Here is a 288,358-nt window from a genome sequence, read left to right as displayed (position 1 = left end):
TTCACCTCCAGGATTGCATGTTTCTTGGACACAGACTGCGCGGGCAGGGTGATATCACAGCTGGCATGTCGGCCGATGAGATTCTGGCCCAGGTAGATGGGGAAGTCTGAGTAATCAATGATAAATAGGAGAATTTCGGAACATTGATAAAGGGAGATGCACAAAGATAATTATACATCCAAGTAACTGAGCAATTTATTTATTTATTTATTTACAGGTTCTTATATAGCGCAGCAGATTCCGTTGCGCTTTACAATAGTAGACAGTGATAAAACAAACTGGGTAACAACATACAGACTTGGAGGTAGGAGGGCCCTGCTGCAAGCTTACAATCTATAGGGATATTGGTGGAAACACAAGGACAGGCACCAGTAATACCATAGCAGTCCCACCAAGTTACAAGTCCAGAAGGGTAGCTATATAATACATAAGTGCCTCAGAGGGTTATGCATGTAGAACTTAAACATTATAGCAATGACAAAAAGAAAACAGATGGATGGAAAGGCATCTAACTTACCCTGTGCTGGACCATGGAGCCCAGCAAACATATGCAGATTTCCTACTGGCCTGAGTCTATTCACTGGAGTCTCCTCCCCGTCGTCATCTGACTGCAGTCGCTGTGTATCATCCATCCTATATAATACATGTATCATGCTGGTCAAAATTACCATAAGCAAAACCACATTTTATTTATTATTTTGTCCCATGCAAATACTACAGATGCGTAATTTAGATGAGGGGCTAAAAATGGGCTTATTGCCTACACACACCTGCAGAACATTGCAGTACATATAGTGCAATGTTCTGCAGGTGTCAATATTTACAGGCACATAAAATCTTCAATTACACCAAGCGACTAGTGATGTCATTAGTCACATGACTGATTTCAAACTGTTCTGTAAGGGCAGAACACAGATACGAGGCCCAAACTGTGATTGCGTATGGTGAAAAGTGAGATATCAGGCCAAAGTCTATTATCCCTTTGGTGAAGTATTCCTATCATGTGGGGACATTAGGATTACGTTATTAACATGCGTCACTGTCATCCGCATTCATGGTTTCATTATGTTTGGTAGAACTGACCCTTAGCTGCTCCCACGTGTCTACGCCTCGTTAAATGGCCTTTGCGGTTTTGTGTGGGTTATGTAAATTAGTGGCATGGTTGCTGTTTGTGTGTGTGAGCAGGCCGAAGCGTCTGCATGACTGCAAAATGATTTGCTACAGTATTTCCAGCAGAGAATGAAGCTTACTGTAGCTTAAACCCTGTGAAGAACATTTTTAGCTGAACGTGATCAATATCACCTAGGGTTACCACCTAGTCCCTTTAATTCCGGACACATATTAATTACACAGGTTCTGTGGCTGGCTGACTTCAAGACTCCACTTCACCTGATTTTAAACTGCCACAGAACCTGTGTAATTAACATGTGTCCGGAATTAAAGGGACTAGGTGGTAACCCTAATATCACCCCTTGGCGCCTCTCACAGTTTGTGACGATGTTACGACACTGGATGTATTACACCACCACTGGCTGGCATGTTGGCGGTGTGCTTTATGAGCAAACAATAAACCTTTGGCACTTACAGGATTTCCAACACTTGGGGGGGGGGGGGGGGGAGCAGTTGTACAATACTGCAAAAATACCGGACATATGTGGTGCCCTGTATGCGACCACTGATATAGAGCCTCATGCACCCCCCACCTCACCTCATTCACATCATCATAAGACTTAAGCTGGGTACACAATGTATAACAAGTGCAATATTGGCAGCGATGGGAACTGGCTGGATGGGCAAGTGTGCACAAACATGCTGCCGCTGCAGGAAGCCTTGGGAGCATGCATCGTTAACGATATTGACAATATGCAAATATCGCCCACGATGGTCGCTACCGTGCAGATCATGGAATATATCGTCTAGTGCACCTTTAGCAGCAGATGTACTAAGACTTGAAGTGAGTTAAAATACCAGCCAACAACCCCTAACTGGCATTTTTTTTAAACATGCGTGTAACATGGCAGTTAGGAGCTGATTGGATGGTACTCGCTCCACTTTATCTCCCAACATATCCAGTAATAAAGTTGTACTGTGCACGAAACCATCAGAATCTGCTCTAGGCCCCATCACAGACACTTGTAGATATATATACTGTTTACTATGCATTAATTACACAGCCCCTCCCCCCACATGCACCAGCACCCTCCTGCTACTTTGTCTAGTGCTCCTCTGCCTGTGCAGACACGAGCAGGCGGCCAGAGCTGCACTGCCCACACTCACACACACGTCATGCAGCCTACAGCACATTACATGCACATATATGTACACAGAGACAGTATATACATGGGCAAACATGTCCACACCTCACTTCCTGCCTCTGTCCCGCTGCTCCAAGGCACGCAGCAATTGGGCCCCGCCCGGCATTTGAGCAGCGCGTCTCTGATTGGGTGAGGCTTCTGTCACTCACGCCGCCAGCGGTCGCGGAATCGCTCGGTAAACAGGGACGTCACGAGAGTGGGCGGTAGCTTGCACTGGATAGGAGGCTGCTGATTGGCTGATGCTTCGCTACTTCGCAATAACGAGTTACAAAAGTTTTAAGCACTAGAGGAATAGATTAATGCGCTTTCGGAGACCTCGTTATCAGGATCCATTTTGTTGAAATGCAAGATTGCAATTAGTTTGTCTTCGCGCAAATGGCCGCCGTTCTTACTTTTTTTCTTTGTTTCTATCGGTTGTGCAGGGCGCAGCGCAGGTCTTCATGCGTGTAGTAGGCTAAGCTGCAACACAGTTTACTGATGCTGGCACCTGTGTGGAGAGGTTGTGGCTGCTTATGGTGTTCTGGTACTCGGCCAGATTAATTATGGGGTGGATGGCATGGAACTGCAGAACCAGGAGGACCCCACCTAAACCTAGACCCACCGCCATGACAGCAGGATGATGACCATAAATGAAACATAAAATTGTGTTCCTCAATGCATTCTTTTTTTTTTTTTTTTTTACTTAGTTATTGACATATTATCGATTGGGCTTGTCATTGGCATCACAAAAACAATACCTTACATGTGATGGCTTGCATGCAGGCACTGATAGAAACCTGATGGCTGGGGTCTGTCATCGATGGCTAAACCATCGGTGGGTTTGTACTGATAATTTAAAACTTTGGACTATGGATGGTGTAGTCTATGATGGACATCACTAATTAGGGGTGTATGTGGCACTGACTACACCCACACACATACCTCCCAACATATCAGATCTGCCAACTTGGCACCATGCCCAGCGAAGCTGTGCCAGTGTCAAAACGGGCATGGCCGAGTCAATACGGCAAACTGGTTTTGCAATGTAAATGATTGTCGCATCTCCCCGACGTCAGCGTTTAAATGCCACAATTTGCTGCTTTTTGGGGACAAGGCTGAAACGACGCGCTCTGCATGATTTTAGCCCGGCCCCCTCCTCAGAGACACACAAATCTCGGTATTTGACGTACTGGGGTGGGGCTTGATGATGTTAAGATCAATTCCCCCGAAGTGCTGCTGATAGGCTCCTCTCTGGACTTCTCCTGGAGAGGTGACTCTAAAAGTAGGTAAGCTTGGCCTTGGGCCTTGATGGCTAACCTTGACACTTCAGCTGTTGTTGAACTACACATCCCAGCATGCTCTGCTTCAGTTTTGCTAATTGGCCATGCTAAAAATGATGCAGAGCATGCTGTGATGTGTAGTTCAACAACAGCTGGAGTGTCAAGGTTATCCATGAAGGGCCTAGGCCAGGCCATATACAGAGTAAAGGGGTGTACACATGGTGAGATTTTGGCAGGAGATTTTGACTAGATAGTCAAAATAGCCTAGAAGATTAGCCAAAATCTCACAGTGTTTCTCCTGCTTAGATGCCGATGCGCGGCCCCACTTCAGTCAGTATCTTCTAGCATAGATAGACTGTGCAGGCAAGGCAATTTTGACTAGATCATAGACTATCATTAGTTAGACAAAATCGCTTAGTCAAAATCTCTAGTGCATTTAGCCAAAATTGATTAGTTAAATTGACCATAAGCCAATATCTCACCGTCTGTACAGGGCTAAAGCTGGCCATACATCTACAGATCGATTGTCAGATTGGGCTGGTTGGAACAAAATCCTGGTAATGGATGAGGGGTGCCAGACGGGATCCCGACAGTCGGGAACCCGACGTCAGGATCCCGACTGTCAAAACGCAGACAGCCGGGTGCCCGACGGCCACCCGCTATTTTCCCTCGTGGGGGTCCACGACCACCATAGAGGGAGAATAGAAAAGGTGGCTCACGTAGCGAGCCACCGTGCCCGCAGCGTGGCAAGCGCAGTGAGCCCGCAAGGGGCTTTTTTGCGCTCGCCATGCTGTCTGACTCCGGGCAGTCGGGATCCCGACGTCGGGATAATGACTGTCGGGATCCCGACTGTCGGAGTCCCATACCACACCCATGGATGAGAGCAAATGACAGTTGACCATTTGCTTTGAAATGCTGGAAAACTGCCAAAAGCTGTCATTCAGATATTACCAGGTTTTTGTTCCAACCAGCCCAATCTGATCTGTAGATGTATGGCCACCTTAAAGCTGGGTACACATATATACAATCCAACCGGGCCGTCCACAAACAACAGCCGATCACGCGCGTACACACCTGTACAATTTTACTTGCGACGTCCGATGTACTCCCGTCCAAACAGTCGCAAGAAAAAGATTGTACCACCGTACACACTCTCTCGATTTGGGCTTTTGACACGATATATATGAACAAAATTATCATAATGGGCTGGGTTAAGGGCATACCAAAACAAAGAGGCGTGAGTACAGAACCTAAACAAAAGTGACGGGGTACGCGTCTACTAAACTTCAGTATAGAAATGCCGGTCTGGTCCCGCAGTTAAATTTGAGAGGCACAAGCAGACAGACAATAGCCCTTAAAATGGCCAAGGATAATACAAGGCACAGTTGCTAATATTTCAATATGCATTACATAATGTGACACACACGGAGCACCAAACTTCTATAAAGCCGGGTATGCGACTAGTCAGTTTGCGGTAGTCACCCTGCCAAACTTCTATAAAGCCGGGTATGGGAGTATAGTCAGTTTGTGGTAGTCACCCTGTAGTCGCATACCCGGCTTTATAGCAGTTTGGCAGGGTGACTACCGCAAACTGACTAGTCGCAGACCTGGGTCAGCCCTGCCTTTCCTTGTTGATATATATATCTATATATCTATATATATATATATATATATATCTATATATATATATAGATATATATATATATAGATATCTATAGATATATATAGATATCTATATATATAGATATACATATCTATATAGATATATATATATAGATATATATATATATATATATATATATATATATATATATCTATACATATATATAGATATATATATCTATACATATATATATATATATTTCTTTACCACGGCATCACCCTGAGTGACTATTTCAGGGACAAACGCATACCCAGGGGATTTAGGGTTAAAAACATCCCGACTATTGGGCGCCATAATGCTGCATTTTGCCGCAGATGGATCGCCGTTCTAAACAAATGTAGCATGGATCTCATGCTGTTGGTGGTGGAGGAAGCTGGCAGAGAGTTGGCTGTGATACGCAGCAAAATCAGCGAATTTGAGACTCAGCATAAAACCTCATTTGAGAGTGATGTGAATAATGGCTGGTTGGATAAATTATCCAAAAATATTTCGCTATACAAAAGGGATTTGATCACCTTCAAAAAGCAGAAGCTTCAGAAGGTTATTAATGATTATGAGCAAAACCGTGTTTATGTTTGGGTACAAGGGGGACGTACGGAGACCACCTACAACCGTGGTAAAGGCCCCAATCGAAGGAGATGGAGGCCGAAGCAAGATGCAGGCTCCTCATATGAAGCTATCACCTCTAGTGATTCCGATGCGGCTCCTGGACCCTCTAATTCCCAAGGTCAATTCCCTTTAGGGTTAACAACCAATCCACCACCAGAGCACGCAGGAGGAGGCACACCCGCCGTGGTGGCCAGAGGAAAAGGGAGAGGTCGCGGCAAAGTGGGGAGACCACCCCTGAACCGCAACAGACGACCACAATAATCAATCTATCCTCCCATGCCCTCAGTGATGCGGAGGTCAAGGTGCTGAATCGTGGTTTATCGTATGTGCCATCTGGTGGCTTACAGAGTCTCAAATGGGAGACCGAAAAATTTAAGCTACAGAGACAACTCAAGCTTAAGGAGTATTTCTACAACAACCCACAATCCCAGGCAGCAGACACTATTCCCCCACAACTACGGAAAGTGATACCACGATCAACCTTTGACCCAGTCTCCTATAATCCAGCAATTAAATCCTTCTGCAACATGTTGAACACCAATATTTCTTCTGAACAACAGCGGCATCGTTTCAGCAATTTGGGTAATGACGAGTTTCTTGCTCTCCAAAACCTGTCCAAGTATAACGACATAGTCATCCGCCCCGCCGACAAAGGTGGGGCTATTGTCGTACAGGACATTGTACACTACAGAGAGGAGATTGCACGCCAGCTTGATGACACCACGGTGTATTGTAAGCTGTCAGGCGACCCTACGATTTCATTTAAGAAAAAACTGCAGGCTATTCTTTCATCTGCTGTCAGTTCTGGTACTATTGATGAAAAACTGGCAGAGGCTTTGGTCCCCAGTGAACCGGTTGTGGCTATAATGTACACCTTACCTAAGGTTCATAAGAACATGCAACGGCCGCCCGGGCGGCCAATTATTTCCGCCAGGGGCTCATTGTTCCAGGCGTTGGCAGTATATCTGGACGCTCTGATTCAGCCATGTATAGTATCCAGTCCGGGACATATACAGGACACTACTGCTTTTCTTAATGTGTTGGCTACAGTTGGCACACCCCCAGTGGGCAGCCTTCTGGTCAGCCTCGATATTACGAGTTTGTATACCGTAATACCTAATGCTGATGGGTTGTTTGCTGTTGACAGGTTGCTTAGGGGTAATTCTTCCTATGTGGGCCCCCCAGTGGAGCTGGTTCTGCAACTCCTGGACCTGATATTGACCCATAATTATTTTATCCATGACGGGGAGTTCTACCTGCAGCTATCAGGCTGTGCGATGGGGTCCAATGTGGCCCCATCGTACGCTAATGCCTATATGCTGCAGGCTGAACGAGAGATCTTCTTAGATGTTCCTGGCGTGCGTGAAAACATCATAGCGTACGCCAGGTTCATCGACGATTTGTTTATGATATGGTCTGGGTCAGTTGCTGAACTTGAAAATTATTTAGCAATTCATAATTTATCCAGTTGTCCCATAAAATTTACATACAGTATACACCCCGAAACGGTTCACTTTCTGGATGTTAAAGTAACTTTGCGTGCTGGTTGTATCTCAACTGATCTCTTCACAAAGGAGACAGATCGGAACACGATCCTGCACGCAAATAGTTTCCACCCCAAACCCCTAAAGTATGGGCTGCCTTATTCCCAATTTCTTAGGGTAAGGCGAGTGTGCAGCAATGATGAGGATACAGAGCGGCAAATGCAGTCTATGGTGAATAAATTCCTTTCCAGAGGGTATGACAAGAATTCTGTGCTGGCCGCCAAGGCTAAGGCTATGGGCAGACAACGCAGTGATCTGCTCAAACCCCAAGCCAAAAAACCTAAGTCTGACTTCCTTCCCTGGGTCAACCACTACAACGACCAGAGTGGGCAGATTAATACCCTTGCTAAAAAGTGGTGGCCGATCATTAAGTCTGATCCTAGCATTGGCCTTACCACCAGCCGCCTTATGCCATGCTATCAGCGTGGTAAAAACATATTTGATTGGGTGGTACGTACCGACATCACAGGAATGTCGAGTAGTCAGCTTACCAGAGACGGTTTTCTGTCACGACGCAATGGCTGTTTCAAATGCCTTGGCTGCATTACGTGCAGATCTTTGATAGCATCAAATTCTTTTTGCCATCCATTGTCCGGAAAAAAGTATTTCATCAAATTTAACTTGACTTGTACTACCAAGTTTGTTATATATCTTTTAACCTGCCCATGTGGCTTTAGCTATGTGGGCAAGACGGACCGCACTCTGAAGGAAAGGATGGCTAACCACCGCCATTCCATTAAAATTGCCTTAGAAACCAAAACCAGTGATCAGCCAGTGGCACGGCACTTTCTACAGGCCGGGCACAGTGTGGCATCTCTCAGATACATTCTGATTGATCATGTACCCCCCTCCATTAGAAGGGGTGATAGATCACTTAAGCTTCTCCAGTGTGAAACCAGGTGGATACATCGACTGGGCACACTGGCCCCCCGTGGCCTTAATGAACATCTTGGTCTGCGCTGCTATCTGTAATCCACATGTTGCGCCCGCTATCTGACTCTATTTTTTGGTCACTAGCTTATTCATCTGACACTGCCTGTTCCTGTAGTAATGTATTACATTAAGTTTAATTTATATTAGAGTGTTATGTATTTTCTCCTCTATCATATAGGTTTGCTTGTTTCTAGTGGTAAACCAACGCCTGCTTTTTATTATTTTTATTGTGCTTGTTTTTATCTTTGTTCACTGTGTGAGTTGTTCTGTGTATATTAAAGTTGTTTGATATTTCTGTCTACAGGGCTCCATGGCAACGGAGCCGCCCGGATGTCGTGACGCAATCGCGCTCTCTGCAGAGGGATTCGCGACGACACAGATGATTGACGGAAGCGGAAGCCACCGGGTGCAGCTCCCACGCCAGAGATCCCTTCAGCTGATGGTGTCGTGAGTATATAATGTGTTTGTATGCTTATGTACATTGTCTGATGAAGAGGTATTAAAACCTCGAAACGTTACCGCATTTCCTGTGCCTGGTTGTCGTTTTTTGGAGTGCCTCCGCCTACAGTATATATATAGATATATATCTATATATATATAGATCTATATAGATCTATCTATATAGCTTGGAGGGGGTAGAGGGGGGAAGCTGTCCCCGGGTGTTGTGGGGGTAGAGGGGGGAAGCTGTCCCCGGGTGCTGCGGGAGGAGGGGGGTCCCTGCGGCTACTGAGTGGAGATGGGGTACCTGTCAGCGGCCAGCCTGACACGGCGCTGCCACTGCTGTATCTCCCCCGCTGCTGTATCTCTTGCGGCGGATGGCGGTGTCGGCGGTCCCTCGGCGTTCAGTGTCGGCGGTCCCTCTGGCGCAGGGGAAAAGACCCTATGATTGCCGGCGCTGCTGTATCTCCCCCCGGCGGCCGGTCCTTGCGGCGGATGGACAGTCAGTGTCGGCGGTCCCTCTGGCGCAGGGAAAATAGTACTATTTCTTTCCCCTGCGCCAGAGGGACCGCCGACACTGACTGTCCATCCGCCGCAAGGACCGGCCACCGGGGGGAGATACAGCAGCGCCGGCAATCATAGGGTCTTTTCCCCTGCGCCAGAGGAACCGCCGACACTGACCGCCGAGGGACCGCCGACACCGCCATCCGCCGCAAGAGATACACCAGCGGGGGAGATACAGCAGTGGCAGCGCCGTGTCAGGCTGGCCGCTGACAGGTACCCCATCTCCACTCAAAATAGGGTCTTTTCCCCTGCGCCAGAGGGACCGCCGACACTGACCGCCGAGGGACCGCCGACACCGCCATCCGCCGCAAGAGATACAGCAGCGGGGGAGATACAGCAGTGGCAGCGCCGTGTCAGGCTGGCCGCTGACAGGTACCCCATCTCCACTCAAAATAGGGTCTTTTCCCCTGCGCCAGAGGGACCGCCGACACTGACCGCCGAGGGACCGCCGACACCGCAAGAGATACAGCAGCGGGGGAGATACAGCAGTGGCAGCGCCGTGTCAGGCTGGCCGCTGACAGGTACCCCATCTCCACTCAAAATAGGGTCTTTTCCCCTGCGCCAGAGGGACCACCGACACTGACCGCCGACACCGCCATCCGCCGCAAGAGATACAGCAGCGGGGGAGATACAGCAGTGGCAGCGCCGTGTCAGGCTGGCCGCTGACAGGTACCCCATCTCCACTCAAAATAGGGTCTTTTCCCCTGCGCCAGAGGGACCGCCGACACTGACCGCCGACACCGCCATCCGCCGCAAGAGATACAGCAGCGGGGGAGATACAGCAGTGGCAGCGCCGTGTCAGGCTGGCCGCTGACAGGTACCCCATCTCCACTCAGTAGCCGCAGGGACCCCCCTCCTCCCGCAGCACCTGGGGACAGCTTCCCCAGCGCTGCACGCTGTGGACCCGCTGCGGGTGCCTGGACCCGCAGCGGGACCATTTACACCGCCATTTACACGGGTCCCATCCGTGTTCTACCCAGGTCAGGACCTGGGTAGAGGACCCGTGTAAATGGACACGGATACCCCCCATTTACACCGCCGAGGATCCGGGTCTGACCCGCCGCTGACCCGGATTTTTCGGCGGTGTAAAAGGGATATCAGATAAAAGGGTATGTGCACATATAATGTGCACAAGCAGACAGACAATAGCCCTTAAAATGGCTAAGGATAATACAAGGCACAGTTGCTAATATTTAAATATGCATTACATAATGTGACACACACGGAGCACCAAACTTCTATAAAGCCGGGTATGCGAGTATAGTCAGTTTGCGGTAGTCACCCTGTAGTCGCATACCCGGCTTTATAGCAGTTTGATGCTCCGTGTGTGTCACATTATGTAATGCATATTGTTTTGTAATAGCCACATTAACATTCACCATTTTCAGACATTATATGTGCACATACCCTTTTATCTAACATTGTTACATGTGTTGCTTCCAATTGTTACCATCTAGACTTGTTTTGACAACATTGTAACATTGCACTATTACTGATAAAATAAACTGTGTTCAGTATATTCACCTCATAAATCTCCCCTTTTTATTTCTGATATCATTTGCTGCTACACATTTACATCTAATATGCATGTTCGTCCAGCCATTACAACTTCATGAATGGAATCTATGTACTTATTATAGTGTAACTATTGTAGTTCATTATTTCTATAAAGCCGGGTATGCGACTAGTCAGTTTGCGGTAGTCACCCTGCCAAACTGCTATAAAGCCGGGTATGCGACTACAGGGTGACTACCGCAAACTGACTATACTCGCATACCCGGCTTTATAGAAGTTTGGCAGGGTGACTACCGCAAACTGACTAGTCGCATACCCGGCTTTATAGAAGTTTGGTGCTCCGTGTGTGTCACATTATGTAATGCATATTGAAATATTAGCAACTGTGCCTTGTATTATCCTTCATTTTAAGGGCTATTGTCGGTCTGCTTGTGCCTCTCAAATTCTTTTATGTTGTGACAGCCTGATATATCATGAGCAGCGGAGCCGCGGCTCCGTGAACTACATTAACCCTGTCACCTCCACACATGATTTATTCATGTGTGCGTTCTGAATGCAATGTACTTATTATAGTGTAACTATATCTGTAGGAGAGATCATGTAGCTATGGAACGCCCATATGGGCGTTCCAGCTTTGGCAGTATAGTCGCAAGGACGGCAGCATATCGATCGAACGTGCGTACACACTGCACTTTTGTTCCGATATGAGGCCGTCCTGTCGGATGAAAATTAAACTGCAAAGAACCATCGACCGACCGAGTATGGACGGACAAGACAGTTTTTTGCCGTTTATCGCTCGTACGGGACAGTGTACACACATATACAATTGAACGGCTGTCCGACCCAGAACGGAAGAACGGCCCGACAATTGTATATATGTGTACCCAGCTTAAGTCTCCAAATTGGTTAAGAACCTGGAATAAGTAGTCCTCAACCACCCCACTGGAAAAGATTTTGTACTAAATGCAAAATTTATGACTGCCACATGTGGAACAGGGGCACTTAAAAATGGGTGTGGTATGGGGCTACGACAGTCGTGATCCCGACAGTCATTAGCCCTTCCTCAGGATCCCGACTGCCCGTACTCAAGACAGCATGGCGAGCGCAAAAAAGCCCCTTGCGGGCTCGCTGCGCTCGACATGCTGCGGGCACTGTGGCTCGCTACGCGAGCCACCTATTCTATTCTCCCTCTATGGGGGTCGTGAACCCCCACGAGGGAAAATAGCGGGTGGCCGTCGTCACCCGGCTGTCGGCATTTTGACAGTCGTGATCCCAACGTCGGATAAATGACTGTCGGGATCCCAACTGTCGGGAACCCGTCCAGCACCCCTTAAAAATAAGCAGGAGAATATTAGGTAAGATTAAATAAAGTTTTATACATACTGATAGATATGTGACATAATTGTAAAACTATCACAGACATGGGACAGCAATATGAATTCCACATGCACAGTTTACTTGCCTACTCTCCCGCAGGCCCTGGGAGACTCACGATTTTATGGGCAGTCTCCTGCACCCATGAAAGAGTGAGCAGATCTCCCCGATTCCAACTGCTTCCTATTGAAGTGGGCAACATGAGGCCCGCCCCCTCCCTGCAGGCCCCGCCTCCTGGAGAGCAGACTTTATAAGTAGGGAAGCATGATGCACAGTTGCAGCTAAAAGCTAATACTAGGATTTGCATGTTTTCTATGATATTTTCTATGAACTATTGACAACGACTAGCAGACTGAATACTGCACAACATTAGGCAATAGCAGTTCTCTATATGTTACAACACGCCATCTGCATACACTATTCACATGTCCAGCGGCTTAAACAAATATTTTGTTACAGCTTCATCAAGCCGAAGTTCCACTTGTGGAAGGTTGGTGGGTAAAAGGTTGACAGCATCACTGTGTATGGGATGTAATAAGCAAATAGCAGATGATTCCTATTAGAAACTATGGGCCTTATTCTGGTTCACTCTCAGAGGCAAATTCCTTCTCAAATGGACAAAACCATGTGCACTGCAGGGGGACAGATGTAACATGTACAGAGAGAATTAGATTTGGGTGGGGTTTTGCCTCTGAGAGTGAACCAGAATAAGGCCCTATGCACCACCCTGTATAACAGTAATACCCCCTTTCACATCAAAAATGCTGGGTCACACATGGGATTTGGACACATGTCCATCCCGGGAGCGACCCGGCATTTGTGAGGCGAAGCTCCCCTCAACGACCCGGCAATGAACCAGGTCGCTGATGTCACACAGGGGCGGAGCTTTTACACTGCATAGAGACCCGGGTCGACCCATCAACATCTCAGGTCGGACACGAGTTATCTACCCTAAATGATTGACATGAAATAGGTAGTCAAGGTTTAAAGGTCGACATGACAAATGTAGACACGTGAAAATGTAGACATACATTTTTCATAATTTTTTTTATTTTAACTGCCTTGAAATTACTTCATAGAGATAGAATACAATAGTGTGCTGAGCATAGCGAGTGCCCGAGCCCAAAGCGTGCGAGAGTACACACGTTACTCATGTAAACTCATGTTGGCCCCATAGCAGCTGCACCCCCTGCACCTATGGTAGCTACACCCTGTATATAACACATGTAACTGTGACAGGGAAGGTGGCCCATCTCAGCTCTGGGCCCCATAGCAGCTGCACCCCCTGCACCTATGGTAGCTACACCCCTGTATATAACACATGTAACTGTGACAGGGAAGGTGGCCCCTCTCAGCTCTGGGCCCCATAGCAGCTGCACCCCCTGCACCTATGGTAGCTACACCCCTGTATATAACACATGTAACTGTGACAGGAAGGTGGCCCCTCTCAGCACTGGGCCTCATAGCAGCTGCACTCCCTGCACCTATGGTAGCTACACCCTGTATATAACACATGTAACTGTGACAGGGAATGTGGCCCCTCTCAGCTCTGGTCCCCAGAGCAGCTGTACTCCCTGCACCTATGGTAACTACATCCCTGTATATAACACATGTAACTGTGACAGGTAAAGGTGGCCCCCCTCAGCTCTGGGCCCCATAGCAGCTGCACCCCCTGCACCTATGGTAGTTACAACCCTGTATATAACACATGTAACTGTGACAGAGAAGGTGGCCCCTCTCAGCTCTGGGCCCCATAGCAGCTGCACCCCCTGCACCTATGGTAGTTACAACCCTGTATATAACACATGTAACTGTGACAGAGAAGGTAGCTCCTCTCAGCTCTGGGCCTCATAGCAGCTGCACTCCCTGCACCTATGGTAGCTACACCCCTGTATATAACACATGTAACTGTGACAGGGAAGGTGGCCCCTCTCAGCTCTGGCCCCATAGCAGCTGCACTCCCTGCACCTATGGTAGCTACACCCTGTATATAACACATGTAACTGTGACAGGGAAGGTGGCCCCTCTCAGCTCTGGGCCTCATAGCAGCTGCACTCCCTGCACCTATGGTAGCTACACCCTGTATATAACACATGTAACTGTGACAGGGAAGGTGGCCCCTCTCAGCTCTGGGCCTCATAGCAGCTGCACTCCCTGCACCTATGGTAGCTACACCCTGTATATAACACATGTAACTGTGACAGGGAAGGTGGCCCCTCTCAGCTCTGGCCCCATAGCAGCTGCACTCCCTGCACCTATGGTAGTTACACCCTGTATATAACACATGTACCTGTGACAGGGAAGGTGGCCCCTCTCAGCTCTGGGCCTCATAGCAGCTGCACTCCCTGCACCTATGGTAACTACACCCTGTATATAACACATGTAACTGTGACAGGGAAGGTGGCCCCTCTCAGCTCTGGCCTCATAGCAGCTGCACTCCCTGCACCTATGGTAGTTACACCTCTGTATATAACACATGTACCTGTGACAGGGAAGGTGGCCCCTCTCAGCTCTGGGCCTCATAGCAGCTGCACCCCCTGCACCTATGGTAGCTACACCTCTGTATATAACACATGTAACTGTGACAGGGAAGGTGGCCCCTCTCAGCTCTGGGCCCATAGTAGCTGCACTCCCTGCACTTATGGTAGCTACACCCCTGTATATAACACATGTAACTGTGACAGGAAGGTGGCCCCTCTCAGCTCTGGGCCCAATAGCAGCTGCACCCCCTGCACCTATGGTAGCTACACCCCTGTATATAACACATGTAACTGTGACAGGGAAGGTGGCCTCTCTCAGCTCTGGGCCCCATAGCAGCTGCACTCCCTGCACCTATGGTAGCTACACCCTGTATATAACACATGTAACTGTGACAGGGAAGGTGGCCCCTCTCAGCTCTGGCCTCATAGCAGCTGCACTCCCTGCACCTATGGTAGTTACACCTCTGTATATAACACATGTACCTGTGACAGGGAAGGTGGCCCCTCTCAGCTCTGGGCCTCATAGCAGCTGCACCCTCTGCACCTATGGTAGTTACACCCTGTATATAACACATGTAACTGTGACAGGGAAGGTGGCCCCTCTCAGCTCCTGGCCCCATAGCAGCTGCACTACCTGCATCTATGGTAGCTACACCTCTGTATATAACACATGTAACTGTGACAGGGAAGGTGGCCCCTCTCAGCTCTGGGCCCCATAGCAGCTGCACTACCTGCACCTATTTTCTATAGACTTCCACCCTTAAAATGTTGATGTGTAAAAAAGGTCAACATTAAAACAGGTCGACATGAGTTTTTCATGATTTTTTTTATCGACTTGTTCATACTTTACCATCCCAGTAGGCATAAAGGGAGAATATAATAGCTTGCCCGAAGCATTGCAAGTGCAGAGAGGCATGCGAGGGGCCGCGGACCACTTATACTGTGACCATGTCGGCCTATGTTGACATAGACACAAAAAAAGTATAAAACTCAAGTCGACCTTTCCCATGTCAAACTCTTCCATGTCAACCTTTTGCTTGTGTCGTCCTGTTGACCATATTGAACTAATGCATGTCGCCTTTTCCCATGTGGCAACCTTTTAACTGTCAACCAATAGTGGTCGACCTTTTGACTGTCAACCTAAACACTGTCGACCTGATGGCCCATACCCAAATGAGTGACCCAGACCATTATGAATTATCAGAGCTTTTCTGCACACAAGACTGGATGCACAAACTCTGTGACATGTATCTCTCGGATGGTATGTTGTAAAATCTAGTCCTAACAGCATATGCAGCCCGAAGCTGATGAAACTGCCCTAGGCAAAGAAACGCGTCAGTAACGCCATCATTTACCTGTCTGCATTGCAAAGATCTCTATCTGCTGACACTGAGAAGAAGAGCTCTTATACACTCCATAATATCAACAATGGAGAAGGTATACAGCAACACCCGCTTTATTGATTTTTTATAGCAGCAGCTCCTACCTTCCCTCCTGCCACCCGCGTCCTGGCACCTGCACAATAGAGCTGACAGGTGCCGGGACTGCCGAATAAGCTTGACTGTCCACACGCAAACTCCTAGCTTTTATGGACTGCATTGGCTGCAGCCCATGAAAGCCAGATAGGACTGACAATTGGGCAGAAAGTGGCTACAGGAAGCACTCCCTCTGCTAATTGCAGCCTGGTCTGGCAGTCCCAGAGGGAGGGAAGGAACACCTCCCAGTGTTAGAGCTTGCCCTGTGGGTGACTGGCAGGTAGGACGTCCAATAGCAAGTCACTGCCAGTCACAGTGAAGTGGCTGATTTAACTGTCTGGTTCCAGTCCTGCAGGGTATCTCCCTCCTTCCATCCCTGCACCTCACGCCCTCCTTCCAGCTGCAGCATGGCCCCTGTGATCATCGACAGCTGAGTTTGAAGAAACTCAGGGAGCCCGAGGTGTGCTCCCACCACCACCAGTGCTGTGCCTAAACACGTGCAAAGGGGGCAGCCGTACGAACGTGTGGGCCCTCTCCCAAAGGAGAAAGGCCCCATGGTTCCCCTAACCCCCCTCAACCATAAGGCCGAGGAAGGGAAAAAAGGGATCGGTGGGTCCTCTTCGCCGAAGCTCAGAGAGACCCGCTTTTCCTCCACCCCCGGAAGGGTTTTGGACGGTGGGTCCTCCGCACCCGAAGGTTTGGAGAGACCCGCTTAGGCTTCCCTCCGCCTTGCGGCTCGGGGTTGCCCTCGAGGGGACCGGGACTCTCCCCAAAAGGTGAAGAGTCCCAGCCACGTTTGGGGAACGGAAGGCCTGTTAGGGACAGCCGCACTACCCAAATCAAAAAAACGTGACAAACTAACGAAAAACGTGAAGTGCTCAAAAGTGCAAATCAAAGAAATAAATAAAAAGAGGCCCTAGCCAGAAGGCCGGGGTGGGGGTGTGAAAAATTGTCCTACCCCATCCAAAAGGACGAGGTAAGGACGTGTAGCCTAACCTAGAGGGAAGTGCGCGGTGCAGGTGCCATTCAGTGCATGGTGCTGGACATCACCAGTGCAAATCAGGCACCCCCGGGTTACCCCGGGGGCACAGTGCAGCCTCGGGCTCCAGGCAGCCGACCAATCAGCGTCCGACCAAGTTTTTCTCCGTCTCACCAGCAGGCATTTTCCAGCCCCCGGCATGGGAATGGGTACTCCACTGGGCATTTCGAAAGACTTCCTTAGGGGCTGCACCCCCCTCGGAAGAGCAATCTACTCAGTCCCAGTGTTTCTCCGCTCCCAGGGTTAAGATACTAGGCTGAGCTTTTCGCTGTGCCCAGGCTGGGGGCCAGCCCCAACCTGGACCAATCTACTCGGTCTCAGCTTTTCTCCGCTCCCTGGGAATGGATACTAGACTGAGCCTTTCGCTGCTCATCCTTCGGGGGCTACAAACCCCGTCAGGAGAGTCAAACTACTAGGCCCAGTGTTTCTCCCCCCCTCTTACCAGTGGATTTACGGAAACAACACCTCCTACCAAAGGCAGAGGTGAAGATACTCAGTGAGACTTTTCACTGCTCCCGGGAAAAAACAGAGGGGTCCCACACCCTCCGCCCATCAGAGCAGCTACTCAGTCCAACCTTTCTCTATTCTCTGCCAGAGGCCAGTCCATACCCACTGATAAGAACAGATACTACACTTGATCTTAGCCAAAAGGCATCGACAGCTACTGTACTTGATGATGCCGGCACCCTGCTGTCGCTGATATCTGTGATGGGGAGGATCGCCTAATGTATATGAAGCTTTACTGCATCACAGTCAGGGAATACCTCCCAACTATCCCAATCACAGCGGGAGAGTCCCAATAATTAGAGACGGTCCCAGACAAGATAAAAGAGAATGAGCTGCAAATAGCAACGAATGAGTATAAACGCTCAGCCTGTGCTCCACAAAAAAGAGACATAATTGCTGCAGGGGGGAAGGCAGGTAGGGTAGGTGCCAGCTTAAAGCAAGAGGGAACATAAGATGAAGAACAAAAGGTAAATGGCCCCTCCCCAGGGCATAGGCCATACTTAAGGAAGGGGGAGGATGGGGGTCATTACACTCAGAAGCAGGACCGCAGTGCTATCTTTGCCACCCAAATTAAGTAACAGTAAATCTGAAATCAAGTTAATAAATTGTGACCATTTAATTCGCCAAAAATACTATACTCCGACTGGTTATTTCAGGTACAAGGGGAAGGTTACAAAAGGGGAAAGAAGGGGAGGAGATGGTGCTTTGGGTTCAAGGTTTGTTGACTGGTGAGGGGCATCAGGCGCTCAGCGGTTTATAACGGCTCATCACTTCCTCGCCCTGTCCCATTAGCCAGCGCATGGCCAGGTAATCAGTGTGATGGCAGAGAAGGAGCGATGAACAGCTCCTGGCGATGTTGTGGAAGTCCTGGAGGCAGCAGCCATGCAAAAGAGCATTCGCAGTCTAATGCCCGGCTGTTCCTGAATCCCAACCCCAACGTGCGGCCTGCGTGACAGTAAGAGGTCATGCTGTGCAGGCCACACCGCCCACTCTGCTGCCGCCCCTTCTCCTTTGCCTGCCCGCCAGCCTCTTCTCTGGCTGCTGCCTGCTAAGGAGGAGGTGCACGCGCCCGGAGGCTCCGTGCACCTCAGAACCCAATCTCAGCAACACGCTAATGTAAGTAAATGTGTGGGTCGGCTGGTGTGGGTATGGGACACGCCTGACAAAACTAAGGATGCCAATCCCGGGACTGAAAAATGCCCCAGGATTGGCATCCCTACATAGCAGGGACAGCGACTGACCAGCTGCAGGGGTGTTGTCCTATCTCCATAGCAGGGACAGTGACTGACCAGCTGCAGGGGTCGTTGTCCTATCTCCATAGCAGGGACAGTGATGTCCTGCACTCTAGCGGCTGCCAGCTACATGTTAGGTAAAACACAGTGCGTCAGTACAAAGCTGCTATTTGCTGGGGGATTGGTGGATGGGGGAGTTACCCGCTCCGACAGACAAGATGTTAATACATCCCATAGGTGTGGCTTCCTACTTCCCTCAGTAATAGCAGGAAGTGCTATAGCGACGCGTTATGTGTGATTATTATAATACCTGGACTGCATACTATTACACTAGTAGTCATTGTGTCTGTGATGTCCGTATGGGCTTATAGGCTATGAGGAAACAGATCTCTCAGGTGGAAGCCAGATGCCGTTCATGCAAAATGCTTCATTAATTGTGGTCTATTGTAACAGCTTCACTAGCTACAAATATCACAATGTGTGGAGCATAAACATGTAGTGATATTCCCTCTAGTTTATGTATTCAGTTACTACATCATTAATTACCCTATTGTTCATGAAGTATTGTGATTAGCCCGAGAGTCTCATTGTTGTTACAGGCACACTAGTGTTATTATTATCACAGTCGCCGCTTAGTGGGTCGACAGGCGGCTGGTGCGTTGGGACAGCCAGCGTTTCCTGGGTAATGGTGGGTGCACCCAGAAAACCTCTGGGCGTCCCCATGCGAACGCAGGCGTGTCGAAGCCTGACAGGGCAGGTGGCGGACCACGGACGTAACATGAAGCAAATAAAAGACAGTTCAGACCATCGAATGATTTTTCCCCCGTACGCCTGCATTCTGAATGGATGTGTGAGCACACATCCATTCGCAAGCCGGAGTGGTGGGGGGTGGGCGTTTGTAAGCGAAAGACTGCTGCTTTAGTGAATGATGTTGAATCAGGTTTGCAGGTTTGCGTATCTCTTGGGTCTCTTGGGTCTTGCATACAAATACTGTAGTAACAGCTGACATCCTACAGGTGTCAGTATGGAGCTATACTCCATACTGACACCAGTATGGCAAGGTCGCTTTAGCTCTGTTCTAATATCACAGGTGACCGAACTGTCCATATCTCCCTGAGCTGTGGTGGCACACAAACATACACTGGGCGAGATTTATTGTGTTGACCGTTTTTCCGAAAATGCGATTTTTGATCAAATCGCCCTGTATCGCCGTTTTTTTAAATCGCATTTTTCCCCAGAAATCGCATATTTAATGAGGTGTGTATTCCGGCATGAAAAGTGCGAGAAAGTGCGATGTAGGGCGATTTTCGGGATGAAAAGTGCGATTTTTTAGTCATGAAAAGGTGCGATTTTGTTAAAATGTGCGATTTTGTGATAAAAAAAAAAAAAATTGGCGTGAGGTCCCCCCTCCTGTACATAACCAGCCCCAGGCTCATTCAGCCGGACCTGGTTCCAAAAATACGGGGGACAAAAAGCGTAGGGGTCCCCCGTATTTCTGAAACCAGCCCCGGACTCTTGGACCGGTCCTGGTTCCAAAAATACGGGGGACAAAAAAAATCTGGGGGTCCCCCGTATTTTGAAACCAGCACCGGGCTCCAACAGCCCGCAGTGTCATGCCACAGCCGGGGGACACTTTTTACACAAGGTCCCCCGGCCGTACCATGAGCACCGTGGCTGGTCAGCCTTGGACGGGGTACCTGGAGGAGTGGGGACCCCCCCCAATAAAGGGGTCCCCCCCCCCAGGCTTCACCCGTCCAGGGCTAAAGCCCAGGGCTGTCACCAGCGTCCCTGGCCATTGGACGCCGGCCTGATAGGGTTAAATTCACATTCCTAACATTGCTTAATACAGGAGAAATACAAGTGCCAGCAGACTTCCCCCACATGCTGGGACTTGGAGAACCACAAGTCCCAGCATGTGGGGCATTAATGGGCCCGCTGGGACTTGTAGTCCACCTGTAAAAAGAATGTTAAAATAAAGCACACACACAGAAAAGTAAAACTTTATTACATACACACATCCACACACCTCACTTTTACACCAATATACATACTGATCCAGGATCCAGCGCTGGTCTCCCTTCTGCTGCAGAGCCGGTCAGCCCGCACTATCAGCGGTGACAACTGGCTGTCTCCGTTGCAGTTAACAGCTTCTGTCGCGATGTCCCAGCGCGACACAGGCTGAGAGCGTCTCCGGCTTATGTGCCTCCATGGAGACGCATCGCCCAATCACGCTCTCAGCCTGTGTCGAGCTGGGACAGCGCGACAGAAGCTGTTAGCTGCATCGGAGATAGCCGGTTGTCCCCGCTGATAGTGCGGGCTGACCGGCTCTGCTGCAGAAGGGACACCAGCGCTGGATCCTGCATGTCCATGCATGCGCACAGTATGCTGTGCGCATGTGCAAGCCATCCGCACTCTGACACCCTGTGGGCATTTGGGGGGTGATAACCCTGCGTTTTCTGTGAGCTCCCCAGAAAACACAGGTGTTTCCCGGCTGTTGGTAGGAGGGTCGCTGACGTCAGCCTCCTTCTCCCCACGTCCATCACAGCGCTGAGTAAGTCTTGGCTTACTCTGCGCTGCGAACAGAAAGGGGTAAACCATTCGATGTGAGAGATTTTTGATGGTTTTCCCGTCATGTGCACGGCTGTGATCACATAGTTACAGGAGTCCATCACATCATGGCCTTGCGCATGCGTACTGAAAACCCATACATATTTGCAGTGTTTCGATAATCGTACGCTGTGCAAATTTGCAGTCGTTTGACTTTAAAGTGACCAGAGGCAAAGTACCATCTAACCAGATCCTGTCATTTCCAAATACAGCCTGTAACATGGAAGGCTTAGTACATAGACCCCCTAGGTCCAGTAATAGTTACATATTGCCAGTGATTTGTGTGTGCTGTCGGCGATGAATCGCCGGGTGCGCGCTCCCGTGTGCAGCCCCTGATGGTCGCTGGTCGCAGGAGCTTGCTCCTGCGATCAGCTATTTCCCTGCCTCTTCCCCCGGCAGAGTCTCCTGATTATCAGCGACCATCTCTGGTCACTGATGAACAGGAGAGACACTCAGCAATATATTGCTCAGCAATATATTGCTGAGCAATATATCTCCCCCGTGTGTACGGGGCTTAACTGCTGTGTTTACTACTAGCTGCTGTGAAATAACACTAACTGATGTGTTAGAACACTAACTGCTGTGAAGTAATACTAACTCCTGCAGTGGCAAACGCAGGATTTTCAGAAGGGGGTTTCCAGAGGGGCGGAGCAAAGCAAGGAGATGGACACTTAGGTGACCCAGTATATGCCGGGTCAGTTAAAGTATTATAAATAGACCAAATGTATATAAATAATAATAATAAATATATATATATATATATTTGGGCTGAATGAAGGGGCCCTGATACATGACTTCCAGGGTGGTAGAGGATGTTTAATACGCAGAGGAGAGGTGTATAGTGGAGTGGGCTTATTATTTATAATTTTCTGGTGGGAGGACAGCTTGCTTGACTGCATATATCTCCAGTTCCCAGAAATAGACTTCTTAGATTTTAATGGAATTAAAAACTAGAGAATCCAACCTACCAAATGGTATTGGGCACTAGGGGATCAGAGTTCAGGAGGAAGAGCAATCTGCCAATGAGCATATAAAACTACATACCAGGTGTGTGGAGCTGGAGCAGTAACCAGCTGCTGGAAGGCTGATATCTCTGGTTCTGGGAACAGTATAGACAAGCTACTAGTGTCCATCAAAGGGGGAGAGTCCCAGCTTTTCGAATATACCCTCAGAAAAACTCTAAGTCAGACAGAACCTTGAAATATCTGACTGAGAAGAGCAATTACCAGGCTTAAATGGGGACCACTGCTTTGAAGTCAGATATCTCCAGTTCCCAAGGGCCGATTTTTAAAATTCTTGTACCCATGGAAAGAGGGGACCCTCAGCTTTCAGCCTAGGGCCCTTAGACTCCTGAGGGGGTTTCTGGGTACTCAGAAACCCCCCCCCCCCTGCGTGCGCTACTGCCCTGTGATATAACATTTAGTTGCTCTGGGTAATGAACGCTTCTGTGCATATCTGGGACTTTCTGGGCCTCATCTTAAACTTCAAATTCCATTTAGTGTTACCTTGTGTCACATCTTTGACACATTCAACTCTTTGATGAAGAGTTTATGGGACACTCTCAGTGGCCATCCTTCTTGTTAATATTGTTTCAGATGTGCTTTAATTCTATGTCAGAAAACCATCAATGATTGGCATAACTTCTACATGTGAATGTGGCGGGCCAATCAGAGAAGAGGAGGGGCTAACCATCATGTGCGATTCTGGGGTCCCGGAAAACAAAACAGACAATTTCTTGGGCACATATTCGCTCTAAGACAGATTCTACTAGAAGATTCAAATGAACCATAAAAAAATGTTTAATTGAATTAAACCTGTCAGTGCTCAGCATTAGGAGCGACCATTAACCCTTATTTATACAGCATTTGAGAAGGTGGAAAGCTCTGTACAGGGAATTCGATTTCTCTATATTTTCTGCATATGCTTTCATACAAGAGATAACATTGTGCGCTGCACACTCCCTACCCCCTCCCCACTGATAACGTGCTAGTTGTGGCCTTGGAAACTGCAGGAACGGTTACCATGGCAGTGGTCTGTAGGGGGAAGTGCGGAAATGTCTCTCTTCATGCATTTTGCTTTCCAGTACATTAACATAGGGCGTAGATGGCACTAATCCTGGTGATCATTGTGGTTATTTCCCCGGACAGCCTGCGTCCACTTGGGTTAGGGCCGCCCCTAGCTGCTGGCAGGCGTGGGTGGCACATGCCAAGCACCAGACTTTAAGGACACTGTTAGACCCAGTGGCAGTTGCAGAGGTGGGGTGCAGTGCAGTTCAACATTTAAATAGGGGAACCACACCAACTGCCACCCCAACCACAGGCAAACATCCCTGGCCATGTGTACAGCATCTATTCCCGCAGCCAGGGGGCTAGGGGCATGGCTAGAGGCTCACAGAGCCTCTGGGTCATGCCCTCATAGTGTCAAATGGGGGCGCGGCCTCGCAGGAGAGCCGCGTGTAAAGGCCACGCCCCTTTAATTAGGCCACGCCTCAAAAAATTTGGCGCACCTCCGCCGTGAATCCATGTGTCCCTCCTCCGTCTCCCTACAAGTTGGGAGGTATGCCAACCTTCTATAATCGTTCACCTGTAGCCTGTGTTTCTAGACCTTTAGACAACCTATTAGATTTTTATATATTGTTTTCATAATACTTATCCCTTATTTACAGCTCTAAGGGGGTATTAAGACCTAATTGCAAGGCCGCGATTAGGGATGCCAATCCCGGGACATTTTTTCAATCCCGGAATTCGGGATTGAAAAATGCCCAATCCCGTGATCCCGGGATTGGCATCCCTAATACAAAAACCGCCCCAGGCACCCCATATATTTGCTTACTGGGCGGGTGGGTGATGAGCCGGGCGGGTGGGCGATGAGCAGGGCGGGCAGGTGTGCGCTGAGCCGGGCGGGTGGGAGGGCATTCGACAATGGAGCCGGGCGGGCTGTTGAATCAGACAGCCAGGGCAGGAGGGCAGCACGCGTAGGACAAGCCAAGGCCACTGTGTGGGCTGCGCAGTGTGACCTGTGACGTTGTCACGCTGCGCAAAGTCACACTTACAGGGACTGGAGAAGCCGGGCAGAGTCTGAGCACCTGCTCAGACGCTGCCCGGCATTAGACTGCGCATGCGCAGTCTAATCCCGAAATCTCGGGATCCCGCAGATCCCGGGATTGGCCACCCTAGCCGCGATCAAGTAGACACTGCCCCGATATAGTGATATAATGCCTTGTGCACGCCGTGCGAACAGACGTTGCAGCCGAGCAAATATACTCAAACCCCATCATTACAGGCTCACCATCGAATTATTCTTTTCACTGGTCACCACTAATAGCAGGAGTAGCCGGAGACTTACGTATAGCAAACACCAGAATGATTAGGGCTCAATCCCATCAATCTGGTTCCAATTCCGACTGATTGTATGCAGATTGTATGCAGATTGGGCATGTTTTTGCATGTTTAGATCCGATTCCGATCCAATTCCAATCCGATTCCAATCGGATGCGCGTCTCAGCTGTCGTTTGGTCGTTTTACAGATCCTACCTGCTGCAGGTAGGATCTGTAAAAGATCCATTCAACTGGATACAGACTCAGATCTGTGCAGTACGGCCGGGCAGCCCCCCTTTGACTGGTAATAAATAAATATGTGTGTGGTAGGGAATATAGATTGTAAGCTCCTCTGGGGCAAGGACTGACGTTATATAGACAAAATATTCTCTGCGCATCTGGAGACACTTTGGGATCGATTCAGACCTGCTCATAGAGCAGCAAATTCGCCCGCTCTCTCAATAAAGGGGGTCTGTATACGTGCATGTGCGGACCCCTGCAGCGAGGACCTCTGGCAAATTTTTCATTCACTGGGGTGTTTCGTGGGTGTGCCCATAAAAACACTGGGCAGGCCCCAGGGAATGCAGGTGTTCCCCTGCCTGCCCGGGGCTGGCGCCGGACATCACATGATTTCAACGGCCAAATAGGGAGAGAACCGTGCAGCCGAAAAGTAAGTCCTGGGCTACCCTTTGTGGGTGAGTAACCATCGAAGGATTGCAGCCTAGCGAGCACGTCTCAATTGAGCCCACTGCAGGGCAACATCCTGACAAGGTGTAAAATGGGTGTGGATTGTAAGGTCTATAGTATCTAGATCAGGGATGGGGAACCTTTGGCCCTCCAGCTGTTGCTGAACTACACATCCCAGCATGCACTGCTACAGTTTTGCTATTTGCTCATGCTAAAACTGTAGCAAAGCATTCTGGGATGTGTAGTTCAACAACAGCTGGAGGGCCGAAGGTTCCCCATCCCTGGTCTAGATAGACAGTCAATAGATCGACATGATTTGTGTCAATGTCGACACATGTCAACTTGGACCCCCAAATAGAGTAGCGTGTACCCACTCTTCGCTTGCCATGCTTCAGGCTTTACCGTTCCCAACTGTATTCCACGTGGTATGAGTAAATTTTGAAAAAGTGCAAAAGATGAAAAAAAATTTGAAAAAATAATGATGCCCATAGCAACCAGAACCTACTTATTTATTTAGCACCTTCTAGAACACAGGTTCTCAAACTCGATCCCCACACAGTGCATGTTTTGCAGGTCTCCTCACAAGTGAGATAATTAGCTCCGTCTGTGGATCTTTTTTTAAAGCGTGTCAGTCAGTAATGAGTGCACCTGCCGGGTGACCTGAAAAACGTGAACTGTGTGGGGTCCTGAGAACCGAGTTTGAGAACCACTGTTCTAGAACAAGCCTGGCTGATCAATGGCTCTCTAGCTGCTGTGAAACTACAGATCCCAGCATGCTCTGACACAGTTTCAGCATTCCCGAAATAGCAAAACTGTGTCACGGCATGCTGGTTCTTGAAGTTTCATAACAGCTGGAGAACCACAGGTTGACCACGCCTGTTCCAGAAGATAATAGATAGAATTTGATTGGTTGCTATGGCAACATCCCATCTTCAGTAGAACTCCCATATTACTAAATTTACCCTTCTTGATCTTTCAACCGCTTCCCATGTAAAGCTGTAGCTGGATTTACTACTAACGGGGCCCTGTGGTGGCAGCTTTGGCCTATGACAGAACAGCCTCTCATATTCTGCTTATGGTGACACTGGACGGCTTAGCTACAGGTCTACATTGAGACATTTGCTTTCTGCATTTCACATTGCTAAAACGGTTGCGATCGTTTGGTCTACATCATGTTGGCCGACAAGCATCAGGACAACACCTATTGGTGACATGGTTCTAGGTCGACATGGGACAAGGTCGACAGGTGGACACAAGCATTAGGTCGATAGTGTCTAGGTCGACAGTCAAAAGGTCGACATGGGGTTTTTCATTGTTTTTTTACCCCAAATGTCAACACAATCGACATGGATACAGTTTCCAGTGCACCGCATCCCCTCGTATCGCTCACCATGCTTCGGGCACAGAGCCTCGCTACGCTCGGCACACTATTTTATTCTCCCACTACGCCCTAGTGGATGGTAGGGCATAAAATACAGCCTGTCGGCACATGTCGGCTCAAAAAAACAGGGAAAAACCCCATGTCGACCTTTTGACTGTCGACCTAATGACCGGTCGACCTTGACCCATGTCACCCTAGAACCATGTTGACCTATCCCCATGTCGACATAACAGGGTGTCGACCCAATGCTTGTCGGCCAACATGCTGTAGACCAGGCATGTCCAACGTTGGCCCTCCAGATGTTTTGAAACTACACATCCCAGCATGCTTTGCCACAGTTTTGCTATTAGAGAATGCTAAAACTATTGCAAAGCATGCTGGGATGTGTAGTTTCAAAACATCTGGAGGGCCAACGTTGGACATGCCTGCTGTAGACCCAATGACCGTATCCCGCTCAAACAATGCATAGGTAGCTGTGATTTACCAGCATGACAGAACTGAGGTCATGGGTTAAATTCCCACCACGGCCCTAACTGTACGGAGTTTGTATATTCTCCCACGTACTTGCGTGGGTTTCCTCTGGGTACTCCGGTTTCCTCCCACACTCCAAATATATACTGGTAGGCTAATTGTCTCCCAACAAAAATTAACCCTAGAATGTATCTGTTTGTGCGTGTACATGTGGTAGGGAATATAGATTGTAAGCTCCACTGGGGCAGGGACTGATGTGAATGTTCAACTATACTCTGTACAGCGCTGCAGAATATGTGTGCGCTATATAAGAAACTGTTAATAAATAAATGTATCTTCCATTGTGCAGGAGAGGGATTTTTTTTTCTCCCGTCCCACGTCGGTGCCCCCGATGGGCATCAATGCAGCAGAAAACTCAGTCATCTCGATGTGAGCACATTGTTATTGTAGCAATGCGGATGACACGTGTGTATTCGGTTATGGAATGCATCATAGACAGTCATATGGTCGACCACTAATGGTAGACAGTCACATGGTCGACAGGGTCAAAGGTCAACAGGTAAATGGTTGACATGGTGCTGAAGGCAGTGTCTGTACGCAGCTTTAGATATAAAAAAAAACAATGAAGAAGTTTCACTGATTAGTGTTCCTATCACATCTACACTTAACCCATGTAGTGTTTATATGTTTCATATACTCAATATTTTCTGGTACAATCATACCTTCCATTTATAAATGCAAAATCGGGACAAAATAAGATTCACTGAAACAACCAACTTTTTTAATATAATTAAACCCACTTCAGTGATCGCTCTGCTCCTTTCCCAGCTCATATAACAGGGCTGTCCAAACTTGAAAACCTGAGACTTAATAGTGGTTAAACCCAAAACAAGACGCATTTTGCTATAGAAACCTAGAATTTGACGGCAGATAAGAACCACTTGGCCCATCTAGTCTGCCCCTTTTTTTAAACACGTTACCGCAAACCATATTTGATCCTTATTTTTTTGTAAGGATATCACTATGCCTATCCCAAGCATGTTTACATTGTACTACTGTATTTTTCTCTACCACCTCTGATGGGAGGCTATTCCACTTATCCACTACCCTTTCTGTGAAGTAATTCTACCTCAGATTTCCCCTGAATCTTCCTCCCTCTGGTTTCAGTGCATGTCCTCGTGTTCTGCTGCTCCTCTTCCTGTGATGAATGTCTCCCACCTGTACCTTGTTAAAGCCCTTGATATATATGAAAGTTTCTATCATGTCCCCCCTTTCCCTTCTCTGCTCTAAACTATACATATTAAGATCTTTTAGACTTTCCTGGTAAGTTTTGTGATGTAGGCCATGCACCATATTAGTTGCCCTTCTTTGTACAATCTCCAATGTATTTATATCCTACTGGAGATATGGCCTCCAGAACTGAACCCAGTACTCTAGATGAGGTCGTACCAATGATCTATACTCAAACTCTTCACACAGACGAAACGTTAAAAAAAAGGTTTTATTTTTTTTCCGGTCGCAGGCTTGTCATCTTTTCAATATGAAAAAGCAACAGTAAAATAAAAAATAATAATTATGGCATGGGGACAAAGAGAAGAAAAGTAAGAGAACAAAGAAAATGTTACAAGAAAAAATACACATCCACTTTTCACTTTGAGAAAACTTCTTCCCCGCAATTCCTTCTGTTTGCTAACAGTGAATAGTTTTCCCTTTTTACGATGCAATCATTTCCTTTTTGTCTGCAAACCATTTCAGGGGCGGCCGAGGGAGACCGCAGATTTCAGGGCCCTATCGCTTGTACAACTGAAATCTGCAGCCGTAATCGATACTGTTCAACTTGAAGGGCAGTAAGTGCATTTGCTAGACGTTTAAGAAGTTTAGATCCCACTTCCTAGTTGATAAATAAAAAAAACATGGCAGCAAAAAGCCAGTGTTTGAGACCTATACAAAATTCAGCAAAGTGGAGACGTTATTATGATGCCCACCTGGTTGGGGGTTAGAGGAGTGGCAGTGACTGATGTGGTTTTAGTTGTATCCACAGTAATAACTTAAGGAAACGAGCAGGAGAGAGAAAACTCCCATTAAAAGGACAAAGAAGCCACCATAGATATGGAGACCTGGGACATGCCCAGAGGCTCTACTATAATCCCAGGGCATAACAAGAGACTTTTTAGTTTTTACTAAACCCATTTGTGGCTGCAGAGACCAGCACTTAGCCACAAAGAGGTTGAGGGCTATGTGGCATTCGTTGGCCAAGTTCGAAGCAACCTTAAGGTGGTGATTAAGCTTTACCTGTAATTGAAGGAACCTACTGAGGCCTTTCAACCCAAAAGCCAACTCCGAAGGTCAACCTGAAAACCTTAGTACAGAGGTGGAAACCACTTAAGACCTACCCTCTTTGACCATCGGCATGACTGAAGCAACAAAGATAGAGAAGGGATAGAGGAACACAAGAGTAATACATTGAAAAAATGGTAAAGGATGGAAGAAAACAAATGCTAAACTTCAGTAAGGACTCTTTTTTCTTTTATCAGCCTGGGAATGAAGGAGGAGGAAAGATGAGGAAGAAGAGGAGTAATGGTTGTGTTTGGAGAGCATTTAAGCCTCCTCTTCAGCTTCTTCATTGAAATCTTCTTCTTCCTCCGCTGTAGCATCTTGGTACTGCTGGTATTCGGAGACCAGGTCGTTCATGTTGCTTTCGGCCTCTGTGAACTCCATTTCGTCCATACCTTCTCCTGTGTACCAATGGAGGAAAGCCTTGCGGCGGAACATGGCAGTGAACTGCTCCGAGATACGCTTGAATAGCTCCTGAATGGCTGTGCTGTTGCCAATGAAGGTGACTGCCATCTTAAGGCCACGTGGTGGGATGTCACACACAGCCGTCTTGACGTTGTTGGGGATCCATTCAACGAAGTAGCTGCTGTTCTTGTTCTGGACATTCAGCATTTGCTCGTCAACCTCCTTCATGGACATGCGCCCACGGAATACTGCAGCCACGGTCAAGTATCGGCCGTGACGGGGGTCACAGGCAGCCATCATGTTCTTTGCATCGAACACTTGCTGAGTGAGCTCGGGCACCGTTAGTGCACGGTACTGCTGGCTGCCTCGGCTGGTCAGAGGGGCGAACCCTGGCATGAAGAAATGGAGACGTGGGAAGGGGACCATGTTGACTGCTAGTTTACGGAGGTCAGCATTGAGTTGACCTGGGAAACGTAAGCAGGTTGTGACTCCACTCATCGTTGCGCTGACCAAGTGATTTAGATCACCATAGGTTGGGGTTGTCAACTTCAGGGTGCGGAAGCAGATGTCATAGAGGGCCTCGTTGTCGATACAGTAGGTCTCATCTGTGTTCTCAACCAGTTGATGGACAGAGAGTGTGGCGTTGTATGGCTCCACCACGGTGTCGGACACCTTGGGTGAGGGCACAACACTAAAGGTGTTCATGATACGGTCAGGGTACTCTTCACGGATTTTGCTGATGAGGAGTGTGCCCATACCAGAGCCTGTACCACCGCCCAATGAGTGTGTGAGCTGGAAGCCCTGAAGGCAGTCGCAGCTCTCTGCTTCCTTCCTCACTACATCTAAGACAGAGTCTACCAGCTCAGCTCCCTCTGTGTAGTGGCCCTTAGCCCAGTTGTTGCCAGCACCACTTTGTCCTGTTAAAAATAATAGACATCTAGTAAGAAAAAAGTAAGGGTGATCTTTATAGACAATGTAAGGTAGCTGAAGAGCAGAATTCCGACCAAAGTTAACCATGAAGGGTGAGATCAATCAAAGTGTGGAGAGAAATAAAGTACCAGCCAATCAGCTCCCAACTGGCATTTTTCAAACACACCTTGTTACATGGCAGGTAGGATCTGATTGGTCGGTTCTTTATCTCTCCAGAACGTTTTTTTTTTTTTCAAATGCAGCCTGTTACATGACAGTTAGGTGCTAAATAGATGGTACTTTATACTTTGTCTCTTTCCAAGCTTTGATAAATCCTGCCCCCCCTAACAATAATGGTAAAATCACACCATATTTGTAAATCAGTTATAGTAGCTGACACACTGTATATGCTACACATTTGGGATGAACTCCGATCTATGATAATCTCAGGGTCGTCTATCCAGCACAAGCTGGGAAATATTTCAACATTACATCAGAGTCCAAAGTCTAGAACAAACGACTTACCAAAAACAAAGTTGTCTGGTCTAAATATCTGTCCGAAGGGGCCGGATCGGACAGAGTCCATTGTTCCTGGCTCCAGATCGACGAGGATGGCACGTGGGACATATTTGCCACCTAGTGGGAAAAACAACGTCAATATGAATTTACACCAAGAACAAAGCTGCTGTTGTCAGGAAGATATCTTCTGTCAGGTTGAATTTTTAATTGGTTACCATCCCAACCTCCCCAAAATGTCATTTTCATACTTCAACCATAGAAGGTTATTTAATTTTACAATGACATTCCATAGCAAGTAGGATTAACCATCAGGATGTTTACCATCGATGGTAAACTGATGGTAGATGACCATCTATGTTTACACAAACCGATGGCCATCCCTGTTTTACTGACTGGTCAGTGGGCCAATCAGAACCTGGGGGCGGGGCTTTGCAGGTGTCAGGGACAGAGCTATGCAAATAAACTTTCATAGAACTTAGTCAATGCTTAAAGCAATGGTTCACAAATGAGATCCCCAAGGCACCCCAGCAGTACAGGTTTTAGGTATATCCCTGCTTGTGCACAGGAGATATAATCGAACTGTGGCTAAAGGTTAACGTGGATATAAAACCTGGACTGCTGGCGTGACTTGAGGACTGTGTTTGGGAACCGCTGGATTAAGGAAACAAAACAAGCTGAAAGGATGTCGGTCACCCTGCAAGCAACTAGCATTGGCTAGCCATGGCCCAGATGGCTCACACATGCACACAGTGTGCCACGTCTGATAATCACTCGTGCCCCCCCCCCCCCCCCCCCCCCCGCCGTTCCTAAATGCAGAGATGTACGGAGAGAATGCTCCAATTACCTGTTGCCTCGTTGTAGTAGACGCTGATCCTGTCCAGTTGCAGGTCGCTGTCTCCGTGGTATGTCCCTGTTGGGTCAATTCCATGCTCGTCGCTGATCACCTCCCAAAACTACAAGTAAACATAAACCCTGTTGTAAGTATCAAGCGTATTGTGACTGCTAAGAACAGGAAGTAATAACCACATCCCCTCTCTGCCCGCAGCACCCTGCAGCCTCATAGCCTGCATCAGTGGTTGACACACTTTATACAATCACGGCACCCTAGAGTATCAGAATTGTTTTCATGGCACCCCATAAAAATAGTAAATTGAGTAATTGTGTTTATATGTCACCGTTAGTTATGTGGTGAGGGACAGGATTCACTTCTGATTCTCCACATATTTTATCATGAGAAGCTACAAGCACTGATTTTTGCCTATTATCGATTTATTATTATTATCCTATTATTATTATTATTGCCTATTATTATCGACCAATATCGATTTCAATCACTCCTGGACCATCAACACGAGGCACCCCAGGGTGCCACGGCACACAGTTTGGGAACCACTGGCCTAAATACATTATAGGTTCATACCTTTTCTTTATTTCATTTCTCTATTGCATCGTAGAAAATGATAGACACAAGCTAATTGGTTGCTATGGGAGACATCGCCTTTTTAATTAATTTCTAGAAGTTCTACTAAGTTTACCCCTAAGATAGGAACTTGACTGCGTTCCTGATTCAGGGCTGTACGCCAATGCATTTACAACTGCAGTTCCGTACGCAACGGATGGGCAACACTATGTTGTAGCCACGTGGAAATGTATTGATCCGCCCTTTAAACGGCATCACAAATCCAAGCGGCTGCATACAACACGCAGCGGCGCTTGCAGATCCTTTGATATTTGACCCCTTGTCTAACCCCACAGTAACTGAGCCCCAGGCACCATGTTTTCTGCAGGCGGGGACGCCGTTGTAGACGAGCCACGCCCCTTTTTTTCTGCGGGACTCACAATCCGTCCTAGGTATCCTCCTTAGAGCATCATTGCTGATGTACCACGGCGCATGTGCATCGTGGCCGTGACACGTGCGCAGTCGTACGATAATCGCTCAGCTCCATTCATACATTTATGAATCAGGCTCTGAACGTGCCAGTCTACAGTGACTGCCGTCTACTGGGAGTGGCCCATCCTCGGCTTCTGTACGTCTGAGGCTTATTCACATATATCATCAGCTTTTCTGGCACCTTTCACTCGTAACAAACACAAGAAAAGCGCTTTTAAATGCCGACACATCAGCGTTGCTTTCCCCACCAGTGCGCTCCCTGTCACGCAGCACTAAGGCACGCCGCCAGTACTAAAAAAAAACCTTGGTCTTCATTCATTTTCTTTTTATGCATTTTGCCAGCTCACTCCAAGGGTTTACAATACTTTCCGTTCTCTGCAGGAACCGCAGACCTCCCCCACCCGTCTCATTCTCCTTGGCCTCTTCATATACACTGCAAACTCTGCCTCATCTCCCCCTCCCCCCTGTCCACATCGACAGAGGAAGAGAGAGAACAATACAGCCTTACAAATGCAGACAGTCTGCGAGAGGGGGGCGTGACATAAGGGGTATTAAGCCCAAAATGATGTCACCATCGCAGAAAAAGGATGCTGACATCACTTGTCTGATCATTAAATAGTTACATCATCGCTTAAGGTGACAGAATTAAACTTAGAACCATTGAGATTAACCTCTCATCGCCCAGAGTCCTGGCTTATCCCAATAAAGAACAATAAAATTAAGAGAAGACGCCACATGATCCATCCAGCATCGTCTATATTGTAATAATATATATAAAAAAAATAAAAATAAGCCACTGTATCTTCTATTTTGTTATAACGGCTCAGTCGCGCCGTCCTGTATACGCGTTTATCGGAACGGTGATCAGTTTTTTTTTTGTAATATAATGTTCTGTACATTATATATTTGACTATTTAAAATATCAAGTCACAGAGTAATGCATATGTTCCAAATGGTATCAGCAACACAGCGTACACACAGAGCATACTAGGAGGGGAGGAGCCTGACACCCCAGGGTGTGGCACTGCAGCTGTACCAGGCTGTCATCAGCAGACACGCTCACAATGCGTTACTAACATCCGCTATCTCAGCCATCAGCCATGTTGCTAACCCGTTATGTATCATGCATAGACTGCAAGTGGAGAGTGCAGATTCCTCACCGATTATTCCTCGAAATATAAGCATTATGTATAGAACTGGTGAAAAAAAAAAAAATATTTAAACTTTTTTTTTTTTAAGGCACAAACGGGTCATTTAATTTTTTTTTTTTTTTACAAGAGATGGAGGCAAATTCTCCTTTTTGGCAGCTGCAATAAAACAATGCAAGGAATCATGTTTATAGTCCCCTAGCCACGATATATATCGCTCACACAGAGCCCTGCAGATGGATCGTAAGATACACACCCTCCTCCTAATCCCTACTGTAATAGCATTACTGGCCAGCTCCACTGCAGTGCAGATCTACGTCACAGACAGTATTTTCTAGGGAGATTGGGGTTAAATATACAATAGAGAGGGTGAAGCCGGATTTGGAAAGAGACCTCACACCTCCCTGTAGGGTTTTGGGGATTTAACAAAATCAGAAAAGACATTTTTTAAAGGTAACTCCCACCCCATTTCTGAGGCTGATGGAGAACAAAGACTGGAAGACTTACAGAGGGAGGGGGCGGGGGGGGCTGGTACTATAGAATACTGATCTGCTGGTAGAATGGACCATGATAGATCATCCATCCATTTATCTCAATTCCTGGGACAGATTCTAGAACCACTGGATCATTGAAATGGGATCATGCAGTGTTTTAAAGCAGTCAATATAAATTCTAGTATCTGGAAACAATGCAGTTTTATTATTTTCTATTTAAAGCGTAAATGTAGCTCATACCACACCAAGCAGCTGGTACTGCTTTCACATTGCAGAAATGGGTAATGACACTGTATTCTTAAATGGGACTTTAAAACGGGTCTGAGCCTTGAGACCTTTCACATTGTAGGTGAAAAACGTTTTAAAAATCATTTAATACCATTCAAACATTCAACCCGTTTAACCCCCAAGGGACACGTTTCAAGCCATTGAAATAGAGCTGTTCAAACTGCCCAAAAAACGGCTTTAAAACGTGTAGGACTCTGCTTTTTAACCGTGTTGAAATACCGGTTAACTTTAACCGGTAAATCAACTCTGGCACTTTCACATTGCAGCCTTAAACGTTTTAAAATGGAAAAAAACAGCAATATACCGTTTTAAAAGTGCAATGTGAAAGGGGTATAATTAACAACAATACAGTAAAATAATAATTATAAAGCACAATATTGAATGGTATACATGGTGAAATTATATTGCAAGGGGTGTGCTGATTTTAATTTAAAGGTTTCTTTAATAATTATTAGGGTTGCTTTAAGATCTTATTTTTTTCCCTAGAGCCCACTCCCTGTTAAACACTTTTTCAGCACTGGTCAATCTCATTATTTATGAAAACCTTTGTAGAGAAAATAAAATGGCAACAATTATTTTCTGAATGTCAGGTTTTAGATGAACTGGGAAATCCATATTGTTTAAATTGTGTATATTTTAAGTATGAACACCATGTTACATAATCTATCAATTTCAGAGAGGATTCAAGTTAAAGAACCATACTAACAAATATATATAAAAATAAAATAAAATCAAAAAAGACTATACCAATACACTGACACACAAACAAATGTATATAAAAGATGTTTCATTGTATTGAAAAAGGCTGACTGCAGTACTACAAATACAACCCCCCATTGGAAGAATGTCAGCCTACAGACCTTCTGATGCCATTAGAGCAAGGGAGGACCTTACACATTACCGCCATTTCCCTGGACTGTCTCTTTCCCCAGTCATCCTCTACAAGTAGACTGTCATATTTCTACTCAAAAAAAAAAAAAAATTTCAAATATTTTTTTTATAAGTGTATAATCCACTGTAAATATTTTTTTTAATCTAAAATAATATAATAATAATGTACAAAATTTAAAAAAAAAAAAATATTGAGAACATCTTAAACCAATATAATCTTTATCAACCTAGTTATTATTTTTCCACAGCACCAAGAGGATACATAAATATTTAGATAATATGTCTCCGCCCAATTATTAAGCATCTTTAAAAGAAAATTTGATCGGGGTACCCATTTTACAGTATATTTTTAATTTTGATTCATGATATACTTATTTTATTTCATAGACATTAGACATGATTACAATGTATAAAAATTACACAGTAACCGACATACATGAAAATATATATAATTATTATTTATTTATTAAGACCATGGATTGATGGGGAGACCATTTCCAGATTTTGGGATGAGGATGATTCAGTGGGTGCATGCATAGACCGTGAGGATGGGGTGCAAGCCTCACCTTAGCTCCGATCTGGTTACCGCACTGACCGGCTTGGATGTGGACGATCTCCCTCATGGTTCTTAGCTTAGTAGGTGGTCCGGGGATAAAACGGTGGAAGTGGCGACGTTCTAGCGTCCGAGACAATGGCGAGGAGAGCAAGGCAGGCGGCTGGGTAGTATAGGGAGGGGGCGGGGCCCCGGCAGCGACGGGGGCGGGGCTTTACAGGGGGGCTTTAGGGGGGATGCTTGCTGTGACACTACAGTAACCTCCATCCAGCTGAACGGTACAATTGTACAATAGAACATTCTGCTTCATATATACATATATATTGGAAGGAACAGGAGTAGGTGTGATTGCAGGGCTGTCATTGGCACTATACTGTCTGGTCTGGTTCCATAATGAAGGTGACAGTCTTGGAACCAGTCAGTGTAATTATTGTAAAATTCTGAGATCACAGATCAACATTTACACAAAGCAAATGAACAAACAGACATATGTGCGATGTCTTGTCCCAGGAACATCCTATCAGGGATGATGGAATGGTTTCACATATTGCTCTATATGGGCTATATTCAGACCCACTCGCTGGGCTGCCAATTCACAGTCTGAGCACTGTCCGCAGTGCGCATGCCCGGGGTCCCCCCACCAACGAAGCTCACCGTTTGCAAGTTGATCGACAGGCGCCGGGCGTTTGAGGGCGGAACACCAGCATTTTCTGGGCGTGCCCCAGGAAACACAGGCGTTGCCTGGCCGTTATGAGGGAGGGTCGCTGACGTCAGTGGCAGCCTCCTTCTCCCCACAGTGATCTTCCTTCCCGCGGTGTAGACTTACTCGACGGCTGCAAACAGGGGAAATCCATCCTCATGTGCAGGGCTGCAAACGCATTCACAGCTATGCACAGGATTTTGCATGTGCGGGCAGTGGCGTAACTACTGTAAGGCAGCCCCAGCTGCCGCTTGGGGGAGCAAGCGGCAGTGGGGTCTATGTGGCATGTGGGGGCACTCACCAGACCTGACCATTGCCCTGCAATTTCACAAGGTGGCTGATTATCGAATGACTGCGCCTGCATACGGAGCGTAGAGCGCATGTGCGAGGCCATTCAGCGGAAAAAAAACAATCCCCAGCTTCTTTTTTTGATCGCTATCTGTACGCAAGTTGACTGACAGGCATAGGCGTGTGCACTGGGGTGCCCAGGCACCCCCTAATGACCAGACCACCCACACCCCCTGCTGCCGCCATCTCTGGCCTCCAACCCACAGCTCTTTTGCGGCTCACAGTCTGCCCGCTGTTAGAAAGGAACCCCTGGGCAAGGAGCATGTAACCCCTCCCCACCCTGGCAATGAGTATGCAAGTCCCCTTGGCAATGAGCAGGCAACCCCCCCCCACATCCCCCTGATAATTAGAATATAACTCCCCCATGGCAAAGAACATATAACTCCCCCTCAGTAACGAGCCTGTAACTACCACACCCCACCCCCACCCTGGCAATGAGCATTTAACTCCCCTTAACAATGACATGTGGTACAGGGGTCCGACAGTCGGGATCCCAACAGTCATTAGCCAGACGTCAGGATCCCGACTGGCCGGACCCAGACAGCATGATGAGCGCAACTAAGCCCCTTGCGGGCTCGGTGGCTCGCTATGCTCACCACCTATTCTATTCTCCCTCTATGGGGGTCGTGGACCCCCATGAGGGAAAATAGCCGAAGGCCGTTGGGAACCCGGCTGTCGGTGTTTTGACAGTCGGGATCCCGACGTCGGGTAAACGCCTGTCGGGATCCTGACTGCCGGGACCCCGTCCGGCACCCCTAACAATGAGCATGTAACTTCCCCCTGGCAACGAGCATGTAAATCCCCCCTGAGCAATGAGCATTTAATCCCCAGTGTCAACAAAAATGAAAACCCTGGCAATGAGCATGTAACTCCTGAAACTGAGAAATTTACCTCTGACAACGAGCATGTAGGTAAGCAGCACTTACGTGGCATAATATGTAATAGGCATTACAGTGTGGTGTGTGGTATAATGTGTAATAGGCATTACGTTGTGTGGTATAATTTGTAATGAGCATATAACTCCCCCCTGGCAAAGAACATGTAATCCCCCCCTCCCCCGATAATGAGCATGTAACCCCCTACCCCCCTTGCAAAGAGCATGTAAGTCCCCCTAGCAACCAGCACGGAACTCCACCTAGCAATGAGCATGTAACTTCCCCCTTGGCAACGAGCATGTAAATCCCCTGTTGCAACAAGAATGAACCCCTGGCAATTAGCATGTAACTTCTGGCACTGACCAACATACATCTGTCAACGAGCATGTAGGTAAGCTGCACTTATGTAGCATAATGTGCACTAGGCATTACAGTGTGTGGTATAATATGTCATATGCATTACAGTGTGTGGTATAATTTGTAATGGGCATTACAATGTGTGGCATTATGTGTATTGGGAATTACAGTGTACATTTTTGCAGCACACTGTCTAGTGTGTGTGGGGGGTGGGGGGGGTGGGGGGGGTGAGGGGTGGGGGGTGGGGGTGATTCATTCTGAAGCTCATATACATAAATTAAGTAGTGTTCAGGTCTGAATAACCCCCATATACATCCCCTGCATAAATAATGACTTGAAATACCCTTTCCTGTCATTTTGTGGGGCAATGTGCTACAATGAGAAGGTAAGGGTGGTGACCGACATCAAATAAATGTCACTTACATTGGAAAACAAAGCAAAAATTGGCGCTATGCCACTGCCCTCGGTGGGTGGTCCGCAAATCGTGTCATCCTGGCCGTCCCTGCGCTGTGCATTGCCTGTAATACCAGCATTTCACAGCGGGGGGCATGGTCACGATGATGCATTTGCAATGGTTACATCCCCACACAAGGCTCAGTTGTTGAGCTCCAGCCCCGCCCCTGTCACATCGCCGGCCCAGCCCCCTGCTTCCTCTAGCTGGCTGCCCTCTCCCAGAGAGCCTAAAAGTGGGCACCCAATAACCTAGGGCAGAGTTTCCCAAACTCTGAAGTTACAGTGCAGGTTTTATGGGTATACATGCTTGAGCACAGGTGACTTAAATAGTACATCTGTCATTTTGATTTAACATTTGTATTCGAGCATGGATATCCTTAAATCCTGTACTGCAATGGCAGAGTTTGGGAACGACTACTCATATTGACTCGCTTCCTCAGGTAGCTGTGAATTTACCTCCTGAGGAAGCCGCTGATTACCTTGTAAGGCGGAGAAACGCGTAGAGGAGTGCGGGGGACAATTATTGGCAGCACTGTATCCTGGAACCGGTGGATAGTCTTGGATAAGACCGCAGACAATTTGGACTGCACCAGCGGTCGGAGCTTACCACCGGGGTCTGGAGGCCGGAACCCATACCCACAGACTCTCATAGGTATATTTATACCTTATAACATGTGCACATAGGTGGGACTAACTCTATTTAGAATACTCCACTAACATACTAATCAATTGCAAGTATATCGCTGAAGACTAATTGCATGCATGCACTAATATCCATTATGGCCATCTAAGGGGATCCAATAGATTGTTATATATTGAACCGGCTCATGACTGTTGATTTTTTACTTATATTTTATTTTGTGTGTAATTTTATAAAATAAATCAGTATCAGTATTCTGGACAAGCGCTGTTTCTATTTTTGTGTGTTTTTCTGTAGAGTGTGAACGGGTTTGGTAATCCCCCTTATTTGAAACAGCTGCAGTGCAGAATATTACAATCTGCGCTGGGACACTGCTTTGCAAAACGTTTGTTCTACCCCCTATTGATTGTAAATAAACGCATGGTTTCCATTGACATGTGGCGTCCAATGACTTTCTTCCATGTAGTGTACATATAATACCCCATGTAGTGCCACTTATACATATAATACCCCATGTAGTGCCACTAAAACATATAATACCCCATGTACTTCCACTTATACATATAATATCCCATGTATTGCCACTAAAACATATAATACCCCTGTTTAGTGCCACTTATACATATAGTACCCCATGTAGTGCCACTAATATATATATATATATATATATATATATATATATATATATAGTACCCCATGTATTGCCACTTATACATAGAATACCCCTATGTAGTGCCACTTATACATATAATACCCATATGTAGTGCCATTTATACATATAATACCCCATGTAGGGCCACTTATACATAGAATACCCCTATGTTGTGACACTTATACATATATTACCCCATGTATTGCCACTTATTCATAGAATACCCCTTTGTAGTGCCACTTATACATATAATACCCCATGTACTGTCACTTATACATATAATACCCCTATGTATTGCCACTTATATTCCCATGCTAGAGTACAGGACTTTGCCCGTGCTGCACCCCTTCAGTGGAACGCACTCCCTCGCTCCATTAGACTCTCCCCGACCTTGCAAAGCTTCAAACGGGCACTTAAAACTCACCTATTCATCAAAGCGTACCCTTCCACTGCATAAACCAGCTGGTTCTCCGACCCCTTGCCTGTTTCCTGTTTACATCCTGCTATCTACCACCACCCCCTCGCTTGCACCTATTGTAATCTGTCTGTCTCCCCTTCCTACTAGATTGTAAGCTCCTCCGAGTAGGGCCCTCTTCCCTCCTGTTGTCAGAGCCCTCTTCTCTTCACATCTCACTCACAGCTCTCCTTTACTCCAACACTCAGTGACCATCTTCGTCTGCATACTCCTCTCCATCATTGGCCTCAAGCCTCTAGTTGTATGTTGATTGAGTCCTCACTACTTGTACCCAAGCTGTAATGTGTATTGATCTGTGGCGCTCTTTATTTGTACTGTATTTTTGTTATTTATTCAATGTTATGCCAAGTTTTGTTTCCCTGTATTGTTCCTTTGTACGGCGCTGCGAAACACTTGTGGCGCCTTATAAATAAAATTATAATAATAAATTATAATAATTATACATATAATACCCCTATGTAGTGCCACTTATACATATAATACCCCATGTACTGGCACTTATACATTTAATACCCCATGTAGTACCACTTAAACATAATGCCCCCTTTAGTGCCACTTATACTGCTTTCACTTTGCAAACCCAGGTCTGACCTGGGATTGCGATCCTGTCCGGCACTTTTAGATTAAACCCGGGTTGCCCATTATTCAGAGGGCAACTCGGGTTTAGCCCTTCTTATAACTCGGGTCATATTGCTGGGTTGCTTGACCCGGGTTATAAGATGTGGTGCTTTTACAACGTGACGTCAGCAACCCACCAATAACCTTGGTCAAAAGTGTGGTGTGAAATGCCCTCCTGTAGTGCTCACTTACCTCCCTGTCTGGGCTGAATTCCACCACTGCTGGTGCTAGTTACTGATGTAGCGCAAGGCCATTTTAAATAGTGGGGGGCAGTTGGCAGATATGCGGGCATGACTGCGGGGATGGTATCACCCCATTGAAAGGTAACACCCCCCGCACCGGGCTAATGACGCCACTGTGAGGATTCTTTCAAAGCATCTTGCAGCTGATGGCCCATGCATGGAACGCAAAATGTTCCAGCTGTTCTAGAACTACAATTCCCAACATGTTCTGAAAACCTCTAGTTGTAGTCATGCCAGTACTCGTATTAACACACAGCCAATGGTGTGTAGGGATGGCCATCGACCATCGATGATTCAAAATAATCGATGGTTCATGGCCGATGTCGAATACTTTTGCCATCGATGGGGGAGAACCAGATGGTTTCCCTCCATCGATGGAACAGTAAAACGTTGTTTTGCTTTTTTTTTTCCAAAGTGCCGGAACACGGAGCAGAGCACCAGTGCACCACCCCCGACACCCGCGCGGTGTGATTTGCATATTATCTTCTGCCTGCTCAGGTGTAATCCGACATCTCATACACATTATGGTAGCTTCATTGACCCCCAAACAGTTTGGTCCTAGTTTGTCTGTGGTAGGAACATTATATTGTAATCTCCACTGGGGCGGCTACTGATTTGAACATATTGTGTAATTGTAGAGCGCTGCATAATATGATGTGGCTTTAAAAATTAGGATAATAGAAACTATGCTAACCTCCCCCAATTCGGCGGCTGCGTCAGAAACCTTCTGATCGGGGGTGGAGCTGACGTCACGCGCTTTCCCTCCAAACCCCTGGACACGCCTACATTTTACCTGACACTCCCAGTACACGTCCGGTTACCACCCCCCACACACCGGCTTGTTCATCACATTGCGAGTGGCCAGCCGGATTTTATCACAAGATGGATAACCCCCATAATTCCAGCCAGTAGCACCACTAAACTTGTCCATCGTAGCGCAACAAGTCTTTAACCCTTTGAGTGCCAAGTGAATTTGTCAAATTTATTGTGAAATTTGCCTATCGAACATTTTTATCCATCATAATGCTCTGTAATGTTACCTCGTATAGGGAATGTAATCCTATTTTACGCAACATTATTTAGTTGCATTTATATAACACATGTGAGCGACGCTGGCATTTTTAGCGGATATTCTCTCGCAGAGATATTGGCACTCAAAGGGTTAATGCACTGTCGGATATACATAAAATTTTTGAAACACAAAAACTCAATCTCCCTCACATGACATATCATTAATTGGCTTAATCATCATAAGGAAAAAAACAATATGGATCCTATGAAATAGTAAACTGAGCAGAGGATCATGTAGAGGTTTCAAGATTTTAGGACAACGAGCTATGTTAATGAAGGTCCCTGGGGACATGGTGTAGAACCTCCGGGCCAGAGAGCAGCTGGGCTGTGGGTAATTGCTCCCCTGCCCCCAGTTATTTGCAGTGGCAACATATTCTGCAAAGTGTAAACTATACAGTATCATATAGGACAGATATACACCCTTTTTAAGCTGGGCACACGCTGGGCAAATATTTCTGGGCATGCCACTTGAAAGTAGGGGTGTGCCAGTGGTGCCTCCAGCGGTGCACCATTGGTGCACCACCATCTGGCAGCACCATCATTGCCCCAGGTACCCCCCGTTCCTCACCCCGACGATCGTTCCTCGGAATCACGCTCGGGCATACATGTTTGGGCACCAGACACTCCAATGCTCGAGCACACAAGCCCCCCGAACTTCCCCGAGCTATATAAGCCTCCAAACCTGCACATGCGCGAGCTATCGCCAACTCCAAACCTGCACATGCGCGAGCTATCTTCAACTCCAAACCTGCACATGCGCGAGCTATCGCCAACTCCAAACCTGCACATGCGCAAGCTATCTTCAACTCCAAACCTGCACATGTGCAAGCTATCTTCAACTCCAAACCTGCACATGCGCGAGCTATCTTCAACTCCAAACCTGCACATGCGCGAGCTATCTTCAACTCCAAACCTGCACATGCGCAAGCTATCTTCAACTCCAAACCTGCACATGAGCGAGCTATCGCCAACTCCAAACCTGCACATGCGCGAGCTATCGCCAACTCCAAACCTGCACATGCTCAAGCTATCGTCAACTCCAAACCTGCACATGCGCGAGCTATCGCCAACTCCAAACCTGCACATGCGCAAGCTATCTTCAACTCCTAACCTGCACATGCGCGAGCTATCTTCAACTCCAAACCTGCACATGCGCGAGCTATCTTCAACTCCAAACCTGCACATGCGCGAGCTATCGCCAACTCCAAACCTGCACATGCGCGAGCTATCTTCAACTCCAAACCTGCACATGCGCGAGCTATCTTCAACTCCAAACCTGCACATGCGCGAGCTATCTTCAACTCCAAACCTGCACATGCGCAAGCTATCTTCAACTCCAAACCTGCACATGCGCGAGCTATCTTCAACTCCAAACCTGCACATGCGCGAGCTATCTTCAACTCCAAACCTGCACATGCGCAAGCTATCTTCAACTCCAAACCTGCACATGCGCAAGCTATCTTCAACTCCAAACCTGCACATGCGCGAGCTATCTTCAACTCCAAACCTGCACATGCGCGAGCTATCTTCTACTCCAAACCTGCACATGCGCGAGCTATCTTCAACTCCAAACCTGCACATGCGCAAGCTATCTTCAACTCCAAACCTGCGCATGCGCAAGCTATCTTCAACTCCAAACCTGCACATGCGCGAGCTATCGCCAACTCCAAACCTGCACATGCGCGAGCTATCTTCGACTCCAAACCTGCACATGCGCGAGCTATCTTCAACTCCAAACCTGCACATGCGCGAGCTATCTCTGACTCCAAACCTGAGCATGCGCAAGCTATCTTCAACTCCAAACCTGCACATGCGTGAGCTATCTTCTACTCCAAACCTGCACATGCGCGAGTTATCTTCAACTCCAAACCTGCACATGCGCGAGCTATCTTCAACTCCAAACCTGCGCATGCGCGAGCTATCTTCAACTCCAAACCTGCACATGCGCGAGCTATCTTCTACTCCAAACCTGTGCATGCGCGAGCTATCTTCTACTCCAAACCTGCACATGCGCGAGCTATCGCCAACTCCAAACCTGCACATGCGCAAGCTATCTTCTACTCCAAACCTGCACATGCGCAAGCTATCTTCTACTCCAAACCTGCACATGCGCGAGCTATCTTCAACTCCAAACCTGCACATGCGCGAGCTATCGCCAACTCCAAACCTGCACATGAGCGAGCTATCTCCAACTCCAAACCTGCACATGAGCGAGCTATCTCCAACTCTAAACCTGCACATGAGCGAGCTATCGCCAACTCCAAACCTGCACATGCTCAAGCTATCTCCAACTCCAAACCTGCACATGAGCGAGCTATCTCTGACTCCAAACCTGAGCATGCGCAAGCTATCTCCAACTCCAAACCTGCACATGCGCGAGCTATCACCAACTCCAAACCTGCACATGTGCGAGCTATCTTCAACTCCAAACCTGCACATGTGCGAGCTATCTCTAGCTGAAAACCTGAATATGTGCGAGCTATCTCTGACTCCAAACCTGCGCATGTGCTAGCTATCGCCAACTCCAAACCTGCACATGCTCAAGCTATCTCCAACTCCAAACCTGCACATGCGCGAGCTATCTCCAACTCTAAACCTGCACATGAGCGAGCTATCGCCAACTCCAAACCTGCACATGCTCAAGCTATCTCCAACTCCAAACCTGCACATGAGCGAGCTATCGCCAACTCCAAACCTGCACATGTGCGAGCTATCTTCAACTCCAAACCTGCACATGTGCGAGCTATCTCTAACTGAAAACCTGAATATGTGCGAGCTATCTCTGACTCCAAACCTGCGCATGTGCTAGCTATCGCCAACTCCAAACCTGCACATGCTCAAGCTATCTCCAACTCCAAACCTGCACATGCGCGAGCTATCGCCAACTCCAAACCTGCACATGTGCGAGCTATCTTCAACTCCAAACCTGCACATGTGCGAGCTATCTCTAACTGAAAACCTGAATATGTGCGAGCTATCTCTGACTCCAAACCTGCGTATGTGCGAGCTATCTCCGACTCCAAACCTGCGCATGTGCTAGCTATCGCCAACTCCAAACCTGCACATGCTCAAGCTATCTCCAACTCCAAACCTGCACATGAGCGAGCTATCTCTGACTCCAAACCTGAGCATGCGCAAGCTATCTCCAACTCCAAACCTGCACATGCGCGAGCTATCGCCAACTCCAAACCTGCACATGCGCAAGCTATCGCCAACTCCAAACCTGCACATGTGCGAGCTATCTTCAACTCCAAACCTGCACATGCGCGAGTTATCTTCAACTCCAAACCTGCATATGTGCGAGCTATCTCTAACTGAAAACCTGAATATGAGCGAGCTATCTCTGACTCCAAACCTGAGGATGAGCGAGCTATCTCTGACTCCAAACCTGCGCATGTGCTAGCTATCTCTGACTCCAAACCTGAGGATGAGCGAGCTATCTCTGACTCCAAACCTGCGCATGTGCGAGCTATCTCTGACTCCAAACCTGCGCATGTGCGAGCTATCTCCGACTTCAAACCTCAGGATGAGCGAGCTATCTCTGACTGAAAACCTGAATATGTGCGAGCTATCTCTGACTCCAAACCTGAGGATGAGCGAGCTATCTCTGACTCCAAACCTGCGCATGCATGGACATAACACCACTCTGGGGGAAGATCAGTTCTGTGATTATTCTTTTATTACATAGAAAGCAAAAATAGGGATCGACCATCCCCACTGTAAAGGTCAGAACAAGGTACCGGAATGAGATTGGAGATTAGATAGGTCAGATCAACAAAATCAGGAAAAATAAGACCTTAGGAAGGAGCTAAACCAGTTAAATACTAATAGCTATCGCTGAGTCTATAGACAGAATGGGATGAAAGACATAGGGGAATAGCTTCTAAAACACAAAGTGGTGACGTTGCCCTTAGCAACCAATGAGATTGTTGGTTTAATTTCTCTATTGCATTCTAACAAATGAAAGACAGGATCTGAATGGTTGCTATGAGCAATGTCACCACATGTCTCTTTCATAAGCCTTAATAATCTACTCCATACATACACCTGCTGACGGACTGAATAAAAAAAAAAGTAAAAATAGACAGGCAGACCTACACAATGGCACTATGGCGTTGGAGCGATATACAGATAGATGGGCATATATATATATATATTATTATTTTTTCTGTGTATATTTGTGTAATTGAGATTTAACAGTGAATCATTCCATTTGTTTCTATCCCTCAAACGGCCCCACTATGCATAGTAGCTCCCGCCTCTGCATTCAACGGCTGCGATTGGCTCGGGCGCTTTCACTTTATCATACACCGTCCCCCGCTAGAAATCTACATGCCAGGCGCTGATAGGTTTCCGTGTGACGGAGTGGGAGGGACTAGAGGTGAGCATGACGGAGGGTGGACCCAAATTGGATAGGGCTGTCGGGAAATGTAGTCCCGCTGAGCAGCCAACGCCCAGCCCCAGGCGGCAGCAGCAGCTGCAGCAGCAGTGGAGACACGTGGTGGAACGCAGCGCGGGTCGGGTAATTCAATGTACGCGTTGCGTTCCGGCACGGGGGCCGGCCGCCGCCTCTGCTCTGCTGCTTTGTGCCAGGCCGGGTGCTGGAAGCTCCTCCCCTCAGTGTTGCTCAGGCAGCATGCATGCTACTCTTCTGTAGCTCCTGTGACACTACAAGTCCCAGCATGCCCTGTCAGGCAGCCTCTGTAGGCTGGGGCTTGTAGTTCCATAGGAGCTGCAAGGTGTGTGAGCTGATTCTATATTAATTACAATGTGACATTGGGAGATATTAAGTTTTAGTTCTATATATAATGGTTACTTGTATAGCGCCAACATATTCCATTGCGCATTATAGGGCGGTAATAAAAGTAGACTAGGAAATGAGAGACGCTGATTAATAGGAGCGAGAGGCGACTAGCCGGGAGAGACCGTAAACTATTAGGCTGTGCTCCCAAAGCCAGGAGGTGTGCCCAGGGGCGTAGCTAAGGGTTCGTGGGCCCTGGTGCGAAAGGTCAGCTTGGGCCCCCCCCCCCTAGTTTATCAAAGTGCCCCCCCCCCCCCTAGTTTATCAAAGTGCACCACACCAATGGGTTTATTTATTGAGCAGGCAAAACTCATCATGTTGAGTATATCGTCATACCCAACACACCTTGTTTTACTTTCTTAAATCCCCCTGGCAAAATCAAATAAAATTGGCAAGTTTAAAAGAAGCTGCTCAGTAAGTCAAGTCCCAAATACAAACAGAGGAGACTTACCTGTAGGCGGCGGCGGTCACACCCCCCTAGGAAAGAACTCTGGTTGGAGCAGGGCCTGGCATATGTATCTCAGGGTTGCCTACCTGACCTCTCCTTCAGGGAGAAAATGCTCTGTTCCTGGACTTCCCTGGTAATGTATGACTGCCATCACCTGTGGTGAAACACCTTTCTTATCAATTACCTATCTCCCCACAGGTGATGGCAGTCATACATTAACAGGGAAGTCCAGGAACAGAGCATTTTCTCCCTGATGGAGAGGGTCAGGTAGGCAACCCTGACAGATAAGCTGGTATTGTACCATGCAGACACACACACATCACATATCACTACAAGCTGAAACAAAGGGTAATGAGCCTGCATTATAAATGAGGGCGCACCAGACACCCAGGGAACCACTAAGCATTAGATGACACAGGTGTGATACTGTGGTGAGTAGATGATCAGTGAGTGCAACACAAACATGCCCCCTGACCTGAAATGTCAGCTGCCTCCGTTCCTTCTCCTAGTCCTAGCTCTGGACACTAGAGACAGGACTCAGCAGCTGTGCGGACACAGGAGGCAGTAAAACGTGTCCCCACTTCCGTCTCAACTGAGGCTCCAGGTCCTGGTTGCTCAGTAAAACACGCAGCTGAGTATGACAGTGCTGGGCGGGACGGGACACGGTGGCCGTATATGAGCTGTGATTGGCAGCGGACAGCGTGACGCACGCGGGCCCGCAAAGCAGCACTGGGAACGGGAGCGTTCTGTTCCCTTCCCTCTTCCAGGACAGTGGCGGGGGTTGGGCCCCCTGGCTCAGGGGCCCGGTCGCATCTGCGACCGCTGCGACCCCTGTAGCTACGCCACTGGGTGTGCCCTATCATATTGCTGGGGTTAGGTAGGAGGCAAGTAGATAGTAAGGAAGAGATAGGAGGAGGAAAGAAGGGGGAAGGTAGGAGAGGGCTATAGGGTGCAGGCCCCTCCCCAGGGGGCGTATACCCATACTTAAGCACAGGACAGGTAAAGGGGGAGGGTCAGAAAGTGCAGCAGGTGAGGCAGAAAAAAAAAAAAAATATATATATATCAGAGGGGCCAATGGAGTCAGCAGGATGCCTAGCAATGATAAACAAATGCAGAATTCGGGCAATAATATGAAATGTGTGATTATAGATGAGCATTGGTAGAGCTGAGTTGTTTCTTATCATATGTACTAGGGGAATTACATACAGTTTTCGGTAACATAATACAATATTGCATAGCAGTGTTATTAGGATATGACAAAGCATATGTTTAGATAGGCAGAATGCAAATATGGGAACGCATGTTTTTTTTTTATTATTATTTATTTATTTTTATTTAAAGTTAATATAATGCAGGAAAATTCATTATATAGTGCAATTTTCAGCGTGTAAGGCATCATAGGGGCATTAATAGACAGTATTATAAGTATGTTGCTGAATGGGGTAATGATATATTGTATCAGGTTAGATTAAGCTGCAGTCAGTAATATAATATGGTGTCACATACAAATTAGTATGTACAATAATAATAGTATACAGGATATCAATAATTGAATTTATTACGTTTGTGCATGATAAGCATTTTACTGCATATTAGACTGTTATACTTTGGCTAGGCCAGAGCAACCTTACGTTACTTCCTGAAAAGCGCTGGGTTAATCTGCTGCTTTATACAAAATCCTGTGATGTTAGAATTCTGTTAAGTCAATTCATGCAATTGTATAAGAAGTAATGAATATAATTAGGGCACAGGGGCTAGAATGTGCTGGAAATTTGGAAATGGAATAAACAAAGCAGAATAATCACAGCAAAATCTAAGGCATTTTGTGTAACATGGGTGGAAAACAGTCATAGGCGCAATAGCATGAGCAGGGTGTAGATCAAATTATGTATAGGAATCAGAAGGGTGCAAGGAGACCTATGTGCAGTGCACCTGCCAGCAATGTGGTGGCAACATATTATAACCTTTATGCTAATACAAGGGATAACAGCCCCTTCTTTGGAAGCTTAGTACAAGTTCTCTGTCATGGTCATTTAGAACAAAGGTAATGCACTATTTACTGAACAAGCTTAGTGAAAATTCTAATGCCAACGGGGCTTAATGGAACACTACAAATTTCCATGGGGGTAGCTATTCAGGCACTTGTATATGGATAGAGGCAGGGTAGGAAATATAAAAAAAAAAAAAAAAAAGGGAGAATGCAGGGAGGTGGCATTATAGGATTATTGCTCATGTTTTGGGAGGCTGCATGGTGCAACGTATTTACACACAGTACAAACTAACATGCTTTATGTCACCTCGCAGTGCAACCCTTCCTCTTCCACCTGCAGATGCCTAAGGATCGGGGGGTATGGCCAGGCTCATGACCTGGACGGACGCTGAGCTACGGCAATGCCGAAAGCGTAGTATGCAAATGTACTCTTTCTTGACAAGAATGAGTTCTACGTTGTGTTAGTATGCGCATAAAGTAGCAAGAGCCTTACATTCGCCATAGTGAAGAAAGCATTAGTGACAGCGGCACGGAGAAGCTGCAGGTCAGCCGGAGATGTGTTAGTGCAGAGAGTGCAAAGCGCATGCCAAACGGCCAGGTCACGGGAAATTCAGGCTCAGGCTCAGCCATCACATGTCTTACCCAGCAGGAAAATCAGTGAATGACGCCTTAGAAAAGCAACAGTGCAGCGTCGCTTACCAGTCTTTTAAAGATGCGCTCAGAATAGTGCGCAGCTGCGGGGTAGGGGCCCAATTGGGGAAGATAGATATCGAATCAGCATTTAGGCTCCTCCCCCTTCACCTACATAGTCACGGATTCATGGGACTAAAGTTCAAGGGCAGTTACTATGTGGCTCTATGCTTACCCATGGGTTGCGCCATTTCATGTGCATTCTTAAAAAAAAAAAAAAAAAAAAAAAATATATATATTTCAGCACGTTCCTGCACTGGTGCGTTGAGGCAGGGACGGGCTGCAGGACAATTGCGCACTATGTGGATGGCTTTCTAATGGTCAGCCAGGTGAACACTGATACATGCGAGCGGCTGTTAAAATCCACGCAGGCGCTGTTCCACAATTTTGGTGTTCCCATAGCAACGGAAAAAACAGAGGGGCCTATGAACAAACTGCCGTATCTGGGAATTGAAATAGATACCACCAGCAGGCTGTGTAGATTACCAGAGGACAAGGTTGCTGGCATTATGAGGCAGATTGGGGAGCATGCCAGAGCAGACAAGATTACACTAAAACAGCTCCAATCGTTGTGGGGGACACTGAATTTCACATGCAGGGTTATCCCTATGGGCTGGAAAGGGCCACAGCAGGGGTAAGTAAGCCGCATCATCTGATTAAGCTGACAACAGAAATCAGAGAAGACATGTTGATGTGGGAGACAATTCTAAGGGAATTCAATGGTATTCGCATCTTGCCGGCACCGCCTGTGTCGAGCAAGAGGCTGCAGCTGTACACCGACGCAGCAAGGTTTTTGGGGATTCGGGGCATATCTCGAGGGAGAATGGTGCGCATCGCAGTGGCCGCAGAGCTGGGTCGGAGCAGGGCTGACAAGGAACATGCTGCTGCTAGAGCTGTTCCCGATCACAGTAGCGGTGGAGTTGTGGAGTAGCTGGTTAGCCAACAAGGAAATATCCTTCTGGTGTGACAACCTGGGGGTGGTCCAGGCGGTCAACAGGCAGAGTGCCTCCTCCCCACCAGCGATCAATCTGATCAGGTATTTGGTATTGGTTTGCCTGCGGCACAACATTAACTTTCGCGCCAAGCACGTCCCAGGGGTAGATAACATTATAGCGGATGCCCTCTCAAGGGGAAAATGGGAAGCGGCACCTCATGCGCAGCTGCAAGGTTTAACATGTCCACCTCATTTATGGCAGGTTGTCAAGATGGCGTGAACAAGCTGGTGAAAGACTTGATAGTGCCTGTGACATGTAGAAGCTACAGGGTAGCTTGGGAGGAATGGGGGAAACATAAGAAAATAGCAGCGAAGGAGGGTAAGTGGGAAAGCAAAGTGCAAAAAGAATTCCTGTGGGGAAGGTACAAAGACGAGAAGTCTAGGGCGCAAGCGAGCGTAGCGCTAGCAGCCATTGCTTTCTTTACAAAAGTAGCAGGGGAGGAGGACATTACAAAGAGCTTTACCATCAGCTGAATGATGAAAGGTTGGGGCAGGCGGAGCCCAACGGAACCTGATACTAGCCGGCCCATTACAGAGACAATGCTGGGGCAGCTCATGGCGGCAGCAAAAGACATGTGCAAAGGTGGTGTTTGAAACAGCATTGCTCATGGCAGCATTCGCAATGGCATTCCATGGGGCATTTAGGGTTAGCAAGCTGGTGGCTGCATCAAAAGCTTGCAAGGGGTCAGGCATGTTGGCGGACAATGTATCAGTGAGTGGAACGGTGGTGGCCTGCAAGATACACAGGTCTAAGACAGACCAACAAGGCAAAGGAAAATGGGTGGCATTGCGGGAAGGAAGCAACCCAGAGACCTGCCCCGTTAAGTTGGTAAAATAATACTTGGCGCTCAGAGCCAACGAGGGTAACGGAGGGTCTGAGGCCTTCTTGGCGCACGCGGATGAGTCCCCACTCACGGTATACCAATTTAAAATCCTGCTTAAGTGATGTGTGAAGGCTAACGGTTGGCAGGAAAAGGAGTATGGTACGCACTCGTTTAGAATTGGTGCAGCCACCACAGCGTTCAAAGCAGGGTGTTCGGATAAAGAGATAAATGCATCGGGAGGTGGTGCTCAGCTAGCTACAAGAAGCACATCAGGTTTGGGAGAAAGGAATTGATGCATAGCTAACACCCTGCCTGAGCGGAGGGTCTCCTGTGGTTGGTAATTTTATGTAATTTGTGTGCAGAGGGTCGTTATGAAGGTTTAAGTCATAGGGTGAGGGAAGGTCATGGTAAGGTGGCAGGCTACGGTTCTGAGAACCTAGCGTTGGCGAAAGTACCTGCGGGCCAGCCAAAGTGTGGCGCCAGGAAGCGGAGGCACCCAATAAAGGGGGTGCAGATCTCCAAAGGCCTGGCGTCGGGGTGGGGGCAAGTTGGGGACCCAGGTCGGTTACCGGTTTTAGTTGCGAGAAAGGGTCCATGGGCCCCCCCCCCACGGTCGGCTTGATTCAGTTACATTCGAGGGCTGGTGGACCGCAGTGCTTTCTTTGCCACCTAAGTGATTAAGATTATATTGGTAATCACTTGGCGCTCAGAGCCAACGAGGGTAAGGGAGGGTCTGAGGCCTTCTTGGCGCACGCGGATGAGTCCCCACTCACGGTATACCAACTTAAAACCCTGTTTAAGCGATGTGTAGGAATTGATGCATAGCTAACGCCCTACCCGAGCAGAGGGTCTCCTGTGGTTTCAAAATTTTATGTGAATTGTGTGCAGTGGGTTGTTATTGAATATTTGAGTCATAGGGTGAGGGAAGGTCACGGTAAGGTGGCGGGCGGCGGTTCTTGGAACCTAGCGTTGGCGGAAGTACCTGCGGGCCAGCCAAAGTGTGGCGCCAGGAAGCGGAGGCACCCAAAAAGGGGGTGCAGATCTCCAAAGGCCTGGCGTCGGGGGGGGGCAAGTTGGGGACCCAGGTCGGTTACCGGTTTCAGTTGCGAGAAAGGGTCCATGGGCAACCCCCCACGGTCGGCTTGATTCAGTTACGTTCGAGGGCTGGTGGACCGCAGTGCTTTCTTTGCCACATAAGCGATTACGATTATATTGTAATCTGATTAATAAATGTGACCTTTAATTCGCCATAAACAAATGACTCTGTTTTGGTTATTTCAGGAGAAAGGGGAGCAGAGGGAAAGGGAAGGGGTGGGAGGGAGGATGTTTAAAGGGGTGGGGTTTCTTAGTCTCTTTAGGGGTAAAAGTATGGCGGGAGCATCAGACGCTCAGAGGTTTAATAGGAGCGAGAGGCGACTAGCCGGGAGAGACCGTAAACTATTAGGCTGTGCTCCCAAAGCCAGGAGGTGTGCCCTATCATATTGCTGGGGTTAGGTAGGAGGCAAGTAGATAGTAAGGAAGAGATAGGAGGAGGAAAGAAGGGGGAAGGTAGGAGAGGGCTATAGGGTGCAGGCCCCTCCCCAGGGGGCGTATACCCATACTTAAGCACAGGACAGGTAAAGGGGGAGGGTCAGAAAGTGCAGCAGGTGAGGCAGAAAGGATTGTCCCACCCACCCACCCTTGGACGAAGAAGGAGGAACATCCAAGAAGGATCTGTTTACAGCAAACTTCGTTTTAACAGGGCGCGGAAGTACCTGCGGGCCAGCCAAAGTGTGGCGCCAGGAAGCGGAGGCACCCAAAAAGGGGGTGCAGATCTCCAAAGGCCTGGCGTCGGGGGGGGGGCAAGTTGGGGACCCAGGTCGGTTACCGGTTTCAGTTGCGAGAAAGGGTCCATGGGCAACCCCCCACGGTCGGCTTGATTCAGTTACGTTCGAGGGCTGGTGGACCGCAGTGCTTTCTTTGCCACATAAGCGATTACGATTATATTGTAATCTGATTAATAAATGTGACCTTTAATTCGCCATAAACAAATGACTCTGTTTTGGTTATTTCAGGAGAAAGGGGAGCAGAGGGAAAGGGAAGGGGTGGGAGGGAGGATGTTTAAAGGGGTGGGGTTTCTTAGTCTCTTTAAGGGTAAAAGTATGGCGGGAGCATCAGACGCTCAGAGGTTTATGTGTAATACACGGTACATTAAAGTAGTGGTTCCCAGACCTAGCACCCTAAAGCTGGGTACACTAGGGATGGACCTGGCATCACAAAGTTTCTCAACCACCAATGTTTTTGAAACGATGGTAGTGGTTTTACCATTCGATGTCGGTGTTCTGAGGTTTGCCACCATCGACTGGTACATATTCAATGGTGTTCCTATGCTTGTACTGGTTGACCTTGGAATATTTCTGGAATAATTTTTCCTATGAAAAAGTTTGATACGATGGCTAATTACCATCGCTTAAAAAAATACAATGGTGGAAACCAAGCCATCATTCCCTAGGGCACACACCTGGCCAGCCTAACGATTGTTAGGTGCATACACGCCAATCGTCCTCCTGATGTGCTGCATCTGATGTCACAACTGGGCGGGCATTTAAATGTGCCCGCCCAGTTTAAAGTCAGTCACCAGCAGAGCCTGCAGCAAGTGTTGTACATGCAGCCAGATGTGTCACTGTTATGTCTAGTTCTGTTTACCCTGTACTGTTCTAATGTGTTCTATATGTGCGGCGCTGCGTAACACTTGTGGCGCCTTATAAATAAAAATATAATAATGTGCTGATATATTGATAGCTATTTCGGGCATCGATGGATTGCACAGCCATCGCGATGTGTCTATGGACAACATTGTTCAGACACATTGGTGGTACACGCCCACTGATATATTATATCAGCTGAAAGATGCATACCTCTGTGCCATAGGGTTCCCATCAGATTTTCAGGATATTGAGCACAGATGGTTAAATCTAATGCAGCTGAGGTACTGATTAAGACACCTGCGTTTCTACCAAGATATCCTTAACATCTGGACTGTAAAGGTGCATACACATCGGCAGTTATATCAATGCACCATCGACCAGTGTGTGTCGGCTGTGCAACACAGCCGATGACCGATATATCCTAAGATCCGGCAACTACCCGTACAGCCGCATCGGGAGCCGCTGGTGATTAACAGCTCAGTGGGCGGGCACATGCAAATTCTCCCACCCATTTGTGATGTCGGCCCAGACGGATCGGGCAGTGTGCATGGAGAGCATGAAAGCATAACATAGAAGTCTCCTTTGCCATGTGGGTGTAGCCTGATCACCAGGGCCGGACTGGCACAAGAAATCGGCCCTGGCATTTTGAGCAGACAGGCCCACCTAAAGTAGGCGGGACCCTTGCGCGGCAAAGCCGCGTGCAAAAAAAGGGGCGTGGTCTCGTGAAAAGGAGGCGTGGTATCACAAAAAGGAGGCATTACACATTATCGAACACACCGTTATGCCCATTAAATATTGCCGCACACTGTATTGCCCATTACATATTATGACACACACCATAATGCTCATTACACAGTATGGCACAGACGGTGATGCCCATGACAGACTATGCCCATTACACATTTTGACACACACACACCGTAACACCCCTTTACAGAATATGACACAATCCTTACAGTAACAGTAAAAGTACTATGCCCCTCCCCCACACACACAAATAAAGAAATGCGGCTCTTTTTCATATAGCACTGAAATGACACTTTTTATGTTGACATTTGTCAAATATATTGAACCACCCCTACCACCCCACCCAGAATAGCAGGTGGAGCGCATCCTGATACAGATGGTTTTACCTGTGTGCGGGCCGGATCGCTGCGCTCTCCAGTGGCTGGCTGGCTGCTTTCTACAGATCAGAGCACCAGCGGCCGCAGTAGAAGGGCAGCAGGCTGGGTGGAAGGGGGAGAGCCAGGTAGGGAGAAAATTGGAGGAGCTCTTGTTCAGTGATGGGGCGGGTCATGGAGCGCGACTCCATCCTGCCACTGCAGCGGGCTCAGGATGGCCGCGTCATGATGGTGGGGGCGGTGCCACATCATGACAGGGGGGGGGGGGGGCGGCGCGGCAGCGGGCTAAGAGTCTGCACCGCTACTGCAGAAAGTTCTTACAACTTCTACGATGTAATAACTTTCTGCACAAAATCGGCCCACAAGGCCATCGGCCCTTCTGGCATTTGCCAGAAGTGCCAGATGGCCAGTCCGGCCCTGCTGATCACCACCCTCACTATATGGCTCCTAGGAAGAAGAGGTTGCTATTGCATTATAGTGATCATAGCAATTGCAGGCAGGGACCAGTGCACCCCCTCCCACCTCCTCCACATCACGTTCCTTATATTGGATTGTCTTCCCTGGAGCCTCACACACAGATCAGTGTCTGCTACAGGATCCCCAGTGACAGCTTGCTGCAGTGCAGGATAAAGGGGTCCATTGCAGGGATAAGTGTTGGACATTACACTCACAGTCTTCCCACATCTTGTGTTAAGTATTCATGAGGCTGAGCCCCAGTGATGTAACAGCTGGCGTCCCAAAGGGCTCATCCCATGGAGCAGAAGGATGAGGCTATATAGTCTGTGAGTGAGTACTCTGCACCACGGGAGGAGGGCTCAGCCTGTTATAGGGTGTACATCCGGTCCCATTATCTGTTAAAAGCTCATCTGCTTTGTGCTAATGATTATTTTATATGGTAATCTTCACAGTATATAGTTCTGAGTAACACGGTCACAGCAGACAGGGAAGCACTACAATCCTCATCATGTCACCTTAGAGTAACATCCCCGGTCCATAAATGTGAATTTACATTGCAGCGCCATCTGACACCATTGACCACCCCTTTCTCCTATATATCCTCCACGGTCTGCCTCTGTGATGCATCACTATCATGGTCCAGCTCAGCATCTGTTATATCTAGCAGCATTGGTAATTCCCATTAGGCTCATGCCTAGGGGAGCCACTTGCTGGGGGAAGCACTCTGACATGTGTATTATTATGTCAGTCTGACATGTACTAGTGATTACAGAACATTTCCACTGTACTGTACCATATGGCATCTTGCTTGTGGTGCGGATAAGAAGGGATGTGCAAACTACCTCTGCAAGCTGCGATCATTAGTATATATGCATAGATCAGGGGTTCCCAACTTTTTTGAATCACGGCACCCTAGAGCATCAAAATATTTTCAAGGAGCCCCTAGGCCAAATGCTTCTTATCGAGAAATTCCGAAAAAAAATATTAAATTAGGTGCATTGTGTTTATATGTTACAGTTATCTGGTGAGGGACAGGATTTGCTTCTGTTTGTCCGCATATATATTATGATTGGCAGCCACAAGCACTGGTTTTGCCTGGTACATTTACCATAAATAATATGAATTGATCTTGGTCCACCAACCCAAGGCACCCCTGCAAGTGTCCTGAGGCACCCCCGGGTGCATAGGCACACAGTCTGGGAACCACTGGCATAGATCATGCTGTATTAAACTACCAAACACCAATTGAATGATTATAACCAAGCAATGAAAATAATGAAATTGAGAGGCGGACGTTATTGTTGCGACGTGGGGGCATCACTGGTATTGGGACATGTGGTGCATCTTCACCCCCACCCTGCCGCCGGAAAAGAGGATGCAGTCTAATGGAAAGGGGGCATGGCCATAAGGAGACCCTCCCTCCCTGTTTTCATCATTGTGGGGGGTGGGGGTGTCCAGCATCCCTTGAGACCGGGCTGTCTTGAGTGTGGCATTTTGGTGTCACCCCTTTTGAGGGTGATGCCAGGGTGCGGGCCACCCAGGTAGCGACAACACTGTTGGAATCTGACCCATAAATCCATCCCCTCATGTACTGTGACACCTGCTCACCCACCATCCTTACAAGTGTCACTGCTTTTTAGAGCTCCACACCTCCAAAACATAAAATCCCCCTCCCTCGCTGTTGACAATACTACCTTCTTCTATGTTAAACCCTTTCACCCTTAATTCCAATCTACTCCTCATCCCCTTCAGTTTATAAATAGGGAAGATAGGGTTAGGCGCCAGTGGAAGGTGTATGGATAAGTGGAACAATGCTTAGCCAACTGCAGGAGCGTCACAGGTCCACGCCAGATCTAAAAGTCTCAGCACAACCCGTAAGACTACACTGGAGCCAACTTAGACATGTTGGATGTTGGAATGGTCACTGTCAAAATATTGGGCATGACGACAGGTGGACTATATTGATCTAATGATTATCGGCAAATTGACGGTCTACAAATCATTCCACACCCCAAGCAGGGTCCACTCTTCTTTTGTGGTCACTATGGAAATGCAGTGGTTTAAGCTGTGTAAATGCGCAATTAAACCTCAGTGCAGCTACCATACAGAACCACAGAGTAGATACACCTCTAACTACTCAAAAAGACAATTGTGACAAAGAGAAGAGTGGAACTGACAGGTGGTGGTAAAAAAGATTTAATACATTAGGTACACTTACAAAGTGTTGCAGATAAAATGGCGTGTAACAATGAATCCAAGGCAATTAATTAGATCCTGCTGTGCTGAGTGTGATTGCTGCAGCTAACCTGTTGTAGCTCCCATAAATATAGTGGAGAGACCAAGCATTTGGTAAGAATACAGAGGCGCGTGTCCCGTTTACGCTTGGACATTGGATCTCTGGGTAGCAGCATCTACGCCGTAGGAAGACCCTGGACTGAGCCCCCCTTGATTCCGGACCAAGGGACCCTGGACAGGACTCCTCCCCCGATTAACATCATTGTGCCTGCTGCATTGCCTTGGATTCATTGTTACATGCCATTTTACCTGCAACACTTTGTGAGTGTACCTATTGTATTAGATCTTGTTTACCATAATGATCTGCACCATGTCTCTCCCTATTGTTTTTCCCATTTATATTCAATAGGGGAGAATCTATTTGTGGAACAATTGAAATCATCCACGCCTCTCAACTCTGTGCGATATTGAGAAGTCATATTTGGTTTTGTATAAACCTTTTTTATTGTATATACAGTACGTCTTGCTTTACCTGAGGTCTATCACCCTCTATACATAGTTACCACCTGAGCGCCACCTGTCAGTTCCACTCTTCTCTTTGTGGTCACTATGTCATTATTTATATGAAGGATGTGCAATAAGTTTCCGATTGTGCAGTGCATAGATAGACACAATATTGCCATCTCGTTGGTAACTGTAATGTCTGACTAAAGTTCTGAAGAAATGTCAGGACACAGAACCGTATATAAGCAGCTCCGCCCACCGAAGAAGTCACCATATCCACTTCCTTCACTAACTTGTTACGGAGCTCATCAAAGGCCACTAGAAAGCAGTGATCTTCTAATCCTAAAAAGTGGAAAGCATCAGCAAGACAGTATAGACTGACTACAAGCTTCTTTTGAGGAGGCACCACCAGCTACCACTGCGCGAGTGGTTTGCAGAATCTTGTGGCAGGAGACGGTCTCTGAAAGATGAGGAGCGCTATGGCCAACAAGTGTCCGCCATAACCAAGGACAATGCTGGTGCCGTGGGGGCCACAGTGGAGGTGGACACCAGGGTGAAAGTCTCCTAGTTAGAGAAGATAGAGATCTCATTAGGATCCATTCAACTCTATGAAAACCTTGGCCAGGGCAAGTTTCCTTAACCCGAAGCGCCCCATCGGCTGACCTGAGAACAGGAGGCAGCTCAGGTGACTTGGTGCACAACATTCAGGTCAGGTTTGTAATGTAATTTCCATCATAGGTACACTTCAACTGTGAGACACAGAATATATTCTTGCAGAAAATAAATATTTGGGCAATCAAAAAAGTTAAACAATACTTTGTAATATAACCTCGGTTGGCATTTACAGAGGTCAAACGTTTCCTGTAGTTCTTGACCAGGTTTGCACACACTGTAGCAGGTATTTTGGCCGACTCTTCCATGCAGATCTTCTCTAGCTATGTCACGTTTTGGGGCTGTTGCCGGGCAACACGGACTTTCAACTCCCTCCACAGATTTTCGAGTTGAGGTCTGGAGACTGGCTGGGCCACTCCAGGACCTTGTAATGCTTCTAACGGAGCCACTCCTTAGTTGCCCAGGCGGTGTGTTTGGGTCATTGACCAGGTCCCCCATATAATTCTGGGCTGATTCCTCCATATGTGTGATTCAGCGGCCGAGCAGCGGGCGGAGGGGGGGAGCATTATACTTACCATCCACTATATCCCCTCCGGCACTCAGCTCCCCGCATCGCGGCCGCCATGACAGTTCTCCCTGGGTACGCTATTAGCGTAGTCACCGCTGGGGGAGCATCACATGGTTTCCCTGCTCCCCCAGTGGTGACTACGCTAATAGCGTACCCAGGGAGAACTGTCATGGCGGACGCCATGGGACATCGTGGATGGTAAGTATATGTGAAATCTATCACAGGGTTTCACGGGTACATCAATTGAACAATGGTATAATGTGAACACCAATGAATAACAATAATACAATAAATAAGGTTTTATTATTCTGGAACACAGGAGTCGATACTCGAAACGAGGATTTCCCTCTCAATCGGGAACTCCAGAAGTTAATTACATAAACAACCTTACCTTTTATGCTACCAAGCAAACAAGCTATTAGAAAATCACTTACAGTACTACATATAATGAACGATTACAATGCAAGCAATTCATATAATTTACAGTTTCTAGGAGGCCTCTACTAATTCAATTAATATGGTTTATTATTGCGCAATAATGGGTTAATTTTACCCTTAGTGTCTACGGCGTAACTGCAGTTACTCTTTAATAAAGCGCTTCCTTATAGAACTGTCCCTGTCCCTCTCAGGGGACTAAAGTCTACGCTGAAAGTTAATCCCTAGGGTATTTGTAATCCACTGGGTGAAGTTAAATCCAGGTAAATTCTGTGCAATTCTGTCGCTGACCCTATTATTTGCAGATGCTGAATAGTCAATTATAGACCTTTAATGCTGTTAGTTACTGGAAAGTGTCTGGACTTCCAACTCCCAGCCCGCTAAGCCTCTTTCCAACTCTGATACCCTCAATTGCAAGGTTGATGGATACCTTCCTGAGGTGATACTAAAGTACTTTCCCTGAGTTTGCTGTGTGTAATACTATCACAATACTAAATTAGCTTTCACTGCTGCCTGAATCTTGCTTCCAGTCACAGTCTCTGAGTGAACTTTCACCTTTTCCTGAATGAAAGAAACGTTCTCTCACTTCTAAAGATAAAATACTTTACATGGAAACATTTCCTATAAAGGGGAAATGTTGGGTAGCTCTAGTCTGGTTAATTATCTCCCTTGACAAAGGTAGTTGATACTGTTTCACTAGAGGATAAACTCAGTACGGTGAGGTTTTGTAATCCATAAGAGTTAACTTTGCTGGCTGAATGACTCACAACTATAAATGGTTCTTTACCCTATCTTCTAAGGGGTATAAGCCTTTCCTGTCACTGTAGCTGAGTCTTAATAGTCTCCTCATATACTTTATAGCAGAGTTTTATGCTGTAGAAGCTATTTGCTAATTTAACGCTGAACTAATTATGCCGGCTGCTCTCCACAGTGTAATACTTAAGAATGCCTTTCTTGCTGTTATTCGGTGTAACTAAGTTGGAGCCAATAGGATCAGTTGTCCTTAGCTGAAAGCTGGTCTTAGGCTGCACTGTGCTTCTCCGGATATAATAGGGTGCATGATCCCAATGCCTGACAAATATTTACACTGATGGCAATGGGCACACTATAGCTGTGTTATGTTTGCTGGGTACTGCAGCAGGACGTTTACTATCAGCTGTCAGTAAGTTTTGCGCTGGATTGCTCTGTGTGTTGTGCGGGAGGCTTGTCTAGAGATGTGGTTACTGCCTCCTGGGGCAGGATTACCACTCACCAACCCCTCTATTGCAGTCAATCTCCCACAGATCTCCTTTCTGACGTGAGCTGTTTATACTAGGCAACAGGGCTATAGACTGGGTAGTAGTTGTATAAATATTTAGCCCAGATATGGAAGTTCCTTCCTCACAGCGCCATCACTATGAATGTCCCTCCAGCTGTCAGTCAGTTGCTGCTATGCTGATGGTGGCGGAGCTTTTATACAGGGGAGACATGGATGAGGGCTGTCAATCTATATTAGCTTCTCCCTTCTGAGTATGAAGCGGAGGTTTGGCCTGATGTTGGATGTGGCTGCCTTTTTGGGGCCGGGTTCACCACTCACTGCCCCTCTACACAGAGATTCGCCATCTTCCCCTCACAGACTGCATTACACAACTTACTGTTGCTCCCTCTCAACTGTCATCCCTTGACCCTGGTCATGTGACCCACTCCTGACCTCTTCAACAGTTGCAGAGACTGCTGGGAATTGTTCATCACTCAGACAATATCCCCTGTGGGGATAGCATATGTTTATAGCACATTATATCTTATATTAAGAATAACTAGTATGGCATTATATGCCCATAATCCCCTAGGTACATATATACATTTTAAGACATGTCATCCACTATATATGGAATTATCACATTTTTCTCGGTAAAACATTGCATGTCCTCAGGCAATGGACTTTATAAATTTTAAACATCAATATACTACATATATATATCAAACTTTGCAAATCATTACATGCTTTTTAAGTCAAGAAAGTTAACATTTTTATCATAAACTATTCTTTACTTTAAACATATATGTTCAGTCTCTGAACCGGAGGGGTTTTACCCCTCTGGTACTTCTAATGAGTCTGCTGGACATCTCCTCTACACCATCTTTGTCAAGGAATGGGCCACGTTCCTCGGCCTCTCTTCTTTTCTCTGCGAGGAGTATTTCCTTAAGGCGCTGAAGATATACTGGGTCTTGCATAGGATGGTAGGGGACTTGTGGTATTGCATATTCTTCTGTACAGTCCTGGCATGGCTCAAGTTGGTTTCTGTGTACCATCTTAAGAACTTGGTGGTCATCTCCATCTCTTCTTATTCCATACACCCCAGTGTCTGTAGCCGAAAGGTGAACAATTACGTAGGGTTCAGATTCCCAGAAGGGATCTAAGTCGTTACTCCGTTGGTCATCCAGCTTCCAAACTAGGTCTCCCACTCGGAATGATGTGGCATTCGCGTTCTGGCCATAACTTGTCCCTTGTGGCTGGTGGGCTGTCTCCATCCTTTCTTCCACTACTTTCTCGGCCAGTTCATGCCGATGCTCCTGTTTGTTCACCCCATCGGTCTGTATCACTTCTGTCCCCTCGGGGAGGGTGTCAAGCTCCTGATCCGCTGCGCTGTTTCCCCTACCAAAAGGTTGCCTGTGGGAGAATGGCAGTGGACTTCTGCACTGGATGGGTCTCTGCGGAGGGAACACTTCTTCCACTCTCTCCCCTTCACTTGCTTGGTCTGTACTTATGCCTTCTCCACCAGATTCGGCAGCATCCTCTACTTTTGGCTGGTAAGACCATCTGCGGAACTGATGTCTGTTGGGAGCAAACCGGCTTCCTTTAACTGGTACACCACCAGGGCCCGTCACGTTGGCTGCCTCAGCACCCTTCTCTCCTTCTACCACATCAAATTCAACCGTCTCGCCCTCTCCAACACTGCGCAGAAATTTCTGGGCGTTGTTTCTCTTTATGGCTGTCTGATGGACAAAGACATCATCTCTTGTGTCATTCCTGTTGATGAAGCCATACATCTTCCGGACATTAAACCACTTGACAGTTCCTTGTACTTGTGTAGCCAGCACTCTCTTCTCTACCTGGCTTCTCCGGCCATAAATAGTGTGCTGCATAATTCGGTTCAGAGTCTGAGGTTGGCTGTACGATTTTTGTGTCAGTGTCGAGATTAGTTCTTCCGGGCAATTTCTTAGGACATTCATTCCAATAATTATGGGTGGTAACCATTGTTCTTTAACAGCCGTAATTAAACATCCTTGATTGAGGAGATGAGCTTGTCCTATCTCGATCTCAGCTTCAAAGTATCCGCAACACTCGATACGTTGTCCATTACTGGCTAACAAATTCAACCTGGCCGGTGGTGTGGCTATGATACTTTCTTTCCTCCAATGCTTAATAAACTCATCCCAACGAATCGTAGTCACTTGTGACCCGGTATCCAACAATGCTGGTATGCTGACTCCATTCACTTTGATGTCAAGAGTAGGGCAACACCCAATGAATTTTGGTATCCATTCTTGCGATGTGGGACCTTCTACTGAAGATTCTCCCGACGGTTGGTCCCGGACCTCGGGAGTCCTGTTTCTATGTTCCGTACTGCGGCAATTTTGCTCAATATGCCTGCTCCTTTGGCAATGCCTGCAGATGGGTCTTCCTTGCTCATCTAATTTATCTGTAGGAAGTCGGCGGGAGCTCCATGAAGCGTTTCTCCCATCATTTCCGTAGCAGGGTTCTCTCTCCATCTGCCAGGGTCTCTGTAATGTCTGCGTCTCTTTTAAGGTTCTCAATTCTCGACAAAGATCCGTCATTCCTTGTGTCAATTCAGCAATTTGCCCTTTCATTTCTTCAATGGGGTTTTTAAAGGCAGCAGATTGAACTTGCTGAAAAACGGTTTCAACAGGTGCGTTCACGGTTCCCTTTTTGGGTTTATCGCCTAAAACCTTTACCATCAACTCCTTGAAGGCCGCAAAGCTTATAGGTGATTCTTGACGATGTAACATCTTTAACTGTCCTTTGGTATTGGCATTGTAGATTCCGTCAAGAAATTGATTGGTTAAAGTTTCATCTTCTTCCATCGGTTCTCTTGGGGCACACAACTTTATATCCTGCAATGCCTCATGTAATTCTACGGCATATTCTCGTAGCGTTTCATGCGGTTGTTGCTTTCTAGAATAAAACGGTGTTTTGAGTTCTGATAAAGTCTTCGCATCGAACACTTCTGCTAACTTTTTCAGTATGTCTGTTGCCGATTTCTTTTGGCTTTCTGGCCACGACTTCACTTCCCTTTTCGCAAATCCTCTCAGTTGAGCCAACAGTATTTCTACTTGTTGATTTTCATCTAATCTATATACCTGGAACATGGTTTCAATTTGTTCCCTAAAGTCGCGGAATGCATTGGTTTCAGTCATTCCACTATCTCCGGTATAAGTGGGAAGCCATGGCGCCCCCAAGTAATAGGGCATAGTTATCACTGCCGATTTACGTCTCGTTGAACTCATTCTATCCATTGCATTTCCTTGGTCCTCGTAGCCAAGCATCTCTTCTTGACTATTGTCTTGAGACATTTTGAGTGACGTTGGGTTAGGTTTTCCCCGCTTTTGATGTACGTATCCTGTTCGTCAGATGCCAAATGTGAAATCTATCACAGGGTTTCACGGGTACATCAATTGAACAATGGTATAATGTGAACACCAATGAATAACAATAATACAATAAATAAGGTTTTATTATTCTGGAACACAGGAGTCGATACTCGAAACGAGGATTTCCCTCTCAATCAGGAACTCCAGAAGTTAATTACATAAACAACCTTACCTTTTATGCTACCAAGCAAACAAGCTATTAGAAAATCACTTACAGTACTACATATAATGAACGATTACAATGCAAGCAATTCATATAATTTACAGTTTCTAGGAGGCCTCTACTAATTCAATTAATATGGTTTATTATTGCGCAATAATGGGTTAATTTTACCCTTAGTGTCTACGGCGTAACTGCAGTTACTCTTTAATAAAGCGCTTCCTTATAGAACTGTCCCTGTCCCTCTCAGGGGACTAAAGTCTACGCTGAAAGTTAATCCCTAGGGTATTTGTAATCCACTGGGTGAAGTTAAATCCAGGTAAATTCTGTGCAATTCTGTCGCTGACCCTATTATTTGCAGATGCTGAATAGTCAATTATAGACCTTTAATGCTGTTAGTTACTGGAAAGTGTCTGGACTTCCAACTCCCAGCCCGCTAAGCCTCTTTCCAACTCTGATACCCTCAATTGCAAGGTTGATGGATACCTTCCTGAGGTGATACTAAAGTACTTTCCCTGAGTTTGCTGTGTGTAATACTATCACAATACTAAATTAGCTTTCACTGCTGCCTGAATCTTGCTTCCAGTCACAGTCTCTGAGTGAACTTTCACCTTTTCCTGAATGAAAGAAACGTTCTCTCACTTCTAAAGATAAAATACTTTACATGGAAACATTTCCTATAAAGGGGAAATGTTGGGTAGCTCTAGTCTGGTTAATTATCTCCCTTGACAAAGGTAGTTGATACTGTTTCACTAGAGGATAAACTCAGTACGGTGAGGTTTTGTAATCCATAAGAGTTAACTTTGCTGGCTGAATGACTCACAACTATAAATGGTTCTTTACCCTATCTTCTAAGGGGTATAAGCCTTTCCTGTCACTGTAGCTGAGTCTTAATAGTCTCCTCATATACTTTATAGCAGAGTTTTATGCTGTAGAAGCTATTTGCTAATTTAACGCTGAACTAATTATGCCGGCTGCTCTCCACAGTGTAATACTTAAGAATGCCTTTCTTGCTGTTATTCGGTGTAACTAAGTTGGAGCCAATAGGATCAGTTGTCCTTAGCTGAAAGCTGGTCTTAGGCTGCACTGTGCTTCTCCGGATATAATAGGGTGCATGATCCCAATGCCTGACAAATATTTACACTGATGGCAATGGGCACACTATAGCTGTGTTATGTTTGCTGGGTACTGCAGCAGGACGTTTACTATCAGCTGTCAGTAAGTTTTGCGCTGGATTGCTCTGTGTGTTGTGCGGGAGGCTTGTCTAGAGATGTGGTTACTGCCTCCTGGGGCGGGATTACCACTCACCAACCCCTCTATTGCAGTCAATCTCCCACAGATCTCCCTTCTGACGTGAGCTGTTTATCATTAGTCTCTTTATACTAGGCAACAGGGCTATAGACTGGGTAGTAGTTGTATAAATATTTAGCCCAGATATGGAAGTTCCTTCCTCACAGCGCCATCACTATGAATGTCCCTCCAGCTGTCAGTCAGTTGCTGCTATGCTGATGGTGGCGGAGCTTTTATACAGGGGAGACATGGATGAGGGCTGTCAATCTATATTAGCTTCTCCCTTCTGAGTATGAAGCGGAGGTTTGGCCTGATGTTGGATGTGGCTGCCTTTTTGGGGCCGGGTTCACACTCACCACTCACTGCCCCTCTACACAGAGATTCGCCATCTTCCCCTCACAGACTGCATTACACAACTTACTGTTGCTCCCTCTCAACTGTCATCCCTTGACCCTGGTCATGTGACCCACTCCTGACCTCTTCAACAGTTGCAGAGACTGCTGGGAATTGTTCATCACTCAGACAATGTCCCCTGTGGGGATAGCATATGTTTATAGCACATTATATCTTATATTAAGAATAACTAGTATGGCATTATATGCCCATAATCCCCTGGGTACATATATACATTTTAAGACATGTCATCCTTACTATATATGGAATTATCACATATAATGCACACTACACATACACACACACCACCCACTAACACAATCATATCCACACACACACAACACCCACTAACACAATCATATGGCCACTATCCACGTCATACCCCCAGTGTCCATGTGGGCGTGGAGTTAATTCTAGAAAGCGTGGAGAGCGCAGCGAGCACCGCGAGGGGGCGCTTATCTGCGTCCGCTCACCACACTTCGGGCTCGGTGGCTCGCCACACTTTCTAAAATTAACTCCACGCCCACGTGGACACTGGGGGGTATGACGTGGATAGTGGCCATATGATCCTTTATGTGTTAGCTGGGCTCCAGTTACGTCAGTTACGTCATTTGCGTAAGTTACGTCGTTTACATAGCCAGCATAGTGGTGTATTGGTATTCTCAATACACCACTACGCAAACTACGTAATGGGCGGCCAACTAACATATAAGTACCCTCGATTTTTGTTATTTATTTACTGTAATGTTAATATCTGTCTCCCTGTACGGCGCTGCGGAATACTTGTGGCGCCTTATAAATAAAAAAAAAAAATATAATAATAATAATACAGTGCAACACTTTCTATAAGGCCACGTGACTGCCAGATACATACTGTACAGTATGATGGGATGAACCCATTGGTTTCCTTATATTAAAGGTACAGATAAAGCACACTGCATAGAACCACGGAACATTTGTTGTGTAATAATTTTATTCATCCATCAAGACAATAAATTTGTGATAGAAGGAATTTATATTCTACAGGCACAACATTCACAGTTATAAGTTTATACGTGGGGTGACTGGAAAATAATAGTTTAAAAACACTATAGTATATAGATATATAAACATGGGAACATTCACAGGCCATCTTAGGACTGGCATACACTTGCTACCATGGTGCAAGCTGGATTAAGAATAGCCATATTGGGGTTGGCATATAGAGGGTATATAGAGTATACACAAAGGAACCAGTGGTTACATTATGGGGGAATTCCTGCTCCTGCATCCTTCACAGCTTTATCAGCCATCCGTGGGTCCCCAATGCTGTAAAAAGAGACCTGGGCATAGGGGATGAAAGGCAAACACTGACACAACATTGCCAGCACTCCGTTTACATGACCATATGAGACTTTGCATTTGCGTCACACTAGGGATTGTCAGAACGGCTACCACCGCAGGGCGACAATTATGCCAAGCCATTTTCCTTCTAGTTATCATATCATGCAGTAAGACAGGGGTAGTCAACCTGCGAGACTCAAGATGATGTGGAACTAAACCTCCCAGCAGTCCCTGCTACAGATTCAGCATGTACCAACAGTAAAACTGGTAGGGCATGCTGGGAAGTTCCACTGCAACTCATCGCTTTTATTAGTTTACATACATATCTAGTGCTGCTAAGAAGAGTCATAAAACAGGTTTCCTCTGCGCTGCCCTCTGCTGGGACACCTGGCTAAATACACGTGTACAATGGCACCAAAATAACTTATTTAAGGGTGGTCATACACTACTGGCAGCAGTGTATGGCCATCCGATCCCCCTTAAGAAGGTCCTGGGCGGCAGGATTTCATAGGATACATCGCATGTTCCCCACTGCTGGGAGGGGGACCCAGTTAGGAGGTTGGATGTGCAAGCAGGTCTGACCTCCGATTCCAATCTGATTTTGTCCGATTTCACGGCCCAATCCGTAGGAATCGGCCGAAATTGTCCGAAATCGCATGAGTATATTGGGTCAATTACATTTGGGAGTGAGGTACAATATTAAAGCTGTAAATAGTAGAAGAAGATACTTATATAACAAGGGATCATATACGGTCAAGAAAAAGGTGGTGTTGAAGATATTTCATCCATTCAACCCAATCAGGCATTACTGGTACTATCAATGCACATAAGGTACTTGACTATTTTTCAATCTGCTGATTAACTGTAACCGTAACGAGTTTGCATAGGAGAATGGTGAAATGCGTGGCAAACTTTTCTTTTTACCATATGGTAACATAACTTCTAAAAAAAATAAAAATAAAAATAAAATAAAACAGTGTGACATGGAACATGCTATCTCTAAAACTCAATTATAACATTCCTACCATAATTTTAGCTAAAACAATAAAACAAACACAAAACGTATCTGTGTAACTATGTAACAGGTTAAGAAAGAATAGCTGTCAAGACCAAATAAATTGGTGACACTAAGTGACGAACGCACCTGATAGTTACAACTATTATGTATTTTAATCTTTAAAGTATCTGGAACAAGGCTTCATGTTGCTCCATAAGGCAATGTCCAAATCATGTGATTCCGCTGCAGAGCACAGTCTCCGGGTATAGTCGTAACACAGAGACTGATATGGTGAACAGGGAAACTGCGCAGACGCTGCACGAAGAGGGGGATGCAACAGGCAGATAGAGGTGGAGAAACGCGTAAATTAGGACATCCGCCCAGGCTTCTTCTGTATGGTCTAGAAAAAGAAAAGCCCAAGTATTAGTAACATACGGTAGCATGGCGGTGTAGTGGCTAGCATTGGTGTGTTACAGCAAAGGAGATCATGAGCGATCAGTGTGGAGAACGGACTAGGCTAAAACACAGTAAAATAGATTACATACGGTATCATTGTACAAGTGTGTGTATAATTGTGGATTTTGCGTACCGTGCCTTTTCTTTATTTAGTGTTGATACAGCTTGGGACTTGATTTTAAGGCTACATTATATACACACACATAGTGGCAGGGTACGGAGGTTGGAGTTAGGCACCAGCGGGGGAGGGTTAGGGATAGGCTGAGGGACGGAAGAGTTGGAGGGGGTCTGAGGGTTAAGTGTACCTACCTGACCTGTCAGGATTCCCTCCATCGGGGTGCCAGCGTTGGTATTCTGACCACCGCCATCCCCACTGACTGTCATCCGTATGTATCATGCGCACACACTAATATATGCCATCTATTATCTGTATTTTACTCTGTTTTCAATCCCTTTAAAGATCCCATAATCTTACAATACCAATAACACTTTACATTGCACATATATCAGGGATGTAGGTTCGGAACATGCAAAACGCGTCAAGGCTACAAATGAGATCTATATTTCCCATAGGAGACTGCTTACAACATTATCAATGTGTTATTTTTACTTTAACAGTGAGCAACCCCCCACCTGTTGTTACCTTTCCTACCCCCTTCCTCTGTCTGTCAGAAAAAAAAAACACACAAAAAAATTGAGTTTACTTAAAAGCAGTATAACATAGTGAAATGACTGATTGTTCTATGCCGTACTATTACCGAGTGTGTTTATATGTGAAGAGATGCCTACAACCCATATACATGACATACACGTTTTCTGGTTAATATACTCTTAGTGACTGTACTTTCATTGAACATCTATGTATCATGTGTTATGGACACTCATCTGGGTGTTTGACATGTTATGTTATTCTTGGAACCACCAATAAATATGTTTGTAAACAACAACAACAATGTGCCAAACAACTGACCTGGTTGATGTTGATGCCGGTGAGTTTCTCCAGCGTGTCTGGAAGGCGGGCAAGGATATCCAGAACTTCTCCTGTGATCTTGGCGGCTCCAATCTCGTTCCCCCCGCTGGACACCATTTTTATCTTATTCACCTGAGTTAAAGGCTTGCTGATCTCCTCTGCAATCTGGAATAGAAGAACAGGGTCACCACAAGTACAGTAGTAGGCACACAGCCATTGGCTCATTAGTGGGCCTGAAGTACAACCATGCAGCTGTGCCCATGGGGACCGTGGTGGAGAAGTCTAGAATCGGGGCAGAGTTACAGGAATGCAGGGATAGCCTAGGATTAAAACTATGGACTTCCAGGGAGTAGGGACGGTCATTGTTGTGTTTGCCATTGATGGCGAAATTACAGATGGTCATCGATTTTCTCTGACTGACTGGCCTGTGGGCTAATCAGAGCCTGTAGGCGGGGCTTAACTATTTAGTTATGCTGCGACATCGATGGTGGCATACCATCTGATTCTCCCCTATTCATGGCAAAACTATTCAATGGGGCAGATGTATGATGCGTCGTTATGGGGGAGAAGGGGTATCAGCGCACGTTATGTGCACTGATACCGCTTCTCCCCCATGTATGATGGAGCTAGCGTGCGGTAATGGACAGGGGCGCTATGCTCCCCTGTCCATATCGGCGCTGCTATCAAAATGATAGCAGGCCGAATGTATGAACTGACCGTTCCGTACGAAGCCTGCTTTGGCTTCGCCAGCATCAGGCTGGCGAAGCCCTATCTAAACAGCAGGGACAGCGCTGTCCCTGCTGTCAGCTGTGGGCTGCGCTGGGGATCTCGCGTGAACACCGAGATCCCGCGCATGCCCAGTGCGGCCGGCCGGGGGACAGGAGATAGCGCATCAGTATTAACTGATGCGCTATCTCCAGAAAGGGGCATCGCCGAAGGGGGGAGTTAACGCTCCCCCGCTTCGGCAGACAAGATGTTAATACATCTTGTCGATGTCCCTTCCTGCTTCGCCTCGCTATTGAGGCGAAGCAGGAAGTATCATAGCGGCGCGATAAGCGCTGCTATGATACATCTGCCCCAATATCGGCTATAAACCATCAATGATTGCGGTCAATGGCCATCGCTACCAGTAAGCGGCATATCAAGAGGACTGCATTGTAGATTCCAGTATCCAGCCCCATCCTCCCTCGCTCTAATCACTCCGACCTTATGGTGTGTACACACGGTAGATGTGCCTTAGGATCGTGGATAGGATCTGAAGGCACATCCGACTTGCATCCTATTTTGACTATATATTGCCGATCTGCACTATATAGACAAGGCAGCCAAGACTTTCTGGCTTCCGATACGTGAACGCGCATCGGATCGGGATCGCAAGGGTTAAAACCCTTGCGATCTGCATCCGATTCCGATGTTGACTATATCGTCAACATCGGAAAGGAAATCGGACCGTGTGTACACAGCATAAGTTTGGTCTTAGTGTGACTTGGTAGCAGTGAGCTGCCTGGAGCATGCTCATACCTTTGTGATGGTCCTGTGTTGGGTCTGCTGTGTTGGGTGCCTACACATATGGCCGTACATCCCTTTGGGCCCACTATTATCACAGTATACCCATTCACCATTATCACAGTATACCCATTCACTATTATCACAGTATACCCATTCACTATTATCACAGTATACCCATTCACTATTATCACAGTATACCCATTCTGGGGGCCCAGTTAGAGAGTAGTAGTTCTGCTCTTCCGTGCTTCCTCCTGGTTAGCTGTGGAGTCACCTGGTGTTCCTGACACAATCATGACTTCCTGAACGCGGACCTGCCGTCCCCGCTATCCCTGACTGTATTCCTTATTAAAATCATTTTTCCTTCCTCCTAAAGGTGCCCTTTGTTTTCAACCTGCCAACCGCATTCTATGTTTCCGTCACACCCCCATCCTCTGCTCGGAGCCCTTTTCTGCACTCACAGAATCCGGTCTCGGAGGCCGTTCTTTCATGGACGCTTCTCAGGATTCCAGTGATGGCGTCAGAACATTATTGGCTACTGTAAGTTGTGGTTCCCAGTACCTGCCACACTAGACCTGCGCCCCGAGTGCCAACGTTGCTGTGAGAGATGTGCAAAATATCCACTAAAAATGCCAGCCTCGCTCACAGCGACTGTTCTTTTTATTGAGCGATGTTTAACAAAAACGTCAATTAATTGACTTCAGATCATTTGCCGGCAATAAACTAAAGGGATTCAGGTTCCTCGACTTGGACCCCGGCATCTTTAGCGGACATTCTGTTCATCTCTCACAGCGACGCTGGCACTCAAGGGGTTAATCAGCTGACCACTGCGTTTTCCTACTTCTGATGAAGCCGCTGACACTGTGCAAGGCGGGGAAACGCGTCATCAACAAGTGCCTGTAACAGGAATCACCGCAGCTTGGGAGACCCGGAAGACAGAGCAGAGAAGTCCAGATAAGGCTAGCGTCACTGGAGCCACAGCGCAGCCGGGAACACGCTCGAGGCATGGGAAACTAACCCTTGAAAGGTGGATTACAAATTACAACCCATCTCACAGCTACAGGAGACTAAGTATATCACTCCATATTTATCTGCATAAAGTGTATGCTAACAAGTCTGTGCATAACGGAGCTCCTCTATTTTCATCTGCATAAAGTATATGCTAATAAGTTTGTGCATGACTGAGCTACTAACCAAGCCTAAATCAATAACCAGTAATTGCAGAGCGGATATTCCTTTCCATGGTTAAAAACAAACAGTTTGCTTGTATAAACAATAACTGCCATTAACCCCTGCTGGACAGGAAGAAGTATTAACCCCATGCATGCAAAAATCAAGCTAACAGCTTTTTAGCTCTTTCCTGCTGTATATAAATATACAACAAGTCTGCTCAGGGAGCAATTGATATTATCCTGAGAATATTGGAATAGTGTGCCATTATTATTGGATTTGTTTGTCATTATGTATAATTAATGTTTTGATATTTGGTCTCACCGGACGGTGCCCTGTTTTTTAGATATTGATAAAATAAAAAATTATATTGTATTTTTAAACTAAGACTGAATTATTATAATTTTGTCCATTAGCGCCGTCTATCTTTGTATTTTTCTTCTTTTTCTGTTTGTAAGAAGGGTTGAGTATCCCTTCTAGACGGCAGCAGGGACAAACTGTTGGTTTCCTGCGCTTAGTTATATAAACTAGTTTTCCTACTTCTTACTGCTGCGGGAGTGCACTATCTGGTATAACAGATTCTTCCTCGCTCCTCCTGCACTGATCTACTAACTGTGATTTCTGCATTTCATTTCCTGATAACGTGCTGCCACCTACTGGCGATCGTCTGTTAGCACTGCGCTAGGTCTTTATAGTTTTGCCATTAGCATTTTATTTATCTATCAGTTATTTCGGTGTTGTTTTTTTGCTTTATTGCAGTTTGGCCACAAGCAACGTTTTACTGTTCTGCCAAGTCATTATTTAGTGTATTCTGCATTTAACCATTATAGCTAAATGTATTCCAACGTGGAGCTATAATGGATATGCACTATGGTGAGACATACAGTATGGGGAACTACAAGAGTGGGCGCATATGGAGTGATTCAGGTCTGATCGCAAAAGAAACGTTGGATGCAATGTGGTGATGTCCGTTGCATTGCGCATGCGGTGATACAAGTCCTGCGGCATCGGTCAGCCGTTTGGGGGTGATGTAGCCTCTAGTTGGAGTGCCCAGGCCCAGGGTATCTGTCTGAGATTTCCTGGCGATGTAGCTGTGGTGGCTGGTCTGCGGAACCTCGGGGTTGCTCAGATAGTGAATAGTGTGGCAGGCATCTTCATGATGGGTCCTTATACCCACCATTAGATGACACATGCATTGACTGTGGCACTACCTCGTGGGCACATCAATGACTGTGGCACTACCGCGTGGGGACATCAATGACTGTGGCACTACTGTGGGAGTATATTATTAATTAATGGGGATGGGAGTCTCTAAAAGTGGTCACGCTGAGTGCTACTAGACCAGCGGTTCTCAAACTCGGTCCTCAGGACCCCACAGGATGAGGTGCACAGGTGCACTCATTACTCATTGACACATTTTTAAAGACCCACAGGTGGAGCTAATTATTTCACTTGTGATATTGGGCCTTATTCTAGTTCATTCTTTCTGACAAAATCCTTCTTAGATGGACAAAAAACCATGTGCACTGCAGGTGGGGCAGATGTAAAATGTGCAGAGAGAATTAGATTTGGGTGAGTTTGTTTCTGTGCAGGGAAAATTCTGACTGCTTTATTTTTACACTGCAATAAAGCTTGAGAAAGCTCAGTGCGAAACGCGCGTCGGCGTTCCACGTGAGCAGGGGCGAATGTCACTTTGAAATTGAAACTGTATATATTGTTTAGATACCGTGGTGTGCAAATCTGCCGTCCCCAGGCGTACACATTGGCACACAGCCGGCGCCGGCTGTGACTCACGAGAGTGAGATCATAGACACTGCGGGACACTCTGCCTGTACAGTGAGGCGCACTAACTGCCTGACCGGGAGACGGCAACACGGAGGAGGATTATCTACCTCCTTCCATGTACACACTGTTGAGTGAGGAGACAGAGCGGCCGGGACTCCGTCCGCTTCCGATCTCCCAATATACCCGGCAGATACACAGTATGTATTTTTTTAACATGGGACCACAATGTTACAATCCCTGTTAATAACGCACCTGCATCATTAATTTAGATACATTAAAGATAAACGACATTCTTTTCCCTGCCATGTCAGGATATTCATATCCTTCTTAATTTGTCCATCAGTGTCTTATGTTGTGTGTGTGTTTTTAAGTATTTCGCAGTTCTTAAATATAATAAGTAAAAGTTACATTTTATTATTCCTTCTTTTTTTGTGCACCACATAGAGACATAGTATTCTTTAATCCTCATACCTCTACACTGCAATATAGATCTCACTTTGGAGTAAAACCCCACCCAAATCTAATTCTCTCTGCACAAGTAACATCTGCCCCACCTGCAGTGCACATGGTTTTGTCCATCTAAGAAGGATTTTGTCAGAAAGAGTGAACTAGAATAAAGCTGGCCATACATCAGAAAGATCAATCTAAAGCCCTGTACACATGCTTAGATTTGCTTTAGATTTGATGTTAGATTCGATTTTCTATTAGATCTGGCATTGGATGTTCCCATTAGATTTGGCATTAGATCTGTACTTTTGCATTCGATTCGATTTCGATTTCACAATGTAGGCACAATGTACTCATTCCATTTACTGGATCGAATTGAGATTTCCTTGGCTGCATAGAAGATTTTTGTGTTCGATTTGGTGAAAACGGGAGCGCGCATCGAATCGAAAGCAGATCGAAAGTGACACAAAAACCATTCGATTTCGATTAGGATTCGATTTGATTTTGCTTCTATAAGCAAAATCGAATCGAAAACAGGCAAAAATCTAAGCGTGTGTACAGGGCTTTAAGATCGCTTGCGCTCATGATTGTGTACAATTTCCCTTGAAATCCCCGGCAGTCCTTGGTGGTTTTTGGACACACAATCTACTCACAATCCATCATACAATCCATCTGCTGTACGGTTGTGTACACAAGATGTGCACACAATCTGCATACAATCCATCATACAATCAGTCATACAATCCATCTGCTGCATGATTGTGTACACAAGATGTGCATACAATCCATCTTACAATCAATTGCCCACACACTAGAACGATTTTTGGGCCTATTGGCCGATTTTCGATAAATCGGCCGACATATCGGCCGATATTTACCGATAATCGGTCAAAAATCGTCCGATGCTCGCTTCCGTGGATCTTTTGCTAAATCTTCTGATCTTACGTGCTGCACAAAAGATCAGAAGATTTAACAAAAGATCCATAGGAACGCACACGGGATCTTAAGAAAAATCTTTGGTAAAGATGTGCGCTTGCCTGAAATCTTTTGTCCAGATCGGACAAAAGATTTGAATGCTAATTTATGCGCACATCTTAAGATCGCAGATCTTTCTAGTGTGTGGGCACCTTAAGGCCCTCTGTGAGGAGACCTGCAAAACATGCACTGTGTGGTCCTGAGGACCGAGTTTGAGAACCTTGTGTACGAGACTATCGCTGGCACTATGAAAAGGGTCTGGAGACCCTGTGCACACTCATTCTGGTGCACTGCACATTGTCTTTCACCGTAAAAGCCAGTTGTGCTCATGTGACTATAACTAGAAGAGGTTAATACATCACACTGGAGGGAAAACACACAGACACCAAAAACCGGTTCTTCAAATCTGTCTAGGAGTTACCTCAGGCAGCTTCTTAAGCAACATGTCCACTACTGCGGCCTCCTGGTACTGCTCAAATGCCTCTGCCTTTTTGGCCATCTGCTCGGCATCAGCGCGAGCTCGGACTTCAACTGCGTAGGCCTCGGCTTCTCCCCTAACCTGAGGAGAGAGAGGATACAGGTGTAACTACACCCAGAATGCATCTGGCTGACCTCATTATTTGCTGCTTGCACTCTAATGTGGCCATTTTATTGCAGAAAAGCAAGAAACCTAGAGGTGGGCTTTACTTACCCTGATGGACTCTGCTTCTGCCTCAGCACCAGTGATAAGTTTCATTCTGCAGGACAGAAAGCAGATTAGTTGGTGGAAGATGAGAACAGATGAGAGGAGTGAGGCACAATGTAGATACATGGGAGATTAGAAAATGAGAGGAAGGAATAAATGAAGGACAACATAGCAAACCTCTCCGCCTCAGCAATTTTCTCCAGCCTGTAGCGTTCTGCATCTGCCGGCTTCTTGATTCTGGCCTCCAGTTCCTTCTCCCTACGGCTAATCTCTTGATCCTGCAACATGACCTGCTGGCCTCTCTCCACCACTTGAACTTGGACCTTCTGCTCCTCAATCTTTTGCTTTGTCTTGGCTACCTAGAAAATCAGGAAGCTGTAGGTCAACCGACTGCCTCCTTCTGTGGGATTAGCGATGGGTAGTGATGGCTGTACCTGTAACTGATAGGCCAGGTCGCTCTCTGCCTTCCGGGTGTTCACTTCCAGGTCATACGTGGCCTTCTTCAGTTCAAAGTCTCTCTGAGCTTTCGCCATCTCGATTTCATTGATGTACTGAGCAGACACTTTCATCTGTAGGGCCTCTGCCTCCTGCAACACAGCAATGTGACACACATCAGAGACTGCAACAGCCCTACGGAGGTGCAGAATCTCCATCTGGACATGGCCACTTGTCAGTGTAACTGCACCTTTAGAAGTAGTTGCTGACCAACGCCCTGTAGTCGGGCTAGCCAAATCTTCCCCCTATAGTTGTCACTCAGAAACACCCCAGCGAAATTGCATTGATCTGCGTCTCAGAGTGCTAAGCATTCAGAGGCAGGGGTAGATTGAAAACATCAGCCGCTTGCATCTGATGCCATAACCGCATCCACCTCTGAATCTGGCTCATAATGTGCTGTTACCTTCCTATCTGCTGAGGTCACATTACTATGGTCTTCAACCACCTCCGTTCTAATACTTTCTTCTCAAATATCCTCCCAGCCAGATCACATGCAGAATCAACAGTCAACCCTATTCGGTACAATGGTGATCAATGCTAGAAGTCCACACATCACCTTAATCCCGGCATCTCTTTTGGCCACGGCCTCACCAATCCTTGCATCCTTCTGCACCTGAGCGGTCCTGGCTTTACCCAGGGAGTGCAGGTAATCCTAGACGTCAAAAGATACCAACAACTGGATGAATATTATTCCTACCTCAATAGAAGCACCCAATCCTTTTGTAGATCCCCCTTACCTGATCATCATGGATGTCCTTCAAGGTGTAGCTCACAACACTGATTCCCATATTCACAAGGTCAGAAGAAGCCACTTTGAAGACCTGCTCTGAGAACTTCTGTCGGTCCTTGTAGATCTCCTGGGGAACAATTAGAACAAAGGGAGAAGGTGAGGACATTGAATCCAACCTTGTCAGAAGACAACATTAGACTTGTGGCCTTACCTCCACCGTCATGTGGGCCATGATGGCACGCTGGTGACCCTCCAAGGTCTCAAGGGCAATGTGTGCCACCTCATTTTCCGTTTTGCCCAGGAACATCTGGCAAGCAGCCGCCAGCATCTCCTTATTTTGGCCCTGAATTTTTACCTGCGGGAAGTGAGAGGTGCAAATAATGTAAGACTGGGGAGGTTAGGTAACCAGAAGGTCAAAGTGTGATACATGGATTGGGAGGGTGGATAGAAGAATGATTAAACTGCTCAAACAGATGCCAAAAAAAAAAAAAGAGCTCTTTAACTAGATCACCGATTCATTAAAAGTAGCGAATAGCAACATGTAATCTGGAGGCAGCAGTTTCAGGGACCGGTCAGAAGTAAATCGGATATTTCTGTATTCTTAAATGGCAGTGGAAAAATGAACACACTTGACAAATACACAACCTATAATAATGGGCAGAAGTTGGACACATGAAATAAGTTGACATCCATTAGGTTGACATGGTCATCAACTCAAGGAAAATGTTGACATGGGAAAGGTCAACATAGGAAAAGGTCGACATGAGTTTCAGGGTGTTTTTTTTTGTGTGTCTGTCGACATGGACTCCGTATTAGTGTACCACTGCGCTTGCCATGCTTCAAGCACGGTTATATTCTCCCTCCACGCCCACTGCAGTGATGGAAAAAATGCGCTATTGGAGACTCGGGGCTCAAGTTTTAAAAAAATGAGCGGGTCCCCGGGGATGCGCTCTGCTGAAACCAAGTTAGAGGGACAGTGTCCCCGGTGGTTGGGCAGAGGTCGTGCGCAGCAGCCGCCATCCGTGAGCCATGTGCGGTGATCTGCAGCATGGCTGAGGCGGACACCCCAGTGGAGCCCGCTACCACAGACGTTGAAGAGAAGCCTGGGGCTCTTTGCTGCCTGTGGCCTGGTGGGGAGCCGCTATTCCTGGCTGAAGGTCCAGACACTGAGTAAGCGCACCCGCTGCTGCTCTTCTGCTCCCCGGCCGCCGCGGCTCTTACAGGAGAGCACGGGCAGCCAGTGCTGGGAAGCAGAAGAGCACACTGCTGGGGAACCATACAGCCAGGTGCAGGAATGAGAACTGCCTACTCTCTCCTCACTGTCTCGCCCCACCCCCATCACCTCTATTTGCCCCCAATCACCTCATCCACTCCCCCTCCCCTCCCAGTCACCCCACACAGGTCACCTCATACCCTCTTGTCCCTCATTACCTCACCTGCCATCACTTCACCTCCGTCAGCTCATTGCCTTTCACCGCCTTGTCACTTCGCCCCCCCTCTCCTTCCTCTTTTTACTCTCCCCAACCCCTTTTCCGCTCTCCTCCTGTCTCTGTAACCCTCTCTCCCACTGCCATCTCTCCTCTTTTTCCTCGCCCCTTGTCATCCCTCTCACATTCCCATCTTTCTCTCACCTGTTATCACTCTCTCCTCCCTATCTACCCGGTGCGTTGTGTGTTTCTCTCTCCCTGACATCCTCTCTCTCAATCTCTTGCTTCCGCCTCTCTCCCTCATTCTTCTCCTATATATTGCGCTTTCATTTCCCAGACACCCTCAAAATCATATCAGGTGGAACCCAGAAACAGTGGAGTAGGTCCCCAACTTTATAAAGCGATGGGTCCCCGGGACCCAAATATTTTTTCCCTGAGCACGATCACTGCCCACTGGGAAGGTAAAGTATAAACAAGTTGTCTCCTTTGTAAAGCACAACGGAATATGCTGCGCTATATAAGAAACTGTTAATAAATAAATAAATAAAGTTTTAGTTTGTTTTTTTTAAATCCTAAGAAAAACATGCCAACCTTTTCCATTTGTCGACCGTCTGCCTGTCGCACAATAGTGGTCGACATTTTGACTGTCAACCTAATGACGGCATACTGTCCCAGATTTATAGGTAGACAATAGGCTCAAAATTCCTACTGGATAGAACCTAAAGCAAAATGAGCACTAGCGATAGTGACTGGCCGGTAGACACAGCAGCACAACAATGTACCTAGTGACTGAGGGCATGAAAAATGTCACAATAGTGGACCAAAGGCTTTGTCACGCTCATGGCTGTTGGGATTCAAAATGGTAGAAATTAATAAACGTAGTGGTCCTGAGTTGCCAAGAAGCCTTCATTGACCTACAGATGTAGGTCACATCAAACATGCTCTCTTGGCACGCCAGGTCGCGTGAGAATCTTCTAGAATCAGGCGTCTTTTTCTGCCTTACACAATGAGTCTAGAATGCAAAAGGACCTTGTGCAGATTCATTTGATATATGCCACTTGTATATTGTGTGTGCAACAGTCTCTGAATCTGTGTACGAAGGATTATATGGTAGCAACCGCAGGTTTTTATCAATTACAAGTCACACGCAATATACAAGTATATCGCACTGCATTGTGAATAAGACACGTATGACAATATAAAAAAAAAATATGAAAGATGCCAGACGTTAGCAGAGATGCATGGGGCACATCTGAGTTGGCCCTAACCAACTCTGGAACAGGTCAGCCGCCGAAAACATAAGCATGGCAGATAAAAGCCGTAATCCTCCAGGTCACCAATTGTATTGATGTGGCCAGCTGCCCTTATAAGCATTAAAAAGGACCAACAGGGGATCTGTGCGATGCAAGTGCTTAGTTCTGGAAATGTAGATTTGAGGAACAACGAACTGCATACAAAGTTTATAAGGATGATCCAAAGTGCTGGGTTCTAACGCAAGGAAACGGGCACCACAATTTCTTGATTAATGTGGTAACTAGAGGCCACTTTATGAAGAAGCTCCGAAGTGGTTTGAAGGACCGTCTAGATGTGGTAAAGGCCAGAAAGGGCGAACTATGTGACAAAGCCAAGAATTCAGAAACCCTCCAGGCCGAGGAGATAGTCAGAAAGAACAATCTTTCATGTTGAAATGTCTTGTCCACCACCAGGAAGATTGGAGATTTGTGGGGTGCACTCCGAGGTATACTGTAGGGGACGTCCAACTGAATATTGTCACAATTTCTAAAATGTAACTTTTATTGATCCAATTAAAAAGAGGTGTACGGTTTACAACCTCTCATATAAGACAGTAATAAGAATGTGCAGAAAAAGGAAAAAGAAAATGTGGTTAAAAACAGGATGTGGATGCTGATGTTTTTTATCGATTTCTTGGACTCTAATGTCTAGTTAAACCCCTGTTTAATTCTGTGGGATAGTGTATTAATTCCCAGACTTCTTTGTGTTAGTATTATGTTGCCAGCAGTGTGTCGTTCCTTTAATGTATAACACAAGGTATTGGTATTAACACAGTGTATCTATGTGCTGGTTACCATCCACTGTAGTGCCAAATATTTATATTTATTGCTAACCTCCTGGGTATTTTAGCAGTGCACTGTGGTGGTTATTATTCTATACGGTGTGTGGTAGATTTCTTTCAGGTAACTTCACAGTAAGTGGGACCCCAAGTTATTGTATAGTTAAAGTGCCGTTGCCCCTATTGGTTAAAGTGTGATCATTTATTTTGGATACACATCAGGACACTTATTGATTGTGTTCCTTCACTCGACACGCACCCAGACAATTGTGTTGACACTTTAGCTATTATATTCAGAATTAGGGTCACTGCGCTGGGGTAATATTTTAATATTTAGTACATCTACATTGTAGTTTTTAAAGAGCTGCGTATTCCCTGGCTTATACCACAGGAGCAGGCACGTTCTTTATATATGTATACAGTGCTCGGATTCCTCCAGTAAATTATTTGGGGGGCTCCTGTTATATTCACACATCTGCTATTGCATGTATCGATACCTTCCTACAGCTAATAGTGTCCATCCGCGCTGCTTTGATTTAATAGTAATGGTATCTCTCCTGCACTTGGCGTCTGCTGTCACTTCACCGAGCTTAATACCAACCGGGATCCTGCAATAACCTTAGGCCTTTAGGTCAGACACGATTTCCGGCCATAAGAAAGTTGTCCAGGTAAAGAAAGACCTCAGACCTCGACTCCCTGCTGAGGAAGCATCATGGACATCACTTTTGTGAATACGCGAGTTGTTGCTGAGAGATCGCACGGAAGCAATTGAAACTAAAAATGGTTGGCGAGCACTGCGAGCCGGAGAAGGGACTGATGGCCTGCCAAATCAAGTTATAAGTGTTCTTGATGTCCAAGGATGCCATGAAGTCACAAACAATAGGCCACCCAGCTTCCAGTCTAGAATCTGACTCCACACCTGCCAGTGACAAGTCCGGGTCACAAAAATATAAACGCGAAAAGGTACTGGGCCAAGCTGGTTCAGATGGGGATGTACAAGGAGGGCTCTCCCAATGTGACTGAGAAACATGCTTCACAGAGCCTTCCACGGTCTGGAGCCCTCGCTTACCTGGGGGGAAGCGTTTATAGAGGAGGAGCCTGTGCTCCTCCCCCTCTATACCCAAGGCTATCTTCCACACCTTCCATACCCCATTGTCTCCAGTGTCTCCATTGACTGAAGGAAAAATAGTGGCGATTAAGGGCCCGATTCAGACCTGATTGCACGAGAATTCGCAAGCCTTTCGATTATCGAACAACTGTGATTTGCATATGGATCGTAGTGCGCATGCACGAGTAACAGCAAAGACAAAATTACAGCAATTAATCTGTTCGCAGATCACCTTGGAACTTGTTTGAGGGGAAGACGCCATTTTCTGTACTTCCTGCACTACTATGGAAGCCTTTACATTCTGTGCCTAATGTTATTACAAGACACAAGGTAGTGTAGGGGCCACATCGAGTTCCCCTATCCTGCCTTACCTGAGCAATGCCAGTAACGGAGATGGGGACTCCATGCCGCGTGTAGACCTTCTCACTCTTCACATTCAGGGTCAGCGTGTTCAGGGAGATCCTAAAAGGCGACATAATACGGGATATATATATATAGACACACACTGTAGTGCCGGATGATCAGCCAGACAGGTAAATGTAACTCACCTCTGGATCTGCTGTACACAGGGCAGGACAAACACCCGGCCACCAGCAATCATTACAGGAGGGCTGCGGCAGAAACCTGGAAACAAATAAAGACAAAGCTTCTGAGCACAGTATCTACTGAATAGCCCAAGGGCGACAAATTGGGATGCCAATCCCGGGGAATATTTTTAATCCCATGGTTCGGAATCGAAAAATGCTTAATCCCGGGGATTGAGCCTCTAGAAAAAAATCTGTTTCGTTTTACCATTCAGCAACAATGGATTAAAAGTTTTTACTGTACCAATTATTATTATGATTACTCAGGGGTAAAAAACACCAACTTAAAGTCACCAAAAACCTGATGTGTTCAGTGTTGGGCTGATTAGTAGCACCTGTGCTTTCCTGATATAAGGGTTTCCAGGGAAGAGGGTCAGGGCTCCCAAGTGATAGGCCAGAGTATGCTGCAATGTTGTAACCATCCTTGCCTATGCTGTTTACCTGGTATGCTGTATTACCTACTACAACATAAAGACCAAGACTTCATCTTAACCAGTGTATGGGATTCCTTGCTGTCACACTTGGTTAACATGAAACTCCCCCCCAGAATATGTATACAAAATATTATTTACAGCATATCTATATAATAATTAAAGCCTGTCCGGAGTATGACCAGCACAACGCATGTCTGACTCAGGATAGACTGTTCCCTGCTAATGGCTCCCAATGCGGGGGTCAGAGAGTGAAGGTCACAGGGAAGATCTGCTAGAGAGCATGCGGCACTGTGGACATGAGGTCCTATCTGCTACATCATTAGTACAAGACCACAGGCAGAAAGATCAATTTTGAAGCGTCCTATCATCCTCAGAATCAAACCAGGATCTCAACAATCTGGATTATTTTTGCAATCAGACGGTTAGGGAGGCAGCATCCAGTACCATTCTTTAAAAACTGGGGCATGATGGCTCCAAGGTCTGCGTCGTTGGGTGTAAATTACTGGACACAGGTGTCCAGATATGATGGCCTGCCTGAGTAAGCATCAGCGTATGCAGGCTAACTGGTGCCTAAAACATCACGAATCGCAAAAATAATCCAAGACTGCGACACCAGTTCAGTCAAAACACTAATCTTGGAAATGCACACAGAAAGCGCCTATCTCCTACAGAAGCCTCCTGCTGCGTTCGAATCTTTATTATATGGAGTTGCCTTGCCACTGAGCAATTACATACAATAATGAATTAGGACGATTGGTCAGTAAGACAGGGCTCGACAAATCCCCGGGGACAGGTCACCCCATGGCGACCAAATTCTGCTTTCTGGCAACCAGATTTTGCAGGGAGGGCGGAAGCAGCTCCTGCTCGTGGCCGGGCACAGTGGTGCCCTTGCGGTAACAGCAACAGCCGGGCAGAGTGTTGGACAACAGAGCAGGTACATGGCTATTTCAAAACTCGGAGCTTGTGGTCAGACAGCCAATCACGAACCGCAAGCTCCAATTAGCTCGAGAGTCAGCTCGTGTTTTGAAATAGCCGCGTACCTGCCTGCTCTGATACAGCCGAATGGGTTGTCCACCGCTTTGCCCATCTGCTGCCATTACCGCATATGGTAACGGTGGGGAGGGAAGAGCAGGAGGGGTAATTCCCCTGTGGCAATGAGCATGTACCCCTGGCATAGAGCATTCAAAGAGAATGCAACCCCTGGCATAGAGCATGCAACCCGAGCATGTACGCAAGTGACACTTATGTATCTGGTTTCTACACTTTCATCCTGGCGCCTAGATTTTTAAAGGATTGTCAAGCCCTGCAGTAAGACATTGATCAGACAAGTCACAGGGTGACGAATACTGAACCACTGAGTTTATGGACATTAAATGGCTGTGATTTGCTTACGGGGGGAGATCCAATTTAAAAGAGGTCTTCCGCCTTGGCTGTCCCACTCCTAATAATAACGCGTTACCTAATAATCTACCTGTATTGACAGAAAACTCATGGGTGCAACTGAATCTACCCCAATTTCATTCTCATTCATAAATCTAATACAGACTCCTTAAAGCAATTACAATATTTCACTTTCAAAAGAATCAAGTTGTTCCTATAATCACTATCGTGTCCTTCAATAATATTTTGCTAAATCTCTCTGTAAGGTGCAAAATATTGCTGCCAAACAGACAGACTCTCTGCATGTCATGTGACGGTAGGGGGAGGAGTGAGAGCTCAGATGGGCGTTCCAAAGTCCCTCTGTTCAAATCACCATGTGTTATGCAATTAGTAGCAGCCTGAATAAAATAGCCAAGGAAAACTGGTAATTACTAAGCTTCATTGTGAAGGCTTCCACAGATTTATGTACAAATAAAATAAAAATAAGTAAAAAAAAATATGTCAGGATTGATTGCTAAAATGCTACACGTATTTAAGACAGATAATTAAGGAGCAACTATACCTGACACAACCATGGCTTCATTCGGTCCACAGGTATAAAACACCATCTAAAGAGCAATCAGTGGAAGTACGTTAGTGGCCTCTATACAAAGAAGAATATTTTTATATGTTATATAGTCAGTAAATTAACTCGCCTTAATTATAAAAATAAAAAAAAGCTAAACATATATGTTTATTGAACATACATAACAATTACAATCACTGTGATAAGCAAAGCTAATGTTTGTGGCTTCCAATTATATAATATGTGGACAAACAAAAGCAAATCCTGCCGCTCACCACATAGCTGAACCTAGGTATGAAGTGTACGGGAGGGGGGGGGGGGGGGGGGGGAATCCAATTGGCAGCAATGTATCCTCCCCGGATAACTCCCATAGGGTACCGAGCACTTTTGAGGGAATTTGGGCTGGCAAAGGGCTATTTCATGCTCTGGCTTCTGCCGGGCGGTGAAACCCCGCACGGCCAAGAAGCCGTGCCGCACACAGCAGTTTACAATGGTAGGGATGGCCACAGCCCGGCAGCCGTCCCTTCCAGTGGTGGGATCCGGCTGCATCCGGGCGGCGGCCGTCCCGTGTGAATCGTGTCCATAATTAACTACTGTGTGTGGCGCAAGAGTGATTTCAAACAGTCGAGATCAGGTGTACTCTTTGACATTGAATAGGATGCAGGAAATATCTCTACAGATTTTACCCAACCTATGGTTTGTCGACCATTTCAGATGTCGACCTGGGGACCACATACCATAAGCAAAGTATGGCGCCTAGGAAGCGACTGACTGACATTGCAAGAGGAAGTACAAGATACTGTAAAATGGCAGAAAGACATTCAGTGGTGCCGGCCAACACAGATGGCGGGAGATCCGGAGAGGACAGATAGAATTTGTTATTAACACTAGAGGATATTGTAAAAGATATCGTTCAGAACAGGCCTTCTGGGCAATATATTTTACAATGACCTCTAGAGTGTACACCATCGCATCGGTAACAACCCCCACCCACGTCCTGCATGTTTTGACGAGGGAGGTCTTCAGTAACGACAACACCTGCCATCTGCTGAACATGCAGGTCAATGTGGCTATATAGCCAATGACCAGCATGTTCAGCAGGTCCATGTGACATCAATATCGTTTACTGATATCGTTCAGTCTGTACGCTTAATATTGTAAGCCCGGGAGTTCAGAGAAAACACTGATGACATTGCACATGGGTCATTGGCAAACTATTTTGCTCGGGGACCCCATCAGACAATACAAATAATAACAGGACCCCAGCAAGGTACTGCAGAAGGCCATCAGATTACGGACCTTATTCTGGTCCACAAACAATGCTGTGAATTTCACAGTGTTGCGTGTGGATTAAACGCCGCCCACTGCTTGCACAGCCGCCAGCAGCCTTCCATCCATCTGCAGCCTTGGGTGCGGGGTACAAATCATTCGATGGTCGTCGACCATTGAATGGTTTGGATGGTACATGCAAAACTCTCTGGTGTCTTAGCTTTGCGTGTTCCCTGGGCGGGAAGCGGACATCCGGTGATGGTCAGCAACATGGAGTCGCGACCCCATGCTGAGAAGGTCGGGACCCACTTTGGGGTCAGGACACATAGTTTGAGAACCACTTGTCTATGTGTATGGACCTTTACATATAGTGGACCTGGGACTGAGATTTGTGGTCTCCAAGTGACAATGGGGCAGATGTATTAAGCCTGGCGAAGAGATAAACTGGAGATAAGGTGGAGAAAAAGTGGAAGGAGATAACGCACCAGCCAATCAGCAGTGTTTGAAATATGACAGTTGGAAGTTGATTGGCTGGTGCGTTCTCCTCCCACTTTATCTCCAGTTTATCTCTTCGCCAGGTTTAATACATCTGCATACCCTCCAACATGACCCTCTCCATTAGGTACAAAATGGATCTGTTCCTGGACTTCCCTCTTAATTTCTGATTGCCGTCACCTGCGTTAAACTTGTTCATTTATAAGAAAGGGGTGTAAACACAGGTGATGGCAATTATAAAAGTCAGAGGGAAGTCCTGGAACAGAGCATTTTGTACCTAATGGAATGGGTCATGTTGGAGGGTATGCATCTGCCCCAATGAATCCAGAGAGGAAGTGAATGCAGGGAAACCAACAAACTGTTATTTGGGAAGTAGGATGAGGACCACAGTTAAGGTCAGCTCCAAACTGCCACAATCATGTACTCAGTGAATAACTGGAATAGTTAGAGGTCACATTGCCATGCTTACTGTGCTCATTAGCTGATATGGGTTATACAATACTGGGGCGAATTTACAGGTGGACACTAATTGCTCCACCTATGTGTCTTTCCATACAGAGACGTCTTGAGATAAAAAAGCGCTACTGCAGCCTTCTGTGATCTGCTGATGCATCAATACACAGCATCAGATCAACTGGGTGACCCTCGGACATTTGAGCAACCCTCAGGTATCGTTCTGCGTAGATCATCATCTAGGGTTCATTCTAGCACCCTGCATCTTTCAAAACCGATGCAGTTCAGTTCCTCTTACCGGCCTGGGGTGTCATTCTCTGCAGTGCTGCTTCTACCACAGGTCTGGTCTGTATATCAGTGCTCTGAAATACAGACCAGACTATGCTATAAGCACCTGCAGGAAAGAGGAACTGCGTGGAGTTTTGAAAGGCACAAGGTGCTACAAGGAACGCCAAACATTTTCTTGTGTAGATTTCAAATCATCAGAGACGTGTGTGAACTTCAAGATATCGTACGCCTCCGAATCAGGGCTAGTGCTAAACAAACATGTCACCTACACACGGGGAAAGCAGCCATGATTTTAGTGTACCGTTAACAATTACCCCATTTCCATATTTATGACCTAATCCTATAACTGTAGCGTACAGTGTGCACGCTCTAACAGGTACAAGCGTATACGGACAATAAAAATCTGCCAGTAATCCCTTTATTGTGCAACAGGACGTTTCGTAATACTCAGCTAGAAAATGTAACGTGTGTCGCATGCATACAACGAACACATAGAGGGACACAAACATGACATATGCACAGTCTGTATAATGCAATTAATGCAAGCCGCAAGCCTCTCATCTCTGCAGTGCTGCAAAGCCAACACTGACCATTTGGGTCCTGCACTGCAGAGCTGGCAGGGAGATAACAGACACCTAGTCCATATTATACTGTCTAGGGGGGTAGCACAGTGGTTCAGAATGAAATAGTGAGGGGGGAGGGAGGGGTAGGGGGAGGTTTTATTTTTTTAATAGGACTAGTGTATATAATGCAAATACATCCATCACACGTGTAAGCAGACACTAAGCATGCCTATGTACAGAATGGGTGTGCAACAGACAGTGAGTGTGCATGTGTTAGAATAATGAATAATACCCCATACACTAGCATGCATATAATACAGATATAAACCAATACAGATCTAAGATGATCCTGTTCATGCACACAGTGTATATACTGCACCTTGATATTAGCTTCCCCTCTCAGCTAGGTGAAGAGACCTGTAGAGCTATATATTTTAGCAGCCACGATATTTTCCCGTTCTCTTCCCGAATCCTCCCGTGTTTTTTTTCTGCCTCCCCCTTAGTGCTCCACCCTGACTGACTCCCACCCTTCCCTTCCCATTATGGGTAAGCGTGACGTAAGAGACTGGAGAGAGACCATAGAGACGAGGACACAGCGCCATCTAGCGCCTGGAGCTGCTAAGTGCACTTACCTGATTTCATTCAGCTGCAGAAAGAAGCTGCATGTACATATCAATGTCAATGTCCAGTATTGATCCTCCTCATACTACGTAAAAATCGTTCCCAACATTACAAAAAGGCATTGGTCCTGATGCAGAGGAGCTCATAATCCATACGCCATGCCAATGTTCATATAGTACAATGATAATTTGCTTCTTCTTTGCAATCGAGACAGACGGCAACACAAATGGGGCAGCAAAGTCATGGATGTGCCTGTGCTGGTAGAGGCTAGAAGTGAGTGCAAAAAAAATCCGTCTGATGGGCGTGTTGCAGATGTGCAAGTGCAAGTGACTGTGGTTCAAAAAGCACAGCCGCAGCCATAGAGGTCTTGATCAGATGGAAAAACCGCCCATGCCATGGGGCCAGAGGTGTAACATGGGGTCACGTTGCTTGGAGAAAGTGTATGCTATGGAGCCCCCTATTCCCTTTCAGCAGTGCCTCTTATTTACATTAGACTACACAGCAATGCCCACAATTCACATTATACAGTAGTGCCCACAATTGACATTATGCCACACAGTAGTGCACCTTATACATGTTATACCACAGTAATGCCTCTTATAGTAAGGGTGGTGGCAAAATGTATACATATATTAAAGATACAGTAAAAGCATACACTATAGCAAACATAGAACATGTAAAGTTGTATAAAAGGTTTTTTATTTATCAAGATAATACATTTTGAGAGAAGGCATTCATCATCCACAGGCACAACAATTAATTACAGATATACATAAGTATATATGTGAGGTGACTAAAATTATAGTTTGAAAAACAACAGGATATAGCATTCCCTAATCGCAAAACTGTGACAAGGCATGATGGGACTTGTAGTTTCTCAACAGCTGGAGGGCCATAGTTTAGACATGCCTGCACTAGGGATTTTAGAAATGGCTACCACTTCAGGGTGACAATTATAGCCCTATGTATTGATGGTTGTGGACGACAAGTATGGCCCTATATCTGAATGGAGTGTTTAATCAGTTCCTGACAAAGCCATTTTCTATCTAGATCTTTTCTGTCAGACACGCTCAAACTGTGGTCGTCTTTTTTGTGGTGGGGTTTACGGGAAGTTTGCGCCGTGGACCAAAAGGGGGGGGGTTCCTTGCTGCAGAAGTGTAAGGTACACTACCTGTACCTCTTGTAGTGGAAAGGGGGGGGTTACACCTTGCGGTGTCACTCTGCGCTAGGGGACCTCTATGAATGTTGCCTGTCTTCGTGCAACGTATTAGCAGTAAGCAAACTGCTCAAACTGTGGCAGGGCATGCTGGGACTTCCCAGCATACCCAGCCACAGTATCAGCATGCCCTAACAATAAAACTGTGTTAGGGCATGCTGGCATGTGTAGTTGCACAGTGGTTGGAGTGCTACATGTTGAGAAGGAAGTTACCTTTTTTTAGGTTTTTTGACAGTATAAAATCATAAAATAAAATAATTTAAAATTATTTTAAATGAAAGAACTTAGTAAAATCGAGGAACAAAATGGCACAGGGCACGTCTCTCTGAATATCTTACTAAACTGTTGGACTTGCCCATATTTTAGAAAGCGGTTTCCAGTTTAGCTGCACCACATGTTCATTTTCCTTCAGGGACCTATCATGGGGGCACACATTTTGTTTTTTAACCTTTTTTCATCATAGTTTTGTCTTTTAAGTTAACCAACAAAGTGCCTGATTAGTTTTATTTTGCCATCATATGCAATATATTATACTCACATTCAGAGGCGGATTTTCCACAAGGCAACCTAGGCGCCTGCCTAGGGCCCAGCAGGTCCCAAGGAGCCCCATAAAGATATCCGGGCCGACCAAAACATTCCCAGAGGAGCATTGCACGACTACCGTGTGACATCACAAGGACCTGCTCACACTCCCAAAATCACTTTAATGTTCTTGGATAAAAATGTTTGGACAAAATGGTCTCATCTACTGTATGGGGGCAGTCAGGTTACTGTAAATGTGACACAGATATTAAGCCTACAGTACTTTAAAAAAATAAAGAGCCTGATTCCGTTTAGTACACAATGCCGATGTTCTCACTGAACATTTATCGGTAGACTGTGCACGCGCCAAGGTAATCTATCGATGCCATCTGCAATCAGCAGCAAACATATAGTGCAATACATTTTTGAGGTGGGCCCCAAACCAGTATCATGCCTAGGGCCCCATGAGGTCTATATTCCTTCACACTATGAAGGAGACAGCGCTTGGAGGCCTCATTCTCACCCTCACTCACCCCTACACTTGCCGCTGTTGGGTCTAGGGCACCTGCAGATCTAATTGCCTGCAGTCCTGACGCTCTTCCTGCTAATGAAAAATGCCTCCAACAAAATGGCTGCCCCTAACAGCAGACCGTTTTTAAGGAAGCTAGAGGAGGCCGCCTCCTCTAGCATCCTCAAAACCTGTCTGCTGTAAGGGGGAGGACATTTTGTTAGGGACATTTTTCATTAGCAGCATCAGGAGGAGCGCCGGGAGTCGGGACTGCAGGCAAGTAGATCTGCAGGTTCCGGCAGGCAGCAGCGGTGCAGCGATAGCCCCGCAGACCCCCGGCACCCACATTTACTACATGGGCTATTGTTGTGCCACTGTACTTGACCATTTTTAAATCCATTGATTAATTGTAACCATGGAAATTCTGCATAGGTTAACTGTGAGACGCGTGCAAACTATAATCATTTTTTGCCATCTCATGGTAACATAATATGGAACTACTAGATTGTTACCTTTAAAATGCAGAATAAGATGGTGCAATCTCTGAGCTGACTTTCCAACCACAATAATAAAAAATGTCATATACATGTACATATGTAACAGGTTAAGAAAGAATTACTCTCAAGTCCAAATTAAAACTGCAATGTAATGAAAGCACCTGGCAGAATGTTACAATTATTATGGGATTTAATCTTTAAATTGGAACAAGGCTTCCTGTTGCTCCATAAAGCAATCTCCAACACATGTAATTCAGCTGCGGATCACAGCCTCTGGGTATAGTCATAACGCATGGAGACTGACATGGCCGACAAGGAAACCAGGAAGAGGAGGACCATGTGACAGGAAGTTGGAGGTGGAGAAACCCGGGAACTTTAACTCCAGAAATTATGACATTCTCACGGACTTCTTCGTTACACTCTGAAAAAGAAACGTAAAGACCCCGATGTTAGTTGCATGGGGTGGCAAGGTGGTGTAGTGGTTAGCACTGAGTATTGAGTTGGGGGTCACTAAGAGTCAGTTTATCTATATTGTATATTCACTGCGATCTAGGCAGGATCTGACCACACAGGATCGCATTGCAATATTCGATCTAATCAGCAGGATGTATGATTCGGCATATGCAGAGTTTTGTTATGCTCCCTGTGATGTGCTGCCTGGGGGGTCTGTGCATGCGTGATCAACAATGACTAAACTGCACAGCAGCCACATCCGGGGATGATTCTGGAGGAATCCTCTGCACAGCCAACAATGTGATCTGTACAACGTGCTACCACTAACTTCTGATGGTGGTAACTGCAGAGATCAATATCGGGAGGAGTGCCACATATTCCGGACATTGGTACCAGATGGGGTGTTGCCTCTAGGGGGGCGTGGTCACATCCCTCTGAAAATAATTAACTGTGTTTTGTTTTACCTAAGCGTATTTATATATATGCATTGTGCTGTCTGTTGCTATTATATATAGCTGTAAGGTGACAGTCACTTGTGTGTAGCTGTTGTTCTATTTGGTAATATTGTACACTTGTTTCCATAGCAGCAGTGTCAACCCCCTTATCATAGTCATTCGCCATCACACATGCAGGACGGGACCACCCAGCGATCTAAACATAGTGGGGCAGATGTATTAAGCCTGGAGAAGAGATAAAGTGGAGATAAAGTGGAAGAAGATAATGCACCAGCCAATCAATACCCAACTGTCATTTTCAAACACAGATGATTGGCTGGTGCATTATCTCCTTTCACTTTATCTTTTCTCCAGGCTTAATACATCTGCCCCAATGTCCCTGAACCTTAATGTTAGGGACCCAGCTGGTGAGGTCACCTGATCATGGGCTGGTTGGTGGGCCTATTTTGGCCAAAATTTATGCTGTTATGCTTCTTCTCTGTGTTGCAATGCAGTTTTTATTATAATTATTCTTCTGATTATTCTTCTGATTAGCAGTGTTTATTACTATACAGTGTGCATCTGCCTTTTAAAACAAATCCGGGGAGTCCTGCCGCTAGTATATGGACCCCCAGTTAGGTTCTGAGAGGACACAAAGGTATCTGTGACTGTTTTATGGAGAATTAAAAAAAATACAGACCAACACCCACAGACACCATGCTAAAATGCAATAAATGAATAAAAGATACAATAACTGAAGCCTAAGGTAATTAGACAATACCTAGTTTACAACATTAATATAACCTCAATATATTTTGCAATAAAATCCAGTAAGATAGGAGCCTGAAGTGATAAGAAAACATGTCCTGCAAATACATAGAAACACATTTTTACAACATTGCTAGAAAACTTGTCCTGCAGATGCATAGTAAGATACTTTTAACCCTTTGAGTGCCAACATCTCTGTGAGCGATGTTCAAAAGATCTGCTAAATGCCAGCGCCGCTCACATTTGTTATATAAATTCAAATAAAAAATGTTTCAAAAAGATTATATTTCCTATATAATGTAACCATTATAGGTCATCATGATGAATAAAAATGTTTGGTTGCCAATTTTCACACCTATTTTGACAAATTCACTTGACACTCAAAGGGTTAATATACAAGGTATCAAATAGGTAAATGGAGAAAAAGCTGAAGGCAAAAGAAGAATCAGGTTAGTAATAAAATATAAAGATACGATATAAATTAGAAAAACATTGGGTCAGAAAAAAAGACCCCAACTAGCCATATTTGGCTCATTTAGATACCATCGACTGTATATATTTTATTACTAATACCCCTTTTACACCCAATACCCGGATCCGACCCGGCATTTGGAACACGGATCTAAGCCAAGTCAGATCCGGGATTTGAACCGTTTACACTGCGGTGCCTACCCGCAGTGTAAACAGGGGCGGCACTTGGTGATAACATCATCTCCAAGCGCCGGGACCCACGATCGTCGCGCAAGCCCAGCACCAAGGTAAGCTGCTGGGCTGCCCCCAGCCCCCATGTTCCCCCCCCCCGCAAGGTGAATGGATGCTGCACACAGGCATCCATTCACCTCCTCTCTGCCTCCGCCGCTGTCTGCAGACAGCAGCGGAGGCTGTGTGCGTCCACCTGTCCAGTCTGCGGACGCTGCGGTCTGGAGGTTATGCTTCCCACAATGCTGTAAACGGAAGCCGAGTCGGATGACCCGGCGTACCCATTTACACTGCCCTCTACGCAGGTCCTGCCCGTGTTCTACCCTGGTCAGGACCTGGGTAGAAGACCTGTGTAAAGGGACATGGTTTTTATTGTTTTTTTTAACATTACATTATTGAACAAATAAAAGGGTACAGAAATAATAATAATAAAAAAAAAAATTAGGGGGGGACAAATAAAGGAAAGGAAGGGCACACATTGATACCTTCACGTGCATATGTATATATACATTTATAGTTCAACATTACTGTAAGGGCCAATCAGAAGGCACTCCGACGACACTTAAACAGTGGCCATTGCCGTAACCTTTGTGTATGAGTTATGTTCTAGTGGTCCAGTACTCAGACCACCCAAACCACTTGATTAATGGGTTGGAGGTCGAGGGAGAGTAGCGCACCCCGGCGGTTTCATATTCGCAGTGGCTTTGGACAGCTTGTTCGATTTGGGGGATGGTTGGGATTCGGATGGAACGCCAATACTGTGCGATCAAAGTTTTAGATGCGATCAAAATGTGGCCTACTATATATCTTTCATTACTAGATAGGCTGTTAAATAGGTGAAAAATAGCCAATTTTGGAGTCGGGGAAATAGGGATTTTTAAAACGGTTGAAATTTGTAGAAACACTGCTGTCCAGGAACTGGATACATATGGGCATTCCCAGAATATGTGGAATAGAGAGCCCACATATCCACAACCCCGCCAACAAAGATTAGAGTTAGCTGGGCTGAATTTATGCAGCAATACTGGAGTCATATATAAACGGTGGAGTAATTTATAATATTGTTTGGTATGAGAAATACATTTAGATACTTTGAAACAAATTTGGAATATTTGGTGCCACTCTTCTTCACTAATTGTTTCGGCCAAGTCCTGCTCCCATTTTAATAAAGAGGGAACCTTTTACCTTTTTTAAAAGGGGTATAAGATGGTACTTCTTGGGCCTTCAGCTTTTACTTTATTTCTTTACCTATTTGTTACCTCGTATATTGAGATTATACAAACGTTGTAAGAGTATGCAAAAAAAAAAAATCAAAAGTTTTAAAATCTCATCATTTGAGGCACATGCCTAGGGGTAATCTTGTGCCTGACCCCTAAATTTGTCCCTGGTCAACAATAGGATACAATTGGGTATGTTTCCATAGGAAACAGCTTAAACATTTTTAATACACAGTGTTATTATTTTTAAAGAATATACTTTTCTATGAGAATGAAGATACAGACATAGCGAAGAAAGTAAACATTGTGTACAGAGCAAGAAAATAACGTACACATAAGAGGATGCTGTATAGGCTGAACAGAAAGATAAATAACGGATGTACATGCAGTAGTGGCTTCAGAGGAGGGGCTTCAGCACAGTTCAAAATTCAAATAAGGGAGACACACCCACTGCCAGTAAGTCAGTTTGGAATGGCAGTTGGTGGCAGTGGGTGTGGCTCCCTTATTTGAACTGTGCGGCAGCCACTCCTCTGGAGTTGCCACTGTGTATATGGGACCACTAAAGGGGTCAGATGACCAAGGGGGCACTCGCTGCAGGATTGGTGGGTCATCTAGGGGTCCAAGAAGAGGAGTAGAGGGCATATGATGGGATTGGCGAGTTATTTAGCAATATTCGGGTTTCATAGGCTTAAAGCGGAGGTGTATTTCTTTGTGCAGTTCAAGGGGCAGATAATCTACAAAGCTTTTACAAACAGTAACAAAATCCCCGATATCTCCCACTCCAGGGATAAGGGGGCATACTTATGTAAATGCATGGAGGCCTAGTGTTGTAATTGACAATTAATTTTGGACAAGAACTAGATCCCATCACTCTACAATAAGGAACTAAGGAGGAAATACGTAGATCCAGCCCTGGATGTAACACGGTGTGAGTCCAGCGGCTGTGCTTGACGCCAGCCGAAGGCAGAGTTTTTTTTAAAGTGGCATCATTTACTAGGCATTGTTTTTCCTTGTTAGTGATTGCCCCTTTAAAAAAGTTCAAGTTTGGTCGGCATAACGTGTGGCCAACACCGGCCCATGGAAATAGTTCAGGAACATCTCTCAGTAACAGTTGACAGTGAGTATAGAGCAGGAGCGTCTTTGATCAAGGGAAAGTCCAGTTTTGAGGGTCACATCGCTCAGCACAATGCTGAGGCCATTGTAGTGTATGGACAGAGCCTTACCAGAAGTAGGTGGAGAGGGGGTTGAACCAATCCGACTGAGAAAATGTACCAGTGGCAGTAAGGATTTAATGGGCCGCATGATGAGCGGAACAGGTGTGTGTAGGGGGAAGGTGAAAGATTTCCGAATGTCACTTGCCCATAGAGGTTGACGACTATCAACGCTGACTAATGCACTGTATGGAGGAAAGTAATGCCCTCTGTATCCCAGAAGCAAAATGGGTATGACAAACTGAAGTTTAAAACTGCTTTGCATGTGGTCCAGGATGACAAAAGGAGGGGATTCTCTGGATTGATTCTAAGTAAAGAAGCTAATTATTATGTTGTGTCGGAACAATGGGTAAGGTCTGCAATGGTTAAAGGAGTCTGGGGAAGCTAGCTAATGTAAGAAGGTTGGTTCCGCTTTGTATTTCTGACACTGATTTAATAAGGGGGTGCATGAAGAGGGACTAAAGCGATTCCAGACATTTTGGTAGAAGGGTGCCTGAATATGGGAGAGGTTTCATACATTGTGTTATTGTTACTCTAACAATATGCGCAACAACTGACCTGGCTGATGTTAATGCCCGTCAGCTTCTCCAGCGTGTCTGGAAGACGGGTGAGGATATCCAGAATTTCTCCGGTCATCTTGGCGGCTCCAACCTCGCTCCCACCACTGGACACCATTTTTATCTTTTTAGTTAGTGTTAAAGGCTTGCTGATCTTCCCTGCAACCTGGAACAGAGAATGGAGAGTCACCATAGGAACAGCAGCCGGTGTACAACCATCAGTTTATTCATTACAGTAGGGCTGTAGCACCACCGTGTAGCTGTGCATGGGGAGACTGTGGAGAAGACTACTTTTCCCGGCACACCAAACAAGATTTAAAAAATACCAGGGTACACCATCAAACCCCCCCAGGAAAAATCACATTGGACCCTACAGGACAAAAACAAACCCCTTGGTCCACATATGAAAAAAAGCAATCACACTGGCCCACACAGGTAAAAACATAAAAGCAGGAGACCAGTGAATCACGGTTGTCATGGTGCTGGTGGCTGATAATTAGCGTTGACATCTCTAGCTCTGGTGGCACACTTGCTTTGTAGCTTTGATACTTCTCCAAGACAATACGATATTCTCGTAATACTGATTTACTATGTTATTTTCCCTCCCCCTCTCAGGATGGCCCGCGCGTGCTAGCTTGCCTTTTTTTCATGTTTGTGCCAAATAAAACTTTATTCACTGCAGACTTTGTGAATTCGCTTCTTTAATTGTTGTATTTGCAGTTTTGATTATTAGTGCTTATTTCTACTGCAATGGCTTTTTCTGTCTTTTACTGCTCCTTGTAGCACAAGCTTTGTATGACACTCCGTCTTTTGTCTTTTGCATATCGGGACTAATTCAGCTTGGATCGCTAATCTGCAAAATTGCGCATGACTTGAAGTAGTTAGCCGCCGCCCAGATAGAAGAGAAAACACCCAGTGCAAATCTGCACATTAATAGCAAAACTATTACAGATCACTATCCACTCACAAATCCATATGCAGTGAGGCCTATCTTTTGAATTTTCAAATTCTGCCGCCGCTGTCCGCAGTGTCTCCTCACTCAGCGCTTCCTGGACACTGCGGACTGCCCGCTTTGCTGCTGCACCCACAGCCCCTGGGCGCTTCATGCTGCCCAGGTACCACCTCGCCTCCCCCTGTATCCGTCCTTCGGCTCCCGCAGGTTACAGCCGGGACCCTGCGCCCCTATGGAGCCTGCTCCCCCCTGCCACCGCATGGGCTGCGGAGCCCTAGTTACACCAATGCCTGCGATTAAGACAAGCTGATTGAGGCCAGTGCTGACGTCCCAGACCCTCCCTTAAAACACCAGGGCAGGCCTGCCGACACACCCAGAAAATAGTCGGTTACCACCCCCAAACACCATATACAATCCATACGCATTTTACTCTATTTCCCCTCATACATGCGTGATGTGTATGGAACAAGTGCAGTCATTTAAAAATCACTCGATTTGCGAATTCGCTGATTAACGATATATGCTGAATTGGCCCCATTGTTTGCAATTTCTTTGCATAATGGTAAAATTCAGTAAGGATCGCATATGATAAGCTGCTTGCAGAAGCTTAGCATATGCGATTGTTAAGCAATGCAAATAAAGGAGGAGGTAAATACTGGAGGAGGTAAATACTTCCCCCTATACCAAACCCTGCCTGCACACCACCCCCTGCCTGCACACTTACCCCTGCCTGCACACCACCACCTGTCTGCACACCACAATCTTCCTGCCTGCACACCACCACCTGCTTGAATATAACCCCCTGCCTGCATACCACCACCTGCCGGCATACTACCCGCTGCCGACATACCACCCGCTGCCGACATACCACCCGCTGCCTGCATACCACTCGCTGCCTGCATACCACCTCCTTCCTACATACCACCTCCTGCCTACATACCACTCCCTGCCTGCATACCACCTCCTTCCTACATACCACGTCCTGCCTTTCACACCACCCCCTGCATGTATACTATCCCCTGCATGTATACCATCCCCTGCTGGCATACCACCCCCTGCTGGCATACCACCCCCTGCCTGCATTTGCAATCACATCAAAATGCAATGAGATCCCAGTTTAAGATGAACATCGCAACCATCAGTCGTGGTGTCCAATCTGCAACAGCGGCCTAAGTAAGTCTAACCTAGGCTCGCGAGGCCAAGGAAACTGCGCGTCACTATGCAGTCCTTGGCATGGCCACTCCCAGAAAACAGGGACGACACAACCCTATTAACTGCCTGTCAATCAGTCAGAGGTCATCATAGTTTTGCTATGTGATCGCAAGACCCACCAGGTCCTGCAAGTGCGCAGTTCCCCCACCTGCAGATCACAGATGCGATCCATAGTGAATGAGGGCCATTGTTTACAAATCCTCTGCCCATCACAGCCCGCATTCATGCCCGGCCAGTTACCCAGCGGTCCTGAGCTTCAGTAAGCGGTCAGGAAGGATGATGTCTGACAAACCAGCAAAGAGGTGTTGCAGCAGCCAAACATTGGGCCTTATTCTAGTTCACTCTTTCTGACAAAATCCTTCTTAGATGGACAAAACCATGTGCACTGCAGGGGGGGGGCAGATGTAACATGTGCAGAGAGAATTAGATTTGGGTGAGTTATTTTGTTTCTGTGCAGGGTAAATACTGGCTGCTTTATTTCTACACTGCAATATAGATCTCACTTTGAAGTAAAACCCCACCCAAATCTAATTCTCTCTGCACATGTTACATCTGCCCCACCTGCAGTGCACATGGTTTTGTCCATCTGAGAAGGATTTTGTCAGAAAGAGTGAACTAGAATAAGGCTCATTGCCCAAGATGTTGCAATGGCTAGTCAAGCCGCAAAAATGCCCCTCTTAAAAGTGAAACACCACATTGGTGTGCAAGAGACACACACAGCATTGTGGAATGTGCCGATGTGGTTGTGTAGTAAGCCCATCCTACCACACATACTGTAATATATAAAAAGGGTCTGGAGACCCCGGGAACACTCATTCTGGTACATCCCACCTTTTACCTAGAATGCCAGTTGTGCTCATGTAACTAAAATTAGAAGAGGAAAGAAATAATGATGGAGGAAAAAACAAACACCAAACAAAGACCGGTTCTTCTAGTCTGTCTGGGAGTTACCTCAGGCAGCTTCTGCAGCAACATGTCCACTACTGCGGCTTCCTGGTAGTGCTCGAAGGCCTCGGCCTTTTTATACATCTGCTCGGCATCAGCACGAGCTCGGACTTCAATTGCGTAGGCCTCGGCTTCTCCCCTAACCTGAGGAGAGAGAGAAAGAGAATACAGGTGTAACTACACCCAGAATGCATCTGGATGACCTCATTATTTGCTGCTGGCACTCTAATGTGGCCATTTTATTGCAGAAGAGCAAGATACACAGATACTTACCCTGATGGACTCTGCTTCTGCCTCAGCTGCAGTGATGAGCTTCATTCTGCAGGACAGAAAGCAGATTAGGTGGCGGAAGGTGAGAACGGATAAGAGGAGTTAAGGTGCCCATACACTAGTAAGATTTATCTTCAGATCAGGCTGGTTGGAACAAAAACATGTCAGTTTTCCAGCATTTCCAAGCAAATGGTCAACTGCCATGTGCTCTCATCCATAACCATGTTTTTGTTCCAACCAGACAGATCTGCAGATAAATCTGCGTGTGTATGGCCACCTTAAGACATAAGTAGCACAAAGTAGATGTATGGGTGATTAGAAAATTAGAGTGCCTTTCTCCTCGCCAGCGCCATCTTGGGGACCTTTCTGCAATCTGGCTGCCTGTGAGACCCACCATCAATGGGGCTTTACGCCCTCTTTTTTGAACCAAACCCCCAGCAAACCTATATAGCCGGGGCGAAACCCTTCCCCTTCAGATGTGGCCTCTTTTCAGGACAAGACTACAAGTTACTTTAAAAACAATGGGCTACCCACGGCTCACCAAAGTGGCTGTACCTAGGGGTAAAATTACTGAAATGGGAGTTCTATTGAAGATGGGATGTTGCCCATAGCAACCAATCAGATTATTTTTATTTATTTAGCACCTTCTAGAACAGGGGTGGCCAAACCTGTCCTCAAGATCTACCAACGGTGCATGTTTCCCAGGCAACCTGTGGATCTATAGTAGGAATGAATGCAGCAGGTTTTAAAATGTGACAGTTAGTAATGACTACAGCTGTGCACCTGCTAGGTAACCCGGAAAACGTGGACCGTTGGTAGATCTTGAGGACCGGTTTGGCCACCCCTGTTCTAGAAGATGATAGATATAATCTTATTGGTTGCCTATAGCAACAGCCCATCTTTAATAGAACGCCCATCTTAGTAAATGTACCCCATAGAGGTGTCTTTCTACTATCACAGAGAGATGGCTGGCTCTTCTGCACCCTAGCGGGAAGAAGCCAGGTCATGCTGGGTTCCCAGTTCTTACATGACCTTTCATATCTCCTTTATGCCTCTTAAAAATGTGTTAATGACTACAGACACTTTTTCTCCTCAGTCACTTGAGGCTCACATTTCTGTAATTCCTGAGGAGGGCTAGGACCTGACCTACTGCTTGAGCTATAGACCAACAGACCAGGTCGCTTTTAACCCTGGTCTTGAAACTTATGGCAAAACTGCTCGCTAATCATTTAAGCACCCTTTTTCCATTCCTGTTCCATCAGGATCAGGTGGTATTTGTTTTCAGAAAAGGGACCAAAAACAACACAACCAAAATGATTTTCCACCATGTAAAGGCCGGGATCTCCTGGGTAGTTCTGTTGTCTACAGATGTGGAGAAAGCTTTTGATCAAGTCGATTAACATTTCATATTTGGTGTCCTTGAGAACATGGGCCTGGATCCTCATCTCTTCCACAGGAGTATCTTGTTTTATAGTTCTCCCATAGTTAGGGTGTCAACGGTACCCTCTATGAACCTTTTGCTATTCAAAAGTACTGGACAGAGGTGTCCTTCTCTTAAACAATGGCCCATTGCTGAGGAACAATCGGCTAGTGTCTCTTCCCATAAATTGCCATGGTCGCTCCAGATTCCTAGGCTCAAAATTCCACAAATGACCCTGTGCTGCAATGTTGAAAGTAACTCAAGCATCTCTTTCAGTTTTCTTCAGTCACACCCACAGTGTCCAACACCGACTCTCCCCCCTGGGATTCTCCAATACATCTCTCACCTTGGTCTCCCAAAGATGTACCCCCTACACACCCAACAGATTAATTTATGGATCTTAAATGCTTTCTTGACTTTCCCTCACATTCCTTCTGGTTTAATCTCTAATTAAGACCATTTATTATCTTCTTACCCAAATGACACCTTATGAACCCAAAGTGGTCATCCCCTGGCTTTGGAGATCCACATCTCCTCCCTACAGCTCTCAATTGTTTAAGAGGATCGATCTATACATGATGATGGAGGACCTGACCACGTCATTTGTTTAAAAACTCTGATGTTAAAGCAATATGGTATGACTGGATGAGATTTAAGGAATCTGAGTATTATAAATCCATTACATACCTCCCACTTTGGAGTTAGCTCTATACCCCCACAGCGATCCCTTTCAACTCCTTCAGTGCATCCCTACTGATTTCACGCATGTATGCTATCCCTCCATACTTCTATTACACCCTCTATTGCTTTGTACCCCTCCCTTTCTATCATTATCTTACACTGTATTTGTGTATTTCTTGCCTTCGATGGCTACAGTTAGTGTAGTATGATTATTGCTGTCCATCGTGTTCTCCAGTACCTTATGTCTTCTATATTCATGTCTTATACTTGCTACTTGTTTTGTTTGTCCTGTTTATACTTTATCTATATGTAATAGTGATCTATTTATTTTCTTAATAAACAGATTGCATAAAAAAGAAAGGGATACAATAAGGACAACATAGCAAACCTCTCCGCCTCAGCAATTTTCTCCAGCCTGTAGCGTTCTGCATCTGCCGGCTTCTTGATTCTGGCCTCCAGTTCCTTCTCTCTTCGACTAATTTCTTGCTCCTGCAACATGACCTGTTGCGCTCTCTCCACCACCTCAACTTGGACCTTCTGCTCTTCAATCTTTTGCTTTGTCTTGGCTACCTAAAAATCAGGAAGCTGTAGGTCAACCGACTGCCATCTGCTGTGGGGATTAGCGATGGGTAGTGATGGCTGTACCTGTAATTGATAGGCCAGGTCGCTCACAGCCTTCTTGGTGTTCACCTCCAGATCATACATGGCCTTCTTCAGTTCAAAGTCTCTCTGAGCTTGCGCTATTTCCACCTCATTGATGAACTGAGCGGACACTTTCAACTGTAGGGCCTCTGCCTCCTGCAACATGGCAATGTGTTACCATTTACACCAACAATAGGCACTCCTGCTTTAAGAGCGGATGTAGATTATTGCAAAACCGCATTTTATCTAATCAGTCCAATGAGACAATATCGGACTTGAAACAGACGTGGCTGCTATTAAAGTAGACATGGCATCTTTTGCCGCAGCTGCTACTGCATCTTTGTGCTAATGCCACAATGGTTGTCCTAACAAAATGGTGAACTCTATGGTGGTGCAGAATCTCCATCCGGACACAGCCTTTAGTGTCAGTACAACTGCGTCTTTAGACCACTTGCGAGCCATCTCCTATAGTTAACACCCATAGTTGCCAACTGAAATTTCATGGATTTGCGACAATTTCGATACACGTCTCGGATCTGCTATGGTCATATTACCTTTATGGCCTTCAAACTGGCCTCCATTTGTATAATTCCTCTCTTCTCCAATTTCCACCCAGCCAGATCTAATAATAACATTGCATGCACAAGCAACATGATACTCTCTTTTGTATGATTCATTCCAGGTGGCTACTACCGTTGCTAATAGTACTGACTTCTCCTTACAACAGTAACAAGTCCATGTTTCATTCACCTTAATCCCGGCATCTCTCTTGGCCATGGCCTCACCAATCCTTGCATCCTTCTGTACCTGTGCGGTCCTGGCTTTACCCAGAGAGAGCAGGTAACCCTAGAAGTCAAAAGATATCAACAACTGGATTAATAGGACTCAGAACTCAATAAACCCACCTCCATCCTTCTTCTGCAGATCCCTAAAAATCCATAGGTTCTGTTCAGGACCCCATGTTGTCCAGGTCTCCACACAAAATCACAAATAAAATAATTTGATCCATCTGTAGATCTTTTAAAATGTCTCAGTGAGTAATAAATACACCTGTGCTTTTTTTTTTTTTTTTTTTTTACCTGATCATCATGGATGTCCTTCAAGGTGTAGCTCACAACACTGATTCCCATATTCACAAGGTCAGAAGAAGCCACTTTGAAAACCTGTTCTGAGAACTTCTGCCGGTCCATATAGATCTCCTGGGGAAGAGAAAGTGAGGATGTTATGGAAGAATCAAACAAGAAGCTATTATGGAATGTTACAAGAGGTACATTATAAAATAAGACATTGGGGGCAATACTTAAATGCCTGTGAGGTTCAGGCTGATCAGGAATTCCAGGGAGTCATCTGGGAACTAGTTCATCATAGGCTGGCCATACACCAAGACGACCTGCATAAGACCTGATTGTGGAGAGGTCAAACGAGTGATTGTATGTGATTAGAATCACTTGTTCGACCGTAATGAGAGCCAATGGATGAGACGTGTAGCATGTCTTATCTGTGGGCCAACCTCATGACCCTCGGGAGTGTGCATCGTGCACACACGTTGTGCACACAATCCGTCGCCCCCGCCAATGGAGATTGGACGTTTGGATCCAATCCCGTTATGGTGTATGGGGGCCGATACAGAAACACAAGGCAGGGCTGAAACTGGTATTTAATCGTCACCTGAGGCAAGGCAGTCATTTGTATCTGCTCCGTCTCCCCCCTACCTGCATGCACGTATAGAAGAAAAAGTACATGAGTGGAGAAGGCCTTGCTTGTGAGAGCTTACATTCTAAAGGGGACGGTCAGGCAGACAGTGGTGACAACATTACTTCTCAATAGGATGTCCATGTCACTTGTGTAAAATGAATTAATAATTATGCAGCCAAATTACTCCCAAACTTCCAAAATAAACCTAACCTTGTCAGAAGACAACAACAGACGTGCGGCCTTACCTCCACCGTCATGTGGGCCATGATGGCGCGCTGGTGACCCTCCAAGGTCTCGTGGGCAATGTGTGCCACCTCATTTTCCGTTTTATCTAGGAACATCTGGCAAGCAGCCGCCAGCATCTCCTTATTCTGGCCCTGAATTTTTACCTGCAAGAGTGTGATAAATAGATTAGGCGGTGGATGTGTGTGATATATAAAAAAAAAAAATTATAATCGGAACATTCGGGACTTTATTCTGGTTGATTCGTTGGCACGCACGTTTGCACGCACCCATGCGAATGGTAGCCGCACGCAAGCAGTCATGCGAAGGGACGCCCATACCACATGCGAGCGTGAGTGTTCACAACGGTGCGTGCTCCTATGCACATTGCCAAGTCCGCAAGATCATCCACTGTGTGTGTGTGCGAACAGCCTCTGTGGGTGATTTCATTCGCAACTCTAACAATACTCATGCAGTCAACCCATTCTCAACCCATTAGTTAATGACAAGATTTCACTCATGTCATTGTGTTTATTGGAAATCATTTACTAATTTACTCACCACCCAGCACTTGCCACCACCCAGCACTTGAGGTCCCTTTTATACGCCCAGGTTTCCACCCATTTTTACCCTCTTGCGAGGTCGCGCCCAAAGAAACACCCACATCATGCCTTAATCTTAGGGTGCAAGCGTATTTCTGTGAACAAGGGTGCGAGCGTGTACGGACTATGAAACCTGCACATGCGCAATGCGGCAGTTGCGCATGCGTAATGAGCTAACTTCTGCATTGCGTGTGAATTCGCATGCGAGCGAATCAACCAGAATAACCGCCTCAATCTGGAAGAAACCGTTTCCGGTACTTCTCAGAAGTATATCTGACATTTATATATGAAATAAAAATGAAGGTAGCCAAAGAACATGCGCAATCTCTATAGAGTAGGCCTGGAAACAGGGGAGGAATCTTCTCCATCATTGAGAGGGAACAAAAGGTACAAAGAACGACTCTTCGAAAACCACAAGTTCTAGACACCCAAAAAATAAGAATAAAGGGTTTATATATATATAAAAGGCTAACTACTCCTCACCTCTATGAGGTGAAGTACTGCCACGGGCTTTTCACTAGCTGCATCAATAAAAATTCTGACCCATTTGGGCAACTGTTGATTTTAAAAAATGACTGTAACCAACATATAGTAGCTGAAGTAGTGTTTATTCTAGCACCCTGCACCTTTCAAAATCCATGCAGTTCCTCTTTCTTGCCTGGGGTGTCGCTGTCTGCTGTGGTGGTTCTAGCATAGTCTGGTCTGTATCTCAATACAGGCCAGGCTGTACTAGAGAGCACCAAAGCAGACAGCGACACCCCAGGCAAGAAAGAGGAACTGCATGGATTTTGAAGCGTGCTAGAATGATCACTAGCTGAAGTCAAACCTTCCTATCCTACTACAGAAACTTTTACATACTGTATCTAACCTTTTCGATCAGATCGGCCCTTTCAGCGCAGTAGTTTAGGAGTCACACACCACATTCTCCTATCCTGCCTTACCTGAGCAATGCCAGTAACGGAGATGGGGACTCCATGCCGTGTGTAGACCTTCTCACTCTTCACATTCAGCGTCATTGTATTCAGGGAGAGCCTAAAAGGTGACATCATAGGTGACATAAGTCCTCGTTTGGTATCAGACGCAGAAGTCCAATAATGGCAAATGAACAGCGGTGGGTGATGGAGAGGGCGGGTAAGGTTAGCGAAACAGAGTTTTGGGGGAGAGGTCCAAACAACATAGGCATGTGTGGACCATTCCCAGAGCCACTGCAAATGGAAAGATGGTGGCTGTGCGCAAGCAGGGGTCCACCATAATCGCTGCAATCTAAGCACAGAGCGGCCTTGTCATGCCTTGGGCGGCCCCCAGTGTGCGATAGCAGGACAGGACGGTCCTTCTCATGCTGGGCGGCCTTGTCCTGCCTTGCGTGGCCCCCAGTGTGTGTGATAGCAGAACAGGACGGTCCTTCTTATGCTGGGTGGACTTGTCCCCTGCCTTGGGCGGCCCCCAGTGTGTGTGATAGCAGGACAGGACGGTCCTTCTCATGCTGGGCGGCCTTGTCCTGCCTTGCGTGGCCCCCAGTGTGTGTGATAGCAGGACAGGACGGTCCTTCTTATGCTGGGCAGCCTTGTCCCTGCCTTGGGCAGCCCCCAGTGTGCGATAGCAGGACAGGACGGTCCTTCTCATGCTGGGCGGCCTTGTCCTGCCTTGGGCGGCCCCCAGTGTGTGTGATAGCAGGACAGGACGGTCCTTCTCATGCTGGGCGGCCTTGTCCTGCCTTGGGCGGCCCCCAGTGTGTGTGATAGCAGGACAGGACGGTCCTTCTCATGCTGGGCGGCCTTGTCCTGCCTTGCGTGGCCCCCAGTGTGTGTGATAGCAGGAAAGGATGGTCCTTCTTATGCTGGGTGGACTTGTCCCTGCCTTGGGCGGCCCCCAGTGTGTGTGATAGCAGAACAGGACGGTCCTTCTTATGCTGGGCAGCCTTGTCCTGCCTTGGGCGGCCCCCAGTGTGCGATAGCAGCACAGGGCGGTCCTTCTCATGCTGGGCGGCCTTGTCCTGCCTTGGGCGGCCCCCAGTGTGTGTGATAGCAGGACAGGACGGTCCTTCTCCTGCTGGGCGGCCTTGTCCTGTCTTGGGCGGCCCCCAGTGTGCGATAGCAGCACAGGTCAGTCCTTCTCATGCTGGGCGGCCTTGTCCTGCCTTGGGCGGCCCCCAGTGTGCAATAGCAGCACAGGTCAGTCCTTCTCATGCTGGGCAGCCTTGTCCTGCCTTGGGCAGCCCCCAGTGTGCGATAGCAGCACAGGTCAGTCCTTCTCATGCTGGGCAGCCTTGTCGTGCCTTGGGCAGCCCCCAGTGTGCGATAGCAGCACAGGCGGTCCTTCTCATGCTGGGCGGCCTTGTCGTGCCTTGGGCGGCCCCCAATGTGTGATAGCAGCACAAGGCGGTCCTTCTCATGCTGGGCAGCCTTGTCCTGCCTTGGGCGGCCCCCAGTGTGCGATAGCAGCACAGGTCAGTCCTTCTCATGCTGGGCGGCCTTGTCGTGCCTTGGGCGGCCCCCAATGTGTGATAGCAAACATTTTCAGTTTGCAATTTTAGCAAACCTGCAATTAATAAGACTGAATAAGGTCCATAGGGCCTAATTCAGACTTGCCGCTAATGTGAGAATTCTCAGTGGACTGCGAGGAGAAAGAAAGAGAAAACCCCCGTTACTAAATTTCGAGAGAATTGTGAATGGATTGCCATCCACAATTCCCGAACCATCGAACAGTTTTTGCTAACTAAGCAAATGTGAGTAGGCCGAAGGCTTCCACTAATCTGTGACGGAGATCGGGTGGGAGTGGTCATCGCTGTGTTAAAGTCGAGTTACACACACGCCATTTTAGGATAGTATGGCCGCCATTTTGGTTCGCAGAATTGCGCAAATAAAGTATAATACCCGAGTCTGTGTAACGAAGTGGACCATAAGCGCAGCCATACTAATACACATAAATTAATAATGTGCCACTAACACTAAATAAAATATACAGTAGTTAATTAAAGGATTAGTGCACTACACATAGTTTAATTAGAAATACACGATTGTTTCTGTACTTGTTTGGTATCTTTATGTTCAGTGTCCCGTGCGCAGCATTCCGGTCGCAGCCAAATATTCGCAAGTCCTATGGTCTGATAATTACGGATAAAATACCTTTTATATGTACTTTTATCATGTGTCCTGTGTGAGACAAAGGAATGCAGTTGTAACCAGTTCCTGTTGCTGTTTACGACCCCCGACGACGATGCCAGCAAACAAAAGGACACCAAAGTACCCTCCCCCCCCTGCACTTCTTCAAGCCAGATGTAATACCTTGCCCAATCACTGAGGACTGAACATTTGAACCCTTGACCAATCGTAAGGGCCTTTGACCCCCCCTTCCTGGACCCTATAAGATAGCCATCCCTGAGCTGGCTCTCTCTCTCACTTTGGCACTGCTGATATCCCCTCACCAACCCGGGCTATAGTTCTCCTTGAATATAGCGAGCTCCGACCGGACTGCGCTGCGCTATCCCTTAATGGTAACATTTGTATTCCCGTTTTATGTAATGTGGCTGATTATAATTGTATCTGTTTCTGTTCCTTTGTAAGTGTTTTAAAGTACTTATTATTGTTAGATAATTGTATCACGTGTTACCCTGGATTTTCTTCTTTCTGTAATCCCCTTTTGTCCGCTAGGGACTAAATACACTATTTACGGAGAATCTATCTCCTCACTTGTTATATCGTGGTCTCGTCTAATTATTCGCATCTAGCGACAAGGTGTATTACGGACCTTGTCCTTAAAGTGTATTCGCAGATTAGAGACTAAGTACTGCGAAGGGATCTCCTATTACTGCATTGATTCATCCGTGTACAATACACGGTAAAGGTACGCTACGCTTTGTTCGCATGTAGCTAGGAATAAAAGGTACGCAAGTTACGGAAAAAGTACGTAACCTGCGCTTTTCACTTATTGTTCTTTGGTTATAAAAATATCGGTATTGATAGCTGACATCACAGACCCTCCTCAAAAACCACTGGGCGCGCCTGCATTTATTTGAACACACATAGAAAATGGCAGGTTATCACCCACAAATGCCGGCTTCCTGTCAGTCAATATGCGGGTCCATAACGAACCATACACATTTTTACTCGCTATTTCCCCTTGCGCATGTGCAATGTGTATCGTACACATGTGCAGTCATTCATTGTATCTTACCTCTGAACCCGCTGTATACAGGGCAGGACAAACGCCCGGCCACCGGCAATCAGTACAGGAGGGCTGCGACACATGCCTGGAAACAAAAGAAAACATAAAGAGATCATTCTGAATTACCTTTGATGGAGTTTCGCCGTGAGTAAGTGTGTTAGCGATACCATGTAAACAATAGGCTCCCTTCCGGTGTTCCCTGTGGGGTATCCGGATGACAGACAGGGTCTTGGTCGACACATACATAGCCGCACACACACACACACACACACACACACACACACACACACACACACTACCGTTCAAAAGTTTGGGGTCAATTATTTTTGAAAACACTGTTTTTTTCAATAAAGATAATATTAAATTAATCAGAAATACAATCTATACATTGTTAATGTGCTAAATGACTATACTAGCTGCAAACGTCTGTTTTTTAAAGGAATATCTACATAGGTGTTCCAGCAACCATCACTCCAGTGTTCTAATGGTACATTGTGTTTGCTAATCGTGTTAGAAGACTAATGGATGATTAGAAAACCCTTGTGCAATTATGATAGCACAACTGAAAAGGGGTTTGCTCGTTAGAGAAGCTATAAAACTTGCCTTCCATTGAGCTAGTTGAGTATCTGGAGCATCACATTTGTGGGTTGGATTATACTCCCAAAATGGCCAGAAAAAGAGAACTTTCATGTGAAACTCGACAGTCTATTCTTGTTCTTAGAAATGAATGCTACTGCATGTGAGAAATTGCCAAGAAACTAAATATTTCCTCCAACGGTGTGTACTACTCCCTTCAGAGAACAGCAGAAACAGACACTAACCAGAGTAGAAAGAGAAGTGGGAGCCCCCCACTTAGGGCCTTATTTTGGTTCATTCTTTCTGACAAAATCCTTCTTAGATGGGCAAAACCATGTGCACTGCAGGTAGGGCAGGTGTTACTTGTGCAGAGAGAATTAGATTTGGGTGGGGTTTTACTTCAAAGTGAGATCTATATTGCAGTGTAAAAATAAAGCAGTCAGTATTTTCCCTGCACAGAAACAAAATTACTTACCCAAATCTAATTATCTCTGCACATGTTACATCTGCCCCCCTGCAGTGCACATGGGCCCTTATTCTGATCGGTGCAGCCCGATCAGAATATGCGGCCGCAACCGTGCAGGCGAATCCCCGCCTTCCATACGGATCGCCACCTGCCGTCCGTATGCGGATATGTGGCGATCCGCATGAAATTGTACGGGGATACGCCTCCTCCATGGTGGGAGCAGCCCCTGCATTCGATGGTCGCCGAACATCGAATGCAGGGCCGCACGCTCCACCAGGTCCCGCAACACAAGACCACACGGACACTTGTCCGTGTGAAATCATGTATAGGGGCGGGCAGCTGACATCCGGCGATGTCAGATGCCTGCCCCGTACCCACGCGTCACGGCCTCATTACCATGCATACGCCCCGCGTTTGCATGGGAACGCCCATGAAACGGGGGGCGTATGCATAGGGTAATGAGGCTAAGTAGCCCCTCACGCCCCTCTACGCCCCCTGTGCGGCGTATAAAGAATCCGTGCGGCGAAATCGCCTGCACATGCGCAGAGTGACCTCTGCACATGCGCAGACGATCAACATCGGCGGTCCGTCCGCATGCGGGAATTTCCGCACCGATCAGAATAAGGGCCATGGTTTTGTCCATCTAAGAAGGATTTTGTCAGAAAGAATGAACCAAAATAAGGCCCTTAGTCTTCAACTGAGCAAGAAGAAAAGTACATCAGAGTCTGTAGTGTGAGAAATAGACGCCTTAAAGGCTTCATTAAATGGAATCTGCAAAACACCAGTGTCTACAGTGAAGAGGCGACTCTGGGATGGTGGCCATCTAGGCAGAGTGGCAAAGAAAAAGCCATATCTGACACAAGTCAATAAAAGGAAAATATTAATATAGGCAAAAGAACACAGACATTGGACAGAGGAAGATTGGAAAAAAGTGTTGAGGATCAAAAGAAGAACATTTGTGAGATGCAGATCAAGTGAAAAGATGCTGGAATAGTGCCTGACGCCATCTATCAAGCATGGTGGAGATAATGTGGTGGTCTGAAGCTGCTTTGGTACAAGGTAAAAGGCTATCCCGCAATGCCATACCCTGTGGACAGCATTTGATTGGAGCCAATTTTCCCCTCGACACAGGACAATGGGCAGGATGCTCTAAAGCAGAAATACGGTAAAACCCCTGTTATCGGGTTTTTACGCATTTCTGTATGCTCTATTGCCCCTCCGCAGTGTCAGCCTATGGGCTTCTTATCGCAGCGATGTTTGAGGGGTCCATCACGAATCCCTCCCAGCATGTCCTGGGGACGGCCCCGGCACTCTACGTATGCGCAGATGGACTCCCGCGTCTCTCGCAAGAGCTGTCCCTTGTTTTAATAATCGCATACGTTAGAGAAGTGGTTCTCAACCTTGGTCCTCAAGGACCCCCAACAGTGCACGTTTTCCAGGTCGCCACACACAATCAAAGGTGAAATAATTAGCTCCACCTGTGATCTTTTAAAATATGTCAGTGACTAATGAGTGCAACTGTGCACCTGCCGGGTGACCTGGAAAACGTGCACTGTTGGGGGTTGAGAACCACTGTGTTAGAGCATATGCGATTATTAAGAATGCGGTACCCGGCGAAGGGGGGCGATGTAGGGCAGCGGATGTTAGAACACCCCGCCCATTGACCCAAAGCACACCTCCAGATTATGCAAGAACTACAGTATTTAGGGAAGAAGCAGGCAGCTGGTATTGTCTGTAATGGAGTGACCAGCGCAGTCACCAGATCTCAACCCCATTCAGCTGTTGTGGGAGCAGCTTGATCATATGGTACGCAGGAAGTGCCCACCAAGCCAATCCAACTTGTGGGAGGAGCTTCAGGAAGCGGTGGGGTGAAATGTATTCATATTTCCATCTAGAACGCCAAAGGTCTGCAATACTGTAATTGCTGCAAAAGGATCATTCTGTGACCAAAGCATAGTTTGAAGGACAAAATAATTATTTCAAATAAAAATCATTGGGGCAGATGTATTAAGTCTGGCGTAGAGTTAAACTGGAGATAAAGTGGAAGGAGATAACGCACCAGCCAATCAACTCCCAACTGCCATATTTCAAACACAGCTGATTGGCTGGTTCGTTATCTCCTTCCACTTTATCTCCAGTTTAACTCTTCGCCAGACTTAATACATCTGCCCCATTATTTCTAACCTTGCCAATGTCCTGACTATATGTTCTATTCATTCTGCAGCTCATTTGATAAATAAAAGTAAATTTTCATGTAAAACACAAAATTATCTGGGTGGCATCAATGTGGGAGACCTATCAGACCTTCTAAAGAACACAGAGTGCAGATGTCACCCAACCAACCGGCTTCTAGCTATCATTTATCTAGTACCAACTATAATACAATAGCCAGAAGCTGGTTGGCTGCTATGTGCAAAACTTCCATTTGTCTTTTAATAAATAAATATCTCCTTATACATCTTTATATCCTTAGCAGAAGGCCTACTTTTATGAGTGACATATTTCTATGATGCCATTGTCTGCAGCGTAGGTCTCAGTCTGTAGATTTGCAGACAAATATTGAGGTTTTAGGGGCCCATTTATCAACTAATATTTGCGGCTAAATCCCCGAAAACGGGTGTTAACCGCAAATATTAAGTATCACTGAAATGTATGACAGGGGACCGCAGCAGGAATCTCTGATCCCTGCTGCGATCCCCCCTGCAGCGCCGCCGGCCACATCCCCCATAGGTTTCTATGGGGGATGCGAAGCTGCCCGATGTATTGACATCGGGCAGCCCGGCATCGCACCCCTGGGCTATCGCCATTCTGGTATGGCGACAGCCCATTGTAGCTTATGGCTATAGACACAGCGTTTCAGAAGAAACAAGAAAAAGATTGTCCCTGGTGTGGTGCACCTGTTACAAAAATGATACAATAATATTTAACTTTTAATTCATTATTTAAAAACTTGCGAAATATAAAACACAGATAACACTAAATAAGAGTGATAGACAAAAAGATAGAATAGGTGTGTTAAAAAAAAGGTGGCTGGATGGCGACGCACTGTCATCTGTTCTATTTCAATTCAGATAAAGATATGTCCTCACAGGTTTATAGTGTTGTGACCCCTCAGAACGAGAGATGCCCGTAACTGGCTCTCTGAATAATAACAAGTCAAACTGCCTTAGCACTGTATGTTCTGTGTCCCCTATTTGTCAGGATAGATGCTATATTGCTTGTTGCTATCCTAAATAGGGGTCTCACGGAACCAGTGTCAAATTATGACAAATTATGACAGTCTCAGGGTTAAGAGAGCTAGAGTCACCAATTCTGCAAGTCAAACGCAGAGTGCTGTAGGCATATAGATTTTCTTCTGAAACGCTGTGTCTATATACATTTTGTTGTCCAGTGGTAGCACACCTCCTAAGTCTATACTATAGACATAGTACTTTACCAATTACTTACGGGGGTCCTAGTAATGTCCCTTTAATATCAGAGGACAGTCCTGTGCGAGTGACAAACAACCCTGTCCCTCTAGCCTATGGCTACACATCGCACTGCCGAGCGGGGCAGTGCGGTCACAGGGGTCAGCGCATAACCGCGCATGTGATGACACCCCGGCTTCCGGCACCAGGCATCGCATGCGCCCTGCAGATAATACATTGGGGCGAAATGATCGCATTTTACAATGCGATCCTGGGCGGTAATATTCCGCCCAGATCGCATTGTAAATGCGATCAATGGTAAATGGGGGTCTTGATCTGTTACTTATGTGGCAAAATGTCCATCTGCTCTGGAATATGTCACAGTTGGTGAACTCTTCCCGTGCACCTGCCGGGGAGCCTGGAACATGTGACCTGCTGGGTGGTCTGAAACCTGTGACAGTTATTTGCAGCCACCCACTAAGCAGGGATTTTTTTTTTTTTAATTCGACTCCTAATGGGGTGAAAAAGGAGTAAAATGTTCCACCCAGCAAACATTTGCACAGTTAAAACCAGCACATCAGCTAGTTGCACAGTACATGAAGCTTCTGGTGACTGATCATACCGACCTCGCCTTAAGTCAGGACCATCAATACGGTCAAGTTGCTTTAAATAAATAAAAAAACAAACAAAAAAAGTAAAAGAACCGGTTGTAGCGTGATCGGTTAGGTTGGGTTCAACCTTACTGGGTGAAGGGAAAAAGTTTTGTGGCTTCATATTACACATTCCAGACAATAACAAAAACAGGACTGCATTCTATATCCTGCACTCATTCACCTACACAACCACACTACACAAGTTCTGCAGGAGATGCTCGTATAGACTAATGGGGCAATTCAGACCGGATCAGTGGGGCATTCTCTCCAGGATGGGCAGGCAGGTGACAGAGCATTTTACAGTACAGAGAGAGAGAGAGCTCAGAGAGCTGTTCCAAAGCCCCTCTGTTGAATACATCATATGACTGTGGTTGCCATGCTAGTCACATGACATTAGCAGCAGCCAGAAGAGATGAGACAGGAAAAACTGGTAATTACCAAGCTTCTTCCGATAGTTTGTAATTTAGGCTACAAGTGTGCGAAACAAGAAACGGTACCTGATACAACCATGGCTTCATTCGGTCCACAGGTATAAAACGCCATCTAAAATGCAAACAATTAAATAAGTTAGTGTTCTGTACATAATGCAGCATATTTCATGTGTTATGTAGACAGTACGTTTATATACAACTAGGAAGAATTATGCTTTAATATGTTTCTAATTAAGGTGCATATTTATAATCATTTAGATGTGCTGTCTTACTGTTCTTTTGAAAAATGTAAGTTCCTGGCTATTCATCTCACAGGTAATACAGTATATATCACTGATATCTACTGACCGTTCACTCTCGCTCTGGATTGCAATCCCAATACCGCAATATGGGGATGTTACAAATATCTAATTTAACCAGCTCTGGCAATATATTGCTTTTGGAACTTGTTAGTGTAAATGTACTGTCCCAGAATGTCTATACAAGCTGTGTACATGGCAGCTTGTGCAATAGACAGCTTCTATACAGATCCCCCCTCCCCCCTGACACTGCAGCTCCTCCCCCTCTAACCCTCTATGTGGAAGTTAGCTGCTTAGCTAAATCCCACTGAAAGAAATGTAATTATGAAATATACTTATATCTCTTTCACACCTGACTGATACTTGCCGACTTTTCTGTTCTCCTCTTTGGGAGAAGCCCAGAGAGGAGACCTGATAGTAGTTTGTCAGGGGGGTGGGGAGAGGCGGACGTCACCAAGCCCCGCCCCTATGGCATTCAAAGAAAGCAATTAGCGGGTCCCTCGGATTGGGGGAGCAAATTGATGCGATCTGCACCATTTTAGCCCCGCCCCTTGCCGCAGACCCGCAAAACCGGTATTTAGTGCAGCACGGAAGGGGGGTGCGAGGGCTGCTTGGCCAATGTGGGAGGATTGCCCACCTTCTTGGGGGGCCGGGATGGGGACCCGATTTTCGGGAGCCTCCCGGCAATTCCGGGAGGGTAGGCATGCCTGACCTAACTTATAGCCTGGGTTATAGCCGGGGCAGCTGGGGTCCAGGTGTGCTGTGAAAGGTTGCATAGTTGCCTACCCTCCCACATTATGCAGGAGGCTCCTGTTTCAGTCATACATCTCCTGCTGCCCTGCATTGTATTCCTAATCTCCCATATTCTTCAGATTCTGCCTGGGGTGGCACTAAGGAGTTTCTTTGCAAGGGATTTGCTGTAGCTGCTGAAATGTCCCTGCTGATGACTCCCTCTGTCCCCCCTTTTGGGAACCTCTACAAGACAGAAGCACCATACACACTAGAGGAGAACATAAAATGATATCGCTCAGATCGGCCCTTCTGGGCCCCTCCACCATCGCCCCCCCAGCAAACATTGGCAAGTGTGAATGCACATATTGGGTGCCTGCTGCCGCCGATATCGGCAGTGGTGGAGATCGCCTAATGTGTACGTGTATTACTATCGTACGGGTATTACAGATGCTGATATTGCTGTCGATCCCATGTGTAAATAAATCCTGGGCAGCACACACTGTGTAAAGGGGAGCAGAGGTTATTTCCTGTGTAAACCATGGTGGTGTTTAGACTATAAACTTTCAGCTATTGACAGATAACAAAGTTTACTGCTCACAATAGAATGTGACCTGGCAGCTCCATGCTATGAGGTCTGTCTATTATCTCTCCGCTTTCGGATCTCAGACCCAGGATCATGGAGGATCATGCACTGATGGACAGGAGAAATTTAAGGTTTAGGGCAGCGGTTCCCAACCTGGGCTACGCTGCAGACCAGTCGGGGATACGGATTTGAGCCTTCTGAAAATCTGCCAATGCAAAGCAGCAGTTTTTTCGGAAGCGGTATTTATGTGCAAGCTGGCAATGAATATCTGGTCGACCAACCACGTGATAGACAGACAAGGTCGATATGAGTTTTTCATGTTTTTTTTTTCTTTAGACCGACTTGGTTCATACTGTACCATCCAAGTGGGCATAGAGTTAGGTTATAATAGTGTGGCGAGGCACCGTGCCTGAAGCATGGCGAGTGCAGTAGTCATTTGGTGTCCATACTGACCTATGTTGACATAGCCACCAAGAAACCATGAAAAACTCACGCTCCTGTCGACCTAAAAATCATAAACCTGACTGTGGGCCTGATTCAGAGTTGATGACTGTTGTGCGAATTCACAATCCGTTTTATTATAGAATGACTGGGCTTGTCTAGAGATCTTACCGTGCATGTGCAAGCCAACATAACAACAAGAATCGCACATGGATCTAATCGCAATCCCTCACAATTTGACTGACAGGAAGTCAGCGTTTGGGGGTGGTAACCGCCCATTCTCTGGGAGTGTCAGAAAAACACAAGCGTGTCCAAGTGTTTTCAGGGAGGGTCTGTGATGCCACACTGTCTCCTCTTACATAAGGCCCCCATACACTATGCGATTCTCGGCCGATTTCATCCGATTTCGGCCCTTTGGGCCGATAAATCGGATGAAATCGGCCGAAAATCGCATGTGTTTGACATCTGATCTAATCTGATGCGCGGTCCCGTGCGCATCAGATCGGATCAGGGCGTCGGACCTGCTGAAGATAAGATATATCGGAATCTGGGCACATCTTGGGTGCTTTTTAGCACCCACGATGTTTCAGATCCGATATATCGCCGGGTACCTCCCTCGGGCGCTGTGGACCTCCTCCAGCCCCCAGTGTAGAAGCAGCAGCAGCAGCTGTAACATGTCACAGGAAGTGACAGGCACCACGGGAAAGAAGAGGTCAGAGGGCGGCAGGGAGAATCTTCCGTGCTGCTGCTGCTGCTGCTAGATGTCAACTCAGCACACGCAGCAGAGCCCTCAGCTCAGCCCGGACTTCCCCCCCTGCTCTGCTGTTATATGCCAGCACTCCCCCCTCTCCTCTGCTGCTGGATGAAGGCTCGGTTAGCAGAGCCCGGACTCCCACTAGAATGTGAGGGTCTAGTGATGAGCAGGTTAGACGTTTATGTTTTTTTATCTGTGACTCATTTACTTGTTTGCTCTGTGTATGTGTGTAATAGCCAGCCATGGAATAATATATATATATAATATATATATATATATATATATATATATATATATACACACAGAGCAAACAAGTAAATGAGTTACAGATAAAAAAAAAAAAGTCTCATCACTACTAGACCCTCACCACACTCTCTGTACCCTATAACTGTGCCCATACATGAATGGGGGGGGGGGGAGATAGTGTACCACACTATATGTTCCCTATAACCCGTCACTGGGCCCTAATTCCCATGTACCAAGCCGTATGCCCCCTATACTACATCGCTGGGCTTTTACCCCATGTAGCACACTCTATGCCCCCTATACCCTGTCACTGGGCCCTTATCCCCATGTACCACACTTTATGCCCTTTATTCCCTGTCACTGGGTCCTTACCCCCATGTCCTACACTCTATGCCCCCCATACCCGGTCACTAGGTCCTTAACCCCATATCAGGGCCGGCGCTACCCGCTCAGCACAGCCTGCAAAGCAGGTAGGCGCCGGCCCTTAAAGGCGCTTCCTCCCCTCCTCCAATTCTGTACACTCAGTAGTGTAACTGTGGGCTGCTGGCTGCCGCAGCCTGCGCCTGTCAAAATATATGACAGGCAGCGGCAGGGCAGACACGGAGCACTGCACAGGGGGAGTGGGGGCATTTAATTAAATTTCGGCACCGACCACGGCACTCTTTGCCGTTTTCAGCCTACCGCTTAACTCACGCTGTCCCGCGGCTCCCGCCCTGTTGTGTGCTGCTGCCCGGCTCCAGTCCTGCCCGACATCATTATGCTGTGACGGCACGCACGGAACTGGCCCCTCCCACCCCCAACATGGCGGCGCTGGGGAAGGTAGGTAGAGCGATGGAAGCGATTAGGGTTGCAGCTTTCTGATTGGTTATTTCTTCTTTCACTGTGGACACAGTGGTCTGAAAGCTACGTTTCGGTCTATTTAATGACTGTTTTCAAGCTCATATAAACAGTAAATGGTACATACCTAAATAATCTCCACCAACGCCGCACCCAGGTCGTCAGCTCCCCGCTGCGTGTCCGAGTCCAATGATGTCACCGTCCAGCGATGTATACCGGCCAGTTTGAACAGTGACGTCATTGGACTCGGACACGCAGCGGGGAGCTGACGACCTGTGCTGGTGGAGATTATTTAGGTATGTACCATTTACTGTTTGTATGAGCTTGAAAACGGTAATTAAATAGACCAAAATTTAGCTTTCAAACCCCTGTGTCTTTTGTGTGATAATGAGCAGAACAGTAATACCTGCAAGGTATAGCACCGTTTAGGCCACTCCCTAGAGCCATCCCATCAGATAAATCTCATGGCACATCCAATTTGCGTCAGATAAATCATGTGATTTATCTGACGCAAATTGGATGAAAAAAATGGCACATCAAGTGTCAAATTGTATGTAGGCCTCCTGGGAAGCTGCTGGGGAAGTTCAGGGGAAATCAGATGCAATTTTACAGGTCAGATAAATCTCATAGTGTATGGGGGCCTTTAGTTACACAGTTACATAGTAGGTGAGGCTGAATAAAGACTTACGTCCATCTAGTTCAACCTATGTTTATAGTAGCTTATCTCCTGTTGTTAGGGTTGCCATCTCAGGCATCTTTGATTCCTGGAGATTCTCCCCCACACACCTTCATGTGCGCTCACGGAAAAGTGGGCGTGACTTTTTAAAACGGGCATGACCTCTTCAGAAAAGTGGGCGTGGCCTCTAATACAGACATGTATTGAAGTCCCTATTGTTACATTTAATAACACATTTCCCCTACACAGAGATACCTCATATATCCTCCCCTCACCCTGACACCAGTGACAACAACTTCACAGCAACCTCCCCCACCCTTCACTTCTCTAACATGCAAATCTACCCCAAACACTGACCGTCCACACACAAAAATCCCCCACTCCACAGTGGCCTCACCATTTCCTCAGCTGACAGCACAGAGGGCTCTGCCCTGCGACTGAACCACAGTAGCAGCAGGCTTATCTCTCCTCCGTGGCTCAGTTTGGGAGGAAGCGCTGCTGCAGCATCCTAAGCTGTTGGCTGCACAGTGCTCCTCCGTCCTCTCCCGCAGCCCAGTTTAAATATTTCTGGAGGTAGAGGGAGCTGTGGGGCAGCAGCAACTCACAAGTGCTGAAGACACACTGTGCATGCCCTGTGGCCTATTTGGCACCCGGAGCTCATGCTCCACTGGAACCACCCTCCCTATGCCGCTGACAGTGTGCACACTCAGTTGGGAGGCTGTGGAGGCTTTCAAAGTCACCCGGATTGCGGGAGAATCCCTGAATCCGGGAGACTGCAAAAACATCCTGGAGGGTTGCCACCAATTCAGGGAGAATCCAGGAAATCCTGGAGAGGTGGCAACCCTACTTGTTCTATAGCAGGGATGGGGAACCTTTGGCCCTCCAGCTGTTGTTGAACTACACATCCCAGCATTACCTGTTACAGTTTTGCTATTTGGCCATACTAAAACTGTTGCAGGGTATGCTGGGATGTGTAGTTCAATAGCATCTAGAGGGCCGAAGGTTCCCCATCCCTGGTCTATAGTATGTTCTGATATTTTAAAGACAGATTATGTTACTTATTCGTACCCATGGATGTTTTTAACCAATAAATGTTTATCCAACCTTTTTTTAAACGTATTTATAGTCTGCTGACACCACTTCTCCTGGAAGAGAGTTCCAAAGTTTGACTGCTCTGACTGTAAAGACATTTTTTCTTCTAGTTGAACAAAATCTTTTTTCTTCTAATCTAAACTCGTGCCCTCGCATCCTAGATTCCTTTCTAGTAGAAAAAAGGGTGTTTGACAGTACCTTATATTGGCCCCTGGTATATTTATACATGTTGAGCATATCCCACCTTAAACGTCTCTTCTCTAGTGTAAATATTCCCAAATTGCTTAATCTCTCCTCGTAGCTTAAAGTCTCCATTCCCCTAATAAGCTTTGTTGCTCATCTCTGGATTTTTTCTAATTCTATGATGTCCTTTTTATAGTGTGGGGCCCAGAATTGTACTCCGTATTCGAGGTGCGGTCTAACCAATGATTTGTACAGAGGCATAATTACTTTTGAGTCCCTAGTTTCCACATTCCATTTGTTGCTATATACTGTAACATTGAGCCCTACACCCCAGTTTGTTGTCTATTTGGACTCCTAGATCCTTTTCGAGTACAAAATTACCCAATTCATCCCCGCTTAGGTTATAACTAGCACACTGGTTATGTCTGCCAAGGTGCATGACCTTGCATTTGTCCACATTGAACCTCATCTTCCACTTTTTTGCCCATTCATCTAGATTGTAAAGATCATTTTGAAGCGTGGTGACATCTTCTGATGATTTAATAACTCTGCTCAGTTTTGTATTGTCCACAAAGATGGATACATTGCTGAGAAACCCCATCCCAATATCGTTAATAAAAATGTTAAATAAAATGGGCCCTAGAACCGAACCCTGTGGCACTCCACTTAGTACTGGTGTCATATTTGATACGGCACAATTCACGACCACTCTTTGTTCTCTATTACACAGCCAGTTCCCTACCCATCTACAGATATTTGCCCCTAATCCCAGGTCCTACATTTTATTTATCAACCTCTTGTGTGGTACTGTGTCGAAAGCTTTAGCAAAATCTAGGAAAATCACATCTACAGCATTTCCATTATCAAGGTTTTTGCTAACCTCTTCATAGAAACCCAGCAAATTAGTTTGGCATGAACGATTTTTCACGAACCCATGCTGGTTAGTACTGAGTAAACGGTGATGATCTAAATATTCCTGGATACCATCTCTTAAAAATCCTTCAAATAGTTTACCCACAATTGATGTTAAACTAACAGGTCTGTAATTAGCGGGATCCTCCTTTTTTCTTTTTTTGAATAATGGCAATGGCTATTCTCCAGTCTTTTGGTACCTTTCCTGATGATAGTGAATTATCAAAGATATCTCCTCTCTCTCTCTCTCTCTCTCTCTCTCTCTCTCTCTCTCTCTCTCTCTCTCTCTCTCTCCTGTCCTGAAAAATCAATTTCCCTATAAAACATCTCAACCCTGGCACACCAAATTCACCAGATGTTTGCAAAAATGTTCTCGTACCGCTGAGCAGACTTCCTTCATTTCTAGCATATGTTCTCATCATACAGTGCTTCCCTTTCTGTCTGAAGTCATTCTTCAAGAACCTTATCTCATCCCAATATTCTAACCCCCAGAGTCTCTTTGCCACCATCAACTTCGTCCTCTGCCCACCCCACCATGTCTCCCTTCCTCACTATCTGCCCTTGACATTTCCACCTATTTCACATTCAAAATTGACTCCATACGACAAAACATCACGTCCCAACAGACCCCCAACAACCTGCCCCATCCTTTCCCCATCAATTTCATCAACTAACTTATTATCCCCTATATCTGGAGATGAAGGAAGGGACCTCTTCCCATCCTCCCCCCAACCACCTTTCCAGTAGATCCTATCCCTTCTCTCTTCCACCGCTACTTCACTCCTTCCTGTTACCGCCTTGCACACCTCCTCAATCTCTCCCTCACATCTGGCACTGTCCCTTCTGCCTTTAAGCATGCTCTTGTCTCTCCTATCCTTACAAAACCTACCTTTACGTGATACTGCTCTCCCCTGGCTATCTTCCTACCTTTTCAAATCTTTTTGTTGTCAAAAGCGTGCCCCCAAACAAAGGAGAGTACTTTTTTCTCTTTTTTCCCCCGAAACTATCTTCCTACCTTTCTGACCGCTCCTTCTCTGTCTCCTTTCATGACTCCACCTCCCCTGCTCTTCCACTGACAGTAGGTGTCCCACAAGGCTCTGTTCTGGGTCCACTCTTTATCTCTCTATATACCATATATACTCGAGTATAAGCCTACTTTTTCAGAACAGTTTTTATGCTGAAAAAGTCCCCCTCGGCTTATACTCGAGTGAGGGTCCCACTTGAGTCAATAAGTTTTCCCAGGTTTTTGTTGTAAAATTGAGTACCTCGGCTTATATTCAGGTCGACTTATACTCGAGTATTTTCGGTATGTCCTCTCTAGGTGAGCTAATTCATTTATTTGACCTCCGATTTTATCTCTATGCTGATGATACTCCACTTTACCTCTCCTTTCCTGATCTCTCTCCCTCTCTCCTTACTTGTATTTCCAATTGTCTCTCTGCTATCTTTTCTTGGATGTCCCGAAAGCTTTCTGAAACTAAACATGTCTAAGACTGAGCTGATCCTCTTTCCGTCCTCACACATAACCTCACCTTCCACAATTTCACTATCTATTGATGGAACAATGATCTCCTCTAGCCACCAAGTACGCTGCCTTGGCGTTACTCTTGATTCCTCTCTCTCCTAGAAACCACACATTCAGCATCTCTCACAGTCCTGGCTTTTCCACCTAAAAACTATTTCCAGGATCAGGCCCTATCTCATCCAGGATTCTACAAAGACCCTCATCCACTCACTAGTCATATCCAGATTGGACTACTGTAATCTCATCCTTTTTGGCCTTCCTGACATCAATCTATCATCAATGTTCCATCATTCAGCTCATCTTCCTCTCCAAACCTACTATCTCCAAATTCTCTCTCATACAAGCCCTGCACTGGTTCCTCTTTCTCTTCAGAATCCAGTTCAAGCTCCTCACATTCACTCACAAAGACATCACCCATTCCTCTCCCACCTACATATCTTACCTCATCTCTCCTTACCCTCCCACCTGCCCTCTTCACTACGCAAATGTTCGCCACCTCTCCTGCCAACTGGTTACTTCCTCCCATTCCCGCCTACAAAATTTTCACTGATGTGCTCCTTATTTCTGGAATTCTTTACCTCTCCCTATCAGACTCTCCACCTCCCTACAAAACATTCAGTGACTCCCAAGACCCACTTCTTCAATAAACCCAGCCATCTCTCATCCTAACCCTCTGTTTATGCTCATTTCTACCTTTTCTGTGTCACTCCTGTCTGTCTGTCACTTTAGAATGTAAGCTCTACGGAGCAGGGCCCTCTCTCCTCATGTGCTTTTATTATAAATAAATATATATATATATATATATATATATATATATAATCCAAAGGATCCCTCCCTTTTTGGGGGGGAAATTGAACACTCGCCTCAATAAAGCAATTGAATAAAGTCACTGGTGTAGGTAACAATAGTACAGATAGTTTATTCCAGAAAAGACATTTCCATCATTGCCCCGACGTTTCGGTCCACATACGGACCTTCCTCAAGGAGCTTTTAAGATGGATCATCAGCGTTTCAATATAGCCAATACCTCAGCCCTGGAGGATCAGGAGACAGCTACGTAGCTGTCTCCTGATCCTCCAGGGCTGAGGTATTGGCTATATTGAAACGCTGATGATCCATCTTAAAAGCTCCTTGAGGAAGGTCCGTATGTGGACCGAAACGTCGGGGCAATGATGGAAATGTCTTTTCTGGAATAAACTATCTGTACTATTGTTACCTACACCAGTGACTTTATTCAATTGCTTTATTGAGGCGAGTGTTCAATTTCCCCCCCAAAAAGGGAGGGATCCTTTGGATTATATTTGGGGCACGTGTTGATCCACGTCCAACCCCCTTTGAACACCCCTGCCGTTACTATATTGACAGTGAGAGTGCGGTCTTTTTTTGCTTCTATATATATATATATATATATATATATATATATACACACACATACATACACCACCCTGATAATTGCTTCATTGTCCTGTCCCCTGATGGAACGGTCTTTATTTATCATGTACTTGTCTGAAATTGCCTTGTATTCATTATATATATATATATTTTTTTTGCTTATTTATGTACTGTTAGGTGCTGCGGAACCCTTGTTTCGCCATATAAATAAACAATAATAATAATAATCGGTCAGCCATAGACACTGGATGATGCTGTGTGGTATATTATTCATGGCTACATTTAGAATGCATGCCGTTTGGTGCCTGGTCTTTATATCTCATGTGCAGAACATCAAATATAATGACTCCGATGTCGCCAGGTGGGAGCTCGCAATCACACATCAACCAACATGTCCTCTAACGTGCAACCGGCCTTACGGTCTCAAACTGAAAGAGGAACCAAAGCGGAGATGGTTTCGGGGAAATCACCACATAAACAGTAATTTGGGAAGTAGGATGAGAATCAGGGAGAAGGTCAACGACAAACTGCCGAAATCACAGCATGTAGTCAGTGAATGATAGGAACAGTTGGATTTTATATTATTACTATAATACCTGTTTCTTATTGCCACGTCACCTACACACAGGTAAAGCAGGTATTATTTTAGGGCAGGGGTAGCCAAACCTGTCCTCGAGATCTACCAACGGTCCACATTTTCACATGACCCAGATCACCTAGCTGGTGCACAGCTGTAGTCATTACTAACTGTCACATTTCCCAAATCACCTAGCTGGTGCACAGCTGTAGTCATTACTAACTGTCACATTTCCCAAATCACCTAGCTGGTGCACAGGTGTAGTCATTACTAACTGTCACATTCTCCAGATCACCTAGCTGGTGCACAGCTGTAGTCATTACTAACTGTCACATTTCAAACCTGCTGCATTCATTCCTACTATAGATCCACAGGTTGTTTGAAAAACATGAGCAGTTGGTAGAGGACAGGTTTGGCCTCCCCTGTTTTAGGGTATCCGGTCGATAGCATCAAGGCCAACAATCAGTCAACCACTTTGGTCAACAGGAAATAAGTCGACACATAAAAGCTCAACATTGTGTAAGTCGACATTGAAAAAATGTCAACACAATCAAAAGGTCAACATGCCAATGGTCGACAAAGGAAAAGGTTGGCGTGTTTTTCCTTCTTCAAAAACTGACTTGTTCTTGTTGCATCACGATCCAAGTGGGCATAGAGGGAGAATACGATAGTGTGCCGGGCGCAGTGAGCCACGTGAGGGAATGTGATACAATAATACGGCATCCATGTTGACAGACGCCTAACCCAAAAACCCATGAAAAACACGCGTCGACCATTGCCTGTTAACATTATAATCCACACCCTTATTTTAGTAGTCACCGCTACTTATACTCCTTTTACACGACCGCAAAATCCCGGGTCAGCGGCAGTGTAAATGGGACACGCCGTGTCTCTTTACATGGGACTTCTACCCAGGTCCTGACCTGGGTAGAACACAGCTAGGACCTGGGTAGAGGGCGGTGTAAAAATCCGACCCGGCTCCCATTTACATCAATGGGGGACGTGCAACCTGCGGGTGGGCACCGCAGTGTAAACGGTGTAAATCCCGAATCCGACCCGGCTTGGATCCTTCTTCCAGGTCGGTTCCGGGATTTTGGGTGTAAAAGGGGTATAATTCTCCCATTACCATATTTATAACATAATCCTTTAACTATAACGTACAGTGTACACACTCTAACAGAGATACAGATTATAAACGACAACCAGTGATCCCTGTATTGTGCAACAGGATGATTCATAATACAGTTAGAAACTGTCACTAGTGTCACATGCATACAACTAAAACACATGAATATATACACAGTCACAATTCAGTTAATGCAAGCCACAATCACCTCATTTCACTTCCTGTATTATAGAGCTGACAGTCAGCAAGTAAAATGATACTGCCCCCAGTGTAAAGGGGAAGTACCAACGATCAGTATTACATAATTACATATATACAGCACGTACGGTGTAATGGTTAGCATTACTGCCTCACAGCGCTGAGGTCATGAGTTCCATTCCCACCATGGTCTGTGTGGAGTTTGTATATTCTCCCCGTACATATGTGGGTTTCCTCCGGGTACCCCGGTTCTCTCACATTCCCAAATACTGGTAGGTTAACTGACACCCAACAAAATTAACCCTAGAATGTCTGTGTGTGTGTGTGTGTGTGTGTGTGTGTGTGTGCGTGTGGTAGGGAATATAGATTGTAAGCTCCACTGGGGCAGGGACTGAGGTGAATGTTCAAATATTTTCTGTACAGCGCTGGGGAATATGTGTGCGCTATATAAATAACTGGTAATAAATACATACATTATGCTACTGTATCCTTTCCATAGCATTGCACAACTACCACTATTATTTAAGACGGGCGGCTAAGATTTTAGCTCAGTGTCGGTTTAATTTAACTCAGAGCCATGGGGGAAAGTTTTAGTTGAGTCATGGTGGAAACACCGGTGGCTTATCTCACCGCAGAATTTTGTGCGCAGTCCTTATTTGTGGGTGAGTGTAATAATATTGACCCTATAAATATGTGTTTTTACCATGAATAGATAATGCACTAATTGATAAGGGTCCCCATACGCGTTGTAGCTAAGGATTGGAGTGTTTACTACAGAGGAGGGTTCCAGTGCTGGGGTACTTCCGGAGAACCCAGGGTACCTCACAAAGATCATCTTACAGGCGATTTATATCCACCAACATCTGGTAAACTCACATCTGTACCATTTACGTGGTTTTTGGAGTGTTTTTTTAAATTGTGAAAACATTTTTTTTTATTTTTTTTGGGTACTTGTTTCCTAGCACGGCGCTACCGATTTTGATTGTATTGATCGGGTTGGAATCAATGTAAAATGGTCCCTGAGACCAGATTTTACATTGATTTCAATGTAAAAAGCACCCAGCAACCCCCCCCCCCCGATGGTTGAAATGGCCCCCCATTGTTAATGCCACCCCACTATTGACGCCAACCCGAAGCCTGACGAGCGCAGCGAGCCTGCTAGGGGTGGCGGTACGCGTCCTCCGACCTTTTAATACCCCCACTATCCACGTCGGTGCGGAGTTGATTTCTATATAGTGTGGACTCGCTGCACTCGCCACGCTTTGGGTTGGCGTCAATAGTGGGGTGGCGTTAACAATGGGGGGACATTAACCAGACTTTCTAACCCTATACAATGAGAAATTGGCCATATTGGCCCATTTCCCATTGTTCCCTATGTAAAATCGGGTTGATCAACCCGATTTTAACTTTAGAATAATTTAACATTGTTCTCTATGGGAATATCGGGTTGATCGCGTGGGTCGCGTCGCGGCTCATTATAATGGGCCACGATGGACCCGATCAACGCGATTTTCTAATGTAACATTATTCTCTATGGGAAAATCGCGTTGATCGCATCGGTCGCGTCGCGGCCCATTATAATGGCCCGCGATGGACCCGATCTACGCGATTTTGTCTTTCACCGGCAAATACACTGGTGATTGACCTAAAATCGGGTCCATCGGGTTGATCGCATGCCTTAAGTACCTTAAACTTAAGGCATGCGATCAACCCGACGGGTGCCGTGCTAGGAAACAAGTACCGTTTTTTGTGTCATATTCCTTAAATGTGTTTTATCTGATTGTACTATAACATATTCAATTTCATATCTTTCCTATATGGTTCCTGTACCCATTACGGATATGGAGAGCCTGTTTTAGGCGAAGATAAACAATATAAGGGAAGTTTTGTTTTACATCATCCTCTGTTTTACGTTATGGGAAAACAATCACTGAGATTTCACCTGTAATCTCACCTGCAATATATGATACCAGCGCACAGAGTCACCTTACTTACTATCAATTCACGGTGTTTAAGTTACCTGGGGAGTAACATTAGGTGCAAGTGCTGCAGATATACAATCTATTTCAGCTCCCAGAGATGTCAGACTCCAAAATGCTAGTGTTACCATGCTTATGTAAATAACTCACAATCTATACACTAATCTATGTACTAATACCATGCACATAATAAAGATATAAGTTTTAATGGCGTCAGCATTGAAGGAGTAAATATACTGCACCTTGGTAGAAGCTGCCCTCCTCTCAGCCAGAGTAAAAGTACTTTTTGCAGTAAAATATTTGCAGACACTATACTTCCCCCTTGTCGCCTTCCTTCCCTTAGACGTCCCCCTTAGTGCTCCACCCTGCCTCCACCTGTCCCTTACCATTATGGATAAGGGTGACATATTGGAGAGACCATAAAGCAATGGACACTGCGCCATCTAGTGTCTGGGATTACTAAGTGCACGGTTTCATATTTACTGTAGCTGATATCAGCAGTGTGACTTTTGTGTTACCTTGACTTTGTTTCTTTGGGATGTGTGCAAAGATAGGTTTTGTAGTCAGAGTTTTAAAATGCTTCTTGCACTGAAGATTACTTCCCCTGGTAATCCAAATATAGAACACAAGGGATAACATGGAGTCAATTGCATTAGTTAAAATTGCTGCTCTGTTACAACCCCCCCCCCACACACACACACACACACACACACACACACACACACTGGCTTCACTGTGACTGGCAGTGACATCTTATTGGAAGTCCGTCCTGCCAATCACCCAAGGCAGTCCCAATGGGAGGTGTTCCCTCCCTCCAGGATGCCTCTCTATTCGCAGCTGCGGGGCAGCCCCCAAAATCCAGGCTTTGCGCAGTATCACGGACTATACTGCGCATGCCCTGGACCCGGGACCGTCAATATGGTTCTACGGGTCTGTTCCAGAAGCAACGCCATAGAGGCTGGGGGCCAGTGCACGCGTAGTACCGAAGAGGCTACTGCGGACGTGCCGGTCCCGCGACAGTGATCGAAACAAGCAGAGGGCAGCGGGGACCAGCAGCGGCGGCATCGCAGAGCGGGGGTGGGAGGCATCACGTCAGCCCCTCTACTCTGCAGAGGTAAGAACCGCCACTGGTTACAACTCTCTCCAAATGCAATGAAATATTACAACAGCAGTCCATCATAGAAGGGTTTTCCGTCCTTAAACAAACAAGTTAAGACCTTGATTATAATTTGATTGGTCCCCCGGGTGTTCCTGTTTTTGCCCTGCGCATGATCGGTTATGCGCATGTGCCGGGCTTCTCTGTGCACTGTGGGTGTGGCACACACACAGGGGGGCGCGATATGGGGCGGTGTCGGTTCTCTGACAAACGCTGGCCGTGACGCAATGTGCTGGGGGTGGGCGGCTGACGTCACATGATGTCAGCCACATTCCGCTTTAAAACTATATTGTTTCCATTGAAATATTTTTTTTTATTTTTATGATGTTCTACTGTTGGGGAGAATTCACCTTTGGACTATGGACATAAACATATATTGATTTGATTTGAGTCAAAGCCGTATTCTTTTTTCCCCCTCAAAAAATCATGTTAATCCTTTCCATGTCGACCTATTGCTTGTGTCAACCTTTTGACCATGTCAACCTAATTCATGTTGACCTTTTGCCTGTCGACCAATATTGATCAACCTATTGACTGTTAACCCTATGACCCTTATACATACACACAGGTGTCATCTGCAAATGGGTGTAGTATAAATAAACCAGCAACATTGACTCGCCATCGATGGTTATCAACCATCTACCATCGATTACAGACTAGTGTCAATGTAACAATCACCCGACCCAACCAGCTTGTTGTTAGACCTATATATGTACACGCACAGGTAGAAAACGTCATGGGAAATATCTCACATGTCCCGGCCCCCACCATGCTGGAAGACCGGTCACATCCACAGCTGCTACGGGGTGTACAGCGGTCATACGTCATACTTGCCTACTTTTGAAAACTAGTTTCAGGGAGATTATAGTTGGTAATAGAATTTTGCACAGCGCCCCGTTGAGGGGGCGAGTCATGCTCCTCCCAAAGGCACCTAGAAGCGTGGGGGTGTACTGCTACATCTGAGAGGAATCTTTTAAAATGACTTATATACAAATGTAGATGAGCCCCAAAGTAGTTCGCAAGAGCTACAATACTTGGTAAAGTGCTGGGAAATGGTGCTGATGATTCAATGTAAATGTATCTGTCTCTCATTCCTTTCCCCCCCAAAAAAATGTAACATTGTAATGTGGGCTAGGTGACATGAGGGAGATTGCTAGACTAATGAGGGAGAGAGGGAGATTGCTGCTATTTCAGGGAGTCTCCTGCAGAATGCAGGAGGGTAGGCAATTATGTCATACATGCGGGCAGCTAGCAAACGCCACTACCAGCATCAGCCTGCCATGTAAGTACATAGACGGTGACTTGTTGTGCCCCACTCAACCACACTGTCACTGCCGTCCCTTACAAGCACCACAGACACCTGCTGCCAGCTCATTAACATATACCACGCCCCCTATCAGGTGACCCGAGAGGAAGATGATGTCACACGTAGATTCCTCCCACCTGCTTGCACTACCCAGAACACCTTAAACCAGCAGTAGCAGCGCCGCACCCTGGTGAGCCGGCGTTGCACCTCTTGGGTGTGCACGTGCACTGCTGGGCTTTAGAGCTGTTGTGTACACATTCCTGAAATTCTTGAGTCATGCACCTTTCCATCATATTAGAGTTATAGAGGCCACAAATACCAGAAGGGATTGCAGTCACACCATTGGTCAAAAACAAAAATTAGAAACAGTCCTCAAATACTGAGGCTCCAATCCGATTAGTGGATGATTCTGGCTCTATGACATGATAATGCCATTGGTGGGCGCCTGCATTGGATCGCTAGGCCACGCTATTGGGCATTGGTGCAGAGCAGCTCCCCTCCCCTGTGACTTGCGCAATGCAGAATTGCTGTGGTGCATTTGTGTTTGCAGCTGCAACTCATAACTAATTGGAAAATTAATTTACTTGGGATTAGTGTAAGGTAATAATGAATAGGACCCTACAACAAGTATTAGCATTGCCTTAATGGGGGTCATTCAATTAAAAACGATGATTGTAAGTTGCTACGGGTTTTTGGCCATTTCCCCGGGGGAGAGAACAAACAACAGTAGATCTCTCCTCTGCTCGTCCTAGGGTGCAAACATCTGCAGCGCAGCCAAGTGCCGAATCTTATGTGGCCCTCGCGGGGTGCTGCTGGGGTAATTAAAGGGAAATCAGGTCCAACTTGTCCCTTGGGTGTTTGCACTACAAACATTGCCCACTTAAAGACAAACCCACAACATACACATTACTGGAAGGCAAAAAGATTCACTTGATCTGTGTATAGTGTTGACTTGCCATTACCCCTTGTACGTTGTATGGGTAAGTGCTCTGTTCCCTCACCTGTCCTGCATGGATTGCGCAACAAGATCCGGGTAGAACTAGTCTCACAGATCAGCAGCTCTCAGAATTTCCATCCTCCGCTCATGCTCACACTTCATTCTCCACAAGGAGGGCGAGTCGGTCAGATACCTCCAGCGATGGCTCATGCACCTATAGCGTGCAATTAAGTCCTGGGATGGCAAAAAGCTGAGGACCAAGAGGAGCACCTCGTCATTCTACACAATGGCCCTTATTCAGATCTGATTGCAGTACAAATTTGTTCTCAAAAAGGGCAAAACCATGTGCACTGCAGGTGGGGCAGATGTAACATGTACAGAGAGAGTTAGATTTGTGTGAGTTATTTTGTCTCTGTGAAGGGTAAATACCGGCAGCATTATTTTTACACTGCAATTTAGATTTCAGTTTCAACACACCCCACCCAAATGTAACTCTCTCTGCACATGTTACATCTGCCTCACCTGCAGTGCACATGGTTTTGTCCATTTTGAGAACAAATTTGTACTGCAATCAGATCTGAATAAGGCAATATGTAAAAAAAAAAAAAATATGAAGCGCTTGGAAAATTGTATATATGGTAACTAGGTGATTCATCGTGCCCTACAGGCGCTCTTCACACCGTCGCAAGTGGCTCCGGCCCCTTACCCTGTGAACGCCTTTATTGCGTGGGTGAGGGTTGGGTGCAAGGGTGCCATGGGTGGGGGAAGGTGCTTAGGGTGGTGACGTGGTGTGGGTAGAGGAATAAGAGTATAGAGAATATGAGGTATTTATTATGTAGTTGTTGGAAGGACAGTATGTTGTGGCTACTATTTTCAAAGCATGTAAAAGTAATACCTCTTTTACACCGCCGTAAAAACCTGGGTTAGACCCAGGTCAGCGGCAGTGTTAATGGGTCACCCCATTGACCTGACCTCGGTAGAACATGGCTAGGACTTGTGTACAGGGCAGTGTAAACGGGTACGCCAGGTCATCCGACCCGGCTCTCGTTTACATCAATGGTGGATGTTCAACCTGCAGACCGCAGTGTATATGGGGTAAATCCCAGATTCAACCCAGCTTGGATCCTTGTTCCAAATGCCGGGTAGGATACGGGATTTTTGGTGTAAAAGGGGTATTAACGAAGACCCTTTTGATCCCAAGTCATGGACCAAGAGGGGTGTTGCATAGTTGAGGTACTTGTGACTGCATTATGGTGAAGGGTCATTGTGGGCGTATTAACCCTGGCCACAGGGATAATTGTAGGAATTTTTTTGTCGGGACACGGAGCATAGCCCTGTTTTCTCTTTCAATGGTCCTGGTGACACAGCTCAACACTGGGATGTAGGAGGGTCCGAAGGAGCCAGGCACCTATCCTAAAGTTTTCAGAGGGTAGGCTCCTCCCCTACTGCATTCCGGACTCTTCAGTTCGTGTTTGGTGCCCACTGGAGTGGGTGCTATTCTAAAGGGCTGCAGGAGCAGCTGAAGAAATAGAGTAGTTAGGGCATTTTTATTATTTTATTAATTTTACTCTAGCTAGGTAGGCACAGTGTGAGGATTCTCATTAGTGAATCCTCACTCTGCTAGCGCAGCAGGAGCTGACAGAAGCGCGTCCTGTCAGCTCACTGTGCACAGGGGAGACGCTGTCTGGCCTCCCTGTGCAGCGCTTACAGCTTCTTTTAAGAAGCTGCCTGGGCTCCGGAGCGTCCTGAAACCGGCTTCACGCTTAGGTGGCGATCATGGGGGGACAGGCGCTCCGTGATGGCGGCGGCCATTTTCTGCGGAGCTTACACACTGAGCTCCTGTATGAGAGGACAGCAGTGTTGTTACAGGCATGTTCCAAGTGGTCCCCAGCCGAGGGGGAGATACTGGAACTAGGAAATCCTACCAAGGGAGCGGCTGACTGGGGGTGGTTGGCGCCAAAAGTCACGGACCCCGCAGCAGCAGGGACTTGGTCTCTTCCCTCACTCTGGCCCTTATTCTAATCGGCACGGTACGGCCCGCGTGCGGCCGTACCGCCGATGTTTTTGGTCTGCACATGCGCAGAGGTCATTCTGCGCATGTGCAGCCCCCTTCGCCGCAGACGTCTTTCGTCCGCCGCAAAGGGGGCGTATAGGGGCGTGAGAGGCATCATGCCCTCATTTCCCTATGTGTACGCCCCGCGTTTCATGGGCGTTCCCATGCAAACGCGGGGCGTATGCATGGTAATGAGGGCATGACGCCCTCATTACCATGACATGGGGGCGGAAAGCTGACGTCGCCGGATGTCAGCTTTCAGCCCCCATACAAGCTACCACACGGACGATTGTCCGTGTGGTCTCAGCTTGCGGGAGCTGCCGCGGCGTGCGGCCCTGCCTTCGATGGTCGACGACCATCGAATGCAGGGGGCAGCTCCCACCATGGTGGAGGCGTACGCCTCCACCATTTTTGTGCGGATCGCCAGCCGTCCGTGTAAGGACGGCCGTGGCGATCCGTCTGGTGGGCGGCCCTTGGTTTGTGCGGTCGGAGCCCCGTGTGCGGCTCTGACCGCACCAACCAGAATAAGGGCCTCTGTGTTTGGCGCCTTTCAGAACGCTTGCAGCGGAGCTGAGCTGGCTTACAGATCCTGGCAGAGTGTTTGGATTTCCTGGGCATCGTTTCCCCGCATCTGAAACCGACAGACAGCTAAGTGACTGAGTGCATTAAACCTGTATAATCGCTGTTGTACATTGTATGCACTGTGTAGGTTACTTTACATCATGTCTGAGCAACAAGCTGTGGTTTTGGGGGAGGGAGCCCTTATTACACTGAGCGCTTGTAATGTGTGTACACAAAAATTTGTCCCTGAGCAGATGGCCAAGGGGGCTTATGTATTGCTTGCGCTGCTGTGAGACCCATGGAGAGTGAGCCTCAGAGGGCAGAGCAGATTGAACCCGCGTGGGCTAGTGCCCTGGGCAGGTCAGTGAACCCTTTAGTGCAGTTACTGGACAGACAGAGTGATGTCTTGGTAGAATCTCAGAGACCTATGCCATCATCTCAGCAGTCCTCTGGCTCCTTGCCTCTTACCCAGGCAGATCCTGCTTTAATTCAGGTGATGCAGGATACTGCAAAGGGGATCAACAGGTTTAGTGAATTACTAGACAAGATTGATGTTGATGTTGTAGGGAGCCCTAAAAGGTATTATTCAGTGCCTTTATTGGTAGATGAAGAGGAGGGAGCGTATACTGACATTCCCTGGGATCAGGGTGATGATTTGGAAGATAACTCTTCTGCAGGGGTAGAGGATCTTATTACAGCGGTGAAACAGACTTTGAAACTGTCAGTGGAGGATAAGACTCCTGCTAAAGGTGTGTTTAAGCGACAGCGTAAGGAGGCTGTTACATTTCCTTCGGATGAAGGTTTACAGGAATTGTTGGAAGGGGCTTGGAAAACCCCTGATAAGAGGCTGCAGATGCCTAAGAGATTCCTTAGTCTGTACCCCATGCCAGAGTCTCATGCGGAGCTCTGGGAAAAAGTGCCAGTTGTGGATGCCTCTGTGGCGCCTATGTCTAAGGCTACTGTATTACCAGTACAAGGGGGTGCAGCTTTCAAAGATCCTGTGGACAAAAAGCTGGAGGGTAACCTCAAGGCTATATTTGAATGGGTGGGATTCACCCTACGTCCTCTTATTGCTTCAGCCTGGGTCTCTAAGGCCATGATTGAATGGGCTAATGATTTATGCACCATTTTACATGCTGACCCTGGTGTATTGCTGCTGGCGGAGAAGCTTAAGGCTGCTGCAGAGTATGTGTTGGAAGCAGAGGAGGAAGCAGTCAAAATGGCGACCAGAGTGTCCACAGTATCTATTAATGCCAGGAGAGTACTCTGGCTTAAGGCCTGGGAAGCAGACAAGGAGTCTAAGAGGGCCTTAGAAACTTTAGCTTTCAAAGGAAAGTTATTATTTGGATCCGAATTAGAAGAGATCATTAAACAGGCCACGGGCGGCAAAAGTACATTCCTGCCTGCCCCCACGGCTAAGCAGACATCCAGATTTTCTGCCTTTAGGCCTTCCTTTCGGCCCTCCCCTAGAGGTGGTGCGTCCTTTCGAGGAAAGTCATTTAGGGAAAGTTTCAGTCTTCCAGGGGCAAGGCCCCGAAGTCTAAGTTTGGCTCCTTTCACAAGAAGCCTGTCACCAAAGGAGAGGACAAACCCTCCGCATGACTGTCAGGGGATTTCCCCGGCAGTGGTAAAGGTGGGGGGGCGTCTATCACATTTCAGGGACGCATGGGCTTCTCTAGACCAGGATGCCTGGGTGTTAGACATTATAGCCCAGGGCTACAAAATTCCTTTCAGAGGTCTTCCTCCGAGAAGATTTATCCCCACGTCTTTGCCAAAAGAAGCTCGGCTCCGTACAGCTCTTGTGAGAGCAGCTCACTCCCTATTAGAGAAGGGGGTGGTAACTCCGGTTCCCAGGGCAGAGTGGAAGAAAGGCTTTTATTCCACTCTGTTTCTGGTGCCCAAACCAGACGGGTCTTTCAGACCAATACTAAGTTTGAAGTCTCTAAATGTCCATTTATGGGTAGACCATTTCAAAATGGAGTCTCTACGGTCAGTGCTCCTAAGCCTGGACCAGGGAGAATTTTTGGCTACCATGGATGTCCAGGACGCATATCTTCATGTTCCTATACACCCAGAACATCAGGCCCTGTTGAGGTTTGTGCTGTGCTGATAGTGCTGTCTTCGGATACTCAAGACTCTTTGAAATGGTGGACAGAAGTGGATTCCCTTCAGTGGGGTCGGTCATTGCAGACTTGGAACTGGCTGGTAGTAACTACCGACGCCAGCCTCAGGGGCTGGGAGGCAGTAGTCTTGGACCTTCGGCTGCAGGGATTGTGAACTGCAGAGGAGTCGGATCTACCGATCAACATCTTGGAGCTGAGGGCTGTCTGGAAAGTGATTTCCCTAGCAGGAAACAGATTACAGAACCTCCCTTTAAGGATTCAGACCGACAATGCCACAGCTGTGGCGTATCTGAATCACCAGGGAGGTACACGCAGCAAACTGGCCATGTGGAAGGTGTCCAGAATCTTCCTGTGGGCGGAACAGAATGTTCCAGCAGTATCAGCTATATTCATACCAGGAGTGGAGAATATAGAGGCCGACTTCCTGAGCAGGGAGGAGCTCAAGGAAGGGGAATGGAGTTTAAACCCTCAAGTGTTTCATCAGATCACCCTGAAGTGGGGAACTCCGGATGTGGACCTGATGGCATCCAGGTTCAACCATCAGGTGCCCAGGTTTTATGCCAGAACGAGGGATCCACTAGCGGAGGCAGTGGATGCCATGACTATCCCCTGGGAGGGGAATCTCCTTTATGTCTTTCCGCCAGTCCCAATGCTGGCGAGACTCTTAAAGAAAATACAGGCCCAGGCGATTCCGGTGATCTTAGTGGCCCCAGATTGGCCAATCAGGTCCTGGTACTCGAGGCTTCAGAGGTTGTCTGTGGACTCGTGGCGTCTACCTCTGAGGCCAGACCTTCTAAATCAAGGACCATTCAATCACCTGGATTCAGCTCGATTAATTTTGACGGCCTGGCTATTGAGACCGCCATTCTGAAAAATAAAGGATTCTCTGAGGCGGTGGTTCACACTATGATTAAAGCCAGGAAGTCGGTATCCTCGGCAAATTATTATAGGGTCTGGAAGACTTACATTCGATGGTGTGAGAGACGGAAGTCACACACATCTCGTTTTAAGTTAACAAAAATGATGGAATTTTTACAAGATGGTTTCTCATCGGGTCTAAGCCTTCAATCATTAAAGGTGCAGATCTCGGCCCTGTCCATCTATTTCCAGAAAAGGATAGCTATTTTACCGGAAATTCAAACTTTTCTACAGGGGGTGTCTCGGTTGAAACCTCCCTACAAACAACCAGTAGCGCCTTGGGACTTGTCACTGGTTTTGGAGTGCCTTCAGAAGGCACCTTTTGAACCATTAAGGTCGGCGGACCTCAAGTTTCTCACATGGAAGCTAGTATTCTTGTTGGCAGTGGCATCGGCTAAGAGGGTGTCAGAGTTAGGAGCATTGTCATGCAAGTCTCCTTTCCTGATATTCCATGATGATAGGGCAGTTCTTCGGACGGTACCTCAGTTTTTGCCTAAAGTAGTCTCTGCTTTCCATCTAAATCAGGAGATAGTTCTACCTGTGTTTCAACCCCCAGAGGGTTCTAGAAAAAGGGACAAATTGAGGAATTTGGATGTTGTGCGTGCCTTACGCATTTATGTGGACAGAGTTAAGAGTGTCAGAAAGACTGACACCTTGTTAGTGTTGTATGACATACACAAAATTGGTTGGCCTGCATCTAAGCAGACCATTGCTAGGTGGTTGCGATCTGTGATTGCTTTTGCATACACTAAAGTGGGAAGGCCTGTGCCGGCCAGAATAAATGCGCATACCACCAGGTCAGTTGCCACCTCTTGGGCGGTTCGACATGGGGCAACAGCTGAGCAGGTTTGCAGAGCTGCCACTTGGTCATCTGTTCATACCTTTGCCAAATTCTATAGATTCCATGAGTTTGCGTCGGAGGACGCATCATTCGGGCGAGCAGTGCTGAGAGCTGCAGACCTGAGCGTACCCACCCAAAGGACCGGCTCTGGAACGTTTCAGTGTTGAGCTGTGTCACCAGGACCATTGAAAGAGAAAAAGGGATTTTTGTAAGAACTTACCGTTCGAATCCCTTTCTCTGATATGGTCCTGGTGACACAGCGATCCCTCCCTTACGCTCAGTAAGCATGCCAGTGTTCATGATGTTCATGTTAAATTGGTTAAAGAAACATTTATTGTTTAAAAATATGCATATAATATGTGCAGGCGTTTGTACTGAGTTAATGTATTCCAGTGGCTTTGAAAGATTGAACTGAAGAGTCCGGGATGCAGTAGGGGAGGAGCCTACCCTCTGAAAACTTTAGGATAGGTGCCTGGCTCCTTCGGACCCTCCTACATCCCAGTGTTGAGCTGTGTCACCAGGACCATTTCAGAGAAAGGAATTCGAACGGTAAGTTCTTACAAAAATCCCTTTTTGATTTGCCCACAGGCCAAGCAGTAAAAAACTATGGATGACCATCGTTAGGTAAAAACCTCGCTGATCATCCATTGGATAGTTTAACATTATCGATGGCCAGTTGCACTATTGCCATCGATGGCAACCATCAATGGCAATGATGGCCATCCCTAATGGCAGCCGCGGCGCTGAAAGGGTTTATGGGACAAACGGCGCTAGGCACTGAGTGTTTAAGCGGAAATAACTGTTTATCTTATAACGTGCAAAGGCTCTGCGGCCCCGTCCCCCTCTGCGACCACGGCATCCCTCAAGTGTAGAGGGGAATGTGCCGTCGCCGACCGGTGCGCTGGAAGCTGCTGCAGGTGGGATATCGTCCTGGTGTGCAAAGCTCTGGGCGCTACAGAAGCCACTGGTAGGGATGGCCATTGGCCATTGATGATTAGAATCCATCAATGGTTTATGGCCGATGTCAAATCCTTTTGCCATCGATGGTGGAGAACCAGATAGTTTCCCACCATCGATGTCAAGCTTAAACGAATAGTTTCAGTTTTGCTTTTTTCCCCCCAAGGTGCCGGGATACGGAGCATAGCTCCACCCCTGGCACCCATGAAACCCCGCCCCCACATTTTGATTGGCCCACAGACCAATCAATCAAAGAAAATGGATGACCATCGATATGTAAAAACATTGATGGTTATCCATTGAATATTTCTACACTATCCATGGCCAGTTGCACTTTTGCCATCCATGGCAACCATGGATGGCAAAGGCAACAATGGCCATCCCTCCCACTGGTAGGCAGGAGACGGCTGGGTGGTGCCGCTTGGAGTCCGCCCCCCCTTCCATTGTGTGGCATCCGGGGGGGAGATTACAGAGGCGGCCGGTGGGTCCTGGGTGACTTGAAGATCACTTGAAGTGGCTGTGGCGAGGCACAACCTCCCCTGCACGCTGGAGAAGGGGGGGGGAGCCCCCAGCCTGGGCTTCTGTGCACTGCAGCCCCGAACCATTGCCGGTGGCTGCAGCGAGGTAGCAGAAGTGTAGCCTTGGCACTGCGGGGCAGGAGGAAGCGGCGCCGCATAACCTCTGGCCACCGGGGGGGGGGGCGGGGGAGGAGGAAGCTGTAAGCGGGGACTTGTGGGCACCGCAGCATAGCCCCCTGCCTGGGCTGCGTCGAGGCAGAGGGAGCAGAGCCGGCCACTGGGAGACCAGAAGAGATAGCTCCCAGTGGGGCAAGAGCGGCTGCATTTACCCCCTGCGCACTGAGCTGTGCAAGGGGTGCGGAGATGTTGTCGGGAGATCGCATGGGAGTACGGCCTTGGATGCTGGGGGGGGGAGCGGGGGTACATGCTGGCGGGGGGGCGAAGGATGCGTGTGGGTTATGCTGCCTTGAAATTGCAGGAGTGCGGGCATGGATGCTGCTGGGGGGCGGGGGGCGTGGATTTTGTTAAACGGCACCGCCTGAGCTTCAGGAAGGAGGGAGGCTGTCAGGTGGGCGACAGTAAGGCAGATGTAGGCTTAAAAGCCCCACTGAGCAGGGGCAATGTGGGCGTCCACAATGGCTGCTCAGGTTTATTTTTCTGAGGAGAGATTGAGGAGGGGCGATCTGCGCTGATAGGCTATTAGCCCAGGGGGAGTGTGTGTATAACGCTGGGAGGGGGCGGAGGGTGAAACTCCACCCAGCGTTATACACACACTGATTGACAGATCTGGCTAAATATATAGGAGATTGTAAGTGAATGTCTAGTATATTGTGTAGCTTAAAATATGTTAAATATATTTAAAAATGTGCATGCCGTATAATAATGGGGTAATTTTTATTAGTAAAATAAAAATAGATAAATAAAAATAAAATAAAAGGAGAAAAATTCCCTTTGGGAGTAATGTTTACAGCTCCTTTTGGAGCGCGTGTATTTTCTCCGGTTTGTTTGTGGGGTTTGGTAATAGGGTAAGACCACACTGCGGCCAGTGCTGGGTATCACCAATCTATTGTTGCTGTAGGTGAAGTTGTCAGCAGAAGGATGTAGGCACTGACTAGCTATCCCTAATCTTACCTCCTGCGATTCTCTTTCTGATAGCAGCTGGCAGTCAGGTGGTGTCTTCTCCCGTCTTTGCATGTCCCTTTCTTTGGGTCTGTGCTTCTGGTGATTGCGGTGTTCAGCTCTAGCTCCTTCCTCTTTTTGAGGCACTAGGCCTCTTTGTCAAGGATGTCTGTTGGTAGTTTGGTACTCTATTTTTATAGCAGTCCAGGGGATAATTTTTTTTTTCTATATAACAAAACTTGGTACTTGTGTAATATCTGGGCGCCCAATTTTTTCATTGTATTGCATTGCATTGCATTGCATCGCATTGCATGCAATATAGTGGTATGCAATTCATGCAATGTGATTTTTCATTTTAAAGACCAGATTTTTAATTGTATAGTCACCCATGGAGTTGATTTTATATAGTGTGTCGAACGTAGCGAGCCACCGAGCCCGAAGCGTGGTGAGCGCAGAGAGCCCCGCAAGGGGACGCAGAATACATGTAAAGTAATCCGCGGCCCCTCGCGGGGCTCGCTGCGCTCGACACGCTTCGGGCTCGGTGGCTCGCTGCGCTCGCCACTCTATATAAAATCGACTCCATGCGTAGTTGGATAAAGGGGGTATGAAATCACCCATGGCTGACTATACAATTAAAAATCGGGTCTTTACAGTGAAAAATCACATTGCATTGCATCACATTGCTTGCCTTAAGTAATGGCATGCAATGAAAAAATCGGGAGCCCAGATAATACACAAGTACCCAAAACTTTATTGTTCCAAACAGGAAGTTTAATATATTTTTGGAGGCATGCACATGGTCTTTAATGAATTTGCTTTATTTAGCTAAAAAAATCAATGAAATAATGTAAGACGAGTAAAAAATAAAATATGTGTAGAAATTGTAAATATGCATGTACAGTATGTATTTTATTGACTTAAAAAAGCAGCAAACTCAAAATCTATATTGAGTCCTTTCGGTTTCAGCGTCTGTAACTCATAAATCTATTTTGATTCTCGTTGTTTTAAGGCATCTGAAAAGTCTCCTCTCCAATTGGGTGTCATTTTTTCTATAACATTTATATTTAATTGACTGGGATATTTATTGTGGTATTCCGGATAAACTATGTGTTTGGAGACCTTTTTTGGTAATATTTATATGCTTCCCCTATCCTTATTTTTAGACTTCTTTTTGTTTGGCCTGTATATTGTAGGCCACACGGGCACTCAAGGATGTATATGACTCCTTTTGTTTCACAAGTTATAAAGTTTTTCTGGTTAAAATTCTTTTAGAATTTGATTTGAGATGAAAGACATGATGGGTTTCATACTTTTTTTTCTTAGCTGCTTTCACACCGCAAAACCTGCTTAGACCCAGTATTTAAAACGTTTGTTAAAACAGGTCAGAGGAAGTTTAACCTCTTTCATATCGCATGTAAATACCGGGTCTAAAGCAGGTTTGCGGTGTGAAAGCAGCATATAGTGTGTATATTGGATACAGTGCAGTTTGGATACAGTATAGGTCAGATACACAAATAGCACAATGTGACAGGGGGTGTTGGAAGTGCGAGGGAAACTGCTGATTGTCTGAGAGTATACTCCCAGCCAATTAGAGGCCACCCGCCGCTACCGCAGCCTGTTCCCTGATGGTCTCTCTCTCAGACTGACACCGGCAGCAGCAGGATGCAGAGCAGATAAAGAGCATTTCTCTGCCGGCTAGCTGTGTGCCAGAGGTGCCCCTACAGCACAGAAACACTGTGGGCAGGGCACCATAGCACACGCCAAGTTACGGCTATGATCAATACCCATTTAGGAGTGAGTCAATCTGCAGCAGGAATTGCCGGGAGGCTCCCGAAAATCGGGGTCCCCCTCCCGCCCCCCCCCCCCCCTGGGGAGGTGGGCAATCCTCCCGCATTGGGCAGGCAGTCCCCGCACACCCCTTCCCTGCTGCACAAAATTACCGGTTTTCGCGGGTCCGTGGGGAGGGGCGGGGCTAAAATGGTGCAAATCGCATAATTTTAGCCCCTCCCCCAATTTGCAGACCCGCAAATTATGTTATTTGACTGCCATGAGGGCGGGACTTGATGACACTTGCCCGTCCCGTCCCCTCTGACATGCCGCTGTCGAGTCTCCTCTCTGGGCTTCTCCCAGAGAGGAGAAAAAAAAAGTCGGCAAGTGTGATCTGCAGAGGTTTACTGTATATAACAAAGGTTCACAGAGCGATATGGAACTAACAGTTTGTTACCTTTAAAACTCAGCGCAATCTCTGTGCCGACTTTCTTACCACGAAAATAACTAAAAAATAAGTCATGTACCTTATATATGGTGTAAATATGTAACAGGTTCAGAAAGAATTACTCTGATATCCAAATTAAAACCGCAGTTATACTGTAACAAAATAATGAATGCACCTGACAGAACATTACAATTATTCTTTAAATTGGAACAAGGCATCATGTTGCTTCATAAGGCAAACTCCGACACATGTAACTCAGCTGTGGGGCACAGTCTCTGGGTATAGTCATAACACACGGAGACTGACATGGCCGACAAGGAGACCAGGAAGAGGAGGACCATGTAACAGGAAGTTGGAGGTGGAGAAACTCAGGATGTTTAACTCCAGAAATTATGACATTCTCACGGACTTCTTCTTTACACTCTGAAAAAGAAACGTAAAGACCCCGATGTTAGTTGCATGGGGTGGCAAGGTGGTGTAGTGGTTAGCATTGCTGCCTTACAGAACTGAATATTGTGTTGCGGGTCACTTACGGGCCTGTTTATCATAGATCCCTCATTTCTAGGGGAATCCTCTGCATGGCCAGCATTGCGATCTATAGCCCAGAGGTTACAATGTGCTCCCACTTTACTTCAGATGGCGGTGGCTGCGGTGATCAATAACGGAATGCTTCGTATTCCAGATATTGGTAAATCGGGACGCATCACATCCTCAATAGAAACTTATGGGAAATGCTGCGGCCAGCGGAAATGCAGCAGATCCCCTCCTTCATACGGGGGATACTTAATACTGGGCTAACCCCTAAAATGGACCCATGTGGCTCCACCCTCACCTGTGTACAGGCAGCCTCCTGCTGTGCTGCCCGGACAGGTGACCTCCTCCCCCCTTCCATTGTACATCCCCTTCCAGGTACAGGGAGGAGGAGGCGGAGCCCTGCAGCAGCCAGGTAGGACGAGGGGGAGCCACCGGGGACCCGCTCACCCCCCGCCGTCTGTTTCGCAAAGGGTAGCTGCAAGAGCTGCCCTTTGCGTTATTAATCACATATGTTACAGCACATGCGATTAGTAACTCTGCGGTAGCCAGCGGAGGGGGGAAATAATGGACTACAGATGTTAGTGCATCCCGCCCTGTGCCTGAAGCATGGCGAGCGCAGCGAACCTTGTGAGGGGACGCGGTACATTTACACGGTGTCCATGTACACGTATTGATATTGATAGGTAAATGAGGTAAGGCATAGTTTTTGTATTTGACTTCAAACGTGTTTACTAGATGGACTCCCACCTACAATGAAGACATTTACCCACAATTTCATACATGAACTAGAACCCATCACTCCAATAAGGAAAAAGCGGTGGAGAGATACAGAGCCTCTGAGAAAAACATGGAGGAACATCAGCCAGTAAGTATAGAGCAGGAGTAAGAGAGTGAGTCTGAAGTAGGGAAGGATGAGGGTCACATCATGTGGAGTCACAACAATGGGCAACATCTGCAATGGGCAAAGGAGTCTGGGAAGCTAGTTATGGTAGAGGGGGAGGGGGCTGCAGCACAATTCGGTACTTGTTTCCTAGCACGGCCACAATCGCATTGATCTTGTGCCCTTAATAGTGGTATGCGATGGCCCCCGACGCGATGGACCCGATTTCCCATTGAAATGCATTGAAAAGTTAAAAAATCGCGTCGGTCGCGTCACATGCGGCTAAATAAGCATTAAATGGTCCCGACGCGATGCCCCCGATTTCCCATAGGGAACAATGTTGAATGGCTCAATTTACCAAAATCAACAGGGAACAATGTTAAATGGTCCATAAACCCCCAAAAACACCCCTGAACAGTGAAATGGCCCCCCAAAATTAGTTAACGCCACCCCACGATCAACGTGAACCCGAAGCGTGGCGAGCGCAGCGAGCCCGCGCGGGGCGGCGGTACGCGTCCTCCGACCTTTTCATACCCCCACTATCCACGTCGGCGTGGAGTTGAGAATAGAATAGTGTGGCGAGCGCAGCGAGCCACCGAGCCCGAAGCGTGGCGAGGGGCCGCGGATACCTTCACAGGTAAACGCGTCCCTTCGCGGGCTTCACAGGTGTCCGCGTCGCCACGGACACCTGTGAAGCCCGCGAGGGGACGCATATAACTGTGAAGGTATCCGCGTCCCCTCGCGGGGCTCGCTGCGCTCGCCACGCTTCGGGCTCGGTGGCACGCTGCGCTCGCCACACTATTCTATTCTCAACTCCACGCCGACGTATATAGTGGGGGTATGAAAAGGTCGGAGGACGCGTACCGCCGCCCTTCGCGGGCTCGCTGCGCTCGCCACGCTTCGGGTTCACGTTGATCGTGGGGTGGCGTTAACTAATTTTGGGGGGCCATTTCACTGTTCTGGGGTGTTTTGGGGGGTTTCCTGACCATTTAACATTGTTCCCTGTTGATTTGGGTAAATTGAGGCATTTAACATTGTTCCCTATGGGAAATCGGGGGCATCGCGTCGGGACCATCGCATGCGATTTTTTAGCACGCATGCGATGCGACCGATGCGATTTTTTTACCTGCGATGCCCCGATTAGAATCGGTGTGGCCGTGCTAGGAAACAAGTACCCACAATTCAAATTCAAATTTGGGAGCCACATCCACTGCCACCAACTGCCATTTTCAAATTGACTCAATGGCATTTGGGGTTTTTCTCCCCCGCCTCTAGAGCTGCCCCTAGAAGAAGAAGGTTGGCGTAGCTTTGTATTTTTAACAGGACTGATATAATAAGGGGGTGCAGCCATTATGTGCAACAACTGACCTGGCTGATGTTAACGCCCGTCAGCTTCTCCAGCGTGTCTGGAAGGCGGCCAAGGATATCCAGAATTTCTCCGGTCATCTTGGCGGCTCCAACCTCGCTCCCACCACTGGACACCATTTTTATCTTTTTTGTAAATGTTAAAGGCATGCTGATCTTCCCTGCAACCTGGAACAGAGAAAGGATAGTCACCATAGGAACAGAAGCCGGTGTACAGCCATCAGTCCGTTACTTTCAGTGGGCCTCCAGCACCAACATGTAATTGTGCATGGGGGGACTTTGGCGGAGACTACGGCTGTGACACTGTGACACTTCCTTGTTTGTAACATATTTTTCTCTTTTGTCCTTTGCATATTGTTTGCAAATCCTCTGCCATCCCGAATTAACCAGTTACCCAGCTTTCTTGAGTAAGTTGTCAGGGAGGATGCTGTCTGACAAACCAACAAAGAGGCGCTGCAGTAGCTACATATTGCCCAAGATGTTCCAAGGGCCAGTCAAGCAACCATTGCCGGCCTAAAAGTGGAACACCACATTGGGATACAAATGACGCTCAAGGGGTCGATCCTGTTGCAAAGGGTGCGAATGTGCCGTTGCCCTTAAATGCCGACAACAACACTCGATCTTGTACCCTTCATGGGCAGGGTTCAGCCAAATTCGCACATAATTGCTTGCTGCCCTATAGGGAAACAAGTACTATTGTGTGACTTCCTGCCGTTATGATTCCCACACACAAAATCATCGCGGCTCATAGGATTGACCCCAAGTCCTGCAAGTAGGTGATCTTACCAAGCAGTAGTTGTGCCAGCATCAATTCCTGATAATCAACAATCCCCATAGAGTTAAGGTGGTGGCTTAGTAAGCCCATCCTACCACACATAAATACAGTATGACAATGGTCTGGAGAACCCAGGAACACTCATTCTGGTACATCCCACCTTTCACCTAGAATGTTAGTTGTGCTCATGTAGCTAAAACTAGAAGAGGAAATAAGTTATGTTGCAGGGAAAAACCCACAAACACCAAACAAAGACCGGTTCTTCTAGTCTGTCTAGGAGTTACCTCAGGCAGCTTCTGCAGCAACATGTCCACTACTGCGGCTTCCTGGTACTGCTCGAAGGCCTCAGCCTTTTTATACATCTGCTCGGCATCAGCGCGAGCTCGGACTTCAACTGCGTAGGCCTCGGCTTCTCCCTTTACCTGAGGAGACAGAGAAAACAGGTGTAGCTACACAATTGGCGAAACTTGTGGGTTGTGGACAAAGGTGCAAAAATATCCCATCCTCCACCCCAACCCAAGTTCACAATATGCAACACGGCATGAATGAGAGAAGAGGCAGAGGGTGACAGGGAGAGGCAGGGGATGCCGAGTGTGACAAGAAAAAACAGTGGGTGACATGGGCAGCAGTTGGCCCCTTAGTACTCAGGGGCCCCAGTGCACTGAGGCTGCTGCACCAATGGTAGTTTTGCCTATGAATTACACCCAGAATGCAACTGGCTGACCTCCTTTTTTGCTGCTTGCACTCTAATATGGCCATTTTATTGCAGAAGAGCGAGATACGTAGAGGTGGTGCTTACTCACCCTGATGGACTCTGCTTTTGCTTCAGCTGCCGTAATGAGTCTCATTCTGCAGGACATAAAGCAGATTATGTGGCAGAAGATGAGAGGAGTAAGACATAAGTGTCAGGAAGTAGATACATGGGTGATTAGAATATTAAAGTACCTTTCGCCTAGCAAGCGGCTGATGACGCCATCTTGGGGACCTTTCTGCACTTTGGCTTCCCACAGAGTGCCAGTGAGATCCACAATCAATGGGGATTTCCATCCTCTTTTTAAACCAAACCCCACAAACCTAGATAACCCGTGGCAAATCCCTTCCCCTTCAGATTCGGCCTCTTTTCAGGACTAGGTTGCAAGTTACTTTTAAACAATGGACTACCCAAGGCTCACCAAAGTGGCTTCTAGTGGTGCCTTTCCACTATCAAAGAGATTGAGATGGTTTGCTCTTCTACACCCTTGTGGGAAGATCCCAGGTCATGCTGGGTTCCGTTACTACAAGACCTTTCATATTTCCATTATGCCTCCTAGACCCCAAAATGTGGCAATAGCTGAAGACACTTCTTCTCCTTAATCACTTGAGTACTTCCCTCACATTTCTGTACTTCCTGAGGAGGCCGAGGACCTTAACTACTGCTTGAGATATAGACCAAACTTGATTTTAACTTTTGATGAAGCTGCTCGCCAGTCATTTACATACCCTTTTTCCATGCCTGTTCCCTCATACTGGAGACAGGTCACAAACTAGTCCTTTTCGGTGATTATCTACTTGCCTCATTCTCTTAGCCTTTGATCTCAAATCTAGCTCTTCTGGCACAGGTTCACAGATTCAATTACCTTTCAGATTTCAAAAATCTAAATCTAAAATTTAATGAAGTCTGTAGCCTTTCAGAACAATCCTTCTGGATTAATCACCAATTAATACAATTTCTTCCCCAAAAGACACCGTATGAACGCAGCCAGAGTGGTCATCCCCTGCCTTTGGAGATCCACATCTCCTCCCTGTTCCTCTTACTGGTTTAAGAGGATCAATCTTTACATGAGGATTTAATGAAAATATGGCATGACGGGATGATATTTAAGGAACTGAAGGATTATAAATTCCATTACATACCTCTCCTTTTGGAGATAGTCCTTAACCCCCACAACCAGCGCTTTGAACTCATTCAGCGCATCCATAATCATTTGTTTTTCTAGCCATGTTTCCCTGGCCATCCCTACTAATTTCTCCATGTATGCTATCCCTCTTACTTCTATGACACCCTATATTGCCTTGTCCCCCTCCCTTTCTATCATTATCTTACACAGTGTTTGTTTACTTCTTGACTTCTATGATTATTACTGTTCATCGTGTTACATCAGTTACCTCTTACTGTATGTCTATATTGTTTTGTTTGTCCTGTTTATACTCTATCTAGGTTATCTATATGTAATGGTGATCTCTTTATTGTCTTAATAAACAGATAACAAAAAAAAAGAAATGGGATACAATAAGGACTACATAGCAAACCTCTCCGCCTCAGCAATTTTCTCCAGCCTGTAGCGTTCTGCTTCTGCTGGCTTCTTAATTCTGGCCTCCAGTTCCTTCTCTCTTCGCCTAATTTCTTGCTCTTGCAACAGAACCTGCTGGCCTCTCTCCACCACCTCAACTTGGACCTTCTGTTCCTCAATCTTTTGCTTTGTCTTGGCTACCTAAAAATCAGGAAGCTGTAGGTCAACTGACTGCCATCTGCTGTGGGGATTAGTGGGTAGTGATGGCTGTACCTGTAACTGGTAGGCCAGGTCGCTCACAGCCTTCTTGGTGTTCACCTCCAGGTCATACATGGCCTTCTTCACTTCAAAGTCTCTCTGAGCTTGCGCTATTTCCACCTCATTGATGAACTGAGCGGACACTTTCAACTGTAGGGCCTCTGCCCCCTGCAACACATGTGTTACCATTTACACCAACAATACCCCAAAATCAGGCACTGCTTGAAGAGTGGATGTAACTTGTTCCAAGGTGGCTGGCATTACAGTAGCCATGGCATATTTTGCCGCAGCAGCTACTGGGTCTTTATGTCACAGCTACAATGGTTATCCTACCAAAATGGCCATCGGCTGTGGTGCTATTCCATCGGCTGCACCGTCTGGAAATGAGCGTTGGACTCAGTACAACTGCGTCTCAGAACGCTAACCATCAGGACACATGAGAAGACTGAAAAAATTGTCACATTGTGTGTATGACCTTCAGCCGCCCTATGTTCTAATACTTCCTCCCTTCTCTAATATCCTTACAGCCAGATCTCATATCAGTGCAACCACAAGCAATATATATATCAATTAACTTTGCTTGTAATATGGACTTCTCTAGACGTCAGTGATAAGTCCATGTTTCAATCACCTTAATCCCAGCGTCTCTTCTGGCCATGGCCTCACCAATCCTTGCATCCTTCTTCACCTGAGCGGTCCTGCCTTTACCCAGGGAGAGCAGGTAACCCTAAAATTCAAAATACACCAACAACTGGATGAATATTACTCCTACCTCAATAAACCCACCAGGGCCGAAACTAGGATTTCTGCTGCCCGGGTCAAGGATGGGCATCATTTTGTTGATGGATATATCTTGTAAGGGGCTGACTCATCATGCAAATGGATAGCTCTCTGGTCTCACTGCTGGCTTTCTTCTCTGGCTCCCCACTAGGGCTAAGGGTGATTCCCTCTTGCTCTTCTTTAGCACTGTGATTAGGCTCCTCACTGTGCTCAGTCAGGGTCATGAACGGATGATACGTCATGGTTGCGACCAACTACTAGAGCACCAACTCTAGGTCAAAGAGTGGGAGTACAACCGATGCTGATGGGACTCCGCTCGACCCCAATGTCTCACAGCTTAGCAGCAAGTGGAGCTTCCAGGTCATGTGAACCCCTAGCCACCCCCCCCCCCCCAGTTGCGGCCCTGAACCCATCCCTATCCTTCTTCTGCAGATCCCTAAAAATCCATAGGTACTCATTCTTATTCCTCAGGACCCCATTTTGTCCAAGTCTCCACACAGAATCTCAAATTAAAATATTAGCTCCATCTGCAGATCTTTTAAAATGTCTCAGTAAGTAATAAAGTAATGAGTAATAAATACACCTGTGCTCCTTCTAGGTAACCTGGAAAACATGAACTGTTTGGGGTCCTGAGGAGTTTGAGAACCACTGCCCTAATCTCTTCCTTTTTACCTCTTCATCATGAACGTCCTTCAAGGTGTAGCTCACAACACTGATTCCCATATTCACAAGGTCAGAAGAAGCCACTTTGAAAACCTGTTCTGAGAACTTCTGCCGGTCCATGTAGATCTCCTAGACAGCAATCAGGAGAAAGGAAGAAAGTGAGACATTGGGGAAGTATCAAAGAAGAAGTGGTTATGTATTCTTACAAGAGGTATATTAATAATACATGTACAGTATACTGACAAATCTGTGCTCTAAAATATAAGGACATCAGGGGCAATATGTAAAAACCTGTGAGGTGATGGCTGATCAGGAATTCCTACAAATCATCTAGGTCAGTGGTTCACAACCTGGGGTACGTGTACCACTGGGGGGTACGCTGCAGACCGGTTATGTGCACCACTGGGGGGTACGCTGCAGACCGGTTGGGGGTGCTTGAAAATAATATTGGTAATGGCGGAAGAAAAGTCTCCTGTTACCATGGTGATGAACTGATGTCTGCAGCGTCATCAGCATCTCCTCGTGCTTTTGCCCAACCAGTAATCCACTGGCAGCTACCTGTGCTGCCCTCAGACATCAGTGATCATCTGCCCCTCACTAACACGGATGTGGTACAGGGGTTCGACAGTCAGGATCCCGACAGTCATTAGCCCGACATCTGGATCCCGACTGGCCGGACCCAGACACGGGTGGAGGAAGCAACGGCATTAATCCTACAGTCATTAGCGGGAACCTCCGGATACAGTAGACAGCCAGAGGCCAGATACAGAGGGACAGGATTCCTGACCGCACACTACTCCTCTGGTACTCCTTACCATAAGTACTGCGGACATTTCAAATTGAGTGTGTGTGCGTGGGGGTTACTCATACATTAAAAGCCTAATCAAGCGGTACGGGAGAGAAAGCAATAGGGAACTGCTAATCTAGGACTATGTTGGTCATACGGAAACACGAGGCCACCGGCTCTGTGCTGGTCAGTGACTTCCAATGTGATGTGTAACATCTTTATTATTTAATGGGAATGGGCTACATTATTGCCCACAGTATACATGTATTAGTTAGCTGCACCCTAAGTTTCTTTAATTAGCCAATGCTAATATTCAGGTGTGTTACTTTCCATGACAGCATTTTCAAAAGGAGAAGGACTCCAGGGGTGAAATGTAATAGGATGAGAGAATCAGAAAGTGAGAGATTTGGGAAGAAATCTCCATTTTTTTTTTTTAAAGCGGCAATCATTTACACTCTTCATCCTTTATTTATATGGCGCCACAAGGGATCAGCAGCGCCCTATTACAGAGTACATAAGTGAATAAGCAAAACAGGAAACAGTGACTTAGAGGTGAATACAATAGGACAAGTACAGGGTATATAACAACAGCTGCATCAGCAGAGGACACTGACATAACTATCAGGGGGGCAGAACGCAGTGACTTACAGTTATATACAGTAGAGGACACATACAGGGTATATAACCATAGCTGCATCAGCAGAGGACACTGACACAACTATCAGTGGGGCAGAACGCAGTGACTTACAGTTATATACAGTAGAGGACACGTACAGGGTATATAACCACAGCTGCATCAGCAGAGGACACTGACATAACTATCAGGGGGGCAGAACGCAGTGACTTACAGTTATATACAGTAGAGGACACGTACAGGGTATATAACCATAGCTGCATCAGCAGAGGACACTGACATAAGTATCAGGGGGGCAGAACGCAGTGACTTACAGTTATATACAGTAGAGGACACGTACTGTACAGGGTATATAACCATAGCTGCATCAGCAGAGGACACTGACATAACTATCAGGGGGGCAGAACGCAGTGACTTACAGTTATATACAGTAGAGGACACGTACTGTACAGGGTATATAACCACAGCTGCATCAGCAGAGGACACTGACATAACTATCAGGGGGGCAGAACGCAGTGACTTACAGTTATATACAGTAGAGGACACGTACAGGGTATATAACCATAGCTGCATCAGCAGAGGACACTGACATAAGTATCAGGGGGGCAGAACGCAGTGACTTACAGTTATATACAGTAGAGGACACGTACAGGGTATATAACCATAGCTGCATCAACAGAGGACACTGACATAACTATCAGGGGGGCAGAACGCAGTGACTTACAGTTATATACAGTAGAGGACACGTACAGGGTATATAACCACAGCTGCATCAGCAGAGGACACTGACATAAGTATCAGGGGGGCAGAACGCAGTGACTTACAGTTATATACAGTAGAGGACACGTACAGGGTATATAACCATAGCTGCATCAGCAGAGGACACTGGCATAAGTATCAGGAGGGCAGAACGCAGGGACTTACAGTTATATACATTAGAGGACAAGTACAGGGTATATAACCATAGCTGCATCAGCAGAGGACACTGACATAAGTAGAAACCCACAGAATGTGGTGCCATCAAAGATGGTTTAAGTAACAGAAGGAAAAGTACATGAGGGGAAAGGATCCTGCTCCTGAGAGCTTACATTCTAAAAGGGGAGGGGCAGTCAGACAGCGGTGACAACATTACTTCTCAATAGGATGTCCATGTCACTTGTGGAAAATGAATGAAATATTTTGCAACCATGTTACTCCCAAGCGTCCAAAATAAACCAAACCATGTCAGAAGGCAACAACAGACGTGCGGCCTTACCTCCACCGTCATGTGGGCCATGATGGCCCGCTGGTGACCCTCCAAGGTCTCGTGGGCAATGTGTGCCACCTCATTTTCCGTTTTATCAAGGAACATCTGGCAAGCAGCCACCAGCATCTCCTTATTCTGGCCCTGAATTTTTACCTGCAAGAGTGTGATAAATAGATTGGGCGGTGGATAGGATGAAGAAGGCAACAATAAAATGTTCTTCACTAAAGCTAGATTTTAGAACCATTATAATGCACCCTACACACGGGGGGGTGACAGGGGATCTTTCTGAGCGATGTGCCGCTGAGCGATCTGTCAGGGCTAGTGTTCTCTGGTGAAAACACTGCCCCCCCCCCCCCCCCCCACCACCACCACCATCACCACCACTTTTCCCCAAGTAAATCAGCACTATTGCTAGTGATTGGATGGGAAACTGAGCAGCAGCACAATGTTAGTCGGTGTCACTGGAGTGTACCTGGTTTAAGAGGGGGGCATATAGAGAATGAACGCAGGCAAGCATCATGTTATTGGCTCATATTCTGGCCCGAGATGCCCCCTCTTTAGCCAGGTACTCTCCAGAATGAGTAGGAATAAAAACTGGGGAGGAATCTTTTCCATCATTGAGAGACGATGACATGAGAGAACAAAAACAGTGCAAATAACGTGCTACACTTAAGGCCCCCAGAGGAAAAGCCGGACCAGTTTGCCCTCGAAAGCCCCCCCGGCAGCTCCCGGGGAGGCTCACATGTGATTTGGCACTTGATGTGCCATTTTTACGTTCAATAATTTGCATGCCGCATCCCACCCCGCCACCTGGAAAAATGCTGCTACAAGCTCCTAGCTGCCGCCGCTGCTCAGACGGACCCCGCTGCCCACCATTACGAACTGTCAAACCCCTGCCACTACCAGCTGCCCCCCCCCCCCTTGCCACTGCTAGCTGCCCGCCATTGATGGGTCAGATTGCAAGACATCTGATGTCCCGCCGGTGCGACCACAGGGTCCGTGTCCGAAGCGCACGGGACCGCGCATCGGACTCAACGGCATGTCACACACAGACGATTTGGTCCCATTTCACGGCCCGATCGTCTGAATCGGTCCAAATCGGCTCAGTGTATGGGGGCCGTAAGAAAACCACAAGTTCTAGACACTCAAAGAATAAGAATAAAGGGTTTAATGCATCAATAAATAGTCTGAACCATTTGGACATCTCTTGACTCCATAAATGTCTGTAATCAACATTTAGTAGCTGAGGTCCAACCTTCCTGTCCTACAATGTATACCTATCTAACATTACAATCAGATCAGATCAGATCCGATCAGATCAGCTCTTTCAGCGCAGTAGTTTAGGAGATACATACCACATTCCCCTATCCTGCCTTACCTGAGCAATGCCAGTAACGGAGATGGGGACTCCATGCCGCGTGTAGACCTTCTCACTCTTCACATTCAGCGTCATTATATTCAGGGAGAGCCTAAAAGGTGACATCATAGGTGACATAGGCCCTCGTTTGGTATCAGGCACAGAAGTCCGATAATGGCAAACGGGCGATTTTCTGACTTCTGCGCATGAACAGCAGCCGGCGGCAGGGGGATTGCTGCGCAGAGTTTTGGGGGAGGGGTCCAGACAAAGCAGGCATGTCTGGACCATTTTTGAGGTGGCTGTGTGACGTCACATGCAGCTGCTGCAAATGGAGAGATGGTGGCTATGCGCAAGCAGGGGTCCACCCTAATCGATACGATTAGCCAGAAAGAAAACCACCCCTGGCTTAATTGCGAGAGAATTGTGAATGGATCGCTAATCAATATCTACTTGCAAATTGATGCGCAATTCCTAAACCGTCTAATAGTTTTGCCGTCTTTGCAAATGTAAATAGGTCTGAGGCTTCCATTAATATGTGACTGAGATGCGCTGGAAATGGTCGTTGGTGATGTCACAGACCCTCCTCAAAAACCACTGGTCATGCTCGCGTTTTTTCAAACACACTCAGAAAATGGCAGGTTTCCGCCCACAAACGCTGGCTTCCTGTCAGCCAAACTGCAGGTCCACGTGTGCAGTGTGTATGGTATTATATTCTCAAATTCTCGCTCTAGTGATCCAGTCTGAATTAGGCCCATAATGCAAGATATATAGACACAATGTATTTGTGGATAAACAGCGAGACAGGTAAATGTACCTCACCTCTGAACCCGCTGTATACCTGGCACGACAAACGCCCGGCCACCGGTAATCAGTACAGGAGGGCTGCGACACATGCCTGGAAACAAAAAAAAAAGCATTAGAGATCATTCCAATTACCTAGTTGCGGCGGGGGGTAAGCGTACTGGGCTGGCGGTACATATATCTAATAAGATCCGTTCCAGTGTACCCCGTGGGGTATCCAGATAATATATAGATTTTGTCTAGGTCAACAACGAAAGGTGTACATGCAATAGGTCAAAATCCCGACACAAGCAAACGGCTGACATGCAAATTGACGACACATGAAAAGGTCAAGGTCAAGTTTTTCACAGTTTTTCCTGGTGGGGGGAGGGGTTTGACACAAAAAAAACCTCACTTTGACCTTTTCATGTATTGACCTTTTGTCAGTGTCGACCATTTCTGTGTAGATCTTTTACCAATGCCGACATATTGAGTGTTGACCCTTTCATCCACCCTCCAGAACGCTCTCCCCCACCCAGAAGCATGCAAAATCACTGGCTGCTGGCTGTGCGTGTGTAGTAGGACTCGACATGGAAGCCCCAATGCCACGAAGGACATCTCTTAAAGGGAGAGCGGGCAGAGCCGGCCTTAGGCATAGGCACACTAGGCAATTGCCTAGGGCATTTGGAATGCCTAGGGGCATCAGCAGCTTCTGCTGATTAAAATGATATGCAGCATGCCTATATTCTGTGTGTGAGTGAGGCTGTATCTGCATATGAAATAGTGTATTCATGGAAATCACTAACATAGCATTCTGTATGCAGGTACAGCCACACACAGAATATAGGCATGCCGCATATCATTTTAATCATTGCAAGCTCCTTGTGTGCATTAATAATGTCCAACATATGTGTAAGGGGCATTATGTGTGTCATTGTGTGTATGAAGGGCATTAATAAAGGTTGGCATAATGTGTAAGGGGCATTATGGTTATAAGGCTATTAATAATGTGTCATGTGTAAGGGGCAATACTGTGTGGTATTATCAGGGGTGCCGAGAGAAAGGGGTAGGGGGTACAAATTACCTAGGCCAAAGTCTGAAGGAAGGGCCCAGTGGGGGCCCCGGGCCCCCTCCCTTTAAGTGACAGCAGCAGCTGCAGCTCTTCTCCTCTGCCCAGCACACACTGCTTTGTGCTGGGTTGCAGTGTGGCCATGGAGGTGCTTAAAATACATTATTTTCTCAGGATTTTTTTCTAAGGGTATAATGTGAATAATAATGTACATAATCTAAAGTGGTACTACTGTGTGATGTAACGTGAATAAGGGACACCATCGCATGATATAATGTGAATAAATTTGCACTACTGTGTGGCATAATTTTAATTGGGGGTACTATTGTGTGGCCATGCCCCTTCCCAGCAAGAACACACCCCTGTTTGGGCTGCGCACCGAATGTGTGCACTGTTTCTATTTAAAATATTGCGGGTAGGAGCACCAAAATGATGACTGCTATGATGAGGGTTGATCGTGCTGGGAAAAGGGAGCAGGGTCAGATGCGGAACTAGTGGTGGTGCCAGCCAAAATCTTGCCTAGGGCATCATTTAGGCTAGGGCCGGCTCTGAGCGGCCCTTTGCTAAATCTTCATGCATGCGGAGTGAATAAACACAGCTGTACATGTGATCAGTTCCGGATGCATCACATTTTCTTGATGCGTCCCACCCAATGTGGAAGACCTATCAGACCTTCTAAAGACGACAAAGTGAAGGTGATACGCAGCCAACCAGCTTCTAGCTATCATTTTTCTAGAAGAGTCTATAATATAATAGCCAGAAGCTGATTGGGTGTTTGTCAAGATCACTGCAATAGTGATAGAAGTCCGTAATATTTGCCCAATGTTTCTGAGCTATGTGTTTTTAAACCCCAGGAGAATTGCATTTGTTCTGAGTCTGATGAGAGGCTTTGGCTGTTACGAAGAGCTGAATGGGTTCCTGGGGTTGGATGGTAGAAGAGCGATTGGGTTCACTATCCATTTAGCATACCTCCTAACTGTCCCGATTATAGTGGGACAGTCCCGCTAATTGGAGACCGTCCCGCTGTCCCTCCCACTGGTTATAGTGTCCCACAGGTGTGAGGGACACAGCTAGGGGAGTCAGTGATCACCACTCTGTGACCTTTTCTATGAGTGGAAAGTAGTCAGGGGCTGCCCAGTTGCTGAAGGAGCACTGGGGCGCCCCCGAAATTATGGAAATGCTGAGTAATACTGCACTCAGCCATGCCCCCTTTTGCTGGAGTCCCCATCTCCGTTACTGGCATCGGAAAGTGTGTTTGCATTGGCTGAGACCGGGTCCCCACCACCACCAATATTGGCATCAGCGGGGATTGCCAAGTTGCTTTAATAAGAAGAAAAAAAAGTAAAAGAACCGGTTGGAGCGAGATCACATTGGTTGTGTGTAACCTTACTGGGTGACGGGAAAATGTTGTGTGGCTTCATATTATACATTCCAGACAATAACAAGAACAGGACAGCATTCTATATCCTGCACTCATTCAGCTACACAACCACACTTCTACACAAGTTCTGCTGGAGATGCTCGTATAGATCAAGATTGTATTCTGAATACAAATATAGGGACAAATATAATAGGGTGTTTCCTTTTTTTTTTTTTTTAAAGCGGCAATAATTTACATTGCAACACCAGATTGCTTTTGCCATGTAAATGATTGCCGCTTTAAAAAAAATGGGAAAACTCGCCCAAAATGTCTCTCTTTCCGATTCTCACACCCTATTACACTTGGCCCATAATATTTCTCCTTTAACGCTGCTCCAAATGTTAATATTGTGGTTATAAGTTATACAAGGATCTTGTTAAAATATAGTGTTTCCGGGTATATCATAGGTGGTTCGGACTGGATGCAGGCATTACGTGTGGACGCCACTGAATTGACCACAACTTTATTCATAGATATGTTTCAAAGTTTTCACTATTTTGATTAACTAGTTTAAGTTGTTCCTTTAATCACTATTGTGTCCTTCAATAATAATTCATTATGTTTCTGTATCTGTAAAGGTTGATTTATCTATAGTTAAAGACATTGCTTTTTTTATTTTTGAAAGACCTTATATTATAGGAAACCAGGAAAGACTACTAATCACACAGCCAGGCTCTGTGATTTTTCTTAAGGTTTCCATCCTCTGACAATTCGCCATCTCTAATTTAAAAATCTGGAAGGTAAAAAGTATGGCTGTTATGCTGTGCACGTCATGTGATGGAAGAGGGAGGAGCTTTTTACAGTGCAGAGAGAGAGAGCTCAGAGAGCTGTTCCAAAGCCCCTCTGTTCAATACATCATATGAGGATACCAGGAGCAACCAAGTTCAAACAACATGTCATGTGCCCCACCAGGGAAGGGCGTACCCTTGACCACTGCTACACCACCCTTAAGTCTGCCTTCAGGAGCTACCCAAGTTCAAACAACATGTCATGTGCCCCACCAGGGAAGGGCGTACCCTTGACCACTGCTACACCACCCTTAAGTCTGCCTTCCGGTAAATCCCTCTTGCTGCACTCGGACTATCTGACCACTACCTCGTCCACCTACTCCCTACCTATACACAGAAGTTGAGAGCATCTAAGCCTATCGCCAAGACAGTTAAGAAATGGACTAACGAGGCTAAGCTGAAACTCCAGTCCTGCCTCAACTGCACTGTCACATCCTACATAAGCTACTGTGAGGACATGTGTATACCCACCAAGACCTACCGCATCTTCAACAACAACAAGCCCTGGTTCAACGCCCAGCTCAGACAACTCCGCCGAGCCAAAAAGGAGGCCTACAGCAGTGGTGACAGAGCACCATACAAACGAGCCAGGAACTCCCTAACAAAATAAATCAGTTCTCTGACAAGCTGACAAATGTCCTGTCCACTAGTGACCCTGTATCTGTGTGGAAAGGAATGCAATCTATAACCAGCTACAAGAAAACACCCAAACCCACTGCCATGTACCAAGACCTAGCTGATGAGCTGAACAACTTATATTGCAGGTTTGAAAAAGTAGTCCACTGTGAACCAAACCATACCCTCTGTGCTGCCCCAAATGTCGCCAGCCAACTCCAGTCACTCCAGGTCACCCAAGTAGAGGTGGAGGAGATGTTTAAGAGGGCCAAACCAATGAAAGCGCCAGGTCCTGACGGGGTGTCACCATCTGCCCTGAGAGAATGCGCGGGTCAACTTGCCTCCATATTCACCAGTATCTTCAACAAATCACTGGAGCTACGCAAGGTTCCCTCCTGCCTCAAAAGCTCCACTATTGTTCCGGTCCCCAAGAAATCAACTATTACAAATCTGAATGACTACTGGCCGATAACTCTGACGTCTGTGATCATGAAAACATTTGAGCACGAAGTGGACCGATTGGCCCGGTTGAGTCAACCCACTCAAAACCGTTGAGATGGTAGTGGACTTTAGGAAGGAGGCTGTTGGTGTTCCTCCGCTAACAATTGTTAACAGTGTGGTGTCGCTAGTAATGTCACATGACATTCCTAGGAACCACAATCTCCCGGGACCTTACATGGGGGCCCAACACTGATACTATGGTTGGAAAAGTGCAGCAGAGGCTATTCTTCCTTAGGCAACTGAGGAAGTTCAACATCCCACAGAAGTTTCTGCTCCTCTTCTACTCCGCAATTGTGGAATCTGTACTGTGCTCCTCACTACTGGTCTGGTATGGCTCCGCCAGCGAGAGAGACAAATGCAGACTCCAAAAGATAGTCAGAACTGCAGAGAAGATAATGGGGACAGACCAGGACCTATACCTGTCCAGAGCAAAAAAGTGAGCAACGAAGATAGTCAAGGACCAGCTACATCCTGGCCATGGCTTGTTTAACCTGCTGCCAACAGGCAGACCCTACAGGGCCATTCCCACCAGGTCCACCAGAAGCCTAAAAAGTTTCTTTCCTCAAGTGGTTCACCTGTTGACACATGAACTCATGAACACCTCACTGTCTAGTCGCGCCATAACCCTTTGCACATATTCTAAAGCCCTGTACACACGGGGCGATATATCACTCATGCTGAGCGATATATCGCTCTGTGTCCAGTTTGCATCAGCGACCAGAGATGGTCGCTGATGAAAAAGAACCTGTCGGGGGAGCCCGGCAGTGGAAATCAGCTGGTCGCAGGAGCATGTTCCTGCGACCAACGATCACTACGGGCAGAAAACGGGAGCACGCACCCGGCGATTTAGCGCCGGTGCACACTCCCATCGCTGGTAATATGGTCGCTCAGCGACCATATTTCCAGCAATATTTGCTATAATTGCCCCCGTGTGTACGCACCTTAACACGGTGTCCCGTCGGAATAACTTTCTATATGACTGTACATATTCCCCCACCTGTTTATATTGTTTATTGTTTATACTGTATGCTGCTGCACAGAAACCCGAAAACAAATTCCTAGTGTACGCAAGTATACCCGGCCAATAAAGCTGATTCTGATGACTTTGGTTGCCATGCTAGTCACATGACATTAGCAGCAGCCAGAATAGACCAAGTTTCTTCCGATAGCTTGTAATTTCTGCTACAAGTGTGCGAGACAAGAAACTGTACCTGATACAACCATGGCTTCATTGGGTCCACAGGTATGAAACGCCATCTAAATTGCAAACAATGAAATAAGTTAGTGTCCTGTACATAATGCAGCATATTTCATGTGTTATGTAGACAGTACGTTTATATACAACTAGGAAGAATTATGATTTATTATGTTTCTAATTAAGGTGCATATTTATAATCATTTAGATGTGCTGTCTTATTGTTCTTTTGAAAAATGTAAGTTCCTGGCTATTCATCGCACAGGTAATGCAGTATATACAGTATATCACTGATCTACTGACCGTTCACTCTCGCTCTGGATTGCAATCCCAATAGCGCAATATGGGGATGTTACAAATATCTAATTTAACAAACTCTGAAAATACATTGCCTTTGGAACGTGTTAGTGTAAAGCCCCATAATACACTAGGCGATATTGTGAACAATATCACAATATCTCCTACTGTTTACACTCAATATTGTTAACGATGCACACTCCCGCGCATCAGGGGCGGATTTAGGGAGGAGGGCGCCCCTAGGCACAACAATAATGTTTACTAAGTAGGACAGTTTATAGGGGCAGTATCTGCATGTCCTATCCATTTACACTCTATTTAAGATGGAATATAGTACAGTACAGTGGATATTTTGCAGTTATTGGTACATTTTGGGCTGACAGTACTATCACAGGCATCCAAGTGCCGCCCCCAAACATGTGCCGCCCCTAGGCCGGTGCCTCACGTGCCTAATGGGAAATTCGGCTCTGCCGCGCATTGTTAATGACCATTGATGTTTTCTGGACATGCAGGTCAATTTGGTTATATAGCCAAAAAAACCGGCATGTTTACCAGGCCCGGGTGACGTCACTGCGCGTTATTGGTGTCCGATATTGTTCAGCACACAAAATCGTCTGCCGACGGGGCCAATGTCGGCTACTGTGTATGGGGCGTGACTGTATGCCATCTCAGATGGCAACCAGTCCCAGATTTTCTATACAAGCTGTGTACATGGCAGCTTGTGCAATAGACAGCTTCATCCCCCCTCCTCCTCTGACACTGCAGCTCCTCCCCCTCCACCTTCTCTGTGGAAGTGGGCTGCTTAGCTAGCCTGAGAACAGAAAGAAATGTCATTATGTAAAACACTTCTATCCCTTTCACACCAAACTTATTGTTTGGGTTACTTCCAAGGTACAGCGATGCTGTGAAAGGGTGCATAGTTGCCTACCCTCCTGCATCCTGCAGGAGGCTCCTGTTTTGGTCATAAGTCTCCTGTTGCCCTGCATAGTTATCCTAATATCCCATATACCTAATATCCCCATACTTTTTTTTTTTGTTGCAAGGACAGTGATATGCTGTAGCTGCTAAATAGAGAGGTTACATGTGGACCGACAAATCATGTAATTTCAGCTTTCTGAAGTGTCAAGCATTATCTTCCCTCATGGCTTCTCTGGGATGAGAGATGTGAAAAGTAGACAACTATGGGTATTACAGATGCTGATATTACTTCCAATCACATGTGAAGGGAATATGTATATTCATTTAGGCCACAGGTTCTCAAACGCAGTCCTCAGGACCCCACACAGTGCATGTTTTGCGGGTCTCCTCACAGAAACACAAGTGAAATAATTTGCTCCACCTGTGGATCTTTTAAAATGTTTCAATGAGTAATGAAAGCACCTGTGCACCTGCCGGGTGACCTGGAAAATGTGAACTGTGTGGGGTCCTGAGGACCAAGTTTGAGAATCCCTGATCTAGACCACACTGAAATCCAGAGGAGCTTATTTGTTTTGCAAGGACAGTGGCTTAGAGAACTGCAGAGGAACCGGGCACACTACAAAATGATATATTTCCCGCCAGACAGGATGACCGATGCAATGATACATCAGTTGGTCATACACACTGAACGATCCATCATGCGGGATTGTGATATATCGTTCATGGCTGCATTTAGAACGCATACAGTTGAGTTTACATCTTGGCTCTTATTCGGATTGATTCAATCGGGCGCAAATTCGCACCTGGACCGATGTTTTGCAGCTGCATTTCGGCACATGTGTATACGCTGGGAGCATCCGAACTTGGCGCTTAATCTGTTCAGTGATTGCACACTCCCTGTCTAACCGGATGTCAGCTTCCCACCCATATCACTGCATTTCTTCTTTCATATGTACGAGTGATCTGGACCATCAATACATATGCGTGTGCCTTTCCCATCATTCGATGGTCAGCGACTATCGAAAGATGAGGGAAGTTCCCACTGGAATACAAATAGTTGTTTATGTAAAACATCCATTCGCGTGTCGGATGAACGAACCCGCCATGCGTATAGGGGCGGGCATACCCCCATTTGCCGGGCAGGTTCTGGATGAGTCGCATGGGGGCGAATTCGCGCCCGAACGAGTCAACCAGAATAAGGGCCCTTATACGCAGAACATCAGATATGATGACTCCAATGTCGGCAGGTGGGAGCTTGCAATCACAGTTACATATCAGACAACATATCCACTGATGTGTAACCGGCCTTATGCTCTCAAACTGACAGAGGACCCAGAACGGAGATGGGTTTTGGGGAAATTCACACATAAACAGTTATTTGGGAAGTAGGATGAGAATCAGGAAGGTCAACAATAAACTGTCACAATCACAGCATGTAGTCAGTGAATGATAGGAACAGTTGGATTTTATATTGTTGCTATAATAAACATTTCCTATTGCCACGTCGCCTACACACAGGGATAACAGGCATTATTTTAGTGGCCACCGTTACTTATTCCCCCATTTCCATGTTGATGACATAGTCCAGGGTTGCCGATTTTCAAATGCTCCTCTCCGGGAGAAGCCCGGAGAGGAGACTTTCCTTACCCGATCGGGGGGCGGGGCTTGACCGTGACGTCATTAAGCCCCGCCCCCATTACGGGTAATAGGAGCAATTACTGATCACCGTGGAGGGGGCGGGGCTAAAATTACACGATTGTGCCATTTTAGCTCTGCCCCCTCCTCTGAGACCCGCGGATTGCGGCATTTACATGCCGCAATTCGGGGGGCTCAGGGGGGTCCCCCAGATTCCGGGAGGGTTGCCCACCCTTCCGGGGGGCCGGGGGGGGGACTCAATTTTCAAGAGACTCCTGGGAATTCCGGGAGGGTCGGCAACCCTGACATAATCCTATAACTGTACCGTACAGTGTGCACGCTATAACAGGCACAAACATATACGGACAATAAAAGACTACCTATAATCCCTTTATTGGATGATTCATAACTTACAGCTAGAATCTGTCACCAGTGTCACATGCATACAACTAACACACATGTAACGACACAAACATGAAATATACACAGTCTGCATAACGGCACCTAGGGGTGTAATTACTAAAGGCTGATTTTGGACGATTTTGTGTCGATGTTGATCTATTTTAGATCGATCTTAATTGATACTGGCCTCAATGCAGGGCTAAAGCACTCATTTACTGACAGATTCATTTTTATATACATTTTGTAAATGTTAGTAAATGTGTGTTCTAGCCCTGGAAATCCAACTTCGATTAACTTAATTTTTAAATAGATCAACATCGACCAAAATATGCCTCCGAGTCCAAATGATACTGTCCCAGGTGTAAGGGAAAGCACAGCGGTTCAGTATTACATGCACACTCCTACGTACATCATGCTACCGTCTCATTTCCATAGCATTGCACCGCTGCCACCATGATTATTTACAACAGGCGGCTAAGTTTTTAAATCAATGTCAGTTTTTTTCCTCTCAGAGCCATGGGGGAAAGTTGCAGTTAGCAGAAGAGCCGGCGTCTTATCTCGCCACAGACATGTGGAATTTTGTGCGCAGTCCTCTGCAGAGGCAGAACTCTGGGAGGCAATGGAGTCATCTGCGGCCGGGCTCCTGTTCCCAAGGGGGCACCTCTCCCTGGTAATTTCAATCACTTATTTAAAAGCCAACGATATCGTTTCTGTGGCTGAGTTCTGAAATATATATATATATATATATATATGTTCTATCTATCTATCTATCTATCTATCTATCTATCTATCTATCTATATTCTGAACAGAAATATATATATTTTGTATGTGTGTGTGTGTGTGTGGGGGGGCACCAATATATATCTTGCCTCTGGGCAACTGTAACGAACTTACGACACTGGTCCTCTGGCTTATTTGCGGGTGAGCCTAATTATATTGACCCCTATTAATATGTGTGGGGGCTGTTTTTAACATGACTAGATATTGCATATGCATACGTGCAGGTGTAACCATGCTTAAATGAGTGTGTACATAATTAAAAATCTATACACTAACCTATATACTCATACCATGCATATAATAAAGATATAAGTTTTTATGGCGTCAGAGTTGAAGGAGTAAATATACTGCACCTTGTTAGAAGCTGCCCTCCTCTTAGCCAGAGGAAAAGATCTTTGAAGTAAAATATTTGCAGACACTACACTTCCCCGTTGTCTTCTACCTGTGTTATAGACATCCCCCTTAGTGCTCTACCCTGCCTCCACCTGTCCCTTACCATTATGGATAAGGGTGACATATTGGAAAGAGACCATGAAGCAATGGACACTGCGCCCTCTAGTGTCTGGGATTACTAAGTGCACCTTTTCATCTGGACTACTGACAGCAACAGTGTGACTTTTGTTTTACCTTGTCTTTGTTTCTTTGGGATGTGTGCAAAGATAGCAGCGGTGTGCACCAGCCACTTTTCATGTTTTGTGTTTTGGATCTGTATCTTTTTTTTGTTTTGTTTTAAAAACAAACATAAAACCGCTAAAATCGCAGAATTTTTTTATTTGCTCCAAGGCTATTATTGACCTCAATTACATTAATTTCCACTAATTTCTAGTGTATCCTGAGCACCTCACAATGTTGTTTTAGGCCAAAAGGTTGCACTGAGGTAGATGGATAATTATGCACAGCAACACAAATGGGCGGCACAAACACTGGACTGATATAGCACACAAAGCAGCACCCTCTCGACTGATCCGACACACTTAGCATCACCCCTGGACTGATATGGCACACTTAGCATCACCCCTGGACTGATATGGCACACTTAGCATCACCCCTGGACTGATATGGCACACTTAGCATCACCCCTGGACTGATATGGCACACTTAGCATCACCCCTGGACTGATATGGCACACTTAGCATCACCCCTGGACTGATACGGCACACTTAGCATCACCCCTGGACTGATACGGCACACTTAGCATCACCCCTGGACTGATATGGCACACTTAGCATCAGGGCCGGTGCTAGGGTGTCCGGCGCCCTCCTGCAAACCATAAATTTTGCGCCCTTTCACATTGCCATTGCAACAAGCTGCAGCCCAATTGTGGGAGCGTATGCAACATGCGATCCTATGGAGGATCTCGGGTGCATGTACATGTATGCATACACCATCTCAGTGCTGTGTCCGCAAAATGTTGCAGGCACTAAAGGTTCCCATACACACTGCGAGAATCGCATACGTTATGTGCTAGATCGCATTGCACGGCATGCATGCAATGTGTGTGCGATGAAATCTGAAAGCAGTACAAAAAGTATGTGTGTGGCAATCCACTCTGAGTGCCCCTGTGCCCTCAAAAAGGCTTAATGGCAGCCAATGCTGCTATTAGGAAAGACTGCAGCTTCATAGACACTGCAGGGATGTGAGGGGTTAACAGACCCAGCTCACATCCACGTGCAGAGAACCTGACATTCCCCTGATTGGCTGCCCTGGAGTGTGTGAAGACAGGAAGCTGAGAGGTCAGGGGTCAGCCAGCAGAACGGGACAGAGGAAAACTTGCTGCAGTGGAGAGAAGGCAGAGATTGTGCACAGAGAGAGAGAGTGAGAAGACATGCTTGGAGCAGGGAGAGGCTCAGGCAAAGAGAGGAGAAAGCCCAGCAGCGTGTGTGCAGTGAATGGAGAAGCTGTTCCCCTGTCCTGCACTGAAGAGGAGATCAGGTGCTGCTGATAGGTGCCAGGCAGAGTGAGACCCAGAGAGGAGTGAGAGACCCAGAGAGGAGTGAGAGACCCAGAGAGGAGTGAGAGACCCTGAAGAGTCATGACCAGCAGGAGCTGGCATCTGCAGCTGAGAGTTAAGGTACAGGAGCTCCCCTACCCCCAGGCTGGCCTGCACCCCACATTGGCCCACTTTACCCAGCTATTGAAGTGGCTCTCCACTGCATAGGGGACAACTGTTATTGGGGTGCTGATCACCCTGCGACATTACCAGCCCAGAGACACCTGCAACGCCCCTCTGGCTGCATGCCAGATTTGCCACCACTGCCAAGCCTATATCTACAGCCTGTGTTGTATGTCTAGCAGGGAGTTGCCCTAGGTAACGGGGACTCGCCTGTACCCCGCTATAGGGGACCATTAATATTTTCTGGCCTTTATATAGTAGTGTGCACACTAAGGTAGGGCCTACCCTTGTACTTGTGAGGATCTTCCTGCGTGGGACCGTTTCTTCATTGACTGTTTTTCTTGCACCAGGGACTATAGTTCAGTATAGTGTTGTATGTGCAGTATAGTGTTATATGTGCAGTATTGTGTTATATGTGCGGTATAGTATTCTAGTGATGTCATATTATTGTCTTTAATATTGCTCTGTTTGATGTCATTGTCTTTGTGTTTTTTTTATCTTTCTTATTGATGTTTGCATATGTGTACGAGTATATCACAGCGACTAGTGCAGTTGTTTTCCTTTAATAAATATTTGTCGCTGCTAACCGAAGTAGCGTTGTCTTTTGTGGGTCCCTTGGGTTGTGCCGTTCCCTGCCACAGGTTCTCCAGCAGAAGCCGCAAAGAATCCAGAAGCCGCCGCCGTCACCAGCTCCAGATTAAGGTACGCCATCTTGCACCACACCGAACAGGGGCACTGTCACATGTGCAGCACATACTTTTTGTACTGTGCGATGCTCGCAGGCAGAAGATTAGAGGAGATAGAGGGGGCAGAGTGTTGAGGACTGGCAGTGGCACTGGCACAGCACACTGAGAAGAGGGAAGGAAGGGGAGGCGGCGCTGCTGCCTGTTCGTCATTTGATTGACAGCTGACAGGCGCAGGGAGCAATGGGTAGGGGGCGGGGGTCCAGACATGACACGTCATCCATGCATTCACAGACAGCGCTTCATGCCTCAGCGCAAGTGTCCGTGAGGAAGAGGGGGCAGGTCGCAGGAGGAGGACAGTGTGTGCGCAGTGCAGGGAGCAGCACTTTATACTGACGCCTGCCCGCTGTCAGACAGGCGCTGCGGGCAGCGTGCAGGAGGCAGTGACAGTGAGGTCTGAGGCAGCTTTAGCAGAGCAGGGAGGGAGACAGCGCCTTTTCAGCATGGCGCCTCCCTGCTTTGCAGGAGCTGCTGAGTGGGTAGCGCCGGCCCTGCTTAGCATCACCCCTGGACTGACACGGCACACTTAGCGTCACCCCTGAACTGATACGGCACACTTAGCATCACCCCTGGACTGACACGGCACACTTAGCGTCACCCCTGAACTGATATGGCACACTTGGCAGCACCCCTTGAATTATACAGCAAACTGGGCTCACCCCAGAAATCAGGGGCGCTGATTTCATTTTTTCCCGGCGGGTGCTCTCTCCCCCCGACACCCTCCCCCCCCAGACTACCCATCACCCCCCCACCCCCTCCCCGGGACTCACCTCATTGCGTCGGGGATCCTGGCAGCGCCACAGTGGGGTCCCAGCAGCGGATATGCCGCCAGCAGCAGGGTATTAATACCGCTACTAGTTCCCATCCGCCATTCCCATGGTGATGCCTGCTCTGGGCGGGTTGGTGATGTCACATGATTTCAGCGCCCGCCCCAAATATGGCAGATAACGGGCGGAATAAAAAATAGACTAGACTGACTTTTATTACCGAAGGGGAGAAAAAGTATTTGATGGTGAACGACCATCAAATGATTTCTCTCCCGTTCAGCCGTGTAGCCAATGAACAGGTCTGAATCAGGCCCATAGTTAGAGCTATCCAAAGGTCTGGTCCATCACCAAGATGGGATAGTGTCGCGCTGCCGAAGCAGGCTCCATCATTAGGGACCTTGGTGGTTTATGGTCTATAGCAGGCATGTCCAAACTATGGCCCTCCAGCTGTTGTTAAACTACAAGTCCCATCATGCCTTGCCAAAGTTTTGCTATTAGGGAATGCTAAAACTATGGCTAGGCATGCTGGGATGTGCAGTTTCACAACAGCTGGAGGGCCACAGTTTGGACATGCCTGGTCTTTAGATAAGAAATGCCAGGGCAGAAGCCCGGTATTATATAATGTACAGGTCTGGCTCTCCGGCCTATACAGAGGTAAGGTCTGCTAGTCCATGGCATCACTAGACTGCTGGCTGAGGGCACCTTCCCTAAACGGATGATTATGTGGCCATTATACAGGCAGACAAAACTCCTTCGGGCATTATGGAACAGCAGACAACTTTTATTTATAATCTCAGCTTTATGTAAATCAGAATCATTTATCTATGTCCCGTGAACTCGCCTAAAGCCTATTATTCTATGAAGCAGGTGGCCCTAATGATCGCATACAGATATGATCTGTGTGACTAATGTAACATATACTGTCTACAGTTGCTTTATCAAAAGCCAAGGGTGCCGGACGGGGTTCCGACAGTCGGGATCCCGACAGTCCTTAAACCGATGTTGGGATCCCGACTGTTACAACACCGACGGCCGGGTTACCGACGGCCGGGTTCCCGTCGGCCGTCGGCTATTCTCCCTCATGGGGGTCCACAACCCCCATAGAGGGAGAATAGAATAGGTGGTGAGCATAGCTCGCCACCGTGCCCCCAGCGTGGCAAGCGCAGCGAGCCCGCAAGGGGCTTTGTTGCGCTGGCCAAACTGTATGAGTCCGGCCAGTCGGGATCCCGACGTTGGGCTAATGACTGTCGGGATCCCGACTGTCAGACCATTATACCACACCTAAAAGCCATGTTCCTTGGGTATGGTATTGTGGCATACTGGAAAGGCAATGGTTACAGATACTGAAAGTTTTAAAACTATTTGATCAGTTAGTGGGGTAGTTTATGGTCCAAACCAGGGCTGTTGAGAATGCTTTTGAGCGTGTGAGGGCAGAAGTATACAGAGATCAGTGGAAGGAACAAGAGGGATCCCTATTTTTAGAGGTACCCTATCAGCAGGCCGAGAGGTGTGTCTGGGGAGAGGACGATCTGGGTTAGTGGTTGGAAACCGCATTTTGCGAGACCCCCAGGAGAGTCCATGAGAGATCCCAGTTAGATAGACTGCAGAGAGCCCCCAGTCAATAGTGGGAAAACACACCAAAAAGGAGAGTCCTAGTAGGCTGGTGTTGCACTACTGGTCCCAGGATACCCTGGTAATGCATTGCAGTCCCATCATCGTTTATGCTGCAAGTGGAAGGAAATGCTGGACCTATGTAGTTTATACGAATATTGTGCTGGAGGAGAAGAACAATTCATTAAATGTTATTTCCACGATAACCCTGCTAAACTGTTTGTTTGTGATGAGATGGCCTGGTTCTTACTTCACTGCCATACCCAGCACTGGCTGAGTATCACAGTATGCTGGCCCGACAGTTGGGATTCCGACGGTCAGTATAATGACATCAGACATGGAAGTATACAGCACACTCCTGCAGTAAAAATAAAAACAACAATAAAAAAATGGTAAATTTCGGGCGCACCTGTGACGCGTACGAAGGTTCTGTCAGCACAACTTTGAAAGTTGGGAGGCATAGGGACCCACCAGAGACACAATGTCACCGTGAAGCTGGTTGGTGGGCAAATATTTCTTGGCCAATTAATATACCAAGAACCTCTATTATTGATTAATTATGTGGAGTGTGCATCTGCACCGTGTGTTTTATCTTTAGTATTACATCCTAAATAATCCCAACTGTATTATGTTCCCATTCCGCTGTTGCTGTAGAAGTCCTTATTTTGGCTACAGTAAAACCCAGGAGCCATCTAGTGGAAATTCTGAGAATACCACTGGCAGGTCTTTTACATCACAGCTTTTATCATTTGCCGACCTACCTACGCAGCACACCCACCGGGCGACCCAGGACAGCATAAAATGTATCACTATTAATGGCTAAACCACCCTACCATCTGCATGCCATGACCCCATCCTCACACACTATAAAAATTTGAAAAAAGGCCTGATTCATGTTTGTAAGTAAAGCAAGAAAGCAAGCAACTGGGCAAAACCATGTTGCATTGCAGTGGGGCAGATGTAACAAGAGCAGAGAGCTTTAGAATTGGGTGGCGTGCAGTGGCAGCTCCAGAGGTGAGGTTTCACACCTGCTGAGCCGTTTTCTCCAGGAGTTACAGATACTGAAAGTTTTAAAAGCTATTTGATCCTTATCAGCAGGCCAAGAGGTGTGTCTGGGGAGAGGATGATCTGGGTTAGTGGTTGGAAACCGCATGGTGCGAGACCCCCAGCAAAGAGTCCATGAGAGATCCCAGTTAGATAGACTGCAGAGAGCCCCCAGTCAATAGTGGGAAAACACTCCCATCTATCAATTAACTGATCAAAACAGTTAATTGAATGGTGGAGGAGAGGTGTCCCACGGCTGGTGATTCCATTGCCTTTCAGTGAGAACACTGGTGATCTGACTAGATTTATCATGCGTGCATGATCTACATCGCCCAGCACTAGTGCCGCTCAGGGACGCGCATTGCTATCGCTATGGCCCCTACACACAGAGCAATGTAGGGTCATTTTCAATCTAGTCAAATTATGTCAGATCGCTTAGAAAATGACATAAAATCGCTACGTGTACAGGGGCCATTGACAGGGCCAGTGCAAGGTTTACTTGCACCCTAGGCAAACTGTAAGCCACCACCGCCCGCCCCCCCCCCCCCCCAATACACCCTGGGCAAACTGTCAGCCGCTCTCTCTTGTTGCTCTCTCCACTAGATGCAGCGTCGTGGGGGTTCATACATGCTGGCAGGTGTGCGGGCAGGCAGGGAGTGGCAACGGCCGGTGTCCATGCCTGGGAAGGGTGACACCGGCTGGAAGTGTCACCCGGTGTCAGTGTCCGGGACATTCGGCACAGGCGGGCGGGTGTACAGACGGGCGGGTGTGTGGGCGGGCAGCCGACGGTGATTTTAAGGAAGCATTGTGTCCAGCGCACGGGGGGGAGTGGATTGAGGCTGACTGGCAGGCGGGGGTTGGTGCGGCCGGAATGGGGACTGAGTCTGACTGTCTGTCAGCGACAGCGGCAGGCAGCAAGGTACACGGGCGGGCTCTGGAGGGGTGGGGGACCCAAATAACTCTCCCAATACCTGCTTGTTGTTGTTGCTGCAGACAGTAAATCACTGCAACTTCTAGTTTAAAGTTCCTCTGCTCCAGGCTTTCCTCTGTGTTAATGTAGCTTCCTGCTGCGGCTCACTACCGGCCTCTAGTGGCCGGCGCCCTAGGCAAATGCCTAGACTTGCCTAGTGCTGGCGCCGGCCCTGGCCATTGAGGCCAGTTACAAATTGCCACAATTATAACATACTGTATTATTGCTGTATAAAACATTTCCTATTGCCATGTCACCTACACACGGGGATAACAGGCATTTTTTTAGTGGTTACCGTTACTTATTCCCCCATTTCTGTATTTATGACCTAATCCTATAACTGTAGCGTACAGTGTGCACGCTCTAACAGGCACAAACATATACGGGCAATAAAAATCTACCAGTAATCCCTGTATTGTGCAATAGGATGATTCATAATACTCACAGCTAGAAAATGTAAAGTGTGTCGGATGCATACAACTAACACGCATGTAAAGACATAAACATGGAATATACACAGGTTTTACAATCCAATTAATGCAAGCCACAAGCCTCTCATCACTGAAGTGCTACAAAGCCAACATTGGCCGATTGTGTCCTGTACTACAGAGCTGGCAGTCAGTAATACCCCTTTTACACTGCCGCAAAATCCCGGGTTTTCCCCTTGTGGACCCGGGTCAGAGGCTGTGTAAAAGTGGTTAACCCATGTCCCTTTACATGGGACTTCTACCCAGGTCCTGACCAGAATAGCAGGCAGGACCTGGGTAGCGGGCAGTGTAAATGGTTATGCCAGGTCATAAAACCCGGCTCCCGTTTACAGCAATGGGGGGGAAGCCCTCCAGACCACAGCATCCTGTGGTCAACATGGAGGTCGGGGGGGGAGGGGGCACACAGCAGCAGAGGCAGGGAGGAGCTGAATGGATGCCTGTGTGCGGCAAACATTCACCTCGCGGACGGGGGGCTGGGGAGGTGCACGGGGGCTGGGAGCAGCCCAGCAGCTTACTTTGGTGCTGGGCTTGGCCCCCCAGTGCGACAACCGTCAGTCCCGGCAGGGTGAATGGCAGTCTCCATGTCATCTCCAAGCGCCGCCCCGTTTACACTGCTGGCACGGTCAAAAAAACACGTGAGTCGGCAAATGACTTGCCGATCCACGTGTTTTTGTCAAAACCGCAACCACTTTCAACTACTGTTTAGTCGTGTTTCCCCTTTGCAGTTTCAACTTTAATAAAAAAAGGAAATCTACATAGTCGGAAAACATCACTAAAAGCTGCCCGAAAACAGACGCAATTGAATAAGAAAGACTGAATTGAATACCCTCCATAAGCTTAATGTTGAATAGCATAACAGCAGATATGTATAGAACGATAGATAAACACTGATCTTAGAAGCGTGGCCAGCGGACGCGGAATACATGTAAAGTAATCCACGTCCCCTAACGGGGCTCCCTGTGCTCGCCACGCTTCGGGCTCGGTGGCTCGCTGCGCTCGCAACACTTTATAGAGTAAACTCCACGCCGACGTGGATAGTGGGGGTATGAAAAGGTCGGAGGACGCGTACCGCCGCCCCTCGCTGCACTCGCCAAGCTTCAGGGTGGCGTCCATACTGGAGGTGACGCAAAACAATGCCATAGGTGCTTTCAATTGTAAGCACCCATCCCATCTCATACTAAGCACACATCCCATCTCGTCCAATCGCATCTCATACTAAGCACACAGCACATCTCGTCCAATCGCATCTCATAGTAAGCACACAGCACATCTCATCGCATGGGTACTTCTACAATGAAATATTGCATCACACCCTGTCTATGGTGCCCTCCGATTCCATGCAATATTTCATTGTATAAGCACTCCTGTGCACTTAATATGGACATCGCATTGCACAGCACTATACACGCTGTGCGATCCGATGCGGCGCGATTTCACTACGGAGAATAGCCGCAATAGCTAAATGCGTACTGGGCGCCCTGATAAGAAACAAGTACCGATTTTTCTCTACGTTCTGTGAATGACATTTGCTTTACCCATTGTGAGTTGTTGTAATAAACCCTGTTAGAAATGTTTGCCTCATCTTCCATAAATCATATGAATGCATGAAACTAATCAGGAACAGGACTGATCGCTGACTTCCTGCCCGGATTACCCGCACTACACCCATGATGCAGCACTCTGCCAGCTGTCTTTGCCAGGCACCTGCACAATGGATTAAAGGTGCCCCTGAAACAGTCATGGGCACTCCATAGAGATGCCCAGAAACATAGCAAAAATTGTCTACCGTAAAGTAGGGATGGCCATCATCCATTGATGATTAATAATCATCAATGGTTAATGGACCACGTAGAAAAATGTTGCCATTGATGGGGAAGAACTAGATGATTCCACTACATCGATGGCACAACATAACCGGATAGTTTGATTTTTTGTTCCCCCTATGCCAGGAAACTGAGTGTAGCTCCACCCCTAGGTTCTCATTGGCTCATGTCCCAGTCAGCTAAAGAACAGGGAGGACCACCGATGGGAGAAACCATTGATGATTGCCCATTACAATTGATGATTCCGTCAAAATCCCCTTACACTATAACCATCGATGTTAACCATCAATAGCAGTCATGTTGATGGCCATCTTTATCATAAAGGATGGTAATATGTGCATCTGGACATTGTGATGACGTCCGACAGTAAGTATTAGAAACCTCCCAAGAATCTTAAGCTTATTAAGTATTGTGATGCCAATAACACTTCTAATGCGTGACAGAGTAGCCGTGCACATAGGTGTGAGCTGTGCGGACCAGCTAGGCAACATTTTTTCCTCTTTGGACGCCAGACTTTCATCATTACAACCCTAAATAATACGGAGCGCTATCCCCATCACAACATATACAACTATAATACCGCTTTCACACCGCTATACCGCTATGTCGGACACATTGGGCCTTATACTGATCGGTGCGGATATTCCCGCATGCGGACGGACCGCCGATGTTGATCGTCTGCGCATGTGCAGAGGTCACTCTGCGCATGTACAGGCGATTTCGCCGCACGGATTCTTTATACGCCGCACAGGGGGCGTAGAGGGGCGTGAGGGGCTACTTAGCCTCATTACCCTATGCATACGCCCCGCGTTTCATGGGCGTTCCCATGCAAACGCGGGGCGTATGCATGGTAATGAGGCCGTGACGCGTGGGTACGGGGCGGGCATCTGACATCGCCGGATGTCAGCTGCCCGCCCCCATACATGATTTCACACGGACAAGTGTCCGTGTGGTCTTGTGTTGCGGGACCTGGTGGAGCGTGCGGCCCTGCATTCGATGTTCGGCGACCATCGAATGCAGGGGCAGCTCCCAAGACGGAGGAGGCGTATCCCCGTCCAATTTCATGCGGATCGCCACATATCCGCGTACGGACGGCAGGTGGCGATCCGTATGGAAGGCGGGGATTCGCCTGCACGGTTGCGGCCGCATATTCTGATCGGGCCGCACCGATCAGAATAAGGCCCATTGTTATTGCCCCCCTCTTGGGGCAGATGTATTAAGCCTGGAGAAGAGATAAACTGGAGATAAAGTAAAAGGAGATAACGCACCAGCCAATCAACTCCCAACTGTCATTTTCAAACACAGTTCATTGGCTGGTGCTTTATGTCCTTTTACTTTATCTCCAGTTTATCTCTTCTCCAGGCTTAATACATCTGCCCCATTGTCCAGTGACATGACCAGGACCAAATGCAGACATCAGTCATCGTTAACAACATGCACAAGTGCTGGCCACCGGTCTAGTGCACTTAATAAGTCTCTTCTTTCAGAAGGAGGGGAGGAGCAGCAGCAGAAAATGCATTGCAGGTGATATGACGGACCCCAACGGTGTCACCTAACACATCCCTGGTGCCATCTTGAGGAAAGTGTGCCAAGCAGGGGCGTAACTCTGGGAAGCAATGGAGTCGTCTGCTGCCAGGCTCCTGCTCCCAAGAGGGCACCGCTCCTCCCCTGCCAGTTTAAATCGGTTAATTGAAAGCCATCAATATCTCTTCTGTGGCTGAATCTGCAAAGTGTCTGCCTCCAGTGGGAAAGGTCACAAGTTCTAATCCTGGGTATGTCTGCTACGCAATATACTTGTAATAAATGTCATGCAATGTAACTTTTCTGGATTCTTCTATTATATATGTATATGGGGGGCGCAATCTTTATCTGGTGCCATGAGTTGCCGAGCCTGTTCTAGGTGCACCAGGGCAAAGCAAGTTGTGCATTGTAACCTCTATTGTTTATTTTAGTTCTGTAGACAACTCCCTTAATGTATGTACCAGAGCTGTTTGTGGCTTTGGACAGGAAAACAAGGCAGTAATCAGCACGCTTCCCATATCTTAGTATAGATAGTTTTTATTACACTGATCCGGTGTGCAGCGACATGTGCTGTACCTACCCTGTGTAGTACTGCGAGTGTGCTCAGTGCTGCTTAATAACCTTATTACATAACACTTTGCCGGTTGTTTTGATTTGTGAAGCTGTTTGTCAGGTTACAAAATTCCCCATAAAAACATCAATATAAAAATGTTGGTGGACAGGAACTGTAACCGACTAATTACTGAGGTATGGATGCACCCAGAATGTAGACAAATAGGTACAAATTCTGAGCAACACCCTTATGCAATATGTCCTAATGTACATCCTCACTGTCACTTTAGGAAAATACTGTTTATAGATACTTATTATTATCAGTGTGACTTGGGATAGCTGTTCTGGAACAGGTGAGTAAGAGTAAGCCTGAAGATCTGTGTCACAGGTGACTCTATATATAGAAAGATTTATAAGTGTATATGTATACCAGTGTCAAACGCAGGATTTTCAGAAGGGGGTTTCCAGAGGGGCGGAGCAAACCATGGAGATGGACACTTAGGTGACCCAGTATATGCCGGGACAGTTAAAGTATTATAGATAGACCAAATGTATATAAATAATTATAATAAATATATATATATATATATATATATATATATATATATACAGGTATATACATACATACATACATATACATACATATATACATATAGGGGCGTCAACAGCAGTGTAGACCCCTGGGCATAGCAATGTATTGGGGCCCCTACCGATCCTCCAGCGGTAGCGGTGGGGGAAGGTTTGATGTCCCGCAGGTTGTAGTGGGTATTATATTAACCGCTCAGCATGTAGGGCCTGGATCAGTCATTTCCATTAATTACCCCTTTACTGCACAGATGGTGGGAGAAGGGGGCATTGGGCTGAATGAAGGGGCCCTGATACATAACTTCCAGGGTGGTAGAGGATGTTTAATACGCAGAGGAGGGGTGTATAGTGGAGTGGGCTTATTATTCATAATTTTCTGATGGGAGGACAGCTTGCTTGACTGCAGATATCTCCAGTTACCGAACATAGATTTCGTAGATCTTAATGGAATTAAAAACTAGAGAATCCCACCTACAAAATGGTACTGGGGACTAGGGGATCAGAGTTCAGGAGGCAGAGCAATCTGCCAACGAGTATATAAAACTACATACCAGGTGTGTGGAGCTGGAGCAGTAACCAGCTGCTGGAAGGCTGATATCTCCGGTTCTGGGAACAGTAGAGACAAACTACTAGTGTCCCTCAAAGGGGGAGAGTCCCAGCTTTTGGAATATACCCTCAGAAAAACTCTAAGTCAGACAGAACCTGAAATATCTGACTAGGAAGAGCAATTAACAGGCTTGGATGGGGACCACTGCTTTGAAGTCAGATATCTCCGGTTCCTAAGGGCCGATTTTTAAAATTGTTGTACCTATGGAAAGAGGGGACCCTCTGCTTTCAGCCTAGGGCCCTTAGACTCCTAAGGGGTCCAGGATTTAATAGCAATAGGGCTACAGAGATCCAGTCTGGGTTTTCCTAAGATGTATTGTGAATCACTGTCTGCTGATTAACAACACCTGTTACTTCCTGGTTTATGTTTGCCCAGAGCAGAAGGTCAGGGTTCTCAATGCCTTTTAGCAGCTGGGCCATAGGCTGGGGGGGAATGTGGGGATTACGTTTGGGATTCTCCGGAGTACCTTTATTGTGAAGCCTGGTTGTGTTGCTGCTGAAACCTGCCATTGCTGTAATCTAAGAACTGCCAAACTGCTATCCTAATATGCTGTCTACCTGCTACAAATTAAGAAACAGTTTTTGTTTCAATCCAGTCTATGTGATTCCTTGTCACAATATATATATATATATATATATATATATATATATATATATATATATATATATATATATATATATATATATATATATATATATATATATATATATATATATATATATATATAGCAAGAATCCGGCACTCAGTGGTAAATGAAAAGTAATACAGTTTACTGTTAGCTGGGATTGGGCTGCGGTGCCCTCCAATTGAAGTCCACAAGGGGCAGCAAATGTAGAGGCAGGAAGGAGGTGGCACTCGTCAGGCTTGAAGAAAAAAGGTCCTTTTTATTACCGACCGTTTCGGGGTTACCCCCCGTCGTCAGGGCAGGACAGCAGATACAAAATGGGTACAACAAACACTGACATATATACCTAGCACATAAAACCAACCCCCAGTGCCTAATTAGCAAACCGATCAGACTCACCTGTCAGACGGCGGGACATGCTGCATTGCCAAACAGGAACAGGAAGTGTCCCGTCAGCTGCACACGGCCCCCATGTCCGGCAGTCAGAAAAATCCCCAGCACAGCATGTAGCACTAGATCCAGTCTATGACTGCCCGGCCGGAAGCGTCACCGGGAGCTTCAGCCCACACATGTGTGTAGCTTCCGCCCTCCAGCAAAGCACTCTCCTGACCGCGCCAACCAAGACCGGAAGTGCATAATGCTAGCCAGGATTCTGATTGGAGCCTGATCGGTTCCCCAGCAACCCATGTAAACACATAACAACGCTCGGCTATACGATATCACCGGGCAATTGCATAAGGTATATACATGTAAAAAACAACAGCTGCATGAATCAACACCAGTATGGCTGTTGTACATAACCAGGTCCAACGCCATATAAATCAGGAGACATAAAAAGCACATGGAAACATACAGAAAAAGCAAACAAATGGCTCACATAATGAAGCCTAATGACAACAGTGTCCCAAATGGGCAGACGTCACTCACAATCACAGTTGATACATCATTGGGGGCGCATCAGGATACAAGGCAGTGCAAACAAGCGTGGTATAAATAATGCAAGGTGTTTAATGCAACAAACTAAGTCCCAGAAAAATATGAACTGGGCTAAAGTCTATAAAAAAACATTGGAGTCCAAGTGACTCATTTAATCCATTGGGAGCCATAGTCCCCAATAGAAAAATCCACTTGCTCTCTCGTTGTAGCAATGCCTTGTTTCTGTTGCCCCCCTGTAAAGTACTGGGTATGTGATCAATGATAATAGACTTAATGTCACCAACCAGGTGCTTAAATGTTAAACAGTGACGAGCAATTGGCTGGTCACTGTGGCCGGATTGAATGGCCTGATTGATAGCTGTCCTATGCAGGGCCATGCGTTCCTTAAATTGACGCTGGGTCTTCCCCACATAGGACAGCCCACAAGGGCACGTTAAAAGGTAGACAACATAAGTCGAACTACAAGTTAAAGGAAACTTGATAGAAAAACTTTTCTTGGATGAAGGATGGAAAAACACATCACTCACAGTCATGGTTTTACAGGTAACACACCCCAAACATCTGAAGCACCCATTTTTCCTGGCAAGGAAATGTGTGGGTGCAGAAGAGGCAAGTCCTTATCTGTGGACACAATGGGCCACCACCTCTTTGCCAGAGCGGTGGTGCGGCCACTGTCCACTGAAAATTTATTTACCCAGGGAAATTTACCTGTAGGACTATCATGAGTTTTCTCAGGTTTCTCACGTAGGGTACTATCCCTGGACATTTTGAGGACTTTGTCTCTGATGGGTAACAGAGTGGAATGTGGATACCCCCTCTGTACAAACTTATTAACCATGGTATTAAGGGCCCCAGGTACTGCTTTCTCATCAGAAGTGATCCTCCGCACCCTCAGTAGTTGTGAGTACGGAAGGCCACTCCGCAGGGGTATGGGATGTGAGCTATTATAGCGCAACAGGGTATTTCTATCCGTTGGCTTAGAGTATAAAGCTGTAGTCACCTGACCACTATTTAAAGTGATGTCCACATCCAAAAACTGAACATTACCCAAATCAATGTGAGAAGTGAGCTGAATGACACCGCCACTGTTGTTATGTGCAATTAGCATAGCTTCAAGTTGTGTAGGGTTTTTTGACCAAAAAATGAGTAAATCATCGATATATCGATAATATAGCACAACACCAGAAATGAGACTATCATCATGAAAAAACAGTTGTTTCTCTATACTGTACATAAATGTATTGGCGTAGGCAGGGGCCACAGCGGACCCCATAGCTACGCCAGACCGTTGTAGGAAGAACCTCCCATTGTACAGGAAGCAATTCCTGGTCAGTACAAGTAATAGCAGGTCCAAAAACAGCTCAATAGGAGGACCACTATATAAAGGATTGTTGGTCAATAATTGTCTCACCGCCTCCACACCTGCACCATGCGGGATGCAGGTATAGAGGCTGGACACATCGGCAGTACACAGACATGTAATAGTGGACAAATCCTTAGTAAGATGTAAGTCCCTCAAAATTCTGCGCAAAGAGGTAGTGTCCTTTAGGTAGGAGGGCAATGCTTGGACACAAGGATTCAGTAAACCATCCAAGAATACTGATATCGGATGGTACAAGGACCCCCTGGCTGAAATGATCGGCCGGCCAGGGGGGTCCTTGAGTGCCTTGTGGATCTTAGGAATACAGTAAAATAACGGCACCACAGGGTAATCCACTGATAATGCCGATTTTAATTCAGGGGAGATCATACCACCACGAACAGCACCATTAAGAAGCTTATCCAATTCGGCTTTGTAGCCCCAGGTGGGGTCTTTGTCCAACACACCATAGGTGGACCTATCACTGAGTAATCGATCACATTCTAGGCGGTAATCCTCAGTGTTTAAAACCACCACAGCTCCGCCTTTGTCTGCCCCACGAATGATAATGTCCCTACGTTTGGAAAGGGACTTTAGGGCCTCATTTTCCGCTTTCGTGAGGTTATGCTGTAGTGGCATAGAAGTTGGGCACTGAAAAACTTCAGCTTGCTGTTCCATAAGCCTGGTAAACGTTTTAATGGCTGGATTTGACGTGATGGGATCGAACTTGGATCTTGGTGCAATTTGTCGAAGTTTCGGAGGTATGGGTGAAACCGATGTAATCGATGGTGTAGGCGATGATTGACGACCAAAATGGTCTTTCAGACGTAAAGATCTATTCAGTCTGTAGGTATCGACCTTCCACTGGAAGGGATCAGTATGTCTAGATGGTACAAACGACAAACCTTTCGCCAAAACCTGCATTTCAGTCTCCGATAGCACTGCTGAAGATAAATTGAAAACTAGTTCTTTTTGTACTTCGACACTTTGTTGCTTGATTTGCCGGATGTTTTGGCCTGCACGCCTTGTTCTCCTCCTGCCTCTGGGTCTGGATTTTTCAATAGCATCGCCCGAGTCTTGGTCCCTAAAGGGAGTCTACCTCTGCCAGAGCCAGTGGGACCTGAATCAGTCTCACTTTGTGAGGTGTTAGAGCTGTCCGGGTTGGCTCCGCCCCTTTGATTGGGACGTTTTCTGAATGGCCTAGCTCGACCTTGGGGACGAGTCGGATTGAGCCATTCATACACTCTTTTTTGTTCATAGTCCATCTGGACTTTACGTAATTTATCCCTTTTGAAAGCCAAAAGGTTGCTTTTGTATGTGTCCATTTGTTCCTGTAGCTTTTGAACCCAGTTGTTGTTAGGGTCTGACACAAGAGAAGGCATGTGAATTTTCTCATATTCACCAATCTGCTGTAGGAGGAGAGTTTACTCACGAGTGGCCTCCTCTACTACTAACAGTATAAGGTCCATAGAGCATTTGTTCAGAACCCCCAGCCATCGGCGACAAAAGGCGGCATTGTGCCGACCGATGGTTGGGGTATTCTTCACCCGGAACCCCCGGGGTATCAGTTTGCTCCTATAATAATCGGACAAACTAATACTGTGATACTTGAAATCACATTCTCTCTGTTTAAGACGTAACAGGTGTTTAAAGAGAGCCTCTGGCACTTGAGGAATTTTATCATCATCCATGCTGAGTTTTGACAAAATACTTTCCGCATCTGAATCAGAGAGGCTAAGTAAATTGCACACATCCATCTGGATGAACTCAAGGGCCATGTCCATTTCCTGACTAGCTGCTTTCATATTAATGGACTGTCTCTTTAACAGCACTGTGTCAGAAAAATATGCTAATATCAGGAAACCAGGGACAGCAATATGCACCAGTATCACAGTCAATGTTATCCTTGAAATAGAAGGTGCCTTGATAGGAATTTCAATGTAGCTCAATGGAGCATAAACTGACAGACCAAAAATATATAGCAAGAATCCGGCACTCAGTGGTAAATGAAAAGTAATACAGCTTACTGTTAGCTGGGATTGGGCTGCGGTGCCCTCCAATTGAAGTCCACAAGGGGCAGCAAATGTAGAGGCAGGAAGGAGGTGGCACTCGTCAGGCTTGAAGAAAAAAGGTCCTTTTTATCACCGACCGTTTCGGGGTTACCCCCCGTCGTCAGGGCAGGACAGCAGATACAAAATGGGTACAACAAACACTGACATATATACCTAGCACATAAAACCAACCCCCAGTGCCTAATTAGCAAACTGATCAGACTCACCTGTCAGACGGCGGGACATGCTGCATTGCCAAACAGGAACAGGAAGTGTCCCGTCAGCTGCACACGGCCCCCATGTCCGGCAGTCAGAAAAATCCCCAGCACAGCATGTAGCACTAGATCCAGTCTATGACTGCCCGGCCGGAAGCGTCACCGGGAGCTTCAGCCCACACATGTGTGTAGCTTCCGCCCTCCAGCAAAGCACTCTCCTGACCGCTCCAACCAAGACCGGAAGTGCATAATGCTAGCCAGGATTCTGATTGGAGCCTGATCGGTTCCCCAGCAACCCATGTAAACACATAACAACGCTCGGCTATACGATATCACCGGGCAATTGCATAAGGTATATACATGTAAAAAACAACAGCTGCATGAATCAACACCAGTATGGCTGTTGTACATAACCAGGTCCAACGCCATATAAATCAGGAGACATAAAAAGCACATGGAAACATACAGAAAAAGCAAACAAATGGCTCACATAATGAAGCCTAATGACAACAGTGTCCCAAATGGGCAGACGTCACTCACAATCACAGTTGATACATCATTGGGGGCGCATCAGGATACAAGGCAGTGCAAACAAGCGTGGTATAAATAATGCAAGGTGTTTAATGCAACAAACTAAGTCCCAGAAAAATATGAACTGGGCTAAAGTCTATAAAAAAACATTGGAGTCCAAGTGACTCATTTAATCCATTGGGAGCCATAGTCCCCAATAGAAAAATCCACTTGCTCTCTCGTTGTAGCAATGCCTTGTTTCTGTTGCCCCCCTGTAAAGTACTGGGTATGTGATCAATGATAATAGACTTAATGTCACCAACCAGGTGCTTAAATGTTAAACAGTGACGAGCAATTGGCTGGTCACTGTGGCCGGATTGAATGGCCTGATTGATAGCTGTCCTATGCAGGGCCATGCGTTCCTTAAATTGACGCTGGGTCTTCCCCACATAGGACAGCCCACAAGGGCACGTTAAAAGGTAGACAACATAAGTCGAACTACAAGTTAAAGGAAACTTGATAGAAAAACTTTTCTTGGATGAAGGATGGAAAAACACATCACTCACAGTCATGGTTTTACAGGTAACACACCCCAAACATCTGAAGCACCCATTTTTCCTGGTAAGGAAATGTGTGGGTGCAGAAGAGGCAAGTCCTTATCTGTGGACACAATGGGCCACCACCTCTTTGCCAGAGCGGTGGTGCGGCCACTGTCCACTGAAAATTTATTTACCCAGGGAAATTTACCTGTAGGACTATCATGAGTTTTCTCAGGTTTCTCACGTAGGGTACTATCCCTGGACATTTTGAGGACTTTGTCTCTGATGGGTAACAGAGTGGAATGTGGATACCCCCTCTGTACAAACTTATTAACTATGGTATTAAGGGCCCCAGGTACTGCTTTCTCATCAGAAGTGATCCTCCGCACCCTCAGTAGTTGTGAGTACGGAAGGCCACTCCGCAGGGGAATGGGATGTGAGCTATTATAGCGCAACAGGGTATTTCTATCCGTTGGCTTAGAGTATAAAGCTGTAGTCACCTGACCACTATTTAAAGTGATGTCCACATCCAAAAACTGAACATTACCCAAATCAATGTGAGAAGTGAGCTGAATGACACCGCCACTGTTGTTATGTGCAATTAGCATAGCTTCAAGTTGTGTAGGGTTTTTTGACCAAAAAATGAGTAAATCATCGATATATCGATAATATAGCACAACACCAGAAATGAGACTATCATCATGAAAAAACAGTTGTTTCTCTATACTGTACATAAATGTATTGGCGTAGGCAGGGGCCACAGCGGACCCCATAGCTACGCCAGACCGTTGTAGGAAGAACCTCCCATTGTACAGGAAGTAATTCCTGGTCAGTACAAGTAATAGCAGGTCCAAAAACAGCTCAATAGGAGGACCACTATATAAAGGATTGTTGGTCAATAATTGTCTCACCGCCTCCACACCTGCACCATGCGGGATGCAGGTATAGAGGCTGGACACATCGGCAGTACACAGACATGTAATAGTGGACAAATCCTTAGTAAGATGTAAGTCCCTCAAAATTCTGCGCAAAGAGGTAGTGTCCTTTAGGTAGGAGGGCAATGCTTGGACACAAGGATTCAGTAAACCATCCAAGAATACTGATATCGGATGGTACAAGGACCCCCTGGCTGAAATGATCGGCCGGCCAGGGGGGTCCTTGAGTGCCTTGTGGATCTTAGGAATACAGTAAAATAACGGCACCACAGGGTAATCCACTGATAATGCCGATTTTAATTCAGGGGAGATCATACCACCACGAACAGCACCATTAAGAAGCTTATCCAATTCGGCTTTGTAGCCCCAGGTGGGGTCTTTGTCCAACACACCATAGGTGGACCTATCACTGAGTAATCGATCACATTCTAGGCGGTAATCCTCAGTGTTTAAAACCACCACAGCTCCGCCTTTGTCTGCCCCACGAATGATAATGTCCCTACGTTTGGAAAGGGACTTTAGGGCCTCATTTTCCGCTTTCGTGAGGTTATGCTGTAGTGGCATAGAAGTTGGGCACTGAAAAACTTCAGCTTGCTGTTCCATAAGCCTGGTAAACGTTTTAATGGCTGGATTTGACGTGATGGGATCGAACTTGGATCTTGGTGCAATTTGTCGAAGTTTCGGAGGTATGGGTGAAACCGATGTAATCGATGGTGTAGGCGATGATTGACGACCAAAATGGTCTTTCAGACGTAAAGATCTATTCAGTCTGTAGGTATCGACCTTCCACTGGAAGGGATCAGTATGTCTAGATGGTACAAACGACAAACCTTTCGCCAAAACCTGCATTTCAGTCTCCGATAGCACTGCTGAAGATAAATTGAAAACTAGTTCTTTTTGTACTTCGACACTTTGTTGCTTGATTTGCCGGATGTTTTGGCCTGCACGCCTTGTTCTCCTCCTGCCTCTGGGTCTGGATTTTTCAATAGCATCGCCCGAGTCTTGGTCCCTAAAGGGAGTCTACCTCTGCCAGAGCCAGTGGGACCTGAATCAGTCTCACTTTGTGAGGTGTTAGAGCTGTCCGGGTTGGCTCCGCCCCTTTGATTGGGACGTTTTCTGAATGGCCTAGCTCGACCTTGGGGACGAGTCGGATTGAGCCATTCATACACTCTTTTTTGTTCATAGTCCATCTGGACTTTACGTAATTTATCCCTTTTGAAAGCCAAAAGGTTGCTTTTGTATGTGTCCATTTGTTCCTGTAGCTTTTGAACCCAGTTGTTGTTAGGGTCTGACACAAGAGAAGGCATGTGAATTTTCTCATATTCACCAATCTGCTGTAGGAGGAGAGTTTACTCACGAGTGGCCTCCTCTACTACTAACAGTATAAGGTCCATAGAGCATTTGTTCAGAACCCCCAGCCATCGGCGACAAAAGGCGGCATTGTGCCGACCGATGGTTGGGGTATTCTTCACCCGGAACCCCCGGGGTATCAGTTTGCTCCTATAATAATCGGACAAACTAATACTGTGATACTTGAAATCACATTCTCTCTGTTTAAGACGTAACAGGTGTTTAAAGAGAGCCTCTGGCACTTGAGGAATTTTATCATCATCCATGCTGAGTTTTGACAAAATACTTTCCGCATCTGAATCAGAGAGGCTAAGTAAATTGCACACATCCATCTGGATGAACTCAAGGGCCATGTCCATTTCCTGACTAGCTGCTTTCATATTAATGGACTGTCTCTTTAACAGCACTGTGTCAGAAAAATATGCTAATATCAGGAAACCAGGGACAGCAATATGCACCAGTATCACAGTCAATGTTATCCTTGAAATAGAAGGTGCCTTGATAGGAATTTCAATGTAGCTCAATGGAGCATAAACTGACAGACCAAAAATATATAGCAAGAATCCGGCACTCAGTGGTAAATGAAAAGTAATACAGCTTACTGTTAGCTGGGATTGGGCTGCGGTGCCCTCCAATTGAAGTCCACAAGGGGCAGCAAATGTAGAGGCAGGAAGGAGGTGGCACTCGTCAGGCTTGAAGAAAAAAGGTCCTTTTTATTACCGACCGTTTCGGGGTTACCCCCCGTCGTCAGGGCAGGACAGCAGATACAAAATGGGTACAACAAACACTGACATATATACCTAGCACATAAAACACACCCCCAGTGCCTAATTAGCAAACCGATCAGACTCACCTGTCGGACGGCGGGACATGCTGCATTGCCAAACAGGAACAGGAAGTGTCCCGTCAGCTGCACACGGCCCCCCGTGTCCGGCAGTCAGAAAAATCCCCAGCACAGCATGTAGCACTAGATCCAGTCTATGACTGCCCGGCCGGAAGCGTCGACATTTTGGTCGACAATCATCGCCTACACCATCGATTACATCGGTTTCACCCATACCTCCGAAACTTCGACAAATTGCACCAAGATCCAAGTTCGATCCCATCACGTCAAATCCAGCCATTAAAACGTTTACCAGGCTTATGGAACAGCAAGCTGAAGTTTTTCAGTGCCCAACGTCTATGCCACTACAGCATAACCTCACGAAAGCGGAAAATGAGGCCCTAAAGTCCCTTTCCAAACGTAGGGACATTATCATTCGTGGGGCAGACAAAGGCTGAGCTGTGGTGGTTTTAAACACTGAGGATTACCGCCTAGAATGTGATCGATTACTCAGTGATAGGTCCACCTATGGTGTGTTGGACAAAGACCCCACATGGGGCTACAAAGCCGAATTGGATAAGCTTCTTAATGGTGCTGTTCGTGGTGGTATGATCTCCCCTGAATTAAAATCGGCATTATCAGTGGATTACCCTGTGGTGTCGTTATTTTACTGTATTCCTAAGATCCACAAGGCACTCAAGGACCCCCCTGGCCGGCCGATCATTTCAGCCAGGGGGTCCTTGTACCATCCGATATCAGTATTCTTGGATGGTTTACTGAATCCTTGTGTCCAAGCATTGCCCTCCTACCTAAAGGACACTACCTCTTTGCTCAGAATTTTGAGGGACTTACATCTTACTAAGGATTTGTCCACTATTACATGTCTGTGTACTGCCGATGTGTCCAGCCTCTATACCTGCATCCCGCATGGTGCAGGTGTGGAGGCGGTGAGACAATTATTGACCAACAATCCTTTATAATGTGGTCCTCCTATTGAGCTGTTTTTGGACCTGCTATTACTTGTACTGACCAGGAATTACTTCCTGTACAATGGGAGGTTCTTCCTACAACGGTCTGGCGTAGCTATGGGGTCCGCTGTGGCCCCTGCCTACGCCAATACATTTATGTACAGTATAGAGAAACAACTGTTTTTTCATGATGATAGTCTCATTTCTGGTGTTGTGCTATATTATCGATATATCGATGATTTACTCATTTTTTGGTCAAAACACCCTACACAACTTGAAGCTATGCTAATTGCACATAACAACAGTGGCAGTGTCATTCAGCTCACTTTTCACATTGATTTGGGTAATGTTCAGTTTTTGGATGTGGACATCACTTTAAATAGTGGTCAGGTGACTACAGCTTTATACTCTAAGCCAACGGATAGAAATACCCTGTTGCGCTATAATAGCTCACATCCCATTCCCCTGCGGAGTGGCCTTCCGTACTCACAACTACTGAGGGTGCGGAGGATCACTTCTGATGAGAAAGCAGTACCTGGGGCCCTTAATACCATGGTTAATAATTTCGTACAGAGGGGGTATCCACATTCCACTCTGTTACCCATCAGAGACAAAGTCCTCAAAATGTCCAGGGATAGTACCCTACGTGAGAAACCTGAGAAAACTCATGATAGTCCTACAGGTAAATTTCCCTGGGTAAATAAATTTTCAGTGGACAGTGGCCGCACCACCGCTCTGGCAAAGAGGTGGTGGCCCATTGTGTCCACAGATAAGGACTTGCCCCTTCTACACAATACACAACTTATGCCCAGTTACTCCAGACAATCCAACCTGAAGGATCATTTGGTGAAACTTGATATATCAGGTTGGGATAAAATAGCACCCACACATTTCCTTACCAGGAAAAATGGGTGCTTCAGATGTTTGGGGTGTGTTACCTGTAAAACCATGACTGTGAGTGATGTGTTTTTCCATCCTTCATCCAAGAAAAGTTTTTCTATCAAGTTTCCTTTAACTTGTAGTTCAACTTATGTTGTCTACCTTTTAACGTGCCCTTGTGGGCTGTCCTATGTGGGGAAGACCCAGCGTCAATTTAAGGAACGCATGGCCCTGCATAGGACAGCCATCAATCAGGCCATTCAATCCGGCCACAGTGACCAGCCAATTGCTCGTCACTGTTTAACATTTAAGCACCTGGTTGGTGACATTAAGTCTATTATCATTGATCACATACCCAGTACTTTATGGGGGGGCAACAGAAACAAGGCATTGCTACAACGAGAGAGCAAGTGGATTTTTCTATTGGGGACTATGGCTCCCAATGGATTAAATGAGTCACTTGGACTCCAATGTTTTTTATAGACTTTAGCCCAGTTCATATTTTTCTGGGACTTAGTTTGTTGCATTAAACACCTTGCATTATTTATACCACGCTTGTTTGCACTGCCTTGTATCCTGATGCGCCCCCAATGATGTATCAACTGTGATTGTGAGTGATGTCTGCCCATTTGGGACACTGTTGTCATTAGGCTTCATTATGTGAGCCATTTGTTTGCTTTTTCTGTATGTTTCCATGTGCTTTTTATGTCTCCTGATTTATATGGCGTTGGACCTGGTTATGTACAACAGCCATACTGGTGTTGATTCATGCAGCTGTTGTTTTTTACATGTATATACCTTATGCAATTGCCCGGTGATATCGTATAGCCGAGCGTTGTTATGTGTTTACATGGGTTGCTGGTGAACCGATCAGGCTCCAATCAGAATCCTGGCTAGCATGATGCACTTCCGGTCTTGGTTGGCGCGGTCAGGAGAGTGCTTTGCTGGAGGGCGGAAGCTACACACATGTGTGGGCTGAAGCTCCCGGCGACGCTTCCGGCCGGGCAGTCATAGACTGGATCTAGTGCTACATGCTGTGCTGGGGATTTTTCTGACTGCCGGACACGTGGGCCGTGTGCAGCTGACGGGACACTTCCTGTTCCTGTTTGGCAATGCAGCATGTCCCGCCGTCCGACAGGTGAGTCTGATTGGTTTTCTAATTAGGCACTGGGGGTGTGTTTTATGTGCTAGGTATATATGTCAGTGTTTGTCGTACCCATTTTGTATCTGCTGTCCTGCCCTGACGACGGGGGGTAACCCCGAAACGGTCGGTAATAAAAAGGACCTTTTTTCTTCAAGCCTGACGAGTGCCGCCTCCTTCCTGCCTCTATATATATATATATATATATATATATATATATATATATATATATATATATATATATATATATATATAACTCCTAAATAAAAAACGTCACTCCGGGTCTCTTTGTAATCAAAAGTGCGGTTTACTGATGCCTAAGGCGTTTCGGGCCAAGCCCGTCTTCAGGACATACTCAGTTAAACATACAAGAGTGACTGACATTTATACCTGTGTGAAACTTACCCATCCCGGTGCTGCCCGCTCTCACATCCGTCCACTTTAGGGAGATGGACTTTAGGGAGATGGACAAGGATCATGGGGAGCTGGGGGGGGGGGGCAGGGGAGATGGAGGGGGGGTGGAGGGCTCAGTCAGAATAAGGGGCACAAGCGTCTCGTGCGCACGTGCCCCCTTCCGGTGGATGGTGGCAGCTGATGGTTGGTGATTCTATTGCCAGGAGTAACTTCGACAGGAGCTGATCCATCTGTAGGTCTTAATGATACAGCCCTTTCCTGGTTCTCATCTTACCTATCTGATTGCTCTTTCAGTGTTCACTTCTCTGATACCACCTCCTCTTCACTACCTCTGTCAGTTGGAGTTCCCCAAGGCTCAGTTTTAGGTCCTCTGCTTTTTTCAATCTACACCTCATCTCTTGGCAAACTAATCAGCTTTCAGATTTTGTATAACTTGTAGGTGGATGATACTCAAATCTATCTATCAACCCCAGAGTTGTCACCAGTTGTAACCAGTGGTTTTGGGCCGAGTGTCTATCCTCGACTCTGAACTGTCCTTTGTTCCCCACATTCAATCTGTCTCCAAATCATGTTATATGCATCTAAAAAACATATCCTATCTTACACAAGACACTACTAAATATCTTATCCATGCACTCATTATATCCCGCATTGATTATTGCAATAGTCTCCTAACTGGTCTTCCTAAGAACAGACTCTCGCCACTGCAATCCATTCTTAATGTTGCTGCTAGGATGATCTTCCTAGCAAGACGCTCATCGTCTGCTGATCCGCTCTGCCTGTATTTTACCGTATTCAATATAAAATATTTCTTCTCGCATATAAAGCTATTAATACTGCAACATGCATCTCTTTACTTATCTCCCAAAATATCTCCCATCTCGATCACTCCGCTCTGCACAAGATCTGTGTCTCTCTTCTGCACGGATCACTAGCTCCCATTCACTATTACAGGACTTTCATCTGGCTGCTCCCATCCTATGGAATGCCCTTCCACGCACAATAAGACTCTCCACTAGCCTCCAAACTTTTAAGTGTTCCCTGAAAACTCCCCTCTTCAGGCAAGCCTATCCTATTTAAGTTCCATACGCATAGCCCTCTGAGGCACTTACTGTATGTATTATATAGCTTCCCTTCTGGACCTACAAGCTATGCTATTACTGGTGCCTGTCCTTGTGTTTCCCTCCTATATCCCTATAGATTGTAAGCTTGCAGCAGGGCCCTCCTGCCTCCAAGTCTGTCTGTTGTTACCCAGTTTGTTTTATCACTGTCTACTATTCTATATATATATATAGCAATAGGTCCGGTTTTTTAGGCCAGAGAGGGCACTCACCACCACAGCAGGTAAAATTGCTTTTTAATCAAAAGATGTACTCAGGCATAGTTGTCAACGTTTCAAACCCGGAGGGCCGTTTTCAAGACAGGTACAGATTTTCAATGTGTCTCCACAGCAAGCCAGACATACACTGAGACTGCCACAGAGGCCATTTATACCTTAGCCAATTAGGGATCATTGCCCATTATCAATATTAGTTATCAGGTGTGCAGGACCTCCCCCGACACACCTTCATCCTATTAATTAGTCAAATCCAGATACCATACCCTATCTAGCCAGGAGACAAACATGACAAACACACAGACATATGTGACATACAATCATCCAATGCAGTAACATTTCTATCCGCTTACCGGGTTGTTACTGATCGTTAGCAGTCCCCCGGTGTATGAGGCCGTCAGCAAACGCCAAAGGCACCCAACATTCCCAGACCCGGAAGTCATGCGGGTCACCTGCGTTTCACCACTCTAAGACAGGCGGTGGGAGATTGTCCGATATTGAGCCGCACAATGCTGTGGAACGCAGCTGAGCCGCGTACTTCTGGGTACGGGTATCACGTAGTGCTGCTGTTAAACACAGATGAGCCGCATACTTCCGGGCATGGGTGCCTTTGGCGTTTGCTGACGGCCTCATACACCGGGGGACTGCTAACGATCAGTAACAACCCGGTAAGCGGATAGAAATGTTACTGCATTGGATGATTGTATGTCACATATGTCTGTGTGTTTGTCATGTTTGTCTCCTGGCTAGATAGGGTATGGTATCTGGATTTGACTAATTAATAGGATGAAGGTGTGTCGGGGGAGGTCCTGCACACCTGATAACTAATGTTGATAATGGGCAATGATCCCTAATTGGCTAAGGTATAAATGGCCTCTGTGGCAGTCTCAGTGTATGTCTGGCTTGCTGTGGAGACACATTGAAAATCTGTACCTGTCTTGAAAACGGCCCTACGGGGTTGAAACGTTGACAACTATGCCTGAGTACATCTTTTGATTAAAAAGCAATTTTACCTGCTGTGGTGGTGAGTGCCCTCTCTGGCCTAAAAAACCGGACCTATTGCTATTATTGGAACATTTCTTCCCTAGGGGAGCACCCCGTATATATTCAAAGCCCTGGATGAGTGTGCGGATTCCCGTACCTGCCCTGTGCCCCCACCTCCCCTCCCCTTGTACTTACCTGCATGGGGATGCAGGGCAGTGGGGGTCCATGCAGGGTACAGGCAGTCCCAGTGCCTTATGAGAACTAGTAGTTCTCACTTTGCGCATATGTAATGAGTGCACATGCATAATAATGAGCCGCTCATTACATATTTGCATATGTAATGAGCGGCTCTTTATTATGCACGTGCACTCATTACACATGCACAAAGTGAGAACTACTAGGTCTCATCAGGCACTGGGACTGCCTGGAGGCTAAATAACGTGTAAGAGGCATTCCCACTGCCTCTTAAACGTTATTTTAACGTGTAGGACTCTGCTTTAAAAACAAGTTGAAATACCATTTAGCTTTAAACGGTATTTCAACTCTGGCACTTTCCCACTGCAGCCTTAAAACGGTAAATTGCTCTGAAAATCGGCTGAAAATTTGCCATTTTTTAGCTGCAGCGGGAAAGGGGCATAATATACATATTATAATTGTAGATATTTTTATATACAGTATACTGTATTTTTGATGTCCACTTGTATTATGTGTAATTTATGATGTGGTTTAATTTATACTATGTGTATTTTTGTCATGTGATTTTATATATAGTCTTATGTTAATATTTATAGACATGTGGAACTACATCTCTTTCTCTTTCACACATACAGAAGCACAGAGGCAATCACAAGGTAGAAGACTAACTTTCAAGGCTTTTCTTCGAGCGTGCTTAGCTAGTCATATATATATTTATATCTTTCTAAGAATTGTGTTATAATATGCATTGTTTTAGTGTATGTTGAAACATTGGTATACAGTACATGCTTAATAGCCTCAAATACCGATCTGATGATAGAATGCTCCACAGCTCAGATATATGACGACACAAGTGCTCAGATATATAAATCAAAGTGAACAGTAATGTCCACACCACCTGACGAAGTCCAAGAAGTGACAAAACGCGTTGGGCGTGGCCTCAGTGGTGACGTCAACATCCTTCCACGAGAGTCCAGGAGTGCTTATCGGCAGCATTATATGAATGTGAGTATGTGTGAGCTAACACCAGGAGTCACAGAATGAGTTAATGTGTTAAAAATAATATTAACTCCAAGTTTGTTACACATTTTGCATAACTTGCCGGTCAGGTTTCTGCATCTCTCACCAGCCACCCATAGTGTATTACTGCGCTCAGAATCCTTGCCAACATATCGTCATGGTGTATGCAAGTAACTTACTTCTGATCTGGCCGGGAACAGAAATGACATACTCTACTCTAGGGGCAATCAGAAGGGTTTGGAAGAAATCTAAATACATAATCTATCATGACATTCACGCATCTTACTTGATACAGAACAATTAGTAGATGGCACAACTTGTTGGGTGAGGTGGGTGAGGTGCATTATGGACAAAAATTAGCGTTAATTATCTCACACCACACATGGACAGGTTATGAAAATATGTGAGGGTTCAAATTAGTTACATTTTCCTCATCACACTAACTCTAAGGGGGGCATTCAATCCTGGATTTGGACTGTCGGGATTCCCCGACAGTTGGAATCCGGGCCGTTTTTTGTTCCTTCTGACAGGAACTCAACAGTCGGTATTCAATGTACCAACTGATGAGTGTCGCAAAAATTGGCAAAAATGCCCGCAGATTATCTAAAAACGCCTGTGAATTCGACAACCCGTGTCCATTTCCGACAAAACAGATCAGACTTGTTTTAAAATCAGATCTGTTTTGTCGGAATCTGCCTTTAATGCTGTCGGTAACAGCAGTATTCAATAGGCGAGGGCCCCTATTTCCTTTGGCCAGGATTGAATACCGCCCTGAGACTTCACCAGTGTCCAATTCAGGGATGATGGCCCACCTACCAATACGTTCTCCAATCCTGGTGCAGAGTACCCCTCTCCGGGATGCCTTGCTAACGATCTGCTTCCAGGTCTGTGCATGCACATATGAAGGAAGAGGTTGTTAATAACTAGGGATGCCAATCCCGGGGCATTTTTTCAATCCTGGGATTCGGGATTGAAAAATGCTCAATCCCGGGATTCCCGGGATTGGCTTCCCTAATAATAAAAAACACCCTGGCCGCCCGAGCGCTGGGTGGGTGGGCGGGTGGCAGGGAGCGCTGGGTGGGCAGGGAGCGCTGGGTGGGTGGCAGGGAGCGCTGGGCGGGTGGCAGTGAGCGGTGGGTGGGCGGGCGGGTGGCAGGGAGCGCTGGGTGGGTGGGCGGCTGGCAGGGAGCGCTGGGTGCCCGTGAGCGCTGGGTGGGCGGGCGGCCGTAAGCGCTGGGCGGGCGGCCGATTCGGTGGATGTGCGGCTGTGCCCTGCGGAGCGTGACCTCGTCACGCTGCGCACTGTGGGGTATGGGAGAAGCCGGGCAGCGTCTGAGTGCTCAGACGCTGCCCGGCATTAAACTGCGCATGCGCAGTTTAATCCCGAAATCCCGGGATTGGAAATTCCAATCCCGGGATTGAAATCCCAGCGTTTTGGGGGGCAAATCCCGGGATCCCGCCGATCCCGATCCCGGGATTGGCCACCCTATTAATAACCCATGGAAGAGCGCATTGGCCGGCATGTACACACTGGCCGATTAATACAAGTGATATCGCTCAGAAGGCCTAAAATGAGTGATATCGCTCATTTTATCATCAAGTGTGTACGTGGCTTCAGACTTTAAGAGAAACCACTTCTACGCAAACTAGAATGTATTATGTTAGTTAATGATGTGATGAAAAGGGAAAAACTTATTTTAAGAACAAAAAAACATTTAGAGAGCTGAGTAAACATAGATCTAGATAAATGAAACGCGTTTCACAAAGTGTGTGTGTGATCAGAGAAACTGAAGGAGACCCTGCTATGGCTATATATGTACACATATAGCAAAGCACATACCCTCCAACATCAGAAGGCCATAAACCAGTACAAAAAAAACTTGGAAAGGGGGGTGGTCGTGGGTGAAGGGGGTGTGGCCACTAGCCACACTCCCTTTCATAGACTTTTAATGGAAAGTCAGAGACCCAGATCCTTTTTGGCAGCTACAGGCCCCCAAAAAATGGTACTGTACCAGCCAAACAGGTACAGGTGGAGGGTATGAAAACATAATGTAAAACATTTTGTTATATGTCCCACAACAAATCAGAGAATGAAATTGAACACAAGACGACTCAAATCCACATCACAGAGTACAATTGTTTAATATTAGCACCCAGATACTCAGTATCAGTATACAAAATGGGTAATACACAGAAAAGTGGTATAAACATTTTAATATAAAATTAATATAAAAGTGTCCAGATAAGTTCATATAAATATATAGAAATAAATATACACAGAGTTACTGTTATTTTGAACATCATGAAAAACAGACGGGTTGTCTAGCAGGAGCTGGGATCAAGACGAGACAATATTCAGTGTAGGGATCTGATCCTGTGTAGGTCACTGGATTTCCTGGAACATGAATAGATCATTTATTAATTGTAATATATTAAGAAAAACTGGTCACATGCTGTTTAGTCCCTGTGGGACCTTCACAGCACAAAAGAGCAATAACAGCGGCTGAATGCGTAGGTAGAAATATATAAATAAATCCAGCCTAGCAGAGGCAATATACAAGGTATCCCAGTAAGATGTAATGTGCTGATATAACAATGTATTTATTTGATAATTCAAATGCCTAAAATATATATATATATATATAACCGCTAATAAAAATATATTCTGATCTGATGCTGCAGGGCCAGGCATCAGCATCGCATCAGCATCGAATGCGGCTAAACGCAATGTGATTTTGTCTAACTTGCTATCGATTTTGATTATATAGACAAAATTGATAGTCAAAATCACACCATGGGCCTTATTCAGGTTCATGCGCTCGCATGCACATACGCAAGCACTCATACAAGAAACAAACACACGCACGCATCTGGCGGAGCCACACCTATAGTTCTTGCGAAATCCTTCGCACGCAACCATAACAAAAGGGGAGTGGACTTACATTGCGCGCATGTAAAACTGTTCGCTCGCTCCCACACATTTTCCCACATGGTGTAATTTGTTTGGTTTTATTGCATTGGTTTCTTAAAATTCACCTTACCAACATAAGAAGTTTGTGTCTGCTAACACTTGATTGCTGTTGGTATGCAATCAGAAGTTGTGCTGAGTTAATTGTCTCCCGAAATCAACCATGTATTGGTGTCAATGGTGTGCAGGTGCCATTGATTTAGGCATTCCGTGCGTGTGTTTGGTCCGTACGAATGAGCACATCACAAAAAGTATGGTGTGCGAAACTGAAACCCTGCTTTGAGCTTGCGAAAGCTTTTGAGTTTGTGGGGAACAATCCCTCTTGCACTCATGCGAAAGCAAACCCACCACTCACAGTGAACGCCCATGTGTACGCCCATGTGTACGCCCAGTTTTGCTCATTATAAAGGTTGCGCCCATGCTAACGCCCACAGCACGCCTACTTCCTAAGCACTCGTTCGGACGGCTAAAACTACTCGGAAGATTGCTTGCGAATAGTGTTTTCTCAACTTGCACATGCGCATTGCGTTTGCTGCACATGCGCAATGGGAGCAGAAAGATGAAACATGCGAATTCGCATGCGAACGCGCCAATGTGTACACATCTTACCACCAGCCTTTTCCACCTGTACTATTAACAGTTTTTGGGTACAAAACAATATAATGCCAACACACTGACCAGTTGTTCCCGATATCGGTCAGTGACATCACCCGTTACGTACATACAGTACGACAGGGGGTGTCATTAACGATGCACGGGAGCCATGGGGGTCCCATGCTCTGGACTTGACCCTTGGGTATATTAGAGACACACCACATGAGGTCACCTGGTTGTGGTGGGTGGACCCATATTTTTGGCCAAAATTATGCTAAGCACATCCACTTTATTTTGCAGAATTTAAAAATATTCAGAATAGCACCTGCATTTTCTCTCATTATGTTTAGAATTAGGATGTGCAGTCCATAGGTGGACATACCACATTCATAATCCACCTGGGAGGGACTCAAGGTTCAGGGAACACACAATGTTATTAGATTAAAGTTTCATATACTGAGATTTGACTAATGCACCTCAAGCACGGGTGATGACAATAAAAAATGTAGAGGGAAGCCCAGGAACAGACCATTCTGTCCCTCCTGGAATGGGTCATGTTGGTAGGTATGGGTAACCAGAGAGACACTCCTTGGTACATGCCCTTTTATATTATATTATACGGCAGATATGCTCCCAACTGGCATTTATTACAGCTGTAAGAAGTCACTTAGGAGTTATGTTTCCATATAAAAGCCTAAGGCTGCAGGCTAAATAGGGAGAGTAGAAATCCATATAAAACATAGTGTTCCTAATGAGCACTAAAGTCATTTATAATGAGCTATTGCATGGGTTATAAAGATATTTTATTGCAGTGTTTTCATATAGTCACATCACGTGTATGAAATAAGTGTTTACAAAGTGGAGGGAATGGGGCTGTTGTGACAGACAAGGGGATTGGTTAATGTAGAGGTGGTCACTGGGGCCTAGTAGCAACATCTGTCACGTGCAGGGCTGGGTCTACCATGAGGCAGCTGCCTGGAGGCCCCAGAATTTAGGGGACGCCCCTGAGTCTATAACAAAATGGAGGACGACTCCGAGAGAGGCTTGTGTTGAACTGAATGCAAATGAAGGGGGGTGTTGAACTTCTAAAACGCCACCTGCACACTTTCACCTGAGGTTGTGGAAACTCGGTATTGGTGTGTGCGGGTGGTGATGGGAGCAGTAAGTCAGTAAAAAAAAATGTTGCTTACGGCCATCCTCGTTTCGCTGCACTCACGACACTGCGGGCTCGGTGGCAAGCACATTCTCCCTCTATGAGGGTCGTGGACCTCCCATGAGGGAAAATAGGATCCTGACTGGCGGGCTTGTAACAGTCGGGATCCCAATGTTGGACAAACGACCGTCAGAATCCCGAAGGTCGGTGAGTCATCCAGCACCCCACATGCCCCTTCAACCCAATCACAGGGTTGCCTACCCTCCCGGATTCTCCCTCACCCTCCGCAATCTGCCTGGCCGCCTCCTTGAATTACCGTAATTTACGGCTTTTCACGGGGAGGGGTGGGGCTAAATATGCAAATCATACCATGTAGTCCCGCCCCCTCCTCGAGGTCCCGCAAAAGGGGGGATTTTCCATGCTGGGGGCGGGGCTTGATGATGTCTACATCAGGCCCCCGCCCCCAGAAGTAATGCTGTCAGTCTCCTCTCCGGGCTTCTCCTGGAGAGGAGAGTTCAAAAGAAGGCAAGCATGCCCTATCACCTCATACAAGATATCAAGAAATCATCAAAATTCTAAATTGCAGTGTAAAAATAAAGCAGCCAGTATTTACCCTGCACAGAAACAAAACAACCCCCCCCCCCCCCCAAAAAAAAAAAAATATATATATATAACTCTTTTTGCACATGTTACATTAAGATGCCACCTCCACACTTTCTCTTGAGGGGCAGCAATGTGGGTATTGGTGGCAGTGTGGGGTTGGAGTGAGGAGTTACAGTAGATTGAAGTTTTGCCTAGGGTGCTGAGAAGCCTTAAATCGGCACCATAGTGGGGGAGGGGTCAATGAAATGTGGCTGTCCAATCAGAGAAAGGGACAGAGCAAAGTGTCACAAGTTCCTAACCGAGGGAAGGATAGAAAAACTTGCTGCACTTTTGCCTTAGATGGCAAAGATCCATTGAACCTTCACCATCAATGGCAAAACTATCAACCATCGATATCGAGCAGGTGTAGTAGTTATACATATACCCAGGGGTTAAAGTGAGGGGGAGTGGGGTGGAATTGAGTTCCACCACATCTAATGGTGAGATGGAACATTTTAACCTTCACATTGACCCTGCATAGTAATTCTCACAGAAAAGCATTCTAGTTTGCAGGGGGATGCCATAAACCCTACCACTGTCCCCCCCCCCCCCCCTCTGCATGCCCACTTTAAGCCCTGCATTTCCCATCATCAAAGAATTTGAGGAAATTATTCACAAATTTAAAATAAATTGAATGGAAAAATCGAAAGTAATTAAGCTGCCACTAGGGGCAGCCTAAATAAATAATTAGGGATCCTGTCCATCAGGCTGGGACCTCTGAATCAAGCCCTAAATTGTTACTGGTGCCATCTGCACTGTTCTGCCAGTGTTGTGGTGCCCATACACTAGTAAGATTTATCTTCAGATCTGGCTGGTTGGAACAAAAACATGGTTATGGATGAGAGACAGTTTGGCAGTTTTCCAGCATTTCCAAGAAAATGGTCAACTGTCATTTGCATGTTTTTGTTCCAACCAGTCAGATCTGAAGATAAATCTGCGTGTGTATGGCCACCTTAACACTTCACATCCATGTAACACATTACAGTAACTCTGTACATACAGGTAACAGACCAGAGTAACATGTTACATCCATGTAACTGATTACAGTAACGCTTCTTAACGCACCCAAAATACGCTCAGATAGCCGCAAGAAGTCGGTGGGAAGACGGACGAGAGATGTCCGTAAACGGTGGCGTACGCTCTGTTGTACGCCAGTTGTTGGAGTCTAAGGGGTGATCCGTCCGTGTACGTTGGCGTACGCTCAATTGTACGCCACTCCCCTTTGTCTGTGTTTGTGGCCGTCCGTATGCGGCTGTTTTGTGGGTGGACTTTCGCTCAACGGCCGCGTACGGCAAACGTACGCTGATACGGAACATACGTACGTTTGGCCGCCGTAACCAGAATAGGGTCCTGTGTTACTCTCCTTCTTAGATAGAAGTAGTGAATTTCTCATTTGGATTGCCTGAATGTAAGATGTTTTTTTTCGGTACTTGTGTAATATCTGGACGCCCGATAATTTGATTGTATGCCTTAACTTAAGGCATACAATCAGATGCGATGGACGCGATTTTCCATAGGATTCAATGTTAAAATGGTCCTGTTCATTTCCCCACTATCCAAGTGGGCATAGAGTTGATTTTATATAGCGTGGCGAGCGCAGCGAGCCCCGCGAAGGGACGCTGATTACTTAAAATGTATTCCGCGTCCCCTCGCGGGGTTCGCTGCGCTCGCCACGCTTCGGGCTTGGTGTCTCGCTGCGCTCGCCACGCTATATAAAATCAACTCTATACCCACTTGGATAGTGGGGAAATGAACAGGACCATTTTAACATTGAATCCTATGGAAAATTGCGTCGATCGCATCGCATGCGATTTGGTTGCATGCGATGCGATGCGATTTTTTCCGACCCGATCTCAAAATCGGGCGTCCAGATATTAAACAAGTACCTTTTTTTCTTCTAAATGTAAAAAGTGTTAATCTATTATTTATTGATAGTGTACACCAGACAGTGCTATAATGTACACCAGACAGTGCTATAATGTACACCAGACAGTGCTATAATGTACACCAGACAGTGCTATAATGTACACCAGACAGTGCTATACTGTACACCAGGTAGTGCTATAATGTACACCAGACAGTGCTATAATGTACACCAGACAGTGCTATAATGTACACCAGACAGTGCTATAATGTACACCAAGTAGTGTTATAGTGTACACCAGGTAGAGCTATAATATACACTGGAAATAGCTATAATGTACACCAGGTACTGCTATACTGTACACCAGGTAGAGCTATAATGTACACCAGGTAGTGCTATAATGTACACCAGACAGTGCTATACTGTACACCAGGTAGTGCTATAATGTAGACCAGATAGTGCTATACTGTGCACCAAGTAGTGTTATACTGTACACCAGGTAGAGATATAATATACACTGGAAATAGCTATAATGTACACCAGGTAGTGCTATACTGTACACCAGGTAGTGCTATAATGTACACCAGACAGTGCTATACTGTACACCAGGTAGTGCTATAATGTACACCAGACAGTGCTATAATGTAGACCAGACAGTGCTATACTGTGCACCAAGTAGTGTTATACTGTACACCAGGTAGAGATATAATATACACTGGAAATAGCTATAATGTACACCAGGTAGTGCTATACTGTACACCAGGTAGAGCTATAATGTACACCAGGTAGTGCTATAATGTACACCAGGTAGTGCTATAATGTATACCAGGTAGCTGAATTCTGCTCGTCTACCTCAGTAATATGAGATGTGCTGCTAAATCCCCAGTGAGGAAATTGTTTCTCCCAGCATCAGGAGACAAGCTCTCACCTGTCCCACTGACTTCTTCCTCCTGGGTGGCAGAGCCTTGAAATTGAGCCTCTGGGCAATGCGTGTTGTGACCCCAAGGCGGACATCAGTGGTTACCCCTCTCCAGCCCATGACCCTTCCGCAGCTGGGGCACATCAGCTGGCCTCCTGTGTTCTCCTTCCCTCCGGCGTGGGTCACCAGGCACACCCTGCAGAAACTGTGGCCACACTCCGTGGTCACCGGGTCCTCAAAGTATAAGCCACAAAGCGAGCAGACAGAGCTGTCCTGCAGCTCCCTGACGGGGCCCCCGGTAGCCATCCTCCTCAGTGATCTGTAGGATGTGTATTCTCACTGGCAGAGAGAGATGTGGATGTTATAAATAGATTTACACACAGATACATACTTGTATCCACCTCCTGTTTACCTGTCATACATGCCGCAGGCTGGAGGCGGGTGCTGCTGTGCAGTTTGGCAAGTGACTGATCCTGAGGGATTCTGGGTAGGGCCCTCGGGATGTGTATGTCACCTGCCGCTGCTGATTATATAATTAGGGGCTAATGTACAAAACATAGCTCGGAGCTAACAAAGGGTTAAAGGGGGGTCACATTGTTTAAACCTGAATGTGTAATGTAGGCAAACAAAACTTTTAAATTAAAGTCATGAAAAATGTATTGTATACTGGCAACAATAGCGGCGCCCCAGGGAGGAACAACCGGTGCCGAAATGTGCTGATCGCTTATTGATCGTGGGATTCTGATAGCATAGAAGGAAACATTTATGACACGATGACCTGGTGGGGGGGGGGGGGGGGGGGGACGACGACGACTTGCGTTTGGCTGGGCGGTATTGACCTGTTCGTTAGGGTGCAAGTATACGCAGCCTAGCAGACAGGTCTGAATCAGGCCCTTTATTTGCTATTGGCAACATGTCTTCTTCATTAGAGTTTCCATCTTAGTAAATTTACCTCAGAGGGCTGCCAGCTAGCCGAAGAAGGTAGCGGAGCCGGCGGACATGCCGTGAGGGGGGCAAGGCTGGAGGCGGGGCGGAAACTCTGTGCTGTGTTTGGGGGCGTGGCCATTGCTAACTCGTCAATGTGGCCACGCCCCCGCATTGCAATACCGGAATTTCAGGCATTGCAGAGCGGGGTGCAGGGCCACAATGATGAAATTTGAGTCACCGGGTCCCGTGGACACCCTGCCATATGGGAATTGCGGGAGGCTGGGGGGATTCCGGAAGGCTTGCCCGTAGGCAGGGCAGCCGAGAAGAGGGGGAGCGGGTACTAATTACCCGGGCCCAGACTTGCTGGAGGGGCCCACCCCCCACACTAAGACCAGGCCCACAACATTTTTTTACCGGGGCCCGGGATTCCGCTCGGCTGCCTTCCCGTAGGGATGGCCATCGATGATTCAAAATCATCGATGGTTCATGGCCGATGTCAAAACTATGTTTTGCTTCTTTCTTTTTTTTTTCAAAGTGCCGGGACTCGGAGCATAGCTCCGACACCCGCAAAGCCCCGCCCCCGTGTTTTGATTGGCCCACAGGCCAATCAATCAATCACAATGGCTGACCATCGATATGTAAAAATATCGATGGTCAGCCATTGCATAGTTTAGCACTATCGATGGCCAGTTGCAGAATTGGCATCGATGGCAATTGCAACGATGACCATCCCTACTTGCCAGCCTTCACGGGGGGCGGACCGGACTTCCGGGATCCTCGCGGCCATGAGAGGCAACCATGGCCGCGAGGGGATGACAGCGTCCTATATAATAACATTTTGCTCCTCACCTTTATGGTATGTCAGCAGACACTAGATGGCGCCCAATGTAGCCCTGTTCGGATTTACACACACGCCTACACACACCCCTCCCTTACACCTACACACCTCATCATGACAGAGCCCCAAGTGACAGCAGCTCCGTCATGTCGGCAGGCTGGTGACCAGTACGAGTGACGACTTGTACTTCAGCAACAGCTGTTAAGCAACATGTTGTAGCAGCCTGACATATACCATAAGAAACATCAGCTGTATAATAGTGGTGTGTGGTTAATAATAACATTTATCTTTGGACATGGTGAGTCATGTTTGGAGTCCCAAAGTACATGAGCAAGGTAATAAATAGTGATGGACATTAGTAACCGATGGTTCATAAGCAGCGATGTTTCCATTCCAAAGGTGATGCTTTTGTTATTCAATGCCGGGATGGACGGGATTGCAATGGCTGCCACCATCGTATTCTTCTCCGCAGGGAGAAACACCGACCCATTGGCCTGTGCTCATGCGCAAACCTGCCCTGCCTTCTGCACATGTGCAAAACTTCTCCATCACTGGATTATACCATTGGATTGTTTAGAAATCATGATCACATGTCTTCATATAATATCGCCATGGTGACAGTAACGTAACCTTTCAATGGCCCTCGCTAGCAGTAAATCCAAATACATGTTGTTGTTTTATTGCTTTTTTCCTTCAGATTAATATTGGCTGTTATGGTAAAACTCCTATATTCACCAAATTTAATTGAAGAGGGTCGGCGGTAATTGGCCTCTGAGGTAGAGGTGGGTGGTGAAGGGGGTTATCCCAAACAGATGATCCATTTTACAGCTATAACAACTGGCGTGTTTACATTAACAGAATACTATGGCGATACATGCAGAGCCGGAAACTCATGATGACTCGGGAACAGTGGCTGACAGACGGGGGGGGGGGGGGGGGGATGGGGACAGGCAGCAGATGCAATGGACATTTACTAAGCACATATCCATCAATCAGATTCTGGGTGGGATGTACTAGGGGAAAATGCGGTAAAACCCATGTTTTACCGCATTTTCCTAAGTACTAACACTCTACTATGCGGAAACGTGGCGGCGGGGTATCGCATACCATATAGATACCCTATTGGCTTCTTTCCGGTACCCGCCTACCCCCCTCTCCCCCTCCCTCTGGCTTACCTTAGTCCAGGTCCTCCTGGACCCAGAAGGTAAGCCCTTCCTCCCCCTAGTAATGCAGCCGGACTTCCTTCCGGCTGCAGGGGGGAGGAGGAGGCGCCGGGGACAGCCACGCTGAGCTGTCCCAGCGTATATGTGGGAAAGAGGTGGCTGGGAGGTGACGGAGACCCCCCGCACACCACATTACAGGTATCGTGGGGGGCCTCCATCACCGCACCGCGATGCCAGACGCATATGTTAGTACATATGCGCTCGCATTGTGGCGGCCGGGCGGCGAAGTATATTAATACATCCCGCCCTCTGTCTATTATCTTCTAAAAGCTGCTAATTAAATAAGAAGTAGAATCTGATAGGTTGCTATGAGAGACATCCCATCCTCAAGAGAACTCATCTTACTAAATTGACTCCACACTTTCTTACCTACAACAGCGGAACGTTGTAGATGGAGCGATCCGTCGGTCAATGGGGCCAAATAAAGCTATACTAATTGAATCATGTCATATTGGCTCGGCGGGGCTTAGTAATAACCTGCCTGGTCTCTTTCCTCTCTCAGGACGGAAGTTTTGGGGTATTCAGCCCCCCCACCCCCCACCCCTGCGTTCGCCACTGGGAGGTATGTAGATAGTATGTATGAATATATATGTTAACAATGTGATTTCTCTTTATTTATATAGCCCCAGCAGAGATTATTGTTCAGTTCCTGCTCCACTGGAGCATTCTGTAAATATACCGCATATACCTGTACTAGGCTGAATTTACTCAGGAGCCAATTTACTTATCAGTAACTTTATTGGATTGTGAGAACAAACCGGAGAACCGTGATGGAACATGGAGAGAACATAAAAACTCATCTGAGGTAGTCCGAATGGAATCAATGGGCCCAGGGCTGTGAGGCGGTAATGCTATGATTGCGACACTCCAAATATAAAGATTTATATCATTAACATTTCCTAGCAAAGACCGTACAGAGGAAAATGGGCCATAATGGATAAATCACAGTATCACAAGGAAAATATAAAAGTTGTTTCAAAACATAAATAAAGCATAAAAAATTGTAATATCGCTCAGGGGGATATGGTGTTAGGTCGACACTAAGAAGGTTGACATGGCTGAGGTTGACAGGGTCAGAATGTGGACACACGCATTACGTTGTCAATGGGAAGGTTGACAGTCAAAACGGTTTTTATTGTAACCGACTTGTGCCGACATGCGGTACTTTCATACCCTACCATCCACTAAGGCGTGGAGGGACAGTATAATAACCGTGCCCGAAGCACGGGGAGTGGATGCAGTACACTTATGCTGTGTCCATGCCGACTTATGTCGAAATACAGGACAAATAAATGTTAAAAATTCATGTCGACATTTTGACTGTATGTTGACCTTCATGCAGTCATACTATGACCCATACCGCACTCAGATGTTGCAGCGACATCAGACTTGCCGCAGACCGAGACACCCCTCTTAGCAGCCAACAAGCCCCCCTTACCTTGTACCATTGCCATCTATGGCAAGGCTTTTGGGACACGTCTCCCCTGTGGTTCTGTGATTAGGGTGAATGATTACAGAGGGGTCACGTGTCGCTGACCTGTAGGTGGCCAGTTGCTGACCCCTGAGGCCTGGAGCTGTTCAGCCCTGTTTATGAGCGGACACATGAGAAGCCAGCAGTCACATCTATAATATTCCATTATCACATGTATCTGGTACACCACAGAATTATACAGGATCCAGTTGCTCTTTGTAACCATAGAAGTCTTTGTAGGGCTTCTCTCCCCCTCCTAACAGCTGTTATCATTCTATACTGTGGCCCCCACCAGCACCTGTCACCAAGAGCACACGTTTCCCCGGCTCCAGCTAATCGATCAGGTTCTCTCCATTACACAAATGCACGCTGCGCTCTTACAGATACGCCATCCATGTATGCCTATGAGAGGGCCTGATTCAGAGGTGTATGCTCACGCCCAGGGGTCCAACAATGTTATGTTGAGAGCAGGACCGCCGACAGGGGGGGGTGCCGTTGGTACAGCTGTCCCGGGCCCCGGCCTCTAGAGGGGCCCAGGCAGCTGCCCACAGTGGCATGGTGACACCCCCCCCCCCACACACACACACACACACGCACAACGCCTCCCCCACCTGGTGGCCCCACAGCCAGGCACGCACAATATACAGTGCAGCCTGCAGAGAGCCAAGCCTAGGATACAGCGGGGCTCGGAACTCTGCAGGCTGCGCTGTGTGCTCCCGACCGTCCGCGAAGGAGGGAGATGCCGCGCCACTGCTGCTGGTTAGTAATGGTAATTGGGGGGGAGGAGTGGTGCGTGCCTGCAAGGGGGGGGGGGGTGCGGCTGTTCTGTGGGGCCAGGTCTGAAGGTCAGTCTCGGGCCCCAACATTTCTAGTGGCGGCCCTGGTTGAGAGGATAACAATTCATTTAATTTTGGAGCTTATAAATCACTGAATGACATCCCCTCAGGGGCAACTGTATTTACCTGCCACACCACCTACCTGATGCCAATTTGCTGTCTGTCTGTCTATCTGTCTCTCTATCTGTCTGTCTGTATATCTATCTAGCTAATAGTTGTCGGAAGATAAGAACCAAATTGCCCATCCAATCTGCCTTTCCGGGTTATGGGCCCTACACATGGGGTGACATTCAAGCGTTGTGTATGTGTGTGTGTGTTTGTAGACCACACATCGATTTAAATGCTTGGCCCGGTCGGTCTGAATCCAGCAGCGATTAATAACCTGCACGCAGTTTATTAATCGGTTGGGGCCAGAACATAGAACAGTGACCCTGACACCTCGCTCAGAACACAGCGCTCTGTGCTGAGAGAGAGACCTAGCGTTGGCCCATCTGTAGGGCCCTTTAAAATATTAGGGATAAGATATAGGGGTTAGTTTAGGGGGTGGTGTTAGGGATATTATATTAGGGTTAGATTAGGGGATGGGGTTAGAACAGTGATTCCAAAACTGTTTAAAATCACGGCACCCTAGAGCATCAGAATTTTTTTTCACGGCACCACGAGTCCAAAAGTTTCTTAGTCTGTAAATTGTATGTCATACATGGGTTTATTTATGGGTGGGGGACAGGATTAGCTTCTGTTTGTCCACAGAAATGTTTTTGCCTATTACAATGACCATAAATAATTTCAATTGCCTCTAGACCACTAATCCACGGCACCCCTGCAAGTGTCCCGAGGCACCCTAAGGAGCCTAGGCGCACAGTTTGGGAACCACTGAATAAGGGTATTAGAGAAGGGTATTAGGGTTAGTTTAGGGAATGGGGTTAGATTATTAGGGAAGGGTATTAGGGTTAGTTTAGGGAATGGGGTTAGATTATTAGGGAAGGGTATTAGGGTTAGTTTCGGTGTTAGGGTATTAGGGATTGGTTATTAGGGACCGTATAACATATTAGGGTTAGGGATAATGGTAAAGGACAGGTTTGGGGGTTATATTTGGGTTAGGGTAGTTAGGGTGTTGGGGACAGGGTATTAAGGATAATGCGTAAGGTGAGAGTTAGGTTGTCCTACTAGGGTGAGGGTTAGAGTACGTTTGTACCAGATTTGGGGTATATGCCCCAGCTCCCAGGAACAGTGGTGCAGAGAGGGTGCAGGTACCGGAGCCCTGGCCTACAGCAGCAATAGGAAGAGAGTCAGGCAGAAACAATCACAGCCAGATCACCAAGGCCCAGCTGGGGAGAGCGTCCAGGATGGAATATAAGAACTATAGGGAAAAGACTAAAACATACAGTTATCAAGCAAGTATTATCTCCTTGCAATGTCATCAAGCAGTGTACAGGTGTTTGCATCGGATGGAGGCCAAATAAGCATTTTCTTCAAAGTAGCTTTACTGAATTGTAGTATATAATTGTGTGTTAGATTAAAAATCCAACAATATGGGATCCACTTATTATTTTTTACGTTTTACAAATGATGGACCATGGGGGGTGGGGTGTTTGGATTCAAGAAGAGAGGTGTAGATAAATGACGCAGGGGGTGTTGAGTAGAGGTACATATGAGATGGAAGGTGAGAAGGGCGCAGGGCTGGACCAGCCCTGTCCTCACTAAGGGGTATATTTATTAAAGCTTCTAAAAATGAAAATAGGTGATGTTGCCCATAGCAACCAATCAGATTCTGTCTTTTATTTCCTAGGATGTAGTAGATAGATGGTGGGTGGAGAAGGGCTATGGGAAGGGAAGACGTCGCTCCCCACTGCACTATGGGGTTAATTTACTAAGATGGAAGTTATATTAAAGATGGGATGTCTTTAAGGGCAACCAACCAGATTCTATCTATTATCTTCTAGAAGGTGCTAAATAAATGAGTACTTTCTGATTGGTTGCCATCTTTACTAGAATTCCCATCTTAGTAGATAAACCCCCCGCCTACAGCGGCTGGGCACGTTCCCACAATCCCACTATTAAAGTAAGTGATGGGATCACAGAACAATGATGTAACATCATGGAGTTCTATAATGTCTTGTTTACCATGATTTATAGCCTAGGTATAATTATCTTGTCAATAAAATCTAATTAGGATGATGTAACCTCTAATTAAGTACTTCGTTCACACTTTATTTTATTTATTTATTAACAGTTTCTTATATAGCGCACACATATTCCGCAGCGCTTTACAGAGAATATTTGAACATTCACATCAGTCCCTGCCCCAGTGGAGCTTACCATCTATATTCCCTACCACATGTACACGCACACACAGACATTCTAGGGTTCATTTTGTTGGGAGCCAATTAACCTACCAGTATATTTTTGGATTGTGGGAGGAAACCGGAGTACCCGGAGGAAACCCACGCAAGTACGGGGAGAATATACAAACTCCGCACAGTTAGAGCCATGGTGGGAATCGAACCCATGACCTCAGTGCTGTGAGGCAGTAATGCTAACCATTACACCATCCGTACTGCCCCGTATTATGCCACACTTCCTGAACATAGAAAACACTACGGCTCCCCTAATCCTGTGGATGTGTATGGACACAAATTGCTGCACTCTGCCTATTCCAGGCTTAAGGAGAACACCTTATTTATGCAGATTATTATCCTATCAAGAAAAACCTGGTTTGGGGCTGTGAACTCATCACATCTGCAGACTTATCTGTTTATCAGCGCACACCCAGACGGGTGACACACTCAGTGCAGCAACACAAACACACACACAATGAGACTATGAACAGCCGTGTAACAATGGGGGTTATTCTGTTTGGTACGGTGGGACCGTATACGGGCGGATCGGGGTTTTTTTTCATCTGCGCGTGCGTATCTTTCGCAATGCGCATGTGCGGCGACCGCACACCGCTCACGGGCGGGTCTCTCCGTGCGAAAAACCTGTCCGCAAGAACACGGTCATTGTGGGCGGCATGTGGGCGTTTTTATGGGAGCGGCCAGAATAATGAGGAAAACTGGGCGTAAACATGGGCGTACACGGAGGTGTGCACACAAAATGCACGGTGATAGATGTATTATGGCCAGCGGTCAGGTCATGTTGAGGTGAAGTGTCCTGTGTCTGTATAAGGTGTAATAGGGGCATGGCCATGCCCTTGATCTCATGAAGCCACACCCATTATTTTTGACACATGTATTTAGCGCACACCATCCTTATCCACAATATATTGAGGTAATTAGGGGGGTGCGGGGTGCAGTATTGTTCTTTTCCCTTCTGTCCGAAAGCAGAGCAGTGTTTTGAATGAACTGAAAGATAAGTAAGGTAGGATTTAATTTACAGCATTCATAATGATATTCCATTAGTAAAGCAGTACAATAACTGGCACAAGAGCTGACATTCTAGCATTGTGGGATTTCTTAAATGTTGAAATGCAGGTAACCTTTATTATGCCCCATGTACACGGGTTTCCTTCTTCATGAGCATGGCATGTGCCTGCAAAGCTGTGGCATGCACATACCTACATTTGAGTGGTCACCCTTCTCCCCCTCCACCACATTTGTTGGCACCGTTTTCAATAACAAGCACATCCTGCTAACGTACATACTAAGGACACGGTGTGTATGTGTCTTGGACACCATAAATACTGACAGTGAAGAGTCACATGCAACATGTCATCAATAAATTGTGCCCTTTGTTGCATGCGCTCAGGTGTCAGAGCACAAACTGAGCCAAGGCATGATTTAGGAGTAAAACTGACTGCAGCTCTCCGCAGCCCCCTGTGGGCAGACTGAGAATTGCAGGATCAAACTGAAATTGTTATAAATTCTTCAGATAAAACCAGCCAAGAGGAAGGCTGAGTAGATTATCCCCTAACCGGCCAAATCCTGCAGCCTGCCATGTGATGATGGTGGTAATGTTAACTATTGACTGCTGTAATATTAGGGATGTAATACATTTACATGGCAGCAGTAGAAATATTGTGATTTTTTTTTTTTAATGACGTGTCGATCATTCCTATTGTTTGAGGTCATTTACTAGGCCCATTTATGGAAACCCCATCAGGCTATAGCACATCCGTACCTAACCAGCTTACCTTGCCATTGCCCAGAGTTGTTGTTTATTATTATTATTATGGCACCACATTGTCATTGTGCTTGTAGTTAAATGTAGCAAGGGAAGATTTCATTTTGCACCTTAGCAAACTGTGGGGCAGATGTATTAAGCCTGGTGAAGTGATACAGTAGAAGGTGATAAAGCACCAGCCCATCAGCTCCTTACTGCATACTACCCTCCCACAATAGCCGTGAGGGTCCCAAAAATGTGCTCCCCCTTTTGCCCCCCCCCGGAAGGGTGGACAAGCCTCCCGCACCCCCTCCCTCTGCCGGTCAAATACCAGCATTCGCAGCTCCTTTAGGGAGGGGGCGGCCAAAATGAGGCAAATCACAGCATTAACCAGAATGGGGCGGGGCTTAATAACAGCAAGACCCGCCCCCAAAGAAGCTGTATCTCCGGGAGACGAGATAATTAAGGTAGGCAAGTACGTTTTTTTTAAGTATGCCTTACTGTCAAGTTACAGGCGGGATTTATTTAAAAATGACAGTTAGGAGCTGAATGGTTGGTGCTTTATCACCTTCCACTTTATCAGGCTTAATACATCTGCCCCGTGTTGTGATTGGGGGAATGGGGTCACACTGTCCAGGTTGATTTCCTCTATAAAAGACCCAGATACCCCGTTCTCGCTGCCGCAAAAACCCGGGTATTTTCCAGGGCAAGCGGAAAATTCCCGTGTCGCGTCTCTGTGTGCAAGGGTCTTTGTGAAATTCCTGGGTGTTATGCCCCAGAAATTACATACAGGTTTTTTGCAGGGTTTTTCCTGGGTAATACACGGGTGTACGGCAGTGTGAACAGCACAGACCCGTGTTTTTCACACATAATGCCAAATACAAGCTCATTGGGGGATGTAATCATATGGTATGTGACAGCCAGCCAATAAAAGCTGTTTTTTAAACAGCCAATCACAGCAATTTGTACAAATTTCCCAACACGCAATCAAAGCTGCAATTACATTCCACACACTTGTTGGAAGGCAGACCATGGAAAGCAGTGTGAAAGGGGCAGACACTGGAAATTCCTGGGTATGAGGTGCAGTATGAAGGGGGTCTGTTGAGCTGAGAAGCTCTGTGCCCCGCCAAAAATCCGGCAAGAAAAACCCGGGATTTTGCAGGGGCGGCAATGAGAACGCAGCATTAGGCAGAGTTTTATCAAGCATTCTAAAAAAAGACAAGTAGAGCAGGTGTCCATAGCAACCAATCAAATCTCAGTTGTCATTTATACATTTGGTCTATAAAGTAATAGCTATTATCTGATTGGCTGCTATGGGAAACGCCCTCACTTGTCCTATTTATAAGTTTTGATTATACTCGACCATAGCGATAGGCTAAAGCGGTTCTAACGTCACCGTATTACGTGACACAGGTTCCCGGGAGCAGCCTGACTGCAGTGTGTAGTCGGTCGTCACCCAGCAGCCATGAGAAAATGAAAGAGTCACGTAGCCAATAGGAACCGAGCTACTGTTCCCCACCTAGTGTGAAATTCCTGTCGCCCAGCTCGGGGCCTTGGCCAGTCTGAGGGGTGTGAGGTTTCACCGCTCAGTCGGGGTCCAGGTATGATGGAATACAGAAACAAATTGCAAACGGATACTTCCCCATTAATCCCCCCTGTGCCAGTCTCCTCCAGTGAGAGCGTCTGCTCCAGAAATACGTTCATATACTAATTATAAAATATGGCTGGCGGCCTGCCCAATGTGTGACGTGACCAGGGATATCGGCCCGTTCTTCTGGGGTTTCTTGTGTGAGAGCAGTGATTGGCAGCTTGATAAACTGCGGGGGCTGCTTTATCTCTCTCCTGCTTAGTACATAGGGCGGGAAGTGCTAAGCATCGCTTCCGTGATGTGGTACGAACCCATTACCGCATCTATGCAAATCGCATATGTACTAACATACTGTATGCAATTAGTAACGCACAGGACATCTGCTCAGAGGGCACCCAGGAGTCCTTCTGCTCAGAGGTAGGGATGGCCATCGATGGTTGCCATAGATGGCAATAGTGCAACTGGCCATCGATAGTGGTAAACTATGCAATGGATGACCATCAATATTTTTACCTATCGATGGTCATCCATTGTGTTTGACTGATTGGCCTGTGGGCCCAATCAAAACATGGGGGTGGGGCTTCATGGGGGTCAGGGGAGGAGCTATGCTTAGTGTCCCGACACTTTAAAGAATCAAAAGGAAAGCAAAACATCGGTTTTGCTGTGCCATCGATGGGGCGAAACCATCTGGGTCTCCCCCATCGATGGCAAAAGTATTCAACATCGGCCATAAACCATCAATGATTTGAAATCATAGATGGTCAATGGCCATCTCTACTCAGAGGGTTGTGACGACCTAGAGGGGTTCAAAGTCAAATGTGTAAAAAAGCCCATTTGCTTCCTAACTGTCATTTTTCAAACAAACTGTAACATGACAGTTATTATGCCCCATACACACGTTTCGACTGGCAAGACTGTATATTACAATATAGTCCAAATTGAAGGCGTTTTGCTTGCCGTTCGATTTGATCCCGATGGAATCGGGATCGAATCACAAGCAAAATTGCAGCAATGTAAACACCCTCTTAGGAGCTGATTATACCCCAGCATCTGGGACAGACCAAGCTACCCATCTTTTGATGTCTGTCTTCCGATGTCGATGTGTTTCTGCCTGGGGTGGCTGCCTGTGTCACCATATCACAGGGAGCCTGTGACAGTGTGAGTTATAGCAGCAGGTGGCTAGAAGGAGGAGGAGGGGGGAGCAGAGACACAGAGACTGAGGAGGGGGCTGAATACATTTGGGAAGTGGGAGAGCAAGGAGAGGCCTGATAGGAAAGACTCAGGGAAACAGCAGCGAGTGGAGACTATAGAGGGGAGCTGGGGTTGTTTTGGGGGCTGCAGGGTAGGTAACAGGCTGTGGACTGCAAACCTTTTTAGGGTTCCAGGAGTTACAAGTACTTTTGTTCGCAACAAAGAAGCTGACAGAGGATCTTTGGCCATGACTGGATGATAAAAGTGACAAAAGTTACCAACAAAAGCAAAAGAAGAAAGTCTGGGGGACTTATAAGACATATAAGGGCCCCATACATTGTGGGGTGTCAGGACTAGTAACATGAGAGAGGGGGGGCGGAGAGGAGAGAAATCATAGTCTAGGAATAATTGGGAATTCTGAGGGTGAGTAATGCATGAATCCCCAATCTATCACTTACTTCCATGTGGGAGCAGCTGATTCAGGAACGCTATAGGATTACCACATACAGTGAGTGTTCCTACCATCTACCTCAGAGACAGCTCTACCACGCTCCCGGCTGCTCCACATACAGCAGCCTCAGGGAAGAGCCCAGCACTCCATAGGAACACGATTCCCGGACACTTCATGTGTGGTGGCTGGGAGAACACTGGGAAAATAAGTCAGCGTTGTCTGTAAGTACGTTTACTCCCTCGCCATGTCCTGGCTGGCATTCCTGTCATTTATGTATTTCAGATCTATTTAGTAGGTATAGCAACTATGTGTTTCTCTTTACTTTTATCCTGATGTTATATATCAGTTATAGGCGGTGTGCAATGCATGTTAGTGCCAGTTAGGCACTCTCCTCTGCACTTCTGTAAGGTAAATACATTGTACCAGGGTCATACTAAGGCTTGTGAGTCATTTGGGCCATAAACCTACGGCCTGATTCCTTTTCAGCCAATCAAATTCCCTGATTGGCGATCCGGTCAGGAATCGGGATAAAACAGCATGTTAATAATCCCCGGCTCACCGATCCTGATCAATGTTTGTTGGAATCAGCCAATTAGATCTCCAACATGTTGGGTTTTCACCGCTCAACCGAGAAGCACCCCGATATCAGTCTGATGTATGGGCCCCTTAAGTTGTGTCCCATCCACTAACAGTATCCGGATGTCTAGGCCGACAAGTTTGACACCATGGAAAGGCTGGTGCGTCAACGGTTGATGCATAAAAAGGATGACATTCGTTTTTTTGGATTTTTATTTATTTTTTAGAACTTTTTCATACTTTACCCAAAGCTTGGCGAGTGAGGCGAGCACTAAATTGCGGTTTGTGTAATAAGATTCACAAATTGACATCCATACCCCATACCTGGGGATCCGACAGGGCATTTGTAGGTGCATGGTGGTGGTGGTGGTGGTGGTGGTGGTGGGGGGGGGGGGGGCAGTTGCAGCATGGCCTTTGTTAACGAGTCCTCCCTCGTCAGACTCAGAACTTACAGGGTGAGGGAGGAGTCTGTTAATGATGCGCGGGAGCGCACATCCGTAACGCTATTCAGTGTACACACAAGGCCATGCCTAGCCAACCTGTGGCTCTTCAGCTGTTGTGAAACTACAAGTCCCATCATGCATTTGCAACAGTTTTGCTCTTGGAGAATGCTAAAACTGTGGCAATGCATGCTGGGATGTGTAGTTTCGCAACAGCTGGAGGGCCACAGGTGATATAGTAAGATATCAGTCAGAAGGGCCCTTCTGGGCAATATCTTTTACTATTGCACCTAGTGTGTGTGGGGCTTAAAAGAACATGAAAAATTTATGTTGAAATTTGCTTGTGTCAACTTTTTGTCTATTTTGACCCTTTGCCTCTCAACCTTAAGGACCCCTTACACTTGTGAGATTTTGTCAGATTTGGGCCAATTCAGATGGATTGGGCCAATTTATCTGACAAAATCTGATGTGTAGGACCCAATGCACAATCCCGTGCGCATTGGGTCTAACCAAGAGATTGATCCTCCTGCACATAGGATCAATCTCAAGTCAATCAGGTCCAACTTATTGGACAACAAGTTGGACAAGTGTAAGGGGGCCTTTATAATTATTATTAACAGTTATTTATATATGGAGCACGCAAATTATGCAGCACTGAAATAGAAATAGAACTCCCATCTTAGTAAATTTCCACCAATATGTTTTTGGGTAATGGGAATAAACTAGACTCCCAATCGGAAACCAACACAAACATGTGGGAGAACATAAAATTCTGCAAAGTTAGGACACTGACTGGTTGGAACTTAACAAATGACTGTGAGGCATCCAGTTTACCCTAATCAAGGGGCCATGAGAGCAGGTGCCATCAACAGTCACAAATATATAAGCAGAAGCTTTGGGGCCTTATTAGAACAGAAGAAAACTTTTTCAGGTAAAGGGGGTTATTCTAATTTAATCGGTCCCTCGCACGTTCACATGGGGGAACGATTTTTAGAGCATGCGTAATGCACATGTGCAGATGCTTGGTGTGAGCAGGCACGGCAAATTGCATGTTCGCCGTTCCGCTCGCACCTAGCAGTGCAGGCGGGGGGGCATAGACCATGGGAACGCGTTTCATGTGCGTTCCTATGAAAATACTGGACATTCCCATGTATATGGCCCGGCGGCACCGGTGCGGGGGCGGGCAGCTGATGTCAGCGGATGTCAGGTGCCCACCCGCTTTCCGCACAGGGCGTTTGCAGATCTGAGACACTACAGAGGTGTCTCAGATCTACGAGCGCTGGAGAAATCATTCGATGGTCGCGGGTGCGAGGGTGGGGAGGGCAGCAGTGTGGGCGGTGGGTGGCTTCAAAATTTGCAGCCTTGCAGGTGAACCAGAAAAGTCCAAAGTTCAGATCATGGTGTAGGATTTCCTTCCTATGCACAGCACACTTCCTGGTATTAGCTATGTGGAAGGATACCTCTGGTCTCTCAGACAGAAAATTGCTGATAACAGAGAACAATTGCATAAATAAATACACAGCAAATGTAAGAATGCCAAAAATGTCATGTTGTTTCAGGCTATGTAAACATGTAGGTGCTGCATATATGTGAATAATTCCCAGCTTTTGAAGCTAAACAGATCTGGGTTATTAGGTTTTGTTGTTCTTTATTAACCCTTGAGAGATGTAGAAAATATCTGCTAAAGATCCCGGCGTCGCTCACATTTGTTATATAAATTCAAATAAAAAAATGTTGTGTCATCAAATATATTTCCGATATTTTTCCGGGCGGTGGGGAGGTCTGCGCATGCGCGGTTAGCGCTGACCCCCCAGCCGACCCCGCTGACCGCACTGCCCCAGCTGCAGTGCGATCAGAAGCCCATAGGCTACACTGGGTTATCGCCATCTCAGAATGGCGATAGCCCAGGGACGCGAAGCCGGGCTGCCCGATGTCGATACATCAGGCAGCTTCATATCCCCCATAGAAACCTATGGGGGAGGGGGTCGGATACAGGAGGGATCGCAGCAGGGATCGGAGATTCCTGCCGCAGTCCCCCTTTGGTACATTAGGGTGATACTTAATATTTGCGGCTAACCGGGATTTAACCGCTTATATTGTTTGATAAATGCGGCCCTAAGTCATTCGTTCCTGATGGATAGGTTGGATTCATGCCATACATTGGTTCTCCAAAATGGCTGCTTACTGTGTATGTAGGCCATGTGTACACAGATAGTATATCGGAACTGATGCCTTTACAAGTGACTTAGACATCTGCGAGAGACTCTGGGGTCACAAAGCAGGTTAAAAGAGTGCAGAGGTGAGCCAGTGGAGAAGTTGCCCATAGCAACCAATCAGCTGTTATATGTGATTTTATAGAAGTCACTTGATAATCGTTACCTCAAAGCTGATTGGATGCCATGGGCAACTTCACCACTTGTTCCACTGTTTTCATTGATTCATGAATAGACCTCTATTTTCAATGTCTTTGCCTATTATTGCATTATTATATTATTGAGTTACGCCTCAGAAGTTTGTCACCAAAAAAGGACGTAGCTGCATCAATTAGGTTTAGGCAGCGGGGTGAGGTGGATAGGGTTAAACACTAGTGGGGAGGGTTAAGCTCAGGCTGCTGTAAGAGAAGGTTAGGGTCAGAGGGGGTAAGTATACTTACCTGAATCCTGTCGGGATTCCCTCCTCCGTGTACACTTACCTGAACCCTGTCGGGAATCCCTTCTCCGAGTACACTTACCTGAACCCTATCTGGATTCCCTCCTCCGTGTATACTTACCTGAACCCTATCTGGATTCCCTCCTCCGTGTACACTTACCTGAACCCTGTCAGGATTCCCTCCTCTGTGTATACTTTCCTGAACCCTGTCAGGTTTCCCTCCTCTGTGTATACTTACCTGAACCCTATCGGGAATCCCTCCACCGTGTACACTTACCTGAACCCTATCTGGAATCCCTCCTCCGTGTATGCTTACCTGAACCCTATCGGGATTCTCTCCTCTGTGTATACTTACCTGAACCCTATCAGGAATCCCTCCTCTATGTATACTTACCTGAACCCTGTTGGGATTCCCTCCGTGTATATTTATCTGAACCCTATCGGGAATCCCTCCTCCGTGTACACTTACCTGAACTCTATCGGGATTCCCTCCTTCGTGTATACTCACCTGAACCCTATCGGGAATTCCTCCTCCGTGTTTACTTACCCGAACCCTGTCAGGATTCCCTCCTCCGTGATGTCAGCATCAGTATTTTGTCTGCCGCTCAACCGTATGTATCCCATAATGTCAGCTACCATCCTTTGGGCTTGCCAGACCTGTCCTATGGAATGGTTACATAGCTACTACCATAACTAGCCCTAACCAACAGCTAATTAGGGTAACATAGCAGTATAATAACTACATGTGTACAGAGAGGAGAATGCTATAACCTGTTAGCTCTGGAACAAGAAGACATGCTTATACACTGTATGAAATGATTTAGAATTGTTTTGTAGTGGTGTTCCGTTGTTTTTATTCAGATGCATATACTTTATTCAGCAAAGGACTTCAACTGTGACGGCTTACCGTCATGGTCCCAGAACACGGAGCGATGTCTTTGACTTTTTCTCCTTCAAATTCCGCCCGCGCGGTGGTATTCCATCTCGTGCCTTGTTCAATTAGATTAAGCTCTGCTATTGTGAGGCTCATTGCCCTATAGAGTAATGAAATCAGTCTTCAGACTCAGGTCCAGGAAAGCGTCTTTCCCTATGACAAGGTCTTAGGGACACGAAAGCTGGTCGTACACAAGTAACATTCTAATCGGAAAGTCGGAATCAGTTCCACCATGTAGAAAATAGGTTTTGAAAGATATGAATGTTTGAAGATCACTTACATGCGCACTTATGTCTTCGGTTATATTTACTTTACACACACACCAATGGCCAGTATGGCGTATCGAAGTGCTGGGACCGAAGAGGCAACACCGCACCATCATCACAACCACTGTTCACTGCATCAGCCATTTGAGTGAGGGCTATTCAAAATGGCCGTTGCCTCTCCATGGGCGGGATGTATTAATATACATCGCCGCCCCTCGCCTGCCAGCCGCCGCGATGCTACCGCATATGTACTAACATATGCGGCTAGCATCGGGTTGCGGTGATGGAGACCCCCGCGATACCTGCAATGTGGTGTGCGGAGGTCTCCGTCACATCCCGGCGGCTGTCAGTGTCCCCCTGCGTCTCCTCCTCCCCCCTGCAGCCGGATGTCCTCCCGGCTGTGACACCTGCTGGGAGAGGAGGAGATCGATGGGGGGGAGAGGGGGGTCGCGCGGACAGCGGATGGCGGGCGGCGATAGAAGCCCATAGGCTTCTATAGGGTATCGCCACCCAGAGGGTCGCGATATCCTGCCAGGCGGAGACGGGGCGGACGGTTAATGGTACATAGGAAAATGCCGTAAAACCCCCGTTTTACCGCATTTTCCCTTTAGTACATCCCGCCCCATGCGAGGGGACACAATACACTTATACAGTGAAAAAACATGAAACACTGCTGTCGACCTTTTCATGCCTTGACCATGTTCATGTCGACCATTTGCTTGTGTTGACCTTCAGTCAATGTCAACCATTTGTAGGTGTCAACCTATTCACCATCGACCATTAGTGGTCGACCTAGTGATTGTTGACCTAGACATAACATTTATACCAGAACAAGCTGGCCATTGCATATCCTTGTAAGTGGTCCTCCCCCTAAATGGCGGTGGCACGTCTCCGTTTTTACAAACGGAGGCCGTGTGATGCCGGACAGTGTGATGACGGCCTGCTCCCATTGTCACGGAACCCATCTGCACATGGCACAAAGTACGATTCATCGGTACCTAGCAGCAGGGGGCGCAGATCCGTCAGGATCTGGGCGATGGCCATTGAGTACATGTGACGTCATGGGAATGTTAGTGCTCCAGCGCTGGCCAAGACAGTAGCCAGAGAATTCTGCGAGGAGGCACCAGCTCAGCAGCAGAGGGACACTGCCAACTACATGATCCCGATAGGAAGCTTTACAATATAAAGGTTTCCATTGATATACGCGATTTCCTCATATCCATGGTCCTCAAATCGGAAATGTGTACAGATTAAGCATAAAATGAGTTAAAACAGGTGCATTGAACAAGCTCATAGTGTAAGAATGAAAACCTCCTGGTAGAAGGAAGTAACAGCTGGTAGGAAGCCTACAACATAACATGTGCCGCCAACTCGGAGGATGATGATCTGATGCTGCATCTACTTATATGTTGCGGTAAATCATTGGGTAACTCTATACAAGCAGAGGAATCGGAACTTGGTTCCGTTCTTTATAACTATGACAAATTCTATAATATTCTGTGCCATTGCTTTCTTGTGTAGTATATAACCAACTAGAAAGTGTTTCGTTGTATAAACAGAACAAGGGGTTAATGTATCAGCATTTCACGGCCAATTTACCCCTCGGTTCTGCTTCCTACGCTTTTATACAACTCCCCAATGTCTTTAGGATTTGTTTTACCAGATGGATTTAAAGTCCTGTTTGATTGGACGGTGTGCGGCTGTAGCTTGCAGTTATTTTAGAAGGAATAATTCGGCGTATCCACCACCAAAGCAGACCGACATTTGCAGAATACTTCCCGCAACAATCCTGATTCTCGACCAGTGGCTCCCAACCATGGTCCTCAAGGCACACTAACAGTCCAGGTTTCAAGGATAACCTGGTTTTGGCCAGGATAAATCTGCGACGAGTGGGTCTGAAACCCTGTTTCTGCATTTTTACGGATACATTCGCATAGATTTATAGGCTCCTTGGTGATCTTTATCCTTGATGGGGATTCTTTATGTGCTCTACATTTGATGCTTTACATAGTTGTTTTATAGCTGCGCACAAATATTATATTGAGTATTTTGCTCGAGCCATATTTCAGCACAGTTTAAAATTTAAATAGGGGAGAAACACCAACTACCAGTGAGTCAGTTTGGAATGGCAGTTGGTGGCAGTTGGTATTTCCCCACTATTTCAATTTTCAACTGTGCTGCAGCCCCCACTCTGGAGTTGCCACTGGTCCTGTCCATTTTCAAACGCAAGTAGGGATGCACTAACAGGAAAAGGAGGTATACGCTAAAGCCTACTAGGTTCTCACCATTCCTTGTGTGTGTTTACACAGTAGGACTCTTACTGGAACTTCCTGTCTGTGCATTCACAGGACTTCCACATCTAGTAACTGAGACTTACAATGGACGTGCTTCCATGGCTACTTCCTTATTTACTCAGCTGGAAATCAGAATATGGCATACATCTATACATCCATGTGTCTGTCTGTGTCTATCTATCTATCTAGCAATCGCTCTGGTCACGCCCCCAAACAAGTAACCACTCGTGTGGCTCCGCTCATGTGGCTCCGCCCCTCCCAGAGGCCCCACCCCTCCTGAGCTGGCTGCCATCTCCCAGATAGGGCAGCCAGACAGTAGGTAAGTATGCCTTAGCCTTAGAAGATTTGCAGGGGCATAGATGTGTCACAATGGTACATTCTTGCAATATATTTAGATACCACACTGTGAATTTCGGTGAATTTATTACATTGCATCCTCATCTGTAATAAATATGCCCCTGTGATAAATATTGCCCCTCTTGGGAGGATTGGGGATATTAAACATTTGTAAAAATCCCGATCCGGCAGGAATAGCGGAATCAGGATTTTTAACATGCCTAATATCCCTGATCCCCCTATAAATCACCGATCATGCTGATCGGAACATCCATTCAGCGGAGCTACACCACAAGTGTATGAGCCAATTTAGGGAGGTGGGTGGAGGTGGGGTTGTGCGCTCTGTATACAGAACTCCTCCTCTCTCCGCAGTGCAGACGTAAGTCAACTTGGGCACGGGTCTCCCATACCCTGCAACATGGCCCATTCCATTAGGTAGAAAATGCTCTGTTCCTGGACTTCCCTGAAAGTGGCAGTTACAGAGGTTGGACTCCAGTACAGTCCAAAATTCAAAGAGGGTTGGTCTGGTCACATCAACTGCCAGTGAGTCCAGGACAGTGATGTTTGGGGTGGCAGTAGGTGTGGCTCCCCTTTTTGAATATTGGACTGTGCTGCAGGCTCACACCTGCAACTGCCACTGGTAAGGAAATCCAGAAACAGAGCATTTTGTACCTAATAGAATGGGCCATGTTGGAGGGTATGGTCTCCCTGACCGTGGAATCCGCACCAAGTGCCCAGTGATTTCTGATCTACTCATGCTCAAATCCCCCTGAGCAGACTCAGGAGAAGAGAGTATGCTAAAAGTGTGCAGGCCGCCCTGGACCCCCGGAGGCCCGTGTGCCCGCACATGCTGCGCCCATTATAAATATGCCAGTGATAGATATGCCACTGGATACGCCATAGGCTTACCAGCTTATGATACACACACACGTACATTTACAATCATATATACAGGTCTTAAAGTGCATACCCTCCAACATGACCCATTCCATTAGGTACAAAAAGCTCTGTTCCTGGACTTCCTTTCCAGTGGCAGTTGCACAGGTGGGGCTGCAGCACAGTCCAATATTCAAAAAGGTGAGCCACACCTACTGCCACCCCAAACATCACTGTCCTGGACTCACTGGCAGTTGATGTGACCCCCTCTTTGAATTTTGGACTGTGCTGGAGTCCAACCTCTGTAACTACCACTGGCAGGGAAGTCCAGGAACAGAGCATTTTGTACTTAATGGAATTGGTCATGTTGGAGGGTATGAAAGTGGTCATGCAGAGATGGGGGAACTATTTTCTCTATGCCACCTAATTACCTCCCGTCCTCTCCCCCCATTAGGCAGAGACAGGGGCAGTGGTAGGGTTTTTGGTATCCCCCTGCAAACTGGAATGCTTTTTTGTGAGAATTACTGTGCAATGCCAATGTGGAGGTTATAATGTTCCACCTCACCATTAGAGGTGGTGGAACTCAGTTTCACCCATTCCCCCTCACTTTAACCCCTGCATACATACATATGTGACACTGTCCATGTAGTATCCATGTCCTCATAGATACCATAGCGACATTTTTAGTAGGTAGATTCAGACCATAGATATTGGCTAAAAGATATATTATGGTAGACTGAGATAAGCCATTGTGCAATAGTTTAGTAGTCGCACGCTGTGGCATGCTGCATGTGTAGGCCTCAGGAGCGAGGTCAGTTTCCATGGAAACCGCAGTGCCTGAGCGAGAGGTGTGCATGTGTGGTGTAATGGGGGTGGGAGGTGATAGCAAGGAAGTGAGAAAGCAGTGAGACAGGGAGTGATGTGGCGTCTGGGGTGGTGATGGGTGGATTAAGGGGAGGTGAGGAATATTACTATATTGCACTGGTAATCTACTTTGTAAGACTCTACGGACCTCTTGTGGTGCTTTAAATAATAATAATTAAGATACAGAACATAATAAATAATAATGTATATATGTTCCTCCTGTATATAAGTAAATCCAGATTTGACACCATTATTGGTCACTTTTGTCCCTTAATGGACCTTACTTCAGGCTCTATCTAGAAATTAGTTATTTTTCCAGTCTTTTCATTCTCTTCTCTCCCCGACCGCTGCCCCAAATCTTGTCATTTGCTCTTTCCACCCCTCACCCCACCCCGCTTCCCCTTTTGAATTTGTGGCTGCATCTCTTTTCCCTTTCAATGTCTCTCTGTGTCTCACAATCCCTCCATTGTTGTTGGGGCCTTTTCCTTTATTCCAGGCAGCTGTCCCTCCATCACGCCCCTGACACACCGAGCAGCTGATGCTCGCCCTCCCCCTAAGTCGCCCACACATCAACCCCCAACATGCATGGGCATCTGCTGCTGCAGTGCTAACATTCTACCGCAGGTACCGGACACGGGAAACCACCCTGACAGTGACCCTTATGTCTGAGTCACGTTAGTGTGCCACGTTTTCCAGATTGTAGCATAGGTGTGTACACAGGTGTATTGTTATTCTCTGAGTAGGGCACCAGGATCCACACGGCACTTGGAATTCTGTGACAAGATCTGGAAAACACGGACTGCTGGGGTGGGGGAGAATATCCTAATGGCCTGCTATAGATCTGCAGCTGCAGGACAAATGCAGGGGTTAAAAATAGCCTTGTTCCATGTACATTGTGTTAAGGCGAGTAACTTCACTGTAAGAAATCATTGTTTAGGAAAATCTGCAGATCCCCAGTAATCTAGGACACACAATAGTGTCCCTGCTTTCCAGGATCCGGGTGACTCACACACAATGGGCCTTATTCTGGTTCACTCTTTCTGACAAAATCCTTCTTAGATGGACAAAACCATGTGCACTGCAGGTGGGGCAGATGTTACTTGTGAAGTGAGAATTAGATTTGGGTGGGGTTTTACTTCAAAGTGAGATCTATATTGCAGTGTAAAAATAAAGCAGCCAGTATTTACCCTGCACAGAAACAAAATAACTCACCAAATCTAATTCTCTCTGCACATTTTACATCTGCCCCACCTGCAGTGCACATTGTTTTGTCCATCTAAGAAGGATTTTGTCAGAAAGAGTGAACTAGAATAAGGCCCAATGTCTGTTTGACATTGACAAAACGTTGACAGCCATTTGTTCATTATTGACTGTAAGTCGACACATTAAATAGTTGACATGACATTTTTTTTGCCCATTTTTTGGGGGGGGCGGGGACACACACACACACACACACACACACACACACACGACTTTTTCATGTTTTACTGAATAGGAATGGTGAGTTGTGCCACAAAGGAGGGTAACAGGGCAAAGCACCTGGCTTGAATCATTGGGAGCCAAGTGAGGGTATGCCCTACACTTAATGGGGGGTCCACATGTTCAGGTGTCAACACTGACACAATAAAACATGAAAACTCATGTGGAACTTTTCATATGTCGTCCATTTTATCGTGTTGACATTTTTATTATGTCGAACTATACTGTTGAACCTTTTGTCAATGTCGCCCTGTTGGTTGTCTAACTAGACATTGTCTGTGAGCTATACCACGCCCCCTCCCCTCCAGCCAATCGCATTGTCAGAACAGGCCATAATGTGATTGTTATGGCTGCCCCTTTACCACAAACCTCGTCACCGTAACAGGCTACCTGGGAAGGACCTGTTGTCCCAAAAAGGGTATATCAATAATAATAATTTTATTTATCCAATCGGACTCAAGGCACTTAACAGATAGAATGAATGTAATACAGTACAGGAACAATGACGTACAGAAAAGCTTTTCATAATTTATTCTTAAAGGAATTATGGAAATGCGTGGGTAAACAGAAAAGTCTTGAAACATTCCTTAACACTGCAATATGCTACGACGGGGAACAATATAATTGTCACCAACGACAATTGCACCCCTAAACTTTCAGATGTCTGCAATTAATGTATGCTAGTACGTGACAATTGGTGTTTTGCTATATACATTCTGGATTTGTAGGTATTGTATGTGGAATTTAGTTCTGTACAAGTGTGTTACAAGTGATGTGAAGGGATGGCTGTGCACAAAGACGTGATTACTGTAAGTTCATGATTAATGGCTGGGGCTGCCTCACAGCTGCTGGGACTCTCATGTTTTAAAGATGCAATTGAAATCAAGATTTAGGGGTCTATTTTACTGCTGTCAGGACTGCCGACAGCAGCAGCGGCTTTGAAAAGCTGCCAGCTTAGTAATTATACTCCTTATTCTTTTACAGCGTAGTGGTTACTGGAGAGCAGCATTTTGTGTCCTGGCGTTAGTGATCATGCTGAAATAAAATGGTCCGTTTCATATGTGCCTTAGTGCAAACACATAGAGACGCGCGGTTCCGCTCCAGCCCCCCGCCACAAATCTCACAAACAGCTGGGAGCCAAAGATCTTGTTTCATTTATTCCAGGAGTGATTGCACCACCCAGGAATTTCTGTCATGTGTACACACGTGTGTGTGTGAGAGACGTACCCTGCGCCTGTGTATAATACCTTGCACATGTATGTTATACAATGCGCTTGTGTGCACAGCGTCAACACAAGTGCATGCATGGTATGTGGCTTTTGTGTGCAATGCCGGGCTTTACTGCGTGACAGAGAAGGGGGTAATCACCGGTCTCTGCAATGAGCAATAATCCGGGGGTTCGGTCGGACGAAGCGATAATTATGTCAGAGGCTTATGAGGATGTAATGCGCCATAAAAGGGTTAATAGTGTATATGAATTTTCCTCATGTGTTGTATATCCTATATAAAAAAAGGCTATGGGGGCTATCCTATTATGACAGCGAGTAATCACTGAACCTGTGTGTTTTTGCAGCAAAACTGGTCTTGTATGAGGTGATCCAATCGGACAGCCAGATAAAAAAAAATCGGTGAAACATCGGGAAAAATTAGCTGATGTTTTATTTGGGGTAATTGTATACCCCCTCACCTGTATGTGGAGAATTGAAGTGTTTTGTGCTCCCGCAGCCACTAGGTAGCGCCCAACGGAGCAATTGCTCCACTCAGCTGTCCACATCCACCGGAGCTGGATTACTGTTGTGTCTTTTTGACATGCTGGGAACTAGTCCTAAATAATGAAAGCCTAAAGCTCCGTACACACTGCACCACTTTTAGCTCAAACCCACTCAGTTTACTCGTCTGACTTTCAGCTCGAAAGCCGCCCAGTGTGTACGTGGGAAGTGATGAGAGTTGAGAGCTCATGTGTGCCTCCATCATCGCTGGCCCGACCGCTCATCTGATTATTATTATTATTTATTACCCGTTATTTATATAGCGCACACATAATCCGCAGCGCTTTACAGAGAATAGTTGAACATTCACATCAGTCTCTGCCCCAGTGGAGCTTACAATCTATATTCCCTACCACATGTACACTGTGGGAGGAAACCGGAGTATCTAGAGGGAACCCACGCACGATGGGGAGAATATACAAACATGGTGGGAATGGAACCCATGACCTCAGTGCTGTGAGGTAGTAATGCTAACCATTACACCATTCATGCTGCCTTAAACTAGTTAAAATCCTGTCAAAATGACGACTTCTGCAACAAACTTTCACTTTGAGCTGTGACCGTTTTTACTTCCACTTTGAGCTGTGACAGTTTATAGCCCGCTGACTCTCACCCCACTCCCAGACCCTATCTACTCCTACCTCCAATCTCTGTCTTCACAGCTTCCTCAATACCTCAGCCTTCTCAATATCCAGCAAGTTTGAAACATAGCAGTGTCCCTGCAAAAATAGCTTTCACTTTCTGTTATGACATCTTTACAAATTACTCCTTTGTGTGCTAAAACATAAAGCAGTACTAATTTGGTCTGTCGAGTGGCTTCTAGTGTTCACTGGCAGTACTTCATCTCATAGAGGTGAGTTGTAGTTAGAGATAGATAAACTGTGGCCCTCCAGCTGTTGCAAAACTACACATCCCAGCATGCCTTGCCTTAGTTTTAGCATTCCCTAATAGCAAAACTGTGGCAAGGCATGATGGGACGTGTAGTTTCATAACAGCTGGAGGGCCATAGTTTGGACATGTCTGTATTATGTAGAGGAAGAGTTAAAGACCAAACAGCAAAATCACAGTTTTTTCCCCCCGAAAAACTTATCGCTACAAGTGGCCTGGCGGGCAGTGAGCTTTGTTTATAATCCATAATTTTTAATGAAATTTAACATGTATGTGTACCAATAAATGTAATTTTCTTTTCCAAAATCCTCATTGGTTATAGCGCTACCTTTTTCTTTGTTTTTCCTCTGTTTATTTTGGGACCCACTCAGTCCCATTGGTAGCTGCTTTACAGAACACCCCTTGTCAGCGCCCATATAGCTACACAGTAGCTTCTGTTTTTCTAGCAAAATCACAGGTGTCTGTCTCCGGCATGGGTGGGGTTAAACAGAGAAAGTTGCTTGGTAGGAAAGTAATAAAAACCAGCCCCAGGCCTTTTATCTGTTATACTGACAGCACCTGAGTTGTGTTTCACAGCCTGTACGTACTGCGTGTCTAATATTCCTCATCACTGTGTACTCCCAGCGCCCCCTCCCCTCCACCCTGCTCCCACTTTCATCTGGCTCTCCCCTCCTCATTCTCTGCTTTTCACTGTAGTCTGAGATATTTCTCAAAACACCAACACATTTTATCTGCCCAGCGGGCAGAAGCCGGGACGGCTCAGTGTAACACAGGCAAACAATGGGGGCATTTACCGCGTGCAGGATGGCTGCTCTGCGGTGCAAAGGTAGATTTGTAATTACACCTTCATTTGTGCTAGTGTGCAACATGCATACTGTAGATGTACGGCTTGGGGGTGTTAGCCTGATACTGAGGCACATAATTCAGGCTTGGGTCATAGGGACGACAAGAGGAATGTCGACATGCATTGTTGACATGCATCAATGTCGACACACCAGAAAGTCAACAGGGGGTTAGGTGGACAGGGTCATTAGATAGACACATGAATTAGGTCGACGTGGACTAGGTAGACATGGGGATTTTCACTTTTTTAATCCTGAATGTCGACACAGTCGACATGGACCCTAAAAAATCGCACCTCTGCGCTCGCCATGCTGTCACAGCTGGCTCATTTTTAAAAACCCGGAGTGGACATACGCACCCTTCCATTTCTCTGGGTGATTCTGAATCAGACTTGCTGTCCTTTGTTAGAGAAGGACTTAAGAATATGCAGAGTGCCGTGGCCGCTGCTGCGGGCACTGGGAGGGATCCAATTGCATCCCTCTCCGGGGAAAATGCAAAAAGTAGCTCATAGGCTTCTACCTAAAGATGGCATTACCCACCAGGTCCAAGATCCCGCAAGTATCACAGGCCCTGGTGACTTGTATACGCAACTTATCCTGAGGTAGTACTTCATAGCATTAAGGGTTAACCGGGCAGTGTCTGTGGATATGCACACGCGTGATCAGTCGAGACTTTTTGAATGATTTGCCATCTTGGCAATAAAAGGGCTTTCCCTATGAGAAATATTCCCCTGAGTTCCATTGGTTGTTCATTTGTAACCTATAGGAAACATCCATATTCTGATACACACTGGGCAATGGCGCGTTCCAATGGTGGATAAGCTGGGGGAGCGCATGGTGGTTCCACGTGCATAACGGTATAGGGACAAAATAGAAGGGGTGCAGTCGATTATTTTTTGTCTTTTCTGTGCGAATAAAACATTTAAATGATAGGGATAGACCTGGAGTTCCCTAAGGCGCCTAGAGAATTATGCTGTTTTATCTTATATCTATTACTTAACACAGGGGTTCCCAATCTTTTTCAAATCACGGCACCCTAGAGTATCCACAGGTTATCCACGGCACCCCTAGGCCCAATAAAATAAATATAAAATTAAGTAGATTGTGTTTAAATGTGCTTCTTAGGTTCAGTTATGTGGTAAAGGGCACACATTTTATGATTGGCAGCCACCAGCACTGATTTTGTCCATAAACAATTGACCATAAATAAATTGAGTTGATCCTGGTCCACCAACCCGTGGCACCCCTGCAAGTGTCCCGAGGCACCCCAGGGAGCCACGGCACACAGTTTGGGAACCACTGACTTAACACTTAAGCCTAGAAATAACTCACACTGACACCTTAACTAATAAATAAGACACGGACACCAACTGCGTAAGTTTAAAGGTCATCTAGGATATTTATTTAAAGATGGTATGACCCTAATTGTTTAGGGATGGCAAGAAGAAGCGCTTGAGACCAGCACCCTCAAAACGCGGATGCCCCTCATGGCGGCGACCAGGTCGCCCCACTCGCTGGCATCACTCAAATAACTTGTGCGTACAGCCCGCTCCGCAGCGGCATGCCACGCCCCTCCTAGGGCCAGACGCGGGCACTTCCAGGAAGTGTCCAGCGCCCCACCGCGTTGAGTCGGGACTCGCCTACCTTCTTGGCAGAGGGGCGGGCCATACCCTACGGAGACCACCTGACACCACACTTGAGTGCTGGTCGAGAGCGCTCAACCGCCGATTGTAAATCAAACTAAATCCAAATTTGGTGAAGGCTCAAAAAGCCCATGTAGCACTTTAAAAGGGGAGGGAGGGTGGGAATCCAGACTCAAAGAGGAAGTCCTTCCTGCCTGTTTGCCTATAAGTACCCCTCTCTAAGCTGACGCCCCCCAGCTACCCTATAGGGCAGATCTACCTGCCACTCCTTATTTGCCTCCGGCCTTATCTTGACATTCACAACTTTATTTAACTACTGCAAATTCACAGGCTCTTAATTACACTCGAGCCTATGCAGCCCTCGTTACATCTTGTGTGCTGAAGCAATACCACCACTGTGTGACCATGCCGTCTGTCTGACCTCAAGGTCAGGTCTATTTTCAAGGTTGTACTTTCTGCTTGTACTGCCAGAGCCAGTACTACCATCAGGCAGCTGCCTAGGGGCTCCGTAATCTGGGGGGCACCCCTGAGTCTATCACTAAATGAATGATGATCTTTGTTGAGCATAATGCATATGGCAGGTGTTAAATGTCTAAGACACCACCTCCACACGTTCACCTGAGGTCCTGGAAAGTTGGTGTGTGGGTGGTGGTAGGAGCAGTAGTTTAGCCGAGGGTGCCAAAAAAATGTTATACCCATCCTGTTTACAGTATATTCTAATACTGGAAGCCTTTATACATCTCTGGTCTTGAATATTCAGTGTGCATCCTCGTGTCACATGTTCCCTACGTCTCCGGCTCTGGGAACACAGTGGGCCTGAGTCAGCGGTCTCACAGATACAGAACTTCCACGGATGTTCGCATGGAACTTTCCTAGTGCAAGAAGTGACCGGAATGGCGACTGAGAATTAGGCCCAATGTGCTCAACTTCCAGAAGCCTCTAGGCCAGACATATACAAACTATGGCCCTCTAGCTATTGTGAAACTACACATCCCAGCATGCCTTGCCATAGTTTGAGCACTCCCTAATAGCAAATCTGTGGCAAAGCATGATGGGACTTGTAGTTTCACAACAACTGGAGGGCCGTAGTTTGGACATGGCTGTATCTAGGCCTTATGTATTTATCTCTGGTTCCGATATACCATATGTCAGAATCTCTATGCATTTGGTTCTGGACATTAAAGATAATGTAGAGCCAGGAGCTAGACTGTGGGTGTGGGTCATTAGGTTAACAGTGTCTAATGTGGGTACACACCAGGACGACCATCGTGAGCGGATCATCAGTTTTTCTTCCGACCCGCTCACGATGACGCGGGGGTCACGACCCGCTCACGATGTGCACCGTGAGCGGGTCCGATCCCATGGCGACCCGCACCCGAGAGTATGGTCATTCTTCAGATCCTACCTGCAGCAGGTAGGATCTGAAGAATGACCGGCCGACCCGCGGGACTGCGCATCGGATCGGTATCGGTCCACACCAGGACAGAAAAGGGCCTAATCACCACACAATCTACATCCAATCGGTCAGAATTGGATCTAGATTGATGGGATCTGACCCTTGTCGTCCTGGTGTGTACCCAGCATAAGTCGACAGTGAAAAGTTCGACCACTCAAAAGGTCAACACAAGCAAAAGTTGATATGAAAAATGTCGACATGAGGTCCATGTCGACATATGTTGGCATGGACACCGGATAAGTATACCGTATCCGGTTTGCTGCGCTCGCCATGTTTCGGGCACTGTGCCTTGTTGCGCTTGGCACACTATTATGTTCTTCCTCTATGCCCACTTGGATAGTAAAGTTGGGGTTTTAAAAAAATCATGAAAAACGAATGTCGACCCTTTTCCTGTCAACCTTTTTGATTGTGTCCCCTTTAGTCCATGTTGACCTAATGCATGTCAACCTTAGCCATAGATGTATGAAGCAGTGATAAGGGAGGTGAAGTGGCCCATGACAACCAATCAGCTGCTCTGTATAATTGTATAGTATGCAAATTATAGATGTTACTTCAGTGCTGATTGGTTGCCAAGGGCAACTTCTCCACTGGCTCACTTCTCCTCCCTTATCACTGCCAGTTTGTACATCTGCCCATTTGTGCCTTATAAACAATGCAGGGAACGGACGGGTGCCGGAAGGAGTCCGACAGTCGGGATCCCGACAGGCATTTACCCGACGTCGGGATCCCGACTGTCAAAACACGACTACCGGGTTCCCGACGGCCGTCGGCTATTTTCCCTCGTGGGGGTCCACGACCCCATAGAGGGAGAATAGAATAGGTGGCTTGTGTAGCGAGCCACTGTGCCCGCAGCGAGCCCGCAAGGGCTTAGTTGCGCTCACCATGCTGTCTGGGTCTGGCCAGTCGGGATCCCGACATCGGGCTAATGACTGTCGGGATCCTGACTGTCGGACCCCTGTACCACACCCGGAACGGACACTGATAATAATCCCTTTGGAATGTACTCTATACATCTCTGATTTCTTTTTATCCCTGCAAGTATATAACAGTGACATAACCGGGTAAGGTGCAATCGGGGACATATGTAGACTCTTCAGGGAGTCAGGGAGATTGCTGGTATTTCAGGGAGTCTCCCCGACACTCAGGGAAGTATGATTATCCTGGCATTCATATCTCATTCTGGATACACAACATATATTGGCTGCAGGTTTGGCCGTAATTTACCTCTGATTGTGAAGCTTGCCAGGAGTGAGCTGCATTTCAGAGCTATATATCTGTAAGTGGGATCCAGATGATAGTGTACAATAGGTCAACAATAGGTCGGCACCAAAATGTCGACATTCATTTGATCAACATTGACAGAAGGTTCAAATGCACTAGGTCGAAATTGACAAAATGTGAACTTGGTCGAAACGGTCCAAAAGGTTTCGACCTAAGGTCGAAACAAAAGGTTGACATGAAAAAGTCGACATGGTCTTTGGTGGAAATTTACTAAGATTGGAGTTTTATTCAGATGAGATGTTGCTATGGACAACAAGTCAGATACTATCTATTATCTTCTTGAATGTGCTACGTAAATAAAGAAGTAGATTCTTATTCGTTGCCCATAGCAACATCCCATGTGAAATAGATCTCCCATCTTAGTAAATTTCCCTCTATATCTTTCACTTGGTCTCTGATTGGGAACGGTTACAGTGTGCCAAGCTCAGTGGTAGTGGTGCAAAACCTGATTAAGTCTGTGTGAATGTGATATGCAAATGAGCTAGGAGGTATGATGCCTGCCGCCACCCCCTTACTTTACATGCTGTGTAAAAAAAAAAAAACAGAAAAACTATTTTAAATGCCAGCTTGGATTTTTTTTTCTTTGTGGGGTGTTGTCATATTGTAGATATACAGATGTACTACATATAAATATATTTAATAGTACCTACTACACAATTACACTTTAAATCTGGGTTGCCTACCCTCCCGGAATTTCCGGGAGTCTCCCGAAAATCGGATCCCCCTCCTGGCCCCCCGGAAGGGTGGGCAACCCTCCTGGATTCAGGGGGGACCCCCGCTGTCCCCCGGATCGCGGCATTAAAATGCCGCAATCCTCAGGTCTCAGAGGAGGGGGCGGAGCTAAAATGCCACAATTGCGTCATTTTAGCCCCGCCCCCTCCACGGAGATCCCTGAATTCGCTGGTTTAACAGCATGGGAGCGGGGCTTAGTGATGTCACGCTTAAGCCCCGCCCCCTGAGTGGCTACTGAAACTCTCCTCTCCGGGCTTCTCCCGGAGAGGAGAATAAGAAGGTCGGCAACCCTGCTTTAAATGCAGATAGTCTATGTTGGCTTTGAGTTTTCCAAATTCATTTCAAACTTTAAAATGACTTTTATACAGGGCTATTTTTCAGCAGGCTCCAGCAGGAACTGAGGCCCTTATTCTAGTTCACTCTTTCTGAGAAAATATTTCTTAGATGGACAAAACCATGTGCACTGTAGGTGAGGCAGGTGTTACTTGTGCAGAGATAATTAGATTTGGGTGGGGTTTTACACCTGCCTCACCTGCAGTGCACATGGTTTTGTCCATCTAAGAAATATTTTCTCAGAAAAAGTGAACTAGAATAAGGGCCTCAGTTCCTGCTGGAGCATGCAGAAAAATAGCCCTGCTTGTATATCTATATCTTCTGTTCATTTCAAGTAGATCGTGGGGGAACGAGGACAATAATGTGTAGGAGGAGGGGACCTAGATCTGACTCTGCAGGTTTCACTGTATGACGAAGAGCCGCAGAGTGAGAAGCCTTCTGGGCATACTGTGTCATGTACGGAGGTGGACCATAGGGTCAGCAGTAATTAGATTGACAGTGTCTAGATTGGACCCAATAGATCACCATGCGCAAAGTTGATGGCAAAAAGGTCAACAGAAATGGTCCACACGTGAAAATGTCGACATGAGTTTTTCCTAATTTGTGGGTTTTCATTTTACATGTTTATTTTTTTCATAATTAGGATGAATCTGTTTTTTTAGTTCTTGCACTAATCTTACTTTTTGTAGCTCCCTACTGGTAGAACAAGGAGGGAGCGGGTCATGGAGACTCGTTTCGCTCCATCACAGTACGCCTTGTGCTGTAACATGTCACAAACTTCAACAGCACGCAGTGATAGGCTGGGCTAAAATGGGGTGTGGTATGGGGGTCCCACAGTTTGTATTCTGATGTTCATTGGACCAATGTTGGAATCCCGACTGTCGGTTCTCCGGCAGTGGGTCTAGCTCAAAGAAGCCCCTTGCAGGCTGTGCTTGCCACAGGTTCTATTCACTAGCTTGGAGCAAATAACCCCTAGCAATGAGCATGTAACCCCTAGACAGGAGCAAATAACCCCTAGCAATGAGCATGCAACTCCTGGCAATGAGCATGTAACCCCTGGCAATGAGCATGTTACCCCTAATAATAAGCAAGAAACACCTGGCAGTGAACATGTAACCCCTAGCAATAAGCATGCAACTCCTGGCAATGAGCATGTAACCCCTAGCAAGGATCATATAACCCCTAACAATGAGAATGCACCCCCTAACAATAAGCAAGAAACACCTTGCAATGAGCATGTAACCCCTGGCAATGAGCATGTAACCCCTAGCTAGGAGCAAATAACCCCTAGCAAGGAGCAAATAACCCCTAACAATGAGCATGCAACTCCTGGCAATGAGCATGTAACCCCTATAATCCCTAGCAATGAGCATGTAACCCCTGGCAATGAGCATGTAACCCCTGGCAATGAGCATGTAACCCCTGGCAATAATCAAGAAACACCTGGCAGTGAGCATGTAACCCCTAGCAAGGAGCATGCTACCCCTGACAATAAGCAAGAAACACCTGGTACGCATGAAGGCCCTAGCAATGAGCATGAAAACCCTGGCAATGCGCATGTAGGTAAAATAATTATTAATGCATCAGGAATGTTTTTTGCAGGGTGACACCACCAAAGATAAAAGTGGCGAGGACAATGTTTTTTTTACATTGGTTGCCATGGACAGGGCCGGTGCAAGGCTATTCCGCACCCTACTACACAAAATTTTCAAGTGGACATCTTATAGCGCTCTAAACACACAAATTACACAAAATATACACAGTACTTCCCTTTTTGAAACTTCTAGGGCAATTGGATGGAACAGATGATCCTTGTGATCAATTTTTCATTGTTGATTGGTCATGAAAAAACAATGGAAACAGAAGGATCATATAATTAATGAACTGTCCATACAATCAATGGGTAGATACACCCGTGTGGATTTTCATAGGATTCTGTGCAGCTGTTATTCCGCCACCAATAAATGGGATGTATAGATGAGCGTACCAAACAACTCACATCAGAGATGTGGTGGTTAAACACATAAAGGTATCTTTTATATGCGTACCCCAACTCACAATAAGTGGATGTAGTATTCACACATAAAGGTATCTTTAGACTGTAGCAGGTAAACCGATATAGCCACCAAGTGCGTACCCCAACTCACTGAATGAGAGGCTGTCACGTTCACATCAAGGTATCTTTGGGACCACTCAGTAGATCAAAAAAACTTTTAATGTCTTCCACATCCAGAAGTACATAACATGTAAAATGAATAAAATAGGGTAATCACTGTGACTGCCAGTAAGGAAAAAACAATGGCGAAGTATGGAATTCTACAACCTGGGGGATTTTCCGGATAGTCCACCAGGTAGAAGCTTCAACCAAGGTCCCAAACTGGATAGCAGCAGTCCAACAGCAAGGCCCCTTCCTCTGGTCACACAACGCGTTTCGATCCACTCTGGGATCTTTTTCAAGTGTACAGAGGCATGGCTTACATGGGGTTTATATACCCATGAGACAGGAAGTGAACAGGACTTCCTGTTCCTGTGTCCAGTACAATTAATTGTATTATACATAATTATGCATAGGCATAAAGTATACAATAAATGGCGCCTTAGCGCTTAACAAATAAACCCATTCCTGTTTAAAAATATTGGCAATTAATGCAGATGAGGTTTAAAACTTAAAATAGCGCTGAACACGTAACCGGAAGTGAAGTGCGTTCCATCGCACTCACTTCCGCGTGTCAAACCAGCCTATGCAGGAGGGCAATTGGCGCCTCATTACTAAGCATAGCGGCGCTTCAGGGAGGAGGAAAGCGGGACGCTGTGCGTACCACAGCTCCCGCTTCCGCGTGTCAAACAGTAGGGGCGTGTATTAATGACGCGCTCTCCTTCTGACACCCTCTGTAGGTGACGCGGTGCTGTGCGTTCCACAGCTACTTCCGCGTACCAAGCATTCAAGTAGGAAGTGTGATCTTTCAGGAACCTGATTGTTGATGAAAGACGCTGGTTATCATAGCGCTAGATAATATAAAGTGCAAGGTGCTTGTGTAGGCGTATAAAACGCAATAATATAGGGTCAGGATTGGGTTTATATGGCACATAGTAAAAAACAATAAATACAATACATATATGATTAAAATATAATAATAACACAACGATTCATTTTGATTAGCAGCAAGGAGAATTATTACAGTAAAATATACAGATACAATACAATATATACATAAAATGACAGAATTGATGATGTAATTCATATTTCCCAGTAATTCCATAGAGTGCACTAAAGGAGAAGGAGAGAAAAGACAAACAGTGCCTCAGAATATACATATGATAACACATATCATAGGAACCATTTTAATTCAAAGTCACTATTGTGGCCACCTGGTGACAAAGTTTTGAATTTAAAAATGTATTCCATTTCTGCTTTGGCTAATTTGCTTGCCACATCCTTATCTCTAAGGTCTGTGGAGACGGTCTTTAAACAAAAAAAACCAGAGATATGTGCAGAAGAACAATTATGTACTGCCTTGAAGTGTGCGGATAATGCATGCACCTCAACTCCTTTTTTTATATTCCGCAAATGTTCAGCAACACGCGTTTTTAGTGGGCGTGAAGTGCGACCGATATAAAATTTGTCGCATGTACATCTGATAGCATAAATTACATTAGAACTATTACATGTAATAAAATCACAAATTTTAGCCTCCTTCCCATTGATAAAAATCTCAGTAGTTTTACTCTTTTCTCCTTTAATATGTCTACAGGGAAGACACAGGCCACATCTATAGAATCCAGTTGATCTTATTCTCCCAGGTCGAATTGGGGGTTTCAACTGGCTTGATGTCAGTTTATTTTTCAAATTAGGCGCTTTTCTGTAAATGCATACCGGTTTATCCGGAATAATGCCTTTCAGAATAGGATCTTTTTGCAGCACTGACCAGTGTCTCCTGATAGATTTTTCAATTTCTTTGTGTCTGGGATTATACCCTGTCACAAATGCAAACTCAAATTTGTTTTCTTCCGTTCTTTGTGGTTTTGTTTTCGCTGTCATAAGAGTACTGCGGTCAATATCTTTAACTTGCTGGATTGTAGTTTCCAGAAGATTTGAATTATACCCACAAGCTTTAAACCTATCTTGCATTTCTCTAGTTTGGACTTCTAGAATCTCTGGTTCGGCACAATTCCTTTTTAATCGTTTAAACTGGCCGCTTGGTATGGACTTTAACCAATTGTTGTGGTGACAGCTGGTTGCCTGTATATAAGAACCGGAATCTGTTGGTTTCATGAAGTTTTTTGTATATATTTTATTCTGTTTTATATATACTGTAATGTCCAAAAAATTTATGGTATCCTGACTTTTTTCAAAACATAAATTGATGTTCTTATCATTGTTGTTTAAAAAGGTGCAAAAAAGATCTAAGTCATGATTGCTTCCGCGCCACACAAAAAAGATATCGTCTATATATCGGACATAGGACACAAGGTTCGACCCCCAGCACATGTTTGCCCAGATGGTGTTGGACTCCCAATCTCCCATAAAGAGATTGGCATAGCTGGGGGCGAACCTTGTGCCCATAGCAGTCCCTGTGTTTTGAATATAGAAGTCGTCTTTAAATAAGAAAAAAATATTTTTCAAAATAAAAGAAATGCCTTCTGTAATAAACTCCTGTAATGAAGGACTAATATCGGATTGTAATAAAGCTTTTTTTACTGCTTCTATACCATGGCTGTGATCTATGATAGTGTATAAAGATGACACGTCGGCAGTTACCAACGTGTCTCCTTCTTGCCATGGAATTTCATTGAGGATCCTAAGGAAGTCACCAGTGTCTTTCAGATGTGACCGATTTTTAATCACTAACGGCTGTAGGTGGTGGTCAATAAATTGTGATAAATTGGCCGTTAAAGAGCCCACCCCCGATATGATGGGCCTACCAGGGGGATTGTCAAGGCTCTTGTGCACTTTAGGAAGTACATAAATCACTGGAGTGATGGGGTTCTCTGGTATGAGAAATTTTCTTTGAGGATCTGTAATGGTTTGATTGTCACAAAATCTTTCTATCAAACTTTTTAATTTTATTACAGTGGCTTCCGTGGGGTCTTTCTTTAATTTACTGTATACTTTGGCGTCTTTGAGTTGTCTATAGACTTCCCCTTCATAGTCAAATTGAAAAATCTATCAGGAGACACTGGTCAGTGCTGCAAAAAGATCCTATTCTGAAAGGCATTATTCCGGATAAACCGGTATGCATTTACAGAAAAGCGCCTAATTTGAAAAATAAACTGACATCAAGCCAGTTGAAACCCCCAATTCGACCTGGGAGAATAAGATCAACTGGATTCTATAGATGTGGCCTGTGTCTTCCCTGTAGACATATTAAAGGAGAAAAGAGTAAAACTACTGAGATTTTTATCAATGGGAAGGAGGCTAAAATTTGTGATTTTATTACATGTAATAGTTCTAATGTAATTTATGCTATCAGATGTACATGCGACAAATTTTATATCGGTCGCACTTCACGCCCACTAAAAACGCGTGTTGCTGAACGTTTGCGGAATATAAAAAAAGGAGTTGAGGTGCATGCATTATCCGCACACTTCAAGGCAGTACATAATTGTTCTTCTGCACATATCTCTGGTTTTTTTGGTTTAAAGACCGTCTCCACAGACCTTAGAGATAAGGATGTGGCAAGCAAATTAGCCAAAGCAGAAATGGAATACATTTTTAAATTCAAAACTTTGTCACCAGGTGGCCACAATAGTGACTTTGAATTAAAATGGTTCCTATGATATGTGTTATCATATGTATATTCTGAGGCACTGTTTGTCTTTTCTCTCCTTCTCCTTTAGTGCACTCTATGGAATTACTGGGAAATATGAATTACATCATCAATTCTGTCATTTTATGTATATATTGTATTGTATCTGTATATTTTACTGTAATAATTCTCCTTGCTGCTAATCAAAATGAATCGTTGTGTTATTATTATATTTTAATCATATATGTATTGTATTTATTGTTTTTTACTATGTGCCATATAAACCCAATCCTGACCCTATATTATTGCGTTTTATACGCCTACACAAGCACCTTGCACTTTATATTATCTAGCGCTATGATAACCAGCGTCTTTCATCAACAATCAGGTTCCTGAAAGATCACACTTCCTACTTGAATGCTTGGTACGCGGAAGTAGCTGTGGAACGCACAGCACCGCGTCACCTACAGAGGGTGTCAGAAGGAGAGCGCGTCATTAATACACGCCCCTACTGTTTGACACGCGGAAGCGGGAGCTGTGGTACGCACAGCGTCCCGCTTTCCTCCTCCCTGAAGCGCCGCTATGCTTAGTAATGAGGCGCCAATTGCCCTCCTGCATAGGCTGGTTTGACACGCGGAAGTGAGTGCGATGGAACGCACTTCACTTCCGGTTACGTGTTCAGCGCTATTTTAAGTTTTAAACCTCATCTGCATTAATTGCCAATATTTTTAAACAGGAATGGGTTTATTTGTTAAGCGCTAAGGCGCCATTTATTGTATACTTTATGCCTATGCATAATTATGTATAATACAATTAATTGTACTGGACACAGGAACAGGAAGTCCTGTTCACTTCCTGTCTCATGGGTATATAAACCCCATGTAAGCCATGCCTCTGTACACTTGAAAAAGATCCCAGAGTGGATCGAAACGCGTTGTGTGACCAGAGGAAGGGGCCTTGCTGTTGGACTGCTGCTATCCAGTTTGGGACCTTGGTTGAAGCTTCTACCTGGTGGACTATCCGGAAAATCCCCCAGGTTGTAGAATTCCATACTTCGCCATTGTTTTTTCCTTACTGGCAGTCACAGTGATTACCCTATTTTATTCATTTTACATGTTATGTACTTCTGGATGTGGAAGACATTAAAAGTTTTTTTGATCTACTGAGTGGTCCCAAAGATACCTTGATGTGAACGTGACAGCCTCTCATTCAGTGAGTTGGGGTACGCACTTGGTGGCTATATCGGTTTACCTGCTACAGTCTAAAGATACCTTTATGTGTGAATACTACATCCACTTATTGTGAGTTGGGGTACGCATATAAAAGATACCTTTATGTGTTTAACCACCACATCTCTGATGTGAGTTGTTTGGTACGCTCATCTATACATCCCATTTATTGGTGGCGGAATAACAGCTGCACAGAATCCTATGAAAATCCACACGGGTGTATCTACCCATTGATTGTATGGACAGTTCATTAATTATATGATCCTTCTGTTTCCATTGTTTTTTCATGACCAATCAACAATGAAAAATTGATCACAAGGATCATCTGTTCCATCCAATTGCCCTAGAAGTTTCAAAAAGGGAAGTACTGTGTATATTTTGTGTAATTTGTGTGTTTAGAGCGCTATAAGATGTCCACTTGAAAATTTTGTGTAGTAGTGTTGTTGGAGGAGTGGTGTCTCCTCATCAAGTGTTTGATATCCAGTAGCAGCTGCGCCCGAGGGTGATCCAACGATTTTCTTTTTTTTTCTTTTTTCCTATTCCGCACCCTAGGCAAAACTTCAGCTCACTGCTCCCACCAACACCCACACACTAATAAGGACTTTCTAGAACCTCTGAACGTGTGGAGGTGGCGTCCAACACCTGAGTTTTGCATTAAGTTCAACAAGGCCTCCCCTAGAGTAATTCGTAATTTTTGTGATAGTCAGACTCGGGGGTGCCCCCCAGATTCTGTAACCCCCAGGCAGCTGCCTAATGGTGGAGCCGACCCTGATCACAGGCTTTCCAACCAACTTAATCAAACGGCTTCTCTAATGCCCAGACCAACATACTGCTGACCTCGTTTGGATGCCAGATCATTAGCAAAAAGTGTAAGATCTACATAAGTAATGGAATTGGACGGCAACTAGTGCGTGATGTCCGGTCTCTGCCTGGAGAATAACCGTGTGCTGCACCAAGTAGTGTGACGTGTCGGCTATCTTTTTGTTTTGTGTTTATCCGTGAATGACATGTATAAATGCGGCATTTATACCGCCATCCAGCTGGTAGCATATCTAACATGGGATTAAGCGAGCGTTGGCATACTGTTTTCTGTTTTTGTTCTAAAGTACAAATCTGTCCTCATAGATCATTGCTGAAGTCATGCCAAAAAGACCCTCTTGGCATGCCAGGATCTGTGAGAATCCTTTAACATTGAGCATTTTGTTTTGCTGAAAGGGCATCTTAGTTGCAACTGCACATAATTCAGTCTACCTGTTCACCAGGGAGGCTTCATACCCTATCCCAAGATGGCCACCAAGATCTCTCCAGAGCATTTGCAGAGCCATCTTGAGACTCTCAGCCTAATTTATGTTTGTAAGGAACTACAGCTCCAAAACTATCGAATTTGTATTTAAACCATCAATGTATACACAAATCTAACTGAGGACCTGTGTTAGACTGTGTGAACTACAAGTCTGCTGCTTAGCTCCTATTAGTTGGTTATATATTACCTACAATTACACTGTCCCAGAATCCCTGCCCAGTCAGTTACCCATTTGCAGCAAACACTCAGTGGCTGGTGAGCATCATCACCAGGGTACATGTAACAGTGAGTACAGCTGTACCTGCTATCTTTCAATAAACACTAGATAAGTTATTGGGTTGTAGTTTGAGTCATCTTGGTGTGTGCCTATATCACTCTGAAATATCAATACCTGCACACTCATCAGGATTCCCAACATTTCTTCCTTTTTATTATGATCATAGAAGCCACCCCAGAGCTTTATATGAGAACTGTGAAACAATCTTTACATGGAGTTAGACATTGTAACTTATAGGCTACAGTCTTGCAAATTTGGTTTACACAACACCAGACCATACTTGTCTACTCTCCCAGATCAGCTAGGAGACCTCCAAATATAGGGTGTCCCTCCCAGCTCATCAGCAATTCATATAATTTTAGCCACGCCCACCGCCGTGAGGACCCACAATTCCCCGCTGTATCTGCATATCCTGCCGACTTTCCTAGTAAGCGGGTGAGATACGGGGTCTCCTTAGAAAGTGATAATGTGGAGAGTGATAAACTACCAACCGGCTCCTAAATGGCATTTTTGAACACATCCAGTAATGTGACAGTTGGAAGCTGAATGGATGGTACTTTATCATTCTCCATTTTATCACTTTGAAGGCTTAGTGCATCTGACCCACATTGCAGATGACGTGCCATGCAAAACAGCGGTTACAACCTGCGGGACACTGCACAGCACATACACCCCGACCAAACTAATGGGCGTGACCAGAAAAGTCCTGTTTGGCTACCCGCGGGGGGGGGGGGGGGGGGGGGGGGCAGCGAGATGAAAAGCTGTGTGTGCCCCCATCGTACTTATCTTGTTATTTAATCTACACGTATTTATTGTATACTGTTGTTGCGTTATTCCCTAGTAGGGATGGCCATAGACCATCGATGATTAGAAAACATTGATGGTTTATGACTGATGTCGAATAGTTTTGACATCGATGGGGGAGAACCAGATGGTTTTCCCCTATCGATATCAGGCTTAACTGAATAGTTTCATTTTTCTTTTTTTTATCTAGGGGCCGGGACACGGAGCATAGCTCCGCCCCCAACACCCATGAAGCCCCACCCCTGTATTTAGATTGGCCCAGAGGCCAATTTTTCAAAGCAAATGGATGACCATCGATATATAAAAACATTGATGGTCATCCATTGCATACACTATCAATGATCAGTTGCACTTTTGCCATAGATGGCAAACATCGATGGCAAAGGCAACGATGGCCATCCCTATTCCCTAGTGCAGTGTTTTTCAACCACTGGGCCATGTCACACTAGTGTGCCTTGAGCTGTTCTCAAGTGTGCCCCCAGATCTAGAGATGGCCAAACCAGTTTACAGCCACCACCAGTTCAACTGTTATTTACTGGTCTCTTCTTTTCATGTTAAGGGCCAATGTATTTTAGTTTTGTTATCTGTGGGGACCAGTGTGATTGTTTTTTTTTAAATGGGAGTCAATAGTTTTGTTTTTTTTCCCTGTGGGGGCCAATGTGTTTTGCCCTGTGGGGATCTCATGGTGTGCCTTGGCAATTTTAAAATCTTATTTAGTGTGCCTCAAGGTAAAAAGGTTGAAAATCACTGCTCAGTACTGCGTTAGAGATTGATTTATATGCACAGCATTCGCAATGCGTAATAAATCTTTTATTCTTGGCGCTAGTTGGTCTTATCTGATTATATATGTAATTCCGCTGAAACCAGTCTTTCATAGCACGATAATGAATATTCATAGTCCTTATTCTCAAATCAAAATGCATTGCATACTGTAAATGTCAGCCGCAGATTCTGGAACGGGGACAGTGGAACCAGACAGGGAAAGTACAGGAGTGTCAGGGAATTTATAAACTGTGAGAAATGAAGATTATGACAGTGAGGGAACGAGTTAAGGAGAATGGAGGGAGGGGAGGTCTGAGAATGCCATGCTAGGTGGGGGGAGGAGGGATACAAGGAGTAGGAGGAGGAGAGACCCATACAGATAGTTTAGTTCCTGTCTGTCCCCAGGGAGAGAGAGACCTGGACATGTCCCACTGCTAGGAACACCTGGCCTGCTGGACAAGTGAGTGGGCAAGTGGAGGCGGAACACTCTGGGGGTGCGAGAGGCAGAGATATCCTGGTGAGTGAGGGGCATTGAGTGGTAGGGGCAGAGGAGAGTACAGTGGGAAGAGGGGGACAATGAGGAAATAAGATGAGTGGGGGAGTGACGGGCCTGTCTGTCAGCAGGCAGGTGTTTGCATGTAAGGGAGGACTGGAGGATAGAGTCTGGGAGAGAGTGCGTCCTCTGTCTGCTGCCTCCTCTGACATGCTCCTACTTGCAGACTGTATTACAGAAACTACAGTAAATTGTCACTTTCTACCCAGATTGATACCTGTTCTCATGGGTGCACGTCGCTGTTCTGCATTCCGCTCTGGAACAGGTTCCCCACAGTATGGATGATATCCGTATGCCGTCTCTAGATGTGTCAGTCCATGCAGTAGGAAAGGGTCCATCATATATAAGTGACAGCGTTAGGTCAGTATGCCACCTGTACAAAGTGTTGTACTCTGTATGTATCATCTGGAGGTAAATCTGTATATATCCTCTGGCAGGTGTCAGACTCTGTATTAGATCAGTAGACTACCTCCAGAAGTGCTGCTCTCTGTATTAGAACAGTATTATACCTCTAGAAGTGACAGACACTGTGTATAAAACCGGTATGCTACTTCATGGTACTAGTTCAGTTTAGTACTCTCTAGAAGTGTCAGATTCTGTATTAGATCAGTTTACTTACTACATCTAGAAGCGTAAAAAGGCCCCCATACACCTGAACGATATTGGGCCCGAACGCACAATCTCGCCGCGCCATGCGATGAATCGTGTGCACATCATGCGGAATGTTGTTACGATGCTCGGTCCCGCGGGTCGAGAGGTCGGCCCTCAGATCAGAGGTGCTGCTCGTCCGATCCGTTGGCTTTCACTGTGGTCTATAGCAGATGTGCTTTTAAGGCCCATACGATCACTTGTTCATTCCCTCCACGACCTGCATAGGATCAGGTTGTATGCAGGTCATACTGATGTATGGCCAGCTTAATACTGTGTACTAGATCAGTGTACAATGCTATCTCTAGAAGTGTCAGACTCTGTATTAGGTCAATACTCTACCTCTAGAAATGTTAGTCTCTGTTAGATCAGTATACTACCTCTAGAAGCGTCAGACTGTGTGCTAGATCAGTATACAGCACTACCTCTAGAAGCGTCAGACTGTGTGCTAGATCAGTATACAGCACTACCTCTAGAAGTGTCAGACTGTGTGCTAGATCAGTATACAGCACTACCTCTAGAAGCGTCAGACTGTGTGCTAGATGTATATAGCACTACCTCTAGAAGCGCCAGACTGTGTGCTAGATGTATAGAGCACTACCTCTAGAAGCGTCAGACTGTGTGCTAGATGTATACAGCAGTACCTCTAGAAGCGTCAGACTGTGTGCTAGATGTATACAGCGCTACCTCTAGAAGTGTCAGACTGTGTGCTAGATGTATACAGCACTACCTCTAGAAGCGTCAGACTGTGTGCTAGATGTATACAGCACTACCTTTAGAAGCGTCAGACTGTGTGCTAGATGTATACAGCACTACCTCTAGAAGCGTCAGACTGTGTGCTAGATGTATACAGTACTACCTCTAGAAGCGTCACAGCACTACCTCTAGAAGTGGAAAGTAGTTTTTTGGGAGATTCTGCACAAGGTTGATCCCACACAGGGTAGGGGTGATCAAGTGAGACCTTCCCTTCCCGTAGTGGGGTTCGGCCTGAGTAGCCTTAGACCAAATCTCTTAAAGAATTCCAAATCCCCAAAAAAGGGGGAATTTTTTGGGCAACGCTTATTAGTCCTGTTAGACTGATTGTAATTGAAACTATGTGGAGAGGGAAAGAGGACTATTTTCTTGGGGCACTTAAAACTGAGATGGTCGCTGTTGCTACTCCCTTGCAGCATGTACTAAGACAGTCGCAACATTAAAGATTGCAAATCCTTCATGGCAGATGCAATTCTGTCATCTGAACCATGCCGCCTTTGTTAGCGCAACTGTGTCATTGGACATTGCTGCGACGCACCTGCGCATGGCTAGTCGCCCCCTGGTACCTCCGATGCCTGCTCGGGGTGGGCGCCTGACGTCACATGATGTCAGCCCCCTTCCCGTCTTCACCAATCTGCGGAGGAAATAAAAGTCTGATAGGTTGCTATGGTTACACAATCAGAGCAGTGAGGCAGCATTCTCTCTCTACCTACCTCCCTGTCTGTCTGTAGCTAGACAGTGTGTATGGCTATCAGCATGCTGATTGGCAGATGTGGTGGAACTATCCACCAATCAAAGCCCTGACATCCCTTCACTGTATGGAAGCATGTGGGGTGAGTTATGATTGTTTTATTTGGTACCAGTGTAAGTGTGGGTAGGGGTCCCAGTGCATTGCTTTTCCCAGAGCCTACAATGCTTTAAAGATGGCCTTGCCATGGATATCTGCACATCCTGGACAGTGAGCTTCTTGAGGACTGAGTTTGGAAACCACTGATCTAGAAGAATCAATCCTTATATTAGACTCCTAGATGTATCAGACCTTGGGCTAAATGTGTAGAGTGGAATTCCTACCAAGGTAGGGAATTAATCATGTGCTTTGGAGGGGGTGTATCTGTCCAGCAGCCACTAGTGGGAAAGTCAGTTCCCCAAAATGATATATCGAAATAGGCAAAAGATGAGTGGCGCTTGTATGAATCAAATAACAAATGGATGGTATAAACAAGAAACAATGTCGCAATAGTTATAATAATACATTTGTTGACTGGATCATTAAAAATAAAATCTAATTTATTATATATAAGAACAATAATGTAACAAAACTCCAATAAATGATAAAAACCACAGTAGTGTGAAGCAGGACTAGAATGTTCAATTCTTAATACAGCTGGTTCCTATAACGTTCAACAGATTATAGTCTAAGGGGGCCCCCTGAATAGAGTCCTCCACTTGATAGGATACGTCACCAATTTGATCCGGACCAGAAGGAATTTGCCGCTGGAGGAAAGGATGGCTCTAATAGGGAGCCATTATTGTACTGGAAAGCTGGTAGGTCCGGAACCCGAGTAAGGGTAGGTGAAGGTGCTGGAAGTAAATTTGGCAGGTTGAGCTGGTTCAAGCTGAGTGCAATAGAAAGCATTTTTGAAAGTCCCGATAGAAGTCCACCTGACGCGTTTCGTTGCACACAGGCAACTCTTTTAAAGGAATAGTTGAATAAGTTGCCTGTGTGCAACGAAATGCGTCAGGTGGACTTCTATCGGGACTTTCAAAAATGCTTTTTATTGCACTCAGCTTCAACCAGCTCAACCTGCCAAATTTACCTCCAGCACCTTCACGTACCCTTGCTCGGGATCCGGACCTACCAGCTTTCCAGTACAATTAGAGTACGATTTTATTTAAGTCACAACCGCCGCAAAACCACAATTTAAAATAGAATAGAATAGAACAGAATAGAATATCAAAGCACGATCAGTACTTTAGACCAGTGGTTCTCAAAACAGTGCATGTTTTCCAGGTCTCCACACACAATCAAAGGGGAAAGAATTAGCTCCACCTGTGATCTTTTAAAATGTGTCAGTAACTAATGAGTGCACCTGTCAGGTGACCTGGAAAACATCCTTGAGGACCGAGATTGAGAACCACTGCTTTAGACCATAGAAAGAATAGAATCCATTTTGGAAACAGCTATAAAACCTCCAGCAAACCTGATGACACAGATGTCTGGCCTCAGACAGGTGCGTTTGCTATCAACAGGTAAATGAATTGATTTTGACAGGCAACAATTGATTGACAGGAGTTTTATTCATTTGGGCTATGGAGGATTATGGAGGTGGGTATGGGGCATTAGGTTGACCACAGAACGGCTTAGGTCGACTCATGAAATAGGTTGACATGGCTAAGGTCGACAGGGTTGGAAGGTCAACACAAGCATTAGGTCGACAATGGCTAGGTCAACAGGCAAAAGGTCAACGTGAATCTTTTCACGTTTCCCCCCGGATGTCGACATAGTCGACATGGACACCGTCAAACTGTACAGCGTCCCCTCACATGTAGCCTTGCTGCACTCTGCACTCTCCCTCCACGCCATAGTGGATGGTAGGGCCAGAAATACGGCTCAAAAAATGTGAAAAACCCATGTCGACCGTTTGACTAGCCATTGTCGACCTAATGCTTGTGTCGATGTTAGCCATGTCAAACGATTTTTATGTGTGGAACTATGCCATATGGACCTTCAGTGGTCCATGGAGGTTTGTGATGTGTCTCACTAGACATGACTGCTCTTTAACACAAACACAGAAACAGGAATATATAAACAAATACATAAACAAAAATCAAAAAAGACCTACAAACACACAATCACACTACACTAGCACACACACACACACACACACACACACAAATAAACAGGAAAAAAAAATAACTTTATGGAAAACGCTCCTCAAATAGACAAATACAGAAAGAGAAACAACAAATGATCGGCAATCACTACGGGACCTATTTATCATGAAGGGTTAGTCTGTAACATGACAGTTAGGAGCTGATTGGCTGGTCGTTTATCGCTCTCTACTTTATCACTTTTTGAAGCTTGATACATCTAGCCCTAAATATTTGTAGGTAATTTATCCCAAAATACTCTTTTTTTCTGGGGGTAAACGCAAATGTTTAGTATCCCCCATTGATACTAAATCACAGAGGGGCCGTTAAGCAGCCCATGGGCTACAGAGTGCAAATGTAGCCGTTTCCCCGTAACCCTCCTTGGCAATGGCCGCTGGGAACACAATACAGGGATGGGCTCCTTACCAAGCTGTTGTCCCAGCAACTGTTCATCCATGCATCTGTCCTATTCATGTCTCCCATATCCAAAATTCCAAAATACGGAATGTTCCAAAATACGGATTTGTTTTAGTGTGAGCGAGATTGTGACTCCTTTGCTTTCTGATGGATCAGTGTTTCACAAGCTTTGCTTTATGCACAAAATGATACACAATATTGTATAACATGACCTTCAGGCCATGTGTATATGCACTAATGCCTTATGTCAGAGGTTCCCAATTCCAGTCCCCAAGGCCCCCCCAACGGTCCAGGTATTAAATATCTATGGCTCGGCACAGATGGTTAAATCAAGTCGACTGAGACAGTATTAAGTCACCTGCGGCCAAAATGGTTATACTTAAAACCTTGATTGTTGGGGGTGCATTGAGGCCCGCGTTTGGGAACATCTGCATTATGGGTCTAATTCAGGCCTGCTCGCTGGGATGCGCATATTCACAGGAAAATGCCGCACTGGTGACCATCGAATGATTTCTCCCACCTCCGCATGCAAGGGAATGTGTTGGGCGTAAATCCCCTCGGATGTGCGCTGCTAAGCAAGCCTTACTGAATCAGGCCCTTATTAAACCACTGCCTTATAGAACTATTTCAGGTTGGACATCAAAACTGACCTTTATTAAATTCTGTCATAAATTCTAAATGACACCAAGAGCAGCGTTAACTAGCCTCTTACATTCAGGGGGTTATTCTAATTGGTTCGCTCCGCCGCACGTTCGCACAGGGGAGCGATGATTAGCATCTGTGCATGTGCAGACGGTTGGTGCGAGCGGGCATGGCGGACTGCCTGTTCCCCGTCCCATTCTCACCTAGCAGTGCGGGCCGGGGGGCTGCGGCCATGGGAACACCCAATATTTCATGGGCGTTCTCATGAAAAACGCTGGACGTTACTGTGGTAGTTACCCGATGACGCCAGCGGATGTCAGCTGCCCGACCGCTTCCCGCACAGGGCGCCCGCAGACCTAAGACACCACAGATCTGCGAGTGCTGTAGACAACATTCGATGGTCGGATCTGGCTGGTGTTTAATCCACAGGCAAAAGCTTCTAATTTTGCAGCTTTGTGTGTGGACCAGAATAAGGACCCAAATCCGAGCCGCCTCTAGATGCTCATCACCAGCATGTCCAGTACTGTATGCGCCTTTCTGGAAGTACCAGTTTTGTAGGATTTAATATGTGTGACCAGAAGACAGTGTTAGCCGTATCTGATGCACATTCGATATCGATGTGTGACTCCGCGGCATACTGTAAATCGGGATTCTGATGTCCGCATCTCCACTGATGTTATTATTATTATACAGCTCAGTGAGATCATGTTATCCCTATGGAGATACTCTGGGGTTTATTGACTGAGATGGGAGTTATTTTCAATTCTGTACACTTTGACGGTGTCCATGTCCACTATGTCGACATTCGGGGGGGGAACCGTGAAAAAACTTGATGTCGACATTTTGACTGTCGACCTAGCCATTGTCGACCTAGTGCTTGTGTCGACCTTCCAACCCTGTCAACCTATTTCATGAGTCGATCCTAAGCCATGTCGACCTCTGTTTCCATTTCGGAATACGACATCAATAACCCGACGCGTTTCGTCTTGAAAAATACTTCATCAGGGGTTTTACACTAAATATAATATAGGAACGTTTCAAATGCATTTGAAACGTTCCTATATTATATTTAGTGTAAAACCCCTGATGAAGTCTTTTTCAAGACGAAACGCGTCGGGTTATTGATGTCGTATTCCGAGATGGAAACAATGTCCAGATGTCGATCTTCTAATAAAGCATTCTGGTTTTAATTGTATTGGGTCACTGTATTATATACCAGTAATATTGGTGTGAATTGTACAAGGTGGTGATAGCGCTCTCTATATTTCCTGTGTCTATTTCCCTTTTTTGCCTCCCACTAACAGGGGGGGTCTATAGAGTAGCTGCTTATATTTAAGGGCGCACGTGGGGTCATTCTTTTGTTATATATATATTTATATACAGTATATAGATAGCGTGTACTCATCATGTGTTAGAATGCAGCATCTGTTTGTTATTTTATTCTGTGTAACGTTATATTGTATCCTTCCAGCAAGCAACATGAGGCAGGATTTCACGGGACGTCGCTGACAGGATATATGAAGATGGTATCTCGACTTCTGTCCCTCTGTCTGCTCATTGGCATCTGCCTGGCGGAACCCGACGCCCATTTTGATCCATGTAAGTGTAGACCTGGCACAGAGCATGTACACAGCTGGGCACCCACTGGAGGTAGATTATACATGGCTGTAACAGAGAACAATACAAACACCATGTAGAACGCAGAGGATTCTGGGAATGGTTTCACTCGCTGCCACTCAGCACTTTGGGCCTTTGTTTCCTGATACCAATGAAAATGTGGCAAGCCGGCAACTAAACAGCCAGAACCGGGCTATGGGCCTTATTCAGACCTGTTGGGCGAATTTGCAATTGTTCAATCATTGATCGGCTTGTAATTCACACAGCAGCAATCCGGTCTGAATCAATTATGTACTTAGGTATTCTTAGTAACCTTTTGGTATTCTAGAGTAGAACTGTATTAAAGTGGCCTCACATCAGTATCATTTTCAAAATGTTGACATGGGAATGGTCTAAATGTCGACATTTAGATGTTAACCTGAAAAGGAAATCAACATTGCACATGTCGTCATCCACTATATTGATCATGATATAATGTCGACAATACTGGCGTAGATAGATCAAAGCTTGGAGAGAGAGATACAATGCAGAGAGATAAAGTACCAAAAAAATCAGCTTCTGTCAATTTTAAAACACAGCCGGCAACATGACATATATAATCTGATGGGCTTCTATAGGGTATCGCCATTGTTTTCTGGACTGGAGAACCCCCCTAGACCCCCCCCCCTCCACAGCAGCGGAGGGGCTTTAGTGCATGTGAAAATGCATTCTCACTGTATTGCATCCTGCACCCAGCCTGTGACATGGCAGGTAGGAGCTGATTGGCTGGCTGTTTATCAGGGGTGGACAATACATGGTCCTCCAGCTGTTGATGAACTACACATCCCAGCATTCCTTGCCTTAGTTTTGCTCTTTGACCATGCTGAAACTGATTCAAAGCATACTGGGATGTGTAGTTCATCAACAGCGGGAGGGCCACTCATTGCCCACCCCTGTAATAGACCAACGTGGGCATCTGTACCTATAGTGACAGTATGAAGGGTGTGGTATGACGCTCAGACAGTCAGGATGCCCCTAGAATAGGAATTAGAGGGTAATTTAGTATCCTGGGGCTGGGATACTGATTAATGACAGGAATATGGATGGATACAGAAAGCCAATGGCTTAATGCCAAATGCAGTTACAGACTGAGCTAATCACCTACATGACCGGCTAATAGTAACTAAGACAGGACAAAAAGACAGAACTGAGCTGGGATCCACTAGGATTGAAGTGAAAAAAAGGAAAAATAAAGGACTAAAATCTACTTTATAATATGAAATCACAGGATTAGGACTGGATTTATAAACCTGTTACACTAACGTACATTATGCAGGTCTATTATCTGAGGTATGACGTGGGACCAGAGTCTAAAGGGCCGGCTCAGTAGGCTAAGGCCCCATACTTGCAGGGTGTTTATTAATCTCTTTCCCTATGAATTGCAGCTTCTTGCCGTTATGCGTTGGGAATGCAGGACAGGACCATCCCTGACGAGGACATCACAGCATCCAGCGCCTGGTCAGACTCTACTGAGGCCAAACATAGCAGGTGAGACTCACTGGGACCATCTGCAGCCTGCACAGGAGCATTCTGGGTAAAATTGTCTCCAGCCATGTTTGGACTTAGCATAAGCGAGAGTCAGCCTTCACAAATATATTAACACTAGTTGAAAGCCCGTCAAAATGACGGCTTAATCCCTATCTGCCCCTACCTCCAATCTACAGTATGTTTTCACATCGCCTTCTCTTTGAAACAGATCATTTTGCTTTCACTTTCTGTTAAGGAGGAATTTGGTCCGTAGAGTGGCCTCTAGTGGTCACAGGTGGTACTTCACCTCAGCGCGTACTATGCCGAATATGTTGTGGATTACATTTTATGATGCTGAATTCGGGAAGCTGAAAACCATATTCACCTGATTCCTCACATTTTTAATCTTATAAACTCCGGTCTCATTTGGATGAAAGGTGCCCTTAAGTCTGAACATTTTTTACTAATTCAGTTCAGAATCCTGGAACCAATCGCATCAAAGAAAAGAGTTGCAGGTGGTAATAGAGGTCTGCATACCGTTTCCTCAGGATCGCCCTGTAACGTGCCCCTCAGATGGCTGCCACATGTAAACATGAAACGCTCTTTGAAGAAGACGCACATTTTGTAGCCGTAATACTTAAGGATTTCAGCCATGGCCTTGGAAGTGTTTAGTCGTTTTGTACGAGGCTGTCTCCGAGATTAACAGCTCTGAGATGAAAGCGAAGGACATTGCGATGGGAAGTGAATGGAGCTGTCTTCTCGGCCATCGGGAAACTGTAATCCTTCAGCAGTATGGTATACGATAAAGACAGGGGCCGCCTACTGCGCTTATCCCATCCATCTGTCTGTCTGCATGTACTTAAGAAAGAGGCCGTACACCTGCATAAATAGCTTGTAATAAAACTGTTTTGATGAAATGTATAATGGACAGCAAATGGCTGGTAGGAGGACTGCTATCCCTCTCTCTCCCTCTCTCTCTCTGGGTGGAATGCACTAAGATCCGCAGCCACAGTCCGCCACACATCACCGGCTATTTCATAGATAAGTAACGCATATGCACTAACCTATGTGATAATTATTGCAAATGACAGCTCTTGCATTAAGAGCTGCCCTTTGCGTTGCGCCGGCGATGTGCAGCAGGTCCCCGGCAGCTCTGCAGCGGCTCTGGCTCCCCTTCCCTCCCTTACCCAGTTGATGCTCCTGCTGCTGCAGGTAGGTGGGCTCCGCCTCCTCCTCCCTGTACCGGGAAGAGGATGTATAGTGCAGGGAGGAGGTCACTGGTCCGGGCAGCACAACACTGTGCTGCCCAGACACAGGTGAGGGGGGGTTGGCGAGGGTCCATGCGAGGCATAGGCTTCTATTGGGTATCGCCAGTTTTTGCTGGTGATATCCCCCGCAGCGAAAACCATGTTGCTATGAAGATATTATTGGGCCGATTCAGACCTGTCCAAATTCGTCCCGCAAAGAGAGGAAAATCTAATTTGATGGTGAGTAACCATGGATTGAGTTTTCCTCTGTGCAGCAGAATGCGAGCAGATGTGTAAGTGTACACACCCGCTTGCATCGTAGCGCGGGGATTCGGGCGGCCGGGGGGTGCATTCGGCGGGGCTGCGTTTACCTGCTCGCTTTGTTCCATGGCAATCCAAATCCTGTGCACTGATTGTGTAATATGAGGGGCACAAATAAGTCTGGGTTACCTTGCATTGTGACTAATATAACAATATGTTTTTAGATTGAATTCAGTAACTAGAGGTGTGGGCCATACATTCCCGGAAATATGGCAGCTAGCCACAAGCAACTGTTGAATTATTTTCGGCGTAAACCATTCTTTTCTGACAGAGGCCATAGGTATTCAGTGATGTTCTATGACCAAGTACATCTGCTCAGTTTTGTATCTGTCATCACAGATATTATAAAACAAGTCTGACTCAGGTAATGTGTAACTACTAAGCACGGACTCTTACATACAGTACTTCTTATATAGTTTACATTGTAAATTACAGGGTGGAAGGTCACAATTTATGACATATATCCTGGATGGGGAGAGGGACAACGTGTGTGTTATCAGTACACTATAAAATGTTTCTGTGCTGACACATGATATACCGACGCATGCAGCGCACCAGTTTGTTATGTATATAACATGTTATGTACAAAAAATAAAATGACAGCAGCAGGAATCTGTGGGAACTGACAAACTATATGATTATCTGCCGCCAGCCGATAAATCATTTATACACAGATTGGCTGCCTGAGGGCTTGGTCATATCCTAGCAGTGTTTTGCCCCCTGCAAAACACTGCAGTGTTTTGCCCCCTGGAGAGTGATAAGCAACCAGCCAATCAGCTCCTTTCTGTAATTTTTCAAACCCAGCCTGTAACATGGCAGGTACGAGCTGATTGGCTGGCTGTTTATCACTCTCTGCTTGAAGCATCTGGCACTAAGCCTGATCTGCACAGCTACCGGGGGCGTCCACAACACACAGCAATACTCTAACTATTTTAATCAGTACATTAACGTCCATTAAGTGGAACTTGCAGAAGATCGCATTTGATCATAAAACATTGGGCACTTTTTTGTGACTTATATTGTACAACACCAGCAATGCGCAGAACCCTGTCGACATTTTTGGATAAAGCTAAAGATACAGTAATGTGGACTAGTGGTGCTGTAACTGTGCTCACTTGTTTTTTTATAAGCGTAGTAACCATGGGAACATTCTAATAATGACAGCTTCACTGAACGTTCTCACGGAGAAGATTGTGCTGTTTGGAAGCCATCTTGTTATGACTTGCCTGAGAATGCCTTTATATGTGTCACAGTCATCGTGTGTTCTGTATTCTGAGAAAGTCTTAGTCAGAACATTGAAATAGAAGTTCTTTATACTAGAGGGGGATAACAAGACATGACTCCATATTCGTCTCCAGTTACATGGGTCATTGACTGTAGGTTCTGCCCCATTTCTCTATTGCATCCTATAAATGATTGACAGAATCTGATTGGTTGCTATCGGCAATATCACCTCTTTTAATTTCTAAAAGCGTCAGTAAATTTACCCCTTTCACCTCGCAAGTGGCGCTGCAGTAAGTGCTTTTACCAACATTGTCCCAATGGAGGAAAAGGAAGGGACTGCAGTGCAGCTGCTGGGAGAGGTCATGTCTGCTGTCGGATCCTCTGTGCGTCCCTCCACCCTGTCAGCACCTGTGAGGAGATGGATGGAGGAGCCCTCAGCAGGCTATGTGACCTCTCCCAGCAGTGTGACCGTGTCAGGAAAGCCACTAGTGCGGAAACAGGGGGACATCCATTTTGTAGTATATCCATGTGATGGGATGGAATCGGTACATCTGCCAGACCAGACTTAGGTCTACAGTCATTAGGTCGACGCCGGAAGGTCAACAGGATTAAAGGTCGACATGACTTAAGGTCGACATGGGCCAATGTCGACATGGGTTTAGGTCGATGGTCATTATGTCGACATGAGTTTTTCACTGGTTTTTGACCCGAATTTTGACACAGTCAACATGGACACAGTTGGAGTTGAACAGCAGCCCCTCGCTTTGCTCGATTCGCTCGCAATGCTTCGGGCACGGTGCCTCGCGTATTTTATTCTCCCACCATGCCCTAGTGGATGGTAGGGCATGAAATACTGCCTGTCGGCACATGTTGGCTCAAAAAACAGTGAAAACCTCATGTCGACCTAATGACTGTCGACCTAAACCCATGTCGACATTGGCCCATGTCGACCTTAAGTCATGTCGACCATGACCCATGTCGACCTTTAACCCTGTCTACCTTGGGGCCAGTCGACCTTCCGGGGTCGACCTAATGACTGTCGACCTAAGTGTGGTCTGACAGATGACCGTTTCCCGATGGGATATACTGGGAGCACCAGGTAAAATGATGCCTAGTCCGCCATATTGCTCAGGGCTGTTCTGCTCTGGTGGCTGTGAGCAGTTCTGGTGGTTGGTCAATAGTTTGACAGCCAATCGATTGACACCATATGGTCGACATAGTCAAACGGTCGACAGGTTCAAATGACCGACATAACAATGGTTAATACAACATATAGTAGACACAAGGTATTGGGACTTTTGCCGTGCTTGAAGCATGGTAAACGAAGCCACCCATACGAGGTGCACTAATTAGGGTTCTGTGTGCTGAAACATACAAAGTAACACACACACAAAAAAACATTAAAACTTGTCAACCATTTCCATGTCGACCGATATGCTTGTGTGTAACTTTCTCCAATGTCGACTATTTGGGGTCGACCTAAAGTGAGGATGTGGCCTATTATGTTGCCGGGAATTGTGGGCTGACTGTATAATGAGGCAGCCTTAGAAATGTCAGCTATATCTCCCTCAGAATATTTTCATCAGCCTCTCCCCCCACCTGCTGCCCCCATCCCTCCTTTTCTGGCAGCCATCTCATTTCTTTGCTATGTGATGCAGGTGAAATGGAGGAGGCTGATTCAGCAGACAGATGCCCTTATAGATTAGGGAGAAGAATTGCCCATGTGACTGGGATAGAGAACGGCGCTGCCTGCCAGCGATTCTGGTAGTCCTTTCTCCCCTCTCGTTGCAAAGGGCAGATTCCTGGCTTAATGTGTTTTTGTCGTCTACACACACAAGAGGTCATTGATGAAGGGCACTCAAAGCACTCAGTATATAATAATGTCTCAGCAAACTATATTGTGTGTGCCAGGAGCGTGCCCAAGCATACATATCACAGATCCCAGTATCCTGGCGCTGGAGTACCGCCATTTTCAATACATATGCAACTTTATGGATTGATTTTATTATCAAGGAAGGTGGTGCTATAGAACTTCCTTTATTATATGTACAATTTCTCGTCGTGCGCCTGGATTGAGTGACCCTCAAGGGAGAAGAAGCAGAGAGAGTGGGCCTGTTGGTGGGACGGGAAAGTCAGAGAAATCCCATTTCCCCAGTATAACCGAGGCGTCCATTAATGGGGTAGCAGTCAATTTACGGACGTATTTACCAAGGTCAATATACCGACACCCAATGACCGCCAGTAAAAATACTGACACTGTTAATATACGTACATTTATTATGCCAAAATGTTCAATTGACCGTCATAGTCTAAATACCGACATTTTAACATGCCGACATGTCAACATGAGTTTTCAAGCAATTTTAGCCCAACAACAGACTTTACATACTTTACCATCCCAGTGGACCTGGAGGGGGAATATAATGGTGTGCCGAGTGCAGTGAGGGGACACCTACGTTGACATAGACACCAAAAAAATGACAGAAATACATATCGGCATGTTACCTGTCGGTATATTGACTGTCTGTATTTTGAATGTCGGTCAACGGGTGTCCGTATAATAACTATCGGTAAAACATCCGTCAAGAAATCATACTGAACCCCATTAATGAGAGGATTAGTCTTATAAAAGTTAGGAGCTGATTGGCTGGTACTTTGGGGTATATTCAATGCGGGCAGCGAGCCCCTGACGGCGAGCTATATGGCAAGCAGTGCCGATAGCTCGCCGTCAGAGTATTCAACGCCATCCCCTTTACTCGCCGTTTCCACCTCGCTGGTTCTTTTCAGCAAAGTGGAAACGGCGAGTGTGGCCATCAAAACGGAGGGGCTCGCCACAAAATGCAGCGGAATCCTTGCCGTCCTATTGCGGCGGGGATTTTTTTTCAAAACATTCAATACAGCGAAGGGGAGATGGCGAGGATGGGTTTTCCTTGCCTAAAAACCATCCCTGCCGTATAAACCCCCTCCCTGCCCACAATGAATATACCCACTTTATCTCTGTCCACTTTATCACTCTCCAAGGCTTAGTAAATAGTGTAGCTGAATTGTTGACATAAATTACCAAAATGCTCCTCTCTTCTCACAGGCTAGAAAGTAACGATGGCGATGGCGCCTGGTGCCCGGCTGGACCCGTCTACCCCAATAACGAGGAGTACCTGCAGGTGGACCTGAGAAAGCTGCATTTCCTGACCCTGGCTGGCACGCAGGGCCGAGATGGAGGAGGCCTAGGGAAGGAATTTGTCCGACATTATCAGCTGCGCTACAGCCGTGACGGCTACAAGTGGGCGCTGTGGAGAGACCGGTGGGGAAATGAGGTGAGGTGAGGGGGTGGAAGGGAATTTGTTGTCTGAGCATCACAATGTAGAAGTATTGTAATGAATACAGTGTGGGTCTGTTCCATGTTACAGGTGATTGTAGGAAATGAGAACACACAGGACTCCGTGCTGAAGGACCTGGGGCCTCCGATTATTGCACGCTATGTCCGTTTCTACCCCATGGCTGACCGCGTCATGAGCGTCTGTCTGAGAGTAGAGCTGTATGGGTGCGCTTGGCTAGGTGAGGCGCTGCCATGGGTGCTCTCCATGGTCCTGTACAAATAGGAGGCGCTGCCATGGGTGCTCTCCATGGTCCTGTATTTGTACCTGGCAGTGACAATCACCCTGAGTGCCTTATTGGTGCCCAGGACATTGTCCTCTAGCACTGCCCTAATATTCCCCCTTATTCTGTCTTCTGGTGTTCTCTTCCCGGTAATGACTATTTCCTCCCCTCGCAGATGGTCTCCGCTCTTACACCTCTCCCCCAGGAAACGTCATGAGCCTTCCCTCAATGGTGGTTAATCTGAACGACTCTACATATGATGGACTTACTGCTGGAGGGTATGTGAGGAACCTTACTATGAGATGTGTGCACACTACTACACAATGGCATGTATACACAGTACCTCACCATGATATGTGTACATACAGTACAGTACTACTACACCATGCCATATATACACACAGTACCTCACTATGAGATGTATACACACCACACCATGCCATATATACATGCGGTTCCTCACTATGATATGTGCACACACAGTACCTCACTATGAGAAATACACACTCTACACCAGGCATGTCCAAACTATGGCCCTTCAGATGTTGTGAAACTACAAGTCCCATCATGCCTTGCCACAGTTTGCTATTAGGGAATGCTAAAACGATTGTAAGGCATGCTGGGATGTGTAGTTTCACAACAGCTGGAGGGCCGCAGGTTGGACATGCCTTCTCTACACCATGCCATATATACAAACAGTACCTCACTATGGGCGGGATGCACTACATCCACGGCCCCTCTCCGCCGCACATCGCCGGCTACCGCAGAAATAATTATCGCATATGCACTAACATATGCGATAATTATTGCAAAGGACAGCTCTTGCGTGAAGAGCTGGAACTGGCATAACCAGACCCCCCCCCCCACGTGGTGAGGCCCTAGGATTGGGGCTTTGCTGCATACGAAAATGCGGTAAAAACCCTGAAGGGGTTTTTTTTTTTTTTTTGGTTAGTGCATCTCGCCCTGTGAGATGCATACACACTACTACACAATGGCATGTCTGCACAGTACCTCAGTATGAGATGCATACACACTACTACACAATGGCATGTATGCACAGTACCTCAGTATGAGATGCATACACACTACTACACAATGGCATGTATGCACAGTACCTCAGTATGAGATGCATACACACTACTACACAATGGCATGTATGCACAGTACCTCAGTATGAGATGCATACACACTACTACACAATGGCATGTATGCACAGTACTTCAGTATGAGATGCATACACACTACTACACAATGGCACGTGTGCACAGTACCTCAGTATGAGATGCATACACACTACTACACAATGGCACGTATGCACAGTACCTCACTATGAGATGCATACACACTACTACACAATGGCACGTGTGCACAGTACCTCAGTATGAGATGCATACACACTACTACACAATGGCACGTATGCACAGTACCTCAGTATGAGATGCATACACACTACTACACAGTACCTCAGTATGAGATGCATACACACTACTACACAATGGCATGTATGCACAGTACCTCAGTATGAGATGCATACACACTACTACACAATGGCACGTATGCACAGTACCTCAGTATGAGATGCATACACACTACTACACAATGGCACGTATGCACAGTACCTCAGTATGAGATGCATACACACTACTACACAATGGCACGTATGCACAGTACCTCAGTATGAGATGCATACACACTACTACACAATGGCACGTGTGCAGAGTACCTCAGTATGAGATGCATACACACTACTACACAATGGCACGTATGCACAGTACCTCAGTATGAGATGCATACACACTACTACACAATGGCACGTGTGCACAGTACCTCAGTATGAGATGCATACACACTACTACACAATGGCACGTATGCACAGAACCTCAGTATGAGATGCATACACACTACTACACAATGGCACGTATGCACAGTACCTCAGTATGAGATGCATACACACTACTACACAATGGCACGTATGCACAGTACCTCAGTATGAGATGCATACACACTACTACACAATGGCACGTATGCACAGTACCTCAGTATGAGATGCATACACACTACTACACAATGGCACGTATGCACAGTACCTCAGTATGAGATGCATACACACTACTACACAATGGCACGTCTGCACAGTACCTCAGTATGAGATGCATACACACTACTACACAATGGCACGTCTGCACAGTACCTCAGTATGAGATGCATACACACTACTACACAATGGCATGTATGCGCAGTACTACTGTTTGCCTCTTTTGCAGGTTGTAAAGGATATTCTCGAGGTTATTGATTCACTATAATCATTACATGTTGGGGGGTCAGGAGGCAGGATCTCCACAGTTACAATTTCTGAGCTCTTGACTGTGATTGAGCTTTGTCTTTTATCAACCTGTCTATGTAGGTAGGAATTACGGGATCGGTAATTACCAGCTACTGAGCCGCGAGTGGTGGTTAGCGTCTTAGCATCTCACCATCCCCAGAGATTGTCCCTGCGTGCATACATATCACAGGTGCCATTATATCCCTTCTCTCTGTCTCCCCCTACAGGCTGCACTATGGTGGGCTGGGGCAGCTGACAGATGGTGTCATTGGTGCTGATGACTTCCTCCATCACAAGGAGCAGGGGGTGTGGCCTGGTTATGACTACGTTGGCTGGACTAATGCAAGTTTCCCATCAGGGTACCTGGAGATGGAGTTTGAGTTTGATGCTCTCCGAGCATTTACATACATGAGGGTGAGTAGTGTGTGTGTGTGTGTGTGTGTGTGTGTGTGTGACGCTGTATACGATCTGTGATCTGTCTTCAGAAACCAGACTGTGTCCCCTCATTCGCTTCTAGGTGCACTGTAATAACATGGGCTCCAGGGGGGTCCAGATATTCCGCCGTGTGGACTGTTACTTCAAACACTCCTTACACACCCCATGGAACCCGCAGCCCATCACCCTGTCTCTGGCATTGGATGTCCGTGACCCCAGTGCCCGCACGGTCACTATCCCGCTGGGTGGCAGACTTGCACGAATCCTCCGCTGCCACTACTACTTCTCCAGCAAATGGCTGCTGTTCAGCGAAGTCTCCTTTCTCTCCGGTGAGTATTGTCTGCATTCACTCTGTACCACACAGATCACATCCCTATGGCCCATACAGAAGTACACGTCCTTTTCTGCTGTGACGTAGGAGGAAGTCAGGGTGCCAGGCAGCCTAGGCTCTCGCTTAGGGCTCAGTTATTGTTCATAAGACAAAGAGATGGGAGCAGAGGTCTAAAACCATCATGTCGCCTTGGGATCTAATCCAGCGCTGAGACACCCCATTAATCTGGAGCAATTCCCAGTATTTGATGCTTTACGGGTATGCAAGGCGTTTCCATAATAATGAGGAGGCGTTCCCATAATGAGGAAACTCAAGCGAAAGGAATAGTTGAACATTCACATCGGTCCCTGCCCCAGTGGAGCTTACAATCTATATTCCCTACCACATGTACACGCACACACATTCATTCCAGGGTTAATTTTGCTGGGAGATAATTGACCTACCAGTATATTTTTGGATTGTGGGAGGAAACTGGAGTACCCAGGGTTCATTCTCCACACTCATGGATGCAGTGGGAGATAAAGGAACATGTGCTGTGACAAACGCGATAGTTACATTGTGAATTGTTGCTATGGGATACAGCACCTTGTCCTCTTTTCTTCTTTCTCCCAAAGTTGTTTTGAGGGGTCAGTGTGTTGGGTCTTTTTGATTTATATATTTTTGTGGCCTACAGATGTTCTGGACACATCCCAGCCGGAGGAACTGAACCCGCTCCCTCTCCCCCATCCCAGAGAGGAGGTAACTGCCCGTCCCGCTGTAACAGTCTTACCCCCGGGAACCAGCCCGCGGATAACTTTCAGTACGGTGGGAAGTTTCAGCGAGAGCGTTGAAGGTGAGGACCTGGCACGTCAACTGTAAAGCCTTCGAAGTCGTAACTATGTGCCACAGTCTAGTGCAGTGGTTCCCAACCCTGGTCCTCAAGTATCCCCCCAACAGTTCAAGTTTTCCAGGTCACCCAGGAGGTGCACAGGTGCACTCATTACTCACTGACACATTTTAAAAGATCCACAGGTGGAGCTAATTATTTCACCTGTGATTCTGAGTGGAGACCTGGAAAAACGTGCACTGTTGGGGGCTCCGAGAACCAGGTTTGGGAACTACTGGTCTAGTGGAGCCTGTTCCCAGAAGACTGGAGATTACTATAGCAACAAACATTGGACCAGCGCCATATTAATGCCCATGGCTTTGAGCATATGGTTGCGATGTCAAGGTGTCCATATAGTTTTGGCTATGTAGTGTACCTATGTCTCTACTTTACTCCTTCATGTGGTGTGTGCTTCTCTGCTTGCCGTTAATCTCTGTTTTTAGCCTAATAGCCTTTCATATCATTCATTCATTCATTATTAGTCTGACTTATTTGTCCGTCATATCTTTCCTCACCACAGAGGCTGTCAGTGTCGACAGGATAAACCTGCCAATCGTCAAGGATGACACTAACAACACCTCCATCCTCATTGGCTGTCTGGTGGTCATTATCCTGCTCTTGTTGGTAGTCATTATCCTGATTTTGTGGCGGCAGCGCTGGAGGAGGTTGCTGGGAAAGGTAGGTGGTGGGTGATGAGGGCTGGAGGGAGAAGGTAGGTGGGTAAAGGCAAAGAAAACAACGGCCATCTCATGTTTTTGCCCTCCCTCCTACAGGCCCAGCACCGTCCCTCAGACAGCGACCTCACCGCCCACCTGTCCCTCCCCTCTGACACTGTGGTCATCAATAACACCCAGAACCTTTCACTGACGTCTCGCCACGGAAACCGCTATGAGCGCATCCTAACTTCAGAAGGAGAGTACCAGGAGCCAAGCCACAACCCCCTGGCCAAGATGGCCACCCTCAGCCCCAGCACGGACGGCGCAGGTGAGAGAAGCTGTAGGAACAGTGCACATGTGTGCAGAGGGGGTGTGCATGTGTGTTGTGTCTAGTGGTGGGTATATGATATGTAAATACTATGTGCATGCATGTAGGGGTATATATGTTATATAGCTGTACACTAAGTGCATGACACTTACAGTATATGTATTAAGGTGAGTGCGGGGTTACAATTAATGCTGTTTTACCTATAAGTACTGGTTTTGGTGTTATGGTAGTCCTAACCTGTATGTACTGCTTTGCTACGGTGGGGTAAATCACCGGTATATTCTCTAATAATAAGGAGCGGAACCTGTTACTCTAAAGCTGGTGTGCCGATGCAAGTCTAAAATTTCCCTGCTGGGTTTTGCTGGGACTTGTTGTACCACAGCAGCAGTAGAGTCACAGGTTCATAACGTATAATGCTAACAATAACAATGTAATGTGTGAACGTCCCGTCTACTTGTCTCATAAAGCAGAACAGGACAGCAAGCCCTCACATATAAGCCAGGCTTATTTCACCCTTATTTACAAATGCAGACCATTAGGCATGCTAGACTTGTGCATAGGGGCTGCCCCGGTATGCAGTCACATTACCGACAGTCAAAAACCATTGGCCGACAATCAGAATGAAGACACGTACATCAAAATACCGACATGCATTATGCCGACATGGTCAATATGTTGACATGTTAAAAAGTTGATGTTTTTTTTTTATTTTATTTTTACCGACTTGTTCATAATTTACCATCCCAGTGGGCACAGATGGAGAATATAATAGTGGCGCCAAGTGCAGTGAGGCACCGTGCCCGAAGCATGGCGAGCGCAGCAAGCCAGGCCAGGGCGGACGTGGTACACATATACGGTGTCTATGTTGACCTTTGTCGACATAGACATAAAAAAAGAACACTCATGTTGACTTTTTGACATGTCAACATTTCGATTGTATCAACATTTTAACCATGTCAGAATGTGTCGTGTCGGCATTTTGGCTGTTGGCATTTTGACTGTCTGTAAATCATACTGAACTTGCTGCCACACCTGGGGGGGAGGGGTGTGTGTGCAAATAAAACATTTTATTATATTTCACTGGTAATGAAAATGAGAGAAGAAAATAAAGTGGCCATGCTATCTAGATGCAGATTGCAAAGAACGTTCTATGCTTATTGTGGCTTCTGGATATGACAGAGCTTAGTGCACCGAGAGCTTTGTGCCTTCAGGCTCCAGCAATAATTGTGCAATTATACCAGCCACTTGTCTCCGGAGTCATAGGAGGACAACTGCAATACACCACCCATCTGCGGCCAAGCAGGCAAGTCGGTGCAGATAGATTTTACAGCACTGTTTAAAAGAACAGATTTAATTTTGCAGAGCGCGATTATTAAAATAAGATAAAGGGGGGAAGTTTCAGGCATTATAGACTATACTCCATCGGAACTCATTCTCAGGGACTACAGAAAAAGGACTTGATCTTTGGGTCTCGTCAGACACCCAGCCTATGACGTTCCTTCGCCAAGCGTTGCCGCTGTTGAGGTTTGTGTATAGAATAGTGAATTGTGCTTAAGGAGACGCCAGGGACCAGAAAAGGTGATATATGAAAATGACAGACTCAGATGAAATAGTAGCAATAAGCAGCCGTTCAGTGTGACCCTCTTGGGTCCAGTTTTGCTCTACAATTGCTGCATAGAATCTGCTGGCCCACCTGTATCCAAGCAGGGATCATAGTGGTCTGTTGGCCTATTGCAAGTTGCGTGACTGGTGTATGGGGCACTTCATCCTCCAGGAAAGTCTATGTTGGGAACATGTGTGTGTACATTGTGTGTGTATATGTATCATGTAACCCGGTGTCTGCATGATTATAGAGGTGTACACTATATACTCTGCATGTGTCTCTCCAGCTCTGCTGTTAAACAACCCAGCCTATGAGCTCCTGCTTTCCACTCACAGCCGGCCAATCACTGAGCCTGGCGGCCTGCAGGCTAAGCAAAACAACAGCCAGGGTAAGGGGCTGTCATATCGGAGCTGTGCTCAAAACAAAATAGCCGGCTCCAAGCTATATACCTCTATGATCTCCGTTTCACTGTCTCTCCCTGTCTCTGACGTCTCGAGGACTCGACAGTCCCGGTCACCTCTGTGTCTCACCCTATCATATACTATATATATATATATATATATATATATATAGGCAAAGGGTCTGTGATCTGGAAAAGCTTGGGGAATGGGGTCTCCCGGGTAAAGGTCTTTTTTCCATGATTTAGAGCATATGCCTAAAACATACTAAATTGGAATAAAAAATGACCCCTGTGCTTCCACACACATTGGATTAGCAGTGCTCCTCACAATGACAAGTAATGTCTGGGAGTATATGATACTAAGGGATCGTCATTCTAATTCTGATTTCCAGATGACAGACCCCAGGCCATACCTGTAATTCAATCCTGATACACATTGTAAGAGTAACCTCTCTTCTCTTTCCCACCTTATTACTCCATTCTTCCCTTACTACCACTTTCCTTCTTGGTGTCCTCTGTTTCTCCATTTCATTCCCAACCATTGTGCCGTACCCCTCTTTTACCCCATACCCCTGTTTTCTCTCCCTCTCTGCAGACGGGGGGTACAGAGAGCTGGATTCCCCTAAGCTGCCCGTCGTCTGCCCCCCTAGCGTTCCTCACTATGCAGAAGCTGATATAGTGACCCTGCAAGGAGTGACCGGGGGGAACACGTACGCCGTACCTGCCCTCACCGCGGACTCGCTCACCTCTAAGGAACTGCCCCTCAGCAAATTTCCCCGGGGGCACTTACTGTTCCGGGAGAAGCTGGGGGAAGGGCAGTTTGGAGAGGTAAGTGTTTATATCACGATAAAAGCCACAAAGTTTGTGAAACAACCGTATAGGGGAGATTTATCACAGCTTGGAGAGTGGTAAAGTAAAAACCAAGATAAAAAAACCTTGTAACAAGGTGAGCGCTTAACTACAAACTATAATTTATCCTGACTTTGAGTGTGGACAACTCAGTTAAGCTGCCCCCACATACAAGGGATCAGAGCGCGATAACCCACAACCTATCAATACTAAAGTAAAAACCAAGTGCCACATAACTGTCATTTTTAAATATGACCGTTATCAGCTGATTGACTGGTACATTGGGGTAGATAAAGTTTACAAAAAGATTTTGAATTCACAACCAGTGCACTCCCAGGTGGGCAGCAGATGTGTACAGGAGATATAGAGGAGGTAATTCCACAACCCCTCACAACAGAACAAACTAGAGCAATATATGTAATATCTCCAAACACTTGTGCGCACCAAACCTTCACATGTGCATAGAGAAAAAAAATTAAATTAGCTTATCTCAATCCAGCTGGTTATATGTCAATCCTCTCTCCTAGTCTCTCGGTTTGTATCATGAAAGAGAGAAATATGTAGCCACCATAGCGTAATTCAATTTTTAATACAATGTTACACACATGGTTAAAAGATAAAGGAAAGAAATCCTTATAATCACAGATCACAATTACCATAAAATGTTGAGAACTTATATGTAAAAAGTTCTCTAGACGAGCATAAAATACATTAAAAGGTGATCCACCCCAGTCCGTCCAGCAGAGCCGGCCTTAGGCATAGGCCAACTAGGCAATTGCCTAGGGCATTTTGAATGCCTAGGGCAGGGGCAAACGCAGGATTTTCAGAAGGGGGTTTCCAAAAGGGTGGAGCAAAGCACGGAGATGGACACTTGTATCGGGTAATATAATAATATATTAAATTTAATAATAAAAAAATATATATATATACATACACACACACATATATAAATATAACAGCGGTGTAGACCCCTGGGAATAGCAATGTATTGGGGCCCCTACCGATCCTCCATCGGTAGGGGTGGGTGAAGCTTTGATGTCCTGCTGGTGGTAGGGGGTATTATATCCACCGCTCAGCATGTAGGGCCTGGATCAGTAATTTCCACTTATTACCACTTTACTGCACAGATGGTGGGAGATGGGGTGGGAGAAGGGGGCATTGGGCTGAATAAAGGGGCCCTTATACATGACTTCCAGGGTTATACAGGATGTTTAATATGCAGATGAGGGGTGTATACTGGAGTGGGCTTATTATTCATAATTTTCTGGGGGGAGGACAACTTGCTTGACTGCAGATATCTCCAGTTCCCGGAAATAGATTTCTTAGATTTTAATTAAAAACTAGAGAATCCCACCTACCAACTGCTACTGGGGACTAGGGGATCAGAGTTCAAGAGGCAGCGCAATCTGCCAACGAGAATATAAAACTACATACCAGGTGTGTGGAGCTGGAGCAGTAACCAGCTGCTGGATATCTCTGGTTGTAGGCATAGTAGAGACAAACTACTAGTGTCCATCAAAGGATGAGAGTCCCAGCTTTTGGAATATACCATCAGAAACACTCTAAGTTAGACAGAACCTGAAATATCTGACTGGGAATAGCAATTAACAGGCTTGGATGGGGACCACTACTTTGAAGTCAGATATCTCTGGTTCCCAAGGGCCGATTTTAAATATTCTTGTACCCATGAAAAGAGGGGACCCTCAGCTTTAATTATATGGTCCTTAGACTCCTAGGGGGGTTTCTGGGTACTCAGAAACCCCCCCTGCGTGCGCTACTGCTAGGGGCATCAGCAGCTTCTGCTGATTAAAATGATATGCAGCATGCCTATATTCTGTGTGTGAGTGAGGCTGTATCTGCATATGAAATAGTGTATTCATGGAAATCACTGTAACATAGCATTCCGTATGCAGGTACAGCCACAGTCGCTCACAGAATATAGGCATGCCGCATATTATTTTAATCTTTGGAAACTCCTTGTGTGTGCTGGTCATAACAATGCAAATAAGACGAATTTTCAGCAAAAAAGGCACCCAACGTTAGCAGAACTGGCCAGGAGCTGCATGGCTTATTGAGTTAAGATGTATGAGGAAACATCTGTATACAAGCAGAGGCAGAGGTCACAGTGTTAGCGGCTGTGCGAGTGCTGTCTGTGGGTGGGTTGGTTGTGCCATAGTGTTCGGCATATGTCTAAGGGGCATTATTTGTGTCAAGTATAAACGCATTATTAATGTGCGACATATGTGTAACAGGCATTATGTGTGTCATGTGTATAAGGGCATTAATAATGTGCAACATATGTGTAAGGGGCATTATGTGTGTCATTATGTGTATGAAGGGCATTAATAAAGGTTGGCATAATGTGTAAGGGGCATTATGGTTATAAGGACATTAATAATGTGTGTCATGTGTAAGCGGCATTACTGTGTGGTATTATCAGGGATGCTGAGAGAAAGGGGTAGGGGGTACAAATTACCCAGGCAAAGTCTGATGGAAGGGCCCAGTGGGGGCCCCGGGCCCCCTCCCTTAAGTCAGCAGCAGCTGAAGCTCTTCTCCTCTGCCCAGCGCACACTGCTTTGTGCTGGGTTGCAGTGTGGCCATGGAGGTGCTTAAAATACAATATTTTCTCAGGATTTTTTTCTAAGGGTATAATGTGAATAATGTGAGGAAAAATGTATATAAGGTAAAGTGGTACTACTGTGTGATGTAACGTGAATAAGGGACACCATCGCATGATATAATGTGAATAAAGTTGCACTACTGTGTGACATAATGTGAATTGGGGGTACTATTGTGTGGCCATGCCCCTTCCCAGCAAAAACACACCCCTGTTTGGGCTGCGCACCAAATGTGTGCACTGTTTCTATTTAAAATATTGCGGGTAGGAGCACCAAAATGATGACTGCTATGATGACTGTTGATGGTACTGGGAAAGGGGAGCAGGGTCAGAGGCGGAACTAGTAGGGGGCACCAACCAAAATCTTGCCTAGGGTGTCATTTAGGCTAGGGCCGGCTCTGCCGTCCAGCAAAGAAGAAAGAAAGTCTGCAAATTACCGGATTTTGTGGAGAACTTAAGATGGACTCAGTACTCATACAGGCAAAGTCTTGTGGCTACACGCCGTTTCTGGAACCCTGCAGACAGTCCCGAGCAGCGTCTATTTCTCCTTGTCCGGAATTTGAAGTCCCATTCAAATTCCGGATAGGATGATTAATGCAATCTAGGGCTATGAAAACCTGCCCTATAGTGTTTATAGCCACTCACCTTACCTGCCTTGATAAAGACCATGGACATGGTCGAAACGCATCGGTCTACACTAGAGGACCACGGAGACCCACCACCAGGACGGAAACAAGGAGAAATAGACGCTGCTTGGGACTGTCTGCAGGGTTCCAGAAACGGCGTGTAGCCACAAGACTTTGCCTGTATGAGTACTGAGTCCATCTTAAGTTCTCCACAAAATCCGGTAATTTGCGGACTTTCTTTCTTCTTTGCTGGACGGACTGGGGTGGATCACCTTTTAATGTATTTTATGCTCGCCTAGAGAACTTTTTACATATAAGTTCTCAACATTTTATGGTAATTGTGATCTGTGATTATAAGGATTTCTTTCCTTTATCTTTTAACCATGTGTGTAACATGGTATTAAAAATTTAATTACGCTATGGTGGCTACATATTTCTCTCTTTCATGATACAAACCGAGAGACTAGGAGAGAGGATTGACATATAACCAGCTGGATTGAGATAAGCTCATTTCATCTTTTTTTCTCTATGCACATGTGAAGGTTTGGTGCGCACAAGTGTTTGGAGATATTACATATATTGCTCTACATTGGGGTAGATGTATGAAGCAGTGATAAGGGAGGAGGAGTGAGCCAGAGGAGAAGTGGCCCATGGCAACCAATCTGCTGCTCTGTATAAGGTTATATTATGCAAATTATAGATGTTATTTCAGTGCTGATTGGCTGCCACGGGCCACTTTTCCTCTGGCTCACTTCTCCTCCCTGATCACTGCTTCATACATCTACCCCTTTATCTCTTCTCCAAGCTATGATAATTCTCCCCCATAAATGGTATTAGTAGCTCCTTTCCGTTAAGCTACACAGCTATATCATGGTTACACGTCTTCCCTGCATTTCAGGTTCACCTGTGCGAGGTTGTAAATCCACACGAGCTCCCCGTTCTGCAGTTCCCATTCAACATGCGCAAGGGGAGGAGTCTCCTTGTGGCTGTGAAATTATTACGGACAGATGCAAATAAGAATGCCAGGTAAATGCAATTACTAACTCCTATGTCCTTACTATCCTGCTCATCCCATACTAACAGGCACCTAAACCATTTGGATTGGTGTAGTGCACACAGGGGGAGAGGTATCAAGCCTTGGAGAGAGCTAAAGTACCAACCAATCAACTTTAACTTATCATTTTTCAAACACAGCCTGTGACATGGTAGTTAAAAGCTGATTGCTTGTCATTTTATCCAATGTTTGATACATTTCCCCCACAATGACATCTCATCCTTCGTTCTCTCACCTCTCCTCTCTTATTGCCCCCCCCCATGCTGGTCAACAGAAGCGATTTCCTGAAGGAGTTGAAGATTCTGTCCCGTCTGAGTGACCCCCACATTATCCGACTGTTGGGTGCCTGCCTGGATGAGGACCCTCTGTGTATGATCACAGAGTACATGGAAAATGGGGACCTCAACCAGTTCCTGAGTTCGCACCAGCTGGCTGAGGTGGATGAAAGTATGGAAGAAGGACACAGCCCACCCTGTATCAGGTGAGAGAACCTCCACTTTCATATTCATGTATTTCATTGCATGCCAGCCCTGGCCTTTGCGGAGGGCTGTGATCTGGGCCTGCAGCTCGGAGGCGTTTTGCTACGCTGTTGTATAACAGTCTGCCTTCCACAGTACTAGGGCATAGACTAAAGCTACAATAGTGGTGTATCCCATAGCAACCAATAAGATTCTACCTATCAATTCGCTATTGCATTCTAAAGAATTACAGACCTAATATGATTGGTTGGTATGGGAAAGTCTTAAGGCCCCCATACACTATGCGATTTTGGGACGATTTCATCCGTTTGACACTTTGGGCCGATAACCGGGTGAAATCGGCCCAAAAGCTCAGGTGTGTGACATCTGATCCGATCTGGACCGGATCAGGGAGGTCGGACGGTCAGTACATAAGATCATGTCTGACCTCCCTGTATATATGCCTGACCGGGGGAGCAGTGGGGCGGACGGTCATCATCATCATCTGCGGGACACCGGGGCGTGCAGGGGGCGGCCAGTCCTGGCCGGGCGGTGAACGCAGATATCATCAATGGGACGGGTAGTGCAGTGGCGGGCATTCGATTTTTAAAATAACCTGTCAAATGACTGGCCGTTCTCTGATTGGCTGAGAGAGCTCTCAGTCTTGTCTTCTTAGGACAAATTGGCCTAATGTATGGGGGCCTTTAGCCAATCTACTCCTGAGTCTGTTGATACCGACGGATGTGCAGAAGATAAAATATACACGTAGTTGCATTCTCCTCAGCTCCCGGTTAGTACATAGCTTCGGGTACTTTCTGCCTTCATCTCTAATTCTGGTGTTATAGAATTACTATGAATAGATCCGCAGAATTTGGCTGCATTATATATGTAATGTATGGCTGATATAGAATGAGTTAATGGCCAGATTTATTAAGCCTATTGAAGTGACTGGTTCATTATCACTGTCCAATCAGTTCCTAACTGTCAAGTTACAGGCTGTGTTTGAAAAATGACAGTAAGGGGCTGATTCAACGGTGATTAAGTACCAGCCCCTTTAACAGTTCACTGGGCTAAATACATCTGCTCCAGAATGCTACCGGTAAGGCTTACCCATAATCCTTTTCTGTTTCACCCCCAGTTACCCCAGCCTCCTCCATGTGGCCTTGCAGATTTGTTCCGGTATGAAATATCTGTCATCCCTCAACTTTGTGCATCGGGACTTGGCTTCACGAAATTGCCTGGTGGGAGAGAACCTGACCATTAAAATTGCCGACTTCGGCATGAGCCGCAACTTGTACGCTGGAGATTACTACCGGATACAGGGCCGGGCTGTGCTGCCGATCCGGTGGATGGCCTGGGAGTGTATACTGCTGGTGAGTGGCTGGGGACGGTTCTAGGCTGGTTTAGATGTCAGTTCAGAATGAGCACTAAAAGTGAAAATAATGGGGCTGATTTGCAGATAAGCCAGCCGCCTTGCACACATATGGCTGCACCATCCCAATCAATTGGCCTGAAGAGGCAGCTGTTCCATCTGATGATTGGTAAGTTCGTACACACTTACCAATCACTGTTCGATGTGTCATGCCTGACTATACAACTGGGTCGGCATTTACATGTTCACGCCCGGATTTGATGACAGTCACCGGCCCATACACAGCACGATATGCCAATATATCTTCAGGTATCTTGGCCATTGGCTGTGCTGAAGGGCAGACGTGACATGTAAGCAGACCCCTGCAGTCTAGAGCAGGTTGACCAAACCGGTCCTCGAGTTCTACTAACAGTTCATGTTTTCCAGGCCACCTGTGGATCTGTAGAATATGTTGGTTAGAAATTACAGCTCCCTGCTGAGGCATAGCAGCGCGATCTTCTCCCCACCCGTCAGGGCAGAGCGGCGCTGGCTTCTTCCTCCAGCTCCCTGCTCAGTGCTCAGGCATAGCAACGCTGATCTTCTCACCTCTTCCACCCGCTGGGGCTCAGGCCGGCGGCAGCGGGCCACAGTAGTTCTGTCCCTGCTCCACGCACAGCCCCGCCCCCTGTAGCGGCCTCCTGTACTAGATATGTCTTCAGTGCAGGAGGCCAGCGTCCATGTTCCTAAAGCCGCGCCCGGCGCTGCTGTCATCAGGAGGAGGATAATACACACTGGAGCACCAGACGGCCCGCAGTGCTAAATGATTATGCGGCCCGGGGGCACATGGCACCCTGCCCCCCGGCCCAGCCCGCCACTGCTCATCCAGGGCGGCCGGACAGTGGCGGGGGTTGGGCCCCCTGGCTCAGGGGCCCGGTCGCAGGTGCGACCGCTGCGACCCCTGTAGCTACGCCACTGGCCATCCCTAACTTTTGGTAGATATTGAAGACCTATTTGGCTACCACTGGTCTACAGGAATTCATTTTATATAACTGTTCATACTTGCCTACCTGACCCTCTCCTTTAGGGAGAAGATGCTCTGTTCCTGGACTTCCCTGGTAATGTATGACTGCCATCACCTGTGGTGAGCTAGGTAATTGATAAGAAAGGTGTCACCACACACAGATGATGGCAATCCTACATTACCAGGGAAGCCCAGGAACAGAGCATTGTCTCCCTCATGGAGGGGGTCAGGTAGGCAACCGTGATATAACATTATCTTCAAAAAAGATCTTGATTTAGTTGCTACCAAACTCGGTCCCTAACAATCCTGGTTGAGCACAGATAATTAAATCAAATTGCCTGAGGTACTAATTAAGTCTCCTGTGCTCAATTATGAATATCCTCCAAACCTTGGCTATTCTAGTGCCTTGCGGACCACGCCTGGGAACTGATTGGTTAATGGGTATTTGTCTCCGTCTCTACAGACTACACTTCAGGGTCCTCTAATGCCCTCCCACATTCCCTAACCAGCGACTATTGTCATATTAACTCTTCCCTTCCCCCTTTGCACAGGGTAAATTCACCACTGCCAGCGATGTTTGGGCCTTTGGTGTGACATTATGGGAGATTTTGATGTTGTGTAAGGAACAGCCATACGGGGAGCTGAACGATGAAGATGTTATTGAGAATGCCGGTGAGATCTTCAGAGACGGCAAGAAGCAGGTGAGCACCGGGGCGGTGTAGGTGTGAGGACACAGATAACGGTGATACAGGGAGAGGTAGCTATACAGGTTACCACCCACTTTGATATTTGACAATTCTGACAGGGTCTCCAGCTTATTCTGGAAATAAACCGGATGGGTGATGCAGCTACGATGCTGGGTGTTGTAATAATTCGGTACTTCTTTACTTTCACGGCACCACTAGATAGGACAGATAGGATACTAGATAGGATACGATTTTGTATGCGATTTGACATAAGATATCGCATAAGATATAGGATAAGATTTACTATCCATTTCATTACCCCACTATCCACTAGGGCGTGGAGTTGATTTTATATAGCGTGGCGAGCGTAGCGAGCCACCGAGCCCGAAGCGTGGTGAGCCCCGCGAGGGGACACGGAATGTATTTTATGGAATTGCATGCAAATGGCATGCAATATTGGGGACTTGCTTTGAAACAACATCCGTGTCTGCTCGCCACGCTTCGGGCTCGCCACGCTATATAAAATCAACTCCCCGCCCTAGTGGATAGTGGGGTAATGAAATGGATAGTAAATCTTATCCTATATCTTATGCGATATCTTATGTCAAATCGCATACAAAATCGTATCCTATCTAGTATCCTATCTGTCCTATCTAGTGGTGCCGTGAAAGTAAAGAAGTACCGATAATTCCTCTACTGTGAGAGGCAGAGGAGCTGTGACCAGTGCTGTGGGTGTGGTCAGTGCAGTGAAAGGCAGAAAAATCTAAAGTGGCACCTAGAAAAGCGCAAAATTAATAATGTAGGCCAGTGGTCATCAAACGCGGTCCTCAAGGCACACCAACAGTCCAGGTTTTAAGGCTCTACAATCTTAGGCACAGATGACTTAATTTATATGTCAGTCAGCTTCATTATAGCATCTGCAAAAGTGTTGATAGCTATAAAACCTGCACTAATGGTGTGCCTTGAGGACCGCAGTTAAGGACCACTGTTGTAAAATATCCGATGGTCATGTATCCCTCTACACAGGACGGACAGCCACTACAGCTGCTGCCTTGGCAGGAATGTCCTTACTCCATATAAAACACCAATGCACTTTTTTGTAGGGATAGTTATTAAATGGTTCACCATTGTTGGTTTCTATAAATGGCAGGAAACCATCAACAGATACCACTGATGGTTTAAACTATATCTTGGGTATCACATGATGGTGTCATTCCAATCAGTGAAGGGGGGTGGGGCAAGGAGAACACCATCAAACTTCTGCTATCGATGGCTTGAGAAACATCAGTAACAAACCATGGTAGAGTCAGCGATGCCCATTGGAGGCCCTGATGAACCCATTGCCATGCCGCCCTGATCACGCTTATTGTGTAGGGAGCATCTAATAGAAAGATTAGGGATCATATTAACCAAATGTATGATTTGATTATGTGACCAATCATCTAAGCAGGACAAGTTGTCCATGGCAACCAACCGGCCTATAGCCATCATTAATCCAGTGTATTCTATACAATGACAGCTAGAATCTGGTTGCTATGGGCAATGTCGTCACTTGTCCTCTATAGAGATTTGATGCACCGCCCTCATAGTCATATATAGGAATTGCTGTAAATCAAGCATGGTATATTGTTTTAAAAGGATAATCCATACAGTAGGTTCTCAATCTTGGTCCTCAGGGCCCCAACAGGTCATGTTTTCCAGGTCTCCCCACAGAATCATAGGTGAATTAATTAGCTCCACCTGTGCATCTTTTAAAACGTGTCAGTGAGTAATGAGTGCACCTGCCGGGTGACCTGGAGAATAAGAGCAGCTGGGGTCCTGAAGGCAGAGTTTGAGAACCACTGGAATAATCCCATATATTTGCCTTCTCTCTGCCACTACAGATCTATCTATCCCGGCCTCCGCCTTGTCCTCCATCTCTGTACGAGTTAATGCTGCGGTGCTGGGACCGTGACTGCAGGGAGCGGCCATCCTTCCAGGACATTCACGCTCTGATGACATCGCACGCCCTCTGCTGTTCCACTGTGGAAGTGAAGGAGTGAGGCTCTGTCTGGAACTCAACACTCCTGCGCCCTCAATGAGACACCACCTTAACCGTCTCACCTCTCTATCTGTTCCCAGGGACTGTAATCCTCATAAATGGAGGTATAGGATTTAGGAAACATTTCATTTAATCCTGAGCATCTACCCCCTAGAACTGTCTCCCCAGTCATAAACACTGAATCCTCCAATTATAGGGCATGCTACGTCCGATGCATACAATGTGAGCGCTGCACCCTGCTGTACTCCAATACACTGAGACTGCCGTGGCTGCAGCCTGGGTACTAGATTAATACTTTTATATTGCCATCACCAGTACAGGCCACACCCACTTCCATTGCCAGAAACTGGCTGCATCAGGGCTTTTCCAAGTTCCCCTCTTACTTAAAGTTACCTAGAATGTCTTTCACCAGTGCATGCACTTTACCGTCTCCTTACATTGCTGATAGAGGGGGAGGAGGGGGAGTTTTACCAATGCTTGGAGAGAGATAAAGTATCAACTAACCTTGAACTATATCTTACTGTACGTTGCGTGGAGTCCCTACGTCTCAGTTCCTAGTCTCTTTTCTAATGTTACGACATTCCACCTCTAGGATCCCCCTTATACAATATAACTGTGTAGTCTTGTTACCATGCCCCTGGGGTGCATCCTGTTACACTCAACATAATGGTAACTAGGCCTTGCCACTGCGGTCACCCAGCCCCCCTCCTCCCGTGCACCACACGTCTTACTGCTAGGGTACACTGGGCACTGCTGTATACTTTTCTTGCTTATATGCACCAAAATCTGGGATGGGATGAAGGATTTGGTGTCCGACATACATAAGATTTCTGAATCGAGTGCTTGTTATTTCAGGAATGTTAAATATGAATGGCATCCTTCATCCGACATCTCCTCGGTAATCCCACTCACTGAAATCCCTATTGTACGGTGGGGTGAGCAGAAAGCCTCCCTCTCCGAGATGCCGTCCATGTGTGCATCTGCTGCTGTACAAACCCAGTGGGCGGACAGCCATCCATAACACTCCCATGGTATAACAGATGCCGTATTGGTACACCCATTTTAATACATACCAGCAAAGAGATTTAAGATTTTACATTTGGTTTGACGCCAACGGACACTCCATCATTTAAGACAAAGGGTGAAATTTAATAGGATGAGAGATTCAGAAAGTGAGAGATTTTGTAAGAAATCTCCAGGTTTTTTTTAAAGCAGCAATCATGTACACTGCAAAACCAGTTTGATTTTGCGGTGTAAATGATTGCCGCTTTAAAAAAACTGGAGATTTCTTACCAAATCTCTCACTTTCTGAATCTCTCATCCTATAATGGGTAGCCTTGAAAACTGGACTGTTAAGGTGCGTACACACGGGGCAATATGATCGCTGGCAATATATTGCTCAGCAATCATATTGCCCCATGTCCTGTTTTCATCTGCGACCAGAGATGGTCGCAGATGAAAATTTAAACACTGCTGGGTGAAGAGGCAGGGGATGTCGCTGGTCGGAGGAGCATGCTCCTCCGACCAGCGACCATTCAGGGGCTGAAAACGGGAGCGCGCACCCGGCGATTTATCGCTGGTGCACACTCCAATCACTGGCAATATGGTCGCTTAGCGACCATATTCCCAGCGATTTCAGCCCCTTTCGCCCCCGTGTGTACACAGCATTAGGGTTTTTGAGCATGAAGTTTGGGAAAACATTGGTTAAGATCATACTCCAGGTCCCATCTCAAAATCTCCTTATGGGTCTAGAGCTGGGGTAGCCAACCCTAGTCCTCGAGAGCTACCAACAGTGCATGTTTTGCAGGTCTCCTCACAGAATCACAAGTGAGCTAATTAGCTCCATCTGTGGATCTTTTAAAATGTGTCAGTGATTAATGAGTGCACCTGTGCAGCAGCTAGGTTGTCTGGAAAATGTGAACTGTTGGTAGCTCTTGAGGGCTAGGGTTGGCTACCACTGGTCTAGAGGTTCCTCTAGAGCAGTGGTTCTGAAACCACCTTGGTCATCGGGACTCCACACAGTTCACATTTTCCAGGTCACCCGACAGGTGCGCTCATTACTGATTGACACATTTTAAAAGATCCACAGGTGAAGCTAATTATTTCACTTGATTCTGGGAGGAGACCTGCAACACATGCACTGTGTGGGGTCTTGAGGACCGACTTTAAGAACCTGTGCTCTAGACAGAGCAACAATGACAAAGTTTCAATCCAACCAAACACTGGTCAATCACAATCACTGTCTGTAGCAACAATCTCCAGTATACAAGACTCTCTCAGAGCCTCTGTAAATTGGAGCATGCATGCCGACGGTGGTAAGTTACCATGGAACTGAACACACTCCATTAGGAATCCACATTCTGGCATCTCCAAGCCGACAATAGGTTTCATTCTCCCAGGAAAGCGAAGTGGACTTGGGCAATTATTTCACTCCAGATTTTCAGTGAACATTAATACATATATTCTCCATTTGAAGGAAATTGAATCGGTTTGTGTTCCTAATCATAAATACAACAAATGAAAAATCTGTTCTTCAATATCATCCTCCAGAAATGGTTTTGCAACAATCCTAAAATCTGTCAGGGGGATCAACAAAATCTATGTTTTTAGTTTATTGGTGTGCACAGAATTCAGGGGACGCCTGACATGTAGATATGGAAACGTCTGTCGGAAAGACGCCATCTGTAAGTAGACTCATCGGATTTTCATGTTAGTGTAATCCTCCGTGGCCACCCCATTGTCGGAGTGCTAGGTCCTCGGGGAGGAGTCTCAACTTTTCCAAAAGGAATGGACAACTGTGGGCACATTGAAGCCCTTTATTTAAGCTGTAATGTTGGACCTTGGTTTGAATCTTAATGGATTGTCCCAGCTGGGCCCAACTGTGAAAGGGCTCGGACATTTGTATCCCAATTTTACTTCTGCCGCCTGATGTGTATATATAGTACTGCTAATTTAAAGCTTTTACAAATGAGATTGTGTTACAACTTTTTTTTATATGATGTTAATATATAGAGATTTGCAGAATATATCACTAATTTGCAGAAATAAAGATTGCCTTTTTTTCTAGACTCTTTTCCAATTTCTGAGTCTTGTCTCTGTATAATGACACAAATTAAATATGTACTATCGACAGGGTGGAGGTGGGGAGAATCGGTATGCACTCAGTGGTGGAGCTAGGTGCCACGGTGCCTGGAGCAAGGCATGTTTTGCCCACCTTGATTTTTTAGTAGGCGGGGCTGAAAAAAGGGAGCATGGTCTAATGGAAAGGGGGCGTGGCATTACACATTATACCACACACCGTAATGCCCATTGCACATTTTAGAAAACTTTGTAATTCCCGTTACACATAAAGCCACATGCCGTAATGCCAAACACACATGATGCCCATTACATACTATATAACAAACCGTAATGCCCATTACACATTGTGCCACACATCATGATGCCCATTACATACTATATAACACACCGTGATGCCCATTACATATTTGACACATAAGTGCCACTTACCTACATGCTCATTGCTAGGGGCTTCATGCTCAATGCCAAGGGGGACTGAAATTGGCTCGTTGCCAAGGGGACAACCGAGCAGAGGAAGCGGTGCGCTGCACGGCTGTATAGTTAAAGCAGGTCAGTCCACTGCTATTTTCAAGTCTCCCGCTGGACCGCGAGCCAATAGGAGCTCGCAGTCCAGCAGCCACCAATGCCGCTCCTGACCACAAGTACCTATTGGCTCGTGGTCCAGCGGGCGACTTGAAAATAGCAGTGGACAGACCTACTTTTGTGGTGCACAGCTTCGGCGCGCTGTGAACTTTCGGTGCCCAGAGCTCGTGCTCCGCCCTCGTTATGCCCCTGTGTACACGCAGCCAGTGAAAGCACCAGAGAAGGGGCTGCAGCACAGTTCAAAATTCAAATCTGGGAGCCACACCCACTGCTACCAACTGCCATTCCAAATTGACTCACTGGCAGTTGGTCTGATTCCCCTATTTGAATTTTGTACCGTGCTGCAGCCCGCTGCGCTCAGCCAATCAGAAGCGGCTACACTATGCTACCGCGAATCATCGACATCACTGTGTATTGCTGCAGTGCCCTCCGGGGCTTGCAATAGATACATCTCCTAAGAGCGGTCTCTGGGAATGCTGCCACACTTCATGAATGATGTAACTGTGCCAGGCTATAGCCTGCCTGTCCTCATTCTGCTTCTCCGGGCATAAACAGATGCTGCCCGATGGTATGCAGAGCTACAGCCAGCTGTACATGTTTGGCAGGGAAACATGGAGCCTACAAACCCAAACTGCAGTCTCAATGCCCCTATTGTATTTGCTCTACCAGTGGTTCTCAACCTTGGTCCTCGAGGGCCCCCTAAAGTGCACATTTCCCAGGTCACCGGGCAAGTGCACAGGTACACTTATTACTGAGATCACAGGTGGAGCTAATTATTTCACCTGTGATTCTGTGTGGACTGAGGTTGAAAACCACTGCTCTATACTATCTACATGCCTTGGATCACTGTGTGATATGAACTACCAATCTGTAGTAAACATACATATTGCACCGTGTGTATACAGCTTGTGATGCCGGTGTGCACCCTTGCAGGGTAGGTAATAGACTGCGCAGGCAGTTCAATTATGACTAGAAAATGTACAAGCTATAGCACAGGTTCTCAAACTCGGTCCTCAAGACCCCACACACAGTGCATGTTTTGCAGGTCTCCTCACAGAATCACAAGTGAAATAATTAGCTCCACCTGTGGCTCTTTTAAAATGTGTCAACGAGTAATGAGTGCACCTGCCGGGTGACCTAGAAAACGTGAACTGTGTGGGGTCCTGCGGACCGAGTTTGAGAACCACTGCTCTATAGTATAGTCAAAATTGTACACAGCCAAAATTGCACCGCGTGTATGCACCATAGCAGTTACTGAACTACATCAAGAATTAAATTATATTAGGTATACATCATATTATTTATACTCCTTTAACATTGCACCTTGGACCCAGGTTATTGCTGGGCTAGTGACGCATGGCCCTGGGGGCAAACTGCAGTGTGAAAGCCCCACACCTTATAGCCCCTTACTTGCCTACCTGACCCTGTCCTTCAGGGAGAACATACTCTGTTCCTGGGCTTCCCTGGTAATGTAGGATTGCCATCACCTGTGGGGAGCTACTGTAGGTAATTGATAAGAAAGGTGTCACCACAGGTGATGGCAATCCTACATTACCAGGGAAGTCCAGGAACAGAGCATTTTCTCCCTGAAGGAGAGGGTCAGGTAGGCAACCATGTATAACCCAGGTTAATCAACCTGGGTTATAAGAGGAGTTAAACCCTGGTCGTCCTCCGTATAATGGGTGACCTGGGTTTAATGTGAAAGGTCCAGACCCGGGTCAGAGCAGGCTTTGTGCTATTTTGCCATAGCTGATTGTTGCACAGACAAGTACTGTAGTATACATATGTTGTACTCAGGAAAACTCCCCAATTTCATTTATGGTATACTTCTACAATTAAAAGTATTTGTAGGTGCAAAATAGGATTGGATAATTACTAATTATTGTAGTATGAATGACTGGTCCTAAGGAAAAGCCCTTCCAACCAGAGGCATGCAAACAACAAGACCCAAGGCCATCCCAATGCATATTTAATAAACTTATAAAGCAGCTTAGTGGATGTGCATAATATGGTATTACAGCCAGTAAGCGTCAGCCTAATTCCTCAGTGCGTTTCATTGCAAATGACTTCTTCAGGGGCGTCAGCAACTGAAATCTCTGTCCTGTATGGGCGTCCTGCATGCGTCCAGCACTTCAGCAATACAATTTGTGCTTACAAACATTGTGCAGAGCCTAACCTTCTGACCACATGCCCTATGCGCAGTTGCCCATTACAGCTGCAATTAGGAAGCAGAGTTTTCTAGTACCCTGGATCGCCCATGCTAGTGTATGCTCATCCCAGGCATAAGACATGGACATTGTATAAGTGTACCGCTACTAGGGATGGCCATCGACCATCAATGATTTCAAAGCATTGATGGTTTATGGCTGATGTTGAATACTTTTGCCATCGATGTGGGAGAACCAGATGGTTTTCCTACATTGATGGCAAAGGAGAACCAATGTTTGTTTCTTCTTTCTTTTGGAACACAGAGCATAACTCCACCCCCAACACCCATAAGCCCCACCCCCACATTTTGATTGGCCCTTGGGCCATTCAGTCAAAGATAATGAATAACCATCGATAGCTAAAACCATCGATGGTTATCATCACATAGTTTATGACTATCGATGGCTGATTGCAGAATCGTCATCAATGGCAACTACACCGATGGTCATCCCTAACCGTGACCCCTCACCAAGCTTCAGGCACACCATTATAATCTAACTCTATGGCCACTTGATCAGTAAGCGGGTTAAAGAAAGAAAAAAAAACCTTTAAAAAAAACGAGATTTAGGTCTTACCTGGTAAATCTCTTTCTTTGAGGACGTCAGGGGCAACAGGCATAACAGTGGGTAGTGGAGTGTGAGAGGGCATCCAGCACCCTAGAGGTTAAACTTAATCTGCCTCCCAGTCAGGCTCCTCCTGTCCTCTACCCCGTCCTCCAGGCCCAGGAAGTCAGTTTTTAAAAAAGCCAATGCAGCAGTCGAGAGAAGGAAGAGAAGCACCACACAAAACACATGTTCGTACCCTCAACAGAGGAACAATATAACAACTGAAACGTAACTTTAACTTAACTGAAGCAGGTGCCGCAGGGAGGGAGCCCTGTGGCCCCTGACGTCCTCGAAGAAAGAGATTTACCAGACATAAATCTCGTTTTCTCCTTCGGGAGAGGTCAGTGGCTACAGTCATTACAGCGGGACGTCCTAAAGCAGCCACCTAAGGGTGGGGACACACCCGTGCCGCAGCCAACACAGTCTGGTTGAAGGCCGAGTCCTGGGAGGCAAACATGTCAAAAGCGTAAATGGGCAAGAAAGTACTGGCTGACGACCAAGTCGCAGCTCTGCAAATTTGCTCAGCTGTTGCACCACCCCGAACAGCCCAAGATGCCTCCACCGACCTAGTGGAATGTGCCCGTATCCCCGCCGGAACCGGAAGGGAGGCGCCCAAGTACGCCTGCCTGCTGACAGAACGAATCCAGCGGGCAATAGTCTGTTTAGTGGCCGGCCACGCTCTCTTCTGAAATCCATATAGCACAAAGAGAGAGCCGGACTTGCAGAAAGACCGAGAATGGTGCACGTAGATGCGCAACGCCTGGACAACATCAAAAGAGGACAGATCAGGAGAAGCATCTGACTCACTAAAGGCCGGAACCACAATCTCCTGATTGACATGGAAACTGGACATCACCTTCGGTAAGTGAGAAGGGGCAGTGCGAAGAACCGCCCGGTCAGAATGGAAGACCAGGAAAGGGGACTTACAGGACAGAGCTGACAGATCAGACACCCTCCGGGCCGAAGCTATGGCCAATAAGAAAACAGTCTTCCAGGGGAGCCAACACAGGTCCACCAACCGCAAGGGCTCAAAAGGTGGTCCCTGAAGAACAGACAGTACAAGGGAAAGGTCCCACGGGGCAACCGGGGGGACAAAGGGAGGCTGGATATGCAAGACACCCTGCAGGAATGTGCGGACATCCGGCAACAGCGCCAACCGTCGGCGGAACAAGATGGACGAAACTTGGAAGATACGTGCAACCCAGCCTCCAGGCCTTTCTGTAAGAAAGACAGAATCCGAGCTAGGCGGTAAATCCTGGAATTGAAGTGGCGAGTCCGACACCTAACAAAGTAAACACGCCAAATGCGATAAGCTCCCGCCAAGGAAGGTTTCCACCCTCTAAGCATGGTGGAGATCACTCTTGAATTAAAGCCCCTGGCTCTCAACAGGAAGGTCTCAATAGCCACCCCGTCAAAGCCAGATGCCTTAAATCCGGGTGTAGACACGGACCCTGGGAGAGAAGGTCCGGGCGTAGCGAAAGACGAATCGGAGGGGCCACCGACAGATCTGAGAACCAGACTCGTCTGGGCCAATGGGGAGCCACCAGTTTGCAAATCACTCGTAGGAGGAGGGAGGGAGAATGGCGGGAAAGCATACATTAGTGTGAACAGCCACCCACCATGATAGCAGCTTG

The 288,358-nt window shown here is 46.4% G+C and overlaps 6 protein-coding genes and 1 pseudogene across 12 annotated transcripts in view; 1 reads left to right on the top strand and 6 right to left on the bottom strand.

Moving 5' to 3' along the window:
• MDC1 (mediator of DNA damage checkpoint 1) overlaps positions 1 to 2,503 on the bottom strand; it is a 16,926-nt gene extending 14,423 nt beyond the window's left edge. Inside the window, exons 1-3 of the mRNA XM_083160026.1 lie at positions 2,361 to 2,503; positions 518 to 633; positions 1 to 106 (exon numbers count right to left, since the gene is read on the bottom strand). The exon at positions 1 to 106 is cut by the window's left edge and continues 344 nt beyond it. Of these exons, the coding sequence (XP_083016152.1) occupies positions 1 to 106; positions 518 to 632 (221 nt within the window). The 5' untranslated portion in view covers position 633; positions 2,361 to 2,503. The remainder of the gene's footprint in view (positions 107 to 517; positions 634 to 2,360) is intronic.
• A 15,233-nt stretch (positions 2,504 to 17,736) lies between these two features.
• LOC146039999 (U2 spliceosomal RNA) lies at positions 17,737 to 17,873 on the bottom strand (annotated as a pseudogene).
• An 11,019-nt stretch (positions 17,874 to 28,892) lies between these two features.
• On the bottom strand, positions 28,893 to 37,013 carry TUBB (tubulin beta class I). The gene is made up of 4 exons (XM_083160025.1): positions 36,856 to 37,013; positions 32,422 to 32,530; positions 31,584 to 31,694; positions 28,893 to 31,066 (listed from the first exon to the last, which is right to left on the bottom strand). The coding sequence occupies exons 1-4, from the start codon at positions 36,910 to 36,912 to the stop codon at positions 30,009 to 30,011; spliced, it is 1,335 nt and encodes a 444-aa protein (XP_083016151.1). The 5' UTR covers positions 36,913 to 37,013; the 3' UTR covers positions 28,893 to 30,008.
• A 32,079-nt stretch (positions 37,014 to 69,092) lies between these two features.
• On the bottom strand, positions 69,093 to 90,847 carry LOC146036169 (flotillin-1). The gene is made up of 13 exons (XM_083160021.1): positions 90,690 to 90,847; positions 87,240 to 87,285; positions 84,828 to 84,903; positions 84,651 to 84,741; positions 79,885 to 80,028; positions 79,681 to 79,800; positions 79,500 to 79,595; positions 78,883 to 79,035; positions 78,626 to 78,807; positions 78,455 to 78,500; positions 78,185 to 78,322; positions 71,881 to 72,045; positions 69,093 to 70,854 (listed from the first exon to the last, which is right to left on the bottom strand). Exons 2-13 carry the CDS (start codon positions 87,283 to 87,285, stop codon positions 70,822 to 70,824), a joined length of 1,290 nt encoding a protein of 429 aa, XP_083016147.1. The 5' UTR covers positions 90,690 to 90,847; the 3' UTR covers positions 69,093 to 70,821.
• A 761-nt stretch (positions 90,848 to 91,608) lies between these two features.
• Positions 91,609 to 131,229, bottom strand: LOC146036170 (flotillin-1-like). 2 transcript variants are annotated; one of them, XM_083160022.1, is made up of 13 exons: positions 131,146 to 131,229; positions 117,418 to 117,463; positions 111,828 to 111,903; positions 108,596 to 108,686; positions 107,076 to 107,219; positions 106,215 to 106,334; positions 105,886 to 105,981; positions 105,139 to 105,291; positions 104,882 to 105,063; positions 102,396 to 102,441; positions 102,129 to 102,266; positions 99,015 to 99,179; positions 91,609 to 94,095 (listed from the first exon to the last, which is right to left on the bottom strand). In XM_083160022.1, exons 2-13 carry the CDS (start codon positions 117,461 to 117,463, stop codon positions 94,063 to 94,065), a joined length of 1,290 nt encoding a protein of 429 aa, XP_083016148.1. In that variant the 5' UTR covers positions 131,146 to 131,229; the 3' UTR covers positions 91,609 to 94,062. The 2 variants fall into 2 exon arrangements, with proteins under 2 accessions (XP_083016148.1, XP_083016149.1); XM_083160023.1 differs by lacking the exon at positions 131,146 to 131,229 and adding an exon at positions 118,981 to 120,056.
• Positions 131,230 to 145,561: 14,332 nt separating this feature from the next.
• LOC146036172 (flotillin-1-like) lies at positions 145,562 to 173,151 on the bottom strand. The gene is made up of 13 exons (XM_083160024.1): positions 173,042 to 173,151; positions 163,541 to 163,586; positions 157,976 to 158,051; positions 157,178 to 157,268; positions 155,809 to 155,952; positions 153,142 to 153,261; positions 152,321 to 152,416; positions 151,705 to 151,857; positions 151,451 to 151,632; positions 149,965 to 150,010; positions 149,446 to 149,583; positions 148,390 to 148,554; positions 145,562 to 146,030 (listed from the first exon to the last, which is right to left on the bottom strand). Exons 2-13 carry the CDS (start codon positions 163,584 to 163,586, stop codon positions 145,998 to 146,000), a joined length of 1,290 nt encoding a protein of 429 aa, XP_083016150.1. The 5' UTR covers positions 173,042 to 173,151; the 3' UTR covers positions 145,562 to 145,997.
• Positions 173,152 to 217,034: 43,883 nt separating this feature from the next.
• DDR1 (discoidin domain receptor tyrosine kinase 1) lies at positions 217,035 to 281,459 on the top strand. Of its 6 annotated transcripts, XM_083160015.1 has the most exons (19): positions 247,582 to 247,668; positions 247,971 to 248,121; positions 254,564 to 254,691; positions 256,134 to 256,236; positions 262,093 to 262,321; positions 262,415 to 262,562; positions 262,780 to 262,882; positions 265,155 to 265,341; positions 265,445 to 265,691; positions 266,367 to 266,525; positions 267,079 to 267,236; positions 267,332 to 267,542; positions 269,432 to 269,533; positions 270,141 to 270,373; positions 274,536 to 274,663; positions 274,966 to 275,172; positions 276,288 to 276,522; positions 278,073 to 278,222; positions 280,091 to 281,459. In XM_083160015.1, exons 2-19 carry the CDS (start codon positions 248,039 to 248,041, stop codon positions 280,247 to 280,249), a joined length of 2,970 nt encoding a protein of 989 aa, XP_083016141.1. In that variant the 5' UTR covers positions 247,582 to 247,668; positions 247,971 to 248,038; the 3' UTR covers positions 280,250 to 281,459. The 6 variants fall into 6 exon arrangements, with proteins under 6 accessions (XP_083016142.1, XP_083016145.1, XP_083016141.1 ...); XM_083160016.1 differs by lacking the exons at positions 247,582 to 247,668; positions 247,971 to 248,121 and adding an exon at positions 217,035 to 217,649; XM_083160019.1 differs by lacking the exon at positions 247,971 to 248,121 and having other exon boundaries at positions 247,569 to 247,668.
• The last annotated feature ends 6,899 nt before the right edge of the window (positions 281,460 to 288,358 follow it).

The sequence above is a fragment of the Crinia signifera genome, chromosome 9 (assembly GCF_055691185.1).
Source record: "Crinia signifera chromosome 9, ASM5569118v1, whole genome shotgun sequence".
NCBI lineage: Eukaryota > Metazoa > Chordata > Amphibia > Anura > Myobatrachidae > Crinia > Crinia signifera.
This window is presented reverse-complemented; position numbering and strand designations above follow the sequence as displayed.

Coding starts and splice junctions, on each gene's coding strand:
- DDR1 (XM_083160015.1), top strand. CDS start 248,039: ATGGATGATATCCGTATGCCGTCTCTAGATGTGTCAGTCCATGCAGTA. Junction 262,322..262,414: donor GAGACCGGTGGGGAAATGAG/GTGAGGTGAGGG, acceptor TCCATGTTACAG/GTGATTGTAGGAAATGAGAA. Junction 267,543..269,431: donor CCCCAGCACGGACGGCGCAG/GTGAGAGAAGCT, acceptor GTGTCTCTCCAG/CTCTGCTGTTAAACAACCCA.
- LOC146036169 (XM_083160021.1), bottom strand. CDS start 87,285: ATGGTGTTTTATACCTGTGGACCGAATGAAGCCATGGTTGTGTCAG. Junction 80,029..84,650: donor CCGTTACTGGCATTGCTCAG/GTAAGGCAGGAT, acceptor CACTTCCCGCAG/GTAAAAATTCAGGGCCAAAA. Junction 72,046..78,184: donor TGCTTAAGAAGCTGCCTGAG/GTAACTCCTAGA, acceptor CTTCTATTCCAG/ATTGCAGAGGAGATCAGCAA.
- TUBB (XM_083160025.1), bottom strand. CDS start 36,912: ATGAGGGAGATCGTCCACATCCAAGCCGGTCAGTGCGGTAACCAGATC. Junction 32,531..36,855: donor GTAACCAGATCGGAGCTAAG/GTGAGGCTTGCA, acceptor GTTTACTTGTAG/TTTTGGGAGGTGATCAGCGA. Junction 31,067..31,583: donor ACCAGACAACTTTGTTTTTG/GTAAGTCGTTTG, acceptor TATTTTTAACAG/GACAAAGTGGTGCTGGCAAC.
- LOC146036170 (XM_083160022.1), bottom strand. CDS start 117,463: ATGGCGTTTTATACCTGTGGACCGAATGAAGCCATGGTTGTATCAG. Junction 106,335..107,075: donor TGGCCCACATGACGGTGGAG/GTAAGGCCGCAC, acceptor TCTCTTCCCCAG/GAGATCTATATGGACCGGCA. Junction 102,442..104,881: donor AAAATTGCTGAGGCGGAGAG/GTTTGCTATGTT, acceptor TCTGTCCTGCAG/AATGAAGCTCATCACTGCAG.
- LOC146036172 (XM_083160024.1), bottom strand. CDS start 163,586: ATGGCGTTTCATACCTGTGGACCCAATGAAGCCATGGTTGTATCAG. Junction 155,953..157,177: donor CCGTTACTGGCATTGCTCAG/GTAAGGCAGGAT, acceptor ACACTCTTGCAG/GTAAAAATTCAGGGCCAGAA. Junction 153,262..155,808: donor TGGCCCACATGACGGTGGAG/GTAAGGCCGCAC, acceptor ATTGCTGTCTAG/GAGATCTACATGGACCGGCA.